We start from the raw sequence: 281,291 nt of genomic DNA, 5'->3' as shown, positions 1-281,291 counted from the left end.
AGTTGTCTCTCGAGCTCCCCCACGCACTGACAATGGTTCCCAAATCCTGAGAGTGGGGAGGTTCCACCAACAGTCGGCAGCGCGTGGGTTCTAACGGAATCCTAAGCTCGTCTCCCCTGAGGGTTTTCCTAATGTCTCTGTGCCAGGGAATGCTAGGGGTGATTGCAGGCAATCCCAGTGACCGAGGCTGACTCCCCAAGGTCAGGGAAGGTATTTTCCGGACTTCCCCGAACAGGGAACACCTGTGACTGAAGAGAGCTGCGTGGAGTTGTCTCTCGAGCTCCCCCACGCACTGACAATGGTTCCGGAATCCTGAGCGTGGGGAGGTTCCACCAACGGTCGGCAGCGCGTGGGTTCTAACGGAATGCCTAAGCTCGTCTCCCCTGAGGGGTTTCCTAATGTCTCTGTGCCAGGGAATGCTTGGGGTGATTGCAGGATATCCCAGTGACCGAGGCTGCCTCCCCAAGTTCAGGGAAGGTATTTCCCGGACTTCCCCGAACAGTGAACACCTGTGACTGAAGAGAGCTGCGTGGAGTTGTCTCTCGAGCTCCCCCACGCACTGACAATGGTTCCGGAATCCTGACCGTGGGGAGGTTCCACCAACGGTCGGCAGCGCGTGGGTTCTAACGGAATGCCTAAGCTCGTCTCCCCTGAGGGTTTTCCTAATGTCTCTATGCCAGGGAATGCTAGGGGTGATTGCAGGAAATCCCAGTGACCGAGGCTGGCTCCCCAAAGTCAGGGAAGGTATTTCCAGGACTTCCAGGAACAGGGAACACCTGTGACTGAAGAGAGCTGCGTGGAGTTGTCTCTCGAGCTCCCCCACGCACTGACAATGGTTCCGGAATCCTGAGCGTGGGGAGGTTCCACCAACGGTCGGCAGCGCGTGGGTTCTAACGGAATGCCTAAGCTCGTCTCCCTGAGGGTTTTCCTAATGTCTCTGTGCCAGGGAAAGCTAGGGGTGATTGCAGGATATCCCAGTGACCGAGGCTGCCTCCCCAAGGTCAGGGAAGGTTTTTCCGGGACCTCCCCGAACAGGGAACACATGTGACTGAAGAGGGCTGCGTGGAGTTTTCTCTCGAGCTCCCCCACGCACTGACAATGTTTCCGGAATCCTGAGCGTGGGGAGGTTTCACCAACGGTCGGCAGCGCGTGGGTTCTTACGGAATGCCTAAGCTCGTCTCCCCTGAGGGTTTTCCTAATGTCTCTGGGCCAGGGAATGCTAGGGGTGATTGCAGGCTATCCCAGTGACCGAGGCTGCCTCCCCAAGGTCAGGGAAAGTATTTCCCGGACTTCCCCGAACAGGGAACACCTGTGACTGAAGAGAGCTGCGTGGAGTTGTCTCTCGAGCTCCCCCACGCACTGACAATGGTTCCGGAATCCTGAGCGTGGGGAGGTTCCACCAACGGTCGGCAGCGCGTGGGTTCTAACGGAATGCCTAAGCTCGTCTCCCCTGAGGGGTTTCCTAATGTCTCTGTGCCAGGGAATGCTAGGGGTGATTGCAGGATATCCCAGTGACCGAGGCTGCCTCCCCAAGGTCAGGGAAGCTATTTCCCGGACTTCCCCGAACAGGGAACACCTGTGACTGAAGAGAGCTGCGTGGAGTTGTCTCTCGAGCTCCCCCACGCACTGACAATGGTTGCGGAATCCTGAGCGTGGGGAGGTTCCACCAACGGTCGGCAGCGCGTGGGTTCTAACGGAATGCCTAAGCTCGTCTCCCCTGAGGGTTTTCCTAATGTCTCTGTGTCAGGGAATGCTAGGGGTGATTGCAGGCTATCCCAGTGACCGAGGCTGCCTCCCCAATGTCATGGAAGATATTTCCCGGACTTCCCCGAACAGGGAACACCTGTGACTGAAGAGAGCTGCGTGGAGTTGTCTCTCGAGCTCCCCCACGCACTGACAATGTTCCGGAATCCTGAGCGTGGGGAGGTACCACCAACGATCGGCAGCGCGTGGGTTCTAACGGAATGCCTAAGCTCGTCTCCCCTGAGGGTTTTCCTAATGTCTCTGTGCCAGGGAATGCTAGGGGTGATTGCAGTATATCCCAGTGCCCGAGGCTGCCTCCCCAAAGTCAGGGAAGTTATTTCCCGGACTTCCCCGAACAGGGAACACCTGTGACTGAAGAGAGCTGCCTGGATTTGTCTCTCGAGCTCCCCCACGCACTGACAATGGTTCCGGAATCCTGAGCGTGGGGAGGTTCCACCAACGGTCGGCAGCGCGTGGGTTCTAACGGAATGCCTAAGCTCGTCTCCCCTGAGGGTTTTCCTAATGTCTCTGTGCCAGGGAATGCTAGGGGTGATTGCAGTATATCCCAGTGACCGAGGCTGCCTCCCCAAGGTCAGGGAAGTTATTTCCCGGACTTCCCCGAACAGGGAACACCTGTGTCTGAAGAGAGCTGCGTGGAGTTGTCTCTCGAGCTCCCCCACGCACTGACAATGGTTCCGGAATCCTGAGCGTGGGGAGGTTCCACCAACGGTCGGCAGCGCGTGGGTTCTAACGGAATGCCTAAGCTCGTCTCCCCTGAAGGTTTTCCTAATGTCTCTGTGCCAGGGAATGCTAGGGGTGATTGCAGGCAATCCCAGTGACCGAGGCTGCCTCCCCAAGGTCAGGGAAGTTATTTCACGGACTTCCCCGAACAGGGAACACCTGTGACTGAAGAGAGCTGTGTAGAGTTGTCTCTCGAGCTCCCCCACGCACTGACAATGGTTCCGGAATCCTGAGCGTGGGGAGGTTCCACCAACGGTCGGCAGCGCGTGGGTTCTAACGGAATGCCTAAGCTCGTCTCCCCTGAGTGTTTTCCTAATGTCTCTGTGCCAGGGAATGCTAGGGGTGATTTCAGGCAATCCCAGTGATCGAGGCTGCCTCTCCAAGTCAGGGAAGGTATTTCCCGGACTTCCCCGAACAGGGAACACCTGTGAATGAAGAGAGCTGCGTGGAGTTGTCTCTCGAGCTCCCCCACGCACTGACAATGGTTCCGGAATCCTGAGCGTGGGGAGGATCCATCAACGGTCGGCAGAGCGTGGGTTCTAACGGAATGCCTAAGCTCGTCTCCCCTGAGGGTTTTCCTAATATCTCTGTGCCAGGGAATGCTAGGGATGATTGCAGGATATCCCAGTGACCGAGGCTGCCTCCCCAAGGTCAGGGAAGGTATTTCCCGGACTTCCCCGAACAGGGAACACCTGTGACTGAAGAGAGCCTCGTGGAGTTGTCTCTTGAGCTCCCCCACGCACTGACAATGGTTCTGGAATCCTGAGGGTGGGGAGGATCCACCAACGGTCGGCAGCGCGTGGGTTCTAACGGAATGCCTAAGCTCGTCTCCCCTGAGGGTTTTCCTAATGTCTCTATGCCAGGGAATGCTAGGGGTGATTGCAGGCAATCCCAGTGACCGAGGCTGCCTCCCCAAGGTCAGGGAAGGTTTTTCCCGGACCTCCCCGAACAGGGAACACATGTGACTTAAGAGGGCTGCGTGGAGTTTTCTCTCGAGCTCACCCACGCACTGACAATGTTTCCGGAATCCTGAGCGTGGGGAGGTTCCACCAACGGTCGGCAGCGCGTGGGTTCTAACGGAATGCCTAAGCTCGTCTCCCCTGAGGGTTTTCCTAATATCTCTGGGCCAGGGAATGCTAGGGGTGATTGCAGGCAATCCCAGTGACCGAGGCTGCCTCCCCAAGGTCAGGGAAAGTATTTCCCGGACTTCCCCGAACAGGGAACACCTGTGACTGAAGAGAGCTGCGTGGAGTTGTCTCTCGAGCTCCCCCACGCACTGACAATGGTTGCGGAATCCTGAGCGTGGGGAGGTTCCACCAACGGTCGGCAGCGCGTGGGTTCTAACGGAATGCCTAAGTTCGTCTCCCCTGAGGATTTTCCTAATGTCTCTCTGCCAGGGAATGCTAGGGGTGATTGCAGGCAATCACAGTGACCGAGGCTGCCTCCCCAAGGTAAGGGAAGTTATTTCCCGGACTTCCCCGAACAGGGAACACCTGTGAATGAAGAGAGCTGCGTGGAGTTGTCTCTCGAGCTCCCCCACGCACTGACAATGGTTGCGGAATCCTGAGCGTGGGGAGGTTCCACCAACGGTCGGCAGCGCGTGGGTTCTAACGGAATGCCTAAGCTCGTCTCCCCTGAGGGTTTTCCTAATGTCTCTGTGCCAGGGAATGCTAGGGGTGATTGCAGGCTATCCCAGTGACCGAGGCTTGCTCCCCAATGTCATGGAAGTTATTTCCCGGACTTCCCCGAACAGGGAACACCTGTGACTGAAGAGAGCTGCGTGGAGTTGTCTCTCGAGCTCCCCCACGCACTGACAATGTTCCGGAATCCTGAGCGTGGGGAGGTTCCACCAACGATCGGCAGCGCGTGGGTTCTAACGGAATGCCTAAGCTCGTCTCCCCTGAGGGTTTTCCTAATGTCTCTGTGCCAGGGAATGCTAGGGGTGATTGCAGTATATCCCAGTGACCGAGGCTGCCTCCCCAAGGTCAGGGAAGTTATTTCACGGACTTCCCCGAACAGGGAACACCTGTGACTGAAGAGAGCTGCGTGGAGTTGTCTCTCGTGCTCCCCCACGCACTGACAATGGTTCCGGAATCCTGAGCGTGGGGAGGTTCCACCGACGGTCGGCAGCGCGTGGGTTCTTACGGAATGCCTAAGCTCGTCTCCCCTGAGGGTTTTCCTAATGTCTCTGTGCCAGGGAATGCTAGGGGTGATTGCAGGCAATCCCAGTGACCGAGGCTGCCTCCCCAAGTTCAGGGAAGTTATTTCCCGGACTTCCCCGAACAGGGAACACCTGTGACTGAAGAGAGCTGCGTGGAGTTGTCTCTCGAGCTCCCCCACGCACTGACAATGGTTCCGGAATCCTGAGCGTGGGGAGGTTCCACCAACGGTCGGCAGCGCGTGGGTTCTAACGGAATGCCTAAGCTCGCCTCCCCTGAATGTTTTCCTAATGTCTCTGTGCCAGGGAATGCTAGGGGTGATTGCAGGCAATCCCAGTGACCGAGGCTGCCTCCCCAAGGTCAGGGAAGATATTTCACGGACTTCCCCGAACAGGGAACACCTGTGACTGAAGAGAGCTGCGTGGAGTTGTCTCTCGAGCTCCCCCACGCACTGACAATGGTTCCGGAATCCTGAGCGTGGGGAGGTTCCACCAACGGTCGGCAGCGCGTGGGTTCTAACGGAATGCCTAAGCTCGTCTCCCCTGAGGGTTTTCCTAATTTCTCTGTGCCAGGGAATGCTAGGGGTGATTGCAGGCAATCCCAATGACCGAGGCTGCCTCCCCAAAGTCAGGGAAGTTATTTCCCGGACTTCCCCGAACAGGGAACACATGTGACTTAAGAGGGCTGCGTGGAGTTTTCTCTCGAGCTCACCCACGCACTGACAATGTTTCCGGAATCCTGAGCGTGGGGAGGTTCCACAAACGGTCGGCAGCGCGTGGGTTCTAACGGAATGCCTAAGCTCGTCTCCCCTGAGGGTTTTCCTAATGTCTCTGGGCCAGGGAATGCTAGGGGTGATTGCAGGCAATCCCAGTGTCCGAGGCTACCTCCCCAAGGTCAGGGAAAGTATTTCCCGGACTTCCCCGAACAGGGAACACCTGTGACTGAAGAGAGCTGCGTGGAGTTGTCTCTCGAGCTCCCCCACGCACTGACAATGTTCCGGAATCCTGAGCGTGTGGAGGTTCCACCAACGGTCGGCAGCGCGTGGGTTCTAACGGAATGCATAAGCTCGTCTCCCCTGAGGGTTTTCCTAATATCTCTGTGCCAGGGAATGCTAGGGGTGATTGCAGGCAATCCCAGTGACCGAGGCTGCATCCCCAAGGTCAGGGAAGGTATTTCCCGGACTTCCCGGAACAGGGAACACCTGTGACTGAAGAGAGCTGCGTGGAGTTGTCTCTCGAGCTCCCCCACGCACTTACAATGGTTCCGGAATCCTGAGCGTGGGAAGGTTCCAGCAACGGTCGGCAGCGCGTGGGTTCTAACGGAATGCCAAAGCTCGTCTCCCCTGAGTGTTTTCCTAATGTCTCTGTGCCAGGGAATGCTAGGGGTGATTGCAGGCAATTCCAGTGACCGAGGCTGCCTCCCGAAGATCAGGGAAGGTATTTCCCGGACTTCCCCGAACAGGGAACACCTGTGACTGAAGAGAGCTGCGTGGAGTTGTCTCTCGAGCTCCCCCACGCACTGACAATGGTTGCGGAATACTGAGCGTGGGGAGGTTCCACCAACAGTCGGCAGCGCGTGGGTTCTAACGGAATGCCTAAGCTCGTCTCCCCTGAGGGTTTTCCTAAAGTCTCTGTGCCAGGGAATGCTAGGGGTGATTGCAGGATATCCCAGTGACTGAGGCTGCCTCCCCTAGGTCAAGGAAGCTATTTCCCGGACATCCCCGAACAGGGAACACCTGTGACTGAAGAGAGCTGCGTGGAGTTGTCTCTCGAGCTCCCCCACGCACTGACAATGGTTCCGGAATCCTGAGCGTGGGGAGGTTCCACCAACGCTCGGCAGCGCGTGGGTTCTAACGGAATGCCTTAGCTCGTCTCCCCTGAGGGTTTTCTTAATGTCTCTGTGCCAGGGAATGCTAGGGGTGATTTCAGGCAATCCCAGTGATCGAGGCTGCCTCTCCAAGTCAGGGAAGTTATTTCCCGGACTTCCCCGAACAGGGAACACCTGTGACTGAAGAGAGTTGCGTGGAGTTGTCTCTCGAGCTCCCCCACGCACTGACAATGGTTCCGGAATCCTGAGTGTGGGGAGGTTCCACCAACGGTCGGCAGCGCGTGGGTTCTAACGGAATGCCTAAGCTCGTCTCCCCTGAGGGTTTTCCTAATGTCTCTGTGCCAGGGAATGCTAGGGGTGATTGCAGGATATCCCAGTGACCGAGGCTGCCTCCCCAATGTAAGGGAAGGTTTTTCCCGGACTTCCCCGAACAGGGAACACCTGTGACTGAAGAGAGCTGCGTGGAGTTGTCTCTCGAGCTCCCCCACACACTGACAATGGTTCCGGAATCCTGAGCGTGGGGAGGTTCCACCAACGGTCAGCAGCGCGTGGGTTCTAACGGAATGCCTAAGCTCGTCTCCCCTGAGGGTTTTCCTAATGTCTCTGTGCCAGGGAATGCTAGGGGTGATTGCAGGCAATCCCAGTGACCGAGGCTGCCTCCCCAAGTTAAGGGAAGGTATTTCCCGGACTTCCCCGAACAGGGAACACCTGTGACTGAAGAGAGCTGCGTGGAGTTCTCTCACGAGCTCCCCCACGCACTGACAATGTTTCCGGAATCCTGAGCGTGGGGAGGTTCCACCAACGGTCGGCAGCGCGTGGGTTCTAACGGAATGCCTAAGCTCGTCTCCCCTGAGGGTTTTCCTAATGTCTCTGTTCCAGGGAATGCTAGGGGTGATTGCAGGCAATCCCAGTGACAGAGGCTGCCTCACCAAGGTCAGGGAAGGTATTTCCCGGACTTCCGCGAACAGGGAACACCTGTGACTGAAGAGAGCTGCGTGGAGTTGTCTCTCGAGCTCCCCCACGCACTGACAATGTTCCGGAATATTGAGCGTGGGGAGGTTCCACCAACGATCGGCAGCGCGTGGGTTCTAACGGAATGCCTAAGCTCGTCTCCCCTGAGGGTTTTCCTAATGTCTCTGTGCCAGGGAATGCTAGGGGTGATTGCAGTATATCCCAGTGACCGAGGCTGCCTCCCCAAGGTCAGGGAAGGTATTTCCCGGACTTCCCCGAACAGGGAACACCTGTGACTGAAGAGAGCTGCGTGGAGTTGTCTCTCGAGCTCCCCCACGCACTGACAATGGTTCCGGAATCCTGAGCGTGGGGAGGTTCCACCAACGGTCGGCAGCGCGTGGGTTCTAACGGAATGCCTAAGCTCGTCTCCCCTGAGGGTTTTCCTAATGTCTCTGTGCCAGGGAAAGCTAGGGGTGATTGCAGGCAATCCCAGTGAATGAGGCTGACTCCCCAAGTTCAGGGACGGTATTTCCCGGACTTCCCCGAACAGGGAACACCTGTGACTGAAGAGAGCTGCGTGGAGTTTTCTCTTGAGCTCCCCCACGCACTGACAATGGTTCCGGAATCCTGAGCCTGGGGAGGTTCCACCAACGGTCGGCAGCGCGTGGGTTCTAACGGAATGCCTAAGCTCGTCTCCCCTGAGGATTTTCCTAATGTCTCTGTGCCAGGGAATGCTGGGGGTGATTTCAGGCAATCCCAGTGATCGAGACTGCCTCTCCATGGTCAGAGAAAGTATTTCCCGGACTTCCCCGAACAGGGAACACCTGTGACTGAAGAGAGATGCGTGGAGTTGTCTCTCGTGCTCCCCCACGCACTGACAATGGTTCCGGAATCCTGAGCGTGGGGAGGTTCCACCGACGGTCGGCAGCGCGTGGGTTGTTACGGAATACCTAAGCTCGTCTCCCCTGAGGGTTTTCCTAATGTCTCTGTGCCAGGGAATGCTAGGGGTGATTGCAGGCAATCCCAGTGACCGAGGCTGCCTCCCCAAGGTCAGGGAAGGTATTTCCCGGACTTCCCCGAACATGGAACACCTGTGACTGAAGAGAGCTGCGTGGAGTTGTCTCTCGAGCTCCCCCACGCACTGACAATGGTTCCGGAATCCTGAGCGTGGGGAGGTTCCACCAACGCTCGGCAGCGCGTGGGTTCTAACGGAATGCCTTAGCTCGTCTCCCCTGAGGGTTTTCTTAATGTCTCTGTGCCAGGGAATGCTAGGGGTGATTTCAGGCAATCCCAGTGATCGAGGCTGCCTCTCCAAGTCAGGGAAGTTATTTCCCGGACTTCCCCGAACAGGGAACACCTGTGACTGAAGAGAGTTGCGTGGAGTTGTCTCTCGAGCTCCCCCACGCACTGACAATGGTTCCGGAATCCTGAGCGTGGGGAGGTTCCACCAACGGTCGGCAGCGCGTTGGTTCTAACGGAATGCCTAAGCTCGTCTCCCCTGAGGGTTTTCCTAATGTCTCTGTGCCAGGGAATGCTAGGGGTGATTGCAGGCAATCCCAGTGACCGAGGCTGCCTCCCCAAGGTCAGGGAAGGTATTTCCCGGACTTCCCCGGACAGGGAACACCTGTGACTGAAGAGAGCCTCGTGGAGTTGTCTCTTGAGCTCCCCCACGCACTGACAATGGTTCTGGAATCCTGAGCGTGGGGAGGATCCACCAACGGTCGGCAGCGCGTGGGTTCTAACGGAATGCCTAAGCTCGTCTCCCCTGAGGTTTTTCCTAATGTCTTTATGCCAGGGAATGCTAGGGGTGATTGCAGGCTATCCCAGTGACCGAGGCTGTCTCCACAATGTCATGGAAGTTATTTCCCGGACTTCCCCGAACAGGGAACACCTGTGACTGAAGAGAGCTGCGTGGAGTTGTCTCTCGAGCTCCCCCACGCACTGACAATGGTTCCGGAATCCTGAGCGTGGGGAGATTCCACCAACGGTCGGCAGCGAGTGGGTTCTAACGGAATGCCTAAGCTCGTCTCCCCTGAGGGTTTTCTTAATGTCTCTGTGCCAGGGAATGCTAGGGGTGATTGCAGTATATCCAGTGACCGAGGCTGCCTCCCCAAGGTCAGGGAAGGTATTTCCCGGACTTCCCCGAACAGGGAACACCTGTGACTTAAGAGAGCTGCGTGGAGTTGTCTCTCGAGCTCCCCCACGCACTGACAATGGTTCCGGAATCCTGAGCGTGGGGAGGTTCCACCAACGGTCGGCAGCGCTTGGGTTCTAACGGAATGCCTAAGCTCATCTCCCCTGAGTCTTTTCCTAATGTCTCTGTGCCAGGGAATGCTAGGGGTGATTGCAGGCAATCCCAGTGACCGAGGCTGCCTCCCCAAGATCAGTGAAGGTATTTCCCGCACTTCCCCGAACAGGGAACACCTGTGAGTGAAGAGAGCTGAGTGGAGTTGTCTCTCGAGCTCCCCCACGCACTGACAATGGTTCCGGAATCCTGAGCGTGGGGAGGTTCCACCAACGGTCGGCAGCGCGTGGGTTCTAACGGAATGCCTAAGCTCATCTCCCCTGAGTCTTTTCCTAATGTCTCTGTGCCAGGGAATGCTAGGGGTGATTGCAGGCAATCCCAGTGACCGAGGCTGCCTCCCCAAGGTCAGGGAAGGTATTTCCTGGACTTCCCCGAACAGGGAACACCTGTGACTGAAGAGAGCTGCGTGGAGTTGTCTCTCGAGCTCCCCCACGCACTGACAATGGTTGTGAAATCCTGAGCGTGGGGAGGTTCCACCAACGGTCGGCAGCGCGTGGGTTCTAACGGAAGGCCTAAGCTCGTCTCCCCTGAGGGTTTTCCTAATGTCTCTGTGCCAGGGAATGCTAGGGGTGATTGCAGGATATCCCAGGGCCCGAGGCTGCCTCCCCAAGGTCAGGGAAGGTATTTCCAGGACTTCCCCGAACAGGGAACACCTGTGACTGAAGAGAGCTGCGTGGAGTTGTCTCTCGAGCTCCCCCACGCCCTGACAATGTTTCCGGAATCCTGAGCGTGGGGAGGTTCCACCAACAGTCGGCAGCGCGTGGGTTCTAACGGAATGCCTAAGCTCATCTCCCCTGAGGGTTTTCCTAATGTCTCTGTGCCAGGGAATGCTAGGGGTGATTGCAGGCAATCCCAGTGACCGAGGCTGCATCCCCAAGGTCAGGGAAGGTATTTCCCGGACTTCCCCGAACAGGGAACACCTGTGACTGGAGAGAGCTGCGTGGAGTTGTCTCTCGAGCTCCCCCACGCACTGACAATGGTTCCGGAATCCTGAGCGTGGGGAGGTTCCACCAACGGTCAGCAGCGCGTGGGTTCTAACGGAATGCCTAAGCTCGTCTCCCCTGAGGGTTTTCCTAATGTCTCTGTGCCAGGGAATGCTAGGGGTGATTGCAGGCAATCCCAGTGACCGAGGCTGCCTCCCCAAGTTAAGGGAAGGTATTTCCCGGACTTCCCCGAACAGGGAACACCTGTGACTGAAGAGAGCTGCGTGGAGTTGTATCACGAGCTCCCCCACGCACTGACAATGGTTCCGGAATCCTGAGCGTGGGGAGGTTCCACCAACGGTCGGCAGCGCGTGGGTTCTAACGGAATGCCTAAGCTCGTCTCCCCTGAGGGTTTTCCTAATGTCTCTGTGCCAGGGAATGCTAGGGGTGATTGCAGGCAATCCCAGTGTCAGAGGCTGCCTCACCAAGGTCAGGGAAGGTATTTCCCGGACTTCCGCGAACAGGGAACACCTGTGACTGAAGAGAGCTGCGTGGAGTTGTCTCTCGAGCTCCCCCACGCACTGACAATGTTCCGGAATATTGAGCGTGGGGAGGTTCCACCAACGATCGGCAGCACGTGGGTTCTAACGGAATGCCTAAGCTCGTCTCCCCTGAGGGTTTTCCTAATGTCTCTGTGCCAGGGAATGCTAGGGGTGATTGCAGTATATCCCAGTGACCGAGGCTGCCTCCCCAAGGTCAGGGAAGGTATTTCCCGGACTTCCCCGAACAGGGAACACCTGTGACTGAAGAGAGCTGCGTGGAGTTGTCTCTCGAGCTCCCCCACGCACTGACAATGGTTCCGGAATCCTGAGCGTGGGGAGGTTCCACCAACGGTCGGCAGCGCGTGGGTTCTAACGGAATGCCTAAGCTCGTCTCCCCTGAGGGTTTTCCTAATGTCTCTGTGCCAGGGAAAGCTAGGGGTGATTGAGGCAATCCCAGTGAATGAGGCTGACTCCCCAAGTTCAGGGACGGTATTTCCCGGACTTCCCCGAACATGGAACACCTGTGACTGAAGAGAGCTGCGTGGAGTTTTCTCTTGAGCTCCCCCACGCACTGACAATGGTTCCGGAATCCTGAGCGTGGGGAGGTTCCACCAACGGTCGGCAGCGCGTGGGTTCTAACGGAATGCCTAAGCTCGTCTCCCCTGAGGATTTTCCTAATGTCTCTGTGCCAGGGAATGCTAGGGGTGATTTCAGGCAATCCCAGTGATCGAGACTGCCTCTCCATGGTCAGAGAAAGTATTTCCCGGACTTCCCCGAACAGGGAACACCTGTGACTGAAGAGAGATGCGTGGAGTTGTCTCTCGTGCTCCCCCACGCACTGACAATGTTTCCGGAATCCTGAGCGTGGGGAGGTTCCACCGACGGTCGGCAGCGCGTGGGTTCTTACGGAATTCCTAAGCTCGTCTCCCCTGAGGGTTTTCCTAATGTCTCTGTGCCAGGGAATGCTAGGGGTGATTGCAGGCAATCCCAGTGACCGAGGCTGCCTCCCCAAGTTAAGGGAAGGTATTTCCCGGACTTCCCCGAACAGGGAACACCTGTGACTGAAGAGAGCTGCGTGGAGTTGTCTCACGAGCTCCCCCACGCACTGACAATGGTTCCGGAATCCTGAGCGTGGGGAGGTTCCACCAACGGTCGGCAGCGCGTGGGTTCTAACGGAATGCCTAAGCTCGTCTCCCCTGAGGGTTTTCCTAATGTCTCTGTGCCAGGGAATGCTAGGGGTGATTGCAGGCAATCCCAGTGACAGAGGCTGCCTCACCAAGGTCAGGGAAGGTATTTCCCGGACTTCCGCGAACAGGGAACACCTGTGACTGAAGAGAGCTGCGTGGAGTTGTCTCTCGAGCTCCCCCACGCACTGACAATGTTCCGGAATATTGAGCGTGGGGAGGTTCCACCAACGATCGGCAGCGCGTGGGTTCTAACGGAATGCCTAAGCTCGTCTCCCCTGAGGGTTTTCCTAATGTCTCTGTGCCAGGGAATGCTAGGGGTGATTGCAGTATATCCCAGTGACCGAGGCTGCCTCCCCAAAGTCAGGGAAGGTATTTCCCGGACTTCCCCGAACAGGGAACACCTGTGACTGAAGAGAGCTGCGTGGAGTTGTCTCTCGAGCTCCCCCACGCACTGACAATGGTTCCGGAATCCTGAGCGTGGGGAGGTTCCACCAACGCTCGGCAGCGCGTGGGTTCTAACGGAATGCCTAAGCTCGTCTCCCCTGAGGGTTTTCTTAATGTCTCTGTGCCAGGGAATGCTAGGGGTGATTTCAGGCAATCCCAGTGATCGAGGCTGCCTCTCCAAGTCAGGGAAGTTATTTCCCGGACTTCCCCGAACAGGGAACACCTGTGACTGAAGAGAGTTGCGTGGAGTTGTCTCTCGAGCTCCCCCACGCACTGACAATGGTTCCGGAATCCTGAGCGTGGGGAGGTTCCACCAAAGGTCGTCAGCGCGTTGGTTCTAAGGGAATGCCTAAGCTCGTCTCCCCTGAGGGTTTTCCTAATGTCTCTGTGCCAGGGAATGCTAGGGGTGATTGCAGGCAATCCCAGTGACCGAGGCTGCCTCCCCAAGGTCAGGGAAGGTATTTCCCGGACTTCCCCGAACAGGGAACACCTGTGACTGAAGAGAGCCTCGTGGAGTTGTCTCTTGAGCTCCCCCACGCACTGACACTGGTTCTGGAATCCTGAGTGTGGGGAGGATCCACCAACGGTCGGCAGCGCGTGGGTTCTAACGGAATGCCTAAGCTCGACTCCCCTGAGGTTTTTCCTAATGTCTTTATGCCAGGGAATGCTAGGGGTGATTGCAGGATATCCCAGTGACCGAGGCTGTCTCCACAATGTCATGGAAGTTATTTCCCGGACTTCCCCGAACAGGGAACACCTGTGACTGAAGAGAGCTGCGTGGAGTTGTCTCTCGAGCTCCCCCACGCACTGACAATGGTTCCGGAATCCTGAGCGTGGGGAGATTCCACCAACGGTCGGCAGCGAGTGGGTTCTAACGGAATGCCTAAGCTCGTCTCCCCTGAGGGTTTTCTTAATGTCTCTGTGCCAGGGAATGCTAGGGGTGATTGCAGTATATCCCAGTGACCGAGGCTGCCTCCCCAAGGTCAGGGAAGGTATTTCCCGGACTTCCCCGAACAGGGAACACCTGTGACTTAAGAGAGCTGCGTGGAGTTGTCTCTCGAGCTCCCCCACGCACTGACAATGGTTCCGGAATCCTGAGCGTGGGGAGGTTCCACCAACGGTCGTCAGCGCGTGGGTTCTAACGGAATGCCTAAGCTCGTCTCCCCTGAGGGTTTTCCTAATGTCTCTGTGCCAGGGAATGCTAGGGGTGATTGCAGGCAATCCCAGTGACCGAGGCTGCCTCCCCAAGATCAGGGAAGGTATTTCCCGAACTTCCCCGAACAGGGAACACCTGTGAGTGAAGAGAGCTGAGTGGAGTTGTCTCTCGAGCTCCCCCACGCACTGACAATGGTTCCGGAATCCTGAGCGTGGGGAGGTTCCACCAACGGTCGGCAGCGCGTGGGTTCTAACGGAATGCCTAAGCTCGTCTCCCCTGAGGGTTTTCCTAATATCTCTGTGCCAGGGAATGCTAGGGGTGATTGCAGGATATCCCAGTGACCGATTCTGCCTCCCCAAGGTCAGGGAAGGTATTTCCCAGACTTCCCCGAACAGGGAACACCTGTGACTGAAGAGAGCCTCGTGGAGTTGTCTCTTGAGCTCCCCCACGCACTGACAATGGTTCCGGAATCCTGAGCGTGGGGAGAATCCACCAACGGTCGGCAGCGCGTGGGTTCTAACGGAATGCTTAAGCTCGTCTCCCCTGAGGGTTTTCCTAATGTCTCTGTGCCAGGGAATGCTAGGGGTGATTGCAGGATATCCCAGGGACCGAGGCTGCCTCCCCAAGGTCAGGGAAGGTATTTCCAGGACTTCCCCGAACAGGGAACACCTGTGACTGAAGAGAGCTGCGTGGAGTTGTCTCTCGAGCTCCCCCACTCCCTGACAATTTTTCCGGAATCCTGAGCGTGGGGAGGTTCCACCAACAGTCGGCAGCGCGTGGGTTCTAACGGAATGCCTAAGCTCATCTCCCCTGAGTGTTTTCCTAATGTCTCTGTGCCAGGGAATGCTAGGGGTGATTGCAGGCAATCCCAGTGACCGAGGCTGCATCCCCAAGGTCAGGGAAGGTATTTCCCGGACTTCCCCGAACAGGGAACACCTGTGACTGAAGAGAGCTGCGTGGAGTTGTCTCTCGAGCTCCCCCACGCACTGACAATGGTTCCGGAATCCTGAGCGTGGGGAGGTTCCACCAACGGTCGGCAGCGCGTGGGTTCTAACGGAATGCCTAAGCTCGTCTCCCCTGAGGGTTTTCCTAATGTCTCTGTGCCAGGGAATGCTAGGGGTGATTTCAGGCAATCCCAGTGATCGAGGCTGCCTCTCCAAAGTGAGGGAAGGTATTTCCCGGACTTCCCCGAACAGGGAACACCTGTGACTGAAGAGAGCTGCGTGGAGTTGTCTCTCGTGCTCCCCCACGCACTGACAATGGTTCCGGAATCCTGAGCGTGGGGAGGTTCCACCGACGGTCGGCAGTGCGTGGGTTCTAACGGAATGCCTATGCTCGTCTCCCCTGAGGGTTTTCCTAATGTCTCTGTGCCAGGGAATGCTAGGGGTGATTGCAGGCAATCCCAGTGACCGAGGCTGCCTCTCCAAGTCAGGGAAGTTATTTCCCGGACTTCCCCGAACAGGGAACACCTGTGACTGAAGAGAGTTGCGTGGAGTTGTCTCTCGAGCTCCCCCACGCACTGACAATGGTTCCGGAATCCTGAGCGTGGGGAGGTTCCACCAACGGTCGTCAGCGCGTTGGTTCTAAGGGAATGCCTAAGCTCGTCTCCCCTGAGGGTTTTCCTAATGTCTCTGTGCCAGGGAATGCTAGGGGTGATTGCAGGCAATCCCAGTGACCGAGGCTGCCTCCCCAAGGTCAGGGAAGGTATTTCCCGGACTTCCCCGAACAGGGAACACCTGTGACTGAAGAGAGCCTCGTGGAGTTGTCTCTTGAGCTCCCCCACGCACTGACACTGGTTCTGGAATCCTGAGTGTGGGGAGGATCCACCAACGGTCGGCAGCGCGTGGGTTCTAACGGAATGCCTAAGCTCGACTCCCCTGAGGTTTTTCCTAATGTCTTTATGCCAGGGAATGCTAGGGGTGATTGCAGGATATCCCAGTGACCGAGGCTGTCTCCACAATGTCATGGAAGTTATTTCCCGGACTTCCCCGAACAGGGAACTCCTGTGACTGAAGAGAGCTGCGTGGAGTTGTCTCTCGAGCTCCCCCACGCACTGACAATGGTTCCGGAATCCTGAGCGTGGGGAGATTCCACCAACGGTCGGCAGCGAGTGGGTTCTAACGGAATGCCTAAGCTCGTCTCCCCTGAGGGTTTTCTTAATGTCTCTGTGCCAGGGAATGCTAGGGGTGATTGCAGTATATCCCAGTGACCGAGGCTGCCTCCCCAAGGTCAGGGAAGGTATTTCCCGGACTTCCCCGAACAGGGAACACCTGTGACTTAAGAGAGCTGCGTGGAGTTGTCTCTCGAGCTCCCCCACGCACTGACAATGGTTCCGGAATCCTGAGCGTGGGGAGGTTCCACCAACGGTCGTCAGCGCGTGGGTTCTAACGGAATGCCTAAGCTCGTCTCCCCTGAGGGTTTTCCTAATGTCTCTGTGCCAGGGAATGCTAGGGGTGATTGCAGGCAATCCCAGTGACCGAGGCTGCCTCCCCAAGATCAGGGAAGGTATTTCCCGAACTTCCCCGAACAGGGAACACCTGTGAGTGAAGAGAGCTGAGTGGAGTTGTCTCTCGAGCTCCCCCACGCACTGACAATGGTTCCGGAATCCTGAGCGTGGGGAGGTTCCACCAACGGTCGGCAGCGCGTGGGTTCTAACGGAATGCCTAAGCTCGTCTCCCCTGAGGGTTTTCCTAATATCTCTGTGCCAGGGAATGCTAGGGGTGATTGCAGGATATCCCAGTGACCGATTCTGCCTCCCCAAGGTCAGGGAAGGTATTTCCCAGACTTCCCCGAACAGGGAACACCTGTGACTGAAGAGAGCCTCGTGGAGTTGTCTCTTGAGCTCCCCCACGCACTGACAATGGTTCCGGAATCCTGAGCGTGGGGAGAATCCACCAACGGTCGGCAGCGCGTGGGTTCTAACGGAATGCTTAAGCTCGTCTCCCCTGAGGGTTTTCCTAATGTCTCTGTGCCAGGGAATGCTAGGGGTGATTGCAGGATATCCCAGGGACCGAGGCTGCCTCCCCAAGGTCAGGGAAGGTATTTCCAGGACTTCCCCGAACAGGGAACACCTGTGACTGAAGAGAGCTGCGTGGAGTTGTCTCTCGAGCTCCCCCACTCCCTGACAATTTTTCCGGAATCCTGAGCGTGGGGAGGTTCCTCCAACAGTCGGCAGCGCGTGGGTTCTAACGGAATGCCTAAGCTCATCTCCCCTGAGTGTTTTCCTAATGTCTCTGTGCCAGGGAATGCTAGGGGTGATTGCAGGCAATCCCAGTGACCGAGGCTGCATCCCCAAGGTCAGGGAAGGTATTTCCCGGACTTCCCCGAACAGGGAACACCTGTGACTGAAGAGAGCTGCGTGGAGTTGTCTCTCGAGCTCCCCCACGCACTGACAATGGTTCCGGAATCCTGAGCGTGGGGAGGTTCCACCAACGGTCGGCAGCGCGTGGGTTCTAACGGAATGCCTAAGCTCGTCTCCCCTGAGGGTTTTCCTAATGTCTCTGTGCCAGGGAATGCTAGGGGTGATTTCAGGCAATCCCAGTGATCGAGGCTGCCTCTCCAAAGTGAGGGAAGTTATTTCCCGGACTTCCCCGAACAGGGAACACCTGTGACTGAAGAGAGCTGCGTGGAGTTGTCTCTCGTGCTCCCCCACGCACTGACAATGGTTCCGGAATCCTGAGCGTGGGGAGGTTCCACCGACGGTCGGCAGTGCGTGGGTTCTAACGGAATGCCTATGCTCGTTTCCCCTGAGGGTTTTCCTAATGTCTCTGTGCCAGGGAATGCTAGGGGTGATTGCAGGCAATCCCAGTGACCGAGGCTGCCTCCCCAAGGTCAGGGAAGGTATTTCCCGGACTTCCCCGAACAGGGAACACCTGTGACTGAAGAGAGCTGCGTGGAGTTTTCTCTCGAGCTCCCCCACGCACTGACAATGGTTCCGGAATCCTGAGCGTGGAGAGGTTCCACCAACGGTCGGCAGCGCGAGGGTTCTAACGGAATGCCTAAGCTCGTCTCCCCTGATGGTTTTCCTAATTTCTCTGTGCCAGGGAATGCTAGGGGTGATTGCAGGCAATCCCAGTGACCGAGGCTGCCTCCCCAAAGTCAGGGAAGGTATTTCCCGGACTTCCCCGAACAGGGAACACCTGTGAATTAAGAGAGCTGCGTGGAGTTGTCTCTCGAGCTCACCCACGCACTGACAATGCTTCCGGAATCCTGAGCGTGGGGAGGTTCCACCAACGGTCGGCAGCGCGTGGGTTCTAACGGAATGCCTAAGCTCCTCTCCCCTGAGGGTTTTCCTAATGTCTCTGTGCCAGGGAATGCTAGGGGTGATTGCAGGCAATCTCAATGACCGAGGCTACCTCCCCAGAGTCAGGGAAGCTATTTCCCGGACTTCCCCGAACAGGGAACACCTGTGACTGAAGAGAGCTGCGTGGAGTTGTCTCTCGAGCTCCCCCACGCAATGACAATGGTTCCCGAATCCTGAGCGTGGGGAGGATCCACCAACGGTCGGCAGAGCGTGGGTTCTAACGGAATGCCAAAGCTCGTCTCCCCTGAGGGTTTTCCTAATATCTCTGTGCCAGGGAATGCTAGGGGTGATTGCAGGATATCCCAATGACCGAGGCTGCCTCCCCAAGTCCAGGGAAGGTATTTCCCGGACTTCCCCGAACACGGAACACCTGTGACTGAAGAGAGCCTCGTGAAGTTGTCTCTTGAGCTCCCCCACGCACTGACAATGGTTCCGGAATCCTGAGCGTGGGGAGGATTCACCAACGGTCGGCAGCGCGTGGGTTCTAACGGAATGCCTAAGCTCGTCTCCCCTGAGGGTTTTCCTAATCTCTCTGTGCCAGGGAATGCTAGGGGTGATTGCAGGCAATCCCAATGACCGAGGCTGCCTCCCCAAAGTCAGGGAAGGTATTTCCCGGACTTCCCCTAACAGGGAACTCCTGTGACTGAAGAGAGCTGCGTGGAGTTGTCTCTCGAGATCCCCCACGCACTGACAATGGTTCCCGAATCCTGAGCGTGGGGAGGATCCACCAACGGTCGGCAGAGCGTGGGTTCTAACGGAATGCCTAAGCTCGTCTCCCCTGAGGGTTTTCCTAATATCTATGTGCCCGGGAATGCTAGGGGTGATTGCAGGATATCCCAGTGACCGAGGCTGCCTCCCCAAGGTCAGGGAATGTATTTCCCGGACTTCCCAGAACAGGGAACACCTGTGACTGAAGACAGCCTCGTGGAGTTGTCTCTTGAGCTCCCCCACGCACTGACAATGGTTCCGGAATCCTGAGCGTGGGGAGGTTCCACCAACGGTCGGCAGCGCGTGGGTTCAAACGGAATGCCTAAGCTCGTCTCCCCTGAGGGTTTTCCTACTCTCTCTGTGCCAGGGAATGCTAGGGGTGATTGCAGGCAATCCCAGTGACCGAGGCTGCCTCCACAATGTCAGGGAATGTATTTCCCGGACTTCCCCGAACAGGGAACACCTGTGACTGAAGAGAGCTGCGTGGAGTTGTCTCTCGAGCTCCCCCACGCAATGACAATGGTTCCGGAATCCTGAGCGTGGGGAGGTTCCACCAACGGTCGGCAGCGCGTGGGTTCTAACGGAATGCCTAAGCTTGTCTCCCCTGAGGGTTTTCCTAATGTCTCTGTGCCAGGGAATGCTAGGGGTGATTGCAGGCAATCCCAGTGACCGAGGCTGCCTCCCAAGTTCAGGGAAGATATTTCCCGGAATTCCCCGAACAGGGAACACCTGTGACTGAAGAGAGCCTCGTGGAGTTGTATCTTGAGCTCCCCACGCACTGACAATGGTTCCGGAATCCTGAGCGTGGGGAGGTTCCACCAACGGTCGGCAGCGCATGGGTACTAACGGAATGCCTAAGATCGTCTCCCCTGAGGGTTTTCCTAATGTCTCTGTGCCTGGGAATGCTAGGGGTGATTGCAGGCAATCCCAGTGACCGAGGCTGCCTCCCCAAGGTCAGAGAAGGTATTTCCCGGACTTCCCCGAACAGGGAACACCTGTGACTGAAGAGAGCTGCGTGGAGTTGTCTCTCGAGCTCCCCCACGCACTGACAATGGTTCCGGAATCCTGAGCGTGGGGAGGTTCCACCGACGGTCGGCAGCGCGTGGGTTCTAACGGAATGCCTTAGCTCGTCTCCCCTGAGGTTTTTCCTAATATCTCTGTCCCAGGGAATGCTAGGGGTGATTGCAGGCAATCCCAGTGACCGAGGCTGCCTCCCCAAAGTCAGGGAAGGTATTTCCCGGACTTCCCCGAACAGGGAACTACTGTGACTTAAGAGAGCTGCGTGGAGTTGTCTCTCGAGCTACCCCACGCACTGAAAATGGTTCCCGAATTCTGAGCGTGGGGAGGATCCACCAACGGTCGGCAGAGCGTGGGTTCTAACGGAATGCCTAAGCTCGTCTCCCCTGAGGGTTTCCCTAATATCTCTGTGCCAGGGAATACTAGGGGTGATTGCAGGATATCCCAGTGACCGAGGCTGCCTCCCAAAGGTCAGGGAAGGTATTTCCCGGACTTCCCCGAACAGGGAACACCTGTGACTGAAGAGAGCCTCGTGGAGTTGTCTCTTGAGCTCCCCCACGCACTGACAATGGTTCCGGAATCCTGAGCGTGGGGAGAATCCACCAACGGTCGGCAGCGCGTGGGTTCTAACGGAATGCTTAAGCTCGTCTCCCCTGAGGGTTTTCCTAATGTCTCTGTGCCAGGGAATGCTAGGGGTGATTGCAGGATATCCCAGGGCCCGAGGCTGCCTCCCCAAGATCAGGGAAGGTATTTCCAGGACTTCCCCGAACAGGGAACACCTGTGACTGAAGAGAGCTGCGTGGAGTTGTCTCTCGAGCTCCCCCACGCACTGACAATGGTTCCGGAATCCTGAGCGTGGGGAGGTTCCACCGACGGTCGGCAGCGCGTGGGTTTTAACGGAATGCCTAAGCTCGTCTCCCCTGAGGATTTTCCTAATATCTCTGTCCCAGGGAATGCTAGGGGTGATTGCAGGCATTCCCAGTGACCGAGGCTGCCTCCCCAAGTTCAGGAAAGTTATTTCCCGGACTTCCCCGAACAGGGAACACCTGTGACTGAAGAGAGCTGCGTGGAGTTGTCTCTCGAGCTCCCCACGCACTGACAATGGTTCCGGAATCCTGAGCGTGGTGAGGTTCCACCAACGGTCGGCAGCGCGTGGGTTCTAACGGAATGCCTAAGCTCGTCTCCCCTGAGGATTTTCCTAATGTCTCTGTGCCAGGGAATGCTAGGGGTGATTGCAGGCAATCCCAGTGACCGAGGCTGCCTCCCCAAGGTCAGGGAAGTTATTTCCCGGACTTCCCCGAACAGGGAACAACTGTGACTGAAGAGAGCTGCGTGGGGTTGTCTCTCGAGCTCCCCCATGCACTGACAATGGTTCCGGAATCCTGAGCGTGGGGAGGTTCCACCAATGGTCGGCAGCGCGTGGGTTCTAACGGAATGCCTAAGCTCGCCTCCCCTGAGGGTTTTCCTAATGTCTCTGTGCCAGGGAATGCTAGGGGTGATTGCAGGCAATCCTAGTGACCGAGGCTGCCTCCCCAAGTTCAGGGAAGATATTTCCCGGACTTCCCCGAACAGGGAACACCTGTGACTGAAGAGAGCCTCTTGGAGTTGTATCCCGAGCTCCCCCACGCACTGACAATATTTCCGGAATCCTGAGCTTGGGGAGGTTCCACCAACGGTCGGCAGCGCGTGGGTTCTAACGGAATGCCTAAGCTCGTCTCCCCTGAGGGTTTTCCTAATGTCTCTGTGCCAGGGAATGCTAGGGGTGATTGCAGGATATCCCTGTGACCGAGGATGCCCCCCAAGGTCAGGGAAGTTATTTCCCGGACTTCCCCGAACAGGGAACACCTGTGACTGAAGAGAGCTGCGTGGAGTTGTCTCTCGAGCTCCCCCACGCACTGACAATGGTTCCGGAATCCTCAGCGTGGGGAGGTTCCACCAACGGTCGGCAGCGCGTGGGTTCTAACGGAATGCCTAAGGTCGTCTCCCCTGAGGGTTTTCCTAATGTCTCTTTGCCAGGGAATGCTAGGGGTGATTGCAGGCAATCCCAGTGACGGAGGCTGCCTCCCCAAGGTCAGGGAAGGTATTTCCCGAACTTCCCCGAACAGGGAACACCTGTGACTGAAGAGAGCTGCGTGGAGTTGTCTCTCGAGCTCCCCCACGCACTGACAATGTTTCCGGAATCCTGAGCGTGGGGAGGTTCCACCAACGGTCGGCAGCTCGTGGGTTCTAACGGAATGCCTAAGCTCGTCTCCCCTGAGGGTTTTCCTAATGTCTCTGTGCCAGGGAATGCTAGGGGTGATTGCAGGCAATCCCAGAGACTGAGGCTGCCTCCCCAAGTTCAGGGAAGTTATTTCCCGGACTTCCCCGAACAGGGAACACCTGTGACTGAAGAGAGACTCGTGGAGTTTTCTCTTGAGCTCCCCCACGCACTTACAATGGTTCCGGAATCCTGAGCGTGGGGAGGTTCCACCAACGGTCGGCAGCGCGTGGGTTCTAACGGAGTGCCTAAGCTCGTCTCCCCTGAGGGTTTTCCTAATGTTTCTGTGCCAGGGAATGCTAGGGGTGATTGCAGGATATCCCAGTGACCGAGGCTGCCTCCCCAAGGTCAGCGAAGTTATTTCCCGGACTTCCCCGAACAGGGAACACCTGTGACTGAAGAGAGCTGCGTGGAGTTGTCTCTCGAGCTCCCCCACGCACTGACAATGGTTCCGGAATCCTGAGCGTGGGGAGGTTCCACCAACGGTCGGCAGCGCGTGGGTTCTAACGGAATGCCTAAGCTCGTCTCCCCTGAGGGTTTTCCTAATGTCTCTGTGCCAGGGAATGCTAGGGGTGATTGCAGGCAATCCCAGAGTCTGAGGCTGCCTCCCCAAGTTCAGGGAAGTTATTTCCCGGACTTCCCCGAACAGGGAACACCTGTGACTGAAGAGAGCCTCGTGGAGTTGTCTCTTGAGCTCCCCCACGCACTTACAATGGTTCCGGAATCCTGAGCGTGGGGAGGTTCCACCAACGGTCGGCAGCGCGTGGGTTCTAACGGAGTGCCTAAGCTCGTCTCCCCTGAGTGTTTTCCAAATATCTCTGTGCCAGGGAATGCTAGGGATGATTGCAGGATATCCCAGTGACCGTGGCTGCCTCCCCATGTACAGGGAAGGTATTTCCCGGACTTCCCCGAACAGGGAACACCTGTGACTGAAGAGAGCTGCGTGGAGTTGTCCCTCGAGCTCCCCCACGCACTGACAATGGTTCCGGAATCCTGAGCGTGGGGAGGATCCACCAACGGTCGGCAGCGCGTGGGTTCTAACGGAATGCCTAAGATCGTCTCCCCTCAGGGTTTTCCTAATGTCTCTGTGCCAGGGAATGCTAGGAGTGATTGCAGGATATCCCAGTGACCGAGGCTGCCTCCCCAAGGTCAGTTAAGGTATTTCCCTGACTTCCCCGAACAGGGAACATCTGTGACTGAAGAGAGCTGCGTGGAGTTGTCTCTCGAGCTCTCCCACGCACTGACAATGGTTCCGGAATCCTGAGCGTGGGGAGGATCCACCAACGGTCGGCAGCGCGTGGGTTCTAACGGAATGCGTAAGCTCGTCTCCCCTGAGGGTTTTCCTACTATCTCTGTGCCAGGGAATGCTAGGGGTGATTGCAGGCAATCCCAGTGACTGAGGATGCCTCCCCAATTTCAGGGAAGTTATTTCCCGGACTTCCCCGAACAGGGAACACCTGTGACTAAAGAGAGCCTCGTGGAGTTGTCTCTTGAGCTCCCCCACGCACTTACAATGGTTCCGGAATCCTGAGCGTGGGGAGGTTCCACCAACGGTCGGCAGCGCGTTGGTTCTAACGGAATGCCTAAGCTCGTCTCCCCTGAGGCTTTTCCTAATGTCTCAGTGCCAGGGAATGCTAGGGGTGATTGCAGGCAATCCCAGTGACCGAGGCTGCCTCCCCAAGGTCAGGGAAGGTATTTCCCGGACTTCCCCGAACAGGGAACACCTGTGACTGAAGAGAGCTGCGTGGGCTTGTCTCTCGAGCTTCCCCACGCACTGACAATGTTTCCGGAATCCTGAGCATGGGGAGGATCTACCAACGGTCGGCAGCGCGTGGGTTCTAACGGAATGCCTAAGCTCGTCTCCACTGAGGGTTTTCCTAATGTCTCTGTGCCAGGGAATGCTAGGGGTGATTGCAGGATATCCCAGTGACCAAGGCTGCCTCCCCAAGTTCAGGGAAGTTATTTCCCGGACTTCCCCGAACAGGGAACACCTGTGACTGAAGAGAGCTGCGTGGAGTTTTCTCTCGAGCTCCCCCACGCACTGACAATGATTCCGGAATCCTGAGCTTGGGGAGGTTCCACCAACTGTCGGCAGGGCGTGTGTTCTAACGGAATGCCTAAGCTCGTCTCCCCTGAGGGTTTTCCTAATGTCTCTGTGCCAGGGTATGCTAGGGGTGATTGCAGGCAATCCCAGTGACCGAGGCTGCCTCCCCAAGGTCAGGGAAGGTATTTCCCGGACTTCCGCGAACAGGGAACACCTGTGACTGAAGAGAGCTGCGTGGAGTTGTCTCTCGAGCTCCCCCACGCACTGACAATGGTTCCGGAATCCTGAGCGTGGGGAGGTTCCACCAACTGTCGGCAGCGCGTGGGTTCAAACAGAATGCCTAAGCTCGTCTCCCCTGAGGGTTTTCAAACTGTCTCTGTGCAGGGAATGCTAGGGGTGATTGCAGGCAATCCCAGTGACCGACGCTGCCTCCCCAAGGTCAGGGAAGGTATTTCCCGGACTTCCCCGAACAGGGAACACCTGTGACTTAAGAGAGCCTCGTGGAGTTGTCTCTCGAGCTCCCCCACGCACTGACAATGTTTCCGGAATCCTGAGCGTGGGGAGGTTCCACCAACGGTCGGCAGCTCGTGGGTTCTAACGGAATGCCTAAGCTCGTCTCCCCTGAGGGTTTTCCTAATGTCTCTGTGCCAGGGAATGCTAGGGGTGATTGCAGGCAATCCCAGTGACCGAGGCTGCCTCCCCAAGGTGAGGGAAGGTGTTTCCCGGACTTCCCCGAACAGGGAACACCTGTGACTGAAGAGAGCTGCGTGGAGTTGTCTCTCGTGCTCCCCCACGCACTGACAATGGTTCCGGAATCCTGAGCGTGGGTAGGTTCCACCGACGGTCGGCAGTGCGTGGGTTCTAACGGAATGCCTAAGCTGGTCTCCCCTGAGGGTTTTCCTAATGTCTCTGTGCCAGGGAATGCTAGGGGTGATTGCAGGCAATCCCAGTGACCGAGGCTGCCTCCCCAAGTTCAGGGAAGATATTTCCCGGAATTCCCCGAACAGGGAACACCTGTGACTGAAGAGAGTCTCGTGGATTTGTATCTTGAGCTCCCCACGCACTGACAATTGTTCCGGAATCCTGAGCGTGGGGAGGTTCCACCAAAGTTCGGCAGCGCGTGGGTTCTAATGGAATGCCTAAGCTCGTCTCCCCTGAGGGTTTTCTTAATGTCTCTGTGCCAGGTAATGCTAGGGGTGATTGCAGGATATCCCTGTGACCGAGGCTGCCCCCTAAGGTCAGGGAAGGTATTTCCCGGACTTCCCCGAACAGGGAACACCTTTGACTGAAGAGAGCTGCGTGGATTTGTCTCTCGAGCTCCCCCACGCACTGACAATGGTTCCGGAATCCTGAGCGTGGGGAGGTTCCACCAACGGTCGGCATCGCATGGGTACTAACGGAATGCCTAAGCTCGTCTCCCCTGAGGGTTTTCCTAATGTTTCTGTGCCAGGGAATGTTAGGGGTGATTGCAGGCAATCCCAGTGACCGAGGCTGCCTCCCCAAGGTCAGGGAAGGTATTTCCCGGACTTCCCCGAACAGGGAACACCTGTGACTGAAGAGAGCTGCGTGGAGTTGTCTCTCGAGCTCCCCCACGCACTGACAATGGTTCCGGAATCCTGAGCGTGGGGAGGTTCCACCGACGGTCGGCAGCGCGTGGGTTTTAACGGAATGCCTAAGCTCGTCTCCCCTGAGGATTTTCCTAATATCTCTGTCCCAGGGAATGCTAGGGGTGATTGCAGGCATTCCCAGTGACCGAGGCTGCCTCCCCAAGTTCAGGAAAGTTATTTCCCGGACTTCCCCGAACAGGGAACACCTGTGACTGAAGAGAGCTTCGTGGAGTTGTCTCTCGAGCTCCCCACGCACTGACAATGGTTCCGGAATCCTGAGCGTGGTGAGGTTCCACCAACGGTCGGCAGCGCGTGGGTTCTAACGGAATGCCTAAGCTCGTCTCCCCTGAGGATTTTCCTAATGTCTCTGTGCCAGGGAATGCTAGGGGTGATTGCAGGCAATCCCAGTGACCGAGGCTGCCTCCCCAAGGTCAGGGAAGTTATTTCCCGGACTTCCCCGAACAGGGAACAACTGTGACTGAAGAGAGCTGCGTGGAGTTGTCTCTCGAGCTCCCCCATGCACTGACAATGGTTCCGGAATCCTGAGCGTGGGGAGGTTCCACCAATGGTCGGCAGCGCGTGGGTTCTAACGGAATGCCTAAGCTCGCCTCCCCTGAGGGTTTTCCTAATGTCTCTGTGCCAGGGAATGCTAGGGGTGATTGCAGGCAATCCTAGTGACCGAGGCTGCCTCCCCAAGTTCAGGGAAGATATTTCCCGGACTTCCCCGAACAGGGAACACCTGTGACTGAAGAGAGCCTCTTGGAGTTGTATCCCGAGCTCCCCCACGCACTGACAATATTTCCGGAATCCTGAGCTTGGGGAGGTTCCACCAACGGTCGGCAGCGCGTGGGTTCTAACGGAATGCCTAAGCTCGTCTCCCCTGAGGGTTTTCCTAATGTCTCTGTGCCAGGGAATGCTAGGGGTGATTGCAGGATATCCCTGTGACCGAGGATGCCCCCCAAGGTCAGGGAAGTTATTTCCCGGACTTCCCCGAACAGGGAACACCTGTGACTGAAGAGAGCTGCGTGGAGTTGTCTCTCGAGCTCCCCCACGCACTGACAATGGTTCCGGAATCCTCAGCGTGGGGAGGTTCCACCAACGGTCGGCAGCGCGTGGGTTCTAACGGAATGCCTAAGGTCGTCTCCCCTGAGGGTTTTCCTAATGTCTCTTTGCCAGGGAATGCTAGGGGTGATTGCAGGCAATCCCAGTGACGGAGGCTGCCTCCCCAAGGTCAGGGAAGGTATTTCCCGAACTTCCCCGAACAGGGAACACCTGTGACTGAAGAGAGCTGCGTGGAGTTGTCTCTCGAGCTCCCCCACGCACTGACAATGTTTCCGGAATCCTGAGCGTGGGGAGGTTCCACCAACGGTCGGCAGCTCGTGGGTTCTAACGGAATGCCTAAGCTCGTCTCCCCTGAGGGTTTTCCTAATGTCTCTGTGCCAGGGAATGCTAGGGGTGATTGCAGGCAATCCCAGAGACTGAGGCTGCCTCCCCAAGTTCAGGGAAGTTATTTCCCGGACTTCCCCGAACAGGGAACACCTGTGACTGAAGAGAGACTCGTGGAGTTTTCTCTTGAGCTCCCCCACGCACTTACAATGGTTCCGGAATCCTGAGCGTGGGGAGGTTCCACCAACGGTCGGCAGCGCGTGGGTTCTAACGGAGTGCCTAAGCTCGTCTCCCCTGAGGGTTTTCCTAATGTTTCTGTGCCAGGGAATGCTAGGGGTGATTGCAGGATATCCCAGTGACCGAGGCTGCCTCCCCAAGGTCAGGGAAGTTATTTCCCGGACTTCCCCGAACAGGGAACACCTGTGACTGAAGAGAGCTGCGTGGAGTTGTCTCTCGAGCTCCCCCACGCACTGACAATGGTTCCGGAATCCTGAGCGTGGGGAGGTTCCACCAACGGTCGGCAGCGCGTGGGTTCTAACGGAATGCCTAAGCTCGTCTCCCCTGAGGGTTTTCCTAATGTCTCTGTGCCAGGGAATGCTAGGGGTGATTGCAGGCAATCCCAGAGTCTGAGGCTGCCTCCCCAAGTTCAGGGAAGTTATTTCCCGGACTTCCCCGAACAGGGAACACCTGTGACTGAAGAGAGCCTCGTGGAGTTGTCTCTTGAGCTCCCCCACGCACTTACAATGGTTCCGGAATCCTGAGCGTGGGGAGGTTCCACCAACGGTCGGCAGCGCGTGGGTTCTAACGGAGTGCCTAAGCTCGTCTCCCCTGAGTGTTTTCCAAATATCTCTGTGCCAGGGAATGCTAGGGATGATTGCAGGATATCCCAGTGACCGTGGCTGCCTCCCCATGTACAGGGAAGGTATTTCCCGGACTTCCCCGAACAGGGAACACCTGTGACTGAAGAGAGCTGCGTGGAGTTGTCCCTCGAGCTCCCCCACGCACTGACAATGGTTCCGGAATCCTGAGCGTGGGGAGGATCCACCAACGGTCGGCAGCGCGTGGGTTCTAACGGAATGCCTAAGATCGTCTCCCCTCAGGGTTTTCCTAATGTCTCTGTGCCAGGGAATGCTAGGAGTGATTGCAGGATATCCCAGTGACCGAGGCTGCCTCCCCAAGGTCAGTTAAGGTATTTCCCTGACTTCCCCGAACAGGGAACATCTGTGACTGAAGAGAGCTGCGTGGAGTTGTCTCTCGAGCTCTCCCACGCACTGACAATGGTTCCGGAATCCTGAGCGTGGGGAGGATCCACCAACGGTCGGCAGCGCGTGGGTTCTAACGGAATGCGTAAGCTCGTCTCCCCTGAGGGTTTTCCTACTATCTCTGTGCCAGGGAATGCTAGGGGTGATTGCAGGCAATCCCAGTGACTGAGGATGCCTCCCCAATTTCAGGGAAGTTATTTCCCGGACTTCCCCGAACAGGGAACACCTGTGACTAAAGAGAGCCTCGTGGAGTTGTCTCTTGAGCTCCCCCACGCACTTACAATGGTTCCGGAATCCTGAGCGTGGGGAGGTTCCACCAACGGTCGGCAGCGCGTTGGTTCTAACGGAATGCCTAAGCTCGTCTCCCCTGAGGCTTTTCCTAATGTCTCAGTGCCAGGGAATGCTAGGGGTGATTGCAGGCAATCCCAGTGACCGAGGCTGCCTCCCCAAGGTCAGGGAAGGTATTTCCCGGACTTCCCCGAACAGGGAACACCTGTGACTGAAGAGAGCTGCGTGGGCTTGTCTCTCGAGCTTCCCCACGCACTGACAATGTTTCCGGAATCCTGAGCATGGGGAGGATCTACCAACGGTCGGCAGCGCGTGGGTTCTAACGGAATGCCTAAGCTCGTCTCCACTGAGGGTTTTCCTAATGTCTCTGTGCCAGGGAATGCTAGGGGTGATTGCAGGATATCCCAGTGACCAAGGCTGCCTCCCCAAGTTCAGGGAAGTTATTTCCCGGACTTCCCCGAACAGGGAACACCTGTGACTGAAGAGAGCTGCGTGGAGTTTTCTCTCGAGCTCCCCCACGCACTGACAATGATTCCGGAATCCTGAGCTTGGGGAGGTTCCACCAACTGTCGGCAGGGCGTGTGTTCTAACGGAATGCCTAAGCTCGTCTCCCCTGAGGGTTTTCCTAATGTCTCTGTGCCAGGGTATGCTAGGGGTGATTGCAGGCAATCCCAGTGACCGAGGCTGCCTCCCCAAGGTCAGGGAAGGTATTTCCCGGACTTCCGCGAACAGGGAACACCTGTGACTGAAGAGAGCTGCGTGGAGTTGTCTCTCGAGCTCCCCCACGCACTGACAATGGTTCCGGAATCCTGAGCGTGGGGAGGTTCCACCAACTGTCGGCAGCGCGTGGGTTCAAACAGAATGCCTAAGCTCGTCTCCCCTGAGGGTTTTCAAACTGTCTCTGTGCAGGGAATGCTAGGGGTGATTGCAGGCAATCCCAGTGACCGAGGCTGCCTCCCCAAGGTCAGGGAAGGTTTTTCCCGGACTTTCCCGAACAGGGAACACCTGTGACTGAAGAGAGCTGCGTGGAGTTGTCTCTCGAGCTCCCCCACGCACTGACAATGGTTCCGGAATCCTGAGCGTGGGGAGGTTCCACCAACGGTTGGCAGCGCTTTGGTTCTAACGGAATGCCTAAGCTCGTCTCCTATGAGGGTTTTCCTAATGTCTCTGTGCCAGGGAATGCTAAGGGTGATTGCAGGCAATCCCAGTGACCGAGGCTGCCTCCCCAGGCCAGGGAAGATATTTCCCGGACTTCCCCGAACAGGGAACACCTGTGACTGAAGAGAGCTGCGTGGAGTTGTCTCTCGAGCTCCCCTACGCACTGAAAATGGTTCCGGAATCCGGAGCGTGGGGAGGTTCCACCAACGGTCGGCAGCGCGTGGGTTCTAACGGAGTACCTAAGCTCGTCTCCCCTGAGTGTTTTCCTAATGTCTCTGTGCCAGAAAATGCTAGGGGTGATTGCAGGATATCCCTGTGACCGAGGCTGCCCCCCAAGGTCAGGGAAGGTATTTCCCGAACTTCCCCGAACAGGGAACACCTGTGACTGAAGAGAGCTGCGTGGAGTTGTCTATCGAGCTCCCCCACGCACTGACAATGGTTCCGGAATCCTGAGCGTGGGGAGGTTCCACCAACGGTCGGCAGCGCATGGGTTCAAACGGAATGCCTAAGCTCGTCTCCCCTGAGGGTTTTCCTAATGTCTCTGTGCCAGGGAATGCTAGGGGTGATTGCAGGATATCCCAGTGACCGAGGCTGCCTCCCCAAGGTCAGGGAAGGTATTTCCCGGACTTCCCCGAACAGGGAACACCTGTGACTGAAGAGAGCTGCGTGGAGTTGTCTCTCGAGCTCCCCCACGCACTGACAATATTTCCGGAATCCTGAGCTTGGGGAGGTTCCACCAACGGTCGGCAGCGCGTGGGTTCTAACGGAATGCCTAAGCTCGTCTCCCCTGAGGGTTTTCCTAATGTCTCTGTGCCAGGGAATGCTAGGGGTGATTACAGGATATCCCTGTGACCGAGGATGCCCCCAAGGTCAGGGAAGTTATTTCCCGGACTTCCCCGAACAGGGAACACCTGTGACTGAAGAGAGCTGCGTGGAGTTGTCTCTCGAGCTCCCCCACGCACTGACAATGGTTCCGGAATCCTGAGCGTGGGGAGGTTCCACCAACGGTCGGCAGCGCGTGGGTTCTAACGGAATGCCTAAGGTCGTCTCCCCTGAGGGTTTTCCTAATGTCTCTTTGCCAGGGAATGCTAGGGGTGATTGCAGGCATTCCCAGTGACGGAGGCTGCCTCCCCAAGGTCAGGGAAGGTATTTCCCGAACTTCCCCGAACAGGGAACACCTGTGACTGAAGAGAGCTGCGTGGAGTTGTCTCTCGAGCTCCCCCACGCACTGACAATGTTTCCGGAATCCTGAGCGTGGGGAGGTTCCACCAACGGTCGGCAGCTCGTGGGTTCTAACGGAATGCCTAAGCTCGTCTCCCCTGAGGGTTTTCCTAATGTCTCTGTGCCAGGGAATGCTAGGGGTGATTGCAGGCAATCCCAGAGACTGAGGCTGCCTCCCCAAGTTCAGGGAAGTTATTTCCCGGACTTCCCCGAACAGGGAACACCTGTGACTGAAGAGAGCCTCGTGGAGTTGTCTCATGAGCTCCCCCACGCACTTACAATGGTTCCGGAATCCTGAGCGTGGGGAGGTTCCACCAACGGTCGGCAGCGCGTGGGTTCTAACGGAGTGCCTAAGCTCGTCTCCCCTGAGGGTTTTCCTAATGTTTCTGTGCCAGGGAATGCTAGGGGTGATTGCAGGATATCCCAGTGACCGAGGCTGCCTCCCCAAGGTCAGGGAAGTTATTTCCCGGACTTCCCCGAACAGGGAACACCTGTGACTGAAGAGAGCTGCGTGGAGTTGTCTCTCGAGCTCCCCCACGCACTGACAATGGTTCCGGAATCCTGAGCGTGGGGAGGTTCCACCAACGGTCGGCAGCGCGTGGGTTCTAACGGAATGCCTAAGCTCGTCTCCCCTGAGGGTTTTCCTAATGTCTCTGTGCCAGGGAATGCTAGGGGTGATTGCAGGATATCCCAGTGACCGAGGCTGCCTCCCCAAGGTCAGGGAAGGTATTTCCCGGACTTCCCCGAACAGGGAACACCTGTGACTGAAGAGAGCTGCGTGGAGTTGTCTCTCGAGCTCCCCCACGCACTGAGAATGTTTCCGGAATCCTGAGCGTGGGGAGGTTCCACCAACGGTCGGCAGCGCGTGGGATCTAACGGAATGCCTATGCTCGTCTCCCCTGAGTGTTTTCCAAATATCTCTGTGCCAGGGAATGCTAGGGATGATTGCAGGATATCCCAGTGACCGTGGCTGCCTCCCCATGTACAGGGAAGGTATTTCCCGGACTTCCCCGAACAGGGAACACCTGTGACTGAAGAGAGCTGCGTGGGGTTGTCCCTCGAGCTCCCCCACGCACTGACAATGGTTCCGGAATCCTGAGCGTGGGGAGGATCCACCAACGGTCGGCAGCGCGTGGGTTCTAACGGAATGCCTAAGATAGTCTCCCCTGAGGGTTTTCCTAATGTCTCTGTGCCAGGGAATGCTAGGAGTGATTGCAGGATATCCCAGTGACCGAGGCTGCCTCCCCAAGGTCAGGGAAGGTATTTCCCTGACTTCCCCGAACAGGGAACATCTGTGACTGAAGAGAGCTGCGTGGAGTTGTCTCTCGAGCTCTCCCACGCACTGACAATGGTTCCGGAATCCTGAGCGTGGGGAGGATCCACCAACGGTCGGCAGCGCGTGGGTTCTAACGGAATGCGTAAGCTCGTCTCCCCTGAGGGTTTTCCTACTATCTCTGTGCCAGGGAATGCTAGGGGTGATTGCAGGCAATCCCAGTGACTGAGGATGCCTCCCCAAGTTCAGGGAAGTTATTTCCCGGACTTCCCCGAACAGGGAACACCTGTGACTGAAGAGAGCCTCGTGGAGTTGTCTCTTGAGCTCCCCCACGCACTTACAATGGTTCCGGAATCCTGAGCGTGGGGAGGTTTCACCAAAGGTCGGCAGCGCGTGGGTTCTAACGGAATGCCTAAGCTCGTCTCCCCTGAGGCTTTTCCTAATGTCTCAATGCCAGGGAATGCTAGGGGTGATTGCAGGCATTCCCAGTGACCGAGGCTGCCTCCCCAAGATCAGGGAAGGTATTTCCCGGACTTCCCCGAACAGGGAACACCTGTGACTGAAGAGAGCTGCGTGGGCTTGTCTCTCGAGCTTCCCCACGCACTGACAATGTTTCCGGAATCCTGAGCATGGGGAGGATCTACCAACGGTCGGCAGCGCGTGGGTTCTAACGGAATGCCTAAGCTCGTCTCCACTGAGGGTTTTCCTAATGTCTCTGTGCCAGGGAATGCTAGGGGTGATTGCAGGATATCCCAGTGACCAAGGCTGCCTCCCCAAGTTCAGGGAAGTTATTTCCCGGACTTCCCCGAACAGGGAACACCTGTGACTGAAGAGAGCTGCGTGGAGTTGTCTCTCGAGCTCCCCCACGCACTGACAATGATTCCGGAATCCTGAGCTTGGGGAGGTTCCACCAACTGTCGGCAGGGCGTGGGTTCTAACGGAATGCCTAAGCTCGTCTCCCCTGAGGGTTTTCCTAATGTCTCTGTGCCAGGGTATGCTAGGGGTGATTGCAGGCAATCCCAGTGACCGAGGCTGCCTCCCCAAGGTCAGGGAAGCTATTTCCCGGACTTCCGCGAACAGGGAACACCTGTGACTGAAGAGAGCTGCGTGGAGTTGTCTCTCGAGCTCCCCCACGCACTGACAATGGTTCCGGAATCCTGAGCGTGGGGAGGTTCCACCAACTGTCGGCAGCGCGTGGGTTCAAACAGAATGCCTAAGCTCGTCTCCCCTGAGGGTTTTCAAACTGTCTCTGTGCAGGGAATGCTAGGGGTGATTGCAGGCAATCCCAGTGACCGACGCTGCCTCCCCAAGGTCAGGGAAGGTATTTCCCGGACTTCCCCGAACAGGGAACACCTGTGACTTAAGAGAGCCTCGTGGAGTTGTCTCTCGAGCTCCCCCACGCACTGACAATGGTTCCGGAATCCTGAGCGTGGGGAGGTTCCGCCAACTGTCGGCAGCGCGTGGGTTCTAACCGAATGCCTAAGCTAGTCTCCCCTGAGTGTTTTCCTAATGTCTCTGTGCCAGGGAATGCTAGGGGTGATTGCAGGCAATCCCAGTGACCGAGGCTGCCTCCCCAAGGTCAGGGAAGGTATTTCCCGGACTTTCCCGAACAGGGAACACCTGTGACTGAAGAGAGCTGCGTGGAGTTGTCTCTCGAGCTACCCCACGCACTGACAATGGTTCCGGAATCCTGAGCGTGGGGAGGTTCCACCAACGGTTGGCAGCGCTTTGGTTCTAACGGAATGCTTAAGCTCGTCTCCTATGAGGGTTTTCCTAATGTCTCTGTGCCAGGGAATGCTAAGGGTGATTGCAGGCAATCCCAGTGACCGAGGCTGCCTCCCCAGGCCAGGGAAGATATTTCCCGGACTTCCCCGAACAGGGAACACCTGTGACTGAAGAGAGCTGCGTGGAGTTGTCTCTCGAGCTCCCCTTCGCACTGAAAATGGTTCCGGAATCCTGAGCGTGGGGAGGTTCCACCAACGGTCGGCAGCGCGTGGGTTCTAACGGAATGCCTAAGCTCGCCTCCCCTGAGGGATTTCCTAATTTCTCTGGGCCAGAGTATGCTAGGGGTGATTGCAGGCAATCCCAGTGACCGAGGCTGCCTCCCCAAGGTCAGGGAAGGTATTTCCCGTACTTCCCCGAACAGGGAACACCTGTGACTGTAGAGAGCTGCGTGGAGTTGTCTCTCGAGCTCCCCCACGCACTGACAATGGTTCCGGAATCCTGAGCGTGGGGAGGTTCCACCAACCGTCGGCAGCGCGTGGGTTCTAACGGAATGCCTAAGCTCGTCTCCCCTGAGGGTTTTCCTAATGTCTCTGTGCCAGGGAATGCTAGGGGTGATTGCAGGATATCCCAGTGACCAAGGCTGCCTCCCCAAGGTCAGGGAAGTTATTTCCCGGACTTCCCCGAACAGGGAACACCTGTGACTGAAGGGAGCTGCGTGGAGTTGTCTCTCGAGCTCCCCCACGCACTGACAATGGTTCCGGAATCCTGAGCGTGGGGAGGTTCCACCAACGGTCGGCAGCGCGAGGGTTCTAACGGAATGCCTAAGCTCGTCTCCCCTGATGGTTTTCCTAATTTCTCTGTGCCAGGGAATGTTAGGGGTGATTGCAGCAATCCCAGTGACCGAGGCTGCCTCCCCAAAGTCAGGGAAGGTATTTCCCGGACTTCCCCGAACAGGGAACACCTGTGAATGAAGATAGCTGCGTGGAGTTGTCTCTCGAGCTCACCCACGCAGTGACAATGGTTCCGGAATCCTGAGAGTGGGGAGGTTCCACCAACTGTCGGCAGCGCGTGGGTTCTAACGGAATGCCTAAGCTCGTCTCCCCTGAGGGTTTTCCTAATGTCTCTGTGCCAGGGAAAGCTAGGGGTGATTGCAGGCAACCCCAGTGACCGAGGCTGCCTCCCCAAGGTCAGGGAAGGTATTTCCCGGACTTCCCCGAACAGGGAACACCTGTGACTGAAGAGAGCTGCGTGGAGTTGTCTCTCGAGCTCCCCCACGCACTGACAATGGTTCCGGAATCCTGAGCGTGGGGAGGTTCCACCAACGGTCGGCAGCGCGTGGGTTCTAATGGAGTGCCTAAGCTCTTCTCCCCTGAGGATTTTCCTAATGTCTCCGTGACAGGGAATGCTAGGGGTGATTGCAGGATATACCAGTGACCGAGGCTGCCTCCCCAAGGTCAGGGAAGGTATTTCCCGGACTTCCCCGAACAGTGAACACCTGTGACTGAAGAGAGCTGCGTGGAGTTGTCTCTCGAGCTCCCCCACACACTGACAATGGTTCCGGAATCCTGAGCGTGGGGAGGTTCCACCAACGGTCGGCAGCGCGTGAGATCTAACGGAATACCTATGCTCGTCTCCCCTGAGGGTTTTCCTAATATCTCTGTGCCAGGGAATGCTAGGGGTGATTGCAGGATATCCCAGTGACCGAGGCTGCCTCCCCAAATACAGGGAAGTTATTTCCCGGACTTCCCCGAACAGGGAACACCTGTGACTGAAGAGAGCTGCGTGGAGTTGTCTCTCGAGCTCCCCCACGCACTGACAATGGTTCCGGAATCCTGAGCGTGGGGAGGTTCCACCAACGGTCGGCAGCGCGTGGGATCTAACGGAATGCCTAAGCTCGTCTCCCCTGAGGCTTTTCCTAATATCTCTGGGCCAGGGAATGCTAGGGCTGATTGCAGGATATCCCTGTGACCGAGGCGGCCCCCACGGTCAGGGAAGGTATTTCCCGGACTTCCCCGAACAGGGAACACCTGTGACTGAAGAGAGCTGCGTGGAGTTGTCTCTCGAGCTCCCCCACGCACTGACAATGGTTCCGGAATCCTGAGCGTGGGGAGGTTCCACCAAAGTTCGGCAGCGCGTGGGTTCTAACGGAATGCCTAAGCTCGTCTCCCCTGAGGGTTTTCCTAATGTCTCTGTGCCAGGGAAAGCTAGGGGTGATTGCAGGCAATCCCAGTGACCGAGGCTGCCTCCCCAAGGTCAGGGAAGGTATTTCCCGGACTTCCCCGAACAGGGAACACCTGTGACTGAAGAGAGCTGCGTGGAGTTGTCTCTCGAGCTCCCCCACGCACTGACAATGGTTCCGGAATCCTGAGCGTGGGGAGGTTCCACCAACGGTCGGCAGCGCGTGGGTTCTAACGGAATACGTAAGCTCGTCTCCCCTGAGGGTTTTCAAACTGTCTCTGTGCCAGGGAATGCTAGGAGTGATTGCAGGCAATCCCAGTGACCGACGCTGCCTCCCCAAGGTCAGGGAAGGTATTTCCCGGACTTCCCCGAACAGAGAACACCTGTGACTTAAGAGAGCCTCGTGGAGTGGTCTCTCGAGCTCCCCCACGCACTGACAATGGTTCCGGAATCCTGAGCGTGGGGAGGTTCCGCCATCGGTCGGCAGCGCGGGGGTTCTAACCGAATGCCTAAGCTCGTCTCCCCTGAGGGTTTTCCTAATGTCTCTGTGCCAGGGTATGCTAGGGGTGATTGCAGGCAATCCCAGTGACCGAGACTGCCTCCCCAAGGTCAGGGAAGGTATTTCCCGGACTTCCGCGAACAGGGAACACCTGTGACTGAAGAGAGCTGCGTGGAGTTGTCTCTCGAGCTCCCCCACGCACTGACAATAGTTCCGGAATCCTGAACGTGGGGAGGTTCCACCAACGGTCGGCAGCGCGTGGGTTCAAACAGAATGCCTAAGCTCGTCTCCCCTGAGGGTTTTCAAACTGTCTCTGTGCAGGGAATGCTAGGGGTGATTGCAGGCAATCCCAGTGACCGACGCTGCCTCCCCAAGGTCAGGGAAGGTATTTCCCGGACTTCCCCGAACAGGGAACACCTGTGACATAAGAGAGGCTCGTGGAGTTGTCTCTCGAGCTCCCCCACGCACTGACAATGGTTCCGGAATCCTGAGCGTGGGGAGGTTCCGCCAACCGTCGGCAGCGCGTGGGTTCTAACCGAATGCCTAAGCTCGTCTCCCCTGAGGGTTTTCCTAATGTCTCTGTGCCAGGGAATGCTAGGGGTGATTGCAGGCAATCCCAGTGACCGAGGCTGCCTCCCCAAGGTCAGGGAAGGTATTTCCCGGACTTTCCCGAACAGGGAAAACCTGTGACTGAAGAGAGCTGCGTGGAGTTGTCTCTCGAGCTACCCCACGCACTGACAATGGTTCCGGAATCCTGAGCGTGGGGAGGTTCCACCAACGGTTGGCAGCGCTTTGGTTCTAACGGAATGCCTAAGCTCGTCTCCTATGAGGGTTTTCCTAATGTCTCTGTGCCAGGGAATGCTAAGGGTGATTGCAGGCAATCCCAGTGACCGAGGCTGCCTCCCCAGGCCAGGGAAGATATTTCCCGGACTTCCCCGAACAGGGAACACCTGTGACTGAAGAGAGCTGCGTGGAGTTGTCTCTCGAGCTCCCCTACGCACTGAAAATGGTTCCGGAATCCTGAGCGTGGGGAGGTTCCACCAACGGTCGGCAGCGCGTGGGTTCTAACGGAATGCCTAAGCTCGCCTCCCCTGAGGGATTTCCTAATTTCTCTGGGCCAGAGTATGCTAGGGGTGATTGCAGGCAATCCCAGTGACCGAGGCTGCCTCCCCAAGGTCAGGGAAGGTATTTCCCGTACTTCCCCGAACAGGGAACACCTGTGACTGTAGAGAGCTGCGTGGAGTTGTCTCTCGAGCTCCCCCACGCACTGACAATGGTTCCGGAATCCTGAGCGTGGGGAGGTTCCACCAACCGTCGGCAGCGCGTGGGTTCTAACGGAATGCCTAAGCTCGTCTCCCCTGAGGGTTTTCCTAATGTCTCTGTGCCAGGGAATGCTAGGGGTGATTGCAGGATATCCCAGTGACCAAGGCTGCCTCCCCAAGGTCAGGGAAGTTATTTCCCGGACTTCCCCGAACAGGGAACACCTGTGACTGAAGGGAGCTGCGTGGAGTTGTCTCTCGAGCTCCCCCACGCACTGACAATGGTTCCGGAATCCTGAGCGTGGGAAGGTTCCACCAACGGTCGGCAGCGCGAGGGTTCTAACGGAATGCCTAAGCTCGTCTCCCCTGATGGTTTTCCTAATTTCTCTGTGCCAGGGAATGTTAGGGGTGATTGCAGCAATCCCAGTGACCGAGGCTGCCTCCCCAAGGTCAGGGAAGGTATTTCCCGGACTTCCCCGAACAGGGAACACCTGTGAATGAAGAGAGCTGCGTGGAGTTGTCTCTCGAGCTCACCCACGCACTGACAATGTTTCCGGAATCCTGAGAGTGGGGAGGTTCCACCAACGGTCGGCAGCGCGTGGGTTCTAACGGAATGCCTAAGCTCGTCTCCCCTGAGGGTTTTCCTAATGTCTCTGTGCCAGGGAAAGCTAGGGGTGATTGCAGGCAACCCCAGTGACCGAGGCTGCCTCCCCAAGGTCAGGGAAGGTATTTCCCGGACTTCCCCGAACAGGGAACACCTGTGACTGAAGAGAGCTGCGTGGAGTTGTCTCTCGAGCTCCCCCACGCACTGACAATGGTTCCGGAATCCTGAGCGTGGGGAGGTTCCACCAACTGTCGGCAGCGCGTGGGTTCTAATGGAGTGCCTAAGCTCTTCTCCCCTGAGGATTTTCCTAATATCTCCGTGACAGGGAATGCTAGGGGTGATTGCAGGATATACCAGTGACCGAGGCTGCCTCCCCAAGGTCAGGGAAGGTATTTCCCGGACTTCCCCGAACAGTGAACACCTGTGACTGAAGAGAGCTGCGTGGAGTTGTCTCTCGAGCTCCCCCACGCACTGACAATGGTTCCGGAATCCTGAGTGTGGGGAGGTTCCACCAACGGTCGGCAGCGCGTGGGTTCTAACGGAATGCCTAAGCTCGTCTCCCCTGAGGCTTTTCCTAATATCTCTGGGCCAGGGAATGCTAGGGCTGATTGCAGGATATCCCTGTGACCGAGGCGGCCCCCACGGTCAGGGAAGGTATTTCCCGGACTTCCCCGAACAGGGAACACCTGTGACTGAAGAGAGCTGCGTGGAGTTGTCTCTCGAGCTCCCCCACGCACTGACAATGGTTCCGGAATCCTGAGCGTGGGGAGGTTCCACCAAAGGTCGGCAGCGCGTGGGTTCTAACGGAATGCCTAAGCTCGTCTCCCCTGAGGGTTTTCCTAATGTCTCTGTGCCAGGGAAAGCTAGGGGTGATTGCAGGCAATCCCAGTGACCGAGGCTGCCTCCCCAAGGTCAGGGAAGGTATTTCCCGGACTTCCCCGAACAGGGAACACCTGTGACTGAAGAGAGCTGCGTGGAGTTGTCTCTCGAGCTCCCCCACGCACTGACAATGGTTCCGGAATCCTGAGAGTGGGGAGGTTCCACCAACGGTCGGCAGCGCGTGGGTTCTAACGGAATACGTAAGCTCGTCTCCCCTGAGGGTTTTCAAACTGTCTCTGTGCCAGGGAATGCTAGGAGTGATTGCAGGCATTCCCAGTGACCGACGCTGCCTCCCCAAGGTCAGGGAAGGTATTTCCCGGACTTCCCCGAACAGAGAACACCTGTGACTTAAGAGAGCCTCGTGGAGTTGTCTCTCGAGCTCCCCCACGCACTGACAATGGTTCCGGAATCCTGAGCGTGGGGAGGTTCCGCCAACGGTCGGCAGCGCGGGGGTTCTAACCGAATGCCTAAGCTCGTCTCCCCTGAGGGTTTTCCTAATGTCTCTGTGCCAGGGAATGCTAGGGGTGATTGCAGGATATCCCAGTGACCGAGGCTGCTTCCCCAAGTTCAGGGAAGTTATTTCCCGGACTTCCCCGAACAGGAAACACCTGTGACTGAAGAGAGCTGCGTGGAGTTGTCTCTCGAGCTCCCCCACGCACTGACAATGGTTCCGGAATCCTGAGCGTGGGGAGGTTCCACCAACGGTCGGCAGCGCGTGGGTTCTAACGGAATGCCTAAGCTCGTCTCCCCTGAGGGTTTTCCTAATGTCTCTGTGCCAGGGAAAGCTAGGGGTGATTGCAGGCAACCCCAGTGACCGAGGCTGCCTCCCCAAGGTCAGGGAAGGTATTTCCCGGACTTCCCCGAACAGGGAACACCTGTGACTGAAGAGAGCTGCGTGGAGTTGTCTCTCGAGCTCCCCCACGCACTGACAATGGTTCCGGAATCCTGAGCGTGGGGAGGTTCCACCAACGGTCGGCAGCGCGTGGGTTCTAATGGAGTGCCTAAGCTCTTCTCCCCTGAGGATTTTCCTAATGTCTCCGTGACAGGGAATGCTAGGGGTGATTGCAGGATATACCAGTGACCGAGGCTGCCTCCCCAAGGTCAGGGAAGGTATTTCCCGGACTTCCCCGAACAGTGAACACCTGTGACTGAAGAGAGCTGCGTGGAGTTGTCTCTCGAGCTCCCCCACGCACTGACAATGGTTCCGGAATCCTGAGCGTGGGGAGGTTCCACCAACGGTCGGCAGCGCGTGGGTTCTAACGGAATGCCTAAGCTCGCCTCCCCTGAGGGATTTCCTAATTTCTCTGGGCCAGAGTATGCTAGGGGTGATTGCAGGCAATCCCAGTGACCGAGGCTGCCTCCCCAAGGTCAGGGAAGGTATTTCCCGTACTTCCCCGAACAGGGAACACCTGTGACTGTAGAGAGCTGCGTGGAGTTGTCTCTCGAGCTCCCCCACGCACTGACAATGGTTCCGGAATCCTGAGCGTGGGGAGGTTCCACCAACCGTCGGCAGCGCGTGGGTTCTAACGGAATGCCTAAGCTCGTCTCCCCTGAGGGTTTTCCTAATGTCTCTGTGCCAGGGAATGCTAGGGGTGATTGCAGGATATCCCAGTGACCAAGGCTGCCTCCCCAAGGTCAGGGAAGTTATTTCCCGGACTTCCCCGAACAGGGAACACCTGTGACTGAAGGGAGCTGCGTGGAGTTGTCTTTCGAGCTCCCCCACGCACTGACAATGGTTCCGGAATCCTGAGCGTGGGAAGGTTCCACCAACGGTCGGCAGCGCGAGGGTTCTAACGGAATGCCTAAGCTCGTCTCCCCTGATGGTTTTCCTAATTTCTCTGTGCCAGGGAATGTTAGGGGTGATTGCAGCAATCCCAGTGACCGAGGCTGCCTCCCCAAGGTCAGGGAAGGTATTTCCCGGACTTCCCCGAACAGGGAACACCTGTGAATGAAGAGAGCTGCGTGGAGTTGTCTCTCGAGCTCACCCACGCACTGACAATGTTTCCGGAATCCTGAGAGTGGGGAGGTTCCACCAACGGTCGGCAGCGCGTGGGTTCTAACGGAATGCCTAAGCTCGTCTCCCCTGAGGGTTTTCCTAATGTCTCTGTGCCAGGGAAAGCTAGGGGTGATTGCAGGCAACCCCAGTGACCGAGGCTGCCTCCCCAAGGTCAGGGAAGGTATTTCCCGGACTTCCCCGAACAGGGAACACCTGTGACTGAAGAGAGCTGCGTGGAGTTGTCTCTCGAGCTCCCCCACGCACTGACAATGGTTCCGGAATCCTGAGCGTGGGGAGGTTCCACCAACTGTCGGCAGCGCGTGGGTTCTAATGGAGTGCCTAAGCTCTTCTCCCCTGAGGATTTTCCTAATATCTCCGTGACAGGGAATGCTAGGGGTGATTGCAGGATATACCAGTGACCGAGGCTGCCTCCCCAAGGTCAGGGAAGGTATTTCCCGGACTTCCCCGAACAGTGAACACCTGTGACTGAAGAGAGCTGCGTGGAGTTGTCTCTCGAGCTCCCCCACGCACTGACAATGGTTCCGGAATCCTGAGTGTGGGGAGGTTCCACCAACGGTCGGCAGCGCGTGGGTTCTAACGGAATGCCTAAGCTCGTCTCCCCTGAGGCTTTTCCTAATATCTCTGGGCCAGGGAATGCTAGGGCTGATTGCAGGATATCCCTGTGACCGAGGCGGCCCCCACGGTCAGGGAAGGTATTTCCCGGACTTCCCCGAACAGGGAACACCTGTGACTGAAGAGAGCTGCGTGGAGTTGTCTCTCGAGCTCCCCCACGCACTGACAATGGTTCCGGAATCCTGAGCGTGGGGAGGTTCCACCAAAGGTCGGCAGCGCGTGGGTTCTAACGGAATGCCTAAGCTCGTCTCCCCTGAGGGTTTTCCTAATGTCTCTGTGCCAGGGAAAGCTAGGGGTGATTGCAGGCAATCCCAGTGACCGAGGCTGCCTCCCCAAGGTCAGGGAAGGTATTTCCCGGACTTCCCCGAACAGGGAACACCTGTGACTGAAGAGAGCTGCGTGGAGTTGTCTCTCGAGCTCCCCCACGCACTGACAATGGTTCCGGAATCCTGAGAGTGGGGAGGTTCCACCAACGGTCGGCAGCGCGTGGGTTCTAACGGAATACGTAAGCTCGTCTCCCCTGAGGGTTTTCAAACTGTCTCTGTGCCAGGGAATGCTAGGAGTGATTGCAGGCAATCCCAGTGACCGACGCTGCCTCCCCAAGGTCAGGGAAGGTATTTCCCGGACTTCCCCGAACAGAGAACACCTGTGACTTAAGAGAGCCTCGTGGAGTTGTCTCTCGAGCTCCCCCACGCACTGACAATGGTTCCGGAATCCTGAGCGTGGGGAGGTTCCGCCAACGGTCGGCAGCGCGGGGGTTCTAACCGAATGCCTAAGCTCGTCTCCCCTGAGGGTTTTCCTAATGTCTCTGTGCCAGGGAATGCTAGGGGTGATTGCAGGATATCCCAGTGACCGAGGCTGCTTCCCCAAGTTCAGGGAAGTTATTTCCCGGACTTCCCCGAACAGGGAACACCTGTGACTGAAGAGAGCTGCGTGGAGTTGTCTCTCGAGCTCCCCCACGCACTGACAATGGTTCCGGAATCCTGAGCGTGGGGAGGTTCCACCAACGGTCGGCAGCGCGTGGGTTCTAACGGAATGCCTAAGCTCGTCTCCCCTGAGGGTTTTCCTAATGTCTCTGTGCCAGGGAAAGCTAGGGGTGATTGCAGGCAACCCCAGTGACCGAGGCTGCCTCCCCAAGGTCAGGGAAGGTATTTCCCGGACTTCCCCGAACAGGGAACACCTGTGACTGAAGAGAGCTGCGTGGAGTTGTCTCTCGAGCTCCCCCACGCACTGACAATGGTTCCGGAATCCTGAGCGTGGGGAGGTTCCACCAACGGTCGGCAGCGCGTGGGTTCTAATGGAGTGCCTAAGCTCTTCTCCCCTGAGGATTTTCCTAATGTCTCCGTGACAGGGAATGCTAGGGGTGATTGCAGGATATACCAGTGACCGAGGCTGCCTCCCCAAGGTCAGGGAAGGTATTTCCCGGACTTCCCCGAACAGTGAACACCTGTGACTGAAGAGAGCTGCGTGGAGTTGTCTCTCGAGCTCCCCCACGCACTGACAATGGTTCCGGAATCCTGAGCGTGGGGAGGTTCCACCAACGGTCGGCAGCGCGTGGGTTCTAACGGAATGCCTAAGCTCGTCTCCCCTGAGGCTTTTCCTAATATCTTTGGGCCAGGGAATGCTAGGGCTGATTGCAGGATATCCCTGTGACCGAGGCGGCCCCCACGGTCAGGGAAGGTATTTCCCGGACTTCCCCGAAAAGGGAACACCTGTGACTGAAGAGAGCTGCGTGGAGTTGTCTCTCGAGCTCCCCCACGCACTGACAATGGTTCCGGAATCCTGAGCGTGGGGAGGTTCCACCAAAGGTCGGCAGCGCGTGGGTTCTAACGGAATGCCTAAGCTCGTCTCCCCTGAGGGTTTTCCTAATGTCTCTGTGCCAGGGAAAGCTAGGGGTGATTGCAGGCAATCCCAGTGACCGAGGCTGCCTCCCCAAGGTCAGGGAAGGTATTTCCCGGACTTCCCCGAACAGGGAACACCTGTGACTGAAGAGAGCTGCGTGGAGTTGTCTCTCGAGCTCCCCCACGCACTGACAATGGTTCCGGAATCCTGAGCGTGGGGATGTTCCACCAACGGTCGGCAGCGCGTGGGTTCTAACGGAATACGTAAGCTCGTCTCCCCTGAGGGTTTTCAAACTGTCTCTGTGCCAGGGAATGCTAGGAGTGATTGCAGGCAATCCCAGTGACCGACTCTGCCTCCCCAAGGTCAGGGAAGGTATTTCCCGGACTTCCCCGAACAGAGAACACCTGTGACTTAAGAGAGCCTCGTGGAGTTGTCTCTCGAGCTCCCCCACGCACTGACAATGGTTCCGGAATCCTGAGCGTGGGGAGGTTCCGCCAACGGTCGGCAGCGCGGGGGATCTAACCGAATGCCTAAGCTCGTCTCCCCTGAGGGTTTTCCTAATGTCTCTGTGCCAGGGAATGCTAGGGGTGATTGCAGGATATCCCAGTGACCGAGGCTGCTTCGCCAAGTTCAGGGAAGTTATTTCCCGGACTTCCCCGAACAGGGAACACCTGTGACTGAAGAGAGCTGCGTGGAGTTGTCTCTCGAGCTCCCCCACGCACTGACAATGGTTCCGGAATCCTGAGCGTGGGGAGGTTCCACCAACGGTCGGCAGCGCGTGGGTTCTAACGGAATGCCTAAGCTCGTCACCCCTGAGGGTTTTCCTAATATCTCTGTGCCAGGGAATGCTAGGGGTGATTGCAGGCAATCCCAGTGACCGAGGCTGCCTCCCCAAGGTCAGGGAAGGTATTTCCCGGACTTCCCCGAACAGGGAACACCTGTGACTGAAGAGAGCTGCGTGGAGTTGTCTCTCGAGCTCCCCCACGCACTGACAATGGTTCCGGAATCCTGAGCGTGGGGAGGTTCCACCAACGGTCGGCAGCGCGTGGGTTCTAACGGAATGCATAAGCTCGTCTCCCCTGAGGTTTTTCCAAATGTCTCTGTGCCAGGAAATGCTAGGGGTGATTGCAGGATATCCCAGTGTCCGAGGCTGCCTCCCCAAGGTCAGGGAAGGTATTTCCCGGACTTGCCCGAACAGGGAACACCTGTGACTGAAGAGAGCTGCGTGGAGTTGTCTCTCGAGATCCCCCACGCACTGACAATGGTTCCGGAATCCTGAGCGTGGGGAGGTTCCACCAACGGTCGGCAGCGCGTGGGTTCTAACGGAATGCCTAAGCTCGTCTCCCCTGAGGGTTTTCCAAATGTCTCTGTGCCAGGAAATGCTAGGGGTGATTGCAGGATATCCCAGTGACCGAGGCTGCCTCCCCAAGATCAGGGAAGGTATTTCCCGGACTTCCCCGAACAAGGAAAACCTGTGACTGAAGAGAGCTGCGTGGAGTTGTCTCTCGAGCTCCCCCACGCACTGACAATGGTTCCGGAATCCTGAGCGTGGGGAGGTTCCACCAACGGTCGGCAGCGCGTGGGTTCTAACGGAATGCCTAAGCTCGTCTCCCCTGAGGGTTTTCCTAATGTCTCTCTGCCAGGGAATTCTAGGGGTTATTGCAGGATATCCCAGTGACCGAGGCTGCCTCCCCAAGGTCAGGGAAGGTTTTTCCCGGACTTCCCCGAACAGGGAACACCTGTGACTGAAGAGAGCTGCGTGGAGTTGTCTCTCGAGCTCCCCCACGCACTGACAATGGTTCCGGAATCCTGAGCGTGGGGAGGTTCCACCAACGGTCGGCAGCGCGTGGGTTCTAACGGAATGCCTAAGCTCGCCTCCCCTGAGGGATTTCCTAATTTCTCTGGGCCAGAGTATGCTAGGGGTGATTGCAGGCAATCCCAGTGACCGAGGCTGCCTCCCCAAGGTCAGGGAAGGTATTTCCCGTACTTCCCCGAACAGGGAACACCTGTGACTGTAGAGAGCTGCGTGGAGTTGTCTCTCGAGCTCCCCCACGCACTGACAATGGTTCCGGAATCCTGAGCGTGGGGAGGTTCCACCAACCGTCGGCAGCGCGTGGGTTCTAACGGAATGCCTAAGCTCGTCTCCCCTGAGGGTTTTCCTAATGTCTCTGTGCCAGGGAATGCTAGGGGTGATTGCAGGATATCCCAGTGACCAAGGCTGCCTCCCCAAGGTCAGGGAAGTTATTTCCCGGACTTCCCCGAACAGGGAACACCTGTGACTGAAGGGAGCTGCGTGGAGTTGTCTCTCGAGCTCCCCCACGCACTGACAATGGTTCCGGAATCCTGAGCGTGGGAAGGTTCCACCAACGGTCGGCAGCGCGAGGGTTCTAACGGAATGCCTAAGCTCGTCTCCCCTGATGGTTTTCCTAATTTCTCTGTGCCAGGGAATGTTAGGGGTGATTGCAGCAATCCCAGTGACCGAGGCTGCCTCCCCAAGGTCAGGGAAGGTATTTCCCGGACTTCCCCGAACAGGGAACACCTGTGAATGAAGAGAGCTGCGTGGAGTTGTCTCTCGAGCTCACCCACGCACTGACAATGTTTCCGGAATCCTGAGAGTGGGGAGGTTCCACCAACGGTCGGCAGCGCGTGGGTTCTAACGGAATGCCTAAGCTCGTCTCCCCTGAGGGTTTTCCTAATGTCTCTGTGCCAGGGAAAGCTAGGGGTGATTGCAGGCAACCCCAGTGACCGAGGCTGCCTCCCCAAGGTCAGGGAAGGTATTTCCCGGACTTCCCCGAACAGGGAACACCTGTGACTGAAGAGAGCTGCGTGGAGTTGTCTCTCGAGCTCCCCCACGCACTGACAATGGTTCCGGAATCCTGAGCGTGGGGAGGTTCCACCAACTGTCGGCAGCGCGTGGGTTCTAATGGAGTGCCTAAGCTCTTCTCCCCTGAGGATTTTCCTAATGTCTCCGTGACAGGGAATGCTAGGGGTGATTGCAGGATATACCAGTGACCGAGGCTGCCTCCCCAAGGTCAGGGAAGGTATTTCCCGGACTTCCCCGAACAGTGAACACCTGTGACTGAAGAGAGCTGCGTGGAGTTGTCTCTCGAGCTCCCCCACGCACTGACAATGGTTCCGGAATCCTGAGCGTGGGGAGGTTCCACCAACGGTCGGCAGCGCGTGGGTTCTAACGGAATGCCTAAGCTCGTCTCCCCTGAGGCTTTTCCTAATATCTCTGGGCCAGGGAATGCTAGGGCTGATTGCAGGATATCCCTGTGACCGAGGCGGCCCCCACGGTCAGGGAAGGTATTTCCCGGACTTCCCCGAACAGGGAACACCTGTGACTGAAGAGAGCTGCGTGGAGTTGTCTCTCGAGCTCCCCCACGCACTGACAATGGTTCCGGAATCCTGAGCGTGGGGAGGTTCCACCAAAGGTCGGCAGCGCGTGGGTTCTAACGGAATGCCTAAGCTCGTCTCCCCTGAGGGTTTTCCTAATGTCTCTGTGCCAGGGAAAGCTAGGGGTGATTGCAGGCAATCCCAGTGACCGAGGCTGCCTCCCCAAGGTCAGGGAAGGTATTTCCCGGACTTCCCCGAACAGGGAACACCTGTGACTGAAGAGAGCTGCGTGGAGTTGTCTCTCGAGCTCCCCCACGCACTGACAATGGTTCCGGAATCCTGAGAGTGGGGAGGTTCCACCAACGGTCGGCAGCGCGTGGGTTCTAACGGAATACGTAAGCTCGTCTCCCCTGAGGGTTTTCAAACTGTCTCTGTGCCAGGGAATGCTAGGAGTGATTGCAGGCAATCCCAGTGACCGACGCTGCCTCCCCAAGGTCAGGGAAGGTATTTCCCGGACTTCCCCGAACAGAGAACACCTGTGACTTAAGAGAGCCTCGTGGAGTTGTCTCTCGAGCTCCCCCACGCACTGACAATGGTTCCGGAATCCTGAGCGTGGGGAGGTTCCGCCAACGGTCGGCAGCGCGGGGGTTCTAACCGAATGCCTAAGCTCGTCTCCCCTGAGGGTTTTCCTAATGTCTCTGTGCCAGGGAATGCTAGGGGTGATTGCAGGATATCCCTGTGACCGAGGCGGCCCCCACGGTCAGGGAAGGTATTTCCCGGACTTCCCCGAACAGGGAACACCTGTGACTGAAGAGAGCTGCGTGGAGTTGTCTCTCGAGCTCCCCCACGCACTGACAATGGTTCCGGAATCCTGAGCGTGGGGAGGTTCCACCAACGGTCGGCAGCGCGTGGGTTCTAACGGAATGCCTAAGCTCGTCTCCCCTGAGGGTTTTCCTAATGTCTCTGTGCCAGGGAAAGCTAGGGGTGATTGCAGGCAACCCCAGTGACCGAGGCTGCCTCCCCAAGGTCAGGGAAGGTATTTCCCGGACTTCCCCGAACAGGGAACACCTGTGACTGAAGAGAGCTGCGTGGAGTTGTCTCTCGAGCTCCCCCACGCACTGACAATGGTTCCGGAATCCTGAGCGTGGGGAGGTTCCACCAACGGTCGGCAGCGCGTGGGTTCTAATGGAGTGCCTAAGCTCTTCTCCCCTGAGGATTTTCCTAATGTCTCCGTGACAGGGAATGCTAGGGGTGATTGCAGGATATACCAGTGACCGAGGCTGCCTCCCCAAGGTCAGGGAAGGTATTTCCCGGACTTCCCCGAACAGTGAACACCTGTGACTGAAGAGAGCTGCGTGGAGTTGTCTCTCGAGCTCCCCCACGCACTGACAATGGTTCCGGAATCCTGAGCGTGGGGAGGTTCCACCAACGGTCGGCAGCGCGTGGGTTCTAACGGAATGCCTAAGCTCGTCTCCCCTGAGGCTTTTCCTAATATCTCTGGGCCAGGGAATGCTAGGGCTGATTGCAGGATATCCCTGTGACCGAGGCGGCCCCCACGGTCAGGGAAGGTATTTCCCGGACTTCCCCGAACAGGGAACACCTGTGACTGAAGAGAGCTGCGTGGAGTTGTCTCTCGAGCTCCCCCACGCACTGACAATGGTTCCGGAATCCTGAGCGTGGGGAGGTTCCACCAAAGGTCGGCAGCGCGTGGGTTCTAACGGAATGCCTAAGCTCGTCTCCCCTGAGGGTTTTCCTAATGTCTCTGTGCCAGGGAAAGCTAGGGGTGATTGCAGGCAATCCCAGTGACCGAGGCTGCCTCCCCAAGGTCAGGGAAGGTATTTCCGGGACTTCCCCGAACAGGGAACACCTGTGACTGAAGAGAGCTGCGTGGAGTTGTCTCTCGAGCTCCCCCACGCACTGACAATGGTTCCGGAATCCTGAGCGTGGGGAGGTTCCACCAACGGTCGGCAGCGCGTGGGTTCTAACGGAATACGTAAGCTCGTCTCCCCTGAGGGTTTTCAAACTGTCTCTGTGCCAGGGAATGCTAGGAGTGATTGCAGGCAATCCCAGTGACCGACTCTGCCTCCCCAAGGTCAGGGAAGGTATTTCCCGGACTTCCCCGAACAGAGAACACCTGTGACTTAAGAGAGCCTCGTGGAGTTGTCTCTCGAGCTCCCCCACGCACTGACAATGGTTCCGGAATCCTGAGCGTGGGGAGGTTCCGCCAACGGTCGGCAGCGCGGGGGATCTAACCGAATGCCTAAGCTCGTCTCCCCTGAGGGTTTTCCTAATGTCTCTGTGCCAGGGAATGCTAGGGGTGATTGCAGGATATCCCAGTGACCGAGGCTGCTTCGCCAAGTTCAGGGAAGTTATTTCCCGGACTTCCCCGAACAGGGAACACCTGTGACTGAAGAGAGCTGCGTGGAGTTGTCTCTCGAGCTCCCCCACGCACTGACAATGGTTCCGGAATCCTGAGCGTGGGGAGGTTCCACCAACGGTCGGCAGCGCGTGGGTTCTAACGGAATGCCTAAGCTCGTCACCCCTGAGGGTTTTCCTAATATCTCTGTGCCAGGGAATGCTAGGGGTGATTGCAGGCAATCCCAGTGACCGAGGCTGCCTCCCCAAGGTCAGGGAAGGTATTTCCCGGACTTCCCCGAACAGGGAAAACCTGTGACTGAAGAGAGCTGCGTGGAGTTGTCTCTCGAGCTCCCCCACGCACTGACAATGGTTCCGGAATCCTGAGCGTGGGGAGGTTCCACCAACGGTCGGCAGCGCGTGGGTTCTAACGGAATGCCTAAGCTCGTCTCCCCTGAGGTTTTTCCAAATGTCTCTGTGCCAGGAAATGCTAGGGGTGATTGCAGGATATCCCAGTGTCCGAGGCTGCCTCCCCAAGGTCAGGGAAGGTATTTCCCGGACTTGCCCGAACAGGGAACACCTGTGACTGAAGAGAGCTGCGTGGAGTTGTCTCTCGAGATCCCCCACGCACTGACAATGGTTCCGGAATCCTGAGCGTGGGGAGGTTCCACCAACGGTCGGCAGCGCGTGGGTTCTAACGGAATGCCTAAGCTCGTCTCCCCTGAGGGTTTTCCAAATGTCTCTGTGCCAGGAAATGCTAGGGGTGATTGCAGGATATCCCAGTGACCGAGGCTGCCTCCCCAAGATCAGGGAAGGTATTTCCCGGACTTCCCCGAACAAGGAAAACCTGTGACTGAAGAGAGCTGCGTGGAGTTGTCTCTCGAGCTCCCCCACGCACTGACAATTTTTCCGGAATCCTGAGCGTGGTGAGGTTCCACCAATAGTCGGCAGCGCGTGGGTTCTAACGGAAAGCCTAAGCTCGTCTTCCCTGAGGGTTTTCCTAATGTCTCTGTGCCAGGGAATGCTAGGGCGGTTTGCAGGATATCCCAGTGACAGAGGCTGCTTCCCCAAGGTCAGGGAAGGTATTTCTCGGACTTCCCCGAACAGGGAACACTTGTGACTGAAGAGAGCTGCGTGGAGTTGTCTCTCGAGCTCCCCCACGCCCTGACAATGGTTCCGGAATCCTGAGCGTGGGGATATGCCACCAACGGTGGGCAGCGCGTGGGTTCTAACGGAATGCCTATGCTCGTTTCCCCTGAGGCTTTTCCTAATGTCTCTGTGCCAGGGAATGCTAGGGTGGTTTGCAGGATATTCCAGTGACAGAGGCTACCTACCCAAGGTCAGGGAAGGTATTTCACGGACTTCCCCGGACAGGGAAAACCTGTGACTGAAGAGAGCTGCGTGGAGTTGTCTCTCGTGCTCCCCAACGCACTGACAATGGTTCCGGAATCCTGAGCGTGGGGAGGTTCCACCAACGGTCGGCAGAGCGTGGGTTCTAACGGAAAGACTAAGCTCGTCTCCCCTGAGGGTTTTCCTAATGTCTCTGTGCCAGGGAATGCTAGGGGGGTTTGCAGGTTATCCCAGTGACAGCGGCTGCCTCACCAAGATCAGGGAAGTTATTTCTCGGACTTCCCCGAACAGGGAACACCTGTGACTGAAGAGAGCTGCGTGGAGTTGTCTCTCGAGCTCCCCCACGCACTGACAATGGTTCCGGAATCCTGAGCATGGGGAGGTTCCACCAACGGTCGACAGCGCGTGGGTTCTAACGGAAAGCCTAAGCTCGTCTCCCCTGAGGGTTTTCCTAATGTCTCTGTGCCAGGGAATGCTAGGGGGTTTTGCATGATATCCCAGTGACAGATGCTGCCTCCCCAAGGTCAGGGAAGGTATTTCTCGGACTTCCCCGAACAGGGAACACCTGTGACTGAAGAGTGCTGCGTGGAGTTGTCTCTCGAGCTCCCCCACGCACTGACAATGGTTCCGGAATCCTGAGCTTGGGGAGGTTCCACCAACGGTCGGCAGCGCGTGTGTTCTAACGGAAAGCCTAAGCTTGTCTCCCCTGAGAATTTTCCTAGTATCTCTGTGCCAGGGAATGCTAGGGGGTTTGCAGTATATCCCACTGACAGAGGCTGCCACCCAAGGTCACGGAAGATATTTCTCGGACTTCCCCGAACAGGGAACACCTGTGACTGAAGAGAGCTGCGTGGAGTTGTCTCTTGAGATCCCCCACGCACTGACAATGGTTCCGGAATCCTGAGCGTGGGGAGGTTCCACCAACGGTCGGCAGCGCGTGGGTTCTATCGGAAAGCCTAAGCTCGTCTCCCCTGAGGTTATTCCTAATGTCTCTGTGCCAGGGAATGCTTCGGGTGTTTGCAGGTTATCCCAGTGACAGAGGCTACCTCCCCAAGTTCAGGGAAGTTATTTCTCGGACTTCCCCGAACAGGGAACACCTGTGACTGAAGAGAGCTGCGTGGAGTTGTCTCTCGAGCTCCCCCACGCACTGACAATGGTTCCGGAATCCTGAGCGTGGGGAGGATCCACCAACTGTCGGCAGCGCTTGGGTTCTAACGGAAAGCCTAAGCTCGTCTCCCGTGATGGTTTTCCTAATGTTTCTGTGCCAGGGAATGCTTCGGGGGTTTGCAGGATATCCCAGGAACAGAGGTTGCCTCCCCAAGGTCAGGGAAGGTACTTCTCGGACTTCCCCGGACAGGGAACACCTGTGACTGAAGAGAGCTCCGTGGAGTTGTCTCTCGTGCTCCCCAACGCACTGACAGTTGTTCCGAAACCTGAGCGTGGGGAGGTTCCACCAACGGTCGGCAGCGCGTGGGTTCTAACGGAAAGCCTAATCTCGTCTCCCCTGAGGATTTTCCTAATGTCTCTGTGCCAGGGAATGCTAGGGGGGTTTGCAGGATATCCCAGTGACAGCGTCTGCCTCCCCAAGATCAGGGAAGTTATTTCTCGGACTTCCCCAAACACTGAGCACCTGTGACTGAAGAGAGCTGCATGGAGTTGTCTCTCGAGCTCCCCCACGCACTGACAATGTTTCCGGAATCCTGAGCGTGGGGAGGTTCCACCAACGGTCGGCAGCGCTTAGGTTCTAACGGAAAGCCTCAGCTCGTCTCCCTTGAGGGTTTTCCTAATGTCTCTGTGCCAGAGAATGCTAGGGGTGTTTACAGGATATCCCAGTGACAGAGGCTGCCTCCCCAACGTCAGGGAAGGTATTTCTCGGACTTCCCCGTACAGGGAACACCTGTGACTGAAGAGAGCTGCGTGGAGTTGTCTCTCGAGCTCCCCCACGCACTGACAATGGTTCCGGAATCCTGAGATTGGGGAGGTTCCACCAACGGTCGGCAGCGCGTGGGTTCTAACGGAAAGCCTAACCTCGTCTCCCCTGAGGGTTTTCCTAATGTCTCTGTGCCAGGGAATGCTAGGGGTGTTTGCAGGATATCCCAGTGACAGAGGATGCCTCCCCAATTTCAGGGAAGTTATTTCTCGTACTTCCCCAAACAGGGAACACCTGTGACTGAAGAGAGCTGCGTGGAGTTGTCTCTCGAGGTCCCCCACGCACTGACAATTGTTCCGGAATCCTGAGCGTGGGGAGTTTCCACCAACGGTCGGCAGCGAGTGGGTTCTAACGGAAAGCCTAAGCTCGTCTCCCCTGAGGGTTTTCCTAATGTCTCTGTGCCAGGGAATGCTAGGGGGGTTTGCAGGATATCCCAGTGACAGAGGCTGCCTCCCCAAGGTCAGGGAAGGTACTTCTCGAACTTCCCAGAACAGGGAAAACCTGTGACTGAGGAGAGCTGCGTGGAGTTGTCTCTCGAGCTCCCCCACGCACTGACAATGGTTCCGGAATCCTGAGCGTGGGGAGGTTCCACCAACGGTCGGCAGTGCGTGGGTTCTAACGGAAAGCCTAAGCTCGTCTCCCCTGAGGGTTTTCCTAATGTCTCTGTGCCAGGGAATGCTAGGGGTGTTTGCAGGATATCCCAGTGACAGAGGCAGCCTCCCCAAGTTCAGGGAAGGTATTTCTCGGACTTCACCGAACAGGGAACACCTGTGACTGAAGAGAGCTGCGTGGAGTTGTCTCTCGAGCTCCCCCACGCACTGACAATGGTTCCGGAATCCTGAGCGTTGGGAGGTTCCACCAACGGTCGGCAGGGCTTGGGTTCTAACGGAAAGCCTAAGCTCGTCTCCCCTGAGGGTTTTCCTAATGTCTCTGTGCCAGGGAATGCTAGGGGGGTTTGCAGGTATCCCAGTGACAGAGGCTGCCTCCCCAAGGTCAGGGAAGTTACTTCTCGAACTTCCCCGAACAGGGAAAACCTGTGACTGAAGAGAGCTGCGTGGAGTTGTCTCTCGAGCTCCCCCACGCACTGACAATGGTTCAGGAATCCTGAGCGTGGGGAAGTTCCACCAACGGTCGGCAGCGCGTGGGTTCTAACGGAAAGCCTAAGATCGCCTCCCCTGAGGGTTTTCCTAATGTCTGTGTGACAGGGAATGCTAGGGGGGTTTGCAGGATATCCCAGTGATAGAGGCTGCCTCCCCAAGGTCAGGGAAGCTATTTCTCGTACTTCCCCGAACAGGGAACACCTGTGACTGAAGAGAGCTGCGTGGAGTTATCTCTCGAGCTCCCCCACGCACTGACAATGGTTCCGGAATCCTGAGCGTGGGGAGATGCCACCAACGGTGGGCAGCGCGTGGGTTCTAACGGAATGCCTATGCTCGTCTCCCCTGAGGCTTTTCCTAATGTCTCTGTGCCAGGTAATGCTAGTGGGGTTTGCAGGATATCCCAGTGACAGAGACTGCCTCCCCAAGGTCAGGGAAGGTATTTCACGGACTTCCCCGGACAGGGAACACCTGTGACTGAAGAGAGCTGTGTGGAGTTGTCTCTCGTGCTCTCCAACGCACTGACAATTGTTCCGGAATCCTGAGCGTGGGGAGGTTCCACCAACGGTCGGCAGCGCGTGGGTTCTAACGGAAAGCCTAAGCTCGTCTCCCCTGAGGCTTTTCCTAATGTCTCTGTGCCAGGGAATGCTAGGGGGGTTTGCAGGATATCCCAGTGGCAGCGGCTGCCTCCCCAACGTCAGGGAAGGTATTTCTCGGACTTCCCCGAACAGGGAACACCTGTGACTGAAGAGAGCTGCGTGGAGTTGTCTCTCGAGCTCCCCCACGCACTGACAATGGTTCCGGAATCCTGAGATTGGGGAGGTTCCACCAACGGTCGGCAGCGCGTGGGTTCTAACGGAAAGCCTAACCTCGTCTCCCCTGAGGGTTTTCCTAATGTCTCTGTGCCAGGGAATGCTAGGGGTGTTTGCAGGATATCCCAGTGACAGAGGATGCCTCCCCAATTTCAGGGAAGTTATTTCTCGTACTTCCCCAAACAGGGAACACCTGTGACTGAAGAGAGCTGCGTGGAGTTGTCTCTCGAGGTCCCCCACGCACTGACAATTGTTCCGGAATCCTGAGCGTGGGGAGTTTCCACCAACGGTCGGCAGCGAGTGGGTTCTAACGGAAAGCCTAAGCTCGTCTCCCCTGAGGGTTTTCCTAATGTCTCTGTGCCAGGGAATGCTAGGGGGGTTTGCAGGATATCCCAGTGACAGAGGCTGCCTCCCCAAGGTCAGGGAAGGTACTTCTCGAACTTCCCAGAACAGGGAAAACCTGTGACTGAGGAGAGCTGCGTGGAGTTGTCTCTCGAGCTCCCCCACGCACTGACAATGGTTCCGGAATCCTGAGCGTGGGGAGGTTCCACCAACGGTCGGCAGCGCGTGGGTTCTAACGGAAAGCCTAAGCTCGTCTCCCCTGAGGGTTTTCCTAATGTCTCTGTGCCAGGGAATGCTAGGGGTGTTTGCAGGATATCCCAGTGACAGAGGCAGCCTCCCCAAGTTCAGGGAAGGTATTTCTCGGACTTCACCGAACAGGGAAAACCTGTGACTGAAGAGAGCTGCGTGGAGTTGTCTCTCGAGCTCCCCCACGCACTGACAATGGTTCCGGAATCCTGAGCGTTGGGAGGTTCCACCAACGGTCGGCAGGGCTTGGGTTCTAACGGAAAGCCTAAGCTCGTCTCCCCTGAGGGTTTTCCTAATGTCTCTGTGCCAGGGAATGCTAGGGGGGTTTGCAGGTATCCCAGTGACAGAGGCTGCCTCCCCAAGGTCAGGGAAGTTACTTCTCGGACTTCCCCGAACAGGGAAAACCTGTGACTGAAGAGAGCTGCGTGGAGTTGTCTCTCGAGCTCCCCCACGCACTGACAATGGTTCAGGAATCCTGAGCGTGGGGAAGTTCCACCAACGGTCGGCAGCGCGTGGGTTCTAACGGAAAGCCTAAGATCGCCTCCCCTGAGGGTTTTCCTAATGTCTGTGTGACAGGGAATGCTAGGGGGGTTTGCAGGATATCCCAGTGATAGAGGCTGCCTCCCCAAGGTCAGGGAAGCTATTTCTCGTACTTCCCCGAACAGGGAACACCTGTGACTGAAGAGAGCTGCGTGGAGTTATCTCTCGAGCTCCCCCACACACTGACAATGGTTCCGGAATCCTGAGCGTGGGGAGATGCCACCAACGGTGGGCAGCGCGTGGGTTCTAACGGAATGCCTATGCTCGTCTCCCCTGAGGCTTTTCCTAATGTCTCTGTGCCAGGTAATGCTAGTGGGGTTTGCAGGATATCCCAGTGACAGAGACTGCCTCCCCAAGGTCAGGGAAGGTATTTCACGGACTTCCCCGGACAGGGAACACCTGTGACTGAAGAGAGCTGTGTGGAGTTGTCTCTCGTGCTCTCCAACGCACTGACAATTGTTCCGGAATCCTGAGCGTGGGGAGGTTCCACCAACGGTCGGCAGCGCGTGGGTTCTAACGGAAAGCCTAAGCTCGTCTCCCCTGAGGCTTTTCCTAATGTCTCTGTGCCAGGGAATGCTAGGGGTTTTGCAGGATATCCCAGTGACAGCGGCTGCCTCCCCAAGATCAGGGAAGTTATTTCTCGGACTTCCCCGAACAGGGAACACCTGTGACTGAAGAGAGCTGCGTGGAGTTGTCTCTCGAGCTCCCCCACGCACTGACAATGTTTCCGGAATCCTGAGCGTGGGGAGGTTCCACCAACGGTCGGCAGTGCGTGGGTTCTAACGGAAAGCCTAAGCTCATCTCCCCTGAGGGTTTTCCTAATTTCTCTGTGCCAGGGAATGCTAGGGGGGTTTGCAGGATATCCCAGTGAGAGAGGCGGTCTCCCCAAGATCAGGGAAGTTATTTCTCGGACTTCCCCGAACAGGGAACACCTGTGACAGAAGAGAGCTGCGTGGAGTTGTCTCTCGAGCTCCCCCACGCACTGACAATTTTTCCGGAATCCTTAGCGTGGGGAGGTTCCACCCACTGTCGGCAGCGCGTGGGTACTAACGGAAAGCCTAAGATCGCCTCCCCTGAGGGTTTTCCTAATTTCTCTGTGCCAGGGAATGCTAGGGGTGTTTCCAGGATATCCCAGTGATAGAGGCTGCCTCCCCAAGGTCAGGGAAGGTATTTCTCGTACTTCCCCGTACAGGGAACACCTGTGAGTGAAGAGAGCTGCGTGGAGTTATCTCTCGAGCTCCCCCACGCACTGACAATGTTTCCGGAATCCTGAGCGTGGGGAGGTTCCACCAACGGTCGGCAGCGCGTGGGTTCTAACGGAAAGCCTAAGCTCGTCTCCGCTGAGGTTATTCCTAATATCTCTGTGCCAGGGAATGCTTCGGGGGTTTGCAGGATATCCCAGTGACAGAGGCTGCCTCCCCAAGGTCAGGGAATGTACTTCTCGGACTACCCCGAACAGGGAACACCTGTGACTGAAGAGAGATGTGTGGAGTTGTCTCTCGAGCTCCCCCACGCACTGACAACGGTTCCGGAATCCTGAGCGTGGGGAGGTTCCACCAAAGGTCGGCAGCGCGTGGGTTCTAACGGAAAGCCTAATCTCGTCTCCCCTGAGGGTTTTCCTAATGTCTCTGTGCCAGGGAATGCTAGGGGTGTTTGCAGGATATCCCAGTGTCAGAGGCTGCCTCCCCAAGGTCAGGGAAGATATTTCTCAGACTTCCCCGAACAGGGAACACCTGTGACTTAAGAGAGCTGCGTGGAGTTGTCTCTCGAGCTCCCCCACGCACTGACAATGGTTCCGGAATCCTGAGAGTGGGGAGGTTCCACCAACGGTCGGCAGCACGTGGGTTCTAACGGAAAGCCTAAGCTCGTCTCCCCTGAGGGTTTTCCTAATGTCTCTGTGCCAGGGAATGCTAGGGGGGTTTGCAGGATATCCCAGTGACAGAGGCTGCCTCCTCAACGTCAGGGAAGGTACTTCTCGGACATCCCCGAACAGGGAACACCTGTGACTGAAGAGAGCTGTGTGGAGTTGTCTCTCGTGCTCTCCAAAGCACTGACAATTGTTCCGGAATCCTGAGCGTGGGGAGGTTCCACCAACGTTCGGCAGCGCGTGGGTTCTAACGGAAAGCCTAAGCTCGTCTCCCCTGAGGGTTTTCCTAATGTCTCTGTGCCAGGGAATGCTAGGGGGGTTTGCAGGATATCCCAGTGACAGCGGCTGCCTCCCGAAGTTCAGGGAAGTAATTTCTCGGACTTCCCCGAACAGGGAACACCTGTGACTGAAGAGAGCTGCGTGGAGTTGTCTCTCGAGCTCCCCCACGCACTGACAATGGTTCCGGAGTCCTGAGCGTGGGGAGATGCCACCAACGGTGGGCAGCGCGTGGGTTCTAACGGAATGCCTATGCTCGTCTCCCCTGAGGCTTTTCCTAATGTCTCTGTGCCAGGGAATGCTAGTGGGGTTTGCAGGATATCCCAGTGACAGAGACTGCCTCCCCAAGGTCAGGGAAGGTATTTCACGGACTTCCCCGTACAGGGAACACCTGTGACTGAAGAGAGCTGTGTGGAGTTGTCTCTCGTGCTCTCCAACGCACTGACAATTGTTCCGGAATCCTGAGCGTGGGGAGGTTCCACCAACGGTCGGCAGCGCGTGGGTTCTAACGGAAAGCCTAAGCTCGTCTCCCCTGAGGCTTTTCCTAATGTCTCTGTGCCAGGGAATGCTAGGGGGGTTTGCAGGATATCCCAGTGACAGCGGCTGCCTCCCCAAGATCAGGGAAGTTAATTCTCGGACTTCCCCGAACAGGGAACACCTGTGACTGAAGAGAGCTGCGTGGAGTTGTCTCTCGAGCTCCCCCACGCACTGACAATGTTTCCGGAATCCTGAGCGTGGGGAGGTTCCACCAACGGTCGGCAGCGCGTGGGTTCTAACGGAAAGCCTAAGCTCGTCTCCCCTGAGGGTTTTCCTAATTTCTCTGTGCCAGGGAATGCTAGGGGGGTTTGCAGGATATCCCAGTGAGAGTGGCGGTCTCCCCAAGATCAGGGAAGTTATTTCCCGGACTTCCCCGAACAGGGAACACCTGTGACTGAAGAGAGATGCGTGGAGTTGTCTCTCGAGCTCCCCCACGCACTGACAACGGTTCCGGAATCCTGAGCGTGGGGAGGTTCCACCAAAGGTCGGCAGCGCGTGGGTTCTAACGGAAAGCCTAAACTCGTCTCCCCTGAGGGTTTTAATAATGTCTCTGTGCCAGGGAATGCTAGGGGTTTTTGCAGGATATCCCAGTGACAGAGGCTGCCTCCCCAAGGTCAGGGAAGGTATTTCTCGGACTTCCCCGAACAGGGAACACCTGTGACTGAAGAGAGCTGCGTGGAGTTGTCTCTCGAGCTCCCCCACGTACTGACAATGGTTCTGGAATCCTGAGAGTGGGGAGGTTCCACCAACGGTCGGCAGCACGTGGGTTCTAACGGAAAGCCTAAGCTCGTCTCCCCTGAGGATTTTCCTAATGTCTCTGTGCCAGGGAATGCTAGGGGGGTTTGCAGGATATCCCAGTGACAGAGGCTGCCTCCCCAACGTCAGGGAAGGTACTTCTCGGACTTCCCCGAACAGGGAACACCTGTGACTGAAGAGAGCTGCGTGGAGTTGTCTCTCGAGCTCCCCCACGCACTGACAATTGTTCCGGAATCCTGAGCGTGGGGAGATGCCACCAAAGGTGGGCAGCGCGTCGGTTCTAACGGAATGCCTATGCTCGTCTCCCCTGAGGCTTTTCCTAATGTCTCTGTGCCAGGGAATGCTAGGGTGGTTTGCAGGATATCCCAGTGACAGAGGCTGCCTCCCCAAGGTCAGGGAAGTTATTTCACGGACTTCCCCGGACAGGGAACACCTGTGACTGAAGAGAGCTGTGTGGAGTTGTCTCTCGTGCTCTCCAACGCACTGACAATTGTTCCGGAATCCTGAGTGTGGGGAGGTTCCACCAACGGTCGGCAGCGCGTGGGTTCTAACGGAAAGCCTAAGCTCGTCTCCCCTGAGGGTTTTCCTAATGTCTCTGTGCCAGGGAATGCTAGGGGGGTTTGCAGGATATCCCAGTGACAGCGGCTGCCTCCCCAAGATCAGGGAAGTTATTTCTCGGACTTCCCCGAACAGGGAACACCTGTGACTGAAGAGAGCTGCGTGGAGTTGTCTCTCGAGCTCCCCCACGCACTGACAATGTTTCCGGAATCCTGAGCGTGGGGAGGTTCCACCAACGGTCGGCAGCGCGTGGGTTCTAACGGAAAGCCTAAGCTCGTCTCCCCTGAGGGTTTTCCTAATTTCTCTGTGCCAGGGAATGCTAGGGGGGTTTGCAGGATATCCCAGTGAGAGAGGCGGTCTCCCCAAGATCAGGGAAGATATTTCTCGGACTTCCCCGAACAGGGAACACCTGTGACTGAAGAGAGATGCGTGGAGTTGTCTCTCGAGCTCCCCCACGCACTGACAACGGTTCCGGAATCCTGAGCGTGGGGAGGTTCCACCAAAGGTCGGCAGCGCGTGGGTTCTAACGGAAAGCCTAAGCTCGTCTCCCCTGAGGGTTTTAATAATGTCTCTGTGCCAGGGAATGCTAGGGGTTTTTGCAGGATATCCCAGTGACAGAGGCTGCCTCCCCAAGGTCAGGGAAGGTATTTCTCGGACTTCCCCGAACAGGGAACACCTGTGACTGAAGAGAGCTGCGTGGAGTTTTCTCTCGAGCTCCCCCACGTACTGACAATGTTTCCGGAATCCTGAGAGTGGGGAGGTTCCACCAACGGTCGGCAGCACGTGGGTTCTAACGGAAAGCCTAAGCTCGTCTCCCCTGAGGGTTTTCCTAATGTCTCTGTGCCAGGGAATGCTAGGGGGGTTTGCAGGATATCCCAGTGACAGAGGCTGCCTCCCCAACGTCAGGGAAGGTACTTCTCGGACTTCCCCGAACAGGGAACACCTGTGACTGAAGAGAGCTGCGTGGAGTTGTCTCTCGAGCTCCCCCACGCACTGACAATGGTTCCGGAATCCTGAGCCTGGGGAGATGCCACCAAAGGTGGGCAGCGCGTCGGTTCTAACGGAATGCCTATGCTCGTCTCCCCTGAGGCTTTTCCTAATGTCTCTGTGCCAGGGAATGCTAGGGGGGTTTGCAGGATATCCCAGTGACAGAGGCTGCCTCCCCAAGGTCAGGGAAGTTATTTCACGGACTTCCCCGGACAGGGAACACCTGTGACTGAAGAGAGCTGTGTGGAGTTGTCTCTCGTGCTCTCCAACGCACTGACAATTGTTCCGGATTTCTGAGCGTGGGGAGGTTCCACCAACGATCGGCAGCGCATGGGTTCTAATGGAAAGCCTAAGCTCGTCTCCCCTGAGGGTTTTCCTAATGTCTCTGTGCCAGGGAATGCTAGTGGGTTTTGCAGGATATCCCAGTGACAGCGGCTGCCTCCCCAAGATCAGGGAAGTTATTTCTCGGACTTCACCGAACAGGGAACACCTGTGACTGAAGAGAGCTGCGTGGAGTTGTCTCTCGTGCTCCCCCACGCACTGACAATGTTTCCGGAATCCTGAGCGTGGGGAGGTTCCACCAACGGTCGGCAGCGCGTGGGTTCTAACGGAAAGCCTAAGCTCGTCTCCCCTGAGTTTTTTCCTAATTTCTCTGTGCCAGGGAATGCTAGGGGGGTTTACAGGATATCCCAGTGAGAGAGGCGGTCTCCCCAAGATCAGGGAAGTTATTTCTCGGACTTCCCCGAACAGGGAACACCTGTGACTGGAGAGAGCTGCGTGGAGTTGTCTCTCGAGCTCCCCCACGCACTGACAATGTTTCCGGAATCCTGAGCGTGGGGAGGTTCCACCAACGGTCGGCAGCGCGTGGGTTCTAATGGAAAGCCTAAGCTCGTCTCCCCTGAGTTTTTTCCTAATTTCTCTGTGCCAGGGAATGCTAGGGGGGTTTGCAGGATATCCCAGAGAGAGAGGCCGTCTCCCCAAGATCAGGGAAGTTATTTCTCGGACTTCCCCGAACAGGGAACACCTGTGACTGAAGAGAGCTGCGTGGAGTTGTCTCTCGAGCTCCCCCACGCACTGACAATGTTTCCGGAATCCTGAGCGTGGGGAGGTTCCACCCACTGTCGGCAGCGCGTGGGTTCTAACGGAAAACCTAAGCTCGTATCCCCTGAGGATTTTCCTAATTTCTCTGTGCCAGGGAATGCTAGGGGTTTTGCAGGATATCCCAGTGACAGAGGCTGCCTCCACAAGATCAGGGAAGTTATTTCTCGGACTTCCCCGAACAGGGAACAGCTGTGACTGAAGAGAGCTGCGTGGAGTTGTCTCTCGAGCTCCCCCAAAAGCACTGACAATGTTTCCGGAATCCTGAGCGTGGGGAGATGACACCAACGGTGGTCAGCGCGTGGGTTCTAACGGAATGCCTAAGCTCGTCTCCCCTGAGGCTTTTCCTAATTTCTCTGTGCCAGGGAATGCTAGGGGGTTTTGCAGGTTATCCCAGTGACAGAGGCTGCCTCCCCAAGGTCAGGGAAGATATTTCTCGGACTTCCCCGAACATTGAACACCTGTGACTGAAGAGAGCTGCGTGGAGTTGTCTCTCGAGCTTCCCCACGCACTGAAAATGATTCCGGAATCCTGAGCGTGGGGAGGTTCCTCCAACGGTCGGCAGCGCGTGGGTTCTAACGGAAAGCCTAAGCTCGTCTCCCCTGAGGGTTTTTCTAATGTCTCTGTGCCAGGGAATGCTAGGGGGGTTTGCAGGATTTCCCAGTGACAGATGCTGCCTCCCCAAGTTCAGGGAAGGTATTTCTCCGACATCCCCGAACAGGGAACACCTGTGACTGAAGAGAGATGCGTGGAGTTGTCTCTCGAGCTCCCCCACGAACTGACAACGGTTCCGGAATCCTGAGCGTGGGGAGGTTCCACCAAAGGTCGGCAGCGCGTGGGTTCTAACGGAAAGCCTAAGCTCGCCTCCCCTGAGGCTTTTCCTAATGTCTCTGTGCCAGGGAATGCTAGGGGTTTTTGCAGGATATCCCAGTGACAGAGGCTGCCTCCCCAAGGTCAGGGAAATTATTTCTCGGACTTCCCCGATCAGGGAACACCTGTGACTGAAGAGAGCTGCGTGGAGTGTCTCTCGAGCTCCCCCACGCACTGACAATGGTCCCGGAATCCTGAGCGTGGGGAGATGCCACCAAAGGTGGGCAGCGCTTGGGTTCTAACGGAATGCCTATGCTGTCTCCCCTGAGGCTTTTCCTAATGTCTCTGTGCCAGGGAATGCTAGGGGGTTTGCAGGATATCCCAGTGACAGGGGCTGCCTCCCCAAGGTCAGGGAAGTTATTTCACGGACTTCCCCGGACAGGGAACACCTGTGAATGAAGAGAGCTGTGTGGAGTTGTCTCTCGTGCTCTCCAACGCACTGACAATTGTTCCGGATTTCTGAGCGTGGGGAGGTTCCACCAACGATCGGCAGCGCATGGGTTCTAACGGAAAGCCTAAGCTCGTCTCCCCTGAGGGTTTTCCTAATGTCTCTATGCCAGGGAATGCTAGGGGGGTTTGCAGGATATCCCAGTGACAGCGGCTGCCTCCCCAAGATCAGGGAAGTTATTTCTCGGACTTCCCCGAACAGGGAACACCTGTGACTGAAGAGAGATGCGTGGAGTTGTCTCTCGAGCTCCCCCACACACTGACAATGTTTCCGGAATCCTGAGCGTGGGGAGGTTCCACCAACGGTCGGCAGCGCGTGGGTTCTAACGGAAAGCCTAAGCTCGTCTCCCCTGAGGTTATTCCTAATGTCTCTGTGCCAGGGAATGCTTCGGGGGTTTGCAAGTTATCCCAGTGACAAAGGCTGCCTCCCCAAGGTCAGGGAAGGTATTTCTCGGACTTCCCCGAACAGGGAACACCTGTGACTGAAGAGAGCTGCGTGGAGATTTCTCTCGAGATCCCCCACTCACTGACAATGTTTCCGGAATCCTGAGCGTGGGGAGGTTCCCCTACGGTCGGCAGCGCGTGGGTTCTAACGGAAAGCCTAAGCTCGTCTCCCCTGAGGGTTTTCCTAATATCGCTGTGCCAGGGAATGCTAGGGGGGTTTGTAGGATATCCCAGTGTCAGAGGCTGCCTCCCCAAGTTCAGGGAAGGTACTTCACGGACTTCCCCGAACAGGGAACACCTGTGACTGAAGAGAGCTGCGTGGAGTTGTCTCTCGAGCTCCCCCACGCACTGACAATGGTTCCGGAATCCTGAGCGTGGGGAGGTTCCACCAACGGTGGGCAGCACGTGGGTTCTAACGGAATGCCTATGCTCGTTTCCCCTGAGGCTTTTCCTAATGTCTCTGTGCCAGGGAATGCTAGGGGGGTTTGCAGGATATCCCAGTGACAGAGGCTGCCTCCCCAAGTTCAGGGAAGGTACTTATCGGACTTCCCCGAACAGGGAACACCTGTGACTGAAGAGAGCTGCGTGGAGTTGTCTCTCGAGCTCCCCCACGCACTGACAATGTTTCCGGAATCCTGAACTTGGGGAGGTTCCACCAACGGTCGGCAGCGCGTGGGTTCTAACCCAAAGCCTAAGATCGCCTCCCCTGAGGGTTTTCCTAATGTCTGTGTGCCAGGTAATGCTAGGGGGGTTTGCAGGATATCCCAGTGACAGAGGCTGACTCCACAAGGTCAGGGAAGCTTTTTCTCGAACTTCCTCGAACAGGGAACACCTGTGACTGAAGAGAGCTGCGTGGAGTTGTCTCTCGAGCTCCCCCACGCACTGACAATGGTTCCGGAATCCTGAGCGTGGGGAGGTTCCACCAACGGTCGGCAGCGCGTGGGTTCTAACGGAAAGCCTAAGCTCGACTCCCCTGAGGCTTTTCCTAATGTCTCTCTGCCAGGGAATGCTAGGGGGGTTTGCAGGATATCCCAGTGACAGAAGCTGCCTCCCCAAGGTCAGGGAAGGTATTTCTCGAACTTCCCCGAACATGGAACACCTGTGATTGAAGAGAACTGCGTGGAGTTGTTTCTCGATCTCCCCCACGGACTGACAATGTTTCCGGAATCCTGAGCGTGGGGAGGGACCACCAACGGTCGGCAGCGCGTGGGTTATAACGGAAAGCCTAAGCTCGTCTCCCCTGAGGGTTTTCCTAATGTCTCTGTGCCAGGGAATGCTAGGGGGGTTTGCAGGATATCCCAGTGAAAGCGGCTGCCTCCCCAAGATCAGGGAAGTTATTTCTCGGACTTCCCCGAACAGGGAACACCTGTGACTGAAGAGAGCTGCGTGGAGTTGTCTCTCGAGCTCCCCCACGCACTGACAATGTTTCCGGAATCCTGAGCGTGGGGAGGTTCCACCAACGGTCGGCAGCGCGTGGGTTCTAACGGAAAGCCTAAGCTCGTCTCCCCTGAGGTTATTCCTTATGTCTCTGTGCCAGGGAATGCTTCGGGGGTTTGCAGGTTATCCCAGTGACAAAGGCTGCCTCCCCAAGGTCAGGGAAGGTATTTCTCGGACTTCCCCGAACAGGGAACACCTGTGAATGAAGAGAGCTGCGTGGAGTTTTCTCTCGAGCTCCCCCACGCACTGACAATGGTTCCGGAATCCTGAGCGTGGGGAGGTTCCACCAACGGTCGGCAGCGCGTGGGTACTAACGGAAAGCCTAAGCTCGTCTCACCTGAGTGTTTTCCTAATGTCTCTGTGCCAGGGAATATTCGGGGGTTTGCAGGATATCCCAGTGACAGAGGCTCCTCCCCAAGATCAGGGAAGTTATTTCTCGGACTTCCCCGAACAGGGATCACCTGTGACTGAAGAGAGCTGCGTGGAGTTGTCTCTCGAGCTTCTCCACGCACTGACAATTGTTCCGGAATCCTGAGCGTGGGAGGTTCCTCCAACGGTCGGCAGCGCGTGGGTTCTAACGGAAAGCCTAAGCTCGTCTCCCCTGAGGGTTTTCCTAATGTCTCTGTGCCAGGGAATGCTAGGGGGGTTTGCAGGATATAACAGTGACAGAGGCTGCCTCCCCAAGGTCAGGGAAGGTATTTCTAGGACTTCCCCGAACAGGGAACTCCTGTGACTGAAGAGAGCTGCGTGGAGTTGTCTCTCGAGCTCCCCAAGCACTGACAATATTTCCGGAATCCTGAGCGTGGGGAGGTTCCACCAACGGCCGACAGCGCGTTGATTCTAACAGAAAGCCTAAGCTCGTCTCCCCTGAGGCTTTTCCTAATGTCTCTGTGCCAGGGAATGCTAGGGGGGTTTGCAGTATATCCCAGTGGCAGAGGCTGCCTCCCAAGGTCAGGGAAGGTATTTCTCGGACTTCCCCGAACAGGGAACACCTGTGACTGAAGAGAGCTGCGTGGAGTTTTCTCTCGAGCTCCCCCACGCACTGACAATGGTTCCGGAATCCTGAGCGTGGGGAGATGACACCAACGGTGGGCAGCGCGTGGGTTCTAACGGAATGCCTAAGCTCGTCTCCCCTGAGGCTTTTCCTAATGTCTCTGTGCCAGGGAATGCTAGGGGGGTTTGCAGGATATCCCAGTGACAGAGGCTGCCTCCCCAACATCAGGGAAGGTACTTCTCGGAATTCCCCGAACAGGGAACACCTGTGACTGAAGAGAGCTGCGTGGAGTTGTCTCTCGAGCTCCCCCACGCACTGACAATGGTTCCGGAATCCTGAGCGTGGGGAGATGTCACCAACGGTGGGCAGCGCGTGGGTTCTTACGGAATGCTTATGCTCGTCTCCCCTGAGGCTTTTCCTAATGTCTCTGTGCCAGGGAATGCTAGGGGGGTTTGCAGGATATCCCAGTGACAGAGGCTGCCTCACCAAGGTCAGGGAAGGTTTTTCACGGACTTCCCCGGACAGGGAATACCTGTGACTGAAGAGAGCTGTGTGGAGTTGTCTCTCGTGCTCTCCAACGCACTGAAAATTGTTCCGGAATCCTGAGCGTGGGGAGGTTCCACCAACGGTCGGCAGCGCGTTGGTTCTAACGGAAAGCCTAAGCTCGTCTCCAATGATTGTTTTCCTAATGTCTCTGTGCCAGGGAATGCTAGGGGGGATTGCAGGATACCCCAGTGACAGCGGCTGACTCCCCAAGATCAGGGAAGTTATTTCTTGGACTTCCCCGAACAGGGAACACCTGTGACTGAAGAGAGCTGCGAGGAGTTGTCTCTCGAGCTCCCCCACGCACTGACAATATTTCCGGAATCCTAAGCGTGGGGAGGTTCCACCAACTGTCGGCAGCGTGTGGGTTCTAACGGAAAGCGTAAGCTCGTCTCCCCTGAGGGTTTTCCTAATATCTCTGTGCCAGGGAATGCTAGGGGTGTTTGCAGGATATCCCAGTGTCAGAGGCTGCCTCCCCAAGTTCAGGGAAGGTACTTCTCGGACTTCCCCGAACAGGGAACACCTGTGACTGAAGAGAGCTGCGTGGAGTTGTCTCTCGAGCTCCCCCACACACTGACAATGGTTCCGGAATCCTGAGCGTGGGGAGATGCCACCAACGGTGGGCAGCACGTGGGTTCTAACCGAATGCATATGCTCGTCTCCCCTGAGGCTTTTCCTAATGACTCTGTGCCAGGGAATGCTTCGGGGGTTTGCATGATATCCCAGTGACAGAGGCTGCCTCCCCAAGGTCAGGGAATGAATTTCTCCGACTTCCCCGTACAGGGAACACCTGTGACTGAAGAGAGATGCGTGGAGTTGTCTCTCGAGCTCCCCCACGCACTGACAATATTTCCGGAATCCTGAGCGTGTGGAGGTTCCACCAACGGCCGGCAGCGCGTTGGTTCTAACAGAAAGCCTAAGCTCGTCTCCCCTGAGGCTTTTCCTAATGTCTCTGTGCCAGGGAATACTAGGGGGGTTTGCAGTATATCCCAGTGTCAGAGGCTGCCTCCCAAGGTCAGGGAAGGTATTTCTCGGACTTCCCCGAAGCGGGAACACCTGTGACTGAAGAGAGCTGCGTGGAGTTGTCTCTCGAGGTCCCCCACGCACTGACAATGTTTCCGGAATCCTGAGCGTGGGGAGGTTCCAACAAAGGTCGGCAGCGCTTTGGTTCTAACGGAAAGCCTAAGCTCGTCTCCCTTAAGGGTTTTCCTAATTTCTCGGTGCCAGGAAATGCTAGGGGGGTTTGTAGGATATCCCAGTGACAGAGGCTGCCTCCCCAAGGTCACGGAAAGTATTTCTCGGACTTCCCCGAACAGGGAACACCTGCGAATGAAGAGAGCTGCGTGGAGTTGTCTCTCGACCTCCCCCACGCACTGACAATTTTTTCCGGAATCCTGAGCGTGGGGAGGTTCCACCAACGGTCGGCGGCGCGTGGGTTCTAACGGAAAGCCTAAGCTCGTCTCCCCTGAGGGTTTTCCTATTGTCTCTGTGCCAGGGAATGCTAGGGGGGTTTGCAGGATATCCCAGTGACAGCGGCTGCCTCCCCAAGATCATGTGAAGATATTTCTCGGACTTCCTCGAACAGGGAACACCTGTGACTGAAGAGAGCTGTGTGGAGTTTTCTCTCGAGCTTCCCCACGCACTGACAATGGTTCCGGAATCCTGAGCGTGGGGAGGTTCCACCAACGTTCGGCAGCGCGTGGGATCAAACGGAAAGCCTAAGCTCGTCTCCCCTGAGAGTTTTCCTAATGTCTCTGTACCAGGGAATGCTAGGGGGGTTTGCAGGATATCCCAGTGACAGAGGCTGCCTCCCCAAGGTCAGGGAAGTTATTTCACGGACTTCCCCGGACAGGGAACACCTGTGACTGAAGAGAGCTGCGTGGAGTTGTCTCTCGTGCTCCACAACGCACTGAAAATTGTTCCGGAATCCTGAGCGTGGGGAGGATCCGCCAACGGTCGGCAGCGCGTGGGTTCTAATGGAAAGCCTATGCTCGTCTCCCCTGAGGGTTTTCCTAATGTCTCTGTGCCAGGGAATGCTAGGGGCATTTGCAGGATATCCCAGTGACAGCGGCTGTCTCCCCAAGATCAGGGAAGTTATTTCTCGGACTTCCCCGATCAGGGAACAACTGTGACTGAAGAGAGCTGCGTGGAGTTGTCTCTCGACCTCCCCCACGCACTGATAATGTTTCCGGAATCCTGAGCGTGGGGAGGTTCCACCAACGGTCGGCAACGCGTGGGTTCCAACGGAAAGCCTAAGCTCGTTTCCCCTGATTGTTTTCCTAATGTCTCTGTGCCAGGGAATGCTAGGGGGGTTTGCAGGATATCCCAGTGTCAGTGGCTGCCTACCCAAGATCAGGAAAGGTATTTCTCGGACTTCCCCAAACAGGGAACACCTGTGACTGAGGAGAGCTGCGTGGAGTTTTCTCTCGAGCTCCCCCACGCACTGACAATATTTCCGGAATCCTGAGCGTGGGGAGGTTCCACCAACGGCCGGCAGCGCGTTGGTTCTAACAGAAAGCCTAAGCTCGTCTCCCCTGAGGCTTTTCCTAATGTCTCTGTGCCAGGGAATGCTAGGGGGGTTTGCAGTATATCCCAGTGTCAGAGGCTGCCTCCCAAGGTCAGGGAAGGTATTTCTCGGACTTCCCCGAAGCGGGAACACCTGTGACTGAAGAGAGCTTCGTGGAGTTGTCTCTCGAGATAACCCATGCACTGACAATCGTTCCGGAATCCTGAGCGTGGGGAGGTTCCACCAACGGTCGGCAGCGCGTGGGTTCTAACCGAAAGCCTAAGCTCGTCTCCCCTGAGGGTTTTCCTTATGTCTCTGTGCTAGGGAATGCTAGGGGTGTTTGGAGGATATCCCAGTGACAGAGGCTGCCTCCCCAAGGTCAGGGAAGTTATTTCTCGGACTTCCCCGAACAGGGAACACCTGTGACTGAAGAGAGCTGTGTGGAGTTATCTCTCGAGCTCCCCCACGCACTGACAATGCTTCCGGAATCGTGAGCGTGGGGAGATGCCACCAACGGTGGGCAGCGCGTGGGTTCAAACGGAATGCCTAAGCTCGTCTCCCCTGAGGGTTTTCCTAATTTCTCTGTGCCAGGGAATGCCAGGGGGGTTTGCAGGATATTCCAGTGACAGAGGCTGCCTCCCCAAGGTCAGGGTAGGTATTTCTCGGACTTCCCCGAACAGGGAACACCTGTGACTGAAGAGAGCTGCGTGGAGTTGTCTCTCGAGCTCCCCCACGCACTGACAATGTTTCCAGAATCCTGAGCTTGGGGAGGTTCCACCAACGGTCGGCAGAGCGTGGGTTCTAACGGAAAGCCTTAGCTTGTCTCCCCTGAGGGTTTTCCTAATGTCTCTGTGCCAGGGAATGCTAGGGGGTTTTGCAGGATATCCCAGTGACAGAGGCTGCCTCACCAAGGTCAGGGAAGTTATTTCTCCGACTTCCCCGAACAGGGAACACCTGTGACAGAAGAGAGTTGCGTGGAGTTGTCTCTCGAGCTCCCCCAAGCACTGACAATGTTTCCGGAATCCTGAGCGTGGGGAGGTTCCACCAACGATGGGCAGGGCGTTGGTTCTAACGGAAAGCCTAAGCTCGTCTCCCCTGAGTGTTTTCCTAATGTCTCTGTGCCAGGGAATGTTAGGGGGGTTTGCAGGATATCCCAGTGACAGAGGCTGCCTCCCCAAGGTCAGGGAAGGTATTTCTCGGACTTCCCCGAACAGGGAACACCTGTGACTCAAGAGAGCTGCGTGGAGTTGTCTCTCGTGCTCCCCCAAGCACTGACAATTGTTCCGGACTCTTGAGCGTGGGGAGGTTCCACCAACGGTCGGCAGCGCGTGGGTTCTAACGGAATGCCTAAGCTCGTCTCCCCAGAGGTTATTCCTAATTTCTTTGTGCCAGGGAATGCTTCGGGTGTTTGCAGGTTATCCCAGTGACAGAGGCTGCCTCCCCAAGGTCAGGGAAGGTATTTCTCGGACTTCCTGAACAGGGAACACCTGTGACTGAAGGGAGCTGCGTGGAGTTTTCTCTCGAGCTCCCCCACGCACTGACAATTGTTCCGGACTCTTGAGCGTGGGGAGGTTCCACCAACGGTCGGCAGCGCGTGGGTTCTAACGGAAAGCCTATGCTCGTCTCCCCTGAGGGTTTTCCTAATGTCTCTGTGCCAGGGAATGCTAGGGGCATTTGCAGGATATCCCAGTGACAGCGGCTGTCGCCCCAAGATCAGGGAAGTTATTTCTCGGACTTCCCCGAACAGGGGACAACTGTGACTGAAGAGAGCTGCGTGAAGTTGTCTCTCGAGCTCCCCCAAGCACTGACAATGTTTCCGGAATCCTGATCGTGGGGAGGTTCCAACAACGGTCGGCAGCGCGTTGGTTCTAACGGAAAGCCTAAGCTCGTCTCCCTTAAGGGTTTTCCTAATTTCTCTGTGCCAGGAAATGCTAGGGGGGTTTGCAGGATATCCCAGTGACAGAGGCTGCCTCCCCAAGTTCACGGAAATTATTTCTCGGACTTCCCCGAACAGGGAACACCTGCGAATGAAGAGAGCTGCGTGGAGTTGTCTCTCGACCTCCCCCACGCACTGACAATGTTTCCGGAATCCTGAGCGTGGGGAGGTTCCACCAACGGTCGGCAGCCCTTGGGTTCTAACGGAAAGCCTATGCTCATCTCCCCTGAGGGTTTTCCTAATGTCTCTGTGCCAGGGAATGCTAGGGGCGTTTGGAGGATATCCCAGTGACAGAGGCTGCCTCCCCAAGGTCAGGGAAGGTATTTCTCGGACTTCCCGCAAGAGGGAACACCTGTGACTGAAGAGAGCTGCGTGGAGTTGTCTCTCGAGCTCCCCCACGCACTGACAATGGTTCCGGAATCCTGAGCGTGGGGAGGTTCCAACAACGGTCGGCGGCGCGTGGGTTCTTACGGAAAGCCTAAGCTCGTCTCCCCTGAGGGTTTTCCTATTGTCTCTGTGCCAGGGAATGCTAGGGGGGTTTGCAGGATATCCCAGTGACAGCGGCTGCCTCCCCAAGATCATGGAAGATATTTCTCGGACTTCCTCGAACAGGGAACACCTGTGACTGAAGAGAGCTGTGTGGAGTTTTCTCTCGAGCTTCCCCACGCACTGACAATGGTTCCGGAATCCTGAGCGTGGGGAGGTTCCACCAACGTTCGGCAGCGCGTGGGATAAAACGGAAAGCCTAAGCTCGTCTCCCCTGAGGGTTTTCCTAATGTCTCTGTACCAGGGAATGCTAGGGGGGTTTGCAGGATATCCCAGTGACAGAGGCTGCCTCCCCAAGGTCAGGGAAGTTATTTCACGGACTTCCCCGGACAGGGAACACCTGTGACTGAAGAGAGCTGCGTGGAGTTGTCTCTCGTGCTCCACAACGCACTGAAAATTGTTCCGGAATCCTGAGCGTGGGGAGGATCCACCAACGGTCGGCAGCGCGTGGGTTCTAACGGAAAGCATATGCTCGTCTCCCCTGAGGGTTTTCCTAATGTCTCTGTGCCAGGGAATGCTAGGGGCATTTGCAGGATATCCCAGTGACAGCGGCTGTCTCCCCAAGATCAGGGAAGTTATTTCTCGGACTTCCCCGAACAGGGAACAACTGTGACTGAAGAGAGCTGCGTGAAGTTGTCTCTCGAGCTCCCCCACGCACTGACAATGTTTCCGGAATCCTGAGCGTGGGGAGGTTCCAACAACGGTCGGCAGCGCGTTGCTTCTAACGGAAAGCCTAAGCTCGTCTCCCTTAAGGGTTTTCCTAATTTCTCTGTGCCAGGAAATGCTAGGGGGGTTTGCAGGATATCCCAGTGACAGAGGCTGCCTCCCCAAGGTCACGGAAAGTATTTCTCGGACTTCCCCGAACAGGGAACACCTGCGAATGAAGAGAGCTGCGTGGAGTTGTCTCTCGAGCTTCCCCACGCACTGACAATGTTTCCGGAATCCTGAGCGTGGGGAGGTTCCACCAACGTTCGGCAGCGCGTGGGATCAAACGGAAAGACTTAGCTCGTCTCCCCTGAGGGTTTTCCTAATGTCTCTGTACCAGGGAATGCTAGGGGTGTTTGCAGGATATCCCAGTGACAGAGGCTGCCTCCCCAAGGTCAGGGAAGGTATTTCTCGGACTTCCCCGAACAGGGAACACCTGTGACAGAAGAGAGTTGCGTGGAGTTGTCTCTCGAGCTCCCCCAAGCACTGACAATGTTTCCGGAATCCTGAGTGTGGGGAGGTTCCACCAACGATGGGCAGGGCGTTGGTTCTAACGGAAAGCCTAAACTCATCTCCCCTGAGTGTTTTCCTAATGTCTCTGTGCCAGGGAATGCTAGGGGGGTTTGCAGGATATCCCAGTGACAGAGGCTGCCTCCCCAAGGTCAGGGAAGGTATTTCTCGGACTTCCCCGAACAGGGAACACCATTGACTGAAGAGAGCTGCGTGGAGTTGTCTCTCGAGCTTCCCCACGCACTGACAATGGTTTCGGAATCCTGAGCGTGGGGAGGTTCCACCAACGGTCGGCAGCGCGTGGATTCTATCGGAAAGCCAAAGCTCGTCTCCCCTGAGGTTTATCCTAATGTCTCTGTGCCAGGGAATGCTAGGGGGGTTTGCAGGATATCCCAGTGACACAGACTGCCTCCCCAAGGTCAGGGAAGGTATTTCTCGGACTTCCCCGAACAGGGAACACCTGTGACTGAAGAGAGCTGCGTGGAGTTGTCTCTCGAGCTCCCCCACGCACTGACAATGGTTCCGGAATCCTGAGCGTGGGGAGGTTCCACCAACGGTCGGCAGCGCATGGTATCTAACGGAAAGCCTAAGCTGGTCTCCTTTGAGTATTTTCCTAATATCTCTGTGGCAGGGAATGCTAGGGGGGTTTGGAGGATATCCCAGTGGCAGAGGCGGCCTCCCCAAAGTCAGGGAAGGTATTTCTCGGACTTCCCCGAACAGGGAACACCTGTGACTAAAGAGAGCTGCGTGGAGTTGTCTCTCGAGCTCCCCCACGCAATGAGAATGGTTCCGGAATCCTGAGCGTGGGGAGGGTCCACCAACGGTCGGGAGCGCGTGGGTTCTAACGGAAAGACTAAGCTCGTCTCCCCTGAGTGTTTTCCTAATGTCTCTGTGCCAGGGAATGCCAGGGGGGTTTGCAGGATATCGCAGGGACACAGGCTGCCTCCCCAAGTTCAGGAAAGGTTTTTCTCGGACTTCCCCGAACAGGGAACACCTGTGACTGAAGAGAGCTGCGTGGAGATGTCTCTCTAGTTCCCCAAGCACTGACAATGGTTCCGGAATCCTGAGCATGGTTAGGTTCCACCAACGGTCGGCAGCGCGTGGGTTCTAACGGAAAGCCTAAGCTCGTCTCCCCTGAGGGTTTTCCTAATATCTCTGTGCCAGGGAATGCTAGGGGGGTTTGCAGGATATCCCAGTGACAGAGGCTGCTTCCCCAAGGTCAGGGAATTTATGTCTCGGACTTCCCCGAACAGGGAACACCTGTGACTGAAGAGAGCTGCGTGGAGTTGTCTCTCGAGCTCCCCAACGTACTGACAATTATTCCGGAATCCTGAGCGTGGGGAGGTTCCACCAACGGTCGGCAGCGCGTGGGTTCTAACGGAAAGCCTAAGCTCGTCTCCCCTGAGGGTTTTCCTAATGTCTCTGTGCCAGGGAATGCTAGGGGGGTTTGCAGGATATCCCAGTGACAGAGGCTGCCTCCCCATGGTCAGGGAATGTATTTTTCGGATTTCCCCGAACAGGGAACACCTGTGACTGAAGAGAGCTGCGTGGAGTTGTCTCTCGAGCTCCCTCACGCACTGACAATGTTTCCGAAATCCTGAGCGTGGGGAGGATCCACCAACGGTCGGCATCGCGTGGGTTCTAACGGAATGCCTAAGCTCGTCTCCCCTGAGGGTTTTCCTAATGTCTCTGTGCCAGGGAATGCTAGGGGTGATTGCATTATATCCCAGTGTCCGAGGCTGCCTCCCCAAGGTCAGGGAAGTTATTTCTCGGACTTCCTCTAACAGGGAACACCGGTGACTGAAGAGAGCTGCGTGGAGTTGTCTCTCGAGGTCCTCCACGCACTGACAATGGTTCCGGAATCCTGAGCGTGGGGAGGATCCACCAACGGTCGTCAGCGCGTCGGTTCTAACGGAATACCTAAGCTCGTCTCCCCTGAGTGTTTTCCTAATTTCTCTGTGCCAGGGAATGCTAGGGGTGATTGCAGGATATCCCAGTGTCCGAGGCTGCCTCCCCAAGTTCAGGGAAGGTATTTCTAGGACTTCCCCGAACAGGGAACACCTGTGACTGAAGAGAGCTGCGTGGAGTTGTCTCTCGAGATCCCCAAGCACTGAAAATTGTTCCGGAATCCTGAGCGTTCGGAGGTTCCACCAACGGTCGGCAGCGCGTGGGTTCTAACGGAAAGCTTAAGCTCGTCTACCCTGAGGTTTTTCCTAATGTCTTTGTGCCAGGGAATGCTAGGGGGGTTTGCAGGATATCCCAGTGACAGGGGCTGCCTCCCCAATGTCAGGGAAGGTATTTCTCGGACTTCCCCGAACAGGGAACACCTGTGACTGAAGAGACCTGCATGGAGTTGTCTCTCGAGCTCCCCCACACACTGACAATGTTTCCGGAATCCTGAGCGTGGAGAGGTTCCAGCAACGGTCGGCAGCGCGTGGGTTCTAACGGAAAGCCTAAGCTCGTCTCCCCTGAGGGTTTTCCTAATGTCTCTCTGCCAGGGAATGCTAGGGGGGATTGCAGGATATCCCAGTGACAGAGGCTGCCTCACCAAGGTCAGGAAAGTTATTTCTCGGACTTCCCCGAACAGGGAACACCTGTGACTGAAGAGAGCTGCGTGGAATTTTCTCTCGAGATCCACACGCACTGACAATTGTTCCGGAATCCTGAGCGTTGGGAGGTTCCACTAACGGTCGGCAGAGCGTGTTTTCAATTGGAAAGCCTAAGCTCGTCTTCCCTGAGGGTTTTCCTAATGTCTCTGTGCCAGGGAATGCTAGGGGGGGTTTACAGGATATCCCAGTGACAGAGGCTGCCTCCCCAAGTTCAGGGAAGTTATTTCTCGGACTTCCCCGAACATGGAACACCTGTGACTGAAGAGAGATGCGTGGAGTTGTCTCTCGATATCCCCCAGGAACTGAGAATGTTTCCGGAATCCTGAGCATGGGGAGGTTACACCAACGGTGGGCAGCGCTTGGGTTCTAACGGAAAGCCTAAGCTCGTCTCCCCTGAGGATTTTCCTAATATCTCTATGCCTGGGAATGCTAGGGTGTTTGCAGGATATCCCAGTGACAGAGGCTGCCTCCCCAATGTCAGGGAAGGTATTTCTCGGAATTCCCCGAACAGGGAACACCTGTGACTGAAGAGAGCTGCGTGGAGTTGTCTCTCGAGCTCCCCAACGCACTGACAATCGTTCCGGAATCCTGAGCGTGGGGAGGTTCCACCAACGGTCGGCAGCGCGTGGATTCTAACGGAAAGCCTAAGCTCGTCTCCCCTGAGGGTTATCCTAATGTCTCTGTGCCAGGGAATGCTAGGGGGGTTTGCAGGATATCCCAGTGACAGAGGCTGCATCTTCATGGCCAGGGAAGGTATTTCTCGGACTTCCCCGAACAGGGAACACCTGTGACTGAGGAGAGCTGCGTGGAGTTGTCTCTCGAGCTCCCCCACGCACTGACAATGGTTCCGGAATCCTGAGCGTGGGGAGGTTCCACCAACGGTCGGCAGCGCATGGGTTCTAACGGAAAGCCTAAGCTCGTCACCCCTGAGGTTTTTCCTAATTTCTCTTTGACAGGGAATGCTAGGGTGTTTGCAGGATATCCCAGTGACAGAGGCTGCCTCCCCAAGTTCAGGGAAGTTATTTCTCGGACTTCCCCGAACATGGAACACCTGTGACTGAAGAGAGATGCGTGGAGTTGTCTCTCGATATCCCCCACGCACTGAGAATGTTTCCGGAATCCTGAGCATGGGGAGGTTACACCAACGGTCGACAGCGCTTGGGTTCTAACGGAAATCCTAAGCTCGTCTCCCCTGAGGATTTTCCTAATATCTCTGTGCCTGGGAATGCTAGGGTGTTTGCATGATATCCCAGTGACAGAGGCTGCCTCCCCAATGTCAGGGAAGGTATTTCTCGGACTTCCCCGAACAGGGAACACCTGTGACTGAAGAGAGCTGCGTGGAGTTGTCTCTCGAGCTCCCCAACGCACTGACAATCGTTCCGGAATCCTGAGCGTGGGGAGGTTCCACCAACGGTCGGCAGCGCGTGGATTCTAACGGAAAGCCTAAGCTCGTCTCCCCTGAGGGTTATCCTAATGTCTCTGTGCCAGGGAATGCTAGGGGGGTTTGCAGGGCATCCCAGTGACACAGACTGCCTCCCCAAGGTCAGGGAAGGTATTTCTCGGACTTCCCCGAACAGGGAACACCTGTGACTGAAGAGAGCTGCGTGGAGTTGTCTCTAGAGCTCCCCCACGCACTGACAATGGTTCCGGAATCCTGAGCGTGGGGAGGTTCCACCAACGGTCGGCAGCGCATGGTATCTAACGGAAAGCCTAAGCTGGTCTCCTTTGAGTATTTTCCTAATATCTCTGTGCCAGGGAATGCTAGGGGGGTTTGCAGGATATCCCAGTGACAGCGGCTGCCTCCCCAAGGTCAGGGAAGGTATTTATCGGACTTCCCCGAACATGGAACACCTGTGACTGAAGAGAGATGCGTGGAGTTGTCTCTCGATATCCCCCACGCACTGAGAATGTTTCCGGAATCCTGAGCATGGGGAGGTTACACCAACGGTCGGCAGCGCTTGGGTTCTAACGGAAAGCCTAATCTCGTCTCCCCTGAGGATTTTCCTAATATCTCTGTGCCAGGGAATGCTAGGGTGTTTGCAGGATATCCCAGTGACAGAGGCTGCCTCCCCAAGGTCAGGGAATGTATTTCTCGGACTTCCCCGAACAGGGAAGACCTGTGACTGAAGAGAGCTGCGTGGAGTTGTCTCTCGAGCTCCCCAACGCACTGACAATGGTTCCGGAATCCTGAGCGTGGGGAGGATCCACCAACGGTCGGCAGCGCGTGGTATCTAACGGAAAGCCTAAGCTGGTCTCCTTTGAGTATTTTCCTAATATCTCTGTGCCAGGGAATGCTAGGGGGGTTTGCAGGATATCCCAGTGACAGAGGCTGCCTCCCCAAGGTCAGGGAATGTATTTCCCGGACTTCCCCGTACAGGGAACACCTGTGACTGAAGAGAGCTGCGTGGAGTTGTCTCTCGAGCTCCCCCACGAACTGACAATGGTTCCGGAATCCTGAGCGTGGGGAGGTTCCACCAACGGTCGGCAGCGCGTGGGTTCTAACAGAAAGCCAAAGTTCGTCTCACCTGAGCGTTTTCCTAATGTCTCTGTGCCAGGGAATGCTAGGGGTGTTTGCAGGTTATCCCAGTGACAGAGGCTGCCTCCCCAAGGTCACGGAAGGTATTTCTCGGACTTCCCCGAACAGGGAACACCTGTGACTGAAGAGAGCTGCGTGGAGTTGTCTCTCGAGCTCCCCCACGCACTGACAATGGTTCCGGAATCCTGAGCGTGGGGAGGTTCCACCAACGGTCGGCAGCGCGTGGGTTCTAACGGAAAGCCTAAGCTCGTCTCCCCTGGGGGTTTTCCTAATGTCTCTGTGCCAGGGAATTCTCGGGGTGTTTGCAGGGTATCCCAGTGACAGAGGCTGACTCCCCAAGGTCAGGGAAGGTATTTCTCGGACTTCGCCGAACAGGGAACACCTGTGACTGAAGAGAGCTGCGTGGAGTTGTCTCTCGAGTTCCCCCACGCACTGACAATGGTTCCGGAATCCTGAGCGTGGGGAGGTTCCACCAACGGTCGTCAGCGCGTGGGTTCTAACGGAAAGCCTAAGCTCGTCTCCCTTGAGGGTTTTCCTAATGTCTCTGTGCCAGGGAATTCTCGGGGTGTTTGCAGGGTATCCCAGTGACAGAGGCTGCCTCCCCAAAGTAAGGGAAGTTATTTCTCGGACTTCCCCGAACAGGGAACACCTGTGACTGAAGAGAGCTTCGTGGAATTGTCTCTCGAGCTCCCCCACGCACTGACAATGGTTCCGGAATCCTGAGCGTGGGGAGGTTCCACTAACGGTCGACAGCGCGTGGGTTCTAACGGAAAGCCTAAGCTCGTCTCCCCTGAGGGTTTTCCTAATATCTCTGTGCCAGGGAATGCTAGGGGGGTTTACAGGATATCCCAGTGACACAGGCTGCCTCCCCAAGGTCAGGGAAAGGATTTCCCGGACTTCCCCGAACAGGGAACACCTGTGACTGGAGAGAGCTGCGTGGAGTTGTCTCTCGAGCTCCCCCACGCACTGACAATGGTTCCGGAATCCTGAGCGTGGGGAAGTTCCACCAAAGGTCGGCAGCGCGTGGGTTCTAACGGAAAGCCTAAGCTCGTCTCCCCTGAGGGTTTTCCTAATGTCTCTGTGCCAGGGAATGCTAGGGGGGTTTGCAGGATATCCCAGTGTCAGAGGCGGCATCCCCAAGTTCAGGGAAGATATTTCTCGGACTTCCCGGAGCAGGGAACACCTGTGACTGAAGAGAGCTGCGTGGAGTTGTCTCTCGAGCTCCCCCACGCACTGACAATGGTTCTGGAATCCTGAGCGTGGGGAGGTTCCACCAAAGGTCGGCAGCGCGTGGGTTCAAACTGAATGCCAAAGCTCGTTTCCCCTGAGGGTTTTCCTAATGTCTCTGTGCCAGGGAATGCTAGGGGAGTTTGCAGGATATCCCAGTGACAGGGGCTGCCTCCCCAAGGTAATGGAAGTTATTTCTCAGACTTCCACGAACAGGGAACACCTGTGACTGAAGAGAGCTGCGTGGAGTTGTCTCTCGAGCTCCTCCACGCACTGACAATGGTTCCGGAATCCTGAGCGTGGGGAGGTTCCACCAACGTTCGGCAGCGCGTGGGTTCTTACGGAAAGCCTAAGCTCGTCTCCCCTGAGGGTTTTCCTAATATCTCTGTGCCAGGGAATGCTAGGGGTGATTGCAGGGTATCCCAGTGTAAGAGGCTGCCTCCCCAAGTCAGGGAATTTATTTCTCGGACTTCCGCGAACAGGGAACACCTGTGACTGAAGAGAGCTTCGTGGAGTTGTCTCTCGAGCTCCCCCACGCAGTGACAATGGTTCCGGAATCCTGAGCGTGGGGAGGATCCACCAACGGTCGGCAGCGCGTGGGTTCTAACGGAATGCATAAGCTCGTCTCCCCTGAGGGTTTTCCTTATGTCTCTGTACCAGGGAATGCAAGGGGTGATTGCAGGATATACCAGTGTCCGAGGCTGCCTCCCCAAGGTCAGGGAAGTTATTTCTCGGACTTCCTCTAACAGGGAACACCTGTGACTGAAGAGAGCTGCGTGGAGTTGTCTCTCGAGGTCCCCCACGCACTGACAATGGTTCCGGAATCCTGAGCGTGGGGAGGATCCACCAACGGTCGCCAGCGCGTCGGTTCTAACGGAATACCTAAGCTCGTCTCCCCTGAGTGTTTTCCTAATTTCTCTGTGCCAGGGAATGCTAGGGGTGTTTGCAGGATATCCCAGTGACAGGGGCTGCCTCCCCAATGTCAGGGAAGGTATTTCTCGGACTTCCCCGAACAGGGAACACCTGTGACTGAAGAGAGCTGCGTGGAGTTGTCTCTCGAGCTCCCCCACGCACTGACAATGTTTCCGGAATCCTGAGCGTGGGGAGGTTCCACCAACGGTCGGCAGCGCGTGGGTTCTAACGGAAAGCCTAAGCTCGTCTCCCCTGAGGGTTTTCCTAATGTCTCTCTGCCAGGGAATGCTAGGGGGGTTTGCAGGATATCCCAGTGACAGAGGCTGCCTCCCCAAGGTCAGGAAAGTTATTTCTCGGACTTCCCCGAACAGGGAACACCTGTGACTGAAGAGAGCTGCGTGGAATTGTCTCTCGAGATCCCCACGCACTGACAATTGTTCCGGTATCCTGAGCGTTGGGAGGTTCCACCAACGGTCGGCAGAGCGTGGGTTCAATCGGAAAGCCTAAGCTCGTCTCCCCGGAGGGTTTTCCTAATGTCTCTGTGCCAGGGAATGCTAGGGGGGTTTGCAGGATATCCCATTGACAGAGGCTGCCTCCCCAAGGCCAGGGAACGTATTTCTCGGACTTCCCCGAACAGGGAACACCTGTGACTGAAGAGAGCTGCGTGGAGTTGTCTCTCGAACTCCCCCACGCACTGACAATGTTTCCGGAATCCTGAGCGTGGGGAGGTTCGACCAACGGTCGGCAGGGCATGGGTTCTATCGGAAAGCCTAACCTCGTCTCCCCTGAGGTTTTTCCTAATATCTCTGTGCCAGGGAATGATAGGGGGGTTTGCAGGATATCCCAGTGACAGAGGCTGCCTCCCCAAGGTCAGGGAATGTATTTCTCGTACTTCCCCAAACAGGTAACACCTGTGACTGAAGAGAGATGCGTGGAGTTGTCTCTCGAGCTCCCCCACGCACTGACAATGGTTCCGGAATCCTGAGCGTGGGGAGGTTCCACCAACGGTCGGCAGCGCGTGGGTTCTAACGGAAAGCCTAAGGTCGAAGCCCCTGAGGTTTTTCCTAATTTCTCTATGCCAGGGAATGCTACGGCTGTTTGCAGGATATCCCAGTGACAGAGGCTGCCTCCCCAATGTCACGGAAGATATTTCTCGGACTTCCCCGAACAGGGAACACCTGTGACTGATGAGAGCTGCGTGGAGATGTCTCTCGAGCTCCCCCACGCACTGACAATGGTTCCGGAATCCTGAGCGTGGGGAGGTTCCACCAAAGATCGGCAGCGCGTGGGTTCAAAGGAAAGCCTAAGCTCGTCTCCCTTGAGTGTTTTCCTAATGTCTCTGTGCCAGGGAATACTAGGGGGTTTGCAGGATATCCCAGTGACAGAGGCTGCCTCCCCAAGTTCAGGGAAGTTATTTCTCGGACTTCCCCGAACATGGAACACCTGTGACTGAAGAGAGATGCGTGGAGTTGTCTCTCGATATCCCCCAGGAACTGAGAATGTTTCCGGAATCCTGAGCATGGGGAGGTTACACCAACGGTGGGCAGCGCTTGGGTTCTAACGGAAAGCCTAAGCTCGTCTCCCCTGAGGATTTTCCTAATATCTCTATGCCTGGGAATGCTAGGGTGTTTGCAGGATATCCCAGTGACAGAGGCTGCCTCCCCAATGTCAGGGAAGGTATTTCTCGGAATTCCCCGAACAGGGAACACCTGTGACTGAAGAGAGCTGCGTGGAGTTGTCTCTCGAGCTCCACAACGCACTGACAATCGTTCCGGAATCCTGAGCGTGGGGAGGTTCCACCAACGGTCGGCAGCGCGTGGATTCTAACGGAAAGCCTAAGCTCGTCTCCCCTGAGGGTTATCCTAATGTCTCTGTGCCAGGGAATGCTAGGGGGGTTTGCAGGATATCCCAGTGACAGAGGCTGCATCTTCATGGCCAGGGAAGGTATTTCTCGGACTTCCCCGAACAGGGAACACCTGTGACTGAGGAGAGCTGCGTGGAGTTGTCTCTCGAGCTCCCCCACGCACTGACAATGGTTCCGGAATCCTGAGCGTGGGGAGGTTCCACCAACGGTCGGCAGCGCATGGGTTCTAACGGAAAGCCTAAGCTCGTCACCCCTGAGGTTTTTCCTAATTTCTCTTTGACAGGGAATGCTAGGGTGTTTGCAGGATATCCCAGTGACAGAGGCTGCCTCCCCAAGTTCAGGGAAGTTATTTCTCGGACTTCCCCGAACATGGAACACCTGTGACTGAAGAGAGATGCGTGGAGTTGTCTCTCGATATCCCCCACGCACTGAGAATGTTTCCGGAATCCTGAGCATGGGGAGGTTACACCAACGGTCAACAGCGCTTGGGTTCTAACGGAAAGCCTAAGCTCGTCTCCCCTGAGGATTTTCCTAATATCTCTGTGCCTGGGAATGCTAGGGTGTTTGCAGGATATCCCAGTGACAGAGGCTGCCTCCCCAATGTCAGGGAAGGTATTTCTCGGACTTCCCCGAACAGGGAACACCTGTGACTGAAGAGAGCTGCGTGGAGTTGTCTCTCGAGCTCCCCAACGCACTGACAATCGTTCCGGAATCCTGAGCGTGGGGAGGTTCCACCAACGGTCGGCAGCGCGTGGATTCTAACGGAAAGCCTAAGCTCGTCTCCCCTGAGGGTTATCCTAATGTCTCTGTGCCAGGGAATGCTAGGGGGGTTTGCAGGACATCCCAGTGACACAGACTGCCTCCCCAAGGTCAGGGAAGGTATTTCTCGGACTTCCCCGAACAGGGAACACCTGTGACTGAAGAGAGCTGCGTGGAGTTGTCTCTAGAGCTCCCCCACGCACTGACAATGGTTCCGGAATCCTGAGCGTGGGGAGGTTCCACCAACGGTCGGCAGCGCATGGTATCTAACGGAAAGCCTAAGCTGGTCTCCTTTGAGTATTTTCCTAATATCTCTGTGCCAGGGAATGCTAGGGGGGTTTGCAGGATATCCCAGTGACAGCGGCTGCCTCCCCAAGGTCAGGGAAGGTATTTATCGGACTTCCCCGAACATGGAACACCTGTGAATGAAGAGAGATGCGTGGAGTTGTCTCTCGATATCCCCCACGCACTGAGAATGTTTCCGGAATCCTGAGCATGGGGAGGTTACACCAACGGTCGGCAGCGCTTGGGTTCTAACGGAAAGCCTAATCTCGTCTCCCCTGAGGATTTTCCTAATATCTCTGTGCCAGGGAATGCTAGGGTGTTTGCAGGATATCCCAGTGACAGAGGCTGCCTCCCCAAGGTCAGGGAATGTATTTCTCGGACTTCCCCGAACAGGGAAGACCTGTGACTGAAGAGAGCTGCGTGGAGTTGTCTCTCGAGCTCCCCAACGCACTGACAATGGTTCCGGAATCCTGAGCGTGGGGAGGTTCCACCAACGGTCGGCAGCGCGTGGTATCTAACGGAAAGCCTAAGCTGGTCTCCTTTGAGTATTTTCCTAATATCTCTGTGCCAGGGAATGCTAGGGGGGTTTGCAGGATATCCCAGTGACAGAGGCTGCCTCCCCAAGGTCAGGGAATGTATTTCCCGGACTTCCCCGTACAGGGAATACCTGTGACTGAAGAGAGCTGCGTGGAGTTGTCTCTCGAGCTCCCCCACGAACTGACAATGGTTCCGGAATCCTGAGCGTGGGGAGGTTCCACCAACGGTCGGCAGCGCGTGGGTTCTAACAGAAAGCCAAAGTTCGTCTCACCTGAGCGTTTTCCTAATGTCTCTGTGCCAGGGAATGCTAGGGGTGTTTGCAGGTTATCCCAGTGACAGAGGCTGCCTCCCCAAGGTCACGGAAGGTATTTCTCGGACTTCCCCGAACAGGGAACACCTGTGACTGAAGAGAGCTGCGTGGAGTTGTCTCTCGAGCTCCCCCACGCACTGACAATGGTTCCGGAATCCTGAGCGTGGGGAGGTTCCACCAACGGTCGGCAGCGCGTGGGTTCTAACGGAAAGCCTAAGCTCGTCTCCCCTGGGGGTTTTCCTAATGTCTCTGTGCCAGGGAATTCTCGGGGTGTTTGCAGGGTATCCCAGTGACAGAGGCTGACTCCCCAAGGTCAGGGAAGGTATTTCTCGGACTTCGCCGAACAGGGAACACCTGTGACTGAAGAGAGCTGCGTGGAGTTGTCTCTCGAGTTCCCCCACGCACTGACAATGGTTCCGGAATCCTGAGCGTGGGGAGGTTCCACCAACGGTCGTCAGCGCGTGGGTTCTAACGGAAAGCCTAAGCTCGTCTCCCTTGAGGGTTTTCCTAATGTCTCTGTGCCAGGGAATTCTCGGGGTGTTTGCAGGGTATCCCAGTGACAGAGGCTGCCTCCCCAAAGTAAGGGAAGTTATTTCTCGGACTTCCCCGAACAGGGAACACCTGTGACTGAAGAGAGCTTCGTGGAATTGTCTCTCGAGCTCCCCCACGCACTGACAATGGTTCCGGAATCCTGAGCGTGGGGAGGTTCCACTAACGGTCGGCAGCGCGTGGGTTCTAACGGAAAGCCTAAGCTCGTCTCCCCTGAGGGTTTTCCTAATATCTCTGTGCCAGGGAATGCTAGGGGGGTTTACAGGATATCCCAGTGACACAGGCTGCCTCCCCAAGGTCAGGGAAAGGATTTCCCGGACTTCCCCGAACAGGGAACACCTGTGACTGGAGAGAGCTGCGTGGAGTTGTCTCTCGAGCTCCCCCACGCACTGACAATGGTTTCGGAATCCTGAGCGTGGGGAAGTTCCACCAAAGGTCGGCAGCGCGTGGGTTCTAACGGAAAGCCTAAGCTCGTCTCCCCTGAGGGTTTTCCTAATGTCTCTGTGCCAGGGAATGCTAGTGGGGTTTGCAGGATATCCCAGTGACAGAGGCTGCCACCCCAATTTCAGGGAAGGTATTTCTCGGACTTCCCCGAACAGGGAACACCTGTGACTGAAGAGAGCTTCGTGGAGTTGTCTCTCGTGCTCCCGCATGCACTGACAATGGTTCCGGAATCCTGAGCGTGGGGAGGTTCCACCAACGGTCGGCAGCGCGTGGGTTCTAACGGAAAGCCTAAGCTCGTCTCCCCTGAGTGTTTTCCTAATGTCTCTGTGCCAGGGAATGCTAGGGGGTTTGCAGGATATCCCAGTGACAGAGGCTGCCTCCCCAAGTTCATGGAAGGTATTTATCGGACTTCCCCGAACAGGGAAAACCTGTGACTGAAGAGAGATGCGTGGAGTTGCCTTTCGAGCTCCCTCACGCATTGACAATTGTTCCGGAATCCTGAGCGTGGGAGATTCCACCAAAGGACGGCAGCGCGTGGGTTCTAACGGAATGCTTAAGCTCGTCTCCCCTGAGGGTTTTCCTAAAGTCTATGTGCCAGGGAATGCTAGGGGGGTTTGCAGGATATCCCAGTGATAGAGGCTGCCTCCACAAGGTCAGGGAAGGTATTTCTCGGACTTCCCCGAAAAGAGAACACCTGTGACTGAAGAGAGCTGCGTGGAATTTTCTCTCGAGCTCCCCCAAGCACTGACAATGGTTCTGGAATCCTGAGCGTGGGGAGGTTCAACCAACGGTCAGCAGCGCGTGGGTTCAATCGGAAAGCCTAAGCTCGTCTCCCCTGAGGGTTTTCCTAATGTCTCTGTGCCAGGGAATGCTAGGGGGGTTTGCAGGATATCCCAGTGTCAGAGGCGGCATCCCCAAGTTCAGGGAAGATATTTCTCGGACTTCCCGGAGCAGGGAACACCTGTGACTGAAGAGAGCTGCGTGGAGTTGTCTCTCGAGCTCCCCCACGCACTGACAATGGTTCTGGAATCCTGAGCGTGGGGAGGTTCCACCAAAGGTCGGCAGCGCGTGGGTTCAAACTGAATGCCAAAGCTCGTTTCCCCTGAGGGTTTTCCTAATGTCTCTGTGCCAGGGAATGCTAGGGGAGTTTGCAGGATATCCCAGTGACAGGGGCTGCCTCCCCAAGGTAATGGAAGTTATTTCTCAGACTTCCACGAACAGGGAACACCTGTGACTGAAGAGAGCTGCGTGGAGTTGTCTCTCGAGCTCCTCCACGCACTGACAATGGTTCCGGAATCCTGAGCGTGGGGAGGTTCCACCAACGTTCGGCAGCGCGTGGGTTCTTACGGAAAGCCTAAGCTCGTCTCCCCTGAGGGTTTTCCTAATATCTCTGTGCCAGGGAATGCTAGGGGTGATTGCAGGGTATCCCAGTGTAAGAGGCTGCCTCCCCAAGTCAGGGAATTTATTTCTCGGACTTCCGCGAACAGGGAACACCTGTGACTGAAGAGAGCTTCGTGGAGTTGTCTCTCGAGCTCCCCAACGCAGTGACAATGGTTCCGGAATCCTGAGCGTGGGGAGGATCCACCAACGGTCGGCAGCGCGTGGGTTCTAACGGAATGCCTAAGCTCGTCTCCCCTGAGGGTTTTCCTTATGTCTCTGTACCAGGGAATGCAAGGGGTGATTGCAGGATATACCAGTGTCCGAGGCTGCCTCCCCAAGGTCAGGGAAGTTATTTCTCGGACTTCCTCTAACAGGGAACACCTGTGACTGAAGAGAGCTGCGTGGAGTTGTCTCTCGAGGTCCCCCACGCACTGACAATGGTTCCGGAATCCTGAGCGTGGGGAGGATCCACCAACGGTCGCCAGCGCGTCGGTTCTAACGGAATACCTAAGCTCGTCTCCCCTGAGTGTTTTCCTAATTTCTCTGTGCCAGGGAATGCTAGGGGTGTTTGCAGGATATCCCAGTGACAGGGGCTGCCTCCCCAATGTCAGGGAAGGTATTTCTCGGACTTCCCCGAACAGGGAACACCTGTGACTGAAGAGAGCTGCGTGGAGTTGTCTCTCGAGCTCCCCCACGCACTGACAATGTTTCCGGAATCCTGAGCGTGGGGAGGTTCCACCAACGGTCGGCAGCGCGTGGGTTCTAACGGAAAGCCTAAGCTCGTCTCCCCTGAGGGTTTTCCTAATGTCTCTCTGCCAGGGAATGCTAGGGGGGTTTGCAGGATATCCCAGTGACAGAGGCTGCCTCCCCAAGGTCAGGAAAGTTATTTCTCGGACTTCCCCGAACAGGGAACACCTGTGACTGAAGAGAGCTGCGTGGAATTGTCTCTCGAGATCCCCACGCACTGACAATTGTTCCGGTATCCTGAGCGTTGGGAGGTTCCACCAACGGTCGGCAGAGCGTGGGTTCAATCGGAAAGCCTAAGCTCGTCTCCCCGGAGGGTTTTCCTAATGTCTCTGTGCCAGGGAATGCTAGGGGGGTTTGCAGGATATCCCATTGACAGAGGCTGCCTCCCCAAGGCCAGGGAACGTATTTCTCGGACTTCCCCGAACAGGGAACACCTGTGACTGAAGAGAGCTGCGTGGAGTTGTCTCTCGAACTCCCCCACGCACTGACAATGGTTCCGGAATCCTGAGCGTGGGGAGGTTCGACCAACGGTCGGCAGGGCATGGGTTCTATCGGAAAGCATAACCTCGTCTCCCCTGAGGTTTTTCCTAATATCTCTGTGCCAGGGAATGATAGGGGGGTTTGCAGGATATCCCAGTGACAGAGGCTGCCTCCCCAAGGTCAGGGAATGTATTTCTCGTACTTCCCCAAACAGGTAACACCTGTGACTGAAGAGAGATGCGTGGAGTTGTCTCTCGAGCTCCCCCACGCACTGACAATGGTTCCGGAATCCTGAGCGTGGGGAGGTTCCACCAACGGTCGGCAGCGCGTGGGTTCTAACGGAAAGCCTAAGGTCGAAGCCCCTGAGGTTTTTCCTAATTTCTCTATGCCAGGGAATGCTACGGCGGTTTGCAGGATATCCCAGTGACAGAGGCTGCCTCCCCAATGTCACGGAAGATATTTCTCGGACTTCCCCGAACAGGGAACACCTGTAACTGATGAGAGCTGCGTGGAGATGTCTCTCGAGCTCCCCCACGCACTGACAATGGTTCCGGAATCCTGAGCGAGGGGAGGTTCCACCAACGATCGGCAGCGCGTGGGTTCAAAGGAAAGCCTAAGCTCGTCTCCCTTGAGTGTTTTCCTAATGTCTCTGTGCCAGGGAATACTAGGGGGTTTGCAGGATATCCCAGTGACAGAGGCTGCCACCCCAAGGTCAGGGAAGTTTATTCTCGGACTTCCCCGAACAGGGAACACCTGTGACTGAAGAGAGCTGCGTGCAGTTGTCTCTCGAGCTCCCCCACGCACTGACAATGGTTCCGGAATCCTGAGCGTGGGGAGGTTCCACCAACCGTCGTCAGCGCGTGGGTTCTAACGGAAAGCCTAAGCTCGTCTCCACTGAGGGTTTTCCAAATGTCTCTGTGCCAGGGAATGCTAGGGGTGTTTGCAGGATTCCCAGTGACAGAGGCTGCATCTTCATGGCCAGGGAAGTTATTTCTCGGACTTCCCCGAACAGGGAACACCTGTGACTGAGGGGAGCTGCGTGGAGTTGTCTCTCGAGCTCCCCCACGCACTGACAATGGTTCCGGAATCCTGAGCGTGGGGAGGTTCCACCAACGGTCGGCAGCGCATGGGTTCTAACGGAAAGCCTAAGCTCGTCACCCCTGAGGTTTTTCCTAATATCTCTTTGACAGGGAATGCTAGGGTGTTTGCAGGATATCCCAGTGACAGAGGCTGCCTCCCCAAGTTCAGGGAAGTTATTTCTCGGACTTGCCCGAACATGGAACACCTGTGACTGAAGAGAGATGCGTGGAGTTGTCTCTCGATATCCCCCACGCACTGACAATTTTTCCGGAATCCTGAGCATGGGGAGGTTACACCAACGGTCGGCAGCGCTTGGGTTCTAACGGAAAGCCTAAGCTCGTCTCCCCTGAGGATTTTCCTAATATCTCTGTGCCTGGGAATGCTAGGGTGTTTGCAGGATATCCCAGTGACAGAGGCTGCCTCCCCAAGGTCAGGGAAGGTATTTCTCGGACTTCCCCGAACAGGGAACACCTGTGACTGAAGAGAGCTGCGTGGAGTTGTCTCTCGAGCTCCCCAACGCAATGACAATCGTTCCGGAATCCTGAGCGTGGGGAGTTTCCACCAACGGTCGGCAGCGCGTGGATTCTAACGGAAAGCCTAAGCTCGTCTCCCCTGAGGGTTATCCTAATGTCTCTGTGCCAGGGAATGCTAGGGGGGTTTGCAGGATATCCCAGTGAGACAGACTGCCTCCCCAGGTTCAGGGAAGGTATTTCTCGGACTTCCCCGAACAGGGAACACCTGTGACTGAAGAGAGCTGCGTGGAGTTGTCTCTCGAGCTCCCCCACGTACTGACAATTATTCCGGAATCCTGAGCGTGGGGAGTTTCCACCAACGGTCGGCAGCGCGTGGGTTCTAACGGAAAGCCTAAGCTCGTCTCCCCTGAGGGTTTTCCTAATGTCTCTGTGCCAGGGAATGCTAGGGGTGTTTGCAGGTTATCCCAGTGACAGAGGCTGCATCCCCAAGGTCACGGAAGGTATTTCTCGGACTTCCCCGAACAGGGAACACCTGTGACTGAAGAGAGCTGCGTGGAGTTGTCTCTCGAGCTCCCCCACGCACTGACAATGTTTCCGGAATCCTGAGCGTGGGGAGGTTCCACCAACGGTCGGCAGCGCGTGGGTTCTAACGGAAAGCCTAAGCTCGTCTCCCCTGAGGGTTTTCCTAATGTCTCTGTGCCAGGGAATTCTCGGGGTGTTTGCAGGGTATCCCAGTGACAGAGGCTGCCTCCCCAAGTTCAGGGAAGGTATTTCTCGGACTTCCCCGAACAGGGAAAACTTGTGACTGAAGAGAGATGCGTGGAGTTGTCTTTCGAGCTCCCTCACGCACTGACAATTGTTCCGGAATCCTGAGCGTGGGAGATTCCACCAAAGGACGGCAGCGCGTGGGTTCTAACGGAATGCTTAAGCTCGTCTCCCCTGAGGGTTTTCCTAATATCTCTGTGCCAGGGAATGCTAGGGGGGTTTGCAGGATATCCCAGTGACAGAGGCTGCATCTTCATGGCCAGGGAAGGTATTTCTCGGACTTCCCCGAACAGGGAACACCTGTGACTGAGGAGAGCTGCGTGGAATTGTCTCTCGAGCTTCCCCATGCACTGACAATTATTCCGGAATCCTGAGCGTGGGGAGGTTCCACCAACGGTCGGCAGCGCGTGGGTTCTAATGGAAAGCCTAAGCTCGTCTCCCCTGAGGGTTTTCCTAATGTCTCTGTGCCAGGGAATTCTAGGGGGGTTTGCAGGATATCCCAGTGACAGAGGCTGGCTCCCCAAGTTCAGGGAAGGTACTTCTCGGACTTCCCCGGACAGGGAACATCTGTGACTGAAGAGAGCTGCGTAGAGTTGTCTCTCGAGCTCCCTCACGCACTGACAATGGTTCCGGAATCCTGAGCGTGGGGAGGTTCCACCAACGGTCGGCAGCGCGTGGGTTGTAACAGAAAGCCAAAGTTCGTCTCACCTGAGCGTTTTCCTAATGTCTCTGTACCACGGAATGCTAGGGGGTTTTGCAGGATATCCCAGTGACAGAGGCTGCCTCCCCCAGGTCAGGGAAGTTATTTCTCGGACTTCCCCGAACAGGGAACACCTGTGACTGAAGAGAGCTGCGTGGAGTTGTCTCTCGAGCTCCCCCACACACTGACAATTTTTCCGGAATCCTGAGCGTGTGGAGGTTCCACCAAAGGTCGGCAGTCCGTGGATTCTAACGGAAAGCCTAAGCTCGCCTTCCCTGAGTTTTTTCCTAATTTCTCTTTGCCAGGGAATGCTAGGGGTGTTTGCAGGTTATCCCAGTGACAGAGGCTGCCTCCCCAAGGTCACGGAAGGTATTTCTCGGACTTCCCCGAACAGGGAACACATGTGACTGAAGAGAGCTCGGTGGAGTTGTCTCTCGAGCTCCCCCACGCACTGACAATGGTTCCGGAATCCTGAGCGTGGGGAGGTTCCACCAATGGTCGGCAGCGCGTGGGTTCTAACAGAAAGCCTAAGCTCGTCTCCCCTGAGGGTTTTCCTAATGTCTCTGTGTCAGGGAATGCTAGGGGGGTTTACAGGATATCCCAGTGACACAGGCTGCCTCCCCAAGGTCAGGGAAAGGATTTCTCGGACTTCCCCGAACAGGGAACACCTGTGACTTGAGAGAGTTGCGTGGAGTTGTCTCTCGAGCTCCCCCACGCACTGACAATGGTTCCGGAATCCTGAGCGTGGGGAGGTTCCACCAAAGGTCGGCAGCGCGTGGGTTCTAACGGAAAGCATAAGCTCGTCTCCCCTGAGGGTTTTCCTAATGTCTCTGTGCCAGGGAATGCTAGGGGGGTTTGCAGGATATCCCAGTGACAGAGGCTGCCTCCCCAAGTTCAGGGAAGGTACTTCTCGGACTTCCCCGGACAGGGAACACCTGTGACTGAAGAGAGCTGCGTGGAGTTGTCTCTCGAGCTCCCCCACGCACTGACAATGGTTCCGGAATCCTGAGCTTTGGGAGGTTCCACCAACGGTCGGCAGTGCGTGGGTTCTAACGGAAAGCCTAAGCTCGTCTCCCCTGAGGGTTTTCCTAATGTCTCTGTGCCAGGGAATGCTAGGGGGGTTTGTAGGATATCCCAGTGTCAGAGTCTGCCACCACAATGTCAGGGAAGGTATTTCTCAGACTTCCCCGAACAAGGAACTCCTGTGACTGAAGAGAGCTGCATGGAGTTGTCTCTCGAGCTTCACCACGCACTGACAATGGTTCCGGAATACTGAGCGTGGGGAGGTTCCCCAACGGTCGTCAGCGCGTGGGTTCAATCGGAAAGCCTAAGCTCGTCTCCCCTGAGGGTTTTCCTAATGTCTCTGTGCCAGGGAATGCTAGGGGGGTTTGCAGGATATCCCAGTGACAGAGGCTGCCTCCCCAAGTTCAGGGAAGGTACTTCTCGGACTTCCCCGGACAGGGAACACCTGTGACTGAAGAGAGCTGCGTGGAGTTGTCTCTCGAGCTCCCCCACGCACTGACAATGGTTCCGGAATCCTGAGCGTGGGGAGGTTCCACCAACGGTCGGCAGCGCGTGGGTTCTAACGGAAAGCCTAAGCTCGTCTCCCCTGAGGGTTTTCCTAATGTCTCTGTGCCAGGGAATGCTAGGGGGTTTGCTAGATATCCCAGTGACAGAGGCTGCCTCCCCAAGGTCAGGGAAGGTATTTCTCGGACTTCCCCATACAGGGAACACCTGTGACTGAAGGGAGCTGCGTGGAGTTGTCTTTCGAGCTCCCTCACGCACTGACAATTGTTCCGGAATCCTGAGCGTGGGAGATTCCACCAAAGGACGGCAGCGCGTGGGTTCTAACGGAATGCTTAAGCTCGTCTCCCCTGAGGGTTTTCCTAATGTCTCTGTGCCAGGGAATGCTAGGGGGGTTTGCAGGATATCCCAGTGACAGAGGCTGCATCTTCATGGCCAGGGAAGGTATTTCTCGGACTTCCCCGAACAGGGAACACCTGTGACTGAGGAGAGCTGCGTGGAGTTGTCTCTCGAGCTCCCCCACGCACTGACAATGGTTCCGGAATCCTGAGCGTGGGGAGGTTCCACCAACGGTCGGCAGCGTATGGGTACTAACGGAAAGCCTAAGCTCGTCACCCCTGAGGTTTTTCCTAATATCTCTTTGACAGGGAATGCTAGGGTGTTTGCAGGATATCCCAGTGACAGAGGCTGCCTCCCCAAGTTCAGGGAAGTTATTTCTCGGACTTGCACGAACATGGAACACCTGTGACTGAAGAGAGATGCGTGGAGTTGTCTCTCGATATCCCCCACGCACTGACAATGTTTCCGGAATCCTGAGCATGGGGAGGTTACACCAACGGTCGGCAGCGCTTGGGTTCTAACGGAAAGCCTAAGCTCGTCTCCCCTGAGGATTTTCCTAATATCTCTGTGCCTGGGAATGCTAGGGTGTTTGCAGGATATCCCAGTGACCGAGGCTGCCTCCCCAAGGTCAGGGAAGGTATTTCTCGGACTTCCCCGAACAGGGAACACCTGTGACTGAAGAGAGCTGGGTGGAGTTGTCTCTCGAGCTCCCCAACGCAATGACAATCGTTCCGGAATCCTGAGCGTGGGGAGTTTCCACCAACGGTCGGCAGCGCGTGGATTCTAACGGAAAGCCTAAGCTCGTCTCCCCTGAGGGTTTTCCTAATGTCTCTGTGCCAGGGAATGCTAGGGGAGTTTGCAGGATATCCCAGTGACAGGGGCTGCCTCCCCAAGGTCATGGAAGTTATTTCTCAGTCTTCGACGAACAGGGAACACCTGTGACTGAAGAGAGCTGCGTGGAGTTGTCTCTCGAGCTTCCCCATGCACTGACAATTATTCCGGAATCCTGAGCGTGGGGAGGTTCCACCAACGGTCGGCAGCGCGTGGGTTCTAACGGAAAGCCTAAGCTCGTCTCCCCTGAGGGTTTTCCTAATGTCTCTGTGCCAGGGAATGCTAGGGGGGTTTGCAGGATTTCCCAGTGACAGAGGCTGCCTCCCCAAGGTCAGGGAATGTATTTCTCGGACTTTCCCGTACAGGGAACACCTGTGACTTAAGAGAGCTGCGTGGAGTTGTCTCTCGAGGTCCCCCACGAACTGACAATGGTTCCGGAATCCTGAGCGTGGGGTGGTTCCACCAACGGTCGGCAGCGCGTGGGTTCTAACAGAAAGCCAAAGTTCGTCTCACCTGAGCGTTTTCCTAATGTCTCTGTGCCACGGAATGCTAGGGGGTTTTGCAGGATATCCCAGTGACAGAGGCTGCCTCCCCAATGTCAGGGAAGTTATTTCTCGGACTTCCCCGAACAGGGAACACCTGTGACTGAAGAGAGCTGCGTGGAGTTGTCTCTCGAAATCCCCCACCCACTGACAATTGTTCCTGAATCCTGAGCGTGGGGAGGTTCCACCAAAGGTCGGCAGTCCGTGGATTCTAACGGAAAGCATAAGCTCGTCTTCCCTGAGGGTTTTCCTAATGTCTCTGTGCCAGGGAATGCTAGGGGTGTTTGCAGGTTATCCCAGTGACAGAGGCTGCATCCCCAAGGTCACGGAAGGTATTTCTCGGACTTCCCCGAACAGGGAACACCTGTGACTGAAGAGAGCTGCGTGGAGTTGTCTCTCGAGCTCCCCCACGCACTGACAATGTTTCCGGAATCCTGAGCGTGGGGAGGTTCCACCAACGGTCGGCAGCACGTGGGTTCTAACGGAAAGCCTAAGCTCGTCTCCCCTGAGGGTTTTCCTAATGTCTCTGTGCCAGGGAATTCTCGGGGTGTTTGCAGGGTATCCCAGTGACAGAGGCTGCCTCCCCAAGTTCAGGGAAGGTATTTCTCGGACTTCCCCGAACAGGGAAAATCTGTGACTGAAGAGAGATGCGTGGAGTTGTCTTTCGAGCTCCCTCACGCACTGACAATTGTTCCGGAATCCTGAGCGTGGGAGATTCCACCAAAGGACGGCAGCGCGTGGGTTCTAACGGAATGCTTAAGTTCGTCTCACCTGAGGGTTTTCCTAATGTCTCTGTGCCAGGGAATGCTAGGGGGGTTTGCAGGATATCCCAGTGACAGTGGCTGCATCCACAAGTTCAGGGAAGGTATTTCTCGGACTTCCCCGAAAAGAGAACACCTGTGACTGAAGAGAGCTGCGTGGAATTTTCTCTCGAGCTCCCCCAAGCACTGACAATGGTTCCGGAATCCTGAGCGTGGGGAGGTTCCACCAACGGTCGACAGCGCGTGGGTTCTAACGGAAAGCCTTAGCTCGTCTCCCCTGAGGGTTTTCCTAATGTCTCTGTGCCAGGGAATGCTAGGGGAGTTTGCAGGATATCCCAGTGACAGGGGCTGCCTCCCCAAGGTCATGAAGTTATTTCTCAGTCTTCGACGAACAGGGAACACCTGTGACTGAAGAGATCTGCGTGGAGTTGTCTCTCGAGCTTCCCCATGCACTGACAATTATTCCGGAATCCTGAGCGTGGGGAGGTTCCACCAACGGTCGGCAGCGCGTGGGTTCTAATGGAAAGCCTAAGCTCGTCTCCCCTGAGGGTTTTCCTAATGTCTCTGTGCTAGGGAATGCTAGGGGGGTTTGCAGGATATCCCAGTGACAGAGGCTGGCTCCCCAAGTTCAGGGAAGGTACTTCTCGGACTTCCCCGGACAGGGAACATCTGTGACTGAAGAGAGCTGCGTAGAGTTGTCTCTAGAGCTCCCCCACTCACTGACAATGTTTCCGGAATCCTGAGCGTGGTGAGGTTCCACCAACCGTCGGCAGCGCGTGGGTTCTAACGGAAAGCCTAAGCTCGTCTCCCCTGAGGGTTTTCCTAATGTCTCTGTGCCAGGGAATGCTAAGGGGTTTGCTGGATATCCCAGTGACAGAGGCTGCCTCCCCAAGGTCAGGGAAGGTATTTCTCGGACTTCCCCGAACAGGGAACACCTGTGACTGAAGAGAGCTGCGTGGAGTAGTCTCTCGAGCTCCCTCACGCACTGACAATGGTTCCGGAATCCTGAGCGTGGGGAGGTTCCACCAACGGTCGGCAGCGCGTGGGTTGTAACAGAAAGCCAAAGTTCGTCTCACCTGAGCGTTTTCCTAATGTCTCTGTACCACGGAATGCTAGGGGGTTTTGCAGGATATCCCAGTGACAGAGGCTGCCTCCCCAAGGTCAGGGAAGTTATTTCTCGGACTTCCCCGAACAGGGAACACCTGTGACTGAAGAGAGCTGCGTGGAGTTGTCTCTCGAGCTCCCCCACACACTGACAATTTTTCTGGAATCCTGAGCGTGGGGAGGTTCCACCAAAGGTCGGCAGTCCGTGGATTCTAACGGAAAGCCTAAGCTCGTCTTCCCTGAGTTTTTTCCTAATTTCTCTGTGCCAGGGAATGCTAGGGGTGTTTGCAGGTTATCCCAGTGACAGAGGCTGCCTCCCCAAGGTCACAGAAGGTATTTCTCGGACTTCCCCGAACAGGGAACACATGTGACTGAAGAGAGCTCGGTGGAGTTGTCTCTCGAGCTCCCCCACGCACTGACAATGGTTCCGGAATCCTGAGCGTGGGGAGGTTCCACCAATGGTCGGCAGCGCGTGGGTTCTAACGGAAAGCCTAAGCTCGTCTCCCCTGAGGGTTTTCCTAATCTCTCTGTGTCAGGGAATGCTAGGGGGGTTTACAGGATATCCCAGTGACACAGGCTGCCTCTCCAAGGTCAGGGAAAGTATTTCTCGGACTTCCCCGAACAGGGAACACCTGTGACTTGAGAGAGTTGCGTGGAGTTGTCTCTCGAGCTCCCCCACGCACTGAAAATGGTTCCGGAATCGTGAGCGTGGGGAGGTTCCACCAAAGGTCGGCAGCGCGTGGGTTCTAACGGAAAGCATAAGCTCGTCTCCCCTGAGGGTTTTCCTAATGTCTCTGTGCCAGGGAATGCTAGGGGGGTTTGCAGGATATCCCAGTGACAGAGGCTGCCTCCCCAAGTTCAGGGAAGGTATTTCTCGGACTTCCCCGAACAGGGAACACCTGTGACTGAAGAGAGCTTCGTGGAGTTGTCTCTCGTGCTCCCGCATGCATTGACAATGGTTCCGGAATCCTGAGCGTGGGGAGGTTCCACCAACGGTCGGCAGCGCGTGGGTTCTAACGGAAAGCCTAAGCTCGTCTCCCCTGAGTGTTTTCCTAATGTCTCTGTGACAGGGAATGCTAGGGGGTTTGCAGGATATCCCAGTGACAGAGGCTGCCTCCCCAAGTTCATGGAAGGTATTTATCAGACTTCCCCGGACAGGGAACACCTGTGACTGAAGAGAGCTGCGTGGAGTTGTCTCTCGAGCTCCCCCACGCACTGAAAATGTTTCCGGAATCCTGAGCGTGGGTAGGTTCCACCAACGGTCGGCAGCACGTGGGTCCTAACGGAAAGCCTGAGCTCGTCTCCCCTGAGGGTTTTCCTAATGTCTCTGTGCCAGGGAATGCTAGGGGGTTTGCAGGATATCCCAGTGACAGAGGCTGCCTCCCCAAGGTCATTGAAGTTATTTCTCGGACTTCCCCGAACAGGGAACACCTGTGACTGAAGAGAGCTGCGTGGAGTTGTCTCTCGAGCTCCCCCACGCACTGACAATGGTTCCGGAATCCTGAGCTTTGGGAGGTTCCACCAACGGTCGGCAGCGCGTGGGTTCTAACGGAAAGCCTAAGCTCGTCTCCCCTGAGGGTTTTCCTAATGTCTCTGTGCCAGGGAATGCTAGGGGGGTTTGTAGGATATCCCAGTGTCAGAGTCTGCCACCACAATGTCAGGGAAGGTATTTCTCAGACTTCCCCGAACAGGGAACCCCTGTGTCTGAAGAGAGCTGCATGGAGTTGTCTCTCGAGCTTCACCGCGCACTGACAATGGTTCCGGAATACTGAGCGTGGGGAGGTTCCACCAACGGTCGGCAGCGCGTGGGTTCAATCGGACAGCCTAAGCTCGTCTCCCCTGAGGGTTTTTTTAATGTCTCTCTGCCAGGGAATGCTACGGGGTGTTTGCAGGATATCCCAGTGAAAGAGGCTGCCTCCCCAAGGTCAGGGAAGGTATTTCTCGGACTTCCCCGAACAGGGAACTCCTGTGACTGAAGAGAGCTGCGTGGAGTTGTCTCTCGAGCTCCCCCACGCACTGACAATGGTTCCGAAATCCTGAGCGTGGGGAGGTTCCACCAACGGTCGGCAGCGCGTGGGTTCTATCGGAAAGCCTAAGCTCGTCTCCCCTGAGGTTTTTCCTAATATCTCTGTGTCAGGGAATGCTAGGGGTGTTTGCAGGATATCCCAGTGACAGAGGCTGCCTCCAAAAGGTCAGGGAAGTTATTTCTCGGACTTCCCCGAACAGGGAACACCTGTGACTGAAGAGAGCTGCGTGGAGTTGTCTCTCGAGATCCCCCGCGCACTGACATTGGTTCCGGAATCCTGAGCGTGGGGAGGTTCCACCAAGGGTCGTCAGCGCGTGGGTTCAATCGGAAAGCCTAAGCTCGTCTCCCCTGAGGGTTTTCCTAATGTCTCTGTGCCAGGGAATGCTAGGGGGGTTTGCAGGATATCCCAGTGACAGAGGCTGCCTCCCCAAGTTCAGGGAAGGTACTTCTCGGACTTCCCCGGACAGGGAACACCTGTGACTGAAGAGAGCTGCGTGGAGTTGACTCTCGAGCTCCCCCACGCACTGACAATGGTTCCGGAATCCTGAGCGTGGGGAGCTTCCACCAACGGTCGGCAGCGCGTGGGTTCTAACGGAAAGCCTAAGCTCGTCTCCCCTGAGGGTTTTCCTAATGTCTCTGTGCCAGGGAATGTTAGGGGGTTTGCTAGATATCCCAGTGACAGAGGCTGCCTCCCCAAGGTCAGGGAAGGTATTTCTCGGACTTCCCCATACAGGGAACACCTGTGACTGAAGGGAGCTGCGTGGAGTTGTCTCTCGAGCTCCCCCACGCACTGACAATGGTTCCGGAATCCTGAGCGTGGGGAGGTTCCACCAATGGTCGGCAGCGCGTTGGTCTTATCGGAAAGCCTAAGCTCGTCTCCCCTGAAGTTTTTCCTAATATCTCTGTGCCAGGGAATGCTAGGGGTGTTTGCATGATATCCCAGGGACAGAGGCTGCCTCCACAAGGTCAGGGAAGTTATTTCTCGGACTTCCCCGAACAGGGAACACCTGTGACTGAAGAGAGCTGCGTGGAGTTGTCTCTCGAGATCCCCCGCGCACTGACAATGGTTCCGGAATCCTGAGCGTAGGGAGGTTCACAAACGGTCGGCAGCGCGTGGGTTCAATCGGAAAGCCTAAGCTCGTCTCCCCTGAGGGTTTTCCTAATGTCTCTGTGCCAGGGAATGCTAGGGGGGTTTGCAGGATATCCCAGTGACAGTGGCTGCCTCCCCAAGTTCATGGAAGGTACTTCTCGGACTTCCCAGGACAGGGAACACCTGTGACTGAAGAGAGCTGCGTGGAGTTGTCTCTCGAACTCCCCCACGCACTGACAATGTTTCCGGAATCCTGAGCGTTGGGAGGTTCCAACAAAGGTCGGCAGCGCGTGGGTTCTAACGGAAAGCCTATGCTCGTCTCCCCTGAGGGTTTTCCTAATGTCTCTGTGCCTGGGAATGCTAGGGGGTTTGCAGGATATCCCAGTGACAGAGGCTGCCTCCCCAAGGTCAGGGAAGGTATTTCTCGGACTTCCCCGAACAGGGAACACCTGTGACTGAAGAGAGCTGCGTGGAGTTGTCTCTCGAGCTCCCCCACGCACTGACAATGGTTCCGGAATCCTGAGCTTTGGGAGGTTCCACCAACGGTCGGCAGCGCGTGGGTTCTAACGGAAAGCCTAAGCTCGTCTCCCCTGAGGGTTTTCCTAATGTCTCTGTGCCAGGGAATGCTAGGGGGGTTTGTAGGATATCCCAGTGTCAGAGTCTGCCACCACAATGTCAGGGAAGGTATTTCTCAGACTTCCCCGAACAGGGAACCCCTGTGTCTGAAGAGAGCTGCATGGAGTTGTCTCTCGAGCTTCACCGCGCACTGACAATGGTTCCGGAATACTGAGCGTGGGGAGGTTCCACCAACGGTCGGCAGCGCGTGGGTTCAATCGGACAGCCTAAGCTCGTCTCCCCTGAGGGTTTTTTTAATGTCTCTCTGCCAGGGAATGCTAGGGGGTGTTTGCAGGATATCCCAGTGAAAGAGGCTGCCTCCCCAAGGTCAGGGAAGGTATTTCTCGGACTTCCCCGAACAGGGAACACCTGTGACTGAAGAGAGCTGCGTGGAGTTGTCTCTCGAGCTCCCCCACGCACTGACAATGGTTCCGGAATCCTGAGCGTGGGGAGGTTCCACCAACGGTCGGCAGCGCGTGGGTTCTATCGGAAAGCCTAAGCTCGTCTCCCCTGAGGTTTTTCCTAATATCTCTGTGCCAGGGAATGCTAGGGGGGTTTGCAGGATATCCCAGTGACAGAGGCTGCCTCCAAAAGGTCAGGGAAGTTATTTCTCGGACTTCCCCGAACAGGGAACACCTGTGACTGAAGAGAGCTGCGTGGAGTTGTCTCTCGAGATCCCCCGCGCACTGACATTGGTTCCGGAATCCTGAGCGTGGGGAGGTTCCACCAAGGGTCGTCAGCGCGTGGGTTCAATCGGAAAGCCTAAGCTCGTCTCCCCTGAGGGTTTTCCTAATGTCTCTGTGCCAGGGAATGCTAGGGGGGTTTGCAGGATATCCCAGTGACAGAGGCTGCCTCCCCAAGTTCAGGGAAGGTACTTCTCGGACTTCCCCGGACAGGGAACACCTGTGACTGAAGAGAGCTGCGTGGAGTTGTCTCTCGAGCTCCCCCACGCACTGACAATGGTTCCGGAATCCTGAGCGTGGGGAGGTTCCACCAACGATCGGCAGCGCGTGGGTTCTAACGGAAAGCCTAAGCTCGTCTCCCCTGAGGGTTTTCCTAATGTCTCTGTGCCAGGGAATGCTAGGGGGTTTGCTAGATATCCCAGTGACAGAGGCTGCCTCCCCAAGGTCAGGGAAGGTATTTCTCGGACTTCCCCATACAGGGAACACCTGTGACTGAAGGGAGCTGCGTGGAGTTGTCTCTCGAGCTCCCCCACGCACTGACAATGGTTCCGGAATCCTGAGCGTGGGGAGGTTCCACCAATGGTCGGCAGCGCGTTGGTCTTATCGGAAAGCCTAAGCTCGTCTCCCCTGAGGTTTTTCCTAATATCTCTGTGCCAGGGAATGCTAGGGGTGTTTGCAGGATATCCCAGGGACAGAGGCTGCCTCCACAAGGTCAGGGAAGTTATTTCTCGGACTTCCCCGAACAGGGAACACCTGTGACTGAAGAGAGCTGCGTGGAGTTGTCTCTCGAGATCCCCCGCGCACTGACAATGGTTCCGGAATCCTGAGCGTAGGGAGGTTCCACAAACGGTCGGCAGTGCGTGGGTTCAATCGGAAAGCCTAAGCTCGTCTCCCCTGAGGGTTTTCCTAATGTCTCTGTGCCAGGGAATGCTAGGGGGGTTTGCAGGATATCCCAGTGACAGTGGCTGCCTCCCCAAGTTCATGGAAGGTACTTCTCGGACTTCCCAGGACAGGGAACACCTGTGACTGAAGAGAGCTGCGTGGAGTTGTCTCTCGAGCTCCCCCACGCACTGACAATGTTTCCGGAATCCTGAGCGTTGGGAGGTTCCAACAAAGGTCGGCAGCGCGTGGGTTCTAACGGAAAGCCTATGCTCGTCTCCCCTGAGGGTTTTCCTAATGTCTCTGTGCCTGGGAATGCTAGGGGGTTTGCAGGATATCCCAGTGACAGAGGCTGCCTCCCCAAAGTCAGGGAAGGTATTTCTCGGACTTCCCCGAACAGGGAACACCTGTGACTGAAGAGAGCTGCGTGGAGTTGTCTATCGAGCTCCCCCACGCACTGACAATGGTTCCGGAATCCTGAGCGTGGGGAGGTTCCACCAACGGTCGGCAGCGCGTGGGTTCTAACGGAAAGTCTAAGCTCGTCTTCCCTGAGGGTTTTCCTAATGTCTCTGTGCCAGGGAATGCTAGGGGGGTTTGCAGGATATCCCAGGGACAGAGGCTGCCTCCCCAAGATCAGGGAAGGTATTTCTCGGACTTCCCCGAACAGGGAACACTTGTGACTGAAGAGAGCTGCGTGGAGTTGTCTCTCGAGCTCCCCCACGCACTGACAATGTTTCCGGAATCCTGAGCGTGGGGAGGTTCCACCAACCGTCGGCAGCGCGTGGGTTCTAACGGAAATCCTAATCTCGTCTCCCCTGAGGGTTTTCCTAATGTCTCTGGGCCAGGGAATGCTAGGGGGGTTTGCAGGATATCCCAGTGACAGAGGCTGCCTTCCCAAGATCAGGGAAGGTTTTTCTCGGACTTCCCCGGACAGGGAACACCTATGACTGACGAAAGCTGCGTGGAGTTTTCTCTCGAGCTCCCCCACGCAGTGACAATGGTTCCGGAATCTTGAGCGTGGGGAGGTTCCACCAACGGTCGGCAGGGCATGGGTTCTAACGGAAAGCCTAAGCTCGTCTCCCATGAAGTTTTTCCTAATGTCTCTGTGCCAGGGAATGCTAGGGGGATTGAAGGATATCCCAGTGACAGAGGCTGCCTCCCCAAATTCAGGGAAGTTATTTCTCGGACATCCCCGAACAGGGAACACCTGTGACTGCAGAGAGCTGCGTGAAGTTATCTCTCGGGCTCCCCCACGCACTGACAATTGTTCCGGAATCCTGAGCGTGGGGAGGTTCCACCAACGGTCGGCAGCGCGTGGGTTCTAACGGAAAGCCTAAGCTCGTCTCCCCTGAGGATTTTCCTAATGTATCTGTGCCAGGGAATGCTAGGGGGGTTTGCAAGATATCCCAGTGACAGAGGTTGCCTCCCCAAGGTCAGGGAAGGTTTTTCTCGGACATCCCCGAACAGGGAACACCTGTGACTGCAGAGAGCTGCGTGAAATTGTCTCTCGAGCTCCCCCAAGCACTGACAATTGTTCCGGAATCCTGAGCGTGGGGAGGTTCCACCAACGGTCGGCAGCACGTGGGTTCTAACGGAAAGCCTAAGCTCGTCTCCCCTGAGGGTTTTCCTAATGTCTCTGTGCCAGGGAATGCTAGGGGGGTTTGCAGGATATCCCAGTGACAGAGGCTGCCTCCCCAAGGTCAGGGAAGTTATTTCTCGGACTTCCCCGAACAGGGAACACCTGTGACTGAAGAGAGCTGCGTGGAGTTGTCTCTCGAGTTCCCCCACGCACTGACAATATTTCCGGAATCCTGAGCGTGTGGAGGTTCCACCAACCGTCGGCAGCGCGTGGGTTCTAACGGAAAGCCTAATCTCGTCTCCCCTGAGGGTTTTCCTAATGTCTCTGTGCCAGGGAATGCTAGGGGGGTTTGCAGGATATCCCAGTGACAGAGGCTGCCTCCCCAAGATCAGGGAAGGTACTTCTCGGACTTCCCCGAACAGGGAACACCTGTGACTGAAGAGAGCTGCGTGGAGTTGTCTCTCGAGTTCCCCCACGCACTGACAATATTTCCGGAATCCTGAGCGTGGGGAGGTTCCACCAACCGTCGGCAGCGCGTGGGTTCTAACGGAAAGCCTAATCTCGTCTCCCCTGAGGGTTTTCCTAATGTCTCTGTGCCAGGGAATGCTAGGGGATTTGCAGGATATCCCAGTGACAGAGGCTGCCTCCCCAAGATCAGGGAAGGTACTTCTTGGACTTCCCCGAACAGGGAACACCTGTGACTGAAGAGAGTTGCGTGGAGTTGTCTCTCGAGCTCCCCCACGCACTGACAATGGTTCCGGAATCCTGAGCGTGGGGAGGTTCCACCAACGGTCGGCAGCGCGTGGGTTCTAACGGAAAGCCTTAGCTCGTCTCCCCTGAGGGTTTTCCTAATATCTCTGTGCCAGGGAATGCTAGGGGTTTTTGCAGGATATCCCAGTGACAGAGGCTGCCTCCCCAAGTTCAGGGAAGGTATTTCTAGGATTTCCCCGAACAGGGAACACCTGTGACTGAAGAGAGCTGCGTGGAGTTGTCTCTCGAGCTCCCCCACGCACTGACAATGGTTCCAGAATCCTGAGCGTGGGGAGGTTCCACGAACGGTCGGCAGTGCGTGGGTTCTAACGGAAAGCCTAAGCTCGTCTCCCCTGAGGATTTTCCTAATGTATCTGTGCCAGGGAATGCTAGGGGTGTTTGCAAGATATCCCAGTGACAGAGGTTGCCTCCACAAGGTAAGGGAAGGTTTTTCTCGGACATCCCCTAACAGGGAACACCTGTGACTGCAGAGAGCTGCGTGAAGTTGTCTCTCGAGCTCCCCCAAGCACTGACAATTGTTCCGGAATCCTGAGCGTGGGGAGGTTCCACCAACTGTCGGCAGCACGTGGGTTCTAACGGAAAGCCTAAGCTCGTCTCCCCTGAGGGTTTTCCTAATGTCTCTGTGCCAGGGAATGCTAGGGGGGTTTGCAGGATATCCCAGTGACAGAGGCTGCCTCCCCAAGTTCAGGGAAGGTATTTCTCGGACTTCCCCGAACAGGGAACACCTGTGACTGAAGAGAGCTGCGTGGAGTTGTCTCTCGAGTTCCCCCACGCACTGACAATATTTCCGGAATCCTGAGTGTGGGGAGGTTCCACCAACCGTCGGCAGCGCGTGGGTTCTAACGGAAAGCCTTAGCTCGTCTCCCCTGAGGGTTTTCCTAATGTCTCTGAGCCAGGGAATGCTAGGGGTTTTTGCAGGATATCCCAGTGACAGAGGCTGCCTCCCCAAGGTCAGGGAAGGTATTTCTAGGATTTCCCCAAACAGGGAACACCTGTGACTGAAGAGAGCTGCGTGGAGTTGTCTCTCGAGCTCCCCCACGCACTGACAATGGTTCCGGAATCCTGAGCGTGGGGAGGTTCCACCAACGGTCGGCAGTGCGTGGGTTCTAACGGAAAGCCTAAGCTCGTCTCCCCTGAGTGTTTTCCTAATATCTCTGTGCCAGGGAATGCTAGGGGGGTTTGCAGGATATCCCAGTGTCAGATGATGCCTCCCCAAGGTCAGGGAAATTATTTCTCGGACTTCACGAACAGGGAACACCTGTGACTGAAGAGAGCTGCATGGAGTTGTCTCTAGAGCTCCCCCACGCACTGACAATGGTTCCGGAATCCTGAGCGTGGGGAGGTTCCACCAATGGTCGGCAGCGCGTGGGTTCTAACGGAAAGCCTAACTCGTCTCCCCTGAGTATTTTCCTAATATCTCTGTGCCAGGGAATGCTAGGGGTGTTTGCAGGATTTCCCAGTGTCAGAGGCTGCCTCCCCAAGGTCAGGGAAGGTTTTTCTCGGACTTCCCCAAACAGGGAACACCTGTGACTGAAGAGAGCTGCGTGGAGTTGTCTCTCGAGCTCCCCCACGCACTGACAATGGTTCCGGAATCCTGAGCGTGGGGAGGTTCCACCAACGGTCGGCAGCGCGTGGGTTCTAACGGAAAGCCTAATCTCGTCTCCCCTGAGGGTTTTCCTAATGTCTCTGTGCCAGGGAATGCTAGGGTGGTTTGCAGGATATCCCAGTGTCAGAGGCTGCCTCCCCAAGATCAGGGAAGGTACTTCTCGGACTTCCCCGAACAGGGAACACCTGTGACTGAAGAGAGCTGCGTGGAGTTGTCTCTCGAGTACCCCCACGCACTGACAATATTTCCGGAATCCTGAGCGTGGGGAGGTTCCACCAACCGTCGGCAGCGCGTGGGTTCTAACGGAAAGCCTAACTCGTCTCCCCTGAGTGTTTTCCTAATATCTCTGAGCCAGGGAATGCTAGGGGTGTTTGCAGGATATCCCAGTGACAGAGGCTGCCTCCCCAAGGTCAGGGAAGGTTTTTCTCGGACTTCCCTGAACAGGGAACACATGTGACTGCAGAGAGCTGCGTGAAGTTGTCTCTCGAGCTCCCCCACGCACTGACAATGGTTCCGGAATCCTGAGCGTGGGGAGGTTCCACCAACGGTCGGCAGCACGTTGGTTCGAACGGAAAGCCTAAGCTCGTCTCCCCTGAGGGTTTTCCTAATGTCTCTGTGCCAGGGAATGCTAGGGGTGTTTGCAGGTTATCCCAGTGACAGAGGCTGCCTACCCAAGGTCAGGGAAGTTATTTCTCGGACTTCCCCGAACAGGGAACACCTGTGACAGAAGAGAGCTGCGTGGAGTTGTCTCTCGAGTTCCCCCACGCACTGACAATATTTCCGGAATCCTGAGCGTGGATAGGTTCCACCAACCGTCGGGAGCGCGTGGGTTCTAACGGAAAGCCTAAGCTCGTCTCCCCTGAGTGTTTTCCTAATGTCTCTGTGCCAGAGAATGCTAGGGGGGTTTGCAGGATATCCCAGTGACACAGCCTGCCTCCCCAAGGTCAGGGAAGGTATTTCTCGGACTTCCCCGAACAGGGAACACCTGTGACTGAAGAGAGCTGCGTGGAGTTGTCTCTCGAGCTCCCCCACGCACTGACAATGGTTCCGGAATCCTGAGCGTGGGGAGGTTCCACCAAAGGTCGGCAGCGCGTGGGTTCTAACGGAAAGCCTAAGCTCGTCTTCCCTGAGGGTTTTCCTAATGTCTCTGTGCCAGGGAATGCTCGGGGTGGTTGCAGGGTATCCCTGTGACAGATGCTGACTCCCCAAGTTCAGGGAAGGTATTTCTAGGACTTCCCCGAACAGGGAACACCTGTGACTGAAGAGAGCTGCGTGGAGTTGTCTCTCGAGCTCCCCAACACGCTGTCAATGGTTCCGGAATCCTGAGCGTGGGGAGGTTCCACCAACGGTCGGCAGCGCGTGGGTTCTAACGGAAAGCCTAAGCTCGTCTCCCATGGGGGTTTTCCTAATGTCTCTGTGCCAGGGAATGCTAGGGGTGTTTGCAGGACATCCTAGTGACAAAGGCTGCCTCCCCAAGGTCAGGGATGGTTTTTCTCGGATTTCCCTGAACAGGGAACACCTGTGACTGAAGAGAGCTGCGTGGAGTTGTCTCTCGAGATCCCCCACGCACTGACAATGGTTCCGGAATCCTGAGCATGGGGAGGTTCCACCAACGGACGGCAGCACGTGGGTTCGTACGGAAAGCCTAAGCTCGTCTCCCCTGAGGGTTTTCCTAATGTCTCTGTGCCAGGGAATGCTAGGGGTGTTTGCAGGATATCCCAGTGTCAGAGGCTGCCTAAACAAGTTCAGGGAAGGTATTTCTCGGACTTCCCCGAACAGGGAACACCTGTGACAGAAGAGAGCTGCGTGGAGTTGTCTCTCGAGTTCCCCCACGCACTGACAATATTTCCGGAATCCTGAGCGTGGGGAGGTTCCACCAACCGTCGGCAGCGCGTGGGTTCTAACGGAAAGCCTAATCTCGTCTCCCCTGAGGGTTGTCCTAATGTCTCTGTGCCAGGGAATGCTAGGGGGGTTTGCAGGATATCCCAGTGACAGAGGCTGCCTCCCCAAGATAAGGGAAGGTACTTCTCTGACTTCCCCGAACAGTTAACACCTGTCACTGAAGAGAGCTGCGTGGAGTTGTCTCTCGAACTACCCCACGCACTGACAATGGTTCCGGAATCCTGAGCGTGGGGAGGTTCCACCAACGGTCGACATCGCGTGGGTTCTAACTGAAAGCCTAAGCTCGTCTCCCCTGTGGGATTTCCTAATGTCTCTGTGCCAGGGAATGCTAGGGGGGTTTGCAGGATATCCTAGTGACAGAGGCTGCCTCCCCAAGTTCAGGGCAGTTATTTCTCGGACTTCCCCGAACAGGGAACACCTGTGAATTAAGAGAGCTGCGTGGAGTTGTCTCTCGAGCTCCCCCACGCACTGACAATGGTTCCGGAATCCTGAGCGTGGGGAGGTTCCACCAACGGTCGGCAGCGCGTGGGTTATAACGGAAAGCCTAAGCTCGTCTCCCCTGAGGGTTTTCCTAATATCTCTGTGCCAGGGAATGCTAGGGGGGTTTGCAGGATATCCTAGTGACAGAGGCTGCCTTCCCAAGGTCAGGGAAGGTATTTCTCGGACTTCCCCGAACAGGGAACACCTGTGACTGAAGAGAGCTGCGTGGAATTGTCTCTCGAGCTCCCCCACGCACTGACAATGGTTCCGGAATCCTGAGCGTGGGGAGGTTCCATCATCGGTCGGCAGCACGTTGGTTCTAACGGAAAGCCTAAGCTCGTCTCCCCTGAGGGTTTTCCTTATGTCTCTGTGCCAGGGAATGCTAGGGGGGTTGCAGGATATCCCAATGACGGTGGCTGCCTCCCCAAGGTCAGGGAAGATATTTCTCGGACTTCCCCGAACAGGGAACACCTGTGACTGAAGAGAGCTGCGTGGAGTTGTCTCTCGAGCTCCCCCACGCACTGACAATGTTTCCGGAATCCTGAGCGTGGGGAGGTTCCACCAACGGTCGGCAGGGATTGGGTTCTAACGGAAAGCCTAAGCTCGTCTCCCCTGTGGGTTTTCCTAATATCTCTGTGCCAGGGAATGCTAGGGGGGTTTGCAGGATATCCCAGTGACACAGCCTGCCTCCCCAAGGTCAGGGAAGGTATTTCTCGGACTTCCCCGAACAGGGAACACCTGTGACTGAAGAGAGCTGCGTGGAGTTGTCTCTCGAGCTCCCCCACGCACTGACAATGGTTCCGGAATCCTGAGCGTGGGGAGGTTCCACCAAAGGTCGGCAGCGCGTGGGTTCTAACGGAAAGCCTAAGCTCGTCTCCCCTGAGGGTTTTCCTAATATCTCTGTGCCAGGGAATGCTAGGGGGGTTTGCAGGATATCCGAGTGACAGAGGCTGCCTCCCCAAGGTCAGGGAAGGTATTTCTCGGACTTCCCCGAACAGGGAACACCTGTGACTGAAGAGAGCTGCGTGGAGTTGTTTCTCGAGCTCCCCCACGCACTGACAATGGTTCCGGAATCCTGAGCGTGGGGAGGTTCCACCAACGGTCGGCAGCGCGTGGGTTCTAACGGAAAGCCTAAGCTCGTCTTCCCTGAGGGTTTTCCTAATGTCTCTGTGCCAGGGAATGCTCGGGGTGGTTGCAGGATATCCCAGTGACAGATGCTGCCTCCCCAAGTTCAGGGAAGGTATTTCTAGGACTTCCCCGAACAGGGAACACCTGTGACTGAAGAGAGCTGCGTGGAGTTGTCTCTCGAGCTCCCCAACACGCTGTCAATGGTTCCGGAATCCTGAGCGTGGGGAGGTTCCACCAACGGTCGGCAGCGCGTGGGTTCTAACGGAAAGCCTAAGCTCGTCTCCCCTGGGGGTTTTCCTAATGTCTCTGTGCCAGGGAATGCTAGGGGTGTTTGCAGGACATCCTAGTGACAAAGGCTGCCTCCCCAAGGTCAGGGATGGTTTTTCTCGGATTTCCCTGAACAGGGAACACCTGTGACTGAAGAGAGCTGCGTGGAGTTGTCTCTCGAGCTCCCCCACGCACTGACAATGGTTCCGGAATCCTGAGCGTGGGGAGGTTCCACCAACGGACGGCAGCACGTGGGTTCGTACGGAAAGCCTAAGCTCGTCTCCCCTGAGGGTTTTCCTAATGTCTCTGTGCCAGGGAATGCTAGGGGTGTTTGCAGGATATCCCAGTGTCAGAGGCTGCCTAAACAAGTTCAGGGAAGGTATTTCTCGGACTTCCCCGAACAGGGAACACCTGTGACAGAAGAGAGCTGCGTGGAGTTGTCTCTCGAGTTCCCCCACGCACTGACAATTTTTCCGGAATCCTGAGCGTGGGGAGGTTCCACCAACCGTCGGCAGCGCGTGGGTTCTAACGGAAAGCCTAATCTCGTCTCCCCTGAGGGTTGTCCTAATGTCTCTGTGCCAGGGAATGCTAGGGGGGTTTGCAGGATATCCCAGTGACAGAGGCTGCCTCCCCAAGATAAGGGAAGGTACTTCTCTGACTTCCCCGAACAGTTAACACCTGTCACTGAAGAGAGCTGCGTGGAGTTGTCTCTCGAACTCCCCCACGCACTGACAATGGTTCCGGAATCCTGAGCGTGGGGAGGTTCCACCAACGGTCGACATCGCGTGGGTTCTAACTGAAAGCCTAAGCTCGTCTCCCCTGTGGGATTTCCTAATGTCTCTGTGCCAGTGAATGCTAGGGGGGTTTGCAGGATATCCTAGTGACAGAGGCTGCCTCCCCAAGTTCAGGGCAGTTATTTCTCGGACTTCCCCGAACAGGGAACACCTGTGAATTAAGAGAGCTGCGTGGAGTTGTCTCTCGAGCTCCCCCACGCACTGACAATGGTTCCGGAATCCTGAGCGTGGGGAGGTTCCACCAACGGTCGGCAGCGCGTGGGTTATAACGGAAAGCCTAAGCTCGTCTCCCCTGAGGGTTTTCCTAATATCTCTGTGCCAGGGAATGCTAGGGGGGTTTGCAGGATATCCTAGTGAGAGAGGCTGCCTTCCCAAGGTCAGGGAAGGTATTTCTCGGACTTCCCCGAACAGGGAACACCTGTGACTGAAGAGAGCTGCGTGGAATTGTCTCTCGAGCTCCCCCACGCACTGACAATGGTTCCGGAATCCTGAGCGTGGGGAGGTTCCATCATCGGTCGGCAGCACGTTGGTTCTAACGGAAACCCTAAGCTCGTCTCCCCTGAGGGTTTTCCTTATGTCTCTGTGCCAGGGAATGCTAGGGGGGTTTGCAGGATATCCCAATGACGGTGGCTGCCTCCCCAAGGTCAGGGAAGATATTTCTCGGACTTCCCCGAACAGGGAACACCTGTGACTGAAGAGAGCTGCGTGGAGTTGTCTCTCGAGCTCCCCCACGCACTGACAATGGTTCCGGAATCCTGAGCGTGGGGAGGTTCCACCAACGGTCGGCAGGGATTGGGTTCTAACGGAAAGCCTAAGCTCGTCTCCCCTGTGGGTTTTCCTAATGTCTCTGTGCCAGGGAATGCTAGGGGGGTTTGCAGGATATCCCAGTGACAGAGGCTGCCTCCGCAAAATCAGGGAAGGTATTTCTCGGACTTCCCCGTACAGGGAACACCTGTGACTGAAGAGAGCTGCGTGGAGTTGTCTCTCGAGCTCCCCCACGCACTGACAATGGTTCCGGAATCCTGAGCGTGGGGAGGTTCCACCAACGGTCGGCAGCGCGTGGGTTCCAAAGGAAAGCCTAAGCTCGTCTCCCCTGAGGGTTTTCCTAATGTCTCTGTGCCAGGGAATTCTCGGGGTGTTTGCAGGATATCCCAGTGACAGAGGATGCCTCCCCAAAGTAAGGGAAGTTATTTCTCGGACTTCCCCGAACAGGGAACATCTGTGACTGAAGACAGCTTCGTGGAGTTGTCTCTCGAGCTCCCCCACGCACTGACAATGGTTCGGGAATCCTGAGCGTGGGGAGGTTCCACCAACGGTCGGCAGCGCGTGGGTTCTAACGGAAAGCCTAAGCTCGTCTCCCCTGAGGGTTTTCCTAATGTCTCTGTGCCAGAGAATGCTAGGGGGGTTTGCAGGATATCCCAGTGACACAGCCTGCCTCCCCAAGGTCAGGGAAGGTATTTCTCGGACTTCCCCGAACAGGGAACACCTGTGACTGAAGAGAGCTGCGTGGAGTTGTCTCTCGAGCTCCCCCACGCACTGACAATGGTTCCGGAATCCTGAGCGTGGGGAGGTTCCACCAAAGGTCGGCAGCGCATGGGTTCTAACGGAAAGCCTAAGCTCGTCTCCCCTGAGGGTTTTCCTAATGTCTCTGTGCCAGGGAATGCTAGGGTGGTTTGCAGGATGTCCGAGTGACAGAGGCTGCCTCCCCAAGGTCAGGGAAGGTATTTCTCGGACTTCCCCGAGCAGGGAACACCTGTGACTGAAGAGAGCTGCGTGGAGTTGTTTCTCGAGATCCCCCACGCACTGACAATGGTTCCGGAATCCTGAGCGTGGGGAGGTTCCACCAACGGTCGGCAGCGCGTGGGTTCAAACGGAAAGCCTAAGCTCGTCTTCCCTTAGGGTTTTCCTAATGTCTCTGTGCCAGGGAATGCTCGGGGTGGTTGCAGGATATCCCAGTGACAGATGCTGCCTCCCCAAGTTCAGGGAAGGTATTTCTCGGACTTCCCCGAACAGGGAAAAACTGTGACTGAAGAGAGCTGCGTGGAGTTGTCTCTCGAGCTCCCCAACGCGCTGTCAATGGTTCCGGAATCCTGAGCGTGGGGAGGTTCCACCAACGGTCGGCAGCGCGTGGGTTCTAACGGAAAGACTAAGCTCGTCTCCCCTGGGGGTTTTCCTAATGTCTCTGTGCCAGGGAATGCTAGGGGTGTTTGCAGGACATCCTAGTGACAGAGGCTGCATTCCCAAGGTCAGGGATGGTTTTTCTCGGATTTCCCTGAAGAGGGAACACCTGTGACTGAAGAGATCTGCGTGGAGTTGTCTCTCGAGCTCCCCCACGCACTGACAATGGTTACGGAATCCTAAGCGTGGGGAGGTTCCACCATCGGTCGGCAGCGCGTGGGTTCTAACGGAAAGCCTAAGCTCGTCTCCCCTGAGTGTTTTCCTAATATCTCTGTGCCAGGGAATGCTAGGGGGGTTTGCAGGATATTCCAGTGACAGAGGCTGCCTCCCCAAGTTCAGGGAAGATATTTCTCGGACTTCCCCGAACAGGGAACACCTGTGACTGAAGAGAGCTGCGTGGAGTTGTCTCTCGAACTCCCCCACGCACTGACAATGGTTCCGGAATCCTGAGCGTGGGGAGGTTCCACCAACGGTCGGCAGCGCGTGGGTTCTAACGGAAAGCCTAAGCTCGTCTCCCCTGAGGGTTTTCCTAATTTCTCTGTGCCAGGGAATGCTAGGGGGGTTTGCAGGATATCCCAGTGACAGAGGCTGCCTCCCCAAGGTCAGGGAAGGTATTTCTCGGACTTCCCCGAACAGGGAACACCTGTGACTGAAGAGAGCTTCGTGGAGTTGTCTCTAGTGCTCCCGTATGCACTGACAATGGTTCCGGAATCCTGAGCGTGGAGAGGTTCCACCAACGGTCGGCAGCGCGTGGGTTATAACGGAAAGCCTAAGCTCGTCTCCCCTGAGGGTTTTCCTAATGTCTCTGTGCCAGGGAATGCTAAGGGTATTTTCAGGATATCCCAGTTACAGAGGCTACATCCCTAAGGTCAGGAAGGTATTTCTCAGACTTCCCCGAACAGGGAACACCTGTGACTGGAGAGAGCTGCGTGGAGTTGTCTCTCGAGCTCCCCCACGCACTGACAATCGTTCCAGAATCCTGAGCTTGGGGAGGTTCCACCAAATGTCGGCAGCGCGTGGGTTCTAACGGAATGCCTAAGCTCGTCTCCCCTGAGGGTTTTCCTAATGTCTCTGTGCCAGGGAATGCTAGGGGTGTTTGCAGGATATCCCAGTGACAGTGGTTGACTCCCCAAGGTCAGGGAAGGTTTTTCTCGGACTTCCCCGAACAGGGAACACCTGTGATTGAAGAGAGCTGCGTGTAGTTGTCTCTCGAGCTCCCCCACGCACTGACAATGGTTCCGGAATCCTGAGCGTGGGGAGGTTCCACCAATGGTCAGTAGCGCGTGGGTTCTAACTGAATGTCTAAGCTCGTCTCCCCTGAGGCTTTTCCTAATGTCTCTGTGCCAGGGAATGCTAGGGTGTTTGCAGGATATCCCAGTGACAGAAGCTGCCTCCCCAAGGTCAGGGAAGGTATTTCTCGGACTTCCCCGAACAGGGAACACCTGTGACTGAAGAGAGATGCGTGGAGTTGTCTCTCAAGATGCCCCATGCACTGACAATGGTTCCGGATTCCTGAGCGTGGGGAGGTTCCACCAACGGTCGGCAGCGCGTTGGTTCTAACGGAAAGCCTAAGGTCGCCTCCCCTGAGTGTTTTCCTAATATTTCTGTGGAAGGGAATGCTAGGGGGGTTTGCAGGATATCCCAGTGACAGAGGCTGCCTCCCCAAGGTCAGGGAAAGTATTTCTCGGACTTCCCCGAACAGGGAACACCTGTGACTGAAGAGAGCTGCGTGGAGTTGTCTCTCGTGCTCCCCCACGCACTGACAATGGTTCCGGAATCCTGAGCGTGTGGAGGTTCCACCAACGGTCGTCAGCACGTGTGTTCTAACGGAAAGCCTAAGCTCGTCTCCCCTGAGGATTTTCCTTATGTCTCTTTGCCAGGGAATGCTAGGGGGGTTTGCAGGATATCCCAGTGTCAGAGGCTGCCTCCCAAGGTCAGGGAAGATATTTCTCGGACTTCCCCGAACAGGGAACACCTGTGACTGAAGAGAGCTGCATGGAGTTGTCTCTCGAGCTCCCCCACGCACTGACAATGGTTCCGGAATCCTGAGCGTGGGGAGGTTCCACCAACGGTCGGCAGCGCGTGGGTTCTAACGGAAAGCCTAAGCTCGTCTCCCCTGAGTGTTTTCCTTATGTCTCTGTGCCAGGGAATGCTAGCGGGGTTTGCAGGATATCCCAGTGACAGAGGCTGACTCCACAAGGTCAGGGAAGATATTTCTCGGACTTCCCCGAACAGGGAACACCTGTGACTGAAGACACCTGCGTGGAGTTGTCTCTCGAGCTGCCCCATGCACTGACATTGCTTCCAGAATCCTGAGCGTGGAGAGGTTCCACCAACGGTCGGCAGCGCGTGGGTTCTAACGGAAAGCCTAAGCTCGTCTCCCCTGAGGGTTTTCCTAATGTCTCTGTGCCAGGGAATGCTAGGGGGGTTTGCAGGATATCCCAGTGACAGAGGCTGCCTCTCCAAGGTCAGGGAAGTTTTTTCTCGGACTTCCCCGAACAGGGAAGACCTGTGACTGAAGAGAGCTGCGTGGAGATGTCTCTCGAGCTCCCCCACGCACTGGCAATGGTTCCCGGACCTGAGCGTGGGGGGGTTCAACCAACGGTCGGCAGCGCGTAGGTTCTAACGGAAATTCATAAGCTCGTCTCCCCTGAGGGTTTTCCTAAGGTCTGTGTGCCTGGGAATGCTTGGGGGTTTGCAGGATATCCCAGTGACAGAGGATGCATCCCCAAAGTCAGGGAAGTTATTTCTCAGACTTCCCCGAACAGGGAACACCTGTGAATGAAGAGAGCTGCGTGGAGTTGTCTCTCGAGCTCCCCCACGCACTGACAATGGTTCCGGAATCCTGAGCGTGGGGAGGTTCCACCAACGGTCGGCAGCACGTGGGTTCTAACGGAAAGCCTAAGCTCGTCTCCCCTGAGGGTTTTCCTAATGTCTCTGTGCCAGGGAATGCTAGGGTGTTTGCAGGATATCCCAGTGACAGAAGCTGCCTCCCCAAGGTCAGGGAAGGTATTTCTCGGACTTCCCCGAACAGGGAACACCTGTGACTGAAGAGAGATGCGTGGAGTTGTCTCTCGAGATGCCCCATGCACTGACAATGGTTCCGGATTCCTGAGCGTGGGGAGGTTCCACCAACGGTCGGCAGCGCGTTGGTTCTAACGGAAAGCCTAAGGTCGTCTCCCCTGAGGGTTTTCCTAATATTTCTGTGGAAGGGAATGCTAGGGGGGTTTGCAGGATATCCCAGTGACAGAGGCTGCCTCCCCAAGGTCAGGGAAAGTATTTCTCGGACTTCCCCGAACAGGGAACACCTGTGACTGAAGAGAGCTGCGTGGAGTTGTCTCTCGTGCTCCCCCACGCACTGACAATGGTTCCGGAATCCTGAGCGTGTGGAGGTTCCACCAACGGTCGTCAGCACGTGTGTTCTAACGGAAAGCCTAAGCTCGTCTCCCCTGAGGATTTTCCTTATGTCTCTTTGCCAGGGAATGCTAGGGGGGTTTGCAGGATATCCCAGTGTCAGAGGCTGCCTCCCAAGGTCAGGGAAGTTATTTCTCGGACTTCCCCGAACAGGGAACACCTGTGACTGAAGAGAGCTGCATGGAGTTGTCTCTCGAGCTCCCCCACGCACTGACAATGGTTCCGGAATCCTGAGCGTGGGGAGGTTCCACCAACGGTCGGCAGCGCGTGGGTTCTAACGGAAAGCCTAAGCTCGTCTCCCCTGAGTGTTTTCCTTTTGTCTCTGTGCCAGGGAATGCTAGCGGGGTTTGCAGGATATCCCAGTGACAGAGGCTGACTCCACAAGGTCAGGGAAGATATTTCTCGGACTTCCCCGAACAGGGAACACCTGTGACTGAAGACACCTGCGTGGAGTTGTCTCTCGAGCTCCCCCACGCACTGACAGTGGTTCCGGAATGCTGAGCGTGGGGAGGTTCCACCAACGGTCGGCAGCGCGTTGGTTCAATCGGAAAGCCTAAGCTCGTCTCCCCTGAGGGTTTTCCTAATGTCTCTGTGCCAGGGAATGCTAGGGGGGGTTTGCAGGATATCCCAGTTACAGAGGCTGCCTCCCCAAGGTCAGGGAAGTTATTTCTCGGACTTCCCCGAACAGGGAACACCTGTGAATGAAGAGAGCTGCGTGGAGTTGTCTCTCGAGCTCCCCCACACACTGACAATGTTTCCGGAATCCTGAGCGTGGGGAGGTTCCACCAACGGTCGGCAGGGCGTGGGTTGTAACGGAAAGCCTAAGGTAGTCTCCCCTGAGGGTTTTCCTAATGTCTCTGTGCCAAGGAATGCTAGGGGGGTTGAAGGATATCCCAGTGAAAGAGGCTGCCTCCCCAAACTCAGGGAAGGTATTTCTCGGACTTCCCGGAACAAGGAACACCTATGACTGAAGAGAGCTGCGTGGAGTTGTCTCTCGAGCTCCCCCACGCACTGACAATGGTTCCGGAATCCTGAGCGTGGGGAGGTTCCACCAACGGTCGGCAGCGCGTGGGTTCTAACGGAAAGCATAACCTCGTCTCCCCTGAGGATTTTCCTGATGTCTCTGTGCCAGGGAATGCTAGGGGGGTTTCCATGTTATCCCAGTGACAGAGGCTGCCTCCCCAAGTTCAGGGAAGTTATTTCTCGGACTTCCCCGAACAGGGAACACCTGTGACTGAAGAGAGCTGCGTGGAGTTTCCTCTCGTGCTCCCCCATGCACTGACAATGTTTCCGGAATCCTGAGCGTGGGGAGGTTCCACCAACGGTCGGCAGCGCGTTGGTTCTAACGGAAAGCCTAAGCTCGTCTCCCCTGATGGTTTTCCGAATGTCTCTGTGCCGGAAATGCTAGGGGGGTTTGCAGGATATCACAGTGACACAGGCTGCCTCCCCAAGGTCAGGGAAGGTATTTCTCGGACTTCCCCGAACAGTGAACACCTGTGACTGAAGAGAGCTGCTTGGAGTTGTGTCTCGAGCTCCCCCACGCACTGACAATTGTTCCGGAATCCTGAGCGTGGGGAGGTTACACCAACGGTCGGCAGCGCGTGGGTTCTAACGGAAAGCCTAAGCTCGTCTCCCCTGAGAGTTTTCCAAATGTCTCTGTGCCAGGGAATGCTAGGGGTTTTGCAGGATATCCCAATGACAGAGGCTGCCTCTCCAAGGTCAGGAAAGTTATTTCTCAGACTTCCCCAAGCCGGGAACACCTGTGACTGAAGAGAGCTGCGTGGAGTTGTCTCTCGAGCTCCTCCACGCACTGACAATGGTTCCGGAATCCTGACCGTGGGGAGGTTCCACCAACGGTCGGCAGCGCGTGGGTTGAAACGGAAAGCCTAAGCTCGTCTCCCCTGAGGTTTTTCCTAATGTCTCTGTGCCAGGGAATTTTAGGGGGGTTTGCAGGTTATCCCAGTGACAGAGGCTGCCTCCCCAAGGTCATGGAAGGTATTTCTCGGACTTCCCCGAACAGGGAACACCTGTGACTGAAGACACCTGCGTGGAGTTGTCTCTCGAGCTCCCCCACGCACTGACAGTGGTTCCGGAATCCTGAGCGTGGGGAGGTTCCACCAACGGTCGGCAGCGCGTTGGTTCAATCGGAAAGCCTAAGCTCGTCTCCCCTGAGGGTTTTCCAAATATCTCTGTGCCAGGGAATGCTAGAGGGTTTTGCAGGATATCCCAGTGACAGAGGCTGCTTCCCCAAGGTCAGGGAAGCTACTTCTCGGACTTCCCCGAACATGGAACACCTGTGAAAGAAGAGAGCTGCGTGGAGTTGTCTCTCGAGCTCCCCCACGCACTGACAATTTTTCCGGAATCCTGAGCCTGTGGAGGATCCACCAACGGTTGGCAGCGCTTGGGTTCTAACGGAAAGCCTAAGCTCGTCTCCCCTGATTGATTTTCGAATCTCTCTGTGCCAGGGAATGCTAGGTGGGCTTACAGGATATCCCAGTGACAGAGGCTGCCTCCCCAAGGTCAGGGAATTTATTTCTCGGACTTCCCCGAAAAGGGAACACCTCTGACTGAAGAGTGATGCGTGGAGTTGTCTCTCGAGCTCCCCAACGCACTGACATTGGTTCCGGAATCCTGAGCGTGGGGAGGTTCCACCAACGGTCGGCAGCGCGTGGGTTCAAACGGAATGCCTAAGCTCGTCTCCCCTGAGGATTTTCCTAATGTCTCTGTGCCAGGGAATGCTAGGGGTGATCGCAGATTATCCCAGTGTCAGAGGCTGCCTTCCCAAGGTCAGGGAAGGTATTTCTCAGACTTCCGCGAACAGGGAACACCTGTGACTGAAGAGAGCTGCGTGGAGCTGTCTCTCGAGGTCCCCCACGCACTGAAGATGGTTTCGGAATCCTGAGCGAGGAGGTTCCACCAACGGTCGGCAGCACGTGGGTTCTAACGGAATGCCTAAGTTCGTCTCCCCTGAGGGTTTTCCTAATGTCTCTCTCCCAGGGAATGCTAGGGGTGATTGCAGGATATCCCAGTGTCAGAGGCTGCCTCCCCAAGGTCAGGGAAGGTTTTTCTCGGACTTCCCCGAACAGGGAACACCTGTGACTGAAGAGAGCTGCGTGGAGTTGTCTCTCGAGCTCCCCAACGCACTGACAATGGTTCCGGAATCCTGAGCGTGGGGAGGTTCCACCAACGGTCGGCAGCGGGTGGGTTCTAACGGAATGCATAATCTCGTCTCCCCTGAGGTTTTTCCTACAGTCTCTGTACCAGGGAATGCTAGGGGTGATTGCAGGATATTCCAGTGACAGAGGCTGCCTCCCCAAGGTCAGGGAAGGTATTTCTCGGACTTCCCCGAACAGGGAACACCTGTGACTGAAGAGAGCTGCGTGGAGTTGTCTCTCGAGCTCCCAAACGCACTGACAATGGTTCCGGAAACTTGAGCGTGGGGAGGTTCCACCAACGGTCGGCAGCGTGTGGTTTCGTACGGAATGCCTAAGCTCGTCTCCCCTGAGGGTTTTCCAAATATCTCTGTGCCAGGGAATGCTAGGGGTGATTGCAGGATATCCCAGTGTCAGAGGCTGACTCCCCAAGGTCAGGGAAGGTATTTCTCGGACTTCCAGAACAGGGAACCCCTGTGAATGAAGAGAGATGCGTGGAGTTGTCTCTCGAGCTCCCCCACGCACTGTCAATGTTTCCGGAATCCTGAGCGTGGGGAGGTTCCACCAACGGTCGGCAGCGCGTGGGTTCAAACGGAATGCCAAAGCTCGTCTCCCCTGAGGGTTTTCCTAATGTCTCTGTGCCAGGGAATGCTAGGGGTGATTGCAGATTTTCCCAGTGTCAGAGGCTGCCTCCCCAAGGTAAGGGAAGGTGTTTCTCGGACTTCCCTGAACAGGGAACACCTGTGACTGAAGAGAGCTGCACGGAGTTGTCTCTCGAGCTCCCCAACGCACTGACAATGGTTCCGGAATCCTGAGCGTGGGGAGGTTCCAGCAACGGTCGGCAGCGCGTGGGTTCTAACGGAATGCATAAGCTCGTCTCCCCTGAGGGTTTTCCTACAGTCTCTGTGCCAGGGAATGCTAGGGGTGATTGCAGAAAATCCCAGTGACAGAGGCTGCCTCCCCAAGGTCAGTGAAGGTATCTCTCGGACTTCCCCGAACAGGGAAAACCTGTGACTGAAGAGAGCTGCGTGGAGTTGTCTCTCGAGCTCCCCCACGCACTGACAATGATTCCGGAATCCTGAGCGTGGGGAGGTTCCACCAACGGTCGGCAGCGCGTGGGTTCTAACGGAATGACTAAGCTTGTCTCCCCTGAGTGTTTTCCTAATTTCTCTGTTCCAGGGAATGCTAGGGGTGATTGCAGGATATCCCAGTGTCAGAGGCTGCCTCCTCAAGGTGAGGGAAGTTATTTCACGGACTTCTCCGAACAGGGAACCCCTGTGACTGAAGAGAGCTGCGTGGAGTTGTCTCTCGAGCTCCCCCACGCACTGACAATGTTTGCGGAATCCTGAGCGTGGGGAGGTTCCACCAAAGGTCGGCAGCACGTGGATTCCTACGGAATGCCTAAGCTCGCCTCCCCTGTGGGTTTTCCTAATGTCTCTGTGCCAGGGAATGCTAGGGGTGATTGCAGGATATCCCAGTGTCAGAGGCTGCCTCCCCAAAGTCACGGAAGGTATTTCTCGGACTTCCCCGATCAGGGAACCCCTGTGACTTAAGAGAGCTGCGTGGAGTTTTCTCTCGAGCTCCCCCACGCACTTTCAATGTTTCCGGAATCCTGAGCGTGGGGAGGTTCCACCAACGGTCGGCAGCGCCTGGGTTCAAACGGAATGCCAAAGCTCGTCTCCCCTGAGGGTTTTCCTAATGTCTCTGTGCCAGGGAATGCTAGGGGTGATTGCAGGATATCCCAGTGTCAGAGATTGCTTCCCCAAGTTCAGGGAAGTTATTTCTCGGACTTCCCCGAACAGGGAACACCTGTGACTGAAGAGAGGTGCGTGGAGTTGTCTCTCGAGCTCCCCCACGCACTGAAAATGGTTCCGGAATCCTGAGCGTGGGGAGGTTCCAGCAACTGTCGTCAGCGCGTGGGTTCTAACGGAATGCATAAGCTCGTCTCCCCTGAGGGTTTTCCTAAAGACTCTGTGCCAGGGAATGCTAGGGGTGATTGCAGGATATCCCAGTGTCAGAGGCTGCCTCCCCAAGGTCAGGGAAGTTATTTCTCGGACTTCCCCGGACAGGGAACAGCGGTGACTGAAGAGAGCTGCGTGGAGTTGTCTCTCGAGCTCCCCCAGACACTGACAATGTTTCCGGAATCCTGAGCGTGGGGAGGTTCCACCAACGGTCGGCAGCGCGTGGGTTCAAACGGAATGCCTAAGCTCGTCTCCCCTGAGGGTTTTCCTAATGTCTCTCTGCCAGGGAATGCTAGGGGTGATTGCAGGATATCCCAGTGTCCGAGGCTGCCTCCCCATGGTCAGGGAAGCTATTTCTCGGACTTCCCCGAACAGGGAACCCCTGTGACTGAAGAGAGCTGCGTGGAGTTGTCTCTCGAGCTCCCCCACGCACTGACAATGGTTCCGGAATCCTGAGCGTGGGGAGGTTCCACCTACGGTCGGCAGCGCGTGGGTCTAATGGAATGCCTAATCTCGACTCCCCTGAAGCTTTTCCTAATGTCTATGTGCCAGGGAATGCTAGGGGTGATTGCAGGTTATCCCAGTTTAAGATGCTGACTCCCCAAATTCAGGGAAGTTATTTCTCGGACTTACGCGAACAGGGAACACCTGTGACTGAAGACAGCTGCGTGGAGTTGTCTCTCGAGCTCCCCCACGCACTGACAATGTTTCCGGAATCTTGAGCGTGGGGAGGTTCCACCAACGGTCGGCAGCGCGTGGGTTCTAACGGAATGCCTAAGTTCGTCTCCCCTGAGGCTTTTCCTAATGTCTCTGTGCCAGGGAATGCTAGGGGTGATTGCACGATATCCCAGTGTCAGAGGCTGCCTCCCCAAGGCCAGGGAAGGTATTTCTCGGACTTCCCCGAACAGGGAACATCTGTGAATGAAGAGAGATGCGTGGAGTTGTCTCTCGAGATCCGCCACGCACTGACAATGGTTCCGGAATCCTGAGCGTGGGGAGGTTCCACCAACGGGCGGCAGCGCGTGGGTTCTAACGGAATGCCTAAGCTCGTCTCCCCTGAGGTTTTTCCTAATGTCTCTTTGCCAGGGAATACTGGGGTGATTACAGAATATCCCAGTGTCAGAGGCTGCCTCCCCAAGGTCAGGGAAGGTATTTCTCGGACTTTCCGAACAGGGAACTCCTGTGATTGAAGAGGGCTGCGTGGAGTTTTCTCTCGAGCTCCCCCACTCACTGACAATGGTTCCGGAATCCTGAGCGTTGGGAAGTTCCACCAACGGTAGGCAGCGCGTGGGTTCAAACGGAATGCCTAAACTCGTCTCCCCTGAGGGTTTTCCTAATGTCTCTGTGCCAGGGAATGCTAGGGGTGATTGCAGGATATCCCAGTGTCAGAGGCTGCCTCCCCAAGTTCAGGGAAAGTATTTCTCGGACTTGTCCGAACAGGGAACACTTGTGACTGAAGAGAGCTGCGTGGAGTTGTCTCTCGAGCTCCCCCACCCACTGACTATTTTTCCGGAATCCTGAGCTTTGGGAGGTTCCACCAACGGTCGGCAGCGCGTGGGTTCAAAGGGAATGCCTAAGCTCTTCTCCCGTGATGGTTTTCCTAATGTCTCTGTGCCAGGGAATGCTAGGGGTGATTGCAGGATATCCCAGTGTCAGAGGCTTCCTCCCCAAGGTCAGGGAAGGTATTTCTCGGACTTCCGCCAACAGGGAACACCTGTGACTGAAGTGAGCTGCGTGGAGTTGTCTCTCGAACTCCCCCACGCACTGACAATGGTTCCGGATTCCTGACCGTGGGAAGGTTCCACCAACGGTCGTCATCACGTGGGTTCTAACGGAATGCCTAAGCTCGTCTCCCCTGAGGGTTTTCCTAATGTCTCTGTGCCAGGGAATGCTAGGGGTGATTGCAGGATATCCCAGTGTCAGAGGCTGCCTCCCCAAGGTCAGGGAATTTATTTCTCGGACTTGCACGAACAGGGAACACCTGTGACTGAAGAGAGCTGCGTGGAGTTGTCTCTCGAGCTCCCCCACGCACTGACAATGGTTCCGGAATCCTGAGCGTGGGGAGGTTCCACCAACGGTCGGCAGCGCGTGGGTTCTAACGGAATGCCTAAGCTCGTCTCCCCTGAGTGTTTTCCTAATGTCTCTGTGCCAGGGAATGCTAGGGGTGATTGTAGGATATCCCAGTGTCAGAGGCTGCCTCCCCAAGGTCAGGGAAGTTATTTCCCGGACTTCCCCGAACAGGGAACACCTGTGACTGAAGAGAGCTGCGTGGAGTTGTCTCTCGAGCTCCCCCACGCACTGACAATGGTTCTGGAATCCTGAGAGTGGGGAGGTTCCACCAACGGTCGGCAGCGCATGGGTTCTAACGGAATGCCTAAGCTCGTCTCCCCTGAGGGTTTTCCTAATGTCTCTGTGCCAGGGAATGCTAGGGGTGATTGCAGCATATCCCAGTGTCAGATGCTGCCTCCCCAAGTTCAGTGAAGGTATTTCTCGGACTTCCCCGAACAGGGAACACCTGTGACTGAACAGAGCTGCGTGGAGTTGTCTCTCGAGCTCCCCCACACACTGACAATGTTTCCGGAATCCTGAGCGTGGGGAGGTTCCTCCAACGGTCAGCAGCGCGTGGGTTCTAAAGGAATGCCTAAACTCGTCTCCCCTGAGGTTTTTCCTAATGCCTCTGTGCCAGGGAATGCTTGGGGTGATTGCAGGATTACCCAGTGTCAGAGGCTGCCTCCCCAAAGTCAGGGAAGTTATTTCTCGGACTTCCCCGAACAAGGAACACCTGTGACTGAAGAGAGCTGCGTGGAGTTGTCTCTCGTGCTCCCCCACGCACTGACAATGTTTCCGGAATCCTGAACGTGGGGAGGTTCCACCAACGGTCGGCAGCGTGTGGGTTCTAACGGAATGCCTAAGCTCGTCTCCCCTGAGGGTTTTCCTAATGTCTCTGTGCCAGGGAATGCTAGGGTTGATTGTAGGATATCCCAGTGTCAGAGGCTGCCTCCCCAAAGTCAGGGTAGGTATTTCCCGGACTTCCCCGAACAGGGAACACCTGTGACTGAAGAGAGCTGCGTGGAGTTGTCTCTCGAGCTCCCCCACGCACTGACAATGGTTCCGGAATCCTGAGCGTGGGGAGGTTCCACCAACGGTCGGCAGCGCGTGGGGTCTAACGGAATGCCTAAGCTCGTCTCCCCTGAGGGTTTTCCTAATGTCTCTGTGCCAGGGAATGCTAGGGGTGATTGCAGGATATCCCAGTGTCAGTGGCTGCCTCCCCAAGGTCATGGAAGGTATTTTTCGGACTTCCCATAACAGGGAACAATTGTGACTGAAGAGAGCTGCGTGGAGTTGTCTCTCGAGGTCCCCCACGCACTGACAATGGTTCCGGAATCCTGAGCGTGGGGAGGTTCCACCAACGGTCGTCAGCGCGTCGGATCTAACGGAATGCCTAAGCTCGTCTCCCCTGAGGGTTTTCCTAATGTCTCTGTGCCAGGGAATGCTAGGGGTGATTGCAGGATATCCCAGTGTCCGAGGCTGCCTCCCCAAATTCAGGGAAGGTATTTCTAGGACTTCCCCGATCAGGGAACACCTGTGACTGAAGAGAGCTGCGTGGAGTTGTCTCTCGAGCTCCCCCACGCACTGACAATGGTTCCGGAATCCTGAGCGTGGGGAGGTTCCACCAACGGTCGGCAGCAAGTGGGTTCTAACGGAATGCTTAAGCTCGTCTCCCCTGAGGGTTTTCCTAATGTCTCTGTGCCAGGGAATGCTAGGGGTGATTGCAGGATATCCCAGTGTCAGAGGCTGCCTCCCCAAGGTCAGGGAATTAATTTCTCGGACTTCCCCGAACAGGGAACACCTGTAACTGAAGAGAGCTGCGTGGAGTTGTCTCTCGAGCTCCCCCACGCACTGACAATGTTTCCAGAATCCTGAGCGTGGGGAGGTTCCACCAACGGTCGACAGGGCGTGGGTTTTAACTGAATGCCTAAGCTCGTCTCCTCTGAGGGTTTCCCTAATGTCTCTGTGCCAGGGAATGCTAGGGGTTATTGCAGGATATCCCAGTGTCAGAGGCTGCCTCCACAAGGTCAGGGAAGGTATTTCTCGGACTTCCCCGAACAGGGAACACCTGTGACTAATGAAAGCTGCGTGGAGTTGTCTCTCGAGCTCCCCCACGCACTGACAATGGTTCCGGAATCCTGAGCGTGGGGAGGTTCCACCAACGGTCGGCAGCGCGTGGGTTCTAACGGAATGCTTAAGCTCGTCTCCCCTGAGTGTTTTCCTAATGTCTCTGTGCCAGGGAATGCTAGGGGTGATTGTAGGATATCCCAGTGTCAGAGGCTGCCTCCCCAAAGTCAGGGAAGTTATTTCCCGGACTTCCCCGAACAGGGAACACCTGTGACTGAAGAGAGCTGCGTGGAGTTGTCTCTCGAGCTCCCCCACGCACTGACAATGGTTCCGGAATCCTGAGAGTGGGGAGGTTCCACCAACGGTCGGCAGCGCATGGGTTCTAACGGAATGCCTAAGCTCGTCTCCCCTGAGGGTTTTCCTAATGTCTCTGTGCCAGGGAATGCTAGGGGTGATTGCAGGATATCCCAGTGTCAGATGCTGCCTCCCCAATTCAGTGAAGGTATTTCTTGGACTTCCCCGAACAGGGAACACCTGTGACTGAACAGAGCTGCGTGGAGTTGTCTCTCGAGCTCCCCCACGCACTAACAATGGTTCCGGAATCCTGAGCGTGGGGATGTTCCACCAAAGGTCGGCAGCGTGTGGGTTCTAACGGAATGCCAAAACTCGTCTCCCTTGGGGGTTTTCCTAATTTCTCTGTGCCAGGGAATTCTAGGGGTGATTGCAGGATATCCCAGTGTCAGAGGCTGCCTCCCCAAGGTCAGGGAAGTTATTTCTCGGACTTCCCCGAACAGGTAACACCTGTGACTGATGAGAGATTCGTGGAGTTGTCTCTCGAGCTCCCCCACACACTGACAATGTTTCCGGAATCCTGAGCGTGGGGAGGTTCCACCAACGGTCAGCAGCGCGTGGGTTCTAAAGGAATGCCTAAACTCGTCTCCCCTGAGGTTTTTCCTAATGTCTCTGTGCCAGGGAATGCTTCGGGTGATTGCAGGATTACCCAGTGTCAGAGGCTGCCTCCCCAAAGTCAGGGAAGTTATTTCTCGGACTTTCCCGAACAAGGAACACCTGTGACTGAAGAGAGCTGCGTGGAGTTGTCTCTCGTGCTCCCCCACGCACTGACAATGTTTCCGGAATCCTGAGCGTGGGGAGGTTCCACCAACGGTCGGCAGCGCGTGGGTTCTAACGGAATGCCTAAGCTCGTCTCCCCTGAGTGTTTTCCTAATGTCTCTGTGCCAGGGAATGCTAGGGGTGATTGTAGGATATCCCAGTGTCAGAGGCTGCCTCCCCAAAGTCAGGGTAGTTATTTCCCGGACTTCCCCGAACAGGGAACACCTGTGACTGAAGAGAGCTGCGTGGAGTTGTCTCTCGAGCTCCCCCACGCACTGACAATGGTTCCGGAATCCTGAGCGTGGGGAGGTTCCACCAACGGTCGGCAGCGCGTGGGGTCTAACGGAATGCCTAAGCTCGTCTCCCCTGAGGGTTTTCCTAATGTCTCTGTGCCAGGGAATGCTAGGGGTGATTGCAGGATATCCCAGTGTCAGTGGCTGACTCCCCAAGGTCATGGAAGGTATTTTTCGGACTTCCCATAACAGGGAACAATTGTGACTGAAGAGAGCTGCGTGGAGTTGTCTCTCGAGGTCCCCCACGCACTGACAATGGTTCCGGAATCCTGAGCGTGGGGAGGTTCCACCAACGGTCGTCAGCGCGTCGGATCTAACGGAATGCCTAAGCTCGTCTCCCCTGAGGGTTTTCCTAATGTCTCTGTGCCAGGGAATGCTAGGGGTGATTGCAGGATATCCCAGTGTCCGAGGCTGCCTCCCCAAATTCAGGGAAGGTATTTCTAGGACTTCCCCGATCAGGGAACACCTGTGACTGAAGAGAGCTGCGTGGAGTTGTCTCTCGAGCTCCCCCACGCACTGACAATGGTTCCGGAATCCTGAGCGTGGGGAGGTTCCACCAACGGTCGGCAGCAAGTGGGTTCTAACGGAATGCTTAAGCTCGTCTCCCCTGAGGGTTTTCCTAATTTCTCTGTGCCAGGGAATGCTAGGGGTGATTGCAGGATATCCCAGTGTCAGAGGCTGCCTCCCCAAGGTCAGGGAATTAATTTCTCGGACTTCCCCGAACAGGGAACACCTGTAACTGAAGAGAGCTGCGTGGAGTTGTCTCTCGAGCTCCCCCACGCACTGACAATGTTTCCAGAATCCTGAGCGTGGGGAGGTTCCACCAACGGTCGACAGGGCGTGGGTTTTAACTGAATGCCTAAGCTCGTCTCCCCTGAGTGTTTCCCTAATGTCTCTGTGCCAGGGAATGCTAGGGGTGATTGCAGGATATCCCAGTGTCAGAGGCTGCCTCCACAAGGTCAGGGAAGGTATTTCTCGGACTTCCCCGAACAGGGAACACCTGTGACTAATGAAAGCTGCGTGGAGTTGTCTCTCGAGCTCCCCCACGCACTGACAATGGTTCCGGAATCCTGAGCGTGGGGAGGTTCCACCAACGGTCGGCAGCGCGTGGGTTCTAACGGAATGCCTAAGCTCGTCTCCCCTGAGTGTTTTCCTAATGTCTCTGTGCCAGGGAATGCTAGGGGTGATTGTAGGATATCCCAGTGTCAGAGGCTGCCTCCCCAAAGTCAGGGAAGTTATTTCCCGGACTTCCCCGAACAGGGAACACCTGTGACTGAAGAGAGCTGCGTGGAGTTGTCTCTCGAGCTCCCCCACGCACTGACAATGGTTCCGGAATCCTGAGAGTGGGGAGGTTCCACCAACGGTCGGCAGCGCATGGGTTCTAACGGAATGCCTAAGCTCGTCTCCCCTGAGGGTTTTCCTAATGTCTCTGTGCCAGGGAATGCTAGGGGTGATTGCAGGATATCCCAGTGTCAGATGCTGCCTCCCCAATTCAGTGAAGGTATTTCTCGGACTTCCCCGAACAGGGAACACCTGTGACTGAACAGAGCTGCGTGGAGTTGTCTCTCGAGCTCCCCCACGCACTAACAATGGTTCCGGAATCCTGAGCGTGGGGATGTTCCACCAATGGTCGGCAGCGTGTGGGTTCAAACGGAATGCCAAAACTCGTCTCCCTTGGGGGTTTTCCTAATTTCTCTGTGCCAGGGAATGCTAGGGGTGATTGCAGGATATCCCAGTGTCAGAGGCTGCCTCCCCAAGGTCAGGGAAGTTATTTCTCGGACTTCCCCGAACAGGTAACACCTGTGACTGATGAGAGATTCGTGGAGTTGTCTCTCGAGCTCCCCCACACACTGACAATGTTTCCGGAATCCTGAGCGTGGGGAGGTTCCACCAACGGTCAGCAGCGCGTGGGTTCTAAAGGAATGCCTAAACTCGTCTCCCCTGAGGTTTTTCCTAATGTCTCTGTGCCAGGGAATGCTTCGGGTGATTGCAGGATTACCCAGTGTCAGAGGCTGCCTCCCCAAAGTCAGGGAAGTTATTTCTCGGACTTCCCCGAACAAGGAACACCTGTGACTGAAGAGAGCTGCGTGGAGTTGTCTCTCGTGCTCCCCCACGCACTGACAATGTTTCCGGAATCCTGAGCGTGGGGAGGTTCCACCAACGGTCGGCAGCGCGTGGGTTCTAACGGAATGCCTAAGCTCGTCTCCCCTGAGTGTTTTCCTAATGTCTCTGTGCCAGGGAATGCTAGGGGTGATTGTAGGATATCCCAGTGTCAGAGGCTGCCTCCCCAAAGTCAGGGTAGGTATTTCCCGGACTTCCCCGAACAGGGAACACCTGTGACTGAAGAGAGCTGCGTGGAGTTGTCTCTCGAGCTCCCCCACGCACTGACAATGGTTCCGGAATCCTGAGCGTGGGGAGGTTCCACCAACGGTCGGCAGCGCGTGGGGTCTAACGGAATGCCTAAGCTCGTCTCCCCTGAGGGTTTTCCTAATGTCTCTGTGCCAGGGAATGCTAGGGGTGATTGCAGGATATCCCAGTGTCCGAGGCTGCCTCCCCAAATTCAGGGAAGGTATTTCTAGGACTTCCCCGATCAGGGAACACCTGTGACTGAAGAGAGCTGCGTGGAGTTGTCTCTCGAGCTCCCCCACGCACTGACAATGGTTCCGGAATCCTGAGCGTGGGGAGGTTCCACCAACGGTCGGCAGCAAGTGGGTTCTAACGGAATGCTTAAGCTCGTCTCCCCTGAGGGTTTTCCTAATTTCTCTGTGCCAGGGAATGCTAGGGGTGATTGCAGGATATCCCAGTGTCAGAGGCTGCCTCCCCAAGGTCAGGGAATTAATTTCTCGGACTTCCCCGAACAGGGAACACCTGTAACTGAAGAGAGCTGCGTGGAGTTGTCTCTCGAGCTCCCCCACGCACTGACAATGTTTCCAGAATCCTGAGCGTGGGGAGGTTCCACCAACGGTCGACAGGGCGTGGGTTTTAACTGAATGCCTAAGCTCGTCTCCCCTGAGTGTTTCCCTAATGTCTCTGTGCCAGGGAATGCTAGGGGTGATTGCAGGATATCCCAGTGTCAGAGGCTGCCTCCACAAGGTCAGGGAAGGTATTTCTCGGACTTCCCCGAACAGGGAACACCTGTGACTAATGAAAGCTGCGTGGAGTTGTCTCTCGAGCTCCCCCACGCACTGACAATGGTTCCGGAATCCTGAGCGTGGGGAGGTTCCACCAACGGTCGGCAGCGCGTGGGTTCTAACGGAATGCCTAAGCTCGTCTCCCCTGAGTGTTTTCCTAATGTCTCTGTGCCAGGGAATGCTAGGGGTGATTGTAGGATATCCCAGTGTCAGAGGCTGCCTCCCCAAAGTCAGGGAAGTTATTTCCCGGACTTCCCCGAACAGGGAACACCTGTGACTGAAGAGAGCTGCGTGGAGTTGTCTCTCGAGCTCCCCCACGCACTGACAATGGTTCCGGAATCCTGAGAGTGGGGAGGTTCCACCAACGGTCGGCAGCGCATGGGTTCTAACGGAATGCCTAAGCTCGTCTCCCCTGAGGGTTTTCCTAATGTCTCTGTGCCAGGGAATGCTAGGGGTGATTGCAGGATATCCCAGTGTCAGATGCTGCCTCCCCAATTCAGTGAAGGTATTTCTCGGACTTCCCCGAACAGGGAACACCTGTGACTGAACAGAGCTGCGTGGAGTTGTCTCTCGAGCTCCCCCACGCACTAACAATGGTTCCGGAATCCTGAGCGTGGGGATGTTCCACCAATGGTCGGCAGCGTGTGGGTTCAAACGGAATGCCAAAACTCGTCTCCCTTGGGGGTTTTCCTAATTTCTCTGTGCCAGGGAATGCTAGGGGTGATTGCAGGATATCCCAGTGTCAGAGGCTGCCTCCCCAAGGTCAGGGAAGTTATTTCTCGGACTTCCCCGAACAGGTAACACCTGTGACTGATGAGAGATTCGTGGAGTTGTCTCTCGAGCTCCCCCACACACTGACAATGTTTCCGGAATCCTGAGCGTGGGGAGGTTCCACCAACGGTCAGCAGCGCGTGGGTTCTAAAGGAATGCCTAAACTCGTCTCCCCTGAGGTTTTTCCTAATGTCTCTGTGCCAGGGAATGCTTCGGGTGATTGCAGGATTACCCAGTGTCAGAGGCTGCCTCCCCAAAGTCAGGGAAGTTATTTCTCGGACTTCCCCGAACAAGGAACACCTGTGACTGAAGAGAGCTGCGTGGAGTTGTCTCTCGTGCTCCCCCACGCACTGACAATGTTTCCGGAATCCTGAGCGTGGGGAGGTTCCACCAACGGTCGGCAGCGCGTGGGTTCTAACGGAATGCCTAAGCTCGTCTCCCCTGAGTGTTTTCCTAATGTCTCTGTGCCAGGGAATGCTAGGGGTGATTGTAGGATATCCCAGTGTCAGAGGCTGCCTCCCCAAAGTCAGGGTAGGTATTTCCCGGACTTCCCCGAACAGGGAACACCTGTGACTGAAGAGAGCTGCGTGGAGTTGTCTCTCGAGCTCCCCCACGCACTGACAATGGTTCCGGAATCCTGAGCGTGGGGAGGTTCCACCAACGGTCGGCAGCGCGTGGGGTCTAACGGAATGCCTAAGCTCGTCTCCCCTGAGGGTTTTCCTAATGTCTCTGTGCCAGGGAATGCTAGGGGTGATTGCAGGATATCCCAGTGTCAGTGGCTGCCTCCCCAAGGTCATGGAAGGTATTTTTCGGACTTCCCATAACAGGGAACAATTGTGACTGAAGAGAGCTGCGTGGAGTTGTCTCTCGAGGTCCCCCACGCACTGACAATGGTTCCGGAATCCTGAGCGTGGGGAGGTTCCACCAACGGTCGTCAGCGCGTCGGATCTAACGGAATGCCTAAGTTCGTCTCCCATGAGGGTTTTCCTAATGTCTCTGTGCCAGGGAAAGCTAGGGGTGATTGCAGGATATCCCAGTGTCCGAGGCTGCCTCCCCAAAGTCAGGGAAGGTAATTCTAGGACTTCCCCGATCAGGGAACACCTGTGACTGAAGAGAGCTGCGTGGAGTTGTCTCTCGAGCTCCCCCACGCACTGACAATGATTCCGGAATCCTGAGCGTGGGGAAGTTCCACCAACGGTCGGCAGCAAGTGGGTTCTAACGGAATGCCTAAGCTCGTCTCCCCTGAGGGTTTTCCTAATGTCTCTGTGCCAGGGAATGCTTGGGGTGATTGCAGGATATCCCAGTGTCAGAGGCTGCCTCCCCAAGGTCAGGGAATTAATTTCTCGGACTTCCCCGAACAGGGAACACCTGTAACTGAAGAGAGCTGCGTGGAGTTGTCTCTCGAGCTCCCCCACGCACTGACAATGTTTCCAGAATCCTGAGCGTGGGGAGGTTCCACCAACGGTCGACAGGGCGTGGGTTTTAACTGAATGCCTAAGCTCGTCTCCTCTGAGGGTTTCCCTAATGTCTCTTTTCCAGGGAATGCTAGGGGTGATTGCAGGATATCCCAGTGTCAGAGGCTGCCTCCACAAGGTCAGGGAAGGTATTTCTCGGACTTCCCCGAACAGGGAACACCTGTGACTAATGAATGCTACGTGGAGTTGTCTCTCGGGCTTCCCCACGCACTGACAATGGTTCCGGAATCCTGAACGTGGGGAGGTTCCACAACCGTCGGCAGCGCGTGGGTTCTAACGGAATGCCTAAGCTCGTCTCCCCTGAGTGTTTTCCTAATTTCTCTGTGCCAGGGAATGCTAGGGGTGATTGCAGGATAACCCAGTGTCCGAGGCTGCCTCCCCAAGTTCAGGGAAAGTATTTCTCAGACTTCACAGAACAGGGAACACCTGTGACTGAAGAGAGCTGCGTGGAGTTGTCTCTCGAGCTCCCCCACGCACTGACAATGGTTCCGGAATCCTGAGCGTGGGGAGGTTCCTCCAACGGTCGGCAGCGCGTGGGTTCTGACGGAATGCCTAAGCTCGTCTCCCCTGAGGGTTTTCCTAATGTCTCTGTGCCAGGGAATGCTAGGGGTGATTGCAGGATATCCCAGTGTCAGAGGCTGCCTCCCCAAGGTCAGGGAAGTTATTTCTCTGACTTCCGCGTACAGGGAACACCTGTGACTTAAGAGAGCTTCGTGGAGTTGTCTCTCGATCTGCCCCACGCACTGACAATGTTTCCGGAATCCTGAGCGTTGTGAGGTTCCACCAACGGTCAGCAGCGCGTGGGTTCTAACGGAATGCCTAAGCTCGTCTCCCCTGAGGCTTTTCCTAATGTCTCTGTGCCAGGGAATGCTAGGGGTGATTGCAGGATATCCCAGTGTCAGAGGCTGCCTCCCCAAGGTCAGGGAATTAATTTCTCGGACTTCCCCGAACAGGGAACACCTGTAACTGAAGAGAGCTGCGTGGAGTTGTCTCTCGAGCTCCCCCACGCACTGAAAATGTTTCCAGAATCCTGAGCGTGGGGAGGTTCCACCAACGGTCGACAGGGCGTGGGTTTTAACTGAATGCATAAGCTCGTCTCCTCTGAGGGTTTCCCTAATGTCTCTGTGCCAGGGAATGCTAGGGGTGATTGCAGGATATCCCAGTGTCAGAGGCTGCCTCCACAAGGTCAGGGAAGGTATTTCTCGGACTTCCCCGAACAGGGAACACCTGTGACTAAAGAAAGCTGCGTGGAGTTGTCTCTCGGGCTTCCCCACGCACTGACAATGGTTCCGGAATCTGAACGTGGGGAGGTTCCACAACCGTCGGCAGCGCGTGGGTTCTAACGGAATGCCTAAGCTCATCTCCCCTGAGGATTTTCCTAATATCTCTGTGCCAGGGAATACTAGGGGTGATTGCAGGATATCACAGTGTCAGAGGCTGCCTCCCCAAGGTCAGGGAATATATTTCTCGGACTTCCCCGAACAGGGAACACCTGTGAGTGAAGAGAGCTGCGTGGAGTTGTCTCTCGAGATCCTCCACGCACTGACAATAGTTCCGGAATCCTGAGGGTGGGGAGGTTACACCAACGGTCGTCATCGCGTGGGTTCTAACGGAATGCCTAAGCTCGTCTCCCCTGAGGGTTTTCCTAATGTCTCTGTGCCAGGGAATGCTAGGGGTGATTGCAGGATATCCCAGTGTCAGAGGCTGCCTCCCCAAGGTCAGGGAAGATATTTCTCGGACTTCCACGAACAGGGAACACCTGTGACTGAAGAGAGCTGCGTGGAGTTGTCTCTCGAGCTCCCCCACGCACTGACAATGTTTCCGGAATCCTGAGCGTGGGGAGGTTCCACCAACGGTCGGCAGCGCGTGGGTTCTTACGGAATACCTAAGCCCGTCTCCCCTGAGGGTTTTCCTAAAGTCTCTGTGCCAGGGAAAGCAAGGGGTGATTGCAGGATATCCCAGTGTCAGAGGCTGCCTCTCCAAGGTCAGGGAAGGTATTTTTCGGACTTCCCCGAACAGGGAACACCTGTGAGTGAAGAGAGCTGCGTGGAGTTGTCTCTCGATCTCCCCCACGCACTAACAATGGTTCCGGAATCCTGAGCGTGGGGAGGTTCCACCAACGGTCGTCAGCGCGTCGGTGCTACGGAATGCCTAAGCTCGTCTCCCCTGAGGGTTTTCCTAATGTCTCTGTGCCAGGGAATGCTAGGGGTGATTGCAGGTTATCCCAGTGTCCGAGGCAGCCTCCCCTAGTTCAGGGAAGATATTTCTAGGACTTCCCCGAACAGGGAACACCTGTGACTGAAGAGAGCTGCGTGGAGTTGTCTCTCGAGCTCCCCAACGCACTGACAATAGTTCCGGAATCCTGAGTGTGGGGAGGTTCCACCAACGGTCGTCAGCGCGTGGGTTCTAACGGAATGCCTAAGCTCGTCTCCCCTGAGGATTTTCCTAATGTCTCTATTCCAGGGAATGCTAGGGGTGATTGCAGGATATCCCAGTGCCAGAGTCTGCCTCCCCAATGTCAGGGAAGGTACTTCTCGGACTTCCCCGAACAGGGAACACCTGTGACTGAAGAGAGCTGCGTGGAGTTGTCTCTCGAGCTCCCCCACGCCCTGACAATGGTTCCGGAATCCTGAGCGTGGGGAGGTTCCACCAACGGTCGTCATCGCGTGGGTTCTAACGGAATGCCTAAGCTCGTCTCCCCTGAGGGTTTTCCTAATGTCTCTGTGCCAGGGAATGCTAGGTGTGATTGCAGGATATCCCAGTGTCCGAGGCTGCCTCCCCAAGGTCAAGGATTTTATTTCTCGGACTTCCCGGAACACGGAACACCTGTGGCTGAAGAGAGCTGCGTGGAGTTGTCTCTCGAGCTCCCCCACACCCTGACAATGGTTCCGGAATCCTGAGCGTGGGGAGGTTCTACCAAAGTTCGGCAGCGCTTGGGTTCTAACGGAATGCCTAAGCTCATCTCCCCTGAGGGTTTTCCTAATATCTCTGTGCCAGGGAATACTAGGGGTGATTGCAGGATATCCCAGTGTCAGAGGCTGCCTCCCCAAGGTCAGGGAATATATTTCTCGGACTTCCCCGAACAGGGAACACCTGTGACTTAAGAGAGCTGCGTGGAGTTGTCTCACGAGATCCTCCACGCACTGACAATAGTTCCGGAATCCTGAGCGTGGGGAGGTTCCACCAACGGTCGGCAGCGCGTGGGTTCTAACGGAATGCCTAAGCTCGTCTCCCCTGAGGGTTTTCCTAATGTCTCTGTGACAGGGAATGCTAGGGGTGATTGCAGGATATCCCAGAGTCAGAGGATGCCTCCCCAAGGTCAGGGAAGTTATTTCTCGTACTTCCCCGAACAGGGAACACCTGTGACTGAAGAGAGCTGCGTGGAGTTGTCTCTCGAGCTCCCCCAAGCGCTGACAATGGTTCCGGAATCCTGAGCATTGGGAGGTTCCACCAACGGTCGGCAGCGCGTGGGTTCTAACGAAATGCCTAAGCTCGTCTCCCCTGAGTATTTTCCTAATATCTCTGTGCCAGGGAATGCTAGGGGTGATTGCAGGATATCCCAGTGTCAGAGGATGCCTCCCCAAGGTCAGGGAAGGTATTTCTCGGACTTCCCCGAACAGGGAACACCTGTGACTGAAGAGAGCTGCGTGGAGTTGTCTCTCGAGCTCCCCCACGCGCTGACAATGGTTCCGGAATCCTGAGCATTGGGAGGTTCCACCAACGGTCGGCAGCGCGTGGGTTCTAACGAAATGCCTAAGCTCGTCTCCCCTGAGGATTTTCCTAATGTCTCTGTGCCAGGGAATGCTAGGGGTGATTGCAGGTTATCCCAGTGTCAGAGGATGCCTCCCCAAGGTCAGGGAAGCTATTTCTCGGACTTCCCCGAACAGGGAACACCTGTGAATGAAGAGAGCTGCGTGGAGTTGTCTCTCGAGATCCCCCAAACGCTGACAATGGTTCCGGAATCCTGAGCATTGGGAGGTTCCACCAACGGTCGGCAGCACGTGGGTTCTAACGGAATGCCTAAGCTCGTCTCCCCAGAGTGTTTTCGTAATGTCTCTGTGCCAGGGAATGCTAGGGGTGATTGCAGGATATCCCAGTGTCAGAGGATGCCTCCCCAAAATCAGGGAAGTTATTTCTCGGACTTCCCCGAACAGGGAACACCTGTGACTGAAGAGAGCTGCGTGGAGTTGTCTCTCGAGCTCCCCCACGCACTAACAATGGTTCCGGAATCCTGAGCATTGGGAGGTTCCACCAACGGTCGGCAGAGCGTGGGTTCTAACGGAATGCCTAAGCTCGTCTCCCCTGAGGGTTTTCCTAATGTCTCTGTGACAGGGAATGCTAGGGGAGATTGCAGGATATCCCAGAGTCAGAGGCTGCCTCACCAAGGTCAGGGAAGTTATTTCTCGGACTTCCCCGAACAGGGAACACCTGTGACTGAAGTGAGATGCGTGGAGTTGTCTCTCGAGCTCCCCCACGCACTGACAATGTTTCCGGAATCCTGAGCGTGGGGAGGTTCCACCAACGTTCGGCAGCGCTTGGGTTCTAACGGAATGCCTAAGCTCATCTCCCCTGGGGTTTTCCTAATATCTCTGTGCCAGGAAATGCTAGGGGTGATTGCAGGACATCCCAGTGTCGGAGGCTGCCTCCCCATGGTCAGGGAAGATATTTCTCGGACTTCCCCGAACAGGGAACACCTGTGAGTGAAGTGAGCTGCGTGGAGTTGTCTCTCGAGATCCTCCACGCACTGACAATATTTCCGGAATCCTGAGCGTGGGGAGGTTGCACCAACGGTCGTCATGGCGTGGGTTCTAACGGAATGCCTAAGCTCGTCTCCCCTGAGTGTTTTCCTAATGTCTCTGTGCCAGGGAATGCTTGGGGTGATTGCAGGATATCCCAGTGTCAGAGGATGCCTCCCCAAGATCAGGGAAGGTATTTCTCGGACTTCCCCGAACAGGGAACACCTGTGACTGAAGAGAGCTGCATGGAGATGTCTCTCGTGCTCCCCCACGCGCTGACAATGTTTCCGGAATCCTGAGAATTGGGAGGTTCCACCAACGGTCGGCAGCGCGTGGGTTCTAACGGAATGCCTAAGCTCGTCTCCCCTGAGGGTTTTCCTAATGTCTCTGTGCCAGGGAATGCTAGGGGTGATTGCAGGATATCCCAGTGTCAGAGAATGCCTCCCCAAGTACAGGGAAGGTATTTCTCGGACTTCCCCGAACAGGGAACACCTGTGACTGAAGAGAGCTGCGTGGAGTTGTCTCTCGAGCTCCCCCAAGCGCTGACAATGGTTCCGGAATCCTGAGCATTGGGAGGTTCCACCAACGGTCGGCAGCGCGTGGGTTCTAACGAAATGCCTAAGCTCGTCTCCCCTGAGTATTTTCCTAATATCTCTGTGCCAGGGAATGCTAGGGGTGATTGCAGGATATCCCAGTGTCAGAGGATGCCTCCCCAAGGTCAGGGAAGGTATTTCTCGGACTTCCCCGAACAGGGAACACCTGTGACTGAAGAGAGCTGCGTGGAGTTGTCTCTCGAGCTCCCCCACGCGCTGACAATGGTTCCGGAATCCTGAGCATTGGGAGGTTCCACCAACGGTCGGCAGCGCGTGGGTTCTAACGAAATGCCTAAGCTCGTCTCCCCTGAGGATTTTCCTAATGTCTCTGTGCCAGGGAATGCTAGGGGTGATTGCAGGTTATCCCAGTGTCAGAGGATGCCTCCCCAAGTTCAGGGAAGCTATTTCTCGGACTTCCCCGAACAGGGAACACCTGTGAATGAAGAGAGCTGCGTGGAGTTGTCTCTCGAGATCCCCCAAACGCTGACAATGGTTCCGGAATCCTGAGCATTGGGAGGTTCCACCAACGGTCGGCAGCACGTGGGTTCTAACGGAATGCCTAAGCTCGTCTCCCCAGAGTGTTTTCGTAATGTCTCTGTGCCAGGGAATGCTAGGGGTGATTGCAGGATATCCCAGTGTCAGTGGATGCCTCCCCAAAATCAGGGAAGTTATTTCTCGGACTTCCCCGAACAGGGAACACCTGTGACTGAAGAGAGCTGCGTGGAGTTGTCTCTCGAGCTCCCCCACGCACTAACAATGGTTCCGGAATCCTGAGCATTGGGAGGTTCCACCAACGGTCGGCAGAGCGTGGGTTCTAACGGAATGACTAAGCTCGTCTCCCCTGAGGGTTTTCCTAATGTCTCTGTGACAGGGAATGCTAGGGGAGATTGCAGGATATCCCAGAGTCAGAGGCTGCCTCCCCAAGGTCAGGGAAGTTATTTCTCGGACTTCCCCGAACAGGGAACACCTGTGACTGAAGTGAGATGCGTGGAGTTGTCTCTCGAGCTCCCCCACGCACTGACAATGTTTCCGGAATCCTGAGCGTGGGGAGGTTCCACCAACGTTCGGCAGCGCTTGGGTTCTAACGGAATGCCTAAGCTCATCTCCCCTGGGGTTTTCCTAATATCTCTGTGCCAGGAAATGCTAGGGGTGATTGCAGGACATCCCAGTGTCGGAGGCTGCCTCCCCATGGTCAGGGAAGATATTTCTCGGACTTCCCCGAACAGGGAACACCTGTGAGTGAAGTGAGCTGCGTGGAGTTGTCTCTCGAGATCCTCCACGCACTGACAATATTTCCGGAATCCTGAGCGTGGGGAGGTTCCACCAACGGTCGTCATGGCGTGGGTTCTAACGGAATGCCTAAGCTCGTCTCCCCTGAGTGTTTTCCTAATGTCTCTGTGCCAGGGAATGCTAGGGGTGATTGCAGGATATCCCAGTGTCAGAGGATGCCTCCCCAAGATCAGGGAAGGTATTTCTCGGACTTCCCCGAACAGGGAACACCTGTGACTGAAGAGAGCTGCATGGAGATGTCTCTCGTGCTCCCCCACGCGCTGACAATGTTTCCGGAATCCTGAGAATTGGGAGGTTCCACCAACGGTCGGCAGCGCGTGGGTTCTAACGGAATGCCTAAGCTCGTCTCCCCTGAGGGTTTTCCTAATGTCTCTGTGCCAGGGAATGCTAGGGGTGATTGCAGGATATCCCAGTGTCTGAGAATGCCTCCCCAAGTACAGGGAAGGTATTTCTCGGACTTCCCCGAACAGGGAACACCTGTGACTGAAGAGAGCTGCGTGGAGTTGTCTATCGAGTTCCCCACGCGCTGACAATGGTTCCGGAATCCTGAGCATTGGGAGGTTCCACCAACGGTCGGCAGCGCGTGGGTTCTAACGGAATGCCTAAGCTCGTCTCCCCTGAGGGTTTTCCTAATGTCTCTGTGCCAGGGAATGCTAGGGGTGATTGCAGGATATCCCAGTGTCAGAGGATGCCTCCCCAATGTCAGGGAAGTTATTTCTCGGACTTCCCCGAAAAAGGAACACCTGTGACTGAAGAGAGCTGCGTGGATTTGTCTCTCGAGTTCCCCCACGCGCTGACAATGGTTCCGGAATCCTGAGCATTGGGAGGTTCCACCAACGGTCGGCAGCGCGTGGGTTCTAACGGAATGCCTAAGCTCGTCTCCCCTGAGGGTTTTCCTAATGTCTCTGTGACAGGGAATGCTAGGGGTGATTGCAGGAATCCCAGAGTCAGAGGCTGCCTCCCCAAGGTCAGGGAAGTTATTTCTCGGACTTCCCCGAACAGGGAACACCTGTGACTGAAGTGAGATGCGTGGAGTTGTCTCTCGAGTTCCCCCACGCACTGACAATGTTTCCGGAATCCTGAGCGTGGGGAGGTTCCACCAACGTTCGGCAGCGCTTGGGTTCTAACGGAATGCCTAAGCTCGTCTCCCCTGGGGGTTTTCCTAATATCTCTGTGCCAGGGAATGCTAGGGATGATTGCAGTGCATCCCAGTGACGGAGGCTGCCTCCCCATGGTCAGGGAAGATATTTCTCGGACTTCCCCGAACAAGGAACACCTATGAGTGAAGAGAGCTGCGTGGAGTTGTCTCTCGAGATCCTCCTCGCACTGACAATAGTTCCGGAATCCTGAGCGTGGGGAGGTTCCAACAACGGTCGTCATTGCGTGGGTTCTAACGGAATGCCTAAGCTCGTCTCCCCTGAGGGTTTTCCTAATTTCTCTGTGCCAGGGAATGCTAGGGGTGATTGCAGGATATCCCAGTGTCAGAGGATGCCTCCCCAAGGTCAGGGAAGGTATTTCTCGGACTTCCCCGAACAGGGAACACCTGTGACAGAAGAGAGCTGCGTGGAGTTGTCTCTCGTGCTCCCCCACGCGCTGACAATGGTTCCGGAATCCTGAGCATTGGGAGGTTCCACCAACGGTCGGCAGCGCGTGGGTTCTAACGGAATGCCTAAGCTCGTCTCCCCTGAGGGTATTCCTAATGTCTCTTTGCCAGGGAATGCTAGGGGTGATTGCAGGATATCCCAGTGTCAGAGGCTTTTTCCCCAAGGTCAGGGAAGGTATTTATCGGACTTCCGCGAACAGGGAACACCTGTGACTGAAGAGAGCTGCGTGGAGTTTTCTCTCAAGCTCCCCCACGCACTGACAATTGTTCCGGAATCCTGAGCGTGGGGAGGTTCCACCAACGGTCGGCAGCGCGTGGGTTCTAACGGAATGCCTAAGCTCGTCTCCCCTGAGGTTTTTCCTAATGTCTCTGTGCCAGGGAATGCTAGGGGTGATTGCAGGATATCCCAGGGTCCGAGGCTGCCTCCCTAAGGTCAGGGAAGTTATTTCTCGGCTTTGCCCGAAGAGGGAACACCTGTGACTGAAGAGAGCTGCGTGGAGTTGTCTCTCGAGCTCCCCTACGCACTGACAATTTTTCCGGTATCCTGAGCGTGGGAAGGTTCCACCAACGGTCGGCAGCGCTTGGGTTCTAACGGAATGCCTAAGCTCGTCTCCCCTGAGGGTTTTTCTAATGTCTCTGTGCCAGGGAATGCTAGGGGTGATTGCAGGATATCCCAGTGTCAGGGGCTGCCTCCCCAAGGTCAGGGAAGGTTTTTCTCGGACTTCCCCGAACAGGGAACACCTGTGACTGAAGAGAGCTGCGTGGAGTTGTCTCTCGAGCTCCCTCACGCACTGACAATGGTTCCGGAATCCTGAGCGTGGGGAGGTTCCACCAACGGTCGGCAGCGCGTGGGTTCAAACGGAATGCCTAAGCTCGTCTCCCCTGAGGGTTTTCCTAATGTCTATGTGCCAGGGAATGCTAGGGGTGATTGCAGTGCATCCCAGTGTCGGAGGCTGCCTCCCCATGGTCAGGGAAGATATTTCTCGGACTTCCCCGAACAGGGAACACCTATGAGTGAAGAGAGCTGCGTGGAGTTGTCTCTCGAGATCCTCCACGCACTGACAATAGTTCCGGAATCCTGAGCGTGGGGAGGTTCCAACAACGGTCGTCATCGCGTGGGTTCTAACGGAATGCCTAAGCTCGTCTCCCCTGAGGGTTTTCCTAATTTCTCTGTGCCAGGGAATGCTAGGGGTGATTGCAGGATATCGCAGTGTCAGAGGATGCCTCCCCAAGGTCAGGGAAGGTATTTCTCGGACTTCCCCGAACAGGGAACACCTGTGACAGAAGAGAGCTGCGTGGAGTTGTCTCTCGTGCTCCCCCACGCGCTGACAATGTTTCCGGAATCCTGAGCATTGGGAGGTTCCAACAACGGTCGGCAGCGCGTGGGTTCTAACGGAATGCCTAAGCTCGTCTCCCCTGAGGGTATTCCTAATGTCTCTTTGCCAGGGAATGCTAGGGGTGATTGCAGGATATCCCAGTGTCAGAGGCTTCTTCCCCAAGGTCAGGGAATGTATTTATCGGACTTCCGCGAACAGGGAACACCTGTGACTGAAGAGAGCTGCGTGGAGTTTTCTCTCAAGCTCCCCCACGCACTGACAATTGTTCCGGAATCCTGAGCGTGGGGAGGTTCCACCAACGGTCGGCAGCGCGTGGGTTCTAACGGAATGCCTAAGCTCGTCTCCCCTGAGGTTTTTCCTAATGTCTCTGTGCCAGGGAATGCTAGGGGTGATTGCAGGATATCCCAGGGTCCGAGGCTGCCTCCCTAAGGTCAGGGAAGTTATTTCTCGGCTTTGCCCGAAGAGGGAACACCTGTGACTGAAGAGAGCTGCGTGGAGTTGTCTCTCGAGCTCCCCTACGCACTGACAATTTTTCCGGTATCCTGAGCGTGGGAAGGTTCCACCAACGGTCGGCAGCGCTTGGGTTCTAACGGAATGCCTAAGCTCGTCTCCCCTGAGGGTTTTTCTAATGTCTCTGTGCCAGGGAATGCTAGGGGTGATTGCAGGATATCCCAGTGTCAGGGGCTGCCTCCCCAAGGTCAGGGAAGGTTTTTCTCGGACTTCCCCGAACAGGGAACACCTGTGACTGAAGAGAGCTGCGTGGAGTTGTCTCTCGAGCTCCCTCACGCACTGACAATGGTTCCGGAATCCTGAGCGTGGGGAGGTTCCACCAACGGTCGGCAGCGCGTGGGTTCAAACGGAATGCCTAAGCTCGTCTCCCCTGAGGGTTTTCCTAATGTCTATGTGCCAGGGAATGCTAGGGGTGATTGCAGGATATCCCAGTGTCCGAGGCTGCCTCCCCAAGGTCAGGGAAGCTATTTCTCGGACTTCCCAGAACAGGGAACACCTGTGACTGAAGAGAGCTGCGTGGAGTTGTCTCTCGAGCTCCCCCACGCACTGACAATGGTTCCGGAATCCTGAACGTGGGGAGGTTCCACCAACGGTCGGCAGCGCGTGGGTTCTACCGGAATGCCTAAGCTCGTCTCCCCTGAGGGTTTTCCTAATGTCTCTGTGCCAGGGAATGCTAGGGGTGATTGCAGGATATCCCAGTGTCCGAGGCTGCCTCCCCAAAGTCAGGGAAGGTATTTCTTGGACTTCCCCGAACAGGGAACCCCTGTGACTGAAGAGAGCTGCGTGGAGTTGTCCCTCGTGTTCCCCCACGCACTGACAATGGTTCCGGAATCCTGAGCGTGTGGAGGTTCCACCAACGGTCGGTAGCGCGTGGGTTCTAACGGAATGCCTAAGCTCGTCTCCCCTGAGAGTTTTCCTAATGTCTCTGTGCCAGGGAATGCTAGGGGTGATTGCAGGATATCCCAGTGTCAGAGGCTGCCTCCCCAAGGTCAGGGAAGGTATTTCTCGAACTTGTCCGAACACGGAACACTTGTGACTGAAGAGAGCTGCGTGGAGTTGTCTCTGGAGCTCCCATTGGCACTGACAATTTTTCCGGAATCCTGAGCGTGGGGAGGTTCCACCATCGGTCGACAGCGCGTGGGTTCTAACGGAATGACTAAGCTCGTCTCCCCTGATGGTTTTCCTAATGTCTCTGTGCCAGAGAATGCTAGGGGTGATTGCAGGATATCCCAGAGTCCGAGGATGTCTCCCCAATGTCAGGGAAGGTATTTCTCGGACTTCCCCGAACAGGGAACACCTGTGACTGAAGAGAGCTGCGTGGAGTTGTCTCTCGAGCTCCCCCACGCCCTGACAATCTTTCCGGAATCCTGAGCGTGGGGAGGTTCCAACAACGGTCGGCAGCGCGTGGGTTCTAACGGAATGCCTAAGCTCGTGTCCCCTGAGGGTTTTCCTCATGTCTCTGTGCCAGGGAATGCTAGGGGTGATTGCAGGATATCCCAGAGTCCGAGGCTGCCTCCCCAAGTTCAGGGAAGTTATTTCTCTTACTTCCCCTAACAGAGAACACCTGTGACTGAAGAGAGCTGCGTGGAGTTGTCTCTCGAGCTCCCCCACGCACTGAGAATGGTTCCGGAATCCTGAGCTTGGGGAGGTTCCACCAACGGTCGGCAGTACGTGGGTTCTAACGGAATGACTAAGCTCGTCCCCCCTTAGGGTTTTCCTAATGTCTCTGGGCCAGGGAATGCTAGGGGTGATTGCAGGATATCCCAGTGTCAGAGGCTGCCTCCCCAAGGTCAGGGAAGTTATTTCTCGGACTTCCGCGTATAGGGAACACCTGTGACTGAAGAGATCTGCGTGGAGTTGTCTCTCGAGTTCCCCCACGCACTGACAATGATCCCGGAATCCTAAGCGTGGGGAGGTTCCACCAACCTTCGGCAGCGCGTGGGTTTTAACGGATTGCGTAAGCTCGTCTCACCTGAGGTTTTTCCTAATGTCTCTGTGCCAGGGAATGCTAGGGGTTATTGCAGTATATCCCAGTGTCAGAGGCTGCATCCCCAAGGTCAGGGAAGGTATTCCTCGGACTTCCCCTAACAGGGAACACCTGTGACTGAAGAGAGCTTCGTGGAGTTGTCTCTCGACCTTCCCCACACACTGACAATGTTTCCGGAATCCTGAGGGTGTGGAGGTTCCACGAACGGTCGGCAGCGCGTGGGTTCTAACTGAATGCCTAAGCTCGTCTCCCCTGAGGGTTTTCCTAATGTCTCTATGCCAGGGAATGCTAGGGGTGATTGCAGGATATCGCAGTGTCAGAGGATGCCTCCCCAAGGTCAGGGAAGTTATTTCTCGGACTTCCCCGAACAGGGAACACCTGTGACTGAAGAGAGCTGCGTGGAGTTGTCTCTCGAGCTCCCCCACGCGCTGACAATGGTTCCGGAATCCTGAGCATTGGGAGGTTCCACCAACGGTCGGCAGCGCGTGGGTTCTAACGGAATGCATAAGCTCGTCTCCCCTGAGGATTTTCCTAATGTCTCTGTGACAGGGAATGCTAGGGGTGATTGCAGGATATCCCAGAGTCAGAGGCTGCCTCCCCTAGGTCAGGGAAGTTATTTCTCGGACTTCCCCGAACAGGGAACACCTGTGACTGAAGTGAGATGCGTGGAGTTGTCTCTCGAGCTCCCCCACGCACTGACAATGTTTCCGGAATCCTGAGCGTGGGGAGGTTCCACCAACGTTCGGCAGCGCTTGGGTTCTAACGGAATGCCTAAGCTCATCTCCCCTGAGGATTTTCCTAATATCTCTGTGCCAGGGAATGCTAGGGGTGATTGCAGGACATCCCAGTGTCGGAGGCTGCCTCCCCATGGTCAGGGAAGATATTTCTAGGACTTCCCCGAAAAGGGAACACCTGTGAGTCAATAGAGCTGCGTGGAGTTGTCTCTCGAGATCCTCCACGCACTGACAATAGTTCCGGAATCCTGAGCGTGGGGAGGTTCCACCAACGGTCGTCATCGCGTGGGTTCTAACGGAATGCCTAAGCTCGTCTCCCCTGAGGGTTTTCCTAATGTCTCTGTGCCAGGGAATGCTAGGGGTGATTGCAGGATATCCCAGTGTCAGAGGATGCCTCCCCAATGTCAGGGAAGGTATTTCTCGGACTTCCCCGAACAGGGAACACCTGTGACTGAAGAGAGCTGCGTGGAGTTGTCTCTCGTGCTCCCCCACGCGCTGACAATGGTTCCGGAATCCTGAGCATTGGGAGGTTCCACCAACGGTCGGCAGGGCGTGGGTTCTAACGGAATGCCTAAGCTCGTCTCCCCTGAGTGTATTCCTAATGTCTCTGTGCCAGGGAATGCTAGGGGTGATTGCAGGATATCCCAGTGTCAGAGGCTTCTTCCCCAAGGTCAGGGAACGTATTTATCGGACTTCCGCGAACAGGGAACACCTGTGACTGAAGAGAGCTGCGTGGAGTTTTCTCTCGAGCTCCCCCACGCACTGACATTGTTTCCGGAATCATGAGAGTGGGGTGGTTCCACCAACGGTCGGCAGCGCGTGGGTTCTAACGGAATGCCTAAGCTCGTCTCCCCTGAGTGTTTTCCTAATATCTCTGTGCCAGGGAATGCTAGGGGTGATTGCAGGACATCCCAGTGTCAGAGGCTGCCTCCCCAAGTCAGGGAAGGTATTTCTCGGACTTCCCCGAACAGGGAACACCTGTGACTGAAGAGAGATGCGTGGAGTTGTCCCTCGAGATCCCCCAGGTACTGACAATGGTTCCGGAATCCTGAGCGTGGTGAGGTTCCACCAACGGTCGGTAGCGCGTGGGTTCTAACGGAATGCCTAAACTCGTCTCCCCTGAGGATTTTCCTAATGTCTCTGTGCCAGGGAATGCTAGGGGTTATTGCAGGATATCCCAGTGTCAGAGGCTGCCTCCCCAAGGTCATGGAAGGTATTTCTCGGACTTGTCCGGACAGTGAAACCTTGTGACTGAAGAGAGCTGCGTGGAGTTGTCTTTCGAGCTCCCCCAGGCACTGACAATTTTTCCGGAATCCTGAGCGTGGGGACGTTCCACCAACGGTCGGCAGCGCGTGGGTTCAAACGGAATGCCTAAGCTCGTCTCCCCTGAGGTTTTTCCTAAAGTCTCTGTGCCAGGGAATGCTAGGGGTGATTGCACAATATCCGAGTGTCAGTGGCTGCTTCCACAAGGTCAGGGAAGGTATTTCTCGGACTTCCCCGAATAGGGAACTCCTGTGACTGAAGAGAGCTGCGTGGAGTTGTCTCTCGAGCTCCCCCACGCACTGACAATGGTTCCGGAACCCTGAGCGTGGGGAGGTTCCACCATCGGTCGGAACCGCGTGGGTTCTAACGGAATGCCTAAGCTCGTCTCCCCTGAGGCTTTTCCTAATGTCTCTGTGCCAGGGAATGCTAGGGGTGATTGCAGGATATCCCATGTCAGAGGCTGCCTCCCCAAGATCAGGGAAGGTATTTCTCGGACTTCCCCGAACAGGAAACCCCTGTGACTGAAGAGAGCTTCGTGGAGTTTTCTCTCGTGCTCCCCCACGCACTGACAATGGTTTCGGAACCCTGAGCGTGGGGAGGATCCACCAACGGTCGGCCGCGCGTGGGTTCTAACGGAATGCCTAAGCTCGTCTCCCCTGAGTATTTTCCAAATATCTCTGTGCCAGGGAATGCTAGGGGTGATTGCAGGATATCCCAGTGTCAGAGGCTGCCTCCCCAAGGTCAATGAAGGTATTTCTCGGACTTTCCCCAACAGGGAACACCTGTGACTGAAGAGAGCTGCGTGGGGTTGCCTCTCGAGCTCCCAGACGCACTGACAACGGCTGCGGAATCCTGAGAGTTCGGAGGTTCCACCAACGGTCGGTAGCGCGTGGGTTCTAACGGAATGCCTAAGCTCGTCTCCCCTGAGGCTTTTCCTAATGTCCCTGAGCCAGGGTATGGTAGTGGGGTTTACAGGATATCCCAGTGACAGATTCTGCCTCCCCAAGGTCAGGGAAAGTATTTCTCGGACTTCCCCGAACGGGGAAGACCTGTGACTGAAGGGAGCTGCGTGGAGTTGTCTCTCGAGATCCCCCATGCACTGACAATGGTTCCGAAATCCTGAGCGTGGGGAGGTTCCACCAACGGTCGGCAGAGCGTGGGTTCTAACGGAATGCATAAGCTCGTCTCCCCTGAGTGTTTTCCTAATTTCTCTGTGCCAGGGAATGCTAGGGATGATTGCAGGATATCCCAGTGTCAGAGGCTGCCTCCCCAAGATCAGGGAAGGTATATCTCGGACTTCCCCGAACAGGGAACACATGTGACTGAAGAGAGCTGCGTGTAGTTGTCTCTCGAGCTCCCCCACGCACTGAAAATGGTTCCGGAATCCTGAGCGTGGCGAGGTTCCACCAACGGTCGGCAGCGCGTGGGTTCTAACGGAATGCCTAAGCTCGTCTCCCCTGAGGTTTTTCCTAATGTTTCTGTGCCAGGGAATGCTAGGGTTGATTGCAGGATATCCCAGTGTCAGAGGCTGCCTCCGCAAGGTCAGGGAAGTTATTTCTCGGACTTCCCCGAACAGGGAACACCTGTGACTGAAGAGAGCTGCGTGGAGTTGTCTTTTGAGCTCCCACATGCAATGACAATGGTTCCGGAATCCTGAGCGTGGGGAGGTTCCACCAACGGTCGGCAACGCGTGGGTTCTAACGGAATGCCTAAGCTCGTTTCCCCTGAGGGTTTTACTAATGTCTCTGTGCCAGGGAATGCTAGGGGTGATTGCAGGATATCCCAGTGGCAGAGGCTGCCTCCCCAAGGTCAGGGAAGGTATTTCTCGGACTTCCCCGAACAGGGAACACCTGTGACTGAAGAGAGCTGCATGGAGTTGTCTCCCGAGCTCCCCCATGCAATGACAATTGTTCCGGAATCCTGAGTATGGGGAGTTTCCACCAACTGTCGGCAGCGCGTGGGTTCTAAAGGAATGCCTAAGCTGGTCTCCCCTGCGGGTTTTCCTAATTTCTCTGTGCCAGTGAATGCTCCGGGTGATTGCAGGATATCCCAGTGTCAGAGGCTGCCTCCCCACGGTCAGGGAAGTTATTTCTCGTTCTTCCCCGAACAGGGAACACCTGTGACTGAAGGGAGCAGCGTGGATTTGTCTCTCGTGATCCCCCACGCACTGACAATGGTTCCGGATTCCTGAGCGTGGGGAGGTTCCACCAAAGGTCGGCAGAGCGTGGGTTCTAACGGAATCCATAAGCTCGTCTCCCCTGAGGGTTTTCCTAATTTCTCTTTGCCAGGGAATGCTAGGGGTGATTGCAGGATATCCCAGTGTCAGAGGCTGCCTCCCCAAGGTCAGGGAAGTTATTTCTCGGACTTCCGCGTATAGGGAACACCTGTGACTGAAGAGATCTGCGTGGAGTTTTCTCTCGAGTTCCCCCACGCACTGACAATGATCCCGGAATCCTGAGCGTGGGGAGGTTCCACCAACGGTCGGCAGCGCGTGGGTTTTAACGGATTGCGTAAGCTCGTCTCACCTGAGGGTTTTCCTAATGTCTCTGTGCCAGGGAATGCTAGGGGTTATTGCAGTATATCCCAGTGTCAGAGGCTACATCCCCAAGGTCAGGGAAGGTTTTTCTCGGACTTCCCCGAACAGGGAACACCTGTGACTGAAGAGAGCTGCGTGGAGTTTTCTCTCGAGCTCCCCCACGCACTGACAATGCTTCCGGAATCCTGAGCGTGGGGAGGTTCCAACAACGGTCGGCAGCGCGTGGGTTCTAACGGAATGCCTAAGCTCGTCTCCTTTGAGTGTTTTCCTAATGTCTCATTGTCAGGGAATGCTGGGGATATTTGCAGGATTTCCCAGTGTCAGAGGCTGCCTCCCCAAAGTCAGGGAAGGTATTTCTCGGACTTCCCCGAAAAGGGAACACCTGTGACTGAAGAGAGCTGCGTGGAGTTGTCTCTCGAGCTCGCCCACGCAATGACATTTGTTCCGGAATCCTGAGCGTGGGGATGTTCCACCATCGGTCGGCATCGCGTGGGTTCTAACGGAATGCCTAAGCTCGTATCCCCTGAGGGTTTTCCTAATGTCTCTCTGCCAGGGAATGCTAGGGGTGATTGCAGGATATCCCAGTGTCAGAGGCTGCTTCCCCAAGGTCAGGGAAGGTATACTCGGGCTTCCCAGGACAGGGAACACCTGTGAATGAAGAGAGCTGCGTGGAGTTGTCTCACGAGGTCCCCCACGCAGTGACAATGGTTTCGGAATCCTGAGCGAGGGGAGGTTCCACCAACGGTCGGAAGCGCGTGGGTTCTAACGGAATGCCTAAGCTCGTCTCCCCTGAGGGTTTTCCTAATGTCTCTGTGCCAGGGATTGCTAGGGGTGACTGCAGGATATCCCAGTGTCAGAGGCTGCCTCCCCAAGGTCAGGGAATTTATTTCTCGGACTTCCCCGAACAGGGATCGCCTGTGACTGAAGAGAGCTGCGTGGAGTTGTCTGTCGAGCTCCCCCACCCACTGACAATTGTTCCGGAATCCTGAGCGTGGGGAGGTTCCACCAACGGTCGGCAGCGCGTGGGTTCTAACGGAATGCCTAAGCTCGTCTCCCCTGAGTGTTTTCCTAATATCTCTGTGCCAGGGAAAGCTTGGGGTGATTGCAGGATATCCCAGGGTCAGAGGCTGTTTCCCCAAGTTCAGGGAAGGTATTTCTCGGACTTCCCCGAACAGGGAACACTTGTGACTGAAGAGAGCTGCGTGGAGTTGTCTCTAGAGCTCCCCCACTCACTGACATTGGTTCCGGAATCCTGAGCGTGGGGAGGTTCCACCAACGGTCGGCAGCGCGTGGGTTCTAACGGAATGCCTAAGCTCGTCTCCCCTGAGGGTTTTCCTAATGTCTCTGTGCCAGGGAATGCTAGGGGTGATTGCAGGATATCCCAGTGTCAGAGTCTGCCTCCCCAAGGTCAGGGAAGGTATTTCTCGGGCTTCCCCGAACAGGGACCCCTGTGACTGAAGAGAGCTGCGTGGAGTTTTCTCTCGATCTCCCCCACGCACTGAAAATGGTTCCGGAATCCTGAGCGTGGGGAGGTTCCACCAACGGTCGGCAGTGCGTGGGTTATAACGGAATGCCTAAGCTCGTCTCCCCTGAGGGTTTTGCTAATGTCTCTTTGCCAGGGAATGCTAGGGGTGATTGCAGGATATCCCAGTGGCAGAGGCTGCCTCCCCAAGGTCAGGGAAGGTATTTCTCGGACTTCCCCGAACAGGGAACACCTGTGACTGAAGAGAGCTGCATGGAGTTGTCTCCCGAGCTCCCCCATGCAATGACAATTGTTCCGGAATCCTGAGTATGGGGAGTTTCCACCAACTGTCGGCAGCGCGTGGGTTCTAAAGGAATGCCTAAGCTGGTCTCCCCTGCGGGTTTTCCTAATTTCTCTGTGCCAGTGAATGCTCCGGGTGATTGCAGGATATCCCAGTGTCAGAGGCTGCCTCCCCACGGTCAGGGAAGTTATTTCTCGTTCTTCCCCGAACAGGGAACACCTGTGACTGAAGGGAGCAGCGTGGATTTGTCTCTCGAGATCCCCCACGCACTGACAATGGTTCCGGATTCCTGAGCGTGGGGAGGTTCCACCAACGGTCGGCAGAGCGTGGGTTCTAACGGAATCCATAAGCTCGTCTCCCCTGAGGGTTTTCCTAATTTCTCTTTGCCAGGGAATGCTAGGGGTGATTGCAGGATATCCCAGTGTCAGAGGCTGCCTCCCCAAGGTCAGGGAAGTTATTTCTCGGACTTCCGCGTATAGGGAACACCTGTGACTGAAGAGATCTGCGTGGAGTTTTCTCTCGAGTTCCCCCACGCACTGACAATGATCCCGGAATCCTGAGCGTGGGGAGGTTCCACCAACGGTCGGCAGCGCGTGGGTTTTAACGGATTGCGTAAGCTCGTCTCACCTGAGGGTTTTCCTAATGTCTCTGTGCCAGGGAATGCTAGGGGTTATTGCAGTATATCCCAGTGTCAGAGGCTACATCCCCAAGGTCAGGGAAGGTTTTTCTCGGACTTCCCCGAACAGGGAACACCTGTGACTGAAGAGAGCTGCGTGGAGTTTTCTCTCGAGCTCCCCCACGCACTGACAATGCTTCCGGAATCCTGAGCGTGGGGAGGTTCCAACAACGGTCGGCAGCGCGTGGGTTCTAACGGAATGCCTAAGCTCGTCTCCTTTGAGTGTTTTCCTAATGTCTCATTGTCAGGGAATGCTGGGGATATTTGCAGGATTTCCCAGTGTCAGAGGCTGCCTCCCCAAAGTCAGGGAAGGTATTTCTCGGACTTCCCCGAAAAGGGAACACCTGTGACTGAAGAGAGCTGCGTGGAGTTGTCTCTCGAGCTCGCCCACGCAATGACATTTGTTCCGGAATCCTGAGCGTGGGGATGTTCCACCATCGGTCGGCATCGCGTGGGTTCTAACGGAATGCCTAAGCTCGTATCCCCTGAGGGTTTTCCTAATGTCTCTCTGCCAGGGAATGCTAGGGGTGATTGCAGGATATCCCAGTGTCAGAGGCTGCTTCCCCAAGGTCAGGGAAGTTATACTCGGGCTTCCCAGGACAGGGAACACCTGTGAATGAAGAGAGCTGCGTGGAGTTGTCTCACGAGTTCCCCCACGCAGTGACAATGGTTTCGGAATCCTGAGCGTGGGGAGGTTCCACCAACGGTCGGAAGCGCGTGGGTTCTAACGGAATGCCTAAGCTCGTCTCCCCTGAGGGTTTTCCTAATGTCTCTGTGCCAGGGATTGCTAGGGGTGACTGCAGGATATCCCAGTGTCAGAGGCTGCCTCCCCAAGGTCAGGGAATTTATTTCTCGGACTTCCCCGAACAGGGATCGCCTGTGACTGAAGAGAGCTGCGTGGAGTTGTCTGTCGAGCTCCCCCACCCACTGACAATTGTTCCGGAATCCTGAGCGTGGGGAGGTTCCACCAACGGTCGGCAGCGCGTGGGTTCTAACGGAATGCCTAAGCTCGTCTCCCCTGAGTGTTTTCCTAATATCTCTGTGCCAGGGAAAGCTTGGGGTGATTGCAGGATATCCCAGGGTCAGAGGCTGTTTCCCCAAGTTCAGGGAAGGTATTTCTCGGACTTCCCCGAACAGGGAACACTTGTGACTGAAGAGAGCTGCGTGGAGTTGTCTCTAGAGCTCCCCCACTCACTGACATTGGTTCCGGAATCCTGAGCGTGGGGAGGTTCCACCAACGGTCGGCAGCGCGTGGGTTCTAACGGAATGCCTAAGCTCGTCTCCCCTGAGGGTTTTCCTAATGTCTCTGTGCCAGGGAATGCTAGGGGTGATTGCAGGATATCCCAGTGTCAGAGTCTGCCTCCCCAAGGTCAGGGAAGGTATTTCTCGGGCTTCCCCGAACAGGGACCCCTGTGACTGAAGAGAGCTGCGTGGAGTTTTCTCTCGATCTCCCCCACGCACTGAAATTGGTTCCGGAATCCTGAGCGTGGGGAGGTTCCACCAACGGTCGGCAGTGCGTGGGTTATAACGGAATGCCTAAGCTCGTCTCCCCTGAGGGTTTTGCTAATGTCTCTTTGCCAGGGAATGCTAGGGGTGATTGCAGGATATCCCAGTATAAGAGGCTGCCTCCCCAAGGTCAGGGAAATTATTTCCCGGACTTCCCCGAACAGGGAACACCTGTGACTGAAGAGAGCTGCGTGGAGTTGTCTGTCGAGCTCCCCAACGCACTGACAATGGTTCCGGAATCCTGAGCGTGGGGAGGTTCCACAAACGGTCGGCAGCGCGTGGGTTTTAACGGAATGCCTAAGCTCGTCTCCCCTGAGTGTTTTCCTAATATCTCTGTGCCAGGGAATGCTACGGGTGATTGTAGGATATCCCAGTGTCAGAGGCTGTCTCCCCATGGTCAGGGAAGGTATTTCTCGGACTTCCCCGAACATGGAACTCCTGTGACTGTAGGAGCTGCGTGGAGTTGTCTCTCGATTTCCCCACGTACTGACAATGGTTCCGGAATCCTGAGCGTGGGGAGGTTCCACCAACGGTCGTCAACGCGTGGGTTCTAACGGAATGCCAAAGCTCGTCTCCCCTGAGGGTTTTCCTAATGTCTCTGTGCCAGGGAATGCTAGGGGTTAGTTCAGAATATCCCAGTGTCAGAGGCTGCCTCCCCATGGTCAGGGAAGGTATTTCCATGGCTTCCCCGAACAGGGAACACCTGTGACTGAAGAGAGCTGCGCGGAGTTGTCTCTCGAGGTCCCCCACGCACTGACAATGGTTCCGGAATAATGAGCGTGGGGAGGTTCCACCAACGGTCGGCAGCGCGTGGGTTCTAACGGAATGCCTAAGCTCGTCTTCCCTGAGGTTTTTTCTAATGTCTCTGTGCCAGGGAATGCTAGGGGTGATTGCAGGATATCCCAGTGTCAGAGGCTGCCTCCCCAACGTCAGGGAAGTTATTTCTCGGACTTCCACGTACAGGGAACACCTGTGACTGAAGAGAGCTGCGTGGAGTTGTCTCTCGAGCTCCCCCACGCACTGATAATGGTTCCGGAATCCTGAGCGTGGGGAGGTTCCACCATCGGTCGGAACCGCGTGGGTTCTAACGGAATGCCTAAGCTCGTCTCCCCTGAGTATTTTCCTAATGTCTCTGTGCCAGGGAATGCTAGGGGTGATTGCAGGATATCCCAGTGTCAGAGGCTGCCTACCCAAGGTCAGGGAACGTATTTCTCGGACTTCCCCTAACAGGGAACACCTGTGACTGAAGAGAGCTGCGTGGAATTCTCTCTCGAGCTCCCCCACTCACTGACAATGTTTCCGGAATCCTGAGCATTTAGAGGTTCCACCACCGGTCGGCAGCGCATGGGTTCTAACGGAATGCCTAAGCTCGTCTCTCCTGAGTGTCTTCCTAATGTCTCTGTGCCAGGGAATGCTAGGGGTGATTGCAGGGTATCCTACTGTCAGAGGCTGCCTCCACAAGTCAGGGAATATATTTCTCGGACTTCCCCGAACAGGGAACACCTGTGACTGAAGAGAGCTGCGTGGAGTTGTCTACCGAGCTCCCCCACCACAGACAACGTCTGCGGAATCCTGAGCGTGGGGAAGATCCACCAACGGTCGGCTGCGCGTGGGTTCTAACGGAATGCCTAAGCTCATCTCCCTGAGTGTTTTCCTAATGTCCCTTAGCCAGGGAATGCTAGGGGGGTTTGCAGGAAATCCCAGTGACTGAGGCTGCCTACCCAATTTCAGGGAATATATTTCTCGGACTTTCTCGAAGAGGGAACACCTGTGACTGAAGAGAGCTATGTGGAGTTGCCTCTCGATATCCCCCACGCACTGGCAACGGCTGCGGAATCCTGAGCGTGGGGAGGAGCCACCAACGGTCGGCAGCGCGTTGATTCTAACGGAATGCCTCAGCTCGTCTCCCTGAGGATGTCCGTAATGTCCATGTGCCAGGAATGCTAGGGGAGTTTGCAGGAAATCCCAGTGGCAGAGGTTGCCTCCCCAAGGTCAGGGAAGTTATTTCTAGGACTTCCCCGAAGAGGGAACACCTGTGACTGAAGAGAGCTGCGTGGAATTGCCTCTCGAGCTCCCCCACGCACTGACAATGCCTGCGGAATCCTGAGCGTGGGGAGGTTCCACCAACGGTCGGCAGCACGTGGGTTCTAACGGAATGCATATGCTCGACTCCCCTGGAGGTTTTCACAAATTCCCTGTGCCAGGGAATGCTAGGGGGTTTGCAGGAAATCCCAGTGACAGAGTCTGCCTCCCCAAAATCAGGGAAGGTATTTTTCGGATTTCCTCGAACAGGAAACACCTGTGACTTTAGAGAGCTGCGTGGAATTGCCTCTCGAGCTCCCCCACTCACTGACAATGGCTGCGGAATCCTGAGCGTTGGGAGGTTCCACAAACGGTCGGCAGCGCATGGGTTCTAACAGAATGACCAAGCTCGTCTCCCCTGAGGGTTTTCCTAATGTCCTTGTGCCAGGGAATGCTAGGGGGTTTTACAGGAAATCCCAGTGACAGAGGCTGACTCCCCAAGATCAGGGAATTTATTACTCGGACTTCCCCTAACAGGGAAGACCTGTGACTGAAGAGAGCTGCGTGGAGTTGTCTCTCGAGCTCCCCCACGCACTGACAATGGTTCCGGAATCCTGAGCGTGGGGAGGTTCCACAAACGGTCGGCAGCGCGTGGGTTCTAACGGAATGCCTAAGCTCGTCTCCCCTGAGGGTTTTCCAAATGTCTCTGTCCCAGGGAATGCTAGGCGTGATTGCAGGATATCCCAGTGTCTGAGGCTGCCTCCCCATGGTCAGGGAATTTATTTCTCGGACTTCCCCGAACAGGGAACACCTGTGACTGAAGAGAGCTGCGTGGATTTGTCTACCGAGCTCCCCCACCACAGACAACTTCTGCGGAATCCTGAGCGTGGGGAAGATCCACCAACGGTCGGCTGCGCGTGCGTTCTAACGGAATGCCTAAGCTCATCTCCCTGAGTGTTTTCCTAATGTCCCTTAGCCAGGGAATGCTAGGGGGGTTTGCAGGAAATCCCAGTGACTGAGGCTGCCTCCCCAATTTCAGGGAATATATTTCTCGGACTTTCTCGAAGAGGGAACACCTGTGACTGAAGAGAGCTATGTGGAGTTGCCTCTCGATATCCCCCACGCACTGGCAACGGCTGCGGAATCCTGAGCGTGGGGAGGAGCCACCAACGGTCGGCAGCACGTTGATTCTAACGGAATGCCTCAGCTCGTCTCCCTGAGGATGTCCCTAATGTCCCTGTGCCAGGAATGCTAGGGGAGTTTGCAGGAAATCCCAGTGGCAGAGGTTGCCTCCCCAAGGTCAGGGAAGTTATTTCTAGGACTTCCCCGAAGAGGGAACACCTGTGACTGAAGAGAGCTGCGTGGAATTGCCTCTCGAGCTTCCCCACGCACTGACAACGCCTGCGGAATCCTGAGCGTGGGGAGGTTCCACCAACGGTCGGCAGCACGTGGGTTCTAACGGAATGCATATGCTCGACTCCTCTGGAAGTTTTCACAAATTCCCTGTGCCAGGGAATGCTAGGGGGTTTGCAGGAAATCCCAGTGACAGAGTCTGCCTCCCCAAAATCAGGGAAGGTATTTTTCGGATTTCCTCGAACAGGGAACACCTGTGACTTTAGAGAGCTGCGTTGAATTGCCTCTCGAGCTCCCCCACTCACTGACAATGGCTGCGGAATCCTGAGCGTTGAGAGGTTCCACAAACGGTCGGCAGCGCGTGGGTTCTAACAGAATGACCAAGGGCGTCTCCCCTGAGACTTTTCCTAATGTCCCTGTGCCAGGGAATGTTAGGGGGTTTTACAGGAAATCCCAGTGACAGAGGCTGCCTCCCCAAGATCAGGGAATTTATTAGTCAGACTTCCCCTAACAGGGAAGACCTGTGACTGAAGAGAGCTGCGTGGAGTTGTCTCTCGAGCTCCCCCACGCACTGACAATGGTTCCGGAATCCTGAGAGTGTTGAGGTTCCACCAACGATCGACAGCGTGAGGGTTCTTACGGAATGCATATGCTCGTCTCCCCTGAGGCTTTTCCTTATTTCCCTGTGCCAGGGAAAGCTAGGGGGGATTGCAGGATATCCCAGTGTCAGAAGCTGCCTACCCAAGGTCAGCTAAGTTATTTCTCGGACTTCCCCGAACGGGGAAGACCAGTGACTGAAAAGAGAAGCGTGGAGTTGCCTCTCGAGTTCCCCCACGCACTGACAACGGCTGCGGAATCCGGAGCGTGGGGAGGTTCCACCAATGGTCGGCAGCGGGTGGATTCTAACGGAATGCCTAAGCTCGTCTCCCCTGAGGATTTTCCTAATGTCCCTGAGCCAGGGAATGCTAGGGGGGTTTGCAGGAATTCCCAGTGACTGAGGCTGCCTCCCCAATTTCAGGGAATATATTTCTCGGACTTTCTCGAAGAGGGAACACCTGTGACTGAAGAGAGCTGTGTGGAGTTGCCTCTCGTTATCCCCCACTCACTGGCAATGGCTGCGGAATCCTGAGCGTGGGGAAGAGCCACAAACGGTCGGCAGCGCGTGGATTCTAACGGAATGCCTCAGCTCGTCTCCCTGAGGATGTCCCTAATGTCCCTGTGCCAGGAATGCTAGGGGAGTTTGCAGGAAATCCCAGTGGCAGAGGTTGCCTCCCCAAGGTCAGGGAAGTTATTTTTCGGATTTCCTCGAACAGGGAACACCTGTGACTTTAGAGAGCTGCGTGGAGTTGCCTCTCGATATCCCCCACGCACTGGCAATGGCTGCGGAATCCTGAGCGTGGGGAGGTTCCACCAACGGTCGGCAGCGCGTGGGTTCTAACGGAAAGCCTAAGCTCGTCTCCCCTGAGGGTTTTCCTAATGTCTCTGTGCCAGGGAATGCTAGGCGTGATTGCAGGATATCCCAGTGTCTGAGGCTGCCTCCCCAAGGTAAGGGAAGGTATATCACAGACTTCCCCGAACAGGGAACACCTGTGACTGAAGAGAGCTGCGTGTAGTTGCCTCTCGAGCTCCCCCACGCACCTACAACGGCTGCGGAATCCTGAGCGTGGGGAGGTTCCACCAATGGTCGGCAGCGCGTGGGTACTAACGGAATGCCTAAGCACCTCTCCCCTGTGTGTTTTCCTAATGTCCCTGTGCCAGAGAATGCTAGGGGGTTTGCAGGAAATCCCAGTGTCAGAGGCTACCTCCCCAAGGTCAGGGAAGATATTTCGCGGACTTCCCCGAACAGGGAAAACCTGTGACTGAAGAGAGCTGCGTGGAGTTGCCTCTCGAAATCACCCACGCACTGACAACGGCTGCGGAATCCTGAGAGTGTTGAGGTTCCACCAACGGTCGGCAGCGTGAGGGTTCTTACGGAATGCATATGCTCGTCTCCCCTGAGGCTTTTCCTTATTTCCCTGTGCCAGGGAATGCTAGGGGGGATTGCATGATATCCCAGTGACAGAGGCTGCCTACCCAAGGTCAGCTAAGTTATTTCTCGGACTTCCCCTAACGGGGAAGTCCAGTGACTGAAAAGAGAAGCGTGTAGTTGCCTCTCCAGCTCCCCCACGCACTGACAATGGCTGCGGAATCCTGAGAGTGGGGAGGTTCCACCAACGGTCGGCAGCGCGTGGGTTTTAACAGAATGACTAAGCTCGTCTCTCCTGAGGGTTTTCCTAGTATCTCTGTGCCAGGGAATGCTAGGGGTGATTGCAGGATATCCCAGTGTCAGAGGCTGCCTCCCCAAGTTCAGGGAAGGTATTTCTCGGACTTCCCCGAACAGGGAACACCTGTGACTGAAGAGAGCTGCGTGGAGTAGTCTCTCGAGCTCCCCCACGCACTGAGAATGGTTCCGGAATCCGGAGCGTGGGGAGGTTCCACCAAAGGTCGGCAGCGGGTGGATTTTAACGGAATGCCTAAGCTCGTCTCCCCTGAGGGTTTTCCTAATGTCTCTGTGCCAGGGAATGCTAGGGGTGATTGCAGGATATCCCAGTGTCAGAGGCTGACTCCCCAAGGTCAGGAAAGGTATTTTTATGGCTTCCCCAAACAGGGAAATCCTGTGACTGAAGAGAGCTGCGTGGAGTTGTCTGTCGAGCTCCCCCACGCACTGACAATGGTTCCAGAATCCTGAGCTTTGGGATGTTCCACCAACGGTCGGCAGCGCGTGGGTTCTAACGGAATGCCTAAGCTGGTCTCGCCTGAGGATTTTCCTAATGTGTCTGTGCCAGGGAATGCTAGGGGTGATTGCAGGTTTTTCAAGTGTCAGAGCCTGCCTCCGCAAGGTCAGGGAAGTTATTTCTCGGACTTCCCCGAACAGGGAACACCTGTGACTGAAGAGAGCTGCGTGGAGTTGTCTCTCGAGCTCCCCCACGCACTGACAATGTTTCCGGAATCCTGAGCGTTTAGAGGTTCCACCACCGGTCGGCATCGCATGGGTTCTAACGGAATGCCTATGCTCGTCTCCCCTGAGGGTTTTCCTAATGTCTCTGTGCCAGGGAATGCTAGGGGTGATTGCAGGGTATCCCAGTGTCAGAGGCTGCCTCCCCAAGATCAGGGAAGGTATTTCTCGGACTTCCCCGTACAGGGAACACCTGTGAGTGAAGTGAGCTGCGTGGAGTTGTCTCTCGAGCTCCCTAACGCACTGACAATGTTTCCGGAATACTGAGCGTGGGGAGGTTCCACCAACGGACGTCAGAGCGTTGGTTCTAACGGAATGCCTAAGCTCGTTTCCCCTGAGGATTTTCCTAATGTCTCTGTGCCAGGGAATGCTAGGGGTGATTGCAGGATATCCCAGTGTCAGAGGCTGCATCCCCAAGATCAGGGAAGGTATTTCTAGGACTTCACCGAACAGGGAACACCTGTGACTGAAGAGAGATTCGTGGAATTGTCTCTCGAGCTCCCCCACGCACTGAAAATGGTTCCGGAATCCTGAGCGTGGGGAGGTTCCACCACCGGTCGTCAGCGCGTGGGTTCTAAGGGAATACCTAAGCTAGTCTCCCCTGAGGGTTTTCCAAATATCTCTGTGCCAGGGAATGCTTGGGGTGATTGCAGGATTTCCCAGTGTCAGATTCTGCCTCCCCATTGTCAGGGATGGTTTTTCTCGGACTTCCCCGAACAGGGAACCCCTGTGACTGAAGAGAGCTGCGTGGATTTGTCTACAGAGCTCCCCCACCACAGACAACTTCTGCGGAATCCTGAGCGTTGGGAAGATCCACCAACGGTCGGCTGCGCGTGGGTTCTAACGGAATGCCTAAGCTCATCTCCCTGAGTGTTTTCCTAATGTCCCTGAGCCAGGGAATGCTTGAGGGGTTTGCAGGAAATCCCAGTGACTGAGGCTGCCTCCCTAATTTCAGGGAATATATTTCTCGGACTTTCTCGAAGAGGGAACACCTGTGACTGAAGAGAGCTATGTGGAGTTGCCTCTCGATATCCCCCACGCACTGGCAACGGCTGCGGAATCCTGAGCGTGGGGAGGAGCCACCAACGGTCGGCAGCGCGTTGATTCTAACTGAATGCCTCAGCTCGTCTCCCTGAGGATGTCCCTAATGTCCCTGTGCCAGGAATGCTAGGGGAGTTTGCAAGAAATCCCAGTGGCAGAGGTTGCCTCCCCAAGGTCAGGGAAGTTATTTCTAGGACTTCCCCGAAGAGGGAACACCTGTGACTGAAGAGAGCTGCGTGGAATTGCCTCTCGAGCTCCCCCACGCACTGACAACGCCTGCGGAATCCTGAGCGTGGGGAGGTTCCACCAACGGTCGGCAGCACGTGGGTTCTAACGGAATGCATATGCTCGACTCCCCTGGAGGTTTTCACAAATTCCCTGTGCCAGGGAATGCTAGGGGGTTTGCAGGAAATCCCAGTGACAGAGTCTGCCTCCCCAAAATCAGGGAATGTATTTTTCGGATTTCCTCGAACAGGGAACACCTGTGACTTTAGAGAGCTGCGTGGAATTGCCTCTCGAGCTCCCCCACTCACTGACAATGGCTGCGGAATCCTGAGCGTTGGGAGGTTCCACAAACGGTCGGCAGCGCGTGGGTTCTAACAGAATGACCAAGCTCGTCTCCCCTGAGGGTTTTCCTAATGTCCCTGTGCCAGGGAATGCTAGGGGGTTTTACAGGAAATCCCAGTGACAGAGGCTGCCTCCCCAAGATCAGGGAATTTTTTACTCGGACTTCCCCTAACAGGGAAGACCTGTGACTGAAGAGAGCTGCGTGGAGTTGTCTCTCGAGCTCCCCCACGCACTGACAATGGTTCCGGAATCCTGAGCGTGGGGAGGTTCCACCAACGGTCGTCAGCGCGTGGTTTCTAACGGAATGCCTAAGCTCGTCTCCCCTGAGGATTTTCCAAATGTCTCTGTGCCAGGGAATGCTAGGCGTGATTGCAGGATATCCCAGTGTCTGAGGCTGCCTCCCCAAGGTCAAGGAAGTTATATCTCAGACTTCCCCGAACAGGGAACACCTGTGACTGAAGAGAGTTGCGTGTAGTTGCCTCTCGAGCTCCCCCACGCACCTACAACGGCTGCGGAATCCTGAGCGTGGGGAGGTTCCACCAACGGTCGGCAGCGCGTGGGTTCTAACGGAATGCCTAAGCTCGTCTCCCCTGTGTGTTTTCCTAATGTCCCTGTGCCAGGGAATGCTAGGGTGTTTGCAGGAAATCCCAGTGTCAGAGGCTACCTCCCCAAGGTCAGCGAAGATATTTCGCGGACTTCCCCGAACAGGGAAATCTGTGACTGAAGAGAGCTGCGTGGAGTTTCCTCTCGAAATCCCCCACGCACTGACAATGGCTGCGGAATCCTGAGAGTGTTGAGGTTCCACCAACGATCGGCAGCGTGAGGGTTCTTACGGAATGCATATGCTCGTCTCCCCTGAGGCTTTTCCTTATTTCCCTGTGCCAGGGAAAGCTAGGGGGGATTGCAGGTTATCCCAGTGTCAGATGCTGCCTACCCAAGGTCAGCTAAGTTATTTCTCGGACTTCCCCGAACGGGGAAGACCAGTGACTGAAAAGAGAAGCGTGGAGTTGCCTCTCGAGCTCCCCCACGCACTGACAACGGCTGCGGAATCCGGAGCGTGGGGAGGTTCCACCAATGGTCGGCAGCGGGTGGATTCTAACGGAATGCCTAAGCTCGTTTCCCCTGAGGGTTTTCCTAATTTCCCTGAGCCAGGGAATGCTAGGGGGGTTTGCAGGAATTCCCAGTGACTGAGGCTGCCTCCCCAATTTCAGGGAATATATTTCTCGGACTTTCTCGAAGAGGGAACACCTGTGACTGAAGAGAGCTGTGTGGAGTTGCCTCTCGATATCCCCCACGCACTGGCAACGGCTGCGGAATCCTGAGCGTGGGGAGGAGCCACCAACGGTCGGCAGCGCATGGATTCTAACGGAATGCCTCAGCTCGTCTCCCTGAGGATGTCCATAATGTCCCTGTGCAAGGAATGATAGGGGAGTTTGCAGGAAATCCCAGTGGCAGAGGTTGCCTCCCCAAGGTCAGGGAAGTTATTTTTCGGATTTCCTCGATCAGGGAACACCTGTGACTGAAGAGAGCTGCGTGGAGTTGTCTGTCGAAATCCCCCACGCACTGACAACGGCTGCGGAATCCTGAGAGTGTTGAGGTTCCACCAACGGTCGGCAGCGTGAGGGTTCTTACGGAATGCATATGCTCGTCTCCCCTGAGGCTTTTCCTTATTTCCCTGTGCCAGGGAATGCTAGGGGGGATTGCAGGATATCCCAGTGACAGAGGCTGCCTACCCAAGGTCAGCTAAGTTATTTCTCGGACTTCCCCTAACGGGGAAGACCAGTGACAGAAAAGAGAAGCGTGGAGTTGCCTCTCGAGCTCCCCCACGCACTGACAATGGCTGCGGAATACTGAGAGTGGGGAGGTTCCACCAACGGTCGGCAGCGCGTGGGTTTGAACAGAATGACTAAGCTCGTCTCTCCTGATTGTTTTCCTAGTATCTCTGTGCCAGGGAATGCTAGGGGTGATTGCAGGATATCCCAGTGTCAGAGGCTGCCTCCCCAAGTTCAGGGAAGGTATTTCTCGGACTTCCCCGAACAGGGAACCCCTGTGACTGAAGAGAGCTGCGTGGAGTAGTCTCTCGATCTCCCCCACGCACTGACAATGGTTCCGGAATCCGGAGCGTGGGGAGGTTCCACCAAAGGTCGGCAGCGGGTGGATTTTAACGGAATGCATAAGCTCGTCTCCCCTGAGGGTTTTCCTAATGTCTCTGTGCCATGGAATGCTAGGGGTGATTGCAGGATATCCCAGTGTCAGAGGCTGCCTCCCCAAGGTCAGGAAAGGTGTTTTTATGGCTTCCCCAAACAGGGAACCCCTGTGACTGAAGAGAGCTGCGTGGAGTTGTCTGTCGAGCTCCCCCACGCACTGACAATGTTTCCAGAATCCTGAGCTTTGGAATGTTCCACCAACGGTCGGCAGCGCGTGGGTTCTAACGGAATGCCTAAGCTGGTCTCGCCTGAGGATTTTCCTAATGTGTCTGTGCCAGGGAATGCTAGGGGTGATTGCAGGTTTTTCAAGTGTCAGAGCCTGCCTCCGCAAGGTCAGGGAAGTTATTTCTCGGACTTCCCCGAACAGGGAACACCTGTGACTGAAGAGAGCTGCGTGGAGTTGTCTCTCGAACTCCCCAACGCACTGACAATGTTTCCGGAATCCTGAGCGTTTAGACGTTCCACCACCGGTCGGCAGCGCATGGGTTTTAACGGAATGCCTAAGCTCGTCTCTCCTGAGTGTCTTCCTAATATCTCTGTGCCAGGGAATGCTAGGGGTGATTGCAGGGTATCCCAGTGTCAGAGGCTGCCTCCCCAAAGTCAGGGAAGTTATTTCTCGGACTTCCCCGAACAGGGAACACCTGTGAGTGAAGGGAGCTGCGTGGAGTTGTCTCTCGAGCTCCCTAACGCACTGACAATGGTTCCGGAATACTGAGCGTGGGGAGGTTCCACCAACGGTCGGCAGCGCGTGGGTTCTAACGGAATGCCTAAGCTAGTCTCCCCTGAGGTTTTTCCAAATATCTCTGTGCCAGGGAATGCTTGGGGTGATTGCAGGATTTCCCAGTGTCAGATTCTGCCTCCCCATTGTCAGGGATGGTTTTTCTCGGACTTCCCCGAACAGGGAACCCCTGTGACTGAAGAGAGCTGCGTGGAGTTGTCTCTCGAGCTCCCCCACGCACTGACAATATTTCCAGAATCCTGAGCGTGGGGAGGTTCCACCAACGGTCGGCAGCGCGTGGTTTCTAACGGAATGCCTAATCTCTTCTCCCCTGAGGGTTTTCCTAATGTCTTTTCTCCAGGGAATGGTAGGGGAGTTTGCAGGATATCCCAGTGTCAGAGGCTGCCTCCCCAATTTCAGGGAATGTATTTCTCGGACTTTCTCGAAGAGGGAACACCTGTGACTGAAGAGAGCTGCGTGGAGTTGCCTCTCGATCTCCCCCACGCACTGACAACGGCTGCGGAATCCTGAGCGTGGGGAGGTTCCACCAACGGTCGGCAGCGCTTGGGTTCTAACTTAATGCCTAAGCTCGTCTCCCCTGAGGGTTTTCCTAATGTCCCCCTGCCAGGGAATGCTAGGGTGTTTTGCAGGTAATCCCAGTGACAGAGGCTGCCCCCCCAAGGTCAGGGAAGGTATTTGTCAGACTTCCCCGAACAGGGAACACCTGTGACTGAAGAGAGCTGTGTGGAGTTGCCTTTCGAGCTCCCCACGCACTGAAAATGCATGCGGAATCCTGAGCGTGGGGAGGTTCCACCAACGATCGGCAGCGCGTGGGTTCTAACGGAATGCCTAAGCTCGTCTCCCCTGAGGGTTTTCCTAATGTCCCCCTGCCAGGGAATGCTAGGGGTGTTTGCAGGTAATCATAGTGACAGAGGCTGCCTCCCCAAGTTCAGGGAAGTTATTTCTAGGATTTCCCCGAACAAGGAACACCTGTGACTGAAGAGAGCTGCGTGGATTTGCCTTTCGATCTCCCCCACGCACTAAAAACGGCTGCGGAATCCTGAGCGTGGGGAGGTTCCACCAACGGTCGGCAGCGCTTGGGTTCTAACTTAATGCCTAAGCTCGTCTCCCCTGAGGGTTTTCCTAATGTCTCTGTGCCAGGGAATGCTAGGGGTTAGTGCAGAATATCCCAGTGTCAGACGCTGCCTCCCAAAGGTCAGGGAAGTTATTTCTAAGGCTTCCCTGAACAGGGAACACCTGTGACTGAAGAGACTTCCGTGGAGTTGTCTCTCGAGCTCCCCCACGCACTGACAATGTTTCCGGAATCCTGAGAGTGGGGAGGTCCCACCAACGGTCGGCAGCGCGTGGGTTCTAACGGAATGCCTAAGCTCGTCTCCCCTGAGGGTCTTCCAAATGTCTCTGTGCCAGGGAATGCTAGGGGTGATTGCAGGATATCCCAGTGTCAGAGGCTGCCTCCCCAAGGTCAGGGAAGTTATTTCTCGGACTTCCCCGTACAGGGAACACCTGTGATTGAAGAGAGCTGCGTGGATTTGTCTCTCGAGCTCCCCCACGCACTGACAATGGTTCCGGAATCCTGAGCATGGGGAGGTTCCACCAACGGTCGGCAGAGCGTGGGTTCTAACGGAATGCCTAAGCTCGTCTCCCCTGAGGATTTTCCTAATGTCTCTGTGCCAGGGAATGCTAGGGGTGATTGCAGGATATCCCAGTGTCAGAGGCTGCCTCCCCAAGGTCAGGGAAGTTATTTCTCGTACTTCCCCTAACAGGGAACACCTGTGACTGAAGAGAGCTGCGTGGAGTTGTCTCTCGAGCTCCCTCACGCACTGACAATGGTTCCGGAATCCTGAGCGTGGGGAGGTTCCACCAACGGTCGGCAGCGCGTGGGTTCTAACGGAATGCCTAAGCTCGTCTCCCCTGAGTGTTTTCCTAGTGTCTCTGTGCCAGGGAATGCTAGGGGTGATTGCAGGATATCCTAGTGTTAGAGGCTGCCTCCCCAAGGTCAGGAAAGTTATCTTTATGGCTTCCCCAAACAGGGAACCCCTGTGACTGAAGAGAGCTGCGTGGAGTTGTCTCTCGAGCTCCCCCACCCACTGACAATGCTTCCGGAATACTGAGTGTGTGGAGGTTCCACCAACGTTCGGCAGCGCGTGGGTTCTAACGGAATACCTAAGCTCGTCTCCCCTGCTTGTTTTGCTAATGTCTCTGCCAGGGAAACCTAGGGGTGATTGCAGGATATCCCAGTGTCAGAGGCTGCCTCCCCAAGGTCAGGGAAGGTATTTCTCGGACTTACCCTAACATGGAACACCTGATACTGGACAGAGCTGCGTGGAGTGGTCTCTCGAGGTCCCTCACGCACTGACAATTTTTCCGGAATCCTGAGCGTGGGGAGGTTCCACCAACGGTCGGCAGCGCGTGGGTTCTAACGGAATGCCTCAGCTCGTCTTCCTGAGGATGTCCTTAATGTCCCTGTGCCAGGAATGCTTGGGGAGTTTGCAGGAAATCCCAGTGGCAGAGGTTGCCTCCCCAAGGTCAGGGAAGTTATTTTTCGGATTTCCTCGAACAGGGAACACCTGTGACTTTAGAGAGCTTCGTGGAGTTGCCTCTCGAGCTCCCCCACTCACTGACAATGGCTGCGGAATCCTGAGCGTTGGGAAGTTCCACCAACGGTCGGCAGCGCGTGGGTTCTAACAGAATGACAAAGCTCGTCTCCCCTGAGGGTGTTCCTAATGTCCCTGTGCCAGGGAATGCTAGGGGGTTTTACAGGAAATCCCAGTGACAGAGGCTGCCTCCCCAAGGTCAGGGAATTTATTACTCGGACTTCCCCTAACAGGGAAGACCTGTGACTGAAGAGTGCTGCGTGGAGTTGTCTCTCGAGCTCCCCCACCCACTGACAACCGCTGCGGAATCCTGAGCGTGGGGAGGTTCCACCAACGGTCGGCAGCGCGTGGGTTCTAACAGAATGACCAAGCTCGTCTCCCCTGAGGGGTTTCCTAATGTCTCTGTGCCAGGGAATGCTAGGGGTGTTTGCAGGATATAACAGTGTCAGAGGCTGCCTACCCAAAGTCTGGGAATGTATTTCTCGGACTTGTCCGAACAGGGAACACCTGTGACTGAAGAGAGCTGCGTGGAGTTGTCTCTCGAGCTCCCCCACGCACTGACAATGGTTCCGGAATCCTGAGCGTGGGGAGGTTCCACCAACGGTCGGCAGCGCGTGGGTTCTAACGGAAAGCCTAAGCTCGTCTCCCCTGAGGGTTTTCCTAATGTCTCTGTGCCAGGGAATGCTAGGCTAGATTGCAATATATCCCACTGTCTGAGGCTGCCTCCCCAAGGTCAGGGAAGTTATATCTCAGACTTCCCCGAACAGGGAACACCTGTGACTGAAGAGAGCTGCGTGTAGATGCCTCTCGAGCTTCCCCACACACCTAAACGGCTGCGGAATCCTGAACGTGGGGAGGTTCCACCAACGGTCGGCAGCGTGTGGGTTCTAACGGAATTCCTAAGCTCGTCTCCCCTGTGTGTTTTCCTAATGTACCTGTGCCAGGGAATTCTAGGGGTTTGCAGGAAATCCCAGTGTCAGAGGCTACCTCCCCAAGGTCAGGGAAGATATTTCGCGGACTTCCCCGAACAGGGAAAACCTGTGACTGAAGAGAGGTGCGTGGAGTTGCCTCTCGAAATCCCCCACGCACTGACAACGGCTGCGGAATCCTGAGAGTGTTGAGGTTCCACCAACGGTCGGCAGCGTGAGGGTTCTTACGGAATGCATATGCTCGTCTCCCCTGAGGCTTTTCCTTATTTCCCTGTGCCAGGGAATGCTAGGCGGGATTGCAGGTATCCCAGTGACAGAGGCTGCCTACCCAAGTTCAACTAAGTTATTTCTCGGACTTACCCGAACGGGGAAGACCAGTGACTGAAAAGAGAAGCGTGGAGTTGCCTCTCGAGCTCCCCCACGCACTGACAATTTCTGCGGAATCCTGAGCGTGGGGAGGTTCCACCAACGGTCGACAGCGCGTGGGTTTTAACAGAATGCCTAAGCTCGTCTCACCTGAGGATTTTTCTTATGTGTCTGTGCCAGGGGAATGCTAGGGGTGATTGCATTTTTTTCCAGAGTCAGAGGCTGCCTCCGCAAGTTCAGGGAAGTTATTTCTCGGACTTCCCCGAACAGGGAACACCTGTGTCTGAAGAGAGCTGCGTGGAGTTGTGTCTCGAGCTCCCTCACGCACTGACAATGGTTCCGGAATCCTGAGCGTGGGGATGTTCCACCAACGGTCGGCAGCGCGTGGGTTCTAACGGAATGCCAAAGCTCGTCTCTCCTGAGGTTTTACCTAATGTCTCTGTGCCAGGGAATGCTAGGGGTTAGTGCAGAATATCCCAGTGTCAGAGGCTGCCTCCCCATGGTCAGGGAAGTTATTTCTATGGCTTCCCCGAACAGGGAACACCTGTGACTGAAGAGAGTTCCGTGGAGTTGTCTCTCGAGCTCCCCCACGCACTGACAATGGTTCCGGAATCCTGAGCGTGGGGAGGTTCCACCAACGGTCGGCAGCGCGTGGGTTCTAACGGAATGCCTAAGCTCGTCTCCCCTGAGGGTTTTCCTAATGTCTCTGTGCCAGGGAATGCTAGGCGTGATTGCAGGATATCCCAGTGTCTGAGGCTGCCTCCCCAAGGTCAGGGAAGGTATATCTCAGACTTCCCCGAACACGGAACACCTGTGACTGAAGAGAGCTGCGTGGATTTGTCTACCGAGCTCCCCCACCACAGACAACGGCTGCGGAATCCTGAGCGTGGGGAAGATCCACCAACGGTCGGAAGCACGTGGGTTCTAACAGAATGCATAAGCTCGACTCCCCTGGAGGTTTTCACAAATTCCCTGTGCCAGGGAATGCTAGGGGGTTTGCAAGAAATCCCAGTGACAGAGTCTGCCTCCCCAAAATCAGGGAAGGTGTTTTTCGGATTTCCTCGAACAGGGAACACCTGTGACTTTAGAGAGTGCGTGGAGTTGCCTCTCGAGCTCCCCCACTCACAGATATCGGCTGCGGAATCCTGAGCGTGGGGAGGTTCCACCAACGGTCGGCCGCGCGTGGGTTTTAACGGAATGCCTAAGCTCGATTCCCCTGATGGTTTTCCCAATGTCCCTGAGCCAGGGAATGTTAGGGTGGTTTGCAGGATATCCCAGTGACAGAGGCTGCCACCCCAAGATCAGGGAAGGTATTTCCCGGACTACCCCGAACAGGGAACACCTTTGATTGAAGAGATCTGCGTGGAGTTGCCTCTCGAGCTCCCCCACGCAATGACAACGGCTACAGAATCCTGAGCGTGGGGATGTTCCACCAACGGTCGGCAGCGCGTGGGTTCTATCGGAATGCCTAAGCTCGTCTCCCCTGAGGGTTTTCCTAATGTCTCTGTGCCAGGGAATGCTAGGGGTGATTGCAGGATATCCCAGTGTCAGAGGCTGCCTCACCAAGGTCAGGGAAGTTATATCTCGGACTTCTCCGAACAGGGAACACCTGTGACTGAAGAGAGCTGCGTTCAGTTGTCTTCGAGCTCCCCCACGCACTGACAATGGTTCCAGAATCCTGAGCTTTGGGATGTTCCACCAAAGGTCGGCAGCGCGTGGGTTCTATCGGAATGCCAAACTCATCTCCCCTGAGGGTTTTCCTAATGTCTCTGTGCCAGGGAATGCTAGGGGTGATTGCAGGATATCCCAGTGTCAGAGGCTGCCTCCCCAAGGTCAGGGAAGTTATATCTCGGACTTCTCCGAACAGGGAACACCTGTGACTGAAGAGAGCTGCGTTCAGTTGTCTTCGAGCTCCCCAAAGCACTGACAATGGTTCCGGAATCCTGAGCATGGGGAGGTTCCACCAACGGTCGGCAGCGCGTGGGTTCTAACGGAATGCCTAAGCTCGTCTCACCTGAGGATTTTTCTTATGTGTCTCTGCCAGGGAATGCTAGGGGTGATTGCAGGTTTTTCCAGAGTCTGAGGCTGCCTCCGCAAGGTCAGGGAAGTTATTTCTCGGACTTCCCCGAACAGGGAACACCTGTGACTGAAGAGAGGGCGTGGAGTTGTCTCTCGAGCTCCCTCACGCACTGACAATGGTTCCGGAATCCTGTGCGTGGGGATGTTCCACCAACGGTCGGCAGAGCGTGGGTTCTAACGGAATACCTTAGCTCGTCTCCCCTGCTTGTTTTGCTAATGTCTCTGTGCTAAGGAAACCTAGGGGTGATTGCAGGATATCCCAGTGTCAGAGGCTGCCTCCCCAACGTCAGGGAAGGTATTTCTCGGACTTACCCTTACATGGAACACCTGTTACTGGACAGAGCTGCGTGGCTGCGTGGAGTGGTCTCTCGAGGTCCCCCACGCACTGACAATTGTTCCGGAATCCTGAGCGTGGGGAGGTTCCACCAATGGTCGGCAGCGCGTGGGTTCTAACGGAATGCCTAAGCTCATCTCCCCTGAGGGTTTTCCTAATGTCTCTGTGCCAGGGAATGCTAGGGGTGATTGCAGGATTTCCCAGTGTCAGAGGCTGCCTCCCCAAAGTCAGGGAAGGTATTTCTCGGACTTCCCCGAACAGGGAACACCTGTGACTGAACAGAGCTGCGTGGATTTGTCTACCGAGCTCCCCCACCACAGACAACGTCTGCGGAATCCTGAGCATCGGGAAGATCCACCAACGGTCGGCTGCACGTGGGTTCTAATGGAATGCCTAAGCTCGTCTCCCTGAGTGTTTTCCTAATGTCCCTGAGCCAGGGAATGCTAGGGGGGTTTGCAGGAAATCCCAGTGACTGAGGCTGCCTCCCCAATTTCAGGGAATATATTTCTCGGACTTTCTCGAAGAGGGAAACCTGTGACTGAAGAGAGCTGTGTGGAGTTTCCTCTCGATATCCCCCACGCACTGGCAACGGCTGCGGAATCCTGAGCGTGTGGAAGAGCCACCAACGGTCGGCAGCGCGTGGATTCTAACGGAATGCCTCAGCTCGTCTCACTGAGGATGTCCCTAATGTCCCTGTGCCAGGAATGCTAGGGGAGTTTGCAGGAAATCCCAGTGGCAGAGGTTGCCTCCTCAAGGTCAGGGAAGTTATTTTTCGGATTTCCTCGAACAGGGAACACCTGTGACTTTAGAGAGCTGCGTGGAGTTGCCTCTCGAGCTCCCCCACTCACTGACAATGGCTGCGGAATCCTGAGCGTTGGGAAGTTCCACCAACGGTCGGCAGCGCGTTGGTTCTAACAGAATGACCAAGCTCGTCTCCCCTGAGGGTGTTCCTAATGTCCCTGTGCCAGGGAATGCTAGGGGGTTTTACAGGAAATCCCAGTGACAGAGGCTGCCTCCCCAAGGTCAGGGAATTTATTACTCGGACTTCCCCTAACAGGGAAGACCTGTGACTGAAGAGTGCTGCGTGGAGTTGTCTCTCGAGTTCCCCCACGCACTGACAACCGCTGCGGAATCCTGAGCGTGGGGAGGTTCCACCAACGGTCGGCATCGCGTGGGTTCTAACAGAATGACCAAGCTCGTCTCCCCTGAGGGTTTTCCTAATGTCTCTGTGCCAGGGAATGCTAGGGGTGATTGCAGGATATAACAGTGTCAGAGGCTGCCTACCCAAAGTCAGGGAATGTATTTCTCGGACTTGTCCGAACAGGGAACACCTGTGACTGAAGAGAGCTGCGTGGAGTTGTCTCTCGAGCTCCCCCACCCCCTGACAATGGTTCCGGAATCCTGAGCGTGGGGAGGTTCCACCAACCGTCGGCAGCGCGTGGGTTCTAACGGAAAGCCTAAGCTCGTCTCCCCTGAGGGTTTTCCTAATGTCTCTGTGCCAGGGAATGCTAGGCGTGATTGCAATATATCCCACTGTCTGAGGCTGCCTCCCCAAGGTCAGGGAAGGTATATCTCAGACTTCCCCGAACAGGGAACACCTGTGACTGAAGAGAGCTGCGTGTAGTTGCCTCTCGAGCTCCCCCACACACCTAAACGGCTGCGGAATCCTGAACGTGGGGAGGTTCCACCAACGGTCGGCAGCGCGTGGGTTCTAACGGAATGCCTAAGCTCGTCTCCCCTGTGTGTTTTCCTAATGTACCTGTGCCAGGGAATGCTAGGGGGTTTGCAGGAAATCCCAGTGTCAGAGGCTACCTCCCCAAGGTCAGGGAAGATATTTCGCGGACTTCCCCGTACAGGGAAAACCTGTGACTGAAGAGAGCTGCGTGGAGTTGCCTCTCGAAATCCCCCACGCACTGACAACTGCTGCGGAATCCTGAGAGTGTTGAGGTTCCACCACCGATCGGCAGCGTGAAGGTTCTTATGGAATGCATATGCTCGTCTCCCCTGAGGCTTTTCCTTATTTCCCTGTGCCAGGGAATCCTAGGGGGGATTGCAGGTATCCCAGTGACAGAGGCTGCCTACCCAAGTTCAGCTAAGTTATTTCTCGGACTTCCCCGAACGGGGAATACCAGTGACTGAAAAGAGAAGCGTGGAGTTGCCTCTCGAGCTCCCCCACGCACTGACAACGTCTGCGGAATCCTGAGCGTGGGGAGGTTCCACCAACGTTCGGCAGCGCGTGGGTTTTAACAGAATGACTAAGCTCTTCTCTCCTGAGGGTTTTCCTAATATCTCTGTGCCAGGGAATGGAAGGGGTGATTGCAGGATATCCCAGTGTCAGAGGCTGCCTCCCCAAGGTCAGGGAAGGTATTTCTCGGACTTCCCCAAACAGGGAACACCTATGACTGAAGAGAGCTGCTTGGAGTAGTCTCTCGAGCTTCCCCACGCACTGACAATGGTTCCGGAATCCGCAGCGTGGGGAGGTTCCACCAACGGTCGCCAGCGGGTGGATTCTAACGGAATGCCTAAGCTCGTCTCCCCTGAGGGTTTTCCTAATGTCTCTGTGCCAGGGAATGCTAGGGGTGATTGCAGGATATCCCAGTGTCAGAGGCTGCCTCACCAAGGTCAGGGAAGTTATATCTCGGACTTCTCCGAACAGGGAACACCTGTGACTGAAGAGAGCTGCGTTCAGTTGTCTTCGAGCTCCCCAAAGCACTGACAATGGTTCCGGAATCCTGAGCATGGGGAGGTTCCAACAACGGTCGGCAGCGCGTGGGTTCTAACGGAATGCCTAAGCTCGTCTCACCTGAGGATTTTTCTTATGTGTCTGTGCCAGGGAATGCTAGGGGTGATTGCAGGTTTTTCCAGAGTCTGAGGCTGCCTCCGCAAGGTCAGGGAAGTTATTTCTCGGACTTCCCCGAACAGGGAACACCTGTGACTGAAGAGAGGGCGTGGAGTTGTCTCTCGAGCTCCCTCACGCACTGACAATGGTTCCGGAATCCTGAGCGTGGGGATGTTCCACCAACGGTCGGCAGCGCGTGGGTTCTAACGGAATGCCAAAGCTCGTCTCTCCTGAGGTTTTTCCTAATGTCTCTGTGCCAGGAAATGCTAGGGGTTAGTGCAGAAAATCTCAGTGTCAGAGGCTGCCTCCCCATGGTCAGGGAAGGTATTTCTATGGCTTCCCCGAACAGGGAACACCTGTGACTGAAGAGAGTTCCGTGGAGTTGTCTCTGGAGCTCCCCCACGCACTGACAATGGTTCCGGAATCCTGAGAGTGGGGAGGTCCCACCAACGGTCGGCAGCGCGTGGGTTCTAACGGAATGCCTAAGCTCGTCTCCCCTGAGGATTTTCCTAATGTCTCTGTGCCAGGGAATGCTAGGGGTGATTGCAGGATATCCCAGTGTCAGAGGCTGCCTCCCCAAGGTCAGGGAAGTTATTTCTCGGACTTCCCCGTACAGGGAACACCTGTGACTGAAGAGAGCTGCGTGGAGTTGTCTCTCGAGCTCCCCCACGCACTGACAATGGTTCCGGAATCCTGATCATGGGGAGGTTCCACCAACGGTCGGCAGAGCGTGGGTTCTAACGGAATGCCTAAGCTCGTCTCCCCTGAGGATTTTCCTAATATCTCTGTGCCAGGGAATGCTAGGGGTGATTGCAGGATATCCCAGTGTCAGAGGCTGCCTCCCCAAGATCAGGGAAGGTATTTCTCGGACTTCCTCTAACAGGGAACACCTGTGACTGAAGATAGCTGCGTGGAATTCTCTCTCGAGCTCCCCCACGCACTGACAATGTTTCCGGAATCCTGAGCGTTTAGAGGTTCCACCACCGGTCGGCAGGGCATGGGTTCTAACGGAATGCCTAAGCTCGTCTCTCCTGAGTGTCTTCCTAATATCTCTGTGCCAGGGAATGCTAGGGGTGATTGCAGGGTATCCCAGTGTCAGAGGCTGCCTCCCCAAAGTCAGGGAAGTTATTTCTCGGACTTCCCCGAACAGGGAACACCTGTGACTGAAGAGAGCTGCGTGGAGTTGTCTCTCGAGCTCCCCCACGCACTGACAATGTTTCCGGAATCCTGAGCGTGGGGAGGTTCCACCAACGGTCGGCAGCACGTGGGTTCTAACGGAATGCCTATGCTCGTCTCTCCTGAGGTTTTTCCTAATATCTCTGTGCCAGGGAATGCTAGGGGTGATTGCAAGTTATCCCAGTGTCAGAGGCTGCGTCCCCAATATCAGGGAAGTTATTTCTCGGACTTCCCCGAACAGGGAACACCTGTGAGTGAAGAGAACTGCGTGGAGTTGTCTCTCGAGCTCCCTCACGCACTGACAATGGTTCCGGAATACTGAGCGTGGGGAGGTTCCACCAACGGTCGACAGCGCATGGGTTCTAACGGAATGCCTAAGCTCGTCTCCCCTGAGGGTTTTCCTAATGTCTCTGTGCCAGGGAACGCTAGGGGTGATTGCAGGTTATCCCAGTGTCAAATGCTGCCTCCCCAAGGTCAGGGAAGTTATTTCTCGGACTTCCCCGAACAGGGAACACCTGTGACTGAAGAGAGCTGCGTGGAGTAATCTCTCGTGGTCCCGCACGCACTGACAATGTTTCCGGAATCCGGAGCGTGGGGAGGTTCCACCAACGGTCGGCAGCGCGTGGGTTCTAACGGAATGCCTAAGCTCGACTCCCCTGAGGGTTTTCCTAATGTCTCTGTGCCAGGGAAAGCTAGGGGTGATTGCAGGATATCCCAGTGTCAGAGGCTGCCTCCCCAAGGTCAGGGAAGGTATTTCTCGGACTTCCCCTAACATGGAACACCTGTTTCTGGACAGAGCTGCGTGGAGTGGTCTCTCGAGCTCCCCCACGCACTGACAATTTTTCCGGAATCCTGAGCGTTGGGAGTTTCCACCAACGGTCGGCAGCGCTTGGGTTCTAACGGAATGCCTAAGCTCGTCTCCCCTGAGTGTTTTCCTAATGTCTCTGTGCCAGGGAATGCTAGGGGTGATTGCAGGATTTCCCAGTGTCAGAGGCTGCCTCCACAAGGTCAGGGAAAGTATTTCTCGGACTTCCCCGAACAGGGGACACCTGTGATTGAAGAGAGCTGCGTGGATTTGTCTACCGAGCTCCCCCACCACAGACAACGTCTGCGGAATCCTGAGCGTGGGGAAGATCCACCAACAGTCGGCTGCGCGTAGGTTCTAAAGGAATGCCTAATCTCGTCTCCCTGAGTGTTTTCCTAATGTCCTTGAGCCAGGGAATGCTAGGGGGGTTTGCAGGAAATCCCAGTGACTGAGGCTGCCTCCCCAATTTCAGGGAATATATTTCTCGGACTTTCTCGAAGAGGGAACACCTGTGACTGAAGAGAGCTGTGTGGAGTTGCCTCTCGATATCCCCCACGCACTGGCAACGGCTACGGAATCCTGAGCGTGTGGAGGAGCCACCAACGGTCGGCAGCGCGTGGATTCTAACGGAATGCCTCAGCTCGTCTCCCTGAGGATGTCCCTAATGTCCCTGTGCCAGGAATGTTAGGGGTGATTGCAGGATATCCCAGTGTCAGAGGCTGCCTCCCCAAAGTCAGGGAAGGTATTTCTCGGACTTGTCCGAACAGGGAACACCTGTGACTGAAGAGAGCTGCGTGGAGTTGTCTCTAGAGCTCCCCCACGCACTGACAATGGTTCCGGAATCCTGAGCGTGGGGAGGTTCCACCAACGGTCGGCAGCGCGTGGGTTCTAACGGAATGCCTAAGCTCGTCTCCCCTGAGGGTTTTCCTAATGTCTCTGTGCCAGGGAATGCCAGGCGTGATTGCAGGATATCCCAGTGTCAGAGGCTGCCTCCCCAAGGTCAGGGAAGGTATATCTCAGACTTCCCCGAACAGGGAACACCTGTGAATGAAGAGAGCTGCGTGGAGTTGTCTCTCGAGCTCCCCCACGCACTGACAATGGTTCCTGAATCCTGAGCGTGGGGAGGTTCCACCAACGGTCGGCAGCGCGTGGGTTCTAACGGAATGCTTAAGCTCTTCTCTCCTGACGGTTTTCCTAATGTCCCTGACCCAGGGAATGTTAGTGGGGTTGGCAGGTTATCCCAGTGGCAGATTCTGCCTCCCCAAGATCAGGGAATGTATTTCTCGGACTTCCCCTAACGGGGAAGACCTGTGACTGAAGAGAGCTGCGTGGAGTTGCCTCTCGAGCTCCCCCACGTTCTGACAAATTCTGCGGAATCCTAAGCGTGGGGAGGTTCCACCAACGGTCGGCAGCGCGTGGGTTCTAACGGAATGCTTAAGCTCTTCTCTCCTGACGGTTTTCCTAATGTCCCTGTTCCAGGGAATGCTAGGGTGGTTTGCAGGAAATCCCAGTGTCAGAGGCTGCATCCAAAAAGTCAGGGAAGATATTTTTCGGACTTCCCAAAACAGGGAACACCTGTGACTGAAGAGAGCTGCGTGGAGTTGCCTTTCGAGCTCCCCCACTCACTGACAACGGCTGCGGAATCCTGAGGGTGGGGAGGTTACACCAACGGTCGACAGCGCGTGTGTTCTTACGGAATGCCTAAGCTCGTCTCCCCTGAGGGTTTTCCCAATGTCCCTGTGTCAGGGAATGCGAGGTGGTTTACAGGAAATCCCAGTGACATAGGCTGACTCCCCACGATCAGGGAAGTTATTTCTCGCATTCCCCATATAGGGAACCCTTGTGACTGAAGAGAGCTGTGTGGAGTTGCCTCTCGAGCTCCCCCACGCACTGACAACGGCTGCGGAATCCTGAGAGGGGGAGGTTCCACCAACGGTCGGCAGCGCGTGGGTTCTAACGGGATGCCTGAGCTCGTCTCCCCTGAGGGTTTTCCTAATGTCCCTGTGCCTGGGAATGCTATGGGAGATTGCAGGAAATCCCAGTGACAGAGGCTGCCTCCCCAAGATCAGGGAAGGTATTTCTTGGACTACCCCTAACAGGGAACACCTGTGATTGAAGAGATCTGCGTGGAGTTGCCTCTCGAGCTCCCCCACGCACTGACAACGTCTACGGAATCCTGAGCGTGGGGAGGTTCCACCAATGATCCGCAGCTCGTGGGTTCTAACGGAATGCCTAAGCTCGTCTCCCCTGTGTGTTTTCCTAATGTCCCTGTGCCAGGGAATGCTAGGGGTGATTGCAAGATATCCCAGTGTCAGAGGCTGCCTCCCCAAGGTCAGGGAAGCTATTTCTCGGACTTCCCCGAACAGGGAACACCTGTGAGTGAAGAGAGCTGCGTGGAGTTGTCTCTCGAGCTCCCTCACGCACTGACAATGGTTCCGGAATCCTGAGCGTGGGGAGGTTCCACCAACGGTCGGCAGTGCGTGGGTTCTAACGGAATGCCAAAGCTAGTCTCCCCTGAGGGTTTTCCTAATGTCTCTGTGCCAGGGAATGCTAGGGGTGATTGCAGAATATCCCAGTGTCAGAGGCTGCCTCCTCAAGGTCAGGGAAGTTATTTCTATGGGTTCCCCGAACAGGGAACACCTGTGACTGAAGAGAGTTACGTGGAGTTGTCTCTCGAGCTCCCCCACGCACTGACAATGGTTCCGGAATCCTGAGTGTGGGGAGGTTGCACCAACGGTCGGCAGCTCGTGGGTTCTAACGGAATGCCTAAGCTGGTCTCCCCTGAGTCTTTTCCTAATGTCTCTGTGCCAGGGAATGCTAGGGGTGATTGCAGGATATCCCAGTGTCAGAGGCTGCCTCCCCAAGGTCAGGGAAGTTATTTCTCGTACTTCCCCGTACAGGGAACACCTGTGACTGAAGAGAGATGCGTGGAGTTGTCTCTCGAGCTCCCAAACGCACTGACAATGGTTCCGGAATCCTGAGCGTGGGGAGGTTCCACCAACTTTCGGCATCGCGTGGGTTCTAACGGAATGCCTATGCTCGTCTCCCCTGAGGGTTTTCCTAATGTCTCTGTGCCAGGGAATGCTAGGGGTGATTGCAAGATATCCCAGTGTCAGAGGCTGCCTCCCCAAGGTCAGGGAATTTATTTCTCGGACTTCCCCGAACAGGGAACACCTGTGAGTGAAGAGAGCTGCGTGGAGTTGTCTCTCGAGCTCCCTCACGCACTGACAATGGTTCCGGAATCCTGAGCGTGGGGAGGTCCCACCAACGGTCGGCAGCGCGTGGGTTCTAACGGAATGCCAAAGCTAGTCTCCCCTGAGGGTTTTCCTAATGTCTCTGTGCCAGGAAATGCTAGGGGTGATTGCAGAATATCCCAGTGTCAGAGGCTGCCTCCTCAATGTCAGGGAAGATATTTCTATGGCTTCCCCGAACAGGGAACACCTGTGACTGAAGAGAGTTCCGTGGAGTTGTCTCTCGAGCTCCCCCACGCACTGAAAATGGTTCCGGAATCCTGAGTGTGTGGAGGTTGCACCAACGGTCGGCAGCGTGTGGGTTCTAACGGAATGCCTAAGCTGGTCTCCCCTGAGGGTTTTCCTAATGTCTCTGTGCCAGGGAATGCTAGGGGTGATTGCAGGATATCCCAGTGTCAGAGGCTGCCTCCCCTAGGTCAGGGAAGTTATTTCTCGTACTTCCCCGTACAGGGAACACCTGTGACTGAAGAGAGCTGCGTGGAGTTGTCTCTCGAGCTCCCCCACGCACTGACAATGGTTCCGGAATCCTGAGCGTGGGGAGGTTCCACCAACGCTCGGCAGCGCTTGGGTTCTAACGGAAAGCCTAAGCTCGTCTCCTCTGAGGATTTTCCTAATGTCTCTGTGTCAGGGAATGCTAGGGGTGATTTCAGGATATCCCAGTGTCAGAGGCTGCCTCCCCAAGGTCAGGGAAGGTATTTCTCGGACTTCCCCTAATAGGGAACACCTGTGACTGAAGAGAGCTGCGTGGAGTTCTCTCTCGAGCTCACCCACGCACTGACAATGTTTCCGGAATCCTGAGCGCTTAGAGGTTCCACCACCGGTCTGCAGCCCATGGGTTCTAACGGAATGCCTAAGCTCGTCTCTCCTGAGGGTTTTCTTAATGTCTCTGTGCCAGGGAATGCTAGGGGTGATTGCAGGGTATCCCAGTGTCAGAGGCTGCCTCCCCAAGATCAGGGAAGCTATTTCTCGGACTTCCCCGAACAGGGAACACCTGTGACTGAAGAGAGCTGCGTGGAGATTTCTCTCGAGCTCCCCAACGCACTGGCAATTGTTCCGGAATTCTGAGCGTGGGAAGGTTTCACCAACGGTCGTCAGCGCGTGGGTTCTAACGGAATGCCTAAGCTCGTATCCCCTGAGGGTTTTCCTAATGTCTCTGTGCCAGGGAAGGCTAGGGGTGATTGCAGGATATTCCAGTGTCAGAGGCTGCCTCCCCAAGGTCAGGGAAGTTATTTCTCGGACTTCCCCGAACAGGGAACACCTGTGACTGAAGAGATCTGCGTGGAGATTTATCTCGAGCTCCCCCACGCACTGGCAATTGTTCCGGAATCCTGAGCGTGGGAAGGTTTCACCAACGGTCGGCAGCGCGTGGGTTCTAACGGAATGCCTAAGCTCGTCTCCCCTGAGGGTTTTCCTAATGTCTCTGTGCCAGGGAATGCTAGGGGTGATTGCAGGATATCCCAGTGTCAGAGGCTGCCTCCCCAAGGTCAGGGAAGGTATTTCTCGGACTTCCCCGAACAGGGAACACCTGTGACTGAAGAGCGCTGCGTGGAGTAGTCTCTCGAGCTCCCCCACGCACTGACAATGGTTCCTGAATCCGGAGCGTGGGGAGGTTCCACCAACGGTCGGCAGCGGGTGTGTTCTAACGGAATGCCTAAGCTCGTCTCCCCTGAGTGTTTTCCTAATGTCTCTGTGCCAGGGAATGCTAGGGGTGATTGCAGGATATCCCAGTGTCAGAAGCTGCCTCCCCAAGGTCAGGAAATGTATTTTTATGGCTTCCCCAAACAGGGAAAGCCTGTGACTGAAGAGAGCTGCGTGGAGTTGTCTCTCGAGCTCCCCCACCCACTGACAATGCTTCCGGAATCCTGAGTGTGGGGAGGTTCCTCCAACGATCGTCAGCGCGTGCGTTCTAACGGAATACCTAAGCTCGTCTCCCCTGTTTCTTTTCCTAATATCTCTGTGCCAGGGAATTCTAGGGGTGATTGCAGGATATCCCAGTGTCAGAGGCTGCCTCCCCAAGGTCAGGGAAGGTATTTCTAGGACTTCCCCGAACAGGGAACACCTGTGACTGAAGAGAGCTGCGTGGAGTTGTCTCTCGAGCTCCCCCACCCACTGACAATGGTTCCGGAATCCTGAGCGTGGGGAGGTTCCACCAAAGGTCGGCAGCACGTTGGTTCTAACGGAATGCCTAAGCTCATCTCACCTGAGGGTTTTCCTAATGTCTCTGTGCCAGGGAGTGCTAGGGGTGATTGCAAGATATCCAAGTGTCAGAAGCTGCCTCCCCAAAGTCAGGGAAGGTTTTTCTCGGACTTCCCCGAACAGGGAACCCCTGTGACTGAAGAGAGCTGCGTGGAGTTGTCTCTCGAGATCCCCCACGCACTGACAATGGTTCCGGAATCCTGAGCGTGGAGAGGTTCCACCAAAGGTCGGCAGCGCATGGGTTCTAACGGAATGCCTAAGCTCGTCTCCCTTGAGGGTTTTCCTAATGTCTCTGTGCCAGGGAATGCTAGGGGTGATTGCAGGATATCCCAGTGTCAGATCCTGCTTAACCAAGGTCAGGGAAGGTATTTCTCGGACTTCCCCGAACAGGGAACACCTGTGACTGAAGAGAGCTGCGTGGAGTTGTCTTTAGAGCTCCCCCACGCACTGACAATGGTTCCGGAATCCAGAGCGTGGGGAGGTTCCACCAACGGTCGGCAGCGCGTGGGTTCTAACGGAATGCCAAAGCTAGTCTCCCCTGAGGGTTTTCCTAATGTCTCTGTGCCAGGGAATGCTAGGGGTGATTGCAGAATATCCCAGTGTCAGAGGCTGCCTCCTCAAGGTCAGGGAAGATATTTCTATGGGTTCCCCGAACAGGGAACACCTGTGACTGAAGAGAGTTCCGTGGATTTGTCTCTCGAGCTCCCCCACGCACTGACAATGGTTCCGGAATCCTGAGTGTGGGGAGGTTGCACCAACGGTCGGCAACGCGTGGGTTCTAACGGAATGCCTAAGCTGGTCTCCCCTGAGTGTTTTCCTAATTTCTCTGTGCCAGGGAATGCTAGGGGTGATTGCAGGATATCCCAGTGTCAGAGGCTGCCTCCCCAAGGTCAGGGAAGTTATTTCTCGTACTTCCCCGTACAGGGAACACCTGTGACTGAAGAGAGCTGCGTGGAGTTGTCTCTCGAGCTCCCAAACGCACTGACAATGGTTCCGGAATCCTGAGCGTGGGGAGGTTCCACCACCGGTCTGCAGCCCATGGGTTCTAACGGAATGCCTAAGCTCGTCTCTCCTGAGGGTTTTCTTAATGTCTCTGTGCCAGGGAATGCTAGGGGTGATTGCAGGGTATCCCAGTGTCAGAGGCTGCCTCCCCAAGGTCAGGGAAGGTATTTCTCGGACTTCCCCGAACAGGGAACACCTGTTACTGAAGAGAGCTGCGTGGAGTTGTCTCTCGAGCTCCCCAAAGCACTGACAATGGTTCCGGAATCCTGAGCGTGGGGAGGTTCCACCAACGGTCGTCAGCGCGTGGGTTCTAACGGAATGCCTAAGCTCGTCTCCCCTGAGGGTTTTCCTAATGTCTCTGTGCCAGGGAAGTCTAGGGGTGATTGCAGGATATCCCAGTATCAGAGGCTGCCTCCCCAAGGTCATGGAAGGTATTTCTCGGACTTCCCCGAACAGGGAACAACTGTGAATGAAGAGAGCTGCGTGGAGTTGTCTCTCGAGCTCCCTCACGCACTGACAATGGTTCCGGAATCCTGAGCGTGGGGAGGTTCCACCAACGGTCGGCAGCGCGTGGGTTCTAACGGAATGCCTTAGCTCGTCTCCCCTGAGGGTTTTCCTAATGTCTCTGTGCCAGGGAATACTAGGGGTGATTGCAGGATATCCCAGTGTCAGAGGCTGCCTCCCCAAGGTCAGGGAAGGTATTTCTCAGACTTCCACTAACAGGGTACACCTGTGACTGAAGAGAGCTGCGTGGAGTTGTCTCTCGAACTCCCCCACGCACTGACAATGGTTCCGGAATCCTGAGCGTGGGGAGGTTCCAGCAACGGTCGTCAGCGCGTGGGTTCTAACTGAATGCCTAAGCTCGTCTCCCCTGAGGGTTTTACTAATATCTCTGTGCCAGTGAATGCTAGGGGTGATTGCAGGATATCCCAGTGTCAGAGGCTGCCTCCCCAAGGTCAGGGAAGGTATTTCTCGGACTTCCCCGAACAGCGAACACCTGTGACTGAAGAGAGCTGCGTGGAGTTGTCTCTCGAGCTCCCCCACGCACTGACAATGGTTCCGGAATCCTGACCGTGGGGAGGTTCCACCAACGGTCGGCAGCGCGTGGGTTCTAACGGAATGCCTAAGCTCGCCTCCCCTGATGGTTTTCCTAATGTCTCTGTGCCAGGGAATGCTAGGGGGGATTGCAGGATATCCCAGTGTCAGAGGCTGCCTCCCCAAGGTCAGGGAAGGTATTTCTCGGACTTCCCCGAACAGGGAACACGTGTGACTGAAGAGAGTTGCGTAGAGTTGTCTCTCGAGGTAGCCCACGCACTGACAATGGTTCCGGAATCCTGAGCGTGGGGAGGTTCCACCAACGGTCGGCAGCGCGTGGGTTCTAACGGAATGCCTAAGCTCGTCTCCCCTGAGGGTTTTCCTAATGTCTCTGTGCCAGGGAATGCTATGGGAGATTGTAGGATATCCCAGTGTCAGAGGCTGCCTCCCCAAGCTCAGGGAATTTATTTCTCGGACTTCCCCGAACAGGGAACACCTGTGACTGAAGAGAGCTGCGTGGAGTTGTCTCTCGAGTTCCCCACGCACTGACAATTGTTCCGGAATACTAAGCGTGGGGAGGTTCCACCAACGGTCTGCAGCGCGTGGGTTCTAACGGAATGCATAAGCTCGTCTCCCCTGAGGGTTTTCCTAATATCTCTGTGCCAGGGAATGCTAGGGGTGATTGCAGGATATCCCAGTGTCAGAGGCTGCCTCCCCAAGATCAGGGAAGGTATTTTTCGAACTTCCCCGAATAGGGAACACCTGTGACTGAAGAGAGCTGCGTGGAGTTGTCTCTCGAGCTCCCCCACTCACTGACAATGGTTCCGGAATCCTGAGCGTGGGGAGGTTCCACCAACGGTCGTCAGCGCGTGGGTTCTAACGGAATGCATAAGCTCGTCTCCCCTAAGTGTTTTCCTTCACTCTCTGTGCCAGGGAATGCTAGGGGTGATTGCAGGATATCCCAGTGTCAGAGGCTGCCTCCCCAAGGTCAGGGAAGGTATTTCTCGGACTTCCGCTAACAGGGAACACCTGTGACTGAAGAGAGCTGCATGGAGTTGTCTCTCGAGTTCCCCACGCACTGACAATGGTTCCGGAATCCTGAGCGTGGGGAGGTTCCACCAACGGTCGGCAGCGCGTGGGTTCTAACTGAATGCCTAAGCTCGTCTCCCCTGAGGGTTTTCCTAATATCTCTGTGCCAGTGAATGCTAGGGGTGATTGCAGGATATCCCAGTGTCAGAGGGTGCCTCCCCAAGGTCAGGAAATGTATTTCTCGGACTTCCCCGAACAGGGAACACCTGTGACTGAAGAGAGCTGCGTGGAGTTGTCTCTTGAGCTCCCCCACGCACTGACAATGGTTCCAGAATCCTGAGCGTGGGGAGGTACCACCAACGGTCGGCAGCGCGTGGGTTCTAACGGAATGCCTAAGCTCGCCTCCCCTTAGGGTTTTCCTAATGTCTCTGTGCCAGGGAATGCTAGGGGGGTTTGCAGGATATCTCAGTGACAGAGGCTGCCTCCCCAAGGTCAGGGAAGGTATTTCTCGGACTTCCCCAAACAGGGAACACCTTTGACTGAAGAGAGCTGCTTGGAGCTCTCTCTCGAGCTCCCCCACGCACTGACAATGGTTCCGGAATCCTGAGCGTGGGGAGGTTCTACCAACGGTAGGCAGGGCGTGGGTTCTAACGGAAAGCCTAAGCTCGTCTCCCCTGAGGGTTTTCCTAATGTCTCTGTGCCAGGGAATGCTAGGGGATTTTGCAGGATATCCCAGTGTCAGAGGCTGCCTCCCCAAGGTCAGGGAAGGTATTTCTCGGACTTCCCCAAACAGGGAACACCTTTGACTGAAGAGAGCTGCGTGGAGTTGTCTTTCGAGCTCCCCCACGCACTGACAATGGTTCCGGAATCCTGAGCGTGGGGAGGTTCCACCAACGGTCGGCAGCGCGTGGGTTCAAACTGAATGCCTAAGCTCGTCTCCCCTGAGGGTTTTCCTAATGTCTCTGTGCCAGGGAATGCTAGGGGTGTTTGCAGGATATCCCAGTGACAGAGGCTGCTTCTCCAAGGTCAGGGAAGGAATTTCTCGGACTTCCCCGAACAGGGAACACCTGTGAGTGAAGAGAGCTGCGTGGAGTTGTCTCTCGAGCTCCCCCACGCACTGACAATGGTTCCGGAATCCTGAGCGTGGGGAGGTTCCACCAACGGTCGGCAGCGCGAGGGTTCTAACGGAAAGCCTAAGCTCGTCTCCCCTGAGGGTTTTCCTAATGTCTCTGTGCCAGGGAATGCTAGGGGTGTTTGCAGGTTATCCCAGTGTCAGAGGCTGCCTCCCCAAGGTCAGGGAAGGTATTTCCCGGACTTCCCCGAACAGGGAACCCCTGTGACTGAAGGGAGCTGCGTGGAGTTGTCTCTGGAGCTCCCCCACGCACTGACAATGGTTCCGGAATCCTGAGCGTGGGGAGGCTCCACCAACGGTCGGCAGCGCGTGGGTTCTAAAGGAAAGCCTAAGCTCGTCTTCCCTGAGTGTTTTCCTACTGTCTCTGTGCCAGGGAATGCTAGGGGGTTTGCAGGATATCCCAGTGAAAGAGGCTGCCTCCCCAAGGTCAGGGAAGTTATTTCCCGGACTTCCCCGAACAGGGAACACCTGTGACTGAAGAGAGCTCCGTGGAGTTGTCTCTCGAGCTCCCCCACGCACTGACAATGTTTCCGGAATCCTGAGCGTGGGGAGGTTCCACCAACGGTCGGCAGCGCGTGGGTTCTAACGGAAAGCCTAAGCTTGTCTCCCCTGTGGGTTTTCCTAATCTCTCTGAGCCAGGGAATGCTAGGGGGGTTTGCAGATTATCCCAGTGACAGAGGCTGCCTCCCCAAGGTCAGGGAAGTTATTTCTCGGACTTCCCAGAACAGGGAACACCTGTGACTGAAGAGAGCTGCCTGGAGTTGTCTCTCGAGCTCCCCCACGCACTGACAATGTTTCCGGAATCCTGAGCGTGGGAAGGTTCCACCAACGGTCGGCAGCGCGTGGGTTCTAACGGAAAGCCTAAGCTCGTCTCCCCTGAGGGTTTTCCTAATGTCTCTGTGCCAGGGAATGCTAGGGGTGTTTGCAGGATATCCCAGTGACAGAGGCTGCTTCTCCAAGGTCAGGGAAGGAATTTCTCGGACTTCCCCGAACAGGGAACACCTGTGAGTGAAGAGAGCTGCGTGGAGTTGTCTCTCGAGCTCCCCGACGCACTGACAATTGTTCTGGAATCCTGAGCGTTGGGAGGATCCACCAACGGTCGGCAGCGCGTGGGTTCTAATGGAAAGCATAAGCTCGTCTCCCCTGAGGGTTTTCCTGATGTCTCTGTGCCAGGGAATGCTAGGGGGGTTTGCAGGGTATCCCAGTGTCAGAGCCAGCCTCCCCAAGGTCAGGGAAGGTATTTCCCGGACTTCCCCGAACAGGGAAACCCTGTGACTGAAGAGAGCTGCGTGGAGTTGTCTCTCGAGCTCCTCCACGCACTGACAATGGTTAAGGAATCCTGAGCGTGGGGAGGTTCCACCAACGTTCGGTAGCGCGTGGGTTCTAACGGAAAGCCTAAGCTCGTCTTCCCTGAGTGTTTTCCAAATGTCTCTGGGCCAGGGAATGCTAGGGGGTTTGCAGGATATCCCAGTGACAGAGTCTGCCTCCCCAAGGTCAGGGAAGTTATTTCCCGGACTTCCCCGAACAGGGAACACCTGTGACTGAAGAGAGCTGCGTGGAGTTGTCTCTCGAGCTCCCCAACGCACTGACAATGGTTCCGGAATCCTGAGCGTGGGGAGGTTCCACCAACGGTCGGCAGCGCGTGGGTTCTAACGGAAAGCCTAAGCTCGTCTCCCCTGAGGATTTTCCTAATGTCTCTGTGCCAGGGAAATTTAGGGGTTTTGCAGGATATCCCAGTGACAGAGGCTGCCTCCCCAAAATCAGGGAAGTTATTTCTCGGACTTCCCCGAAAAGGGAACACCTGTGACTGAAGAGAGCTGCGTGGATTTGTCTCTCGAGTTCCCCCACGCACTGACAATGTTTCCGGAATCCTGAGCGTGGGGATGTTCCACCAACGTTCGGCAGCGTGTGGGTTCTAAGGGAAAGCTTAATCTCGTCTCCCCTGAGGGTTTTCCTAATGTCTCTGTGTCAGGGAATGCTAGGGGGGTTTGCAGGATATCCCAGTGACAGAGGCTGCCTCCCCAAGGTCAGGGAAGGTATTTCTCGGACTTCCCGGAACAGGGAACACCTGTGACTGAAGAGAGCTGCGTGGAGTTGTCTCTCGAGTTCCCCGACGCACTGACAATGGTTCTGGAATCCTGAGGGTTGGGAGGATCCACCAACGGTCGGCAGCGCGTGGGTTCTAAAGGAAAGCATAAGCTCGTCTCCCCTGAGGGTTTTCCTAAAGTCTCTGTGCCAGGGAATGCTAGGGGGGTTTGCAGGATATCCCAGTGTCAGAGGTTACCTCCCCAAGGTCAGGGAAGTTATTTCCCGGACTTCCCCGAACAGGGAACCCCTGTGACTGAAGAGAGCTGCGTGGAGTTGTCTCTCGAGCTCCCCCACGCACTGACAATGCTTCCGGAATCCTGAGCGTGGGGAGGTCCCACCAACGTTCTGTAGCGCGTGGGTTCTAACGGAAAGCCTAAGCTCGTCTTCCCTGAGTGTTTTCCTAATGTCTCTGTGCCAGGGAATGCTAGGGGGTTTGCAGGATATCCCAGTGAAAGAGGCTGCCTCCCCAAGGTCAGGGAAGTTATTTCCCGGACTTCCCCGAACAGGGAACACCTGTGACTGAAGAGAGCTGCGTGGAGTTGTCTCTCGAGCTCCCCCACGCACTGACAATGGTTCCGGAATCCTGAGCGTGGGGAGGTTCCACCAACGGTCGGCAGTTCGTGGGTTCTAACGGAAAGCCTAAGCTCGTCTCCCCTGAGGGTTTTCCTAATGTCTCTGTGCCAGGGAATGCTAGGGGGGTTTGCAGGATATCCCAGTGACAGAGGCTGCCTCCCCAAGGTCAGGGAAGGTATTTCTCGGACTTCCCCGAACAGGGAACACCTGTGACTGAAGAGAGCTGCGTGGAGATTTCTCTCGAGCTCCCCCACGCACTGACAATGGCTCCGGAATCCTGAGCGTGGGGAGGTTCCACCAACGTTCGGCAGCGCGTGGGTTCTAACGGAAAGCCTAAGCTCGTCTACCCTGAGGGTTTTCCTAATGTCTCTGTTCCAGGGAATGCTAGGGGTGTTTGCAGGATATCCCAGTGACAGAGGCTGCTTCCCCAAGTTTATGGAAGGTATTTCTCGGACTTCCCCAAACAGGGAACACCTATGACTGAAGAGAGCTGCGTGGAGTTGTCTCTCGAGTTTCCCACGCACTGACTATTGTTCCGGAATCCTGAGCGTGTGGAGGTTCCACCAACGGTAGGCAGCGCGTGGGTTCTAACGGAAAGCCTAAGCTCGTCTCCCCTGAGGGTTTTCCTAATGTCTCTGTGCCAGGGAATGCTAGGGGTGATTGCAGGATATCCCAGTGACAGAGGCTGACTCCACAAGGTCAGGGAAGGTATTTCTCGGACTTCCCCGAACAGGGAACACCTGTGACTGAAGAGAGCTGCGTGGAGTTGTCTCTCGAGCTCCCCCACGCACTGAAAATGGTTCCGGAATCCTGAGCGTGGGGAGGTTCCACCAACGGTCGGCAGCTCGTGGGTTCTAACGGAAAGCCTAAGCTCGTCTCCCCTGAGGGTTTTCCTAATGTCTCTGTGCCAGGGAATGCTAGGGGGGTTTGCAGGATATCCCAGTGACAGAGGCTGCCTCCCCAAGGTCAGGGAAGCTATTTCTCGGACTTCCCCGAACAGGGAACACCTGTGACTGAAGAGAGCTGCGTGGAGTTTTCTCTCGAGCTCCCCCACGCGCTGACAATGGTTCCGGAATCCTGAGCGTGGGGAGGTTCCACCAACGGTCGGCAGCGCGTGGGTTCTAACGGAAAGCCTAAGCTCGTCTCCCCTGAGGGTTTTCCTAATGTCTCTGTGCCAGGGAATGCTTGGGGGGTTTGCAGGATATCCCAGTGTCATAGGCTGCCTCCCCAAGCTCAGGGAAGGTATTTCTCGGACTTCCCCGAACAGGGAACAACTGTGACTGAAGAGAGCTGCGTGGAGTTGTCTCTCGAGCTCCCCCACGCAATGACATTGGTTCCGGAATCCTGAGCGTGGGGAGGTTCCACCAACGGTCGGCAGCGCGTGGGTTCTAACGGAAAGCCAGAGCTCGTCTCCCCTGAAGGTTTTCCTAATATCTCTTTGCCAGGGAATGCTAGGGGGGATTGCAGGATATCCCAGTGACAGAGGCTGCCTCCCCAAGGTCAGGGAAGGTATTTCTCGGACTTCCCCAAACAGGGAACACCTGTGACTGAAGAGAGCTGCGTGGAGTTGTCTCTCGAGTTCCCCACGCACTGACAATGGTTCCGGAATCCTGAGCGTGGGGAGGTTCAACAAACCGTCGGCAGCGCGTGGGTTCTAACGGAAAGACTAACCTCGTCTCCCCTGAGGTTTTTCCTAATGTCTCTGTGCCAGGGAATGCTAGGGGGTTTGCAGGATATCCCAGTGACAGAGGCTGCCTCCCCAAGGTCAGGGAAGTTATTTCTCGGACTTCCCCGAACAGGGAACACCTGTGACTGAAGAGAGCTGCGTGGAGTTGTCTCTCGAGCTCCCCCACGCACTGACAATTTTTCCTGAATCCTGAGCGTGGGGAGGTTCCACCAACGGTCGGCAGCGCGTGGGTTCTAACGGAAAGCCTAAGCTCGTCTCCCCTGAGGGTTTTCCTATTGTCTCTGTGCCTGGTAATGCTTGGGGTGTTTTCAGGATATCCCAGTGACAGAGGCTGCCTACCCACGGTCAGGGAATGTATTTCTCGGACTTCCCCGAACAGGGAACACCTGTGACTGAAGAGAGCTGCTTGGAGTTGTCTCTCGATCTCCCACACGCACTGAAAATGGTTCCGGAATCCTGAGCGTGGGGAGGTTCCTCCATCCGTCTGCAGCGCGTGGGTTCTAAGGGAAAGCTTAAGCTCGTCTCCCCTGAGGGTTTTCCTAATGTCTTTGTGTCAGGGAATGCTAGGGGGGTTTGCCGGATATCCCAGTGACAGAGGCTGCCTCCCCAAGGACAGGGAAGGTATTTCACGGACTTCCCGGAACAGGGAACACCTGTGACTGAAGAGAGCTGCGTGGAGTTGTCTCTCGAGCTCCCCGACGCACTGACAATGGTTCTGGAATCCTGAGCGTTGGGAGGATCCACCAACAGTCGGCAGCGCGTGGGTTCTATAGGAAAGCCTAAGCTCGTCTCCCCTAAGGGTTTTCCTAATGTCTCTGTGCCAGGGAATGCTAGGGGGGTTTGCAGGATATCCCAGTGTCAGAGACTGCCTCCCCAAGCTCAGGGAAGGCATTTCCCGGACTTCCCCGAACAGGGAACCCCTATGACTGAAGAGAGCTGCGTGGAGTTGTCTCTCGAGCTCCCCCACGCACTGACAATGGTTCCGGAATCCTGAGCGTGGGGAGGTTCCACCAACGATCGTCAGCGCGTGGGTTCTAACGGAAAGCCTAAGCTCGTCTCCCCTGTGGGTTTTCCTAATCTCTCTGAGCCAGGGAATGCTAGGGGGGTTTGCAGGTTATCCCAGTGACAGAGGCTGCCTCCCCAAAGTCAGGGAAGGTATTTCTCGGACTTCCCGGAACAGGGAACACCTGTGACTGAAGAGAGCTGCGTGGAGTTGTCTCTCGAGCTCCCCCACGCACTGACAATGGTTCCAGAATCCTGAGCGTGGGGAGGTTCCACCAAAGGTCGGCAGCGCGTGGGTTCTAACGGAAAGCCTAAGCTCGTCTCCCCTGAGGGTTTTCCTATTGTCTCTCTGCCAGGGTATGCTAGGGGGGATTGCAGGATATCCCAGTGATAGAGGCTGCCTCCCCAAGGTCAGGGAAGTTATTTCTCGGACTTCCCCGTACAGGGAACACCTGTGACTGAAGAGAGCTGCGTGGAGTTTTCTCTCGAGCTCCCCCACGCACTGACAATTGTTCCGGAATCCTGAGCGTGGGGAGGTTCCACCAACGGTCGGCAGCGCGTGGGTTCTAACGGAAAGCATAAGCTCGTCTCCCCTGAGGGTTTTCCTAATGTCACTGTGCCAGGGAATGCTAGGGGGGTTTGCAGGATATCCCAGTGACCGAGGCTGACTCCAAAAGTTCAAGGAAGCTATTTCTCCAAATTCACTGGACAGGGAACACCTGTGACTGAAGAGAGCTGCGTGGAGTTGTCTCTCGATCTCCCCCACGCACTGACAATGGTTCCGGAATCATGAGATTCGGGAGGTTCCCCCAACGGTCTGCAGCGCGTGGGTTCCAACGGGATGCCTAAGCTCGTCTCCCCTGAGTGTTTTCCTTATATCTCTGTGCCAGGGAATGCTAGGGTGGTTTACAGGATATCCCAGTGACAGAGGCTGCCTCCCCAAGGTCAGGGAAGTTATTTCTCGGACTGCCCCGGACAGGGAAAACCTGTGACTGAAGAGAGATGCGTGGAGTTGTCTCTCGAGCTCCCCCACGCACTGAAAATGATTCCAGAATCCTGAGCCTGGGGAGGTTCAACCAACGATCGGCAGCGCGTGGGATCTAATGGAATGCCTAAGCTCGTATCCCCTGAGTGTTTTCCCAATTTCTCTGTGCCAGGGATTGCTAGCGGCATTTGCAGGATATCCCAGTGACAGAGGCTGCCTCCCCAAGTTAAGGTAAGTTATTTCTCGGACTTCCCCGGACAGGGAACACCTGTGACTGAAGAGAGCTGTGTGGAGTTGTCTCTCGAGCTCCCCAAAGCTCTGAAAATTGTTCCGGAATCATGAGCGTGGGGAGGTTCCACCAACGGTCGACAGCGCGTGGGTTCTAACGGAATGCCTAAGCTCGTCTCCCCTGAGGGTTTCCATATTGTCTCTGTCCAGGGAATTCTAGGGGGTTTTGCAGGATAAACCAGTGACAGAGGCTGCCTCCCCAAGGTCAGGGAAAGTATTTCTCGGACTTCCACGGAAAGGGAACCCCTGTTACTGAAGAGAGCTGCGTGGAGTTGTCTCTCGAGTTCCCCCACGCACTGACAATGGTTCCGGAATGCTGAGGGTGGGGAGTTTCCACCAACGGTCGGTAGCGCGTGGGTTCTAACGGGATGCCTAAGCTCGTCTGCCCTGAGGGTTTTCCTAATGTCTCTGTGCCAGGAATGCTAGGGGGGTTTGCAGGATGTCCCAGTGACAGAGGCTGCCTCCCCAATGTCAGGGAAGGTTTATCTCGGACGTCCCCGGACAGGGAACACCTGTGACTGAAGAGAGCTGCGTGGAGTTCTCTCTCGAGCTCCTCCACGCACTGACAATTTTCTGGAATCCTGAGCGTGTGTAGGTTTCACCAACGGTCGGCAGCGCATGGGTTCTAACGGAATAACTAAAGTCGTCTCCCCTGAGGGTTTTCCTAATATCACTGTGGCAGGGAATTCTAGGGGGGTTTGCAGGATATCCCAGTGACAGAGGTTGCCTCCCCAAGGTCAGGGAAGTTATTTCACGGACTTCTCCTGACAGGGAATACCTGTGACTGAAGAGAGCTGCGTGGAGTTGTCTCTCGAGCTTCGCCACGGACTGACAGTTTTTCCGGAATCCTGAGCGTGGGGAGGTTCCACCGACGGTCAGCAGCGCGTTGGTTCTAACGGGATGCCTAAGCTCGTCTGCCCCGAGGGTTTTCCTAATGTCTCTGTGCCATGGAATGCTAGGGGTTTTGCAGGATATCCCTGTGACCGAGGCTGCCTCCCCAAGTTCAAGGAAGTTATTTCTGCAAATTCACTGGACAGGGAACACCTGTGACTGAAGAGAGCTGCGTGGAGTTGTCTCTCGAGCTCCCCCACGCACTGACAATGGTTCCGGAATCATGAGCTTGGGGAGGTTCCCCCAACGGTCGGTAGCGCGTGGGTTCTAACGGGATGCTTAAGCTCGTCTCCCCTGAGTGTTTTCCTAATATTTCTGTGCCAGGGAATGCTAGGGGGGTTTGCAGGATATCCCAGTGACAGAGGCTGCCTCCCCAAGTTCAGGGAAGGTATTTCTCGGACTTGCCCGAACAGGGAACACCTGTGACTGAAGAGAGCTGCGTGGAGTTGTCTCTCGAGCTCCCCCACGCACTGACAATGGTTCCGGAATCCTGAGCGTAGCGAGGTTCCACCAACGGTCGGCAGCGCGTGGGTTCTAACTGAATGACTAAGCTCGTCTCCCCTGAGGGTTTTCCTAATGTCTCTATGCCAGGGAATGCTAGCGGTGATTGCAGGATATCCCAGTGTCAGAGGCTGCCTCCCCAAGGTCAGGGAAGGTATTTCTCTGACTTCCCCGAACAGGGAACACCTGTGACTGAAGAGAGATGCGTGGAGTTTTCTCTCGAGCTCCCCCACGCAATGACAATGGTTCCGGAATCCTGAGCGTGGGGAGGTTCCACCAACTGTCGGCAGCGCGTGGGTACTAACGGAATGCCTAAGCTCGTCTCCCCTGAAGGTTTTCCTAATGTCTCTGTGCCAGGGAATGCTAGGGGTGATTGCAGGATATCCCAGTGTCAGAGGCTGCCTCCCCAAGGTCAGGAAAGGTATTTCTTGGGCTTCCCAGAACAGGAACACCTGTGACTGAAGAGAGCTGCGTGGAGTTGTCTCTCGATCTCACCCACGCACTGACAATGGTTCCGGAATCTTGAGCGTGAGGAGGTTCCACCAACGGTCGGCAGCGTGTGGGTTCTAACGGAATGCCTAAGCTCGTCTCCCCTGAGTGTTTTCCTAATATCTCTGTGCCAGGGATTGCTAGGGGTGATTGCAGGATATCCCAGTGTCAGAGGCTGCCTCCCCAAGGTCAGGGAAGGTATTTCTCGGACTTCCCCAAACAGGGAACACATGTGACTGAAGAGAGCTGCGTGGAGTTGCCTCTCGAGCTCCCCCACGCACTGACAATGTTTCCGGAATTCTGAGCTTTGGGAGGTTCCACCAACGGTCGGCAGCGCGTGGGTTCTAACGGAATGCCAAAGCTCGTCTCCCCTGAGGCTTTTCCTAATGTCTCTGTGCCAGGGAATGCTAGGGGGGATTGCAGGTTATCTCAGTGTCAGAGGCTGCCTCCCCAAGTTCACGGAAGGTATTTCTCGGACTTCACCGTACAGGGAACACCTGTGAATGAAGAGAGATGCGTGGAGTTGTCTCTCGAGCTCCCCCACGCACTAACAATGGTTCCGGAATCCTGAGTGTGGGGAGGTTCCACCAACGGTCGGCAGCGCGAGGGGTTCTAACGGAATGCCTAAGCGCGTCTCCCCTGCGGGTTTTCCTAATATATCTGTGCCAGGGAATGCTAGGGGTGATTGTAGGATATCCCAGTGTCAGAGGCTGCCTCCCCAAGGCCAGGGAAAGTATTTCTTGGGCTTCCCCGAACAGGGAACACCTGTGACTGTAGACAGATGCGTGGAGTTGTATCTCGAGCTCCCCCACGCACTGACAATGTTGCCAGAATCCTGAGGTTCGGGAGGTTACACCATCGGTCGGCAGCGCGTCGGTTCTATCGAAATGCCTAAACTCGTCTCCCCTGAGGATTTTCCTAATGTCTGTGTGCCAGGGAATCCTAGGGGTGATTGCAGGATATCCCAGTGTCAGAGGCTGCCTCCCCAAGGTCAGGGAAGGTATTTCTTGGGCTTCCCAGAACAGGAACACCTGTGACTGAAGAGAGCTGCGTGGAGTTGTCTCTCGATCTCACCCACGCACTGACAATGGTTCCGGAATCTTGAGCGTAAGGAGGTTCCACCAACGGTCGGCAGCGCGTGGGTTCTAACGGAATGCCTAAGATCGTCTCCCCTGAGTGTTTTCCTAATATCTCTGTGCCAGGGAATGCTAGGGGTGATTGCAGCATATCGCAGTGTCAGAGGCTGCCTCCCCAAAGTCAGGGAAGTTATTTCTCAGCTTCCTCGAACAGGGAACACCTGTGAATGAAGAGAGCTGCGTGGAGTTTTCTCTCGAGCTCCCCCACGCACTGACAGTGGTTCCGGAATCCTGAGCGTGGGGAGGTTCCACCAACGGTCGGTAGCGCGTGGGTTCGAACGGAATGCCTAAGCTCGTCTCCCCTGAGGGTTTTCCTAATGTCTCTGTGCCAGGGAATGCTAGGGGTGATTGCAGGATATCCCAGTGTCAGAGGCTGCCTCCCCAAGGTCAGGGAAGTTATTTCTTGGGCTTCCCAGAACAGGAACACCTTTGACTGAAGAGAGCTGCGTGGAGTTGTCTCTCGATCTCCCCCACGCACTGACAATGGTTCCGGAATCCTGAGCGTGGGGAGGTACCACCAACGGTCGGCAGCGCGTGGATTCTAACGGAATGACTAAGATCGTCTCCCCTGAGGGTTTTCCTAATGTCTCTGTGCCAGGGAAAGCTAGGGGTGATTGCAGGATATCCCAGTGTCAGAGGCTGCCTCCCCAAGGTCAGGGAAGTTATTTCTCGGACTTCCACGAACAGAGAACACCTGTGACTGAAGAGAGCTGCGTGGAGTTGTCTCTCGAGCTCCCCCACGCACTGACAATGCTTCCGGAATCCTGAGCGTGGGGAGGTTCCACCAACGGTCGGACGCGCGTGGGTTCTAACGGAATGCCTAAGCTCGTCTCCCCTGAGGCTTTTCCTAATGTCTCTGTGCCAGGGAATGCTAGGGGTGATTGCAGGATATCCCAGTGTCAGAGGCTGCCTCCCCAAGGTCAGGGAAGGTATTTCTCGGGCTTCCCCGAACAGGGAACCCCTGTGACTGAAGAGAGCTGCGTGGAGTTGTCTCTCGAACTTCCCCACGCACTGACAGTGGTTCCGGAATCCTGAGCCTGGGGAGGTTCAACCAACGGTCGGCAGCGCGTGGGTTATAACGGAATGCCTTAGCTCGTCTCCCCTGAGGGTTTTCCTAATGTCTCTGTGCCAGGGAATGCTAGGGGTGATTGCAGGATATCACAGTGTCAGCGGCTGCCTCCCCAAAGTCAGGGAAGGTATTTCTCGGAGTTCCCCGAACAGGGAACACCTGTGACTGAAGAGAGCTGCGTGGAGTTGTCTCTCGAGCTCCCCCACGCACTGACAATGGTTCCGAAATCCTGAGCGTGGGGAAGTCCCAGCAACGGTCGGCAGCGCGTGGGTTCTATCGGAATGCCAAATCTCGTCTCCCCTGAGATTTTTCCTAATATCTCTGTGCCAGGGAATGCTAGGGGTGATTGCAGGATATCCCAGTGACCGAGGCTGCCTCCCCAAGAACAGGGAAGCTATTTTTCGGGTTTCCCCGAACAGGGAACACCTGTGACTGAAGAGAGCTGCGAGGAGTTGTCTCTCGGGCTCCCCCACGCACTGACAATGGTTCCGGAATCCTGAGCGTGGGGAGGTTCCACCAACGGTCGGCAGCGCGTGGGTTCTAACTGAATGCCTAAGCTCTTGTCCCCTATGGGTTTTCCAAATGTCTCTATGCCAGGGAATGCTAGGGGTTTGCAGGATATCCCAGTGACCGAGGCTGCCTCCCCAAGGTCAGGGAAGGTATTTCTCGGACTTCCCCGAACAGGGAACACCTGTGACTGAAGAGAGCTGCGTGGAGTTGTCTCTCGAGCTCCCCCACGCACTGACAATGGTTCCGGAATCCTGAGCGTGGGGAGGTTCCACCAACTTTCGGCAGCGCTTGGGTTCTAACGGAAAACCTAAGCGCGTCTCCCGTGCGGGTTTTCCTAATATATCTGTGCCAGGGAATGCTAGGTGTGATTGCAGGATATCCCAGTGTCAGAGGCTGCCTCCCCAAGGTCAGGGAAGCTTTTTCTCGGGCTTCCCCGAACAGGGAACACCTGTGACTGTAGAAAGATGCATGGAGTTGTCTCTCGATCTCCCCAAAGCACTGACAATATTTCCGGAATCCTGAGGTTCGGGAGGTTACACCAAAGGTCGGCAGCGCGTGGGTTCTATCGGAATGCCTAAGCTCGTCTCCCCTGAGGGTTTTCCTAATGTCTCTGTGCCAGGGAATGCTAGGGGTGATTGCAGGATATCCCAGTGTCAGAGGCTGCCTCCCCAAGGTCAGGGAAGTTATTTCTTGGGCTTCCCAGAACAGGAACACCTGTGACTGAAGAGAGCTGCGTGGAGTTGTCTCTCGATCTCCCCCACGCACTGACAATGGTTCCGGAATCCTGAGCGTGGGGAGGTACCACCAACGGTCGGCAGCGCGTGGATTCTAACGGAATGACTAAGATCGTCTCCCCTGAGGGTTTTCCTAATGTCTCTGTGCCAGGGAAAGCTAGGGGTGATTGCAGGATATCCCAGTGTCAGAGGCTGCCTCCCCAAGGTCAGGGAAGTTATTTCTCGGACTTCCCAGAACAGGGAACACCTGTGACTGAAGAGAGCTGCGTGGAGTTGTCTCTCGAGCTCCCCCACGCACTGACAATGCTTCCGGAATCCTGAGCGTGGGGAGGTTCCACCAACGGTCGGACGCGCGTGGGTTCTAACGGAATGCCTAAGCTCGTCTCCCCTGAGGCTTTTCCTAATGTCTCTGTGCCAGGGAATGCTAGGGGTGATTGCAGGATATCCCAGTGTCAGAGGCTGCCTCCCCATAGTCAGGGAAGGTATTTCTCGGGCTTCCCCGAACAGGGAACACCTGTGACTGAAGAGAGCTGCGTGGAGTTGTCTCTCGAACTTCCCCACGCACTGACAGTGGTTCCGGAATCCTGAGCCTGGGGAGGTTCAACCAACGGTCGGCAGCGCGTGGGTTCTAACGGAATGCCTTAGCTCGTCTCCCCTGAGGGTTTTCCTAATGTCTCTGTGCCAGGGAATGCTAGGGGTGATTGCAGGATATCCCAGTGTCAGCGGCTGCCTCCCCAAAGTCAGGGAAGGTATTTCTCGGACTTCCCCGAACAGGGAACACCTGTGACTGAAGAGAGCTGCGTGGAGTTGTCTCTCGAGCTCCCCCACGCACTGACAATGGTTCCGAAATCCTGAGCGTGGGGAAGTTCCAGCAACGGTCGGCAGCGCGTGGGTTCTATCGGAATGCCAAATCTCGTCTCCCCTGAGATTTTTCCTAATATCTCTGTGCCAGGGAATGCTAGGGGTGATTGCAGGATATCCCAGTGACCGAGGCTGCCTCCCCAAGAACAGGGAAGCTATTTTTCGGGTTTCCCCGAACAGGGAACACCTGTGACTGAAGAGAGCTGCGAGGAGTTGTCTCTCGGGCTCCCCCACGCACTGACAATGGTTCCGGAATCCTGAGCGTGGGGAGGTTCCACCAACGGTCGGCAGCGCGTGGGTTCTAACTGAATGCCTAAGCTCTTGTCCCCTATGGGTTTTCCAAATGTCTCTATGCCAGGGTATGCTAGGGGTTTGCAGGATATCCCAGTGACCGAGGCTGCCTCCCCAAGGTCAGGGAAGGTATTTCTCGGACTTCCCCGAACAGGGAACACCTGTGACTGAAGAGAGCTGCGTGGAGTTGTCTCTCGAGATCCCCCACGCACTGACAATGGTTCCGGAATCCTGAGCGTGGGGAGGTTCCACCAAAGGACGGCAGCGTGTGCGTTCTAACGGAATACCTAAGCTCGACTCCCGTGAGGGTTCTCCTAATGTCTCTCTGCCAGGGAATGCTACGGGTGATTGCAGGATATCCCAGTGTCAGTGACTGCCTCCCCAAGCCCAGGGAAGTAATTTCTCGGACTTCCCCGAACAGGGAACACCTGTGGCTGAAGAGAGCTGCGTGGAGTTGTCTCTCGAGCTCCCCCACGCACTGACAATGCTTCGGGAATCCTGAGCGTGGGGAGTTTCCACCAACGGTCGGCAGCGCGTGGGTTCTAACGGAATGCCTTAGCTCGTCTCCCCTGAGTATTTTCCTAATATCTCTGTGCCAGTGAAAGCTAGGGGTGATTGCAGGATATCCCAGTGTCAGAGGCGGCCTCCACAAGGTCAGGGAAGGTATTTCTCGGACTTCCCCGAACAGGGAACACCTGTGACTGAAGAGAGCTGCGTGGAGTTGTCTCTCGAGCTCCCCCACCCACTGAAAATTGTTCCGGAATCCTGAGAGTGGGGAGGTTCCACCAACGGTCGGCAGCGCGTGGGTTCTAACGGAATGCCTAAGCTCGTCTCCCCTGAGGGTTTTCCTAATGTCTCTGTGCCAGGGAATGCTAGGAGTGATTGCAGGATATCCCAGTGTCAGAGGCTGCCTCCACAAGGTCAGGGAAGGTATTTCTCGGACTTCCCCGAACAGGGAACACCTGTGACTGAAGAGAGCTTCGTGGAATTGTCTCTCGAGCTCCCGCACGCACTGACTATGGTTCCGGAATCCTGAGCGTGGGGAGGTTCCACCAAAGGTCGTTAGCGCGTGGGTTCTAACGGAATGCCTAAGCTCGTCTCCCCTGAGGGTTTTCCTAATTTCTCTGTGCCAGGGAATGCTAGGTGTGATTGCAGGATATCCCAGTGTCAGAGGCTGCCTCCCCAAGGTCAGGGAAGGTTTTTCTCGGACTTCCCCTAACAGGGAACACCTGTGACTGAAGAGAACTGCGTGGAGTTGTCTCTCGAACTCCCCCACGCACTGACAGTGGTTCCGGAATCCTGAGCCTGGGGAGGTTCAACCAACGGTCGGCAGCGCGTGGGTTCTAACGGAATGCCTTAGCTCGTCTCCCCTGAGGGTTTTCCTAATGTCTCTGTGCCAGGGAATGCTAGGGGTGATTGCAGGATATCCCAGTGTCAGCGGCTGCCTCCCCAAAGTCAGGGAAGGTATTTCTCGGACTTCCCCGAACAGGGAACACCTGTGACTGAAGAGAGCTGCGTGGAGTTGTCTCTCGAGCTCCCCCACGCACTGACAATGGTTCCGAAATCCTGAGCGTGGGGAAGTTCCAGCAACGGTCGGCAGCGCGTGGGTTCTATCGGAATGCCAAATCTCGTCTCCCCTGAGATTTTTCCTAATATCTCTGTGCCAGGGAATGCTAGGGGTGATTGCAGGATATCCCAGTGACCGAGGCTGCCTCCCCAAGAACAGGGAAGCTATTTTTCGGGTTTCCCCGAACAGGGAACACCTGTGACTGAAGAGAGCTGCATGGAGTTGTCTCTCGAGGTCCACCAAGCACTGACAATGGTTCCGGAATCCTGAGCGTGGGGAGGTTCCACCAACGGTCGACAGCGCGTGGGTTCTAACGGAATGCCTAAGCTCGTCTCCCCTGAGGGTTTTCCTAACGTTTTTGTGCCAGGGAATACTAGGGGTGATTGCAGGATATCCCAGTGTGAGAGCCTGCCTCCCCAAGGTCAGGGAAGGTTTTTCTCGGGCTTCCCCGAACAGGGAACACCTGTGACTGAAGAGAGCTGCGTGGAGTTGTCTCTCGACATCCCCCACGCACTGACAATGGTTCCGGAATCCTGAGCGTGGGGAGGTTCCACCAACGGTCGGCAGCGCGTGGGTTCAAACGGAATTCCTAAGCTCGTCTCCCCTGAGGGTTTTCCTAATGTCTCTTTGCCAGGGAATGCTAGGGGTGATTGCAGGATATCCCAGTGTCAGAGGCTTCCTCCCCAATGTCAGGGAATGTATTTCTCGGGCTTCCCCGTACAGGGAACACCTGTGACTGAAGAGAGCTGCGTGGAGTTTTCTCACAGAACTCCCACGCACTAACAATGGTTCCGGAATCCTGAGAGTGGGAAGGTTCCAAAAACGGTCAGCAGCGCGTGGGTTCTATCAGAATGCCAAAGCTCGTCTCCCCTGAGGGTTTTCCTAATGTCTCTGTGCCAGGGAATGCTGGGGGTGATTGCAGGATATCCCAGTGACCGAGGCTGCCTCCCCAAGTTCAGGGGTGTTATTTCTCGGGCTTCCCCGAACAAGGAACACCTGTGACTGAAGAGAGCTGCGTGTAGTTGTCTCTCGAGCTCCCCCACGCACTGACAATGGTTCCGGAATCCTGAGCGTGGGGAGGTTCCAACACCGGTCGGCAGCGCATGGCTTCTAACGGAATGCCTAAGCTCGTCTCCCCTGAGGGTTTTCCTAATGTCTCTGTGCCAGGGAATGCTAGGGGAGATTGCAGGATATCCCAGTGTCAGAGGCTGCTTCCCGAAGGTCAGGGAAGTAATTTCTCGGACTTCCCCGAAGAGGGAACACCTGTGACTGAAGAGAGCTGCGTGGAGTTGTCTCTCGAGCTCCCCCACGCACTGACAATGGATCCGGATTCCTGAGCGTGGGGAGGTTCCACCAACGGTCGGCAAAGCTTGGGTTCTAACAGAATGCGTAAGCTCGTCTCCCCTGCGGGTTTTCCTAATTTCTCTGTGCCAGGGAATGCTAGGGGTGATTTCGGGATATCCCACTGTCAGAGGCTGCCTCCCCAAGGTCAGGGAAGTTATTTCTCGAACTTCCCCGAACAGGGAACACCTGTGACTGAAGAGATCTGCGTGGAGATGTCTCTCGAAGTCACTCACGCACTGACAATGGTTCCGGAATCCTGAGCGTGGGGTGGTTCCACCAACGGTCGCAGCGCGTGGGTTCTAACGGAATGCCTAATATCGTCTCCCCTGAGGGTTTTCCTAATATCTCTGTGCCAGGGAATGCTAGGGGTGATTGCAGGATATCCCAGTGTCAGAGGCTGCCTCCCCAAGGTCAGGGAAGTTATTTCTCGGACTTCCCCGAACAGGGAACACCTGTGAGTGAAGAGAGCTGCGTGGAGTTTTCTCTCGAGCTCCCCCAAGCGCTGACAATGGTTCCGGAATACTGAGCGTGGGGAGGTTCCACCAACGGTCGGCAGCGCTTGGGTACTAACCGAATGCCTAAGCTCGTCTCCCCTGAGTGTTTTCCTAATGTCTCTGTGCCAGAGAATGCTAGGGGTGATTGCAGGATATCCCAGTGTCAGAGGCTGCCTCCCCAAGTTCAGGGAAGTTATTTCTCGGACTTCCCCGAACAGGGAACACCTGTGAATGAAGAGAGCTGCGGGGAGTTGTCTCTCGAGCTCCCCCATGCACTGACAATGGTTCCGGAATCCCCAGCGTGGGGAGGTTCCACCAACGGTCGGCAGCGCGTGGGTTCTAACGGAATGCCTAAGCTCGTGTCCCCTGAGGATTTCCTAATGTCTCTTTGCCAAGTAATGCTAGGGGTGATTGCAGGATATCCCAGTGTCAGAGGCTGCCTCCCCAAGTTCAGGGAAGGTATTTCTCGGACTTCCCCGAACAGGGAACACCCGTGACTTAAGAGAGCTGCGTGGAGTTGTCTCTCGAGCTCCCCCACGCACTGACAATGGTTCCGGAATCCTGAGCGTGGGGAGGTTCTACCAACGGTCGGCAGCGCGTGGGTTCTAACGGAATGCCTAAGCTCGTCTCCCCTGAGGGTTTTCCTAATGTCTCTGTGCCAGGGAATGCTTGGGGTGATTGCAGGATATCCCAGTGTCAGAGGCTGCCTCCACAAAGTCAGGGAAGTTCTTTCTCGGTTTTCCCCGAACAGGGAACACCTGTGACTGAAGAAAACTGCGTGGAGTTGTCTCTCGAGCTCCCCCACGCAATGACAATGGTTCCGGAATCCTGAGCGTGGGGAGGTTCCACCAACGGTCGGCAGGGCGTGGGTTCTAACGGAATGCCTAAGCTCGTCTCCCCTGCGGTTTTCCTAATGTCTCTGTGCCAGGGAATGCTAGGGGTAATTGCAGGATATCCCAGGGTCCGAGGCTGCCTTCCCAAGGTCAGGGAAGATATTCCTCGGACTTCCCCGAACAGGGAACACATGTGACTGAAGAAAGCTGCGTGGAGTTGTCTCTCGAGCTCCCCCACGCACTGAAAATGGTTCCGGAATCCTGAGCGTGGGGAGGTTCCACCAACGGTGGGCAGCGCGTGGGTTCTAACGGAATGCCTAAGCTCGTCTCCCCTGAGGCTTTTCCTAATGTCTCTGTGCCAGGGAATGCTAGGGGTGATTACAGGATATCCCAGTGTCAGAGGCTGCCTCCCCAAGGTAAGGGAAGTTATTTCTCGGACTTCCCCGAACAGGGAACACCTGTGACTGAAGAGAGCTGCGTGGAGTTGTCTCTCGAGCTCCCACACGCACTGACAATATTTCCGGAATCCTGAGCGTGGGGAGGTTCCACCAAAGGTCGGCAGCGAGTGGGTTCTAACGGAATGCCTAAGCTCGTCTCCCCTGAGGCTTTTCCTAATGTCCCTTTGCCAAGTAGTGCTAGGGGTGATTGCAGGATATCGCAGTGTCAGAGGCTGCCTCCCCAAGTTCAGGGAAGGTATTTCTCGGACTTGCCCGAACAGGGAACACCTTTGACTGAAGAGAGCTGCGTGGAGTTGTCTCTCGAGCTCCCCCACGCACTGAAAATGGTTCCGGAATCCTGAGCGTGGGGAGGTTCCACCAACGGTGGGCAGCGCTTGGGTTCTAACGGAAAACCTAAGCGCGTCTCCCCTGCGGGTTTTCCTAATATATCTGTGCCAGGGAATGCTAGGGGTGATTGCAGGATATCCCAGTGTCAGAGGCTGCCTCCCCAAGGTCAGGGAAGCTATTTCTCGGGCTTCCCCGAACAGGGAACACCTGTGACTGTAGAAAGATGCATGGAGTTGTCTCTCGATCTCCCCAAAGCACTGACAATATTTCCGGAATCCTGAGGTTCGGGAGGTTACACCAACGGTCGGCAGCGCGTGGGTTCTATCGGAATGCCTAAGCTCGTCTCCCCTGAGGGTTTTCCTAATGTCTCTGTGCCAGGGAATGCTAGGGGTGATTGCAGGATATCCCAGAGTCAGAGGCTGCCTCCCCAAGGTCAGGGAAGGTATTTCTCGGGCTTCCCCGAACAGGGAACACCTGTGACTGAAGAGAGCTGCGTGGAGTTGTCTCTCGAACTTCCCCACGCACTGACAGTGGTTCCGGAATCCTGAGCCTGGGGAGGTTCAACCAACGGTCGGCAGCGCGTGGGTTCTAACGGAATGCCTTAGCTCGTCTCCCCTGAGGGTTTTCCTAATGTCTCTGTGCCAGGGAATGCTAGGGGTGATTGCAGGATATCCCAGTGTCAGCGGCTGCCTCCCCAAAGTCAGGGAAGGTTTTTCTCGGACTTCCCCGAACAGGGAACACCTGTGACTGAAGAGAGCTGCGTGGAGTTGTCTCTCGAGCTCCCCCACGCACTGACAATGGTTCCGAAATCCTGAGCGTGGGGAAGTTCCAGCAACGGTCGGCAGCGCGTGGGTTCTATCGGAATGCCAAATCTCGTCTCCCCTGAGATTTTTCCTAATTTCTCTGTGCCAGGGAATGCTAGGGGTGATTGCAGGATATCCCAGTGACCGAGGCTGCCTCCCCAAGAACAGGAAAGCTATTTTTCGGGTTTCCCCGAACAGGGAACACCTGTGACTGAAGAGAGCTGCGAGGAGTTGTCTCTCGGGCTCCCCCACGCACTGACAATGGTTCCGGAATCCTGAGCGTGGGGAGGTTCCACCAACGGTCGGCAGCGCGTGGGTTCTAACTGAATGCCTAAGCTCTTGTCCCCTATGGGTTTTCCAAATGTCTCTATGCCAGGGAATGCTAGGGGTTTGCAGGATATCCCAGTGACCGAGGCTGCCTCCCCAAGGTCAGGGAAGGTATTTCTCGGACTTCCCCGAACAGGGAACACCTGTGACTGAAGAGAGCTGCGTGGAGTTGTCTCTCGAGCTCCCCCACGCACTGACAATGGTTGCGGAATCCTGAGCGTGGGGAGGTTCCACCAACTTTCGGCAGCGCTTGGGTTCTAACGGAAAACCTAAGCGCGTCTCCCCTGCGGGTTTTCCTAATATATCTGTGCCAGGGAATGCTAGGGGTGATTGCAGGATATCCCAGTGTCAGAGGCTGCCTCCCCAAGGTCAGGGAAGCTATTTCTCGGGCTTCCCCGAACAGGGAACACCTGTGACTGTAGAAAGATGCATGGAGTTGTCTCTCGATCTCCCCAAAGCACTGACAATATTTCCGGAATCCTGAGGTTCGGGAGGTTACACCAACGGTCGGCAGCGCGTGGGTTCTATCGGAATGCCTAAGCTCGTCTCCCCTGAGGGTTTTCCTAATGTCTCTGTGCCAGGGAATGCTAGGGGTGATTGCAGGATATCCCAGTGTCAGAGGCTGCCTCCCCAAGGTCAGGGAAGTTATTTCTTGGGCTTCCCAGAACAGGAACACCTGTGACTGAAGAGAGCTGCGTGAAGTTGTCTCTCGATCTCCCCCACGCACTGACAATGGTTCCGGAATCCTGAGCGTGGGGATGTACCACCAACGGTCGGCAGCGCGTGGATTCTAACGGAATGACTAAGATCGTCTCCCCTGAGGGTTTTCCTAATGTCTATGTGCCAGGGAAAGCTAGGGGTGATTGCAGGATATCCCAGTGTCAGAGGCTGCCTCCCCAAGGTCAGGGAAGTTATTTCTCGGACTTCCACGAACAGAGAACACCTGTGACTGAAGACAGCTGCGTGGAGTTGTCTCTCGAGCTCCCCCACGCACTGACAATGCTTCCGGAATCCTGAGCGTGGGGAGGTTCCACCAACGGTCGGACGCGCGTGGGTTCTAACGGAATGCCTAAGCTCGTCTCCCCTGAGGCTTTTCCTAATGTCTCTGTGCCAGGGAATGCTAGGGGTGATTGCAGGATATCCCAGTGTCAGAGGCTGCCTCCCCAAGGTCAGGGAAGGTATTTCTCGGGCTTCCCCGAACAGGGAACACCTGTGACTGAAGAGAGCTGCGTGGAATTGTCTCTCGAACTTCCCCACGCACTGACAGTGGTTCCGGAATCCTGAGCCTGGGGAGGTTCAACCAACGGTCGGCAGCGCGTGGGTTCTAACGGAATGCCTTAGCTCGTCTCCCCTGAGGGTTTTCCTAATGTCTCTGTGCCAGGGAATGCTAGGGGTGATTGCAGGATATCCCAGTGTCAGCGGCTGCCTCCCCAAAGTCAGGGAAGGTATTTCTCGGACTTCCCCGAACAGGGAACACCTGTGACTGAAGAGAGCTGCGTGGAGTTGTCTCTCGAGCTCCCCCACGCACTGACAATGGTTCCGAAATCCTGAGCGTGGGGAAGTTCCAGCAACGGTCGGCAGCGCGTGGGTTCTATCGGAATGCCAAATCTCGTCTCCCCTGAGATTTTTCCTAATATCTCTGTGCCAGGGAATGCTAGGGGTGATTGCAGGATATCCCAGTGACCGAGGCTGCCTCCCCAAGAACAGGGAAGCTATTTTTCGGGTTTCCCCGAACAGGGAACACCTGTGACTGAAGAGAGCTGCGAGGAGTTGTCTCTCGGGCTCCCCCACGCACTGACAATGGTTCCGGAATCCTGAGCGTGTGGAGGTTCCACCAACGGTCGGCAGCGCGTGGGTTCTAACTGAATGCCTAAGCTCTTGTCCCCTATGGGTTTTCCAAATGTCTCTATGCCAGGGAATGCTAGGGGTTTGCAGGATATCCCAGTGACCGAGGCTGCCTCCCCAAGGTCAGGGAAGGTATTTCTCGGACTTCCCCGAACAGGGAACACCTGTGACTGAAGAGAGCTGCGTGGAGTTGTCTCTCGAGGTCCCCCACGCACTGACAATGGTTCCGGATTCCTGAGCGTGGGGAGGTTCCACCAAAGGACGGCAGCGTGTGCGTTCTAACGGAATGCCTAAGCTCGACTCCCGTGAGGGTTCTCCTAATGTCTCTCTGCCAGGGAATGCTAGGGGTGATTGCAGGATATCCCAGTGTCAGTGGCTGCCTCCGAAGCCCAGGGAAGTAATTTCACGGACTTCCCCGAACAGGGAACACCTGTGGCTGAAGAGAGCTGCGTGGAGTTGTCTCTCGAGCTCCCCCACGCACTGACAATGCTTCGGGAATCCTGAGCGTGGGGAGTTTCCACCAACGGTCGGCAGCGCGTGGGTTCTAACGGAATGCCTTAGCTCGTCTCCCCTGAGGGTTTTCCTAATATCTCTGTGCCAGTGAAAGCTAGGGGTGATTGCAGGATATCCCAGTGTCAGAGGCGGCCTCCACAAGGTCAGGGAAGGTATTTCTCGGACTTCCCCGAACAGGGAACACCTGTGACTGAAGAGAGCTGCGTGGAGTTGTCTCTCGAGCTCCCCCACGAACTGACAATTGTTCCGGAATCCTGAGAGTGGGGAGGTTCCACCAACGGTCGGCAGCGCGTGGGTTCTAACGGAATGCCTAAGCTCGTCTCCCCTGAGGGTTTTCCTAATGTCTCTGTGCCAGGGAATGCTAGGAGTGATTGCAGGATATCCCAGTGTCAGAGGCTGCCTCCACAAGGTCAGGGAAGGTATTTCTCGGACTTCCCCGAACAGGGAACACCTGTGACTGAAGAGAGCTTCGTGGAATTGTCTCTCGAGCTCCCGCACGCACTGACTATGGTTCCGGAATCCTGAGCGTGGGGAGGTTCCACCAACGGTCGTTAGCGCGTGGGTTCTAACGGAATGCCTAAGCTCGTCTCCCCTGAGGGTTTTCCTAATTTCTCTGTGCCAGGGAATGCTAGGTGTGATTGCAGGATATCCCAGTGTCAGAGGCTGCCTCCCCAAGGTCAGGGAATGTTTTTCTCGGACTTCCCCTAACAGGGAACACCTGTGACTGAAGAGAACTGCGTGGAGTTGTCTCTCGAACTCCCCCACGCACTGACAGTGGTTCCGGAATCCTGAGCCTGGGGAGGTTCAACCAACGGTCGGCAGCGCGTGGGTTCTAACGGAATGCCTTAGCTCGTCTCCCCTGAGGGTTTTCCTAATGTCTCTGTGCCAGGGAATGCTAGGGGTGATTGCAGGATATCCCAGTGTCAGCGGCTGCCTCCCCAAAGTCAGGGAAGTTATTTCTCGGACTTCCCCGAACAGGGAACACCTGTGACTGAAGAGAGCTGCGTGGAGTTGTCTCTCGAGCTCCCCCACGCACTGACAATGGTTCCGAAATCCTGAGCGTGGGGAAGTTCCAGCAACGGTCGGCAGCGCGTGGGTTCTATCGGAATGCCAAATCTCGTCTCCCCTGAGATTTTTCCTAATATCTCTGTGCCAGGGAATGCTAGGGGTGATTGCAGGATATCCCAGTGACCGAGGCTGCCTCCCCAAGAACAGGGAAGCTATTTTTCGGGTTTCCCCGAACAGGGAACACCTGTGACTGAAGAGAGCTGCGAGGAGTTGTCTCTCGGGCTCCCCCACGCACTGACAATGGTTCCGGAATCCTGAGCGTGGGGAGGTTCCACCAACGGTCGGCAGCGCGTGGGTTCTAACTGAATGCCTAAGCTCTTGTCCCCTATGGGTTTTCCAAATGTCTCTATGCCAGGGAATGCTAGGGGTGATTGCAGGATATCCCAGTGACCGAGGCTGCCTCCCCAAGGTCAGGGAAGGTATTTCTCTGACTTCCCCGAACAGGGAACACCTGTGACTGAAGAGAGCTGCGTGGAGTTGTCTCTCGAGTTCCCCCACGCACTGACAATGGTTCCGGAATCCTGAGCGTGGGGAGGTTCCACCAAAGGACGGCAGCGTGTGCGTTCTAACGGAATGCCTAAGCTCGACTCCCCTGAGTGTTCTCCTAATATCTCTCTGCCAGGGAATGCTACGGGTGATTGCAGGATATCCCAGTGTCAGTGGCTGCCTCCCCAAGCCCAGGGAAGGAATTTCTCGGACTTCCCCGAACAGGGAACACCTGTGGCTGAAGAGAGCTGCGTGGAGTTGTCTCTCGAGCTCCCCCACGCACTGACAATGCTTCGGGAATCCTGAGCGTGGGGAGTTTCCACCAACGGTCGGCAGCGCGTGGGTTCTAACGGAATGCCTTAGCTCGTCTCCCCTGAGTATTTTCCTAATATCTCTGTGCCAGTGAAAGCTAGGGGTGATTGCAGGATATCCCAGTGTCAGAGGCGGCCTCCACAAGGTCAGGGAAGGTATTTCTCGGACTTCCCCGAACAGGGAACACCTGTGACTGAAGAGAGCTGCGTGGAGTTGTCTCTCGAGCTCCCCCACGCACTGACAATTGTTCCGGAATCCTGAGAGTGGGGAGGTTCCACCAACGGTCGGCAGCGCGTGGGTTCTAACGGAATGCCTAAGCTCGTCTCCCCTGAGGGTTTTCCTAATGTCTCTGTGCCAGGGAATGCTAGGGGTGATTGCAGGATATCCCAGTGTCAGAGGCTGCCTCCACAAGGTCAGGGAAGGTATTTCTCGGACTTCCCCGAACAGGGAACACCTGTGACTGAAGAGAGCTTCGTGGAGTTGTCTCACGAGCTCCCGCACGCACTGACTATGGTTCCGGAATCCTGAGCGTGGGGAGGTTCCACCAACGGTCGTTAGCGCGTGGGTTCTAACGGAATGCCTAAGCTCGTCTCCCCTGAGGGTTTTCCTAATTTCTCTGTGCCAGGGAATGCTAGGTGTGATTGCAGGATATCCCAGTGTCAGAGGCTGCCTCCCCAAGTTCAGGGAAGGTTTTTCTCGGACTTCCCCTAACAGGGAACACCTGTGACTGAAGAGAGCTGCGTGGAGTTGTCTCTCGAGCTCCCCCACGCACTGACAATGGTTCCGGAATCCTGAGCGTGGGGAGGTTCCACCAACGGTCGGCAGCGCGTGGGTTCTAACGGAATGCCTAAGCTCGTCTCCCCTGAGGGTTTTCCTAATGTCCTGTCCCAGGGAATACTAGGGGTGATTGCAGGATATCCCAGTGTCAGAGACTACCTCCCCAACGTCAGGGAAGATATTTCCCGGACTTCCCGGAACAGGGAACACCTGTGACTGAAGAGAGATGCGTGGAGTTGTCTCTCGAGCTCCCCCACGCACTGACAATGTTTCCGGAATCATGAGCGTGGGGAGGTTCCACCAACGGTCGGCAGCGCGTGGGTTCTAACGGAATGCCTAAGCTCGTCTCCCCTGAGGGTTTTCCTAATGTCTCTGTGCCACGGAATGCTAGGGGTGTTTGCAGCATATCCCAGTGTCAGAGGCTGCCTCCCCAAGGTCAGGGAAGTTATTTCTCGAACTTCCCCGAACAGGAACAACTGTGACTGAAGAGAGCTGCGTGGAGTTGTCTCTCGAGCTCCCCCACGCACTGACAATGGTTCCGGAATCCTGAGCGTGGGGAGGTTCCACCAACGGTCGGCAGCGCGTGGGTTCTAACGGAATGCCTAAGCTCGTCTCCCCTGAGGGTTTTCCTAATGTCCTGTCAAAGGGAATGCTAGGGGTGATTGCAGGATATCCCAGTGTCAGAGACTTCCTCCCCAAGGTCAGGGAAGATATTTCTCGGACTTCCCGGAACAGGGAACACCTGTGACTGAAGAGAGCTGCGTGGAGTTGTCTCTCGAGATCCCCCACGCACTGACAATGGTTCCGGAATCCTGAGCGTGGTGAGGTTCCACCAAAAGTCGCAGCGCGTGGGTTCTAACGGAATGCCTAAGCTCGTCTCCCCTGAGGGTTTTCCTAATATCTCTGTGCCAGGGAATGCTAGGGGTGATTGCAGGATATCCCAGTGTCAAAGGCTGCCTCCCCAAGGTCAGGGAAGGTATTCCTCGGACTTCCCCGATGAGGGAACACTTGTGACTGAAGAGAGCTGCGTGGAGTTGTCTCTCGAGCTCCCCCACGCACTGACAATGTTTCCGGAATCCTGAGCGTGGGGAGGTTCCACCAACGGTCGGCAGCGCGTGGGTTCTAACGGAATGCCTAAGCTCGTCTCCCCTGCGTGTTGTCCTAATATCTCTGTGCCACGGAATGCTAGGGGTGATTGCAGGATATCCCAGTGTCAGAGGCTGCCTCCCCAAGGTCAGGGAAGGTATTTCTCGAACTTCCCCGAACAGGGAACAACTGTGACTGAAGAGAGCTTCGTGGAGTAGTCTCTCGAGCTCCCCCACGCACTGACAATGGTTCCGGAATCCTGAGCGTGGGGAGGTTCCACCAACGGTCGGCAGCGCGTGGGTTCTAACGGAATGCCTAAGCTCGTCTCCCCTGAGGGTTTTCCTAATGTCCTGTCAAAGGGAATGCTAGGGGTGATTGCAGGATATCCCAGTGTCAGAGACTTCCTCCCCAAGGTCAGGGAAGATATTTCTCGGACTTCCCTGAACAGGGAACACCTGTGACTGAAGAGAGCTGCGTGGAGTTGTCTCTCGAGATCCCCCACGCACTGACAATGGTTCCGGAATACTGAGCGTGGTGAGGTTCCACCAAAAGTCGCAGCGCGTGGGTTCTAACGGAATGCCTAAGCTTGTCTCCCCTGAGGGTTTTCCTAATATCTCTGTGCCAGGGAATGCTAGGGGTGATTGCAGGATATCCCAGTGTCAGAGGCTGCCTCCCCAAGGTCAGGGAAGGTATTCCTCAGACTTCCCCGAAGAGGGAACACCTGTGACTGAAGAGAGCTGCGTGGAGTTGTCTCTCGAGCTCCCCCACGCACTGACAATGGTTCCGGAATCCTGAGCGTGGGGAGGTTCCACCAACGGTCGGCAGCGCGTGGGTTCTAACGGAATGCCTAAGCTCGTCTCCCCTGCGTGTTGTCCTAATGTCTCTGTGCCACGGAATGCTAGGGGTGATTGCAGGATATCCCAGTGTCAGAGGCTGCCTCCCCAAGGTCAGGGAAGGTATTTCTCGAACTTCCCCGAACAGGGAACAACTGTGACTGAAGAGAGCTGCGTGGAGTAGTCTCTCGAGCTCCCCCACGCACTGACAATGGTTCCGGAATCCTGAGCGTGGGGAGGTTCCACCAACGGTCGGTAGCGCGTGGGTTCTAACGGAATGCCTAAGCTCGTCTCCCCTGAGAGTTTTCCAAATGTCCTGTCCTAGGGAATGCTAGGGGTGATTGCAGGAAATCCCAGTGTCAGAGACTTCCTCCCCAAGATCAGGGAAGATATTTCTCGGACTTCCCGGAACAGGGAACACCTGTGACTGAAGAGAGCTGCGTGGAGTTGTCTCTCGAGCTCCCCCACGCACTGACAATGGTTCCGGAATCCTGAGCGTGGGGAGGTTCCACCAATGGTCGTCAGCGCGTGGGTTCTAACGGAATGCCTAAGCTCGTCTCCCCTGAGGCTTTTCCTAATGTCTCTGTGCCAGGGAATGCTAGGGGTGATTGCAGGATATCCCAGTGTCAGAGGCTGCCTCCCCAAGGTCCGGGAAGGTCTTTCTCGGACTTCCCCGAACAGGGAACACCTGTGACTGAAGAGAGCTGCGTGGAGTTGTTTCTCGAGCTCCCCCACGCACTGACAATGGTTCCGGAATCCTGAGCGTGGGGAGGTTCCACCAACGGTCGGCAGCGCGTGGGTTCTAACGGAATGCCTAAGCTCTTCTCCCCTGAGGGTTTTCCTAATGTCTCTGTGCCAGGGAATGCTAGGGGTGATTGCAGGATATCCCAGTGTCAGAGGCTGCCTCCCCAAGGTCAGGAAAGGTAATTCTCGGACTTCCCCGAACAGGGAACACCTGTGACTGAAGAGAGCTTCGTGGAGTTGTCTCTCGAGCTCCCGCACGCACTGACTATGGTTCCGGAATCCTGAGCGTGGGGAGGTTCCAACACCGGTCGGCAGCGCATGGCTTCTTACGGAATGCCTAAGCTCGTCTCCCCTGAGGGTTTTCCTAATGTCTCTGTGCCAGGGAATGCTAGGGGAGATTGCAGGATATCCCAGTGTCAGAGGCTGCTTCCCGAAGGTCAGGGAAGGAATTTCTCGGACTTCCCCGAAGAGGGAACACCTGTGACTGAAGAGAGCTGCGTGGAGTTGTCTCTCGAGCTCCCCCACGCACTGACAATGGATCCGGATTCCTGAGCGTGGGGAGGTTCCACCAACGGTCGGCAAAGCTTGGGTTCTAACAGAATGCGTAAGCTCGTCTCCCCTGCGGGTTTTCCTAATTTCTCTGTGCCAGGGAATGCTAGGGGTGATTGCGGGATATCCCAGTGTCAGAGGCTGCCTCCCCAAGGTCAGGGAAGTTATTTCTCGAACTTCCCCGAACAGGGAACACCTGTGACTGAAGAGATCTGCGTGGAGATGTCTCTCGAAGTCCCCCACGCACTGACAATGGTTCCGGAATCCTGAGCGTGGGGTGGTTCCACCAACGGTCGGCAGCGCGTGGGTTCTAACGGAATGCCTAAGCTCGTCTCCCCTGAGGGTTTTCCTAATGTCTCTTTGCCAAGTAATGCTAGGTGTGATTGCAGGATATCCCAGTGTCATAGGCTGCCTCCCAAGGTCAGGGAAGTTATTTCTCTGACTTCCCCGAACAGGGAACACCTGTGACTGAAGAGAGCTGCGTGGAATTGTCTATCGAGCTCCCACACGCACTGACAATGGTTCCGGAATGCTGAGCGTGGGGAGGTACCACCAACGGTCGGCAGCGAGTGGGTTCTAACGGAATGCCTAAGCTCGTCTCCCCTGAGGCTTTTCCTAATGTCTCTTTGCCAAGTAGTGCTAGGGGTGATTGCAGGATATCGCAGTGTCAGAGGCTGCCTCCCCAAGTTCAGGGAAGGTATTTCTCGGACTTGCCCGAACAGGGAACACCTTTGACTGAAGAGAGCTGCGTGGAGTTGTCTCTCGATCTCCCCCACGCACTGAAAATGGTTCCGGAATCCTGAGCGTGGGGAGGTTCCACCAACGGTCGGCACCGCGTGGGTTCTAACAGAATGCCTAAGCTCGTCTCCCCTGAGGATTTTCCTAATGTCTCTGTGCCAAGGAATGCTAGGGGTGATTGCAGAATATCGCAGTGTCAGAGGCTGCCTCCCCAAGTTCAGCGAAGGTATTTCCCGGACTTCCCCGAACAGGGAACACTTGTTACTTAAGAAAGCTGCGTGGAGTTGTCTAGCGAGCTCCCCCACGCACTGACAATGTTTCCGGAATCCAGAGCGTGCGAAAGTTCCACCAACGGTCGGCAGCGCGTGGGTTCTAACGGAATGCTTAAGCTCGTCTCCCCTGAGGGTTTTCCTAATGTCTCTGTGCCAAGGAATGCTTGGGGTGATTGCAGGATATCCCAGTGACAGAGGCTGCCTCCCCAAGGTCAGGGAAGATATTTCTCGGACTTCCCCGAACAGGAAACACCAGTGACTGAAGAGAGCTTCGTGGAGTTGTCTCTCGAGCTCCCCCACGCACTGACAATGTTTCCGGAATCCTGAGCGTGTGCAGGTTCCTCCAACGGTCGGCAGCGCGTGGGTTCTAACGGAATGCCTAAGCTCGTCTCCCCTGAGGGTTTTCCTAATATCTCTGTCCCAGGGAATGCTAGGAGTGATTACAGGGTATCCCAGTGTCAGAGACTTCCTCCCCAAGGTCAGGGAAGGTATTTCTCGGACTTCCCGGAACAGGGAACACCTGTGACTGAAGAGAGCTGCGTGGAGTTGTCTCTCGAGCTCCCCCACGCACTGAAAATGGTTCCGGAATCCTGAGCGTGGGGAGGTTCCACCAAAGGTCGGAAGCGCGTGGGTTCTAAAGGAATGCCTAAGCTCGTCTCCCCTGATGGTTTTCCTAATATCTCTGTGCCAGGGACTGCTAGGGGGGATTGTAGGATATCCCAGAATCAGAGGCTGCCTCCCCAAGGTCAGGGAAGGTATTTCTCGGACTTCCCCGAACAGGGAACACCTGTGACTGAAGAGAGCTGCGTGGAGTTGTCTCTCGAGCTCCCCCACGCACTGAAAATGCTTCCGGAATCCTGAGCTTGGGGAGGTTCCATCAACGGTCGGCAGCGCGTGGGTTCTAACGGAATGCCTAAGCTCGTCTCCCCTGAGGGTTTTCCTAATGTCTCTATGCCAGGGAATGCTAGGGGTGATTGCAGGATATCCCAGAGTCAGAGGCTGCCTCCCCAAGGTCAGGGAAGGTATTTCTCGGCCTTCCCCGAACAGGGAACACCTGTGACTAAAGAGAGTTGCGTGGAGTTGTCTCTCGAGCTCCCCCACGCACTGAAAATGGTTCCGGAATCCTGAGCGTGGGGAGGTTCCACAACTGTCGGCAGCGCGTGGGTTCTAACGGAATGCCTAAGCTCGTCTCCCCTGCGTGTTGTCCTAATGTCTCTGTGCCACGGAATGCTAGGGGTGATTGCAGGATATCCCAGTGTCAGTGGCTGCCTCCCCATGGTCAGGGAAGCTATTTCTCGAACTTCCCCGAACAGGGAACAACTGTGACTGAAGAGAGCTTCGTGGAGTAGTCTCTCGAGCTCCCCCACGCACTGACAATGGTTCCGGAATCCTGAGCGTGGGGAGGTTCCACCAACGGTCGGCAGCGCGTGGGTTCTAACGGAATGCCTAAGCTCGTCTCCCCTGAGGGTTTTCCTAATGTCCTGTCAAAGGGAATGCTAGGGGTGATTGCAGGATATCCCAGTGTCAGAGACTTCCTCCCCAAGGTCAGGGAAGATATTTCTCGGACTTCCTGGAACAGGGAACACCTGTGACTGAAGAGAGCTGCGTGGAGTTGTCTCTCGAGATCCCCCACGCACTGACAATGGTTCCGGAATACTGAGCGTGGTGAGGTTCCACCAAAAGTCGCAGCGCGTGGGTTCTAACGGAATGCCTAAGCTTGTCTCCCCTGAGGGTTTTCCTAATATCTCTGTGCCAGGGAATGCTAGGGGTGATTGCAGGATATCCCAGTGTCAGAGGCTGCCTCCCCAAGGTCAGGGAAGGTTTTCCTCAGACTTCCCCGAAGAGGGAACACCTGTGACTGAAGAGAGCTGCGTGGAGTTGTCTCTCGAGCTCCCCCACGCACTGACAATGGTTCCGGAATCCTGAGCGTGGGGAGGTTCCACCAACGGTCGGCAGCGCGTGGGTTCTAACGGAATGCCTAAGCTCGTCTCCCCTGCGTGTTGTCCTAATGTCTCTGTGCCACGGAATGCTAGGGGTGATTGCAGGATATCCCAGTGTCAGAGGCTGCCTCCCCAAGTTCAGGGAAGGTATTTCTCGAACTTCCCCGAACAGGGAACAACTGTGACTGAAGAGAGCTGCGTGGAGTAGTCTCTCGAGCTCCCCCACGCACTGACAATGGTTCCGGAATCCTGAGCGTGGGGAGGTTCCACCAACGGTCGGCAGCGCGTGGGTTCTAACGGAATGCCTAAGCTCGTCTCCCCTGAGAGTTTTCCAAATGTCCTGTCCTATGGAATGCTAGGGGTGATTGCAGGATATCCCAGTGTCAGAGACTTCCTCCCCAAGGTCAGGGAAGATATTTCTCGGACTTCCCGGAACAGGGAACACCTGTGACTGAAGAGAGCTGCGTGGAGTTGTCTCTCGAGCTCCCCCACGCACTGACAATGGTTCCGGAATCCTGAGCGTGGGGAGGTTCCACCAATGGTCGTCAGCGCGTGGGTTCTAACGGAATGCCTAAGCTCGTCTCCCCTGAGGCTTTTCCTAATGTCTCTGTGCCAGGGAATGCTAGGGGTGATTGCAGGATATCCCAGTGTCACAGGCTGCCTCCCCAAGGTCCGGGAAGGTGTTTCTCGGACTTCCCCGAACAGGGAACACCTGTGACTGAAGAGAGCTGCGTGGAGTTGTTTCTCGAGCTCCCCCACGCACTGACAATGGTTCCGGAATCCTGAGCGTGGGGAGGTTCCACCAACGGTCGGCAGCGCGTGGGTTCTAACGGAATGCCTAAGCTCTTCTCCCCTGAGGGTTTTCCTAATGTCTCTGTGCCAGGGAATGCTAGGGGTGATTGCAGGATATCCCAGTGTCAGAGGCTGCCTTCCCAAGGTCAGGAAAGGTAATTCTCGGACTTCCCCGAACAGGGAACACCTGTGACTGAAGAGAGCTTCGTGGAGTTGTCTCTCGAGCTCCCGCACGCACTGACTATGGTTCCGGAATCCTGAGCGTGGGGAGGTTCCACCAACGGTCGTTAGCGCGTGGGTTCTAACGGAATGCCTAAGCTCGTCTCCCCTGAGGGTTTTCCTAATTTCTCTGTGCCAGGGAATGCTAGGTGTGATTGCAGGATATCCCAGTGTCAGAGGCTGCCTCCCCAAGTTCAGGGAAGGTTTTTCTCGGACTTCCCCTAACAGGGAACACCTGTGACTGAAGAGAGCTGCGTGGAGTTGTCTCTCGAGCTCCCCCACGCACTGACAATGTTTTCGGAATCCTGAGCGTGGGGAGGTACCACCAACGGTCGGCAGCGCGTGGGTTCTAACGGAATGCCTAGTCTCGTCTCCCATGAGTTTTTTCCTAACATCTCTGTGCCAAGGAATGCTAGCGGTGTTTGCAGGATATCCCAGCGAACGAGGCTGCATCCCCAAGTTCAGGGAAGTTATTTCTCGGACTTCCCGGAACATGGAACACCTGTGAATGAAGAGGGCTGCGTGGTGTTGTCTCTCGGGCACCCCCACGCACTGACAATGTTTCCGGAATCATGAGCGTGGGGAGGTGACACCAAAGTTCGGCAGCGCGTGGGTTCTAACGGAATGCCTAAGCTCGTCTCCCCTGAGTGTTTTCCTAATGTCTCTGTGTAGGGAATGCTAGGGGTGATTGCAGGATATCCCAGTGACCGAGGCTGCCTCCCCAGGGTCAAGGAAGGTATTTCTCGGACTTCCCCGAAAAGGGAACACCTGTGACTGAAGAGAGCTGCGTGGAGTTGTCTCTCGAATTCTCCCACGCACTGACAATGGTTTCGGAATCCTGAGCGTGGGGAGGTTCCACCTACGTTCGGCAGCGCGTGGGTTCAAACGGAATGCCTAAGCTCGTCTCCCCTGAGGATTTTCCTAATGTCTCTGTGGCAGGGAATGCTAGGGGTGATTTCAGGATATCCCAGTGTCAGAGGCTGCCTCACCATGGTCAGGGAAGTTATCTCTCGTCCTTGCCCGAACAGGGAACACCTGTGACTGAAGAGAGATGCATGGAGTTGTCTCTCGAGGTCCACCAAGCACTGACAATGGTTCCGGAATCCTGAGCGTGGGGAGGTTCCACCAACGGTCGACAGCGCGTGGGTTCTAACGGAATGCCTAAGCTCGTCTCCCCTGAGGGTTTTCCTAACGTTTTTGTGCCAGGGAATACTAGGGGTGATTGGAGGATATCCCAGTGTGAGAGCCTGCCTCCCCAAGGTCAGGGAAGGTTTTTCTCGGGCTTCCCCGAACAGGGAACACCTGTGACTGAAGAGAGCTGCGTGGAGTTGTCTCTCGACCTCCCCCACGCACTGACAATGGTTCCGGAATCCTGAGCGTGGGGAGGTTCCACCAACGGTCGGCAGCGCGTGGGTTCAAACGGAATTCCTAAGCTCGTCTCCCCTGAGGGTTTTCCTAATGTCTCTTTGCCAGGGAATGCTAGGGGTGATTGCAGGATATCCCAGTGTCAGAGGCTTCCTCCCCAATGTCAGGGAATGTATTTCTCAGGCTTCCCCGTACAGGGAACACCTGTGACTGAAGAGAGCTGCGTGGAATTTTCTCACAGAACTCCCACGCACTAACAATGGTTCCGGAATCCTGAGAGTGGGAAGGTTCCAAAAACGGTCAGCAGCGCGTGGGTTCTATCAGAATGCCAAAGCTCGTCTCCCCTGAGGGTTTTCCTAATGTCTCTGTGCCAGGGAATGCTGGGGGTGATTGCAGGATATCCCAGTGACCGAGGCTGCCTCCCCAAGTTCAGGGGTGTTATTTCTCGGGCTTCCCCGAACAAGGAACTCCTGTGACTGAAGAGAGCTGCGTGTAGTTGTCTCTCGAGCTCCCCCACGCACTGACAATGGTTCCGGAATCCTGAGCGTGGGGAGGTTCCAACACCTGTCGGCAGCGCATGGCTTCTAACGGAATGCCTAAGCTCGTCTCCCCTGAGGGTTTTCCTAATGTCTCTGTGCCAGGGAATGCTAGGGGAGATTGCAGGATATCCCAGTGTCAGAGGCTGCTTCCCGAAGGTCAGGGAAGGAATTTCTCGGACTTCCCCGAAGAGGGAACACCTGTGACTGAAGAGAGCTGCGTGGAGTTGTCTCTCGAGCTCCCCCACGCACTGACAATGGATCCGGATTCCTGAGCGTGGGGAGGTTCCACCAACGGTCGGCAAAGCTTGGGTTCTAACAGAATGCGTAAGCTCGTCTCCCCTGCGGGTTTTCCTAATTTCTCTGTGCCAGGGAATGCTAGGGGTGATTGCGGGATATCCCAGTGTCAGAGGCTGCCTCCCCAAGGTCAGGGAAGTTATTTCTCGAACTTCCCCGAACAGGGAACACCTGTGACTGAAGAGATCTGCGTGGAGATGTCTCTCGAAGTCCCCCACGCACTGACAATGGTTCCGGAATCCTGAGCGTGGGGTGGTTCCACCAACGGTCGGCAGCGCGTGGGTTCTAACGGAGTGCCTAATATCGTCTCCCCTGAGGGTTTTCCTAATATCTCTGTGCCAGGGAATGCTAGGGGTGATTGCAGGATATCCCAGTGTCAGAGGCTGCCTCCCCAAGGTCAGGGAAGTTATTTCTCGGACTTCCCCGAACAGGGAACACCTGTGAGTGAAGAGAGCTGCGTGGAGTTTTCTCTCGAGTTCCCCACGCCCTGACAATGGTTCCGGAATCCTGAGCGTGGGGAGGTTCCACCAACGGTCGGCAGCGCTTGGGTACTAACCGAATGCCTAAGCTCGTCTCCCCTGAGTGTTTTCCTAATGTCTCTGTGCCAGAGAATGCTAGGGGTGATTGCAGGATATCCCAGTGTCAGAGGCTGCCTCCCCAAGTTCAGGGAAGTTATTTCTCGGACTTCCCCGAACAGGGAACACCTGTGACTGAAGAGAGCTGCGTGGAGTTGTCTCTCGAGCTCCCCCATGCACTGACAATGGTTCCGGAATCCCCAGCGTGGGGAGGTTCCACCAACGGTCGGCAGCGCGTGGGTTCTAACGGAATGCCTAAGCTCGTCTCCCCTGCGGTTTTCCTAATGTCTCTGTGCCAGGGAATGCTAGTTGTAATTGCAGGATATCCCAGGGTCCGAGGCTGCCTTCCCAAGGTCAGGGAAGATATTCCTCGGACTTCCCCGAACAGGGAACACATGTGACTGAAGAAAGCTGCGTGGAGTTGTCTCTCGAGCTCCCCCACGCACTGAAAATGGTTCCGGAATCCTGAGCGTGGGGAGGTTCCACCAACGGTGGGCAGCGCGTGGGTTCTAACGGAATGCCTAAGCTCGTCTCCCCTGAGGCTTTTCCTAATGTCTCTGTGCCAGGGAATGCTAGGGGTGATTACAGGATATCCCTGTGTCAGAGGGTGACTCCCCAAGGTCAGGGAAGGTATTTCTCGGACTTCCCCGAACAGGGAACACCCGTGACTTAAGAGAGCTGCATGGAGTTGTCTCTCGAGCTCCCCCACGCACTGACAATGGTTCCGGAATCCTTAGCGTGGGGAGGTTCCACCAACGGTCGGCAGCGCGTGGGTTCTAACGGAATGTCTAAGCTCGTCTCCCCTGAGTGTTTTCCTTATGTCTCTGTGCCAGGGAATGCTAGGGGTGATTGCAGGATATCCCAGTGTCAGAGGCTGCCTCCCCAAGGTAAGGGAAGTTATTTCTCGGACTTCCCCGAACAGGGAACACCTGTGACTGAAGAGAGCTGCGTGGAGTTGTCTCTCGAGCTCCCACACGCACTGACAATATTTCCGGAATCCTGAGCGTGGGGAGGTTCCACCAAAGGTCGGCAGCGAGTGGGTTCTAACGGAATGCCTGAGCTCGTCTCCCCTGAGGGTTTTCCTAATGTCTCTTTGCCAAGTAATGCTAGGGGTGATTGCAGGATATCCCAGTGTCAGAGGCTGCCTCCCCAAGGTCAGGGAAGTTATTTCTCTGACTTCCCCGAACAGGGAACACCTGTGACTGAAGAGAGCTGCGTGGAATTGTCTATCGAGCTCCCACACGCACTGACAATGGTTCCGGAATGCTGAGCGTGGGGAGGTTCCACCAACGGTCGGCAGCGAGTGGGTTCTAACGGAATGCCTAAGCTCGTCTCCCCTGAGGCTTTTCCTAATGTCTCTTTGCCAAGTAGTGCTAGGGGTGATTGCAGGATATCGCAGTGTCAGAGGCTGCCTCCCCAAGTTCAGGGAAGGTATTTCTCGGACTTGCCCGAACAGGGAACACCTTTGACTGAAGAGAGCTGCGTGGAGTTGTCTCTCGATCTCCCCCACGCACTGAAAATGGTTCCGGAATCCTGAGCGTGGGGAGGTTCCACCAACGGTCGGCACCGCGTGGGTTCTAACAGAATGCCTAAGCTCGTCTCCCCTGAGGATTTTCCTAATGTCTCTGTGCCAAGGAATGCTAGGGGTGATTGCAGAATATCGCAGTGTCAGAGGCTGCCTCCCCAAGTTCAGCGAAGGTATTTCCCGGACTTCCCCGAACAGGGAACACTTGTTACTTAAGAAAGCTGCGTGGAGTTGTCTAGCGAGCTCCCCCACGCACTGACAATGTTTCCGGAATCCAGAGCGTGCGGAAGTTCCACCAACGGTCGGCAGCGCGTGGGTTCTAACGGAATGCTTAAGCTCGTCTCCCCTGAGGGTTTTCCTAATGTCTCTGTGCCAAGGAATGCTTGGGGTGATTGCAGGATATCCCAGTGACAGAGGCTGCCTCCCCAAGGTCAGGGAAGGTATTTCTCGGACTTCCCCGAACAGGAAACACCAGTGACTGAAGAGAGCTTCGTGGAGTTGTCTCTCGAGCTCCCCCACGCACTGACAATGGTTCCGGAATCCTGAGCGTGTGCAGGTTCCTCCAACGGTCGGCAGCGCGTGGGTTCTAACGGAATGCCTAAGCTCGTCTCCCCTGAGGGTTTTCCTAATATCTCTGTCCCAGGGAATGCTAGGGGTGATTACAGGGTATCCCAGTGTCAGAGACTTCCTCCCCAAGGTCAGGGAAGGTATTTCTCGGACTTCCCGGAACAGGGAACACCTGTGACTGAAGAGAGCTGCGTGGAGTTGTCTCTCGAGCTCCCCCACGCACTGAAAATGGTTCCGGAATCCTGAGCGTGGGGAGGTTCCACCAAAGGTCGGAAGCGCGTGGGTTCTAACGGAATGCCTAAGCTCGTCTCCCCTGATGGTTTTCCTAATATCTCTGTGCCCGGGACTGCTAGGGGGGATTGTAGGATATCCCAGAATCAGAGGCTGCCTCCCCAAGGTCAGGGAAGGTATTTCTCGGACTTCCCCGAACAGGGAACTCCTGTGACTGAAGAGAGCTGCGTGGAGTTGTCTCTCGAGCTCCCCCACGCACTGAAAATGCTTCCGGAATCCTGAGCTTGGGGAGGTTCCATCAAAGGTCGGCAGTGCGTGGGTTCTAACGGAATGCCTAAGCTCGTCTCCCCTGAGGGTTTTCCTAATGTCTCTATGCCAGGGAATGCTAGGGGTGATTGGAGGATATCCCAGAGTCAGAGGCTGCCTCCCCAAGGTCAGGGAAGGTATTTCTCGGCCTTCCCCGAACAGGGAACACCTGTGACTAAAGAGAGTTGCGTGGAGTTGTCTCTCGAGCTCCCCCACGCACTGAAAATGGTTCCGGAATCCTGAGCGTGGGGAGGTTCCACCAACTGTCGGCAGCGCGTGGGTTCTAACGGAATGCCTAAGCTCGTCTCCCCTGCGTGTTTTCCTAATGTCTCTGTTCCACAGAATGCTAGGGGTGATTGCAGGATATCCCAGTGTCAGAGGCTGCCTCCCCAAGGTCAGGGAAGTTATTTCTCGAACTTCCCCGTACAGGGAACAACTGTGACTGAAGAGAGCTGCGTGGAGTTGTCTCTCGAGCTCCCCCACACACTGACAATGGTTCCGGATTCCTGAGCGTGGGGAGGTTCCACCAACGGTCGGCAGCGCGTGGGTTCTAACGGAATGCCTAAGCTCGTCTCCCTTGAGGGTTTTCCTAATGTCTCTGTGCCAGGGAATGCTAGGGGTGATTGCAGGATATCCCAGAGTCAGAGGCTGCCTCTCCAAGTTCAGGGAAGTTATTTCTCGGACTTCCCCGAACAGGGAACACCTGTGACTGAAGAGAGCTGCGTGGAGTTGTCTCTCGAGCTCCCCCATGCACTGACAATGGTTCCGGAATCCTGAGCGTGGGGAGGTTCCACCAACGGTCGGCAGCGCGTGGGTTCTAACGGAATGCCTAAGCTCGTCTCCCCTGAGGGTTTTCCTAATGTCTCTGTGCCACGGAATGCTAGGGGTGTTTGCAGCATATCCCAGTGTCAGAGGCTGCCTCCCCAAGGTCAGGGAAGTTATTTCTCGAACTTCCCCGAACAGGAACAACTGTGACTGAAGAGAGCTGCGTGGAGTTGTCTCTCGAGCTCCCCCACGCACTGACAATGGTTCCGGAATCCTGAGCGTGGGGAGGTTCCACCAACGGTCGGCAGCGCGTGGGTTCTAACGGAATGCCTAAGCTCGTCTCCCCTGAGGGTTTTCCTAATGTCCTGTCAAAGGGAATGCTAGGGGTGATTGCAGGATATCCCAGTGTCAGAGACTTCCTCCCCAAGGTCAGGGAAGATATTTCTCGGACTTCCCGGAACAGGGAACACCTGTGACTGAAGAGAGCTGCGTGGAGTTGTCTCTCGAGATCCCCCACGCACTGACAATGGTTCCGGAATACTGAGCGTGGTGAGGTTCAACCAAAAGTCGCAGCGCGTGGGTTCTAACGGAATGCCTAAGCTCGTCTCCCCTGAGGGTTTTCCTAATATCTCTGTGCCAGGGAATGCTAGGGGTGATTGCAGGATATCCCAGTGTCAGAGGCTGCCTCCCCAAGTTCAGGGAAGGTATTCCTCGGACTTCCCCGATGAGGGAACACCTGTGACTGAAGAGAGCTGCGTGGAGTTGTCTCTCGAGCTCCCCCACGCACTGACAATGGTTCCGGAATCCTGAGCGTGGGGAGATTCCACCAACGGTCGGCAGCGCGTGGGTTCTAACGGAATGCCTAAGCTCGTCTCCCCTGAGGGTTTTCCTAATGTCCTGTCAAAGGGAATGCTAGGGGTGATTGCAGGATATCCCAGTGACCGAGGCTGCCTCCCCAAGTTCAGGGGTGTTATTTCTCGGGCTTCCCCGAACAAGGAACACCTGTGACTGAAGAGAGCTGCGTGTAGTTGTCTCTCGAGCTCCCCCACGCACTGACAATGGTTCCGGAATCCTGAGCGTGGGGAGGTTCCAACACCGGTCGGCAGCGCATGGCTTCTAACGGAATGCCTAAGTTCGTCTCCCCTGAGGGTTTTCCTAATGTCTCTGTGCCAGGGAATGCTAGGGGAGATTGCAGGATATCCCAGTGTCAGAGGCTGCTTCCCGAAGGTCAGGGAAGGAATTTCTCGGACTTCCCCGAAGAGGGAACACCTGTGACTGAAGAGAGCTGCGTGGAGTTGTCTCTCGAGCTCCCCCACGCACTGACAATGGATCCGGATTCCTGAGCGTGGGGAGGTTCCACCAACGGTCGGCAAAGCTTGGGTTCTAACAGAATGCGTAAGCTCGTCTCCCCTGCGGGTTTTCCTAATTTCTCTGTGCCAGGGAATGCTAGGGTTGATTGCGGGATATCCCAGTGTCAGAGGCTGCCTCCCCAAGGTCAGGGAAGTTATTTCTCGAACTTCCCCGAACAGGGAACACCTGTGACTGAAGAGATCTGCGTGGAGATGTCTCTCGAAGTCCCCCACGCACTGACAATGGTTCCGGAATCCTGAGCGTGGGGTGGTTCCACCAACGGTCGGCAGCGCGTGGGTTCTAACGGAGTGCCTAATATCGTCTCCCCTGAGGGTTTTCCTAATATCTCTGTGCCAGGGAATGCTAGGGGTGATTGCAGGATATCCCAGTGTCAGAGGCTGCCTCCCCAAGGTCAGGGAAGTTATTTCTCGGACTTCCCCGAACAGGGAACACCTGTGAGTGAAGAGAGCTGCGTGGAGTTTTCTCTCGAGTTCCCCACGCGCTGACAATGGTTCCGGAATCCTGAGCGTGGGGAGGTTCCACCAACGGTCGGCAGCGCTTGGGTACTAACCGAATGCCTAAGCTCGTCTCCCCTGAGTGTTTTCCTAATGTCTCTGTGCCAGAGAATGCTAGGGGTGATTGCAGGATATCCCAGTGTCAGAGGCTGCCTCCCCAAGTTCAGGGAAGTTATTTCTCGGACTTCCCCGAACAGGGAACACCTGTGACTGAAGAGAGCTGCGTGGAGTTGTCTCTCGAGCTCCCCCATGCACTGACAATGGTTCCGGAATCCCCAGCGTGGGGAGGTTCCACCAACGGTCGGCAGCGCGTGGGTTCTAACGGAATGCCTAAGCTCGTCTCCCCTGCGGTTTTCCTAATGTCTCTGTGCCAGGGAATGCTAGGGGTAATTGCAGGATATCCCAGGGTCCGAGGCTGCCTTCCCAAGGTCAGGGAAGATATTCCTCGGACTTCCCCGAACAGGGAACACATGTGACTGAAGAAAGCTGCGTGGAGTTGTCTCTCGAGCTCCCCCACGCACTGAAAATGGTTCCGGAATCCTGAGCGTGGGGAGGTTCCACCAACGGTGGGCAGCGCGTGGGTTCTAACGGAATGCCTAAGCTCGTCTCCCCTGAGGCTTTTCCTAATGTCTCTGTGCCAGGGAATGCTAGGGGTGATTACAGGATATCCCAGTGTCAGAGGCTGACTCCCCAAGGTCAGGGAAGGTATTTCTCGGACTTCCCCGAACAGGGAACACCCGTGACTTAAGAGAGCTGCATGGAGTTGTCTCTCGAGCTCCCCCACGCACTGACAATGGTTCCTGAATCTTGAGCGTGGGGAGGTTCCAACAACGGTCGGCAGCGCGTGGGTTCTAACGGAATGCCTAAGCTCGTCTCCCCTGAGGTTTTTCCTAATATCTCTGTGCCAGGGAATGCTAGGGGTGATTGCAGGATATCCCAGTGTCAGAGGCTGCCTCCCCAAGATCAGGGAAGGTTTTCCTCGGACTTCCGCGAACAGGGAACACCTGTGACTGAAGAGAGCTGCGTGGAGTTTTCTCTCGAGCTCAGCCACGCACTGACAATGGTTCCGGAATCCTTAGCGTGGGGAGGTTCCACCAACGGTCGGCAGCGCGTGGGTTCTAACGGAATGCCTAAGCTCGTCTCCCCTGAGTGTTTTCCTTATGTCTCTGTGCCAGGGAATGCTAGGGGTGATTGCAGGATATCCCAGTGTCAGAGGCTGCCTCCCCAAGGTAAGGGAAGTTATTTCTCGGACTTCCCCGAACAGGGAACACCTGTGACTGAAGAGAGCTGCGTGGAGTTGTCTCTCGAGCTCCCCCACGCACTGACAATATTTCCGGAATCCTGAGCGTGGGGAGGTTCCACCAAAGGTCGGCAGCGAGTGGGTTCTAACGGAATGCCTGAGCTCGTCTCCCCTGAGGGTTTTCCTAATGTCTCTTTGCCAAGTAATGCTAGGGGTGATTGCAGGATATCCCAGTGTCAGAGGCTGCCTCCCCAAGGTCAGGGAAGTTATTTCTCTGACTTCCCCGAACAGGGAACACCTGTGACTGAAGAGAGCTGCGTGGAATTGTCTATCGAGCTCCCACACGCACTGACAATGGTTCCGGAATGCTGAGCGTGGGGAGGTTCCACCAACGGTCGGCAGCGAGTGGGTTCTAACGGAATGCCTAAGCTCGTCTCCCCTGAGGCTTTTCCTAATGTCTCTTTGCCAAGTAGTGCTAGGGGTGATTGCAGGATATCGCAGTGTCAGAGGCTGCCTCCCCAAGTTCAGGGAAGGTATTTCTCGGACTTGCCCGAACAGGGAACACCTTTGACTGAAGAGAGCTGCGTGGAGTTGTCTCTCGATCTCCCCCACGCACTGAAAATGGTTCCGGAATCCTGAGCGTGGGGAGGTTCCACCAACGGTCGGCACCGCGTGGGTTCTAACAGAATGCCTAAGCTCGTCTCCCCTGAGGATTTTCCTAATGTCTCTGTGCCAAGGAATGCTAGGGGTGATTGCAGAATATCGCAGTGTCAGAGGCTGCCTCCCCAAGTTCAGCGAAGGTATTTCCCGGACTTCCCCGAACAGGGAACACTTGTTACTTAAGAAAGCTGCGTGGAGTTGTCTAGCGAGCTCCCCCACGCACTGACAATGTTTCCGGAATCCAGAGCGTGCGGAAGTTCCACCAACGGTCGGCAGCGCGTGGGTTCTAACGGAATGCTTAAGCTCGTCTCCCCTGAGGGTTTTCCTAATGTCTCTGTGCCAAGGAATGCTTGGGGTGATTGCAGGATATCCCAGTGACAGAGGCTGCCTCCCCAAGGTCAGGGAAGGTATTTCTCGGACTTCCCCGAACAGGAAACACCAGTGACTGAAGAGAGCTTCGTGGAGTTGTCTCTCGAGCTCCCCCACGCACTGACAATGGTTCCGGAATCCTGAGCGTGTGCAGGTTCCTCCAACGGTCGGCAGCGCGTGGGTTCTAACGGAATGCCTAAGCTCGTCTCCCCTGAGGGTTTTCCTAATATCTCTGTCCCAGGGAATGCTAGGGGTGATTACAGGGTATCCCAGTGTCAGAGACTTCCTCCCCAAGGTCAGGGAAGGTATTTCTCGGACTTCCCGGAACAGGGAACACCTGTGACTGAAGAGAGCTGCGTGGAGTTGTCTCTCGAGCTCCCCCACGCACTGAAAATGGTTCCGGAATCCTGAGCGTGGGGAGGTTCCACCAAAGGTCGGAAGCGCGTGGGTTCTAACGGAATGCCTAAGCTCGTCTCCCCTGATGGTTTTCCTAATATCTCTGTGCCAGGGACTGCTAGGGGGGATTGTAGGATATCCCAGAATCAGAGGCTGCCTCCCCAAGGTCAGGGAAGGTATTTCTCGGACTTCCCCGAACAGGGAACACCTGTGACTGAAGAGAGCTGCGTGGAGTTGTCTCTCGAGCTCCCCCACGCACTGAAAATGCTTCCGGAATCCTGAGCTTGGGGAGGTTCCATCAACGGTCGGCAGCGCGTGGGTTCTAACGGAATGCCTAAGCTCGTCTCCCCTGAGGGTTTTCCTAATGTCTCTATGCCAGGGAATGCTAGGGGTGATTGCAGGATATCCCAGAGTCAGAGGCTGCCTCCCCAAGGTCAGGGAAGGTATTTCTCGGCCTTCCCCGAACAGGGAACACCTGTGACTAAAGAGAGTTGCGTGGAGTTGTCTCTCGAGCTCCCCCACGCACTGAAAATGGTTCCGGAATCCTGAGCGTGGGGAGGTTCCACCAACTGTCGGCAGCGCGTGGGTTCTAACGGAATGCCTAAGCTCGTCTCCCCTGCGTGTTTTCCTAATGTCTCTGTTCCACAGAATGCTAGGGGTGATTGCAGGATATCCCAGTGTCAGAGGCTGCCTCCCCAAGGTCAGGGAAGTTATTTCACGAACTTCCCCGTACAGGGAACAACTGTGACTGAAGAGAGCTGCGTGGAGTTGTCTCTCGAGCTCCCCCACACACTGACAATGGTTCCGGATTCCTGAGCGTGGGGAGGTTCCACCAACGGTCGGCAGCGCGTGGGTTCTAACGGAATGCCTAAGCTCGTCTCCCTTGAGGGTTTTCCTAATGTCTCTGTGCCAGGGAATGCTAGGGGTGATTGCAGGATATCCCAGAGTCAGAGGCTGCCTCTCCATGTTCAGGTAAGTTATTTCTCGGACTTCCCCGAACAGGGAACACCTGTGACTGAAGAGAGCTGCGTGGAGTTGGCTCTCGAGCTCCCCCATGCACTGACAATGGTTCCGGAATCCTGAGCGTGGGGAGGTTCCACCAACGGTCGGCAGCGCGTGGGTTCTAACGGAATGCCTAAGCTCGTCTCCCCTGAGTGTTTTACTAATGTCTCTGTGCCAGGGAATGCTAGGGGTGATTGCAGGATATCCCAGTGCCAGAGGCTGCCTCCCAAAAGTCAGGGAACGTATTTCTCGGACTTCCCCGAACAGGGAACACCTGTGACTTAAGAGAGCTGCGTGGAGTTGTCTCTCGTGCTCCCCCACGCACTGACAATGGTTCCGGAATCCTGAGCGTAGGGAGGCTCCACCAATGGTCGGCAGGGCGTGGGTTCTAACGGAATGCCTAAGCTCGTCTCCCCTGAGGGTTTTCCTAATGTCTCTGTGCCAGGGAATGCTAGGTGTGATTGCAGGCTATCCCAGTGTCAGAGGCTGCCTCCCCAATGTCAGGGAAGGTATTTCTCGGACTTCCCCGAACAGGCAACACCTGTGACTGAAGAGAGCTGCGTGGAGTTGTCTCTCGAGCTCCCCCACGCACTGACAATGGTTCCGGAATCCTGAGCGTGGGGAGGTTCCACCAACGGTCGGCAGCGCATGGGTTCTAACGGAATGCCTAAGCTCGTCTCCCCTGAGGGTTTTCCTAATTTCTCTGTGCCAGGGAATGCTAGGGGTGATTGCAGGATATCCCAGTGTCAGAGGCTGCCTCCCCAAAATCAGGGAACGTATTTCTCGGACTTCCCCGAACAGGGAACACCTGTGACTGAAGAGAGCTGCGTGGAGTTGTCTCTCGAGCTCCCCCACGCACTGAAAATGGTTCCGGATTCCTGAGCGTGGGGAGGTTCCACCAACGGTCGGCAGCGCGTGGGTTCTAACGGAATGCCTAAGCTCGTCTCCCCTGAGGGTTTTCCTAATGTCTCTGTGCCAGGGAATGCTAGGGGTGATTGCAGGATATCCCAGTGTCAGAGGCTGCCTCCCCAAAGTCAGGGAAGGTATTTCTCAGACTTCCCCGAAAAGGGAACACCTGTGACTGAAGAGAGCTGCGTGGAGTTGTCTCTCGAGCTCCCCCACGCACTGACAATGGTTCCGGAATCCTGAGCGTGGGGAGGTTCCACCAACGGTCGGCAGCGCATGGGTTCTAACTGAATGCCTAAGATCGTCTCCCCTGAGGGTTTTCCTAATGTCCTGTCCCAGGGAATACTAGGGGTGATTGCAGGATATCCCAGTGTCAGAGACTACCTCCCCAAGGTCAGGGAAGATATTTCCCGGACTTCCCGGAACAGGGAACACCTGTGACTGAAGAGAGATGCGTGGAGTTGTCTCTCGAGCTCCCCCACGCACTGACAATGGTTCCGGAATCATGAGCGTGGGGAGGTTCCACCAACGGTCGGCAGCGCGTGGGTTCTAACGGAATGCCTAAGCTCGTCTCCCCTGAGGGTTTTCCTAATGTCTCTGTGCCACGGAATGCTAGGGGTGTTTGCAGCATATCCCAGTGTCAGAGGCTGCCTCCCCAAGGTCAGGGAAGTTATTTCTCGAACTTCCCCGAACAGGAACAACTGTGACTGAAGAGAGCTGCGTGGAGTTGTCTCTCGGGCTCCCCCACGCACTGACAATGGTTCCGGAATCCTGAGCGTGGGGAGGTTCCACCAACGGTCGGCAGCGCGTGGGTTCTAACGGAATGCCTAAGCTCGTCTCCCCTGAGGGTTTTCCTAATGTCCTGTCAAAGGGAATGCTAGGGGTGATTGCAGGATATCCCAGTGTCAGAGACTTCCTCCCCAAGGTCAGGGAAGATATTTCTCGGACTTCCCGGAACAGGGAACACCTGTGACTGAAGAGAGCTGCGTGGAGTTGTCTCTCGAGATCCCCCACGCACTGACAATGGTTCCGGAATCCTGAGCGTGGTGAGGTTCAACCAAAAGTCGCAGCGCGTGGGTTCTAACGGAATGCCTAAGCTCGTCTCCCCTGAGGGTTTTCCTAATATCTCTGTGCCAGGGAATGCTAGGGGTGATTGCAGGATATCCCAGTGTCAGAGGCTGCCTCCCCAAGGTCAGGGAAGGTATTCCTCGGACTTCCCCGATGAGGGAACACCTGTGACTGAAGAGAGCTGCGTGGAGTTGTCTCTCGAGCTCCCCCACGCACTGACAATGGTTCCGGAATCCTGAGCGTGGGGAGGTTCCACCAACGGTCGGCAGCGCGTGGGTTCTAACGGAATGCCTAAGCTCGTCTCCCCTGCGTGTTGTCCTAATGTCTCTGTGCCACGGAATGCTAGGGGTGATTGCAGGATATCCCAGTGTCAGAGGCTGCCTCCCCAAGGTCAGGGAAGTTATTTCTCGAACTTCCCCGAACAGGGAACAACTGTGATTGAAGAGAGCTTCGTGGAGTAGTCTCTCGAGCTCCCCCACGCACTGACAATGGTTCCGGAATCCTGAGCGTGGGGAGGTTCCACCAACGGTCGGCAGCGCGTGGGTTCTAACGGAATGCCTAAGCTCGTCTCCCCTGAGGGTTTTCCTAATGTCCTGTCAAAGGGAATGCTAGGGGTGATTGCAGGATATCCCAGTGTCAGAGACTTCCTCCCCAAGTTCAGGGAAGATATTTCTCGGACTTCCCGGAAGAGGGAACACCTGTGACTGAAGAGAGCTGCGTGGAGTTGTCTCTCGAGATCCCCCACGCACTGACAATGGTTCCGGAATACTGAGCGTGGTGAGGTTCCACCAAAAGTCGCAGCGCGTGGGTTCTAACGGAATGCCTAAGCTTGTCTCCCCTGAGGGTTTTCCTAATATCTCTGTGCCAGGGAATGCTAGGGGTGATTGCAGGATATCCCAGTGTCAGAGGCTGCCTCCCCAAGGTCAGGGAAGGTATTCCTCAGACTTCCCCGAAGAGGGAACACCTGTGAATGAAGAGAGCTGCGTGGAGTTGCCTCTCGAGCTCCCCCACGCACTGACAATGGTTCCGGAATCCTGAGCGTGGGGAGGTTCCACCAACGGTCGGCAGCGCGTGGGTTCTAACGGAATGCCTAAGCTCGTCTCCCCTGCGTGTTGTCCTAATGTCTCTGTGCCACGGAATGCTAGGGGTGATTGCAGGATATCCCAGTGTCAGAGGCTGCCTCCCCAAGGTCAGGGAAGGTATTTCTCGAACTTCCCCGAACAGGGAACAACTGTGACTGAAGAGAGCTGCGTGGAGTAGTCTCTCGAGCTCCCCCACGCACTGACAATGGTTCCGGAATCCTGAGCGTGGGGAGGTTCCACCAACGGTCGGCAGCGCGTGGGTTCTAACGGAATTCCTAAGCTCGTCTCCCCTGAGAGTTTTCCAAATGTCCTGTCCTAGGGAATGCTAGGGGTGATTGCAGGATATCCCAGTGTCAGAGACTTCCTCCCCAAGGTCAGGGAAGATATTTCTCGGACTTCCCGGAACAGGGAACACCTGTGACTGAAGAGAGCTGCGTGGAGTTGTCTCTCGAGCTTCCCCACGCACTGACAATGGTTCCGGAATCCTGAGCGTGGGGAGGTTCCACCAATGGTCGTCAGCGCGTGGGTTCTAACGGAATGCCTAAGCTCGTCTCCCCTGAGGCTTTTCCTAATGTCTCTGTGCCAGGGAATGCTAGGGGTGATTGCAGGATATCCCAGTGTCAGAGGCTGCCTCCCCAAGGTCCGGGAAGGTGTTTCTCGGACTTCCCCGAACAGGGAACACCTGTGACTGAAGAGAGCTGCGTGGAGTTGTTTCTCGAGCTCCCCCACGCACTGACAATGGTTCCGGAATCCTGAGCGTGGGGAGGTTCCACCAACGGTCGGCAGCGCGTGGGTTCTAACGGAATGCCTAAGCTCTTCTCCCCTGAGGGTTTTCCTAATGTCTCTGTGCCAGGGAATGCTAGGGGTGATTGCAGGATATCCCAGTGTCAGAGGCTGCCTCCCCAAGGTCAGGAAAGGTAATTCTCGGACTTCCCCGAACAGGGAACACCTGTGACTGAAGAGAGCTGCGTGGAGTTGTCTCTCGAGCTCCCCAACGCACTGACAATGATTCCGGAATCCTGAGCTTGGGGAGGTTCCACCAACGGTCGGCAGCACGTGGGTTCTAACGGAATGCCTAAGCTCGACTCCCCTGAGGGTTTTCCTAATATCTCTGTGCCAGGGAATGCTAGGGGTGATTGCAGGATATCCCAGTGTCAGAGGCTGCCTCCCCAAGGTCAGGGAAGGTATTCCTCGGACTTCCCCGAACAGGGAACACCTGTGACTGAAGAGAGCTGCGTGGAGTTGTCTCTCGAGCTCCCCCACGCACTTACAATGGTTCCGGAATCCTGAGCTTGGGGAGGTTCCACCAACGGTCGGCAGCGCGTGGGTTCTAACGGAATGCCTAAGCTCGTCTCCCCTGAGGGTTTTCCTAATATCTCTGTGCCAGGGAATGCTAGGGGTGATAGCAAGATATCCCAGAGTCAGAGGCTGCCTCCCCAAGGTCAGGGAAGTTATTTCTCGGACTTCCCCGAACAGGGAACACCTGTGACTGAAGAGAGCTGCGTGGAGTTGTCTCTCGAGCTCCCCCACGCACTGACAATGGTTCCGGAATCCTGAGCGTGTGGAGGTTCCACCAACGGTCGGCAGCGCGTGGGTTCTAACGGAATGCCTAAGCTCGTCTCCCCTGAGTTTTTTCCTAATGTCTCTGTGCCAGGGAATGCTAGGGGTGATTGCAGGATATCCCAGTGTCAGAGGCTGCCTCCCCAAGGTCAGGGAAGGTATTTCTCGGACTTCCCCGAACAGGGAACACCCGTGACTTAAGAGAGCTGCGTGGAGTTTTCTCTCGAGCTCCCCCACGCACTGACAATGGTTCCGGAATCCTGAGCGTGAGGAGGCTCCACCAACGGTCGGCAGCGCGTGGGTTCTAACGGAATGCATAAGCTCGTCTCCCCTGAGGATTTTCCTAATGTCTCTGTGCCAGGGAATGCTAGGGGTGTTTGCAGGCTATCCCAGTATCAGAGGCTGCCTCCCCAAGGTCAGGGAAGGTTTTTCTCGGACTTCCCCGAACAGGGAACACCTGTGAGTGAAGAGAGCTGCGTGGAGTTGTCTCTCGAGCTCCCCCACGCACTGACAATGATTCCGGAATCCGGAGCGTGGGGAGGTTCCCACAACGGTCGGCAGCGCGTGGGTTCTAATGGAATGCCTAAGCTCGTCTCCTCTGATTTTTTTCCTAATGTCTCTGTGCCACGGAATGTTAGGGGTGATTGCAGGATATCCCAGTGTCAGAGGCTGCCTCCCCAAGGTCAGGGAAGGTAATTCTTGGACTTCCCCGAACAGGGAACACCTGTGACTGAAGAGAGCTGCGTGGAGTTGTCTCTCGTGCTCCCCAACTCACTGACAATGATTCCGGAATCCTGAGCGTGGGGAGGTTCCACCAACGGTCGGCAGCACGTGGGTTCTAACGGAATGCCTAAGCTCGACTCCCCTGATGATATTCCTAATATCTCTGTGCCAGGGAATGCTAGGGTTGATTGCAGGTTATCCCAGTGTCAGAGGCTGCCTCCCCAAGGTCAGGGAAGGTATTTCTCGGACTTCCCCGAACAGGGAACACCTGTGACTGAAGAGAGCTGCGTGGAGATGTCTCTCGAGCTCCCCCACGCACTGACAATTGTTCCGGAATCCTGAGCATGGGGAGGTTCCACCAACGGTCGGCAGCGCGTGGGTTCGAACGGAATGCCTAAGCTCGTCTCCCCTGAGGGTTTTCCTAATGTCTCTGTGCCAGGGAATGCTAGGGGTGATTGCAGGATATCCCAGTGTCAGAGGCTGCCTCCAAAAGGTCAGGGAAGTTATTTCTTAAACTTCCCCGAACACGGAACACCTGTGACTGAAGAGAGCTGCGTGGAGTTGTCTCTCGAGCTCCCCCACGCACTGACAATGGTTCCGGAATCCTTAGCGTGGGGAGGTTCCACCAACGGTCGGCAGCGCGTGGGTTCGAACGGAATGCCTAAGCTCGTCTCCCCTGAGGGTTTTCCTTATGTCTCTGTTCCAGGGAATGCTAGAGGTGATTGCAGGATATCCCAGTGTCAGTGGCTGACTCCCCTTGGTCAGGGAAGCTATTCCTCGGACTTCCCCGAACAGGGAACACCTGTGACTGAAGAGAGCTGCGTGGAGTTGTCTCTCGAGGTCCCCCACGCACTGAAAATGGTTCCGGAATCCTGAGCATGGGGAGGTTCCACCAACGGTCGGTAGCGCGTGGGTTTTAACGGAATGCCTAAGCTCGTCTCCCCTGAGTGTTTTCCTAATGTCTCTGTGCCAGGGAATGCTAGGGGTGATTGCAGGGTATCCCAGTGTCAGAGGCTGCCTCCCCAAGGTCAGAGAAAGTATTTCTCGGACTTCCCCGAACAGGGAACACCTGTGACTGAAGAAAGCTTCGTGGAGTTGTCTCTCGATCTCCCCCACGCACTGACAATTTTTAAGGAATCCTGAGCGTGGGGAGGTTCCAGCAACGGTCGGCAGCGCGTGGGTTCTAACGGAATGCCTAAGCTCGTCTCCCCTGAGGATTTTCCTAATGTCTCTTTGCCAGGGAATGCTAGGGGTGATTGCAGGATATCCCAGTGTCAGAGGCTGCCTCCCCAAGATCAGGGAAGGTATTTCTCGGACTTCCCCAAACAGGGAACACCTGTGACTGAAGAGAGCTACGTGGAGTTGTCTCTCGAACTCCCCCACGCACTGACAATGGTTCCGGGATCCTGAGCGTGGGGAGGTTCCACCAACGGTCGGCAGCGCGTGGGTTCTAACGAAATGCCTAAGCTAGTCTCCCCTGAGACTTTTCCTAATGTCTCTGTGCCAGGGAATGCTAGGAGTGATTGCAGGATATCCCAGTGTCAGAGGCTGCCTCCCCAAAGTCAGGGAAGGTATTTCTCGGACTTCCCCGAACAGGGAACTCCTGTGACTGAAGAGAGCTGCGTGGAGTTGTCTCTCGATCTCCCCCACGCACTGACAATGGTTAAGGAATCCTGAGCGTGGGGAGGTTCCACCAACGGTCGGCAGCGCGTGGGTTCTAACGGAATGCCTAAGCTCGTCTCCCCTGAGGGTTTTTTCTAATGTCTCTGTGCCAGGGAATGCTAGGGGTGATTGCAGGATATCCCAGTGACCGAGGCTGCCTCCCCAAGGTCAGGGAAGTTATTTCTCGGACTTCCCCGAAAAGGGAAAACCTGTGACTGAAGTGAGCTGCGTGGAGATGTCTCTCGTGCTCCCCCACGCACTGACAATGTTACCGGAATCCTGAGCGTGGGGAGGTTCCATCAACGGTCGGCAGCGCGTGGGTTCTAACGGAATGCCTAAGCTCGTCTCTCCTGAGGATTTTCCTAATGTCTCTGTGCCAGGGAATCCTAGGGGTGATTGCAGGATATCCCAGTGTCAGAGGCTGCCTCCCCAAAGTCAGGGAAGGTATTTCTCGGACTTCCCCGGACAGGGAACACTTTTGACTGAAGAGAGCTGCGTGGAGTTGTCTCTCGAGCTCCCCCACGCACTGACAATGTTTCCGGAATCATGAGCGTGGGGAGGTTCCACCAAGGGTCTGCAGCGCGTGGGTTCTAACGGAAAGCTTAAGCTCGTCTCCGCTGAGTGTTTTCCTAATGTCTCTGTGCCAGGGAATGCTATGGGTGATTGCAGGATATCCCAGTGTCAGAGGCTGCCTCCCCATGGTCAGGGAAGCTATTCCTCGGAATTCCCCGTACAGGGAACACCTTTGACTGAAGAGAGCTACGTGGAGTTGTCTCTCGATTTCCCCCACGCACTGAAATGGTTCTGGAATCCTGAGCATGGGGAGGTTCCACCAACGGTCGGTAGCACTTGGGTTCTAACGGAATGCCTAAGCTCGTCTCCCCTGAGGGTTTTCCTAATGTCTCTGTGCCAGGGAATGCTAGGGGTGATTGCAGGATATTCCAGTGTCAGAGGCTGCCTCCCCAAGGTCAGGGAAGTTATTTCTCGGACTTCCCCAAACAGGGAACACCTGTGACTGAAGAGAGCTGCGTGGTGTTGTCTCTCGAGCTCCCCCACGCACTGACAATGTTTCCGGAATCCTGAGCGTGGGGAGGTACCACCAACGGTCGGCAGCGCGTGGGTTCTAACGGAATGCCTAAGCTCGTCTCCCCTGAGTGTTTTCCTAATGTCTCTGTGCCAGGGAATGCTAGGGGTGATTGCAGGATATCCCAGTGTCAGAGGCTGCCTCCCCAAGTTCAGGGAAGTTATTTCTCGGACTTCCCCGAACAGGGAACACCTGTGACTGAAGAGAGCTTCGTGGAGTTGTCTCTCGATCTCCCCCACGCACTGACAATGGTTAAGGAATCCTGAGCGTGGGGAGGTTCCACCAACGGTCGGCAGCGCGTGGGTTCTAACGGAATGCCTAAGCTCGTCTCCCCTGAGGGTTTTCCTAATGTCTCTGTGCCAGGGAATGCTAGGGGTGATTGCAGGATATCCCAGTGTCAGAGTCTGCCTCCACAATGTCAGGGAAGGTATTTCTCGGACTTCCCCGAACAGGGAACACTTGTAACTGAAGAGAGTTGCGTGGAGTTGTCTCTCGAGCTCCCCAACGCACTGACAATGTTTCCGGAATCCTGAGCGTGGGGAGGTTCCACCAACGGTCGGCAGCGCGTGGGTTCTAACGGAATGCCTAAGCTCGTCTCCCCTGAGTGTTTTCCTAATGTCTCTGTGCCAGGGAATGCTAGGGGTGATTGCAGGATATCCCAGTGTCAGAGGCTGCCTCACCAAAGTCAGGGAAGCTATTTCTCGGACTTCCCCGAACAGGGAACACCTGTGACTGAAGAGAGCTGCGTGGAATTTTCTCTCGAGCTCCCCCACGCACTGACAATGGTTAAGGAATCCTGAGCGTGGGGAGGTTCCACCAACGGTCGGCAGCGCGTGGGTTCAAACGGAATGCCTAAGCTCGTCTCCCCTGAGGGTTTTACTAATGTCTCTGTGCCAGGTAATGCTAGGGGTGATTGCAGGATATCCCAGTGTCAGAGGCTGCCTCCCCAAGTTCAGGGAAGGTATTTCTCGGTCTTCCCCGAACAGGGAACACATGTGACTGAAGAGAGCTGCGTGGAGTTGTCTCTCGAGCTCCCCCACGCACTGACAATGTTTCCGCAATCCTGAGCGTTGGGAGGTTCCACCAACGGTCGGCAGCGCGTGGGTTCTAACGGAATGCCTAAGCTCATCTCCCCTGAGTGTTTTCGTAATGTCTCTGTGCCAGGGAATGCTAGTGGTGATTGCAGGATATCCCAGTGTCAGAGGCTGACTCCCCAAGGTCAGGGAAGGTATTTCTCGGACTTCTCCAAACTTGGAACCCCTGTGACTGAAGAGAGCTGCGTGGAGTTGTCTTTCGAGATCCCCCACTCACTGACAATGGTTCCGGAATCCTGAGCGTGGGGAGGTTCCACCAACGGTCGGCAGCGCGTTGGTTCTAACGGAATGCCTAAGCTCGCCTCCCCTGAGATTTTTCCTAATGTCTCTGTGCCAGGGAATGCTAGGGGTGATTGCAGGTTATCCCAGTGTCAGTGGCTGCCTCCCAAAGGTCAGGGAATTTATTTCTCGGACTTCCCCGAACAGGGAACACCTGTGAGTAAAGAGAGCTGCGTGGAGTTGTCTCTCGAGCTCCCCTACGCACTGATAATGGTTCCGGAATCCTGAGCGTGGGGAGGTTCCACCAACGGTCGGCAGCGCTTGGGTTCTAACGGAATGCCTAAGCTCGTCTCCCCTGCGGGTTTTCCTAATTTCTCTGTGCCAGGGAATGCTAGGGGTGATTGCAGGATATCCCAGTGTCAGAGGCTGCCTCCCCAAGGTCAGGGAAGGTATTTCTCGGAATTCCCCGAACAGGAAACACCTGTGACTGAAGAGAGCTGCGTGGATTTGTCTCTCGAGCTCCCCCACGCACTGACAATGGTTCCGGAATCCTGAGCGTGGGGAGGTTCCACCAACGGTCGACAGCGCGTGGGTTTTAACGGAATGCCTAAGCTAGTCTCCCCTGAGGCTTTTCCTAATTTCTCTGTGCCAGGGAATGCTAGGGGTGATTGCAGGATATCCCAGAGTCAGAGGCTGCCTCCCCAAGTTCAGGGAAATTATTTCTCGGACTTCCCCGAACAAGGAACACCTGTGATTGAAGAGAGCTGGGTGGAGTTGTCTCTCGATCTCCCCCACGCACTGAAAATGGTTCCGGAATCCTGAGCTTGGGGAGGTTCCACCAACGGTCGGCAGCGCGTGGGTTCTAACGGAATGCCTAAGCTCGTCTCCCCTGCGTGTTTTCCTAATTTCTCTGTGCCAGGGAATGCTAGGGGTGATTGCAGGATATCCCAGTGTCAGAGGCTGCCTCCCCAAGGTCAGGGAAGGTATTTCTCGGACTTCCACGAACAGGGAACACCTGTGACTGAAGAGAGCTGCGTGGAGTTGTCTCTCGAGCTCCCCCACGCACTGACAATGGTTCCGGAATCCTGAGCGTGGGGAGGTTCCACCAACGATCGGCAGGGCGTGGGATCTAAAGGAATGCTTTGTCTCGTCTCCCCTGAGGGTTTTCCTAATGTCTCTGTGCCAGGGAATGCTAGGGGTGATTGCAGGATATCCCAGTGTCTGAGGCTGCCTCCCCAAGGTCAGGGAAGGTATTTCTCGGCCTTCCCCGAACAGGGAACACATGTGACTGAAGAGAGATGCGTGGAGTTCTCTCTCGGGCTCCCCCACGCACTGACAATGGTTCCGGAATTCTGAGCGTTGGGAGGTTCCACCAAAGGTCGGCAGCGCATGGGTTCTAACGGAATGCCTAAGCTCAACTCCCCTGAGGGTTTTCATAATGTCTCTGTGCCAGGGAATGCTAGGGGTGATTGCAGGATATCCCAGTGTCAGAGGCTGCCTCCCCAAGGTCAGGAAAGGTATTTCTCGGACTTCCCCAAACTTGGAACCCCTGTGAATGAAGAGAGCTACGTGGAGTTGTCTTACGAGCTCCCCCACTCACTGACAATGGTTCCGGAATCCTGAGCGTGTGGAGGTTCCACCAACGGTCGGCAGCGCGTTGGTTCTAACGGAATGCCTAAGCTCGTCTCCCCTGAGATTTTTCCTAATATCTCTGTGCCAGGGAATGCTAGGGGTGATTGCAGGTTATCCCAGTGTCAGTGGCGGCCTCCCAAAGGTCAGGGAAGTTATTCCTCGAACGTCCCCGAACAGGGAACACCTGTGACTGAAGAGAGCTTCGTGGAGTTGTCTCTCGAGCTCCCCAACGCACTGACAATGGTTCCGGAATCCTGAGCGTGGGGAGGTACCACCAACGGTCGGCAGCGCGTGGGTTCTAACGGAATGCCTAAGCTCGTCTCCCCTGCGGGTTTTCCTATTTTCTCTGTGCCAGGGAATGCTAGGGGTGATTGCAGGATATCCCAGTGTCAGAGGATGCCTCCCCAAGGTCAGGGAAGGTATTTCTCGGACTTCCCCGAACAGGAAACACCTGTGACTGAAGAGAGCTGCGTGGAGTTTTCTCTCGAGCTCCCCCACGCACTGACAATGGTTCCGGAATCCTGAGCGTGGGGAGGTTCCACCAACGGTCGGCATCGCGTGGGTTCTAACGGAATGCCTAAGCTCGTCTCCCCTGAGTATTTTCCTAATGTCTCTGTGCCAGGGAATGCTAGGGGTGATTGCAGGATATCCCAGTGTCAGAGTCAGCTTCCCCAAGGTCAGGGAAGTTATTTCTCGGACTTCCCCGAACAGGGAACACCTGTGACTGAAGAGAGATGCGTGGAGTTTTCTCTCGAGCTCCCCCACGCACTGACAATGGTTCCGGAATCCTGAGCGTGGGGAGGTTCCACCAAAGGTCGGCAGCGCGTGGGTTCTAATGGAATGCCTAATCTCGTCTCCCCTGAGGTTTTTCCTAATGTCTCTGTGCCAGGGAATGCTAGGGGTGATTGCAGGAAATCCCAGTGTCAGAGGATGCCTCCCCAAGGTCAGGGAAGTTATTTCTCGGACTTCCCCGAACAGGGAACACCTGTGACTGAAGAGAGCTGCGTGGAGTTGTCTCTCGAGCTCCCCCACGCACTGACAATGGTTCCTGAATCCTGAGCGTGGGGAGGTTCCACCAACTGTCGGCAGAGCGTGGGTTCTAACGGAATGCCTAAGCTGGTCTCCCCTGAGGGTTTTCCTAATGTCTCTGTGCCAGGGAAATCTAGGGGTGATTGCAGGATATCCCAGTGTCAGAGGCTGCCTCCCCAAGGTCAGGGAAAGTATTTCTCGGACTTCCCCGAACAGGGAACACCTGTGACTGAAGTGAGCTTCGTGGAGTTTTCTCTCGAGCTCCCCCACGCACTGACAATGTTTCCGGAATCCTGAGCATGGGGAGGTTCCACCAACGGTCGGCAGCGCGTGGGTTCAAACGGAATGCCTAAGATAGTTTCCCCTGAGGTTTTTCCTAATGTCTCTGTGCCAGAGAATGCAAGGGGTGATTGCAGGATATCCCAGTGTCAATGGCTGCCTCCTCAACGTCAGGGAAGGTATTTCTCGGACTTCCCCGAACACGGAACACCTGTGACTGAAGAGAGCTGCGTGGAGTTTTCTCTCGAGCTCCCCCACGCACTGACAATGGTTCCGGAATCCTGAGCGTGGGGAGGTTCCACCAACGGTCGGCAGCGCATGGGTTCTAACGGAATGCCTAAGCTCGCCTCCCCTGAGGGTTTTCCTAATCTCTCTGTGCCAGGGAATGCTAGGGGTGATTGCAGGATATCCCAGAGTCAGAGTATGACTCCCCAAGGTCAGGGAAGATTTTTCTCGGACTTCCCTAAACAGGGAACACCTGTGACTGAAGAGAGCTGCGTGGAGTTGTCTCTCGAGCTCCCCCACGCACTGACAATGGTTCCGGAATCCTGAGCGTGGGGAGGTTCCACCAACGGTCGGCAGCGCGTGGGTTCTAACGGAATGCCTAAGCCAGTCTCCCCTGAGGCTTTCCCTAATGTCTCTGTGCCAGGGAATGCTAGGGGTGTTTGCAGGATATCCCAGTGTCAGAGGCTGCCTCCCCAAGTTCAGGGAAGGTTTTTCTCGGACTTCCGTAAACAGGGAACACCTGTGACTGAAGAGAGCTGCGTGGAATTTTCTCTCGAGCTCCCCCACACACTGACAATGTTTCCAGAATCCTGAGCATGGGGAGGTTCCACCAACGGTCGGCAGCGCGTGGGTTCTAACGGAATGCATTAGATCGTCTCCCCTGAGGGTTTTCCTTATGTCTCTTTGCCAGAGAATGCTAGGGGTGATTGCAGGATATCCCAGTGTCAGAGGCTGCCTCCCCAAAGTAAGGGAGGGTATTTCTCGGTCTTCCTCGAAGAGGGAACACCTGTGATTGAAGAGAGCTGCGTGGAGTTTTCTCTGGAGCTCCCCCACGCACTGACAATGGTTCCGGAATACTGAGCGTGGGGAGGTTCCACCAACCGTCGGCAGCGCGTGGGGTCTAACGGAATGCCTACGCTCGTCTCCCCTCAGGTTTTTCCTAATGTCTCTTTGCCAGGGAATGCTAGGGGTGATTGCAGGATATCCCAGTGTCAGAGGCTACCACACCAAGGTCAGGGACGGTATTTCTCGGACTTCCCCGAACAGGGAACACCTGTGACTGAAGAGAGCTGCGTGGAGTTGTCTCTCGAGCTCCCCCACACACTGACAATGGTTCCGGAATCCTGAGCATGGGGAGGTTCCACCAACGGTCGGCAGCGCGTGGGTTCTAACGGAATGCCTAAGCTCGTCTCCCCTGAGGCTTTTCCTAATGTCTCTGTTGCAGGGAATACTAGGGGTGATTGCAAGATATCCCAGTGTCAGAGGCTGCCTCCCCAAGGTCAGGGAACGTATTTCTCGGACTTTCTCGATCAGGGAACACCTGTGACTGAAGAGAGATGCGTGAAGTTGTCTCTCGAGCTCCCTCACGCAGTGACAATGGTTCCAGAATCCTGAGCGTGGGGCTGTTCCACCAACGGTCCGCAGCGCATGGGTTCCAACGGAATGACTAAGCTCGTCTCCCCTGAGTGTTTTCCTAATGTCTCTGTGCCAGGGAATGCTACCGGTTATTGCAGGATATCCCAGTGTCAGAGGATGCTTCCCCAAGTTCAGGGAAGGTATTTCTCGGACTTCCCCGAACAGGGAACACCTGTGAGTGAAGAGAGCTGCGTGCAGTTGTCTCTCGAGCTCCCCCACGCACTGACAATGGTTCCGGAATCCTGAGCGTGGCGAGGTTCCACCAACGGTCGGCAGCGCGTGGGTTCAAACGGAATGCCTAAGCTCGTCCCCCTGAGGTTTTTCCTAATGTCTCTGTGCCAGGGAATGCTAGCGGTGATTGCAGGATATCCCAGTGTCAGAGGCTGCCTCCCCAAGGTAAGGGAAGATATTTCTCGGACTTGCCCGAACAGGGAACACCTGTGACTGAAGAGAGCTGCGTGGAGTTGTCTCTCGAGCTCCCCCACGCACTGACAATGGTTCCGGAATCCTGAGCGTGGGGAGGTTCCACCAACGGTCGGCAGCGCGTGGGTTTTAACGGAATGCATAAGCTCGTCTCCCCTGAGGGTTTTCCTAATATCTCTGTGCCAGGGAATGCTAGGGGTGATTTCAGGATATCCCAGTGTCAGAGGCTGCCTCCCCAAGGTCAGGGAAGTTATTTCTCGGACTTCCCTGAACAGGGAACACCTGTGACTGAAGAGAGCTGCGTGGAGTTCTCTCTCGAGCTCCCCCTCGCACTGACAATTGTTCCGGAATCCTGAGCGTGGGGAGGTTCCACCAACGGTCGGCAGCGCGTGGGTTCTAACGGAATGCCTAAGCTAATCTCCCCTGAGGGTTTTCCTAATGTCTCTGTGCCAGGGAATGCTAGGGGTGATTGCCGGATATCCAAGTGTCAGAGGCTGCCTCCCCAAGGTCAGGGAAGTTATTTCTCGGACTTCCCCGAACAGGGAACACCTGTGACTAAAGAGCTGCATGGAGTTGTCTCTCGAGCTCCCCCACGCACTGACAATGGTTCCGGAATCCTGAGCGTGGGGAGGTTCCACCAAAGGTCGGTAGCGCGTGGGTTCTAACGGAATGCCTAAGCTCGTATCCCCTAAGGTTTTTCCTAATTTCTCTGTGCCAGGGAATGCTAGGGGTGATTGCAGGGTATCCCAGTGCCAGAGGCTGCCACCCCATGCTCAGGGAAGGTATTTCTCGGACTTCCCCGAACAAGGAAAACCTGTGACTGAAGAGAGCTTCGTGGAGTTGTCTCTCGAGCTCCCCCACGCACTGACAATGGTTTCGGAATCCTGAGCGTGGGGAAGTTCCACCAACGGTCGGCAGTGTGTGGGTTCTAACGGAATGCCTAAGCTCGTTTCCCCTGAGGTTTTTCCTAATGTCTCTGGGCCAGGGAATGCTAGGGGTGATTGCAGGATATCCCAGTGTCAGAGGCTGCCTCCCCAAGGTCAGGGAAGGTATTTCTCTGAGTTCCCCGAACAGGGAACACCTGTGACTGAAGAGAGCTGCGTGGAGTTGTCTCTCGATTTCCCTCACGCACTGACAATGGTTCCGGAATCCTGAGCGTGGGGAGGTTCCACCAACGGTCGGCAGCGCGTGGGTTCTAACGGAATGCCTAAGCTCCTATCCCCTGAGTGCTTTCCTAATGTCTCTGTGCCAGGGAATGCTAGGGGTGATTGCAGGATATCCCAGTGTCAGAGGCTGCCTCCACAAGGTCAGGGAAGATATTTCTCGGACTTCCCCGAACAGGGAACACCTGTGACTGAAGAGAGCTGCGTGGAATTGTCTCTCGAACTTCCCCACGCACTCACAATGTTTCCGGAATCCTGAGCGTGTTGAAGTATCACCAACCGTCGGCAGCGCGTGGGTTCTAACGGAATGCCTAAGCCCGACTTCCCTGAGGGTTTTCCTAATGTCTCTGTGCCAGGGAATACTAAGGGTGATTGCAGGATATCCCAGTGTCAGAGGCTGCCTCCCCAAGGTCAGGGAAGGTATTTCTCGGGCTTCCACCAACAGGGAACACCTGTGACTGAAGAGAGCTGCGTGGAGTTGTCTCTCGAGCTCCCCCACGCACTGACAATTGTTCCGGAATCCTGAGCGTGGGGAGGTTCCACCAACGGTCGTCAGCGCGTGGGTTCTAACGGAATGAATAAGCTCGTCTCCCCTGAGGGTTTTCCTAATATCTCTGTGCCAGGGAATGCTAGCGGTGATTGCAGGATATCCCAGTGTCAGAGGCTGCCTCCCCAAGGTCAGGGAAGGTATTTCTCGGACTTCCCCGAACAGGGAACACCTGTGACTTAAGAGAGCTGCGTGGAGTTGTCTCTCGAGCTCCCCCACACACTGTCAATTTTTCCGGAATCCTGAGCGTGGGGAGGTTCCACCAACGGTCGGCAGCGCGTTGGTTCAAACGGAATGCCTAAGCTCATCTCCCCTGAGGGTTTTCCTAATGTCTCTGTGCCAGGGAATGCTAGGGGTGATTGCCGGATATCCCAGTGTCAGAGGCTGCCTCCCCAAGGTCAGGGAAGGTATTTCTCGGACTTCCCCGAACAGGGAACACCTGTGACTAAAGAGCTGCGTGGAGTTGTCTATCGAGCTCCCCCACGCACTGACAATATTCAAGGAATCTTGAGCGTGGGGAGGTTCCACCAACGGTCGGCAGCGCGTGGGTTCTAACGGAATGCCTAAGCTCGTCTCCCCTGAGGCTTTTCCTAATGTCTCTGTTGCAGGGAATACTAGGGGTGATTGCAAGATATCCCAGTGTCAGAGGCTGCCTCCCCAAGGTAAGGGAACGTATTTCTCGGACTTCCCCGATCAGGGAACACCTGTGACTGAAGAGAGATGCGTGAAGTTGTTTCTCGAGCTCACCCACGCAGTGACAATGGTTCCAGAATCCTGAGCGTGGGGCTGTTCCACCAACGGTCCGCAGCGCATGGGTTCCAACGGAATGACTAAGCTCGTCTCCCCTGAGTGTTTTCCTAATGTCTCTGTGCCAGGGAATGCTACCGGTTATTGCAGGATATCCCAGTGTCAGAGGCTGCCTCCCCATGTTCAGGGAAGGTATTTTTCGGACTTGAACGAACAGGGAACACCTGTGACTGAAGAGAGCTGCGTGGACTTTTCTCTCGAGCTCCCCCACGCACTGACAATGGTTCCGGAATCCTGAGCGTGGGGAGGTTCCACCAACGGTCGGCAGCGCGTGGGTTCTAACGGAATGCATAAGCTCGTCTACCCTGAGGGTTTTCCTAATGTCTCTGTGCCAGGGAAAGCTAGGGGTGATTGCAGGATATCCCAGTGTCAGAGGCTGCCTCCCCAAGGTCAGGGAAGTTATTTCTCGGGCTTCCCCGATCTGGGAACTCCTGTGACTGAAGAGAGCTGCGTGGAGTTGTCTCTCGAGCTCCCCCACGCACTGACAATGGTTCCGGAATCCTGAGCGTGGGGAGGTTCCACCAACGGTCGGCAGCGCGTGGGTTCTAACGGAATGCCTAAGCTCGTCTCCCCTGAGGGTTTTCCTAATGTCTCTGTGCCAGGGAATGCTAGGGCTGATTGCATGATATCCCAGTGTCAGAGGCTGCCTCCCCAAGGTCAGGGAAGTTATTTCTCGGAATTCCCCGAACAGGGAACACCTGTGACTGAAGAGAGATGCGTGGAGTTGTATCTCGAACTCCCCCACGCACTGACAATGCTTCGGGAATCCTGAGCGTGGGGAGATTCCACCAACGGTCGACAGCGCGTGGGTTCAAACGGAATTCCTAAGCTCGTCTCCCCTGAGGGTTTCCCAATGTCTCTGTGCCAGGGAATGCTAGGGGTGATTGCAGGATATCCCAGTGTCAGAGGCTGCCTCCCCAATTTCAGGGAAGGTATTTCTCGGACTTCCCCGAACAGGGAACACCTGTGACTGAAGAGAGCTGCGTGGATTTGTCTCTCGAGCTCCCCCACGCAGTGACAATGGTTTCGGAATCCTGAGCGTGCGGAGGTTCCACCAACGGTCGACAGCGCGTGGGTTCTTACGGAATGCCTAAACTCGTCTCCCCTGAGGGTTTTCCTAGTGTCTCTGTGCCAGGGAATGCTAGGGGTGATTGCAGGATATCCCAGTGTCAGAGGATGCTTCCCCAAGTTCAGGGAAGGTATTTCTCGGACTTCCCCGAACAGGGAACACCTGTGACTGAAGAGAGCTGCGTGCAGTTGTCTCTCGAGCTCCCCCACGCACTGACAATGGTTCCGGAATCCTGAGCGTGGCGAGGTTCCACCAACGGTCGGCAGCGCGTGGGTTCAAACGGAATGCCTAAGCTCGTCCCCCTGAGGTTTTTCCTAATGTCTCTGTGCCAGGGAATGCTATCGGTGATTGCAGGATATCCCAGTGTCAGAGGCTGCCTCCCCAAGGTAAGGGAAGATATTTATCGGACTTGCCCGAACAGGGAACACCTGTGACTGAAGAGAGCTGCGTGGAGTTGTCTCTCGAGCTCCCCCACGCACTGACAATGATTCCGGAATCCTGAGCCTGGGGAGGTTCCACCAACGGTCGGCAGCGCGTGGGTTCTAACGGAATGCATAAGCTCGTCTCCCCTGAGGGTTTTCCTAATATCTCTGTGCCAGGGAATGCTAGGGGTGATTGCAGGATATCCCAGTGTCAGAGGCTGCCTCGCCAAGGTCAGGGAAGTTATTTCTCGGACTTCCCCGAACAGGGAACACCTGTGACTAAAGAGCTGCATGGAGTTGTCTCTCGAGCTCCCCCACGCACTGACAATGGTTCCGGAATCCTGAGCGTGGGGAGGTTCCACCAAAGGTCGGCAGCGCGTGGGTTCTAACGGAATGCCTAAGCTCGTATCCCCTAAGGTTTTTCCTAATGTCTCTGTGCCAGGGAATGCTAGGGGTGATTGCAGGGTATCCCAGTGCCAGAGGCTGCCACCCCAAGCTCAGGAAAGTTATTTCTCGGACTTCCCCGAACAAGGAAAACCTGTGACTGAAGAGAGCATCGTGGAGTTGTCTCTCGAGCTCCCCCACGCACTGACAATGGTTTCGGAATCCTGAGCGTGGGGAAGTTCCACCAACGGTCGGCAGTGTGTGGGTTCTAACGGAATGCCTAAGCTCGTTTCCCCTGAGGTTTTTCCTAATGTCTCTGTGCCAGGGAATGCTAGGGGTGATTGCCGGATATCCCAGTGTCAGAGGCTGCCTCCCCAAGGTCAGGGAATGTATTTCCCGGACTTCCCCGAACAGGGAACACCTGTGACTAAAGAGCTGCGTGGAGTTGTCTCTCGAGCTCCCTCACGCAATGACAATGGTTCCGGAATCCTGAGCGTGGGGAGGTTCCACCAACGGTCGGCAGCGCGTGGGTTCTAACGGAATGCCTTAGCTCGTCTCCCCTGAGTGTTTTCCTAATATCTCTGTGCCAGGGAAAGCTAGGGGTGATTGCAGGATATCCCAGTGTCAGAGGCTGCCTCCCCAAGGTCAGGGAAGATATTTCTCGGACTTCCCTGAACAGGGAACACCTGTGACTGAAGAGAGCTGCGTGGAGCTGTCTCTCGAGCTCCCCCACGCACTCACAATGTTTCCGGAATCCTGAGCGTGTGGAAGTTCCACCAACCGTCGGCAGCGCGTGGGTTCTAACGGAATGCCTAAGCTCGACTCCCCTGAGGGTTTTCCTAATGTCTCTGTGCCAGGGAATACTAAGGGTGATTGCAGGATATCCCAGTGTCAGAGGCTGCCTCCCCAAGGTCAGGGAAGGTATTTCTCGGGCTTCCACGAACAGGGAACACCTGTGACTGAAGAGAGCTGCGTGGAGTTGTCTCTCGAGCTCCCCCACGCACTGACAATGGTTCCGGAATCCTGAGCGTGGGGAGGTTCCAGCAACGGTCGGACGCGCGTGGGTTCTAACGGAATACCTAAGCTCGTCTCCCCTAAGTGTTTTCCTAATGTCTCATAGCCAGGGAATGCTAGGGGTGATTGCAGGATATCCCAGCGTCCGAGGCTGCCTCCCCAAGGTCAGGGAAGGTATTTCTCGGACTTCCCCGAACAGGGAACAACTGTGACTGAAGAGAGCTGCGTGGAGTTGTCTCTCGAGCTCCCCCACGCACTGACAATGGTTCCGGAATCCTGAGCGTGGGGAGGTTCCACCAACGGTCGGCAGCGCGTGGGTTCTAACGGAATGCATAAGCTCGACTCCCCTGAGGGTTTTCCTAATATCTCTGTGCCAGGGAATGCTAGGGGTGATTGCAGGATATCCCAGTGTCAGAGGCTGCCTCCCCAAGGTCATGGAAGGTATTTCTCGGACTTCCCCGAACAGGGAACACCTGTGACTGAAGAGAGCTGCGTGGAGTTGTCTCTCGAGCTCCCCCACACACTGACGATGGATCCGGAATCCTGAGCGTGGGGAGGTTCCACCAACGGTCGGTAGCGCGTTGGTTCTAACGGAATGCCAAGCTCGAGTCCCCTGAGGGTTTTCCTAATGTCTCAATGCCAGGGAATGCTAGGGGTGATTGCAGGATATCCCAGTGTCAGAGGCTGCCTCCCCAAGGTCAGGGAAGTTATTTCTCGAACTTTCCCGAACAGGGAACACCTGTGAATGAAGAGAGCTGCGTGCAGTTGTCTCTCGAGCTCCCCCACGCACTGAAAATTTTCCAGGAATATTGAGCGTGGGGAGGTTCCAACAACGGTCGGCAGCGCGTGGGTTCTAACGGAATGCCTAAGCTGGTCTCCCCTGAAGATTTACCTAATGTCTCTGTGCCAGGGAATGCTACGTGTGATTGCAGGATATCCCAGTGTCAGAGGCTGCCTCCCCATGGTCAGGGAAGCTATTTCTCGGACTTCCCCGAACAGGGAAAACCTGTGACTGAAGAGAGCTTCGTGGAGTTGTCTCTCGAGATCCCCCACGCACTGACAATGGTTCCGGAATCCTGAGCATGGGGAGGTTCCACCAACGGTCGGCAGAGCGTGGGTTCTAACGGAATGCCTAAGCTCGTCTCCCCTGAGGGTTTTCCTAATGTCTCTGTTCCAGGGAATGCTAGGGGTGATTTCAGGATATCCCAGTATCAGTGACTGCCTCCCCAAGGTCAGGGAAGTTATTTCTCGGGCTTCCCAAACAGGGAACACCTGTGATTGAAGAGAGCTGCGTGGAGTTGTCTCTCGAGCTCCCACACGCACTGACAATGTTTCCGGAATCCTGAGCGTGGGGAGGTTCCACCAACGGTCGGCAGCGCGTGGGTTCTAACGGAATGCTTAAGCTCGTCTCCCCTGAGTGTTTTCCTAATGTCTCTGTGCCAGGGAATGCTAGGTGTGATTGCAGGATATCCCAGTGTCAGAGGCTGCCTCCCCAAAGTCAGGGAAGATATTTCTCGGACTTCCCCGAACAGGGAACACCTGTGACTGAAGAGCGCTGCGTGGAGTTGTCTCTCGTGCTCCCCCACGCACTGACAATGGTTCCGGAATCCTGAGCGTGGGGAGGTTCCACCAACCTTTGGCAGCGCGTGGGTTCTAACGGAATGCCTAAGCTCGACTCCCCTGAGTGTTTTCCTAATGTCTCTGTCCCAGAAAATACTAGGGGGGTTTGTATGATATCCCAGAGTCAGAGGCTGCCTACCCAAGGTCATGGAAAGTATTTCTCGACTTCCCCGATCTGGGAACACTTGTGACTGAAGAGAGCTTCGTGGAGTTGTCTCTCGAGCTCCCCCACGCACTGACAATGGTTCCGGAATCCTGAGCGTGGGACGGTTCCACCATCCGTCGGCAGCGCGTGGGTTCTAACGGGATGCCTAAGCTCGTCTCCCCTGAGGGTTTTCCTAATGTCTCTGAGCCAGTGAATGCTAGAGGGGTTTGAAGGTTATGCCAGTCACAGAGCCTGCCTCCCCAAGGTCAGGGAAGCTATTTCTAGGACTTCCCTGGACAGGGAACACCTGTAACTGAAGAGAGCTGCGTGGAGTTGTCTCTCGAGCTCCCCCACGCACTGACAATGGTTCCGGAATCATGAGCTTGGGAAGGTTCCCCCAACGGTCGGCAGCACGTGAGTTCTAACGGGATGCCTAAGCTCGTCTCCCCTGAGGGTTTTCCTAATATTTCTCTGTCAGGGAATGCTAGGGGGGTTTGCAGGATATCCCAGTGTCAGAGGCTGCCTCCCCAATTTCCGGGAAGGTATTTCTCGGACTTCCCCGAACAGAGAACACCTGTGACTGAAGAGAGCTGCGTGGAGTTGTCTCTCGAGCTCCCCCAATCACTGACAATGGTTCCGGAATCCTGAGCGTGGGTACGTTCCACCAACGGTCGGCAGTGCGTTGGTTCTAACAGAATGCCTAAGCTCGTCTCCATTGAGGGTTTTCCTAATGTCTCTGTGCCAGGGAATGCTAGGGGTGATTGCAGGATATCCCAGTGTCAGAGGCTGCCTCCCCAAGGTCAGGGAAGTTATTTCTCGGACTTCCCCGAACAGGGAACACCTGTGAGTGAAGAGAGCTGCGTGGAGTTGTCTCTCGAGCTCCCTCACGCACTGACAATGTTTCCGGAATCCTGAGCGTGGGGAGGTTCCACCAACGGTCCGCAGCGCGTGGGTTCTAACGGAATGCCTAAGCTCGTCTCCCCTGAGTGTTTTCCTAATGTCTCTGTGCCAGGGAATGCTAGGGGTGATTGCAGGATATCCCAGTGTCAGAGGCTGCCTCCCCAAGGTCAGGGAAGATATTTCTCAGACTTCCCCGAACAGGGAACACCTGTGACTGAAGAGAGCTGCGTGGAGTTGTCTCTCGAGCTCCCCCACGCACTCACAATATTTCCGGAATCCTGAGCGTGCGGAAGTTCCACCAACCGTCGGCAGCGCGTGGGTTCTAACGGAATGCCTAAGCTCGACTCCCCTGAGGGTTTTCCTAATGTCTCTGTGCCAGGGAATGCTAGGGGTGATTGCAGGATATCCCAGTGTCAGAGGCTGCCTCCCCAAGGTCAGGGAAGGTATTTCTCGGGCTTCCACGAACAGGGAACATCTGTGACTGAAGAGAGCTGCGTGGAGTTGTCTCTCGAGCTCCCCCACGCACTGACAATGGTTCCGGAATCCTGAGCGTGGGGAGGTTCCACCAACGGTCGGACGCGCGTGGGTTCTAACGGAATGCCTAAGCTCGTCTCCCCTGAGGCTTTTCCTAATGTCTCTGTGCCAGGGAATGCTAGGGGTGATTGCACGATATCCCAGCGTCCGAGGTTGCCTCCCCAAGTTCAGGGAAGGTATTTCTCGGACTTCCCCGAACAGGGAACACCTGTGACTGAAGAGAGCTGCGTGGAGTTTTATCTCGAGCTCCCCCACACACTGACGATGGTTCCGGAATCCTGAGCGTGGGGAGGTTCCACCAACGGTCGGCAGCGCGTGGGTTCTAACGGAATGCCAAGCTCGTCTCCCCTGAGTGTTTTCCTAATGTCTCATTGCCAGGGAATGCTAGGGGTGATTGCAGGATATCCCAGTGTCAGAGGCTGCCTCCCCAAGATCAGGGAAGTTATTTCTCGGACTTCCCCTGACAGGGAACACCTGTGACTGAAGAGAGCTGCGTGGAGTTGTCTCTCGAGCTCCGCCACGGACTGACAGTTTTTCCGGAATCCTGAGCATGGGGAGGTTTCACCGTCGGTCAGCAGCGCGTGGGTTATACCTGGATGCCTAAGCTCATCTGCCCTGAGTGTTTTCCTAATGTCACTGTGCCAGGGAATGCTAGGGGTTTTGCAGGAAGTCCCAGTGACAGAGGCTGCCTCCCCAAGTTCTGGGAAGGTATTTCTCCAAATTCACTTGGCAGGGAACACCTGAGTGAAGAGAGCTGCGTGGAGTTGTCTCTCGAGCTCCCCCACGCACTGACAATTTTTCCGGAATCCTGAGCGTGGGGAGGTTCCACCAACGGTCGGCAACGCGTGGGTTCTGACGGAATGCATAAGCTCGTCTCCCCTGAGAGTTTTCCAAATGTCTCTGTGCCAGGGAATGCTAGGGGTGATTGCAGGAATTCCCAGTGTCAGAGGATGCCTCCCCAAGGTCAGGGAAGGTATTTCTCGGACTTCCCCGAACAGGGAACACCTGTGACTAAAGAGAGTTGCGTGGAGTTGTCTCTCGAGCTCCCCCACGCACTGAAAATGGTTCCGGAATCCTGAGCGTGGGGCGGTTCTACCAACGGTCGGCAGCACGTGGGTTCTAACCGAATGCCTAAGCTCGTCTCCCCTGAGGGTTTTCCTTATGTCTCTGTGCCAGGGAATGCTAGGGGTCATTGCAGGATATCCCAGTGTCAGAGGTTGCCACCCCAAGGTCAGGGAAGGTATTTCTCGGACTTCCCCGAACAGGGAACACCTGTGACTGAAGAAAGCTTCGTGGAGTTGTCTCTCGAGCTCCCCCACGCACTGAAAATGGTTCCGGAATCCTGAGCGTGGGGAGGTTCCACCAACGGTCGCCAGCGCGTGGGTTCTAACGGAATGCCTAAGCTCGTCTCCCCTGAGGTTTTTCCTAAAGTCTCTGTGCCAGGGAATGCTAGGGGTGAATGCAGGATATCCCAGTGTAAGTGGCTGCCTCCCCAAGGTCAGAGAAAGTATTTCTTGGACTTCCCCGAACAGGGAACACCTGTGACTGAAGAAAGCTTCGTGGAGTTGTCTCTCGATCTCCCCCACGCACTGACAATGGTTAAGGAATCCTGAGCGTGGGGAGGTACCAGCAATGGTCGGCAGCGTGTGGGTTCTAACGGAATGCCTAAGCTCGTCTCCCCTGAGGGTTTTCTTAATGTCTCTGTGCCAGGGAATGCTAGGGGTGATTGCAGGATATCCCAGTGTCAGAGGATGCCTCCCCAATGTCAGGGAAGGTATTTCTCGGACTTCCCCGAACAGGGAACACCTGTGACTGAAGAGAGCTGCGTGGAGTTGTCTCTCGAGCTCCCCCACGCACTGACAATGGTTCCGGAATCCTGAGCGTGGGGAGGTTCCACCAACGGTCGGCAGCGCGTGGGTTCTAACGGAATGCCTAAGCCCATCTCCCCTGAGGGTTTTCCTAATGTCTCTGTTCCAGGGAATGCTAGGGGTGATTGCAGGATATCCCAGTGTCAGAGGCTGCCTCCCCAAGTTCAGGGAAGGTATTTCTCGGACTTCCCCGAACAGTGAACACCTGTGACTGAAGAGAGCTGCGTGGAGTTATCTCTCGAGCTCCCCCACGCACTGACAATGGTTCCGGAATCCTGAGCGTGGGGAGGTTCCACAAACGGTCGGCAGCGCGTGGGTTCTTACGGAAAGCTTAAGCTCGTCTCCCCTGAGTGTTTTCCTAATGTCTCTGTGCCAGGGAATACTATGGGTGATTGCAGGATATCCCAGTGTCAGAGGCTGCCTCCCCAAGGTCAGGGAAGGTATTTCTCGGACTTCCCCGAACAGGGAACACCTGTGACTGAAGAGAGCTGCGTGGAGTTGTCTCTCGAGCTCCCCCACGCACTGAAAATGGTTCCGGAATCCTGAGCGTGGGGAGGTTCCACCAACGGTCGGCAGCGCGTGGGTTCTAACGGAATGCCTAAGCTCGTCTCCCCTGAGGTTTTTCCTAATGTCTCTGTGCCAGGGAATGCTAGGGGTGATTGCAGGATAAGCCAGTGTCAGAGGCTGCCTCCCCATGGTCAGGGAAGGTATTTATCGGACTTCCCCGAACAGGGAACACCTGTTACTGAAGAGAGCTGCGTGGAGTTGTCTCTCGAGCTCCCCCACGCACTGACAATGGTTCCGGGATCCTGAGCGTGGGGAGGTTCCAACAACGGTCGGCAGCGCGTGGGTTCTAACGGAATGCCTAAGCTCGTCTCCCCTGAGGGTTTTCCTACTTTCTCTGTGCCAGCGAATGCTAGGGGTGATTGCAGGATATCCCAGTGTCAGAGGCTGCATCCCCAAGGTCAGGGAAGTTATTTCTCGGACTTCCCCGAATAGGGAACACCTGTGACTGAAGAGAGCTGCGTGGAGTTGTCTCTCGAGCTCCCCCACGCACTGACAATAGTTCCGGAATCCTGAGCGTGGGGAGGTTCCACCAACGGTCGGCAGCGCGTGGGTTCTAACGGAATGCCTAAGCTCGTCTCCCCTGAGGGTTTTACTAATGTCTCTGTTCCAGGGAAGGCTAGGGGTGATTGCAGGATATCCCAGTGTCAGAGGCTGTCTCCCCAAGTTCAGGGAAGGTATTTCTCGGACTTCCCCGAACAGGGAACACCTGTGACTGAAGAGAGCTGCGTGGAGTTGTCTCTCGAGTTCCCCACGCACTGACAATGGTTCCGGAATCCTGAGCGTGGGGAGGTTCCACCAACGGTCGGCAACGCGTGGGTTCTGACGGAATACCTAAGCTCGTCTCCCCTGAGGGTTTTCCAAATGTCTCTGTGCCAGGGAATGCTAGGGGTGATTGCAGGAAATCCCGGTGTCAGAGGATGCCTCCCCAAGGTCAGGGAAGTTATTTCTCGGACTTCCACGAACAGGGAACACTTGTGACTGAAGAGAGCTGCGTGGAGTTGTCTCTCGAGCTCCCCCACGCACTGAAAATGTTTCCGGAATCCTGAGCGTGGGGAGGTACCACCAACGGTCGGCAGCGCTTAGGTTCTAACGGAATGCCTAAGCTCGTCTCCCCTGAGGGTTTTCCTAATGTCTCTGTGCCAGGGAAAGCTAGGGGTGATTGCAGGATATCGCAGTGTCAGAGGCTGCCTCCCCAAGGTCAGGGAAGCTATTTCTCGGACTTCCCCGAACAGGGAATATCTGTGACTGAAGAGGGCTGCGTGGAGTTGTCTCTTGGTCTCCCCCACGCACTGACAATGATTAAGGAATCCTGAGCGTGGGGAGGTTCCACCAACGGTCGGCAGCGCGTGGGTTCTAACGGAATTCCTAAGCTCGTCTCCCCTGAGGTTTTTCCTAATTTCTCTGTGCCAGGGAATGCTAGGGTTGATTGCAGGATATCCCAGTGTCAGAGGTTGCCTCCCCAAGTTCAGGGAAGTTATTTCTCGGACTTCCCCGAACAGGGAACACCTGTGACTGAAGAGAGTTGCGTGGAGTTGTCTCTCGAGCTCCCCCACGCACTGACAATGGTTCCGGAATCCTGAGCGTGGGGCGGTTCTAAAAACGGTCTGCAGCACGTGGGTTCTAACCGAATGCCTAAGCTCGTCTCCCCTGAGGGTTTTCCTTATGTCTCTATGCCAGGGAATGCTAGGGGTCATTGCAGGATATCCCAGTGTCAGAGGCTGCCTCCCCAAGTTCAGGGAATGTATTTCTCGGACTTCCCCGAAAAGGGAAAACCTGTGACTGAAGTGAGCTTCGTGGAGTTGTATCTCGAGCTCCCCCACGCACTGACAATGGTTCCGGAATACTGAGCGTGGGGAGGTTCCACCATCGGTCGGCAGCGCGTGGGTTCTAACGGAAAGCAAAAGCTCGTCTCCCCTGAGGATTATCCTAATATCTCTGTGCCAGGGAATGCTAGGGGTGTTTACAGGATATCCCGGTGACAGAGACTGCCTCCCCAAGGTCAGGGAAGGTATTTTTCGGACTTCCCCGAACAGGGAACACCTGTGACTGAAGAGAGCTGCGTGGAGTTGTCTCTCGAACTCCACCACGCACTGAAAATGTTTCCGGAATCCTGAGCGTGTGGAGGTTCCACCAACGGTCGGCAGCGCGTGGTATCTAACGGAAAGACTAAGCTCGTCTTCCCTGAGGGTTTTCCTAATGTATCTGTGTCAGGGAATGCTAGGGGTGATTACAGGATATCCCAGTGACAGAGGCTGCCTCCCCAAGGTCAGGGAAGTTATTTCTCGGACTTCCCCAAACAGGGAACACCTGTGACTGAAGAGAGTTGCGTGGAGTTGTCTCCCGAGCTCCCCCACGCACTGAAAATGGTTCCGGAATCCTGAGCGAGGGGAAGTTCCACCAACGGTCATCAGCGCTTGGGTTCTAACGGAAAGCCTAAGCTCGTCTCCCCTGAGGTTTATCCTAATGTCTCTGTGCCAGGGAATGCTAGGGGTGTTTGAAGGATTTCCCAGTGACAGAGGCTGCCTCCCTAAGTTCAGGGAAGTTATTTCTCAGACTTCCCCGAATAGGGAACACCTGTTACTGAAGAGAGCTGCGTGGAGTTTTCTCTCGAGCTCCCCCACGCACTGAAAATGGTTCGGGGATCCTGAGCGTGGGGAGGTTCCACCAACGGTCGGCAGCGCGTGGTATCTAACGGAAAGCCTAAGATCGTCTTCCCTGAGGGTTTTCCTAATGTCACTGTGCCAGGGAATGCTAGGGGGGTTTGCAGGATATCCCAGTGACAGAGGCTGCCTCCCCAAGGTCAGGGAAAGTATTTCTCGGACTTCCCCGAACAGGGAACACCTGTGACTGAAGACAGTTGCGTGGAGTTGTCTCTCGAGCTACCCCACGGACTGACAATGGTTCCGGAATCCTGAGCGAGGGGAGGATCCACCAACGGTCGGCAGCGCGTGTGTTCAAAGGGTAAGCCTAAGCTCGCCTCCCCTAAAAGTTTTCATAATGTCTCGGTGCCAGGGAATGCTAGGGGGGTTTGCAGGATTTCCCAGTGACAGAGGCTGCATCCCCAAGGTCAGGGAAGATATTTCTCGGACTTCCCCGAACAGGGAACAGCTGTGACTGAAGAGAGCTGCGTGGAGTTGTCTCTCGAGCTCCCCCACGCACTGACAATGGTTCCGGAATCCTGAGCGTGGGGAGGTTCCAACAACGGTCGGCAGCGCTTGGGTTTTAACGGAAAGCCTAAGCTCGTCTCCCCTGAGGTTTATCCTAATGTCTCTGTGCCAGGGAATGCTAGGGGTGTTTGCAGGATATCCCAGTGACAGAGGCTGCCTCCCTAAGTTCAGGGAAGGTATTTCTCAGACTTCCACGAATAGGGAACACCTGTGACTGAAGAGAGCTTCGTGGAGTTGTCTCTCGAGCTCCCCCACGCACTGAAAATGGTTCCGGGATCCTGAGCGTGGGGAGGTTCCAAAAACTGTCGGCAGCGCGTGGGTTCTAACGGAAAGCCTAAGCTCGTCTCCCCTGAGGGTTTTCCTAATATCTCTGTGCCAGGGAATGCAAGGGGGGTTTGCAGGATATCCCAGTGACAGAGGCTGCCTCCCCAAGTTCAGGGAAGATATATCTCGGACTTCCCCGGACAGGGAACAGCTGTGTCTGAAGAGAGCTGCGTGGAGTTGTCTCTCGAGCTTCCCCACGCACTGACAATGGTTCCGGAATCCTGAGCGTGGGGAGTTTCCACCAACGGTCGGCAGGGCGTGGGTTCAAAGGGAAAGCCTAAGCTAGTCTCCCCTGAGGGTTTTCCTAATGTCTCTGTGCCAGGGAATGCTAGGGGGGGTTTGCAGGATATCCCAGTGACAGAGGATGCCTCCCCAAGTTCAGGGAAGTTATTTCTCGGACTTCCCCGAACAGGGAACACCTGTGACTGAAGAGAGCTGCGTGGAGTTTTCTCTCGAGCTCCCAAACGCACTGACAATGGTTCCGGAAACCTGAGCGTGAGGAAGTTCCATCAACCGCCGGCAGCGCGTGGGTTCTAACGGAAAGCCTAAGCTCGTCTCCCCTGAGGGTTTTCATAATGTCTCTGTGCCAGGGAATGCTAGGATGGTTTGCAGGATATCCCAGTGACTGAGGCTGCCTCCCCAAATTCAGGGAAGTTATTTCTCGGACTTCCCCGAACAGGGATCACCTGTGACTGAAGAGAGCTGCGTGGAGTTGTCTCTCGAGCTTCCGCACGCACTGACAATGTTTCCGGAATCCTGAGCGTGGGGAGGTTCCACCAACGGTCGGCAGCGCGTGGGTTCTAACGGAATGCCTAAGCTCGCCTCCCCTGAGTGTTTTCCTAATGTCTCTGTGCCAGGGAATGCTAGGGGGGTTTGCAGGATATCCCAGTGACAGAGGCTGCCTCCCCAAGGTCAGGGAAGTTATTTCTCGGACTTCCCCGAACAGGGAACACCTGTGACTGAAGAGAGCTGCGTGGAGTTGTCTCTCGAGCTCCCCCACGCACTGACAATGGTTCCGGAATCCTGAGCGTGGGGAGGTTCCACCAACGGTCGGCAGCGCGTGGGTTCTAACGGAAAGCCTAAGCTCGTCTCCCCTGAGTGTTTTCCTAATGTCTCTGTGCCAGGGAATGCTAGGGGGGTTTGCAGGATATCCCAGTGTCAGAGGCTGCCTCCCCAAGGTCAGCGAAGATATTTCTCGGACTTCCCCTAACAGGGAACACTGTGACTGAAGAGAGCTTCGTGGAGTTGTCTCTCGAGCTCCCCCACGCACTGACAATGGTTCCGGAATCCTGAGCGTGGGGAAGTTCCATCAACCGTCGGCAGCGCGTGGGTTCTAACGGAAAGCCTAAGCTCGTCTCCCCTGAGGGTTTTCCTAATGTCTCTGTGCCAGGGAATGCTAGAGGGGTTTGCAGGATATCCCAGTGTCATAGGCTGCCTCTCCAAGGTCAGGGAAGTTATTTCTCGGACTTCCCCGAACAGGGAACACCTGTGACTGAAGAGAGCTGCGTGGAGTTGTCTCTCGAGCTCCCCCACGCACTGACAATGGTTCCGGAATCCTGAGCGTGGGGAGGATCCAAAAACGGTCGGCAGCGCGTGGGTTCTAACGGAAAGCCTAAGCTCGTCTCCCCTGATTGTTTTCCTACTTTCTCTGTGCCAGGGAATGCTAGGGGTGTTTGCAGGATATCCCAGTGAAAGAGGCTGCCTCCCCAAGGTCAGGGAAGGTATTTCTCGGAGTTCCCCCAGCAGGGAACACCTGTGACTGAAGAGAGCTGCGTGGAGTTGTCTCTCGAGCTCCCCCACGCACTTACAATGGTTCAGGAATCCTGAGCGTGGGGAGGTTCCACCAACGATCGGCAGCGCGTGGGTTCTAACGGAAAGCCTAAGCTCGTCTCCCCTGAGGGTTTTCCTAATGTCTCTTTGCCAGGGAATTCTAGGGGGGATTGCAGGATATCCCAGTGACAGAGTCTGCCTCCCCAAGGTCACGGAAGATATTTCTCGGACTTCCCCGAACAGGGAACACCTGTGACTGAAGAGAGCTGCGTGGAGTTGTCTCTCGAGCTCCCCCACGCACTGACAATGGTTCCGGAATCCTGAGCGTGGGGAGGTTCCACCAACGGTCGGCAGGGCGTGGGTTCAAAATGAAAGCCTAAGCTCGTCTCCCCTGAGCGTTTTCCTAATGTCTCTGTGCCAGGGAATGCTAGGGGGGTTTGCAGGCTATCCCAGAGACAGAGGCTGCCTCCCCAAGGCCAGGGAAGATATTTCTCGGACTTCCCCGAACAGGGAACACCTGTGACTGAAGAGAGCTGCGTGGAGTTGTCTCTCGAGCTCCCCCACGCACTGACAGTGGTTCCGGAATCCTGAGCGTGGGGAGGTTCCACCAACGGTCGGCAGCGCGTGGGTTCTAACGGAAAGCCTATCCTCGTCTCCCCTGAAGGTTTTCCTAATGTCTCTGTGCCAGGGAATTCTAGGGAGGATTGCAGGATATACCAGTGACAGAGGCTGCCTCCCCAAGGTCAGGCAAGATATTTCTCGGACTTCCCCGAACAGGGAACACCTGTGACTGAAGAGAGCTTCGTGGAGTTGTCTCTCGAGCTCCCCCACGCACTGACAATGGTTCCGGAATCCTGAGCGTGGGGAGGTTCCACCAACGGTCGGCAGGTCGTGGGTTCAAAGGGAAAGCCTAAGCTCGTCTCCCCTGAGGGTTTTCCTAATGTCTCTGTGCCAGGGAATGCTAGGGGAGGTTTGCAGGATATCCCAGTGACAGAAGCCGCCTACCCAAGTTCAGGGAATTTATTTCTTGGACTTCCCCTAACAGGGAACACCTGTGACTGAAGAGAGCTGCGTTGAGTTTTCTCTCGAGCTCCCCCACGCACTGACAATGGTTCCGTTATCCTGAGCGTGGGGAAGTTCCATCAACCGTCGGCAGCGCGTGGGTTCTAACGGAAAGCCTAAGCTCATCTCCCCTGAGGGTTTTCATAATGTCTCTGTGCCAGGGAATGCTAGGATTGTTTGCAGGATATCCCAGTGACTGAGGCTGCCTCCCCAAAGTCAGGGAAGTTATTTCTCGGACTTCCCCGAACAGGGATCACCTGTGACTGAAGAGAGCTGCGTGGAGTTATCTCTCGAGCTCCCCCACGCACTGACAATGGTTCCGGAATCCTGAGCGTGGGGAGGTTCCACCAACGGTCGGCAGCGCGTGGGTTCTAACGGAATGCCTAAGCTCGCTTCCCCTGAGGGTTTTCCTAATGTCTCTGTGCCAGGGAATGCTAGGGGGGTTTGCAGGATATCCCAGTGACAGAGGCTGCCTCCCCAAGATCAGGGAAGTTATTTCTCGGACTTCCCCGAACAGGGAACACCTGTGACTGAAGAGAGCTGCGTGGAGTTGTCTCTCGAGCTCCCCAACGCACTGACAATGGTTCTGGAATCCTGAGCGTGGGGAGGTTCCACCAACGGTCGGCAGCGCGTGGGTTCTAACGGAAAGCCAAAGCTCGTCTCCCCTGAGGGTTTTCGTAATGTCTCTGTGCCAGGAAATGCTAGGGGGGTTTGCAGGATATCCCAGTGACAGAGGCTGCCTCAACAAGGTCAGGGAAGGTATTTCTCGGACTTCCCGGAACAGGGAACACCTGTGACTGAAGAGAGCTGCGTGGAGTTGTCTCTCGAGCTCCCCCACGCACTGACAATTGTTCCGGAATCCTGAGCATGGGGAGGTTCCACCAACGGTCGGCAGCGCGTGGGTTAAAATGGAATGCATAAGCTCGTCTCCCCTGAGGGTTTTCCTAATGTCTCTCTGCCAGGGAATGCTTGGGGGGTTTGCAGGATATCCCAGAGACAGAGGCTGCCTCCCCAAGGTCAGGGAAAGTTTTTCTCGGACTTCCCCGAACTGGGAACACCTGTGACTGAAGAGAGCTGCGTGGTGTTGTCTCTAGAGCTCCCCCACGCACTGACAATGTTTCCGGAATCCTGAGCGTGGGAAGGTTCCACCAACGGTCGGCAGCGCGTGGGTTCTAACGGAAAGCCTAAGCTCGTCTCCCCTGAGGGTTTTCCTAATGTCTCTGTGCCAGGCAATGCTAGGGGGTTTTGCAGGATATCCCAGTGACAGAGGCTGCCTCCCCAAGTTCAGGGAAGTTATTTCACGGACTTCCCCGAAAAGGGAACACCTGTGACTGAAGAGAGCTGCGTGGAGTTGACTCTCGAGCTCCCCTACGGACTGACAATGGTTCCGGAATCCTGAGCGTGGGGAGGTTCCACCAACGGTCGGCAGCGCGTGGGTTCTAATGGAATGCCTAAGCTCGTCTCCCCTGAGGGTTTTCCTAATTTCTCTCTGCCAGGGAATACTTGGGGGGTTTGCAGGATATCCCAGTGACAGAGGCTGCCTCCCCAAGGTCAGGGAATTTATTTCTCGGACTTCCCCGAACAGGGAACACCTGTGATTGAAGAGAGCTTCGTGGAGTTGTCTCTCGAGCTCCCTCACGCACTGACAATGGTTCCAGAATCCTGAGCGTGGGGAGGTTCCACCAACGGTCGGCAGCGTGTGGGTTCAAACGGAAAGCCTAAGTTCGCCTCCCCTGAGGGTTTTCCTAATGTCTCTGTACCAGGGAATGCTAGGGGGGTTTGCAGGATATCCCAGTGACAGAGGCTGCCTCCCCAAGGTCAGGGAAAGTATTTCTCGGACTTCACCGAAAAGGGAACACCTGTGACTGAAGAGAGCTGCGTGGATTTGTCTCTCGAGCTCCCCCACGCACTGACAATGGTTCCGGAATCCTGAGCGGGGGAGGTTCCACCAACGGTCGGCAGCGCGTGGGTTATAACAGAAAGCCTATGCTCGTCTTCCCTGAGGGTTTTCCTAATGTCTCTGTGCCAGGTAATACTAGGGGGGTTTGCAGGATATCCCAGTGAAAGAGGCTGATTCCCCAAGGTCAGGGAAGGTACTTCTGGGACTTCCCCGAACAGGGAACACCTGTGACTGAAGAGAGCTGCGTGGAGTTTACTCTCGAGCTCCCCCACGCACTGACAATGGGTCCGGAATCCTGAGCGTGGGGAGGTTCGACCAACGGTCGGCAGCGCTTGGGTTCTAATGGAATGACTAAGCTCGTCTCCCCTGAGGGTTTTCCTAATGTCCCTCTGCCAGGGAATGCTTGGGGGGTTTGCAGGATATCCCAGTGTTAGAGGCTGCCTCCCCAAGGTCAGGGAAGTTATTTCTCGGACTTCCCCGACCAGGGAACACCTGTGAATGAAGAGAGCTGCGTGGAGTTGTCTCTCGAGCTCCCCCACGCACTGACAATGGTTCCGGAATCCTGAGCGTGTGTAGGTTCCACCAACGGTCGGCAGCGCGTGGGTTCTAACGGAAAGCCTAAGCTCGTCTCCCCTGAGTGTTATACGAATGTCTGGGCCAGGGAATGCTAGGGGGATTTGCAGGATATCCCAGTGACAGAGGCTTCCTCCCCAAGTTCAGGGAAGATATTTCTCGGACTTCCCCGAACAGGGAACACCTGTGACTGAAGAGAGCTGCGTGGAGTTGTCTCTCGAGCTCCCCCACGCACTGACAAATTTTCCGGAATCCTGAGCGTGGGGAGGTTCCACCAACGGTCGTCAGCTCGTGGTATCTAACGGAAAGCCTAAGCTCGTCTTCCCTGAGACTTTTCCTAATGTCTCTGTGCCAGGTAATACTAGGGGGGTTTGCAGGATATCCCAGTGACAGAGGCTGCCTCCCCAAGGTCAGGGAAGGTATTTCTCGGACTTCCCCGAACAGGGAACACCTGTGACTGAAGAGAGCTGCGTGGAGTTTACTCTCGAGCTCCCCCACGCACTGACAATGGTTCCGGAATCCTGAGCGTGGGGGGGTTCGACCAACGGTCGGCAGCGCTTGGGTTCTAATGGAATGACTAAGCTCGTCTCCCCTGATGGTTTTCCTAATGTCCCTCTGCCAGGGAATGCTTGGGGGGTTTGCAGGATATCCCAGTGATAGAGGCTGCCTCCCCAAGGTCAGGGAAGGTATTTCTCGGACTTCCCCGACCAGGGAACACCTGTGAATGAAGAGAGCTGCGTGGAGTTGACTCTCGAGCTCCCCCACGCACTGACAATGGTTCCGGAATCCTGAGCGTGGGGAGGTTCCACCAACGGTCGGCAGCGCGTGGGTTCTAATGGAATGCGTAAGCTCATCTCCCCTGAGGGTTTTCCTAATGTCTCTCTGCCAGGGAATGCTTGGGGTGTTTGGAGGATATCCCAGTGACAGAAGCTGCCTCCCCAAAGTCAGGGAAGTTATTTCTCGGACTTCCCCGAACAGGGAACACCTGTGACTGAAGAGAGCTTCGTGGAGTTGTCTCTCGAGCTCCCCCACCCACTGAAAATAGTTCCGGAATCCTGAGCGTGGGGAGGTTCCACCAACCGTCGGCAGCGCGTGGGTTCTAACGGAAAGCCTAAGCTCGTCTCCCCTGAGGATTTTCCTATTATCTCTGTGCCAGGGAATGCTAGGGGAGTTTGCAGGATAACCCAGTGACAGACGCTGCCTCCAAAAGATCAGGGAATATATTTCTCGGACTTCCCCGAACAGGGAACACCTGTGTCTGAAGAGAGCAGCGTGGAGTTGTCTCTCGAGCTCCCCCACGCACTGACAATAGTTCCGGAATCCTGAGCGTGGGCAGGTTCCACCAACGTTCGACAGCGCGTGGGTTCTAACGGAAAGCCTAAGCTCGTCTCCCCTGAGTGTTATACTAATGTCTGGGCCAGGGAATGCTAGGGGGATTTGCAGGATATCCCAGTGACAGAGGCTTCCTCCCCAAGTTCAGGGAAGATATTTCTCGGACTTCCCCGAACAGGGAACACCTGTGACTGAAGAGAGCTGCGAGGAGTTGTCTCTCGAGCTCCCCCACGCACTGACAATTTTTCCGGAATCCTGAGCGTGGGGAGGTTCCACCAACGGTCGTCAGCGCGTGGTATCTAACGGAAAGCCTAAGCTCTTCTTCCCTGAGACTTTTCCTAATGTCTCTGTGCCAGGGAATGGTAGGGGGTTTGCAGGATATCCCAGTGACAGAGGCTGCCTCCCCAAGATCAGGGAAGTTATTTCCCGGACTTCCCCGTACAGGTAACACCTGTGACTGAAGAGAGTTGCGTGGAGTTGTCTCTCGAGCTCCCCCACGCACTGACAATGGTTCCGGAATCCTGAGAGTGGGGAGGTTCCACCAACGGTCGGCAGCGCGTGGGATATAACGGAATGCCTAAGCTCGTCTCCCCTGAGGATTTTCCTAATGTCTCTGTGCCAGGGAATGCTAGGGGGGTTTGCAGGATATCCCAGTGACAGAGGATGCCTCCTCAAAGTCAGGGAAGGTATTTCTCGGACTTCCCCGAACAGGGAACACCTGTGACTAAAGCGAGCTGCGTGGAGTTGACTCTCGAGCTCCCCCACGCACTGAAAATGGTTCCGGAATCCTGAGCGTGGGGAGGTTCCACCAACGGTCGGCAGTGCGTGGGTTCTAATGGAATGCCTAAGCTCGTCTCCCCTGAGGGTTTTCCTAAGTCTCTGTGCCAGGGAATGCTTGGGGGGTTTGCAGGATATCCCAGTGACAGAGGCTGCCTCCGCAAGGTCAGGGAAGGTATTCCTCGGACTTCCCCAAGCAGGGAACACCTGTGACTGAAGAGAGCTGCGTGGAGTTGTCTCTCGAGCTCCCCCACGCACTGACAGTGATTCCGGAATCCTGAGCGTGGGGAGGTTCCACCAACGGTCGGCAGCACGTGGGTTCTAACGGAAAGCCTAAGCTCGTCTCCCCTGAGGGTTTTCCTAATTTTTCTCTACCAGGGAATGCTAGGGAGGTTTGTAAGATATCCCAGTGACAGAGGCTGCCTCCCCAAGATCAGGGAATGTATTTCTCGGATTTCCCCGAAGAGGTAACACGTGTGACTGAAGAGAGTTGCGTGGAGTTGTCTCTCGAGCTCCTCCACGCACTGACAGTGGTTCCGGAATCCTGAGCGTGGGGAGGTTTCACCAACGGTCGGCAGCACGTGGGGTCTAACGGAAAGCCTAAGCTCGCCTCCCCTGAGGGTTTTCCTAATGTATCTGTGCCAGGGAATGCTAGGGGGCATTGCAGGATATCCCAGTGACAGAGGCTGCCTCCCCAAGGTCAGGGAAGGTATTTCTCGGACTTTCCCCGACAGGGAACACCTGTGACTGAAGAGAGCTGCGTGGAGTTGTCTCTCGAGCTCCCCCACGCACTGATAATGGTTCCGGAATCCTGAGCGTGGGGAGGTTCCACCTACGGTCGGCAGGGTTTGGGTTCAAACGGAAAGCCTAAGCTCGTTTCCCCTGAGTGTTTTCCTAATGTCTCTGTGCCAGGGAATGCTAAGGGGGTTTGCAGGATATCCCAGTGACAGAGGCTGCAGCCCCAAGGTCAGGGAAGTTATTTCTCGGACTTCCCCGAACAGGGAACACCTGTGACTGAAGAGAGCTGCGTGGAGTTGTCTCTCGAGCTCCCCCACTCACTGAAAATGTTTCCGGAATCCTGAGCGTGGGGAGGTTCCACCAATGGTCGGCAACGCGTGGGTTCTAACGGAAAGCCTAAGCTCGTCTCCCCTGAGTATTTTCCTAATGTCTCTGTGCCAGGGAATGCCTGGAGTGTTTGCAGGATATCCCAGTGACAGAGGCTTCTTTCCAAGCTCAGGGAAGCTATTTCTCGGACTTCCCCGAACAGGGAACACCTGTGAATGAAGAGAGCTGCGTGGAGTTGTCTCTCGAGATCCCCCACGCACTGACAATTGTTCCGGAATCCTGAGCGTGGGGAGGTTCCACCAACGGTCGGCAGCGCGTGGGTTCTAACGGAAAGCCTAAGCTCGTTTCCCCTGAGGGTTTTCCTAATGTCTCTGTGCAAGGGAATGTTAGGGGTGTTTGCAGGATATCCCAGTGACAGAGGATGCCTCCCCAAAGTCAGGGAAGGTATTTCTCGGACTTCCCCGAACAGGGAACACCTGTGACTGAAGAGAGCTGCGTGGAGTTGTCTCTCGTGCTCCCCCATGCACTGACAATGTTTCCGGAATCCTGAGCTTTGGGAGGTTCCACCAACGGTCGGCAGCGCGTGGGTTCTAACGGAAGCCTAAGCTAGTCTCCCCTGAGGTTTTTCCTAATGTTTCTGTGCCTATGAATGCTAGGGGTGTTTGTAGGATATCCCCGTGACAGAGGCTGCCTCCCCAAGGTCAGGGAAGGTATCTCTCGGACTTCCCCGAACAGGGAAAACCTGTGACTGAAGAGAGCTGCGTGGAGTTGTCTCTCGAGCTCCCCCATGCACTGACAATGTTTCCGGAATCCTGAGCTTTGGGAGGTTCCACCAACGGTCGGCAGCGCGTGGGTTCTAACGGAAGCCTAAACTAGTCTCCCCTGAGGTTTTTCCTAATATTTCTGGGCCTATGAATGCTAGGGGTGTTTGCAGGATATCCCAGTGACAGAGGCTGCAGCCATAAGGTCAGGGAAGATATTTCTCGGACTTCCCCGAACAGGGAACACCTGTGACTGAAGAGAGCTGCGTGGAGTTGTCTCTCGAGCTCCCACACTCACTGAAAATCTTTCCGGAATCCTGAGCGTGGGGAGGTTCCAACAATGGTCGGCAGCGCGTGGGTTCTACCGGAAAGCCTAAGCTCGTCTCCCCTGAGGTTTTTCCTAATGTCTCTGTGCCAGGGAATGCTAGGGGGGTTTGCAGGATATCCCAGTGACAGAGGCTTCCTTCCAAGCTTAGGGAAGTTATTTCTCGGACATCCCCGAACAGGGAACACCTGTGACTGAAGAGAGCTGCGTGGAGTTGTCTCTCGAGCTCCCCCACGTACTGACAATAGTTCCGGAATCCTGAGGTTAGGGAGGTTCCACCAACGGTCGGCAGCGCGTGGGTTCTAACGGAAAGCCTAAGCTCGTTTCCCCTGAGGGTTTTCCTAATGTCTCTGTGCAAGGGAATGCTAGGGGGGTTTGCAGGATATCCCAGTGACAGAGGATGCCTCCCCAAAGTCAGGGAAGTTATTTCTCGGACTTCCCCGAACAGGGAACACCTGTGACTGAAGAGAGCTGCGTGGAGTTGTCTCTCGAGCTCCCCCACGTACTGACAATAGTTCCGGAATACTGAGGTTAGGGAGGTTCCACCAACGGTCGGCAGCGCGTGGGTTCTAACGGAAAGCCTAAGCTCGTTTCCCCTGAGGGTTTTCCTAATGTCTCTGTGCAAGGGAATGCTAGGGGGGTTTGCAGGATATCCCAGTGACAGAGGATGCCTCCTCAAAGTCAAAGAAGGTATTTCTCGGACTTCCCCGAACAGGGAACACCTGTGACTGAAGAGAGCTGCGTGGAGTTGTCTCTCGTGCTCCCCCATGCACTGACAATAGTTCCGGAATCCTGAGCTTTGGGAGGTTCCACCAACGGTCGGCAGCGCGTGGGTTCTAACGGAAGCCTAAGCTAGTCTCCCCTGAGGTTTTTCCTAATGTTTCTGTGCCTATGAATGCTAGGGGTGTTTGTAGGATATCCCAGTGACAGAGGCTGCCTCCCCAAGGTCAGGGAAGGTACTTCTCGGACTTCACCGAACAGGGAAGACCTGTGACTGAAGGGAGATGCGTGGAGTTGTCTCTCGAGCTCCCCCACGCATTGACAATGTTTCCGGAATCCTGAGCGTGGGGAGGTCCCACCAACGGTCGGCAGCGCGTGGGTTCTAACGGAAAGCCTAAGCTCGTCTCCCCTGAGGGTTTTCGTAATGTCTCTGTGCCAGGGAATGCTAGGGGGGTTGCAGGATATCCCAGTGACAGTGGCTGCCTCCCCAAGGTCAGGGAAGGTATCTCTCGGACTTCCCCGAACAGGGAAAACCTGTGACTGAAGAGAGCTGCGTGGAGTTGTCTCTCGTGCTCCCCCATGCACTGACAATTGTTCCAGAATCCTGAGCGTGGGGAGGTTCCACCAACGGTCGGCAGCGCTTGGGTTCTAACGGAAAGCCTAAGCTCGTCTCCCCTGAGGGTTTTCCTAATGTCTCTGTGCCAGTGAATGCTAGGGGGGTTTGCAGGATATCCCAGTGAAAGAGGCTGCCTCCCCAAGGACAGGGAATGTATTCCTCGGACTTCCCCAAGCAGGGAACACCTGTGACTGAAGAGAGATGCGTGGAGTTGTCTCTCGAGCTCCCCCACGCACTGACAATGTTTCCAGAATCCTGAGCGTGGGGAGGTTCCACCAACGGTCGGCAGCGCGTGGGTTCTAACGGAAGCCTAAGCTAGTCTGCCCTGAGGTTTTTCCTAATGTTTCTGTGCCTATGAATGCTAGGGGTGTTTGTAGGATATCCCCGTGACAGAGGCTGCCTCCCCAAGGTCAGGGAAGGTACTTCTCGGACTTCACCGAACAGGGAACACCTGTGACTGAAGAGAGATGCGTGGAGTTGTCTCTCGAGCTCCCCCACGCATTGACAATATTTCCGGAATCCTGAGCGTGGGGAGGTTCCTCCAACGGTCGGCAGCGCGTGGGTTCTAACGGAAAGCCTAAGATCGTCTCCCCTGAGGGTTTTCGTAATGTCTCTGTGCCAGGGAATGCTAGGGGGGTGGCAGGATATCCCAGTGACAGTGGCTGCCTCCCCAAGGTCAGGGAAGGTATCTCTCGGACTTCCCCGAACAGGGAAAACCTGTGACTGAAGAGAGCTGCGTGGAGTTGTCTCTCGAGCTCCCCCACGCACTGAAAATGTTTCCGGAATCCTGAGCGTTGGGAGGTTCCACCAACGGTCGGCAGCGCGTGGGTTCTAACGGGATGCCTGAACTCGTCTCCCCTGAGGGTTTTCCTAATTTCTCTGTGCCAGGGAATGCTAGGGGGTGTTTGCAGGAAATCCCAGTGACAGAGGCTGCTTCCCCAAGGTCAGGGAAGGTATTTCCCGGACTTCCCCAAACAGGGAACACCTGTGAATGAAGAGAGCTGCGTGGAGTTGTCTGTCGAGCTCCCCCACGCTCTGACAATGTTTCCGGAATCCTGAGTGTGGGGAGGTTCCACCAACGGTCGGCAGCGCGTGGGTTCTAACGGGATGCCTGAGCTCGTCTCCCCTGAGGGTTTCCCTAATGTCTCTGTGCCAGGGAATGCTAGTAGGGGTTTGCAGGAAATCTCAGTGACAGAGGCTGCCTCCCCAAGTTCAGGGAAAGTATTTCTCGGACTTCCCCGAACAGGGAACACCTGTGACTGTACAGAGCTGCTTGGAGTTGTCTCTCGAGCTCCCCCACGCACTGACAATGTTTCCAGAATCCTGAGCATGGGGAGGTTCCAACAACGGTCGGCAGCGCGTGGGTTCTAACGGGATGCCACAGCTCGTCTCCCCTGATGGTTTCCCTAATTTCTCTGTGCCAGGGAATGCTAGGGGGGGTTTGCAGGAAATCCCAGTGACAGAGGCTGCCTCCCCAAGGTCAGGGAAGGTATTTCTCGGACTTCCCCGAACAGGGAACACCTGTGACTGAAGAGAGCTGCGTGGAGTTGTCTCTCGAGTTCTCCCACGCACTGACAACGGTTCCGGAATCCTGAGCGTGGGGACGTTCCACCAACGGTCGGCAGCGCGTGGGTTCTAACGGGATGCCTGAGCTCGTCTCCCCTGAGGGTTTCCCTAATGTCTCTGTGCCAGGGAATGCTAGGGGGGGTTTTCAGGAATTCCCAGTGACTGAGGCTGCCTCCACAAGGTCAGGGAAGTTATTTCTCGGACTTCCCCGAACAGGGAACACCTGTGACTGAACAGAGCTGTGTGGAGTTGTCTCTCGAGATCCCCCATGCACTGAAAATGGTTCCGGAATCCTGAGCGTGGGGAGGTTCCACCAACGGTCGGCAGCACGTTTGTTCTAACGGGATGCCTGAGCTCGTCTCCCCTGAGGGTTTTCCTAATGTCTCTGTGCCAGGGAATGCTAGGGGGGGTTTGCAGGAAATCCCAGTGACAGAGGCTGCCTCCCCAAGGTCAGGGAAGGTATTTCTCGGACTTCCCCGAACAGGGAACACCTGTGACTGAAGAGAGCTGCGTGGAGTTGTCTCTCGAGCTCCCCCACGCACTGACAATGGTTCCGGAATCCTGAGCGTTGGGAGGTTCCACCAACGGTCGGCAGCGCGTGGGTTCTATCTGGTTGCATGACCTCGTCTCCCCTGAGGATTTCCCTAATATCTCTCTGCCAGGGAATGCTAGGGGGGTTTTGCAGGAAATCCCAGTGACAGAGGCTGCCTCCCCAAGGTCAGGGAAGGTATTTCTCGGACTTCCCCGAACAGGGAACACCTGTGACTGAAGAGAGCTGCGTGGAGTTGTCTCTCGAGCTCCCCCACGCACTGACAATGGTTCCGGAATCCTGAGCATGGGGAGGTTCCACCAACGGTCGGCAGCGCGTGGGTTCTAACCGGATGCCTGAGCTCGTCTCCCCTGAGGGTTTCCCTAATGTCTCTGTGCCAGGGAATGCTAGGGGGGGTTTGCAGGATATCCCAGTGACAGAGGCTGCCTCCCCAAGGTCAGGGAAGGTATTTCTCGGACTTCCCCGAACAGGGAACACCTGTGACTGAAGAGAGCTGCGTGGAGTTGTCTCTCGAGCTCCCCCACGCACTGACAATGTTTCCGGAATCCTGAGCGTGGGGAGGTTCCACCAACGGTCGTCAGCGCGTGGGTTCTAACGGGATGCCTGAGCTCGTCTCCCCTGAGTGTTTCCCTAATGTCTCTGTGCCAGGGAATGCTAGGGGGGGTTTGCAGGAAATCCCAGTTACAGAGGCTGCCTCCCCAAGTCAGGGAAGGTATTTCTCGGACTTCCCCGAACAGGGAACACCTGTGACTGAAGAGAGCTCCGTGGAGTTGTCTCTCGAGCTCCCCCACGCACTGACAATTGTTTCGGAATCCTGAGCTTTGGGAGGTTCCACCAACGGTCGGCAGCGCGTGGGTTCTAAAGGGATGCCTGAGCTCGTCTCCCCTGAGTGTTTCCCTAATGTCTCTGTGCCAGGGAATGCTAGGGGTGGTTTGCAGGAAATCCCAGTGACAGAGGCTGCCTCCCCAAGTTCAGGGAAAGTATTTCTCGGACTTCCCCCAACAGGGAACCCCTGTGACTGAAGAGAGTTTCGTGGAGTTGTCTCTCGAGCTCCCCCACGCACTGACAATGGTTCCGGAATCCTGAGCGTGGGGAGGTTCCACCAACGGTCGGCAGCGCGTGGGTTCAAACGGGATGCCTGAGCTCGTCTCCCCTGAGGGTTTCCCTAATGTCTCTGTGCCAGGGAATGCTAGTAGGGGTTTGCAGGAAATCTCAGTGACAGAGGCTGCCTCCCCAAGTTCAGGGAAAGTATTTCTCGGACTTCACCGAACAGGGAACACCTGTGACTGTACAGAGCTGCTTGGAGTTGTCTCTCGAGCTCCCCCACGCACTGACAATGTTTCCAGAATCCTGAGCATGGGGAGGTTCCAACAACGGTCGGCAGCGCGTGGGTTCTAACGGGATGCCACAGCTCGTCTCCCCTGATGGTTTCCCTAATTTCTCTGTGCCAGGGAATGCTAGGGGGGGTTTGCAGGAAATCCCAGTGACAGAGGCTGCCTCCCCAAGGTCAGGGAAGGTATTTCTCGGACTTCCCCGAACAAGGAACACCTGTGACTGAAGAGAGCTGCGTGGAGTTGTCTCTCGAGTTCTCCCACGCACTGACAACGGTTCCGGAATCCTGAGCGTGGGGACGTTCCACCAACGGTCGGCAGCGCGTGGGTTCTAACGGGATGCCTGAGCTCGTCTCCCCTGAGGGTTTCCCTAATTTCTCTGTGCCAGGGAATGCTAGGGGGGGTTTTCAGGAATTCCCAGTGACATAGGCTGCCTCCACAAGGTCAGGGAAGTTATTTCTCGGACTTCCCCGAACAGGGAACACCTGTGACTGAACAGAGCTGTGTGGAGTTGTCTCTCGAGATCCCCCATGCACTGAAAATGGTTCCGGAATCCTGAGCGTGGGGAGGTTCCACCAACGGTCGGCAGCACGTTTGTTCTAACGGGATGCCTGAGCTCGTCTCCCCTGAGGGTTTTCCTAATGTCTCTGTGCCAGGGAATGCTAGGGGGGGTTTGCAGGAAATCCCAGTGACAGAGGCTGCCTCCCCAAGGTCAGGGAAGGTATTTCTCGGACTTCCCCGAACAGGGAACACCTGTGACTGAAGAGAGCTGCGTGGAGTTGTCTCTCGAGCTCCCCCACGCACTGACAATGGTTCCGGAATCCTGAGCGTTGGGAGGTTCCACCAACGGTCGGCAGCGCGTGGGTTCTATCGGGTTGCATGACCTCGTCTCCCCTGAGGATTTCCCTAATATCTCTCTGCCAGGGAATGCTAGGGGGGTTTTGCAGGAAATCCCAGTGACAGAGGCTGCCTCCCCAAGGTCAGGGAAGGTATTTCTCGGACTTCCCCGAACAGGGAACACCTGTGACTGAAGAGAGCTGCGTGGAGTTGTCTCTCGAGCTCCCCCACGCACTGACAATGGTTCCGGAATCCTGAGCATGGGGAGGTTCCACCAACGTTCGGCAGCGCGTGGGTTCTAACCGGATGCCTGAGCTCGTCTCCCCTGAGGGTTTCCCTAATGTCTCTGTGCCAGGGAATGCTAGGGGGGGTTTGCAGGAAATCCCAGTGACAGAGGCTGCCTCCCCAAAGTCAGGGAAGGTATTTCTCGGACTTCCCCGAACAGGGAACACCTGTGACTGAAGAGAGCTGCGTGGAGTTGTCTCTCGAGCTCCCCCACGCACTGACAATGTTTCCGGAATCCTGAGCGTGGGGAGGTTCCACCAACGGTCGTCAGCGCGTGGGTTCTAACGGGATGCCTGAGCTCGTCTCCCCTGAGTGTTTCCCTAATGTCTCTGTGCCAGGGAATGCTAGGGGGGGTTTGCAGGAAATCCCAGTTACAGAGGCTGCCTCCCCAAGTCAGGGAAGGTATTTCTCGGACTTCCCCGAACAGGGAACACCTGTGACTGAAGAGAGCTCCGTGGAGTTGTCTCTCGAGCTCCCCCACGCACTGACAATGGTTCCGGAATCCTGAGCGTGGGGAGGTTCCACCAACGGTCGGCAGCGCGTGGGTTCTATCGGGATGCCTGAGCTCGTCTGCCCTGAGGGTTTCCCAAATGTCTCTGTGCCAGGGAATGCTAGGGGGGGTTTGCAGGAAATCCCAGTGACAGAGGCTGCCTCCCCAAGGTCAGGGAAGGTATTTCTCGGACTTCCCCGTACAGGGAACACCTGTGACTGAAGAGAGCTGCGTGGAGTTGTCTCTCGAGCTCCCCCACGTACTGACAATGGTTCCGGAATCCTGAGCGTGGGGAGGTTCCACCAACGGTCGGCAGCGCGTGGGTTCTAACGGGATGCCTGAGCTCGTCTCCCCTGAGTGTTTCCCTAATGTCTCTGTGCCAGGGAATGCTAGGGGTGGTTTGCAGGATATCCCAGTGACAGAGGCTGCCTCCCCAAGGTCAGGGAAGGTATTTCTCGGACTTCCCCGAACAGTGAACACCTGTGACTGAAGAGAGCTGCGTGGAGTTGTCTCTCGAGCTCCCCCACGCACTGACAATGGTTCCGGAATCCTGAGCGTGGGGAGGTTCCACCAACGGTCGGCAGCGCGTGGGTTTTAACGGGTTGCATGACCTCGTCTCCCCTGAGGGTTTCCCTAATGTTTCTCTGCCAGGGAATGCTAGGGGGGTTTTGCAGGAAATCCCAGTGACAGAGGCTGCCTCCCCAAGGTCAGGGAAGGTATTTCTCGGACTTCCCCGAACAGGGAACACCTGTGACTGAAGAGAGCTGCGTGGAGTTGTCTCTCGAGCTCCCCCACGCACTGACAATGGTTCCGGAATCCTGAGCGTGGGGAGGTTCCACCAACGGTCGGCAGCGCGTGGGTTCTAACGGGATGCCTGAGCTCGTCTGCCCTGAGGGTTTCCATAATGTCTCTGTGCCAGGGAATGCTAGGGGTGGTTTGCAGGAAATCCCAGTGACAGAGGCTGCCTCCCCAAGTCAGGGAAGGTATTTCTCGGACTTCCCCGAACAGGGAACACCTGTGACTGAAGAGAGCTCCGTGGAGTTGTCTCTCGAGCTCCCCCACGCACTGACAATTGTTTCGGAATCCTGAGCTTTGGGAGGTTCCACCAACGGTCGGCAGCGCGTGGGTTCTAAAGGGATGCCTGAGCTCGTCTCCCCTGAGTGTTTCCCTAATGTCTCTGTGCCAGGGAATGCTAGGGGTGGTTTGCAGGAAATCCCAGTGACAGAGGCTGCCTCCCCAAGTTCAGGGAAAGTATTTCTCGGACTTCCCCCAACAGGGAACCCCTGTGACTGAAGAGAGTTTCGTGGAGTTGTCTCTCGAGCTCCCCCACGCACTGACAATGGTTCCGGAATCCTGAGCGTGGGGAGGTTCCACCAACGGTCGGCAGCGCGTGGGTTCAAACGGGATGCCTGAGCTCGTCTCCCCTGAGGGTTTCCCTAATGTCTCTGTGCCAGGGAATGCTAGTAGGGGTTTGCAGGAAATCTCAGTGACAGAGGCTGCCTCCCCAAGTTCAGGGAAAGTATTTCTCGGACTTCACCGAACAGGGAACACCTGTGACTGTACAGAGCTGCTTGGAGTTGTCTCTCGAGCTCCCCCACGCACTGACAATGTTTCCAGAATCCTGAGCATGGGGAGGTTCCAACAACGGTCGGCAGCGCGTGGGTTCTAACGGGATGCCACAGCTCGTCTCCCCTGATGGTTTCCCTAATTTCTCTGTGCCAGGGAATGCTAGGGGGGGTTTGCAGGAAATCCCAGTGACAGAGGCTGCCTCCCCAAGGTCAGGGAAGGTATTTCTCGGACTTCCCCGAACAAGGAACACCTGTGACTGAAGAGAGCTGCGTGGAGTTGTCTCTCGAGTTCTCCCACGCACTGACAACGGTTCCGGAATCCTGAGCGTGGGGACGTTCCACCAACGGTCGGCAGCGCGTGGGTTCTAACGGGATGCCTGAGCTCGTCTCCCCTGAGGGTTTCCCTAATTTCTCTGTGCCAGGGAATGCTAGGGGGGGTTTTCAGGAATTCCCAGTGACATAGGCTGCCTCCACAAGGTCAGGGAAGTTATTTCTCGGACTTCCCCGAACAGGGAACACCTGTGACTGAACAGAGCTGTGTGGAGTTGTCTCTCGAGATCCCCCATGCACTGAAAATGGTTCCGGAATCCTGAGCGTGGGGAGGTTCCACCAACGGTCGGCAGCACGTTTGTTCTAACGGGATGCCTGAGCTCGTCTCCCCTGAGGGTTTTCCTAATGTCTCTGTGCCAGGGAATGCTAGGGGGGGTTTGCAGGAAATCCCAGTGACAGAGGCTGCCTCCCCAAGGTCAGGGAAGGTATTTCTCGGACTTCCCCGAACAGGGAACACCTGTGACTGAAGAGAGCTGCGTGGAGTTGTCTCTCGAGCTCCCCCACGCACTGACAATGGTTCCGGAATCCTGAGCGTTGGGAGGTTCCACCAACGGTCGGCAGCGCGTGGGTTCTATCGGGTTGCATGACCTCGTCTCCCCTGAGGATTTCCCTAATATCTCTCTGCCAGGGAATGCTAGGGGGGTTTTGCAGGAAATCCCAGTGACAGAGGCTGCCTCCCCAAGGTCAGGGAAGGTATTTCTCGGACTTCCCCGAACAGGGAACACCTGTGACTGAAGAGAGCTGCGTGGAGTTGTCTCTCGAGCTCCCCCACGCACTGACAATGGTTCCGGAATCCTGAGCATGGGGAGGTTCCACCAACGTTCGGCAGCGCGTGGGTTCTAACCGGATGCCTGAGCTCGTCTCCCCTGAGGGTTTCCCTAATGTCTCTGTGCCAGGGAATGCTAGGGGGGGTTTGCAGGAAATCCCAGTGACAGAGGCTGCCTCCCCAAAGTCAGGGAAGGTATTTCTCGGACTTCCCCGAACAGGGAACACCTGTGACTGAAGAGAGCTGCGTGGAGTTGTCTCTCGAGCTCCCCCACGCACTGACAATGTTTCCGGAATCCTGAGCGTGGGGAGGTTCCACCAACGGTCGTCAGCGCGTGGGTTCTAACGGGATGCCTGAGCTCGTCTCCCCTGAGTGTTTCCCTAATGTCTCTGTGCCAGGGAATGCTAGGGGGGGTTTGCAGGAAATCCCAGTTACAGAGGCTGCCTCCCCAAGTCAGGGAAGGTATTTCTCGGACTTCCCCGAACAGGGAACACCTGTGACTGAAGAGAGCTCCGTGGAGTTGTCTCTCGAGCTCCCCCACGCACTGACAATGGTTCCGGAATCCTGAGCGTGGGGAGGTTCCACCAACGGTCGGCAGCGCGTGGGTTCTATCGGGATGCCTGAGCTCGTCTGCCCTGAGGGTTTCCCAAATGTCTCTGTGCCAGGGAATGCTAGGGGGGGTTTGCAGGAAATCCCAGTGACAGAGGCTGCCTCCCCAAGGTCAGGGAAGGTATTTCTCGGACTTCCCCGTACAGGGAACACCTGTGACTGAAGAGAGCTGCGTGGAGTTGTCTCTCGAGCTCCCCCACGTACTGACAATGGTTCCGGAATCCTGAGCGTGGGGAGGTTCCACCAACGGTCGGCAGCGCGTGGGTTCTAACGGGATGCCTGAGCTCGTCTCCCCTGAGTGTTTCCCTAATGTCTCTGTGCCAGGGAATGCTAGGGGTGGTTTGCAGGATATCCCAGTGACAGAGGCTGCCTCCCCAAGGTCAGGGAAGGTATTTCTCGGACTTCCCCGAACAGTGAACACCTGTGACTGAAGAGAGCTGCGTGGAGTTGTCTCTCGAGCTCCCCCACGCACTGACAATGGTTCCGGAATCCTGAGCGTGGGGAGGTTCCACCAACGGTCGGCAGCGCGTGGGTTTTAACGGGTTGCATGACCTCGTCTCCCCTGAGGGTTTCCCTAATGTTTCTCTGCCAGGGAATGCTAGGGGGGTTTTGCAGGAAATCCCAGTGACAGAGGCTGCCTCCCCAAGGTCAGGGAAGGTATTTCTCGGACTTCCCCGAACAGGGAACACCTGTGACTGAAGAGAGCTGCGTGGAGTTGTCTCTCGAGCTCCCCCACGCACTGACAATGGTTCCGGAATCCTGAGCGTGGGGAGGTTCCACCAACGGTCGGCAGCGCGTGGGTTCTAACGGGATGCCTGAGCTCGTCTGCCCTGAGGGTTTCCATAATGTCTCTGTGCCAGGGAATGCTAGGGGGGGTTTGCAGGAAATCCCAGTTACAGAGGCTGCCTCCCCAAGGTCAGGGAAGGTATTTCTCGGACTTCCCAGAACAGGGAACACCTGTGACTGAAGAGAGCTGCGTGGAGTTGTCTCTCGAGCTCCCCCAAGCACTGACAATGGTTCCGGAATCCTGAGCGTGGGGAGGTTCCACCAACGGTCGGCAGCGCGTGGGATCTAACCGGATGCCTGAGCTCGTCTCCCCTGAGGGTTTCCCTAATGTCTCTGTGCCAGGGAATGCTAGGGGGGGTTTGCAGGAAATCCCAGTGACAGAGGTTGCCTCCCCAAGGTCAGGGAAGGTATTTCTCGGACTTCCCCGAACAGGGAACACCTGTGACTGAAGAGAGCTGCGTGGAGTTGTCTCTCGAGCTCCCCCACGCACTGACAATGGTTCCGGAATCCTGAGCGTGGGGAGGTTCCACCAACGGTCGGCAGCGCGTGGGTTCTAACGGGATGCCTGAGCTCGTCTCCCCTGAGGGTTTCCCTAATGTCTCTGTGCCAGGGAATGCTCGGGTGGGTTTGCAGGAAATCCCAGTGACAGAGGCTGCCTCCCCAAGGTCAGGGAAGGTATTTCTCGGACTTCCCCGAACAGGGAACACCTGTGACTGAAGAGAGCTGCGTGGAGTTGTCTCTCGAGCTCCCCCACGCACTGACAATGGTTCCGGAATCCTGAGCGTGGGGAGGTTCCACCAACGGTCGGCAGCGCGTGGGTTCTAACGGGATGCCTGAGCTCGTCTCCCCTGAGGGTTTCCCTAATGTCTCTGTGCCAGGGAATGCTCGGGGGGGTTTGCAGGAAATCCCAGTGACAGAGGCTGCCTCCCCAAGGTCAGGGAAGGTATTTCTCGGACTTCCCCGAACAGGGAACACCTGTGACTGAAGAGAGCTGCGTGGAGTTGTCTCTCGAGCTCCCCCACGCACTGACAATGGTTCCGGAATCCTGAGCGTGGGGAGGTTCCACCAACGGTCGGCAGCGCGTGGGTTCTAACGGGATGCCTGAGCTCGTCTCCCCTGAGGGTTTCCCTAATGTCTCTGTGCCAGGGAATGCTAGGGGGGTTTGCAGGAAATCCCAGTGACAGAGGCTGCCTCCCCAAGGTCAGGGAATGTATTTCTCGGACTTCCCCGAACAAGGAACACCTGTGACTGAAGAGAGCTGCGTGGAGTTGTCTCTCGATCTCCCCCACGCACTGACAATGTTTCCGGAATCCTGAGCGTGGGGAGGTTCCACCAACGGTCGGCAGCGCGTGGGTTCTAACGGGATGCCTGAGCTCGTCTTCCCTGAGGGTTTTCCTAATATCTCTGTGCCAGGGAATGCTAGGGGGGGTTTGCAGGAAATCCCAGTGACAGAGGCTCCCTCCCCAAGGTCAGGGAAGGTATTTCCCGGACTTCCCCAAACAGGGAACACCTGTGAATGAAGAGAGCTGCGTGGAGTTGTCTCTCGAGCTCCCCCACGCACTGACAATGGTTCTGGAATCCTGAGCGTGGGGAGGTTCCAACAACGGTCGGCAGCGCGTGGGTTCTAACGGGATGCCTGAGCTCGTCTCCCCTGAGGGTTTCCCTAATGTCTCTGTGCCACGGAATGCTAGGGGTTGTTTGCAGGAAATCTCAGTGACAGTGGCTGCCTCCCCAAGGTCAGGGAAGGTTTTTCTCGGACTTCCCCGAACAGGGAACACCTGTGACTGAAGAGAGCTGCGTGGAGTTGTTTCTCGAGCTCCCCCACGCACTGACAATGGTTCCGGAATCCTGAGCGTGGGGAGGTTCCACCAACGGTCGGCAGCGCGTGGGTTCTAACGGGATGCCTGAGCTCGTCTGCCCTGAGGGTTTCCCTAATGTCTCTGTGCCAGGGAATGCTAGGGGGGGTTTGCAGGAAATCCCAGTGACAGAGGCTGCCTCCCCAAGGTCAGGGAAGGTATTTCTCGGACTTCCCCGAACAGGGAACACCTGTGACTGAAGAGAGCTGCGTGGAGTTGTCTCTCGAGCTCCCCCACGCACTGACAATGTTTCCGGAATCCTGAGCGTGGGGAGGTTCCACCAACGGTCGGCAGCGCGTGGGTTCTAACGGGATGCCTGAGCTCGTCTCTCCTGAGGGTTTCCCTAATGTCTCTGTGCCAGGGAGTGCTAGGGGGGGTTTGAAGGAAATCCCAGTGACAGAGGCTGCTTCCCCAAGGTCAGGGAAGGTATTTCTCGGACTTCCCCGAACAGGGAACACCTGTGACTGAAGAGAGCTGCGTGGAGTTGTCTCTCGAGCTCCCCCACGCACTGACAATTGTTCCGGAATCCTGAGCGTGTGGACGTTCCACCAACGGTCGGCAGCGCGTGGGTTCTAACGGGATGCCTGAGCTCGTCTCCCCTGAGGGTTTCCCTAATGTCTCTGTGCCAGGGAATGCTAGGGGGGGTTTGCAGGAAATCCCAGTGACTGAGGCTGCATCCTCACGATCAGGGAAGGTATTTCTCGGACTTCCCGAACAGGGAACACCTGTGAATGAAGAGAGCTGCGTGGAGTTTTCTCTCGTGCTCCCCCACTCACTGACAATGGTTCCGGAATCCTGAGCGTGGGGAGGTTCCACCAACGGTCGGCAGCGCGTGGGTTCTAACGGGATGCCTGAGCTCGTCTCCCCTGAGTGTTTCCCTAATGTCTCTGTGCCAGGGAATGCTAACGTGGGTTTGCAGGAAATCCCAGTGACAGAGGCTGCCTCCCCAAGGTCAGGGAAGTTATTTCTCGGACTTCCCCAAACAGGGAACACCTGTGACTGAAGAGAGCTGCGTGGAGTTGTCTCTCGAGCTCCCCCACGCACTGACAATGGTTCCGGAATCCTGAGCGTGGGGACGTTCCACCAACGGTCGGCAGCGCGTTGGTTCTAACGGGATGCCTGATCTCGTCTCCCCTGAGGGTTTTCCTAATGTCTCTGTGCCAGGGAATGCTAGGGGGGGTTTGCAGGAAATCCCAGTGACAGAGGCTGCCTCCCCAAGGTCAGGGAAGGTATTTCTCGGACTTCCCCGAACAGGGAACACCTGTGACTGAAGAGAGCTGCGTGGAGTTGTCTCTCGAGCTCCCCCACGCACTGACAATGTTTCCGGAATCCTGAGCGTGGGAAGGTTCCACCAACGGTCGGCAGCGCGTGGGTTCTAACGGGATGCCTGAGCTCGTCTCCCCTGAGTGTTTCCCTAATGTCTCTGTGCCAGGGAATGCAAGGGGGGTTGCAGGAAATCCCAGTGACAGAGGCTGCCTCCCCAAGTTCAGGGAAGTTATTTCTCGGACTTCCCCGAACAGGGAACACCTGTGACTGAAGAGAGCTTCGTGGAGTTGTCTCTCGAGCTCCCCCACGCACTGACAATGGTTCCGGAATCCTGAGCGTGTGGACGTTCCACCAACGGCCGGCAGCGCGTGGTTTCTAACGGGATGCCTGAGCTCGTCTCCCCTGAGGGTTTCCCTAATGTCTCTGTGCCAGGGAATGCTAGGGGGGGTTTGCAGGAAATCCCAGTGACTGAGGCTGCATCCCCACGATCAGGGAAGGTATTTCTCGGACTTCCCCGAACAGGGAACACCTGTGACTGAAGAGAGCTGCGTGGAGTTGTCTCTCGAGCTCCCCCACGCACTGACAATGGTTCCGGAATCCTGAGCGTGGGGAGGTTCCACCAACGGTCGGCAGCGCGTGGGTTCTAACGGGATGCCTGAGCTCGTCTCCCCTGAGGGTTTCCCTAATGTCTCTGTGCCAGGGAATGCTAGGGGGGGTTTGCAGGAAATCCCAGTGACAGAGGCTGCCTCCCCAAGGTCAGGGAAGTTATATCTCGGACTTCCCCGAACAGGGAACACCTGTGAGTGAAGAGAGCTGCGTGGAGTTGTCTCTCGAGCTCCCCCACGCACTGACAATGGTTCCGGAATCCTGAGCGTGGGGAGGTTCCACCAACGGTCGGCAGCGCGTGGGTTCTAACGGGATGCCTGAGCTCGTCTCCCCTGAGGGTTTCCCTAATGTCTCTGTGCCAGGGAATGCTAGGGGGGGTTTGCAGGAAATCCCAGTGACAGAGGGTGCCTCCCCAAGTTCAGGGAAGGTATTTCTCCGACTTCCCCGAACAGGGAACACCTGTGACTGAAGAGAGTTTCGTGGAGTTGTCTCTCGAGCTCCCCCACGCACTGACAATGTTTCCGGAATCCTGAGCGTGGGGAGGTTCCACCAACGGTCGGCAGCGCGTGGGTTCTAACGGGATTCCTGAGCTCGTCTCCCCTGAGTGTTTCCCTAATGTGTCTGTGCCAGGGAATGCTAGGGGGGGTTTGCAGGAAATCCCAGTGACAGAGGCTGCCTCCCCAAGGTCAGTGAAAGTTTTTCTCGGACTTCCCCGAACAGGGAACTTCTGTGAATTAAGAGAGCTCCGTGGAGTTGTCTCTCGAGCTCCCCCACGCTCTGACAATGGTTCCGGAATCCTGAGCGTGGGGAGGTTCCACCAACGGTCGGCAGCGCGTGGGTTTTTACGGGATGCCTGAGCTCGTCTCCCCTGAGGGTTTCCCTAATGTCTCTGTGCCAGGGAATGCTAGGGGGGGTTTGCAGGAAATCCCAGTGACAGAGGCTGCCTCCCCAAGGTCAGGGAAGTTATATCTCGGACTTCCCCGAACAGGGAACACCTGTGACTGAAGAGAGCTGCGTGGAGTTGTCTCTCGAGCTCCCCCACGCACTGACAATGGTTCCGGAATCCTGAGCGTGGGGAGGTTCCACCAACGGTCGGCAGCGCGTGGGTTCTAACGGGATGCCTGAGCTCGTCTCCCCTGAGGGTTTCCCTAATGTCTCTGTGCCAGGGAATGCTAGGGGTGGTTTGCAGGAAATCCCAGTGACAGAGGGTGCCTCCCCAAGGTCAGGGAAGTTATTTCCCGGACTTCCCCGAACAGGGAACACCTGTGACTGAAGAGAGTTTCGTGGAGTTGTCTCTCGAGCTCCCCCACGCACTGACATTGTTTCCGGAATCCTGAGCGTGGGGAGGTTCCACCAACGGTCGGCAGCGCGTGGGTTCTAACGGGATGCCTGAGCTCGTCTCCCCTGAGTGTTTCCCTAATGTGTCTGTGCCAGGGAATGCTAGGGGGGGTTTGCAGGAAATCCCAGTGACAGAGGCTGCCTCCCCAAGGTCAGTGAAAGTGTTTCTCGGACTTCCCCGAACAGGGAACTTCTGTGAATTAAGAGAGCTCCGTGGAGTTGTCTCTCGAGCTCCCCCACGCTCTGACAATGGTTCCGGAATCCTGAGCGTTGGGAGGTTCCACCAACGGTCGGCAGAGCGTGGGTTCTAACGGGATGCCTGAGCTCGTCTCCCCTGAGTGTTTTCCTAATATCTCTGTGCCAGGGAATGCTAGGGGGGGTTTGCAGGAAATCCCAGTGACAGAGGCTGCCTCCCCAAGGTCAGGGAAGGTATTTCTCGGACTTCCCCGAACAGGGAACACCTGTGACTGAAGAGAGCTGCGTGGAGTTGTCTCTCGTGCTCCCCCACGCACTGACAATGGTTCCGGAATCCTGAGCGTGGGGAGGTTCCACCAACGGTCGACAGCGCGTGGGTTCTAACGGGATGCCTGAGCTCG

The sequence above is a fragment of the Vicugna pacos genome, unplaced genomic scaffold, assembly GCF_048564905.1.
Source record: "Vicugna pacos unplaced genomic scaffold, VicPac4 SAC-SAT, whole genome shotgun sequence".
Lineage (NCBI taxonomy): Eukaryota > Metazoa > Chordata > Mammalia > Artiodactyla > Camelidae > Vicugna > Vicugna pacos.
Note: the sequence above shows the minus strand (reverse complement) of the source record.